The sequence below is a fragment of the Scyliorhinus torazame genome, chromosome 12 (genome assembly GCF_047496885.1).
Source record: "Scyliorhinus torazame isolate Kashiwa2021f chromosome 12, sScyTor2.1, whole genome shotgun sequence".
NCBI classification, from domain to species: Eukaryota; Metazoa; Chordata; class Chondrichthyes; order Carcharhiniformes; family Scyliorhinidae; genus Scyliorhinus; species Scyliorhinus torazame.
In genome coordinates, this window is record NC_092718.1 from 134,091,745 (window position 1) to 134,380,102 (window position 288,358).

Below are 288,358 nucleotides of genomic sequence, written 5' to 3' on the forward strand. Positions count from 1 at the left end.
GGTGAGAGAGAGAGGGGCGGTGAGAGAGAGAGGGGCGGTGAGAGAGAGGCGGTGAGAGAGAGAGAGAGGCGGTGAGAGAGAGAGGGGCGGTGAGAGAGAGGCGGTGAGAGAGAGAGAGAGGCCGTGAGAGAGAGAGAGAGGGGCGGTGAGAGAGAGGCGGTGAGAGAGAGAGGGGCGGTGAGAGAGAGAGAGAGAGGGGGGGTGAGAGAGAGAGAGAGAGAGGGGCGGAGAGAGAGAGAGAGAGGGGCGGAGAGAGAGAGAGAGTGGCGGTGAGAGAGAGAGAGAGGCGGTGAGAGAGAGAGAGAGAGAGCGAGGTGAAAGAGAGAGAGAGAGAGCGAGGTGAAAGAGAGAGAGAGAGGGTCGAAGAGAGAGAGAGAGAGAGGCAGTGAGAGAGAGAGAGAGAGGGGCGGAGAGAGAGAGAGAGAGGCAGTGAGAGAGAGAGAGAGAGGGGTGAGAGAGGGGCGGAGAGAGAGAGAGAGGCGCGGAGAGAGAGAGAGAGGGGCGGAGAGAGAGAGAGGCAGTGAGAGGGAGAGCGGGGTGAGAGAGAGGGGCAGTGAGAGAGAGAGAGGGGTGAGAGAGTGAGAGAGAGAGGCAGTGAGAGAGAAAGGCAGTGAGAGAGAGAGGGGTGAGAGAGAGAGAGAGAGGCGGTGAGAGAGAGAGGGGGGCGGAGAGAGAGAGAGAGGGGCAGTGAGAGAGAGAGAGAGGCGGTGAGAGAGAGAGAGAGAGGCGGAGAGAGAGAGAGAGAGAGAGAGGGGCGGAGAGAGAGAGAGAGGGGCGGAGAGAGAGAGGGGCGAGAGAGAGAGAGGCGGAGAGAGAGAGAGAGAGAGAGAGAGGGGCGGAGAGAGAGAGAGAGGGGCGGAGAGAGAGAGGGGCGGAGAGAGAGAGAGAGAGGGGCGGAGAGAGAGAGAGAGAGAGGCAGTGAGAGAGAGAGAGAGAGGGGTGAGAGAGGGGCGGAGAGAGAGAGAGAGGGGCGGAGAGAGAGAGGGGCGGAGAGAGAGAGAGAGAGAGGCAATGAGAGAGAGAGAGGGGTGAGAGAGAGAGGGGGGCGGAGAGAGAGAGAGAGAGGCAGTGAGAGAGAGAGAGAGGGGGGTGAGAGAGGGGCGGAGAGAGAGAGAGAGGGGCGGAGAGAGAGAGAGAGGGGCGGAGAGAGAGAGAGAGAGGCAATGAGAGAGAGAGAGGGGTGAGAGAGAGAGAGGGGTGAGAGAGTGAGAGAGAGAAAGGCAGTGAGAGAGAGAGGGGCGGTGAGAGAGAGACAGAGAGAGGGGAAGTGAAAGAGAGGGGCAAGATGTCAATGTATTGCTGTAACAATTCACCATGTACATATCTGTATTACAAATATTACAGAGAGAGAGAGAGAGAGGCGGTGAGAGAGAGAGAGGCGGTGAGAGAGAGAGAGACGGTGAGAGAGAGAGAGAGGGAGGCGGTGAGAGAGAGCGAGAGAGAGACGGGCGGTGAGAGAGAGAGAGAGAGAGGCGGTGAGAGCCCATGTGGGCTCCACCTATGGACCATTCTAAGGTATTACCTATGATGTAGCATGTTGGGACCTGTGTAGGCTCCGCCCCTGGCTCCACCCTTGAGGGGAGGTATAAGAGCAGTAGCCCTGTAGGCGGCTCCCACTAACAGATCAGTCTGAGGCAGGCACTATTCTAGTTGATTAAAGCCACAGTTTACTCCTACTCCTGGTTTTGTGTGAATTGATGGTCGCATCGATTTAATCAACTACAACGCCACTATGGAATCGGCCGTCAAACCTGACCGACTGGAACTCGATCCGCAGGCCGCGGAGGCGACAGAGATTTTTTTCGCACTGGCTCCGCTGTTTCAAGGCCTACCTCGCCGCTTCCTCCTCGCCTTCCATCACCGACGAACAGAAGCTGAGTCTCCTCCACGCACGGGTGAGCCATCGAATCTCTGTTCAACTCGAGGAAGCCTCCACCTACGCAGACGCCCTCGCGACGCTAGAGCCCCTCTACGTAAGGCCTGTGAACAAGGTATACGTGCGGCATCTCCTCACCACTCGCCGCCAGCGTCCCGGGGAATCGCTGGAAGAGTACCAACGTGACCTCAAAGTCCTTGCACAAAGCTGCAATTACCAGACCGTTACGGCCACTCTACATATGGACCCCGCCATCCGGGACACCTACGTGGCTGGAGTCAGGTCCAACTACGTGAGATAGCGCCTACTCGAAAAAGGTGCCCTAGACCTGGAAGAGACGGTAAAATTAGCCTCCTCTCTAGAAGTAGCGATCCAAAGTCTCAACACTTTCCCGTCCGATCACACGACCCCCTCATGGACCCCCGAGCAAAGAATACCCCAGGCCTGTGCCGCGCGGCTGCCCGCCAACCATGGGGGGGGGGCTACCCAATTATTTCTGCGGCCAGCCTCAACACCCCCGGCAGCGCTGCCCGGCCCGGAATGCGAACTGCAGCGACTGCGGGAGAAAAGGACATTTTGACAAAGTTTGCCTGGCCAGGTCCAAAAACTCTAAATCGCAGGCCCGACCCTCAGACTCACAGGCCCGCAGATCCCGCAGTGTGGCAGCGTGTTGTCCGTGGGGGCAGCCATCTTCCAGCCCGCACAGCGTGTGCGACTTGGCCATCTTGGCCATCCTCACCCACGTGGCCCGCCACGTGCGATTTGTTGCTAATTGTTTTCTCTCTTTATTTGGCTCTGAATATGGCGGTCAATATGGTCGCCTTCCTTAATTCTAATTACGTTTCGCTCTAGAGTCGCCAGGTATCTCTCGATACCGCCACAAGGTTCAAACCGAATACCGATCAAAGACTCAATACACCAGTTAGTTAGTTCAAAGTCAAATGCTTATTTATTTACACACACAGTTAAATATACTCATGCACGAAACTCTACAGACTAAACTATCACTACTGCTAAAGCCTATACTTAGCTTCGGGCACCCACTCAGTCAGAGGAACAATGGCCGTCGTTCGGTTCTGAGGCTGCTGGGGTCGAAGTGGTGAAGGGGAACAGCTAAGGTCGCCTGTCAGGTAGCATGCGTTGACCTTGGATTTACTTGTTCTGGTGCAGCTGTTGGGCAGGTCTCTCCTCGGTGAGAGCCGGAGCCAAGAGAACGATTCTCTCTTGGGGGATTCTTCTTATACCCAAAAGGGGCTTTGCGCACTTTTGGGCGGGCCTTGAACTTGGCTTCAATTAATTGGGCCGTTTCTCGATCGTTCCTATCGATTTCCTCCAATAAAGGGGTGGGTGCCCTGATGGCTGGGCGAGTCCTAGGTGGCCGTTGGCCTACTTTGTTCTAGTCTCCTCTGACCGGGGTGTCTGCCTTAGTATCGGTTACTCAAATGTTACACTTTTGTTCCCGGAGATGGGCCATTAGTATGCTCATGGGCCTACAGTTTTGGTTGTGTCTGGGAGCTGCGGCTCCAATATGCAGACAAACCCTGAACCTGCTTGTTTTCTCAGTATTGTCCATTTTCCCTGCAATCTTTGCAAAGTGTCCATTTAGTAATCGGAAAGTGGCCACCCCAGATGGCTACAGATTCATGGGGGCCGCCATCTTGGACCGCCACAGCACCTCCGACCACGCCGGCTACCCGCAACTCAGCGCGGTCACCCTTGACCAGTCGCGTCCCAAACACGTCCGGAGCTCTATGGTGACCGTCCGGGTAAACGGCCACGAAACACCCTGCCTCTTCGACTCCGGGAGCACAGAGAGCTTCATTCATCCAGACATGGTAAGACGCTGCTCGCTCCCAATCATCTCCCTCGCCTCCGGGTCGCACTCGGTGCAGGTCCGGGGGTGCACTTCCGCAACCCTCGCAGTACAGGGCGCCGAGTACGCCAACTTTAAATTATATATACTCCCCGACCTCTGCGCTCCTCTTCTATTGGGACTGGATTTCCAATGTAACCTCAGGAGAGTAACCCTGAAGTTCGGCGGGCCCCTACCCCCACTCACCGTATGTAGCCTCACGACCCTAAAAGTCGACCCTCCCCCGCTCTTCGCAAATCTCACCGCCGGCTGCAAACCAGTCGCCACCAGAAGCAGGCGGTACAGCATCCAGGATAGGACTTTTATCAGGTCCGAGGTCCAGCAGCTCTTACGGGAGGGAATCATTGAGGCCAGCGATAGCCCCTGGAGAGCCCAGTGGTGGTCGTCAGGACCGGGGAAAAGAACCGGATGGTGGTTGATTCCAGCCAAACCATAAACCGGTGCACGCACCTCGATGCGTACCCCATTCCCCGGATCGCAGACATGGTTAATCAGATCGCGCACTACCGGGTGTTCTCCACAGTGGATCTGAAGTCTGCGTACCACCAGCTCCCAATCCGCCCGGGGGACCGCCACTACACGGCGTTTGAGGCAGACGGCCGCCTTTTCCACTTCCTCCGGGTCCCCTTTGGTGTCACGAACAGGGTCTCGGTCTTCCAAAGGACAATGGACCAAATGGTGGACCAGTACGGGCCGCGGGCCACATTTCCGTACTTGGACACGTCACCATCTGCGGCCACGACCAGCAGGACCACGACGCCAACCTCCAGAGATTTCTCCAAACCGCCCGAACCCTTAACCTCACTTACAACAAGAAATGCGTTTTCCGCATGCCCAGACTAGCCATCCTCGGCTACGTCGTGGAAAACGGGGTTCTAGTACTCGACCCCAACCGTATGCGCCCCCTCCTACAACTCCCCCTCCCCCACTGCCCCAATGCCCTGAAAAGGTGCCTCGGGTTCTTTTCATATTACGCCCAGTGGGTCCCCAACTATGCGGACAAAGCCCGCCCACTAATCAAGGCCACCATCTTCCCACTGGCGGCTGAGGCCCGCCAGGCCTTCAGCCGCATCAAGGCGGATATCGCCAAAGCCGCGATGTGCGCGGTGGACGAGTCCGTCCCCTTCCAGGTGGAGAGCGATGCCTCAGAGGTCGCTCTCGTCGCCACCCTCAATCAGGCAGGCAGGCCAGTAGCGTTTTTTTTCACGAACCCTCACCACCTCTAAAATTCGAAAAGGAAGCCCAAGCCACCGTGGAAGCCGTGCGGCACTGGAGGCACTACCTCGCTGGTAGGAGGTTCACCCTCGTCACCGACTAACGATCGGTAGCCTTCATGTTTGATAATACGCTGCGGGGCAAGATCAAGAATGATAAGATCTTGAGGTGGAGGATCGAACTCTCCACCTATAATTACGACAGAGTATATCGTCCTGGGAAGCTCAACGAGCCCCCAGATGCCCTGTCCCGCGGCACATGCGCAAGATGACCGACTACGGGCTATCCACGCTGACCTCTGCCACCCGGGGGTCACCCGACTTCTCCACTAGATCAAGGCCCGCAACCTGCCCTTACTTCAGTGGTAGGGAAACTACTGGAGAGAATTCTTCGAGACAAGATCTACTCCCATTTGGAAGCAAATGGACGTATTAGTGAGAGGCAGCACGGTTTTGTGAAGGGGAGGTCGTGTCTCACTAACTTGATAGAGTTTTTCGAGGAGGTCACTAAGATGATTGATGCAGGTAGGGCAGTGGATGTTGTCTATATGGACTTCAGTAAGGCCTTTGACAAGGTCCCTCATGGTAGACTAGTACAAAAGGTGAAGTCACACGGGATCAGGGGTGAGCTGGCAAGGTGGATACAGAACTGGCTAGGTCATAGAAGGCAGAGAGTAGCAATGGAAGGATGCTTTTCTCATTGGAGGGCTGTGACCAGTGGTGTTCCACAGGGATCAGTGCTGGGACCTTTGCTCTTTGTAGTATATATAAATGATTTGGAGGAAAATGTAACTGGTCTGATTAGTAAGTTTGCAGACGACACAAAGGTTGGTGGAATTGCGGATAGCGATGAGGACTGGCGGAGGATACAGCAGGATTTAGATTGTTTGGAGACTTGGGCAGAGAGATGGCAGATGGAGTTTAATCCGGACAAATGTCAGGTAATGCATTTTGGAAGGTCTAATGCAGGCAGGGAATATACAGTGAATGGTAGAACCCTCAAGAGTATTGAAAGTCAAAGAGATCTAGGAGTACAGGTCCACAGGTCATTGAAAGGGGCAACACAGGTGGAGAAGGTAGTCAAGAAGGCATACGGCATGCGTGCCTTCATTGGCCGGGGCATTGAGTATAAGAATTGGCAAGTCATGTTGCAGCTGTATAGAACCTTAGTTAGGCCACACTTGGAGTATAGTGTTCAATTCTGGTCGCCACACTACTAGAAGGATGTGGAGGCTTTAGAGAGGGTGCACAAGAGATTTACCAGAATGTTGCCTGGTATGGAGGGCATTAGCTATGAGGAGCGGTTGAATAAATTTGGTTTGTTCTCAGTGGAACGAAGGAGGATGAGGGGAGACCTGATAGAGGTCTACAAAATTATGAGGGGCATAGACAGAGTGGATAGTCAGAGGCTTTTCCCCAGGGTAGAGGGGTCAATTACTAGGGGGCATAGGTTTAAGGTGAGAGGGGCAAGGTTTAGAGTAGATGTACGAGGCAAGTTTTTTACGCAGAGGGTAGTGGGTGCCTGGAACTCGCTACCGGAGGAGGTGGTGGAAGCAGGGACGATAGTGACATTTAAGGGGCATCTTGACAAATACATGAATAGGATGGGAATAGAGGGATACGGACCCAGGAAGTGTAGAAGATTGTAGTTTAGTCGGGCAGCATGGTCGGCACGGGCTTGGAGGGCCGAAGGGCCTGTTCCTGTGCTGTACATTTCTTTGTTCTTTGTTCTTTGAGGAGACCATTAAGTCCTTCGCGCCTGCTCCACCATTCATTATGATCATGGCTGATCATCAAGTTCAATATCCTGATCCCGACTTCCACCCATATCTCTTGATCCCTTTAGCCCCAAGAGCTATATCTAATTCCTTCTTGAAATTACACAGTGTTTCATCTCAACTACTTTCTGTGGAAGTGAATTCCACAGATTCATCACTCTCTGGCTGAAGAAATATCTCCTCACCTCACTCAGTCCGAAAAGGTCTACCACTTATCCTCAAACTATGACCCCTAGTTCTGGACTTCCCACCATCAGTAATATTCTTTCTGAATCTACTCTGTCTAATCCTGTTAGAATTCTCTAAGTTTCTATGAGATCCCCTCTCACTCTTCTGAACTCCAACGAATATAATCCTGACCGACTTAGTCTCTCCTCAGATGACAGGCCCACCATCCCAGGAATCCGCCTGGTAAACCTTCGCTGCACTCCCCCCACAGCAAGAACATCCTTCCTCAGTTAAGGACACCAAAACCGCACACAATACTCCAGGTGTGGCCTCACCAGTGCCCTACACAATTGCAGTAAAACATCCCTATTCTTACACTCAAATTCCCCTGCTATGAAGGCAGACATACCATTTGCCTTCTTTCCTGCCTGCTGTACCTTACTTTTAGCGACTGATGCACGAGGGCACCAAGGTCTCGCTGAGTATCCGCCTCTCTCAATTTACACCCATTCAAATAATAATCTGCCTTCCTATTTTTGCTACCAAAGCAGATAACCTCCCATTTATCCACATTATACTGCATCTGCCATGTGCCCACACACATTCTTTAATGTGGCAGGGGGATGGGAACCAATGCAGGAAGTCAGAGGGACAGAAACAAAAGCTGGTCAGGAGAAAAGTGGAAGGCAGTGAAACAGATTGAACTGCCTAGTATGGCAGGGGGGTGGGAACCAGAGCAGTATGTCGACGGGAGAAATAACTGAGGGAGAGCTGCAGACTAAGGCCAGTAAAGAGCAGGCAGGGAGTGGTTGGGCAACGCAGCAGGGCTGGTGGGCTAAAGTGCATTAGTTTCAATGCGAGGAGCATTTCAGGTAAGATAGATGAACTTAGAGCTTGGATTAGTACGTGGAATTATGATGTTGTTGCTATTACATAAATGATGCACGATCAATTGAACAAAGACTAGAGTTGGATACAACTGAGGCTTTATTGCTCTAAGATGTGTGGCCTCCCACAGCAGCTGGCGAAATGGCTGCTGAATGGAGGGCACGCATATTTATACTCCGCCTACTGGGCGGAGCCAGCAGGCAGGGACTACCGGCGAACCTGTAGTACAGGTCCTACCTTACATCACCGAATAACGGTGTAACAGTGGTTTACCACATTCACCCCCTGTTAAAATTGAGTCCGGCGGGGTTGGTGGAGAACTATATACAGCAATGAATCTATATTTACAGTATTTGAGCAGAAAACAAAATGTCTTTTGAAGTCCGGCGGACCAGTTAGAGGTTTAACCGGTCTGGTGCCTTGATGTTCCGCTGGGAGCGACGTAGCGGTGGCGGCGATGTCGATGCTGGCCCGATGTTCGGTGACTCCGGGAGCGTGCCGAAATCCTCTTCATCCTCGGGCGTGGGCAGGGGAAGGATGGATGGTCCTGGTGGGGATAATGCTGGGCGCACCAGGGGAGGGGAGGGTGGCGCCGGGCCGGAGGGGTGTGTGTGTGTGGAACCTGCTGGTGCCAGGTCCCTGAGGGAGACAGTATCCTGGCGGCCGTCGGGGATGACCAGGCATACTGGGAGTTTGCATGGAGCAATTGCACCCTCTCCACCAACGGATCCGCCTTGTGGAGTCGGACGTGTCTACGGAGCAGGACGGGTCCTGGAGCTGCGAGCCAAGTCGGGAGCGACACCCCGGATGTGGAGTTCCTGGGGAAGGCAAAAAGACGTTCATGCGGTATGTTGTTAGTAGCGGGTGCACAGCAGTGACCGAATGGAGTGTAGTGCATCAGGGAGGACCTCCTGCCAGATAGAGGCTGGGAGGTTCCTGGACGGTAGGGCCAGTTGGACGGCCATCCATACCGTCCCGTTCTCCCGTTCTACCTGCCCGTTTCCCCGGGGGTTGTAGCTGGTCGTCCTGCTGGAGGCGATACCCCTGCTGAGCAGGAACTGACGCAGCTCATCACTCATGAATGAGGATCCCCTGTCACTGTGGATGTAGGCGGGGAAACCGAACAGAGCGAAGATAGTATTTAGAGCTTTGATGACGGTGACAGACGTCATATCGGGGCATGGGATGGCGAAGGGGAATCTGGAGTACTCATTGACCACACAGACTATACGTGCTTCGGTCAGTAGAGGGGAGGGGCTTTTTGAAATCCACGCTGAGGCGTTCAAAGGGACGGGAGGCCTTCACCAGGCGCGCACGGTCTGGACGGTAGGAGTGCGGTTTGCACTCCGCACAGACCTGGCAGTCCCTGGTGATTGTCCGTACTTCCTCGACGGAGTAGGGCAGGTTGCGAGCCATGACAAAATAAAACATAGAACATAACAGTGCAGCACAGGCCCTTCGGCCCTCGATGTTGCGCCGACCTGTGAAACCACTCTAAAGCCCATCTACACGATTCCCTTATTGTCCATATGTCTATCCAATGACCATTTGAATGTCCTTAGTGTTGGCGAGTCCACTACTGTTGCAGGCAGGGCATTCCACACCCTTACTACTCTCTGAGTAAAGAACCTACCTCTGACATCTGTCTTATATCTATCTCCCCTCAATTTAAAGCTATGTCCCCTCGTGCTAGACATCACCATCCGAGGAAAAAGGCTCTCACTGTCCACCCTATCCAATCCTCTGATCATCTTGTATGCCTCAATTAAGTCACCTCTTAACCTTCTTCTCTATAACGAAAACAGCCTCAAGTCCTCAGCCTTTCCTCATAAGATCTTCCCTCCATACCAGGCAACATTCTGGTAAATCTCCTCTGCACCCTTTCCAATGCTTCCACATCCTTCCTATAATGCGGCGACCAGAATTGCACGCAATACTCCAAATGTGGCCGCACCAGAGTGTTGTATAGCTGCAACATGACCTCATGGCTCCTAAACTCAATCCCTCTCCCAATAAAAGCTAACACACCATACGCCTTCAGAACAACCCTCTCAACCTGGGTGGCAACTTTCAGGGATCTATGTACATGGACACCGAGATCTCTCTGCTCATCCACACTGCCAAGAATCTTACCATTAGCCCAGTACTCTGTCTTCCTGTTATTCCTTCCAAAATGAATCACCTCACACTTTTCTGCATTAAACTCCATTTGCCACCTCTCAGCCCAGAGCTGCAGCTTATCTATGTCCCTCTGTAACTTGTAACATCCTTCCGCACTGTCTACAACTCCACCGACTTTAGTGTGATCTGCAAATTTACTCACCCATCCTTCTACGCCCTCCTCCAGGTCATTTATAAAAATGACAAACAGCAGTGGCCCCAAAACAGATCCTTGTGGTACACCACTAGTAACTGGACTCCAGTCTGAACATTTCCCACAAACCACCACCCTTTGTCTTCTTCCAGCTAGCCAATTTCTGATCCAAACTGTTAAATCACCCTGAATCCCATGCCTCCGTATTTTCTGCAGTAGCCTACCTTATCAAACGCTTTACTGAAATCCATATACACCACATCAACTGCTTTACCCTCATCCACCTGTTTGGTCACCTTCTCAAAGAACTCAATAAGGTTTGTGAGGCACGACCGACCCTTCACAAAACCGTGTTGACTATCTCTAATCAAATTATTCCTTTCCAGATGATTATACATCCTATCTCTTATAAACCTTTCCAAGATTTTTCCCACAACAGAAGTAAGGCTCACTGGTCTATAGTTACCGGGGTTATCTCTACTCCCCTTCTTGAACAAGGGGACAACATTTTCTATCCTCCAGTCTTCTGGCACTATTCCTGTAGACAAAGATGACTTAAAGATCAAGGCCAAAGACTCAGCAATCTCCTCCCTCGCTTCCCAGAGAATCCTAGGATAAATCCCATCCGGCCCAGGTGACTTATCTATTTTCACACTTTCCAGAATTGCTAACACCTCCTCCTTATGAACCTCAAGCCTTTCTAGTCTAGTAGCCTGAATCTCAGTATTCTCCTTGACAACATTGTCTTTTTCCTGTGTGAATACTGACGAAAAATATTCATTTAGCACCTCTCCTATCTCCTCGGACTCCAAGCACAACTTCCCACTACTGTCCTTGACTGGCCCTACTCTTACCCTAGTCATTCTTTTATTCCTGACATATCGATAGAAAGCTTTAGGGTTATCCTTGATCCTACCTGCCAAAGACTTCTCATGTCCCTGTCTCAGCTAGATCGAGCGTGGCCCCTTCTAACAGTCTTTGGCGTATGAGGTCCGACCCATTCCCCGTAACGAACGCGTCCCGCAGAAGGAGGTTCGAATGTTCGGTGGCCGAAATGGCCTGACAATCACAGTCCCGGACGAGTCGGATTAGGGCCTGCCAGAAGTCTTCTATGGACTCACCAGGTAGTTGAGAGCGAATGGCGAGTGCGTGCCTGGCGAAGAGCGTGTTCGTTTTCTGTGCGTAGTTTTTTTTGAGAAGCGCCATGGCGTCGGCGTAGTTGGGGCGTCCTGGATCAGCGGAAACACATTGGAGCTCAACCTTGAGTACAGGATCTGTATCTTCTGAGCCTCCGGAACAGGGGTGGTCGCTGAGTTGATGTACGCCTCGAAGCTAGCTAGCCAGTGATTAAAGTCCTTTTTGGCGTCGCTTGATTGCGGATCCAGCTGCAGGCGATCTGGTTTGATACGGACGTCCACCTTTTAGAAAATCTTAGAGCAATAAATTGAGGCACGATCAATTGAACAAAGACTAGAGTTGGATACAATTGAGGCCTTATTGCTCTAAGATGTGTGGCCTCCCACAGCAGCTGGCAAAATGGCTGCTGAATGGAGGACACGCATATTTATACTCCGCCTACGAGCCAGCAAGCAGGGACTACCGGTGAACCTGTAGTACAGGTCCTACTTTACATCACCTAATAAAGGTGTAACAGTGGTTTACCACAAGAAACTTGGTTGAAAGAGGGACAGAATTGGCAACTAAACATTCCAGGATTTAGATGCTTCCGGCAGGATAGAGGGGGATGCAAAAGGGGCGGGGGAGTTGCATTATTGGTTAAGGAGAATATCACAGCTGTGCTGAGGGAGGACACCTCAGCGGATTCAGGCAGCAAGGCAATCTGGGTAGAGCTCAGGAATAGGAAGGGTGCTGTCACAATGTTGGGGGTTTACTACAGACCTCCCAACAGCCAGCGGGAGATAGAGGAGCAGATATGCAGACAGATCTTGGAAAGATGCATAAACAATAGAGTTGTCGTGGTGGGTGATTTTGACTGTCCCTATATTGACTGGGACACACTTACTGCTAGAGACATGGATGGAGCAGAATTTGTAAGGAGCGTCCAGGAGGGTTTCTTGAAACAATATGTAAATAGCCCAACTCTGGAAGGGACCATATTCGACCTGGTGCTGAGCCTGGCCAGGTGAGCAAAGTTTCATGAGGAGATCATTTTGGGAACAGTGATCATAATTCTGTAAGATTTAAGCTGCTTATGGAAAAGGACAAGAGTGGCTCTCAGGTGAAGGTGTTGGACTGGGGAAGGCTAATTACATCACCATTAGGCAGGATCTGAAGTGTGTTGGCTGTTTGAGGGAAAATCAACATCCGGCATGTGGGAGGCTTTCAAATGTTAATTGATTAGAATTCAGGACCGGCATGTACCTGTGAGGACGGAAGGTAGGGGTGGCAAGCATAGGGAAACCTGGATAATGAGGGATATTCTGAATCTTGTCAGAGAGAAAAAGGAAGCAGATATAAAAGGCGTAGGACAGATGAAGCTCTTGAAGAATATAAAGTAGGAAGGAACTTAAGGTGGGAGTTAGGAAGGCTAAAAGGGGGTCATGAAATGTCGTTGGCAAACAGGATTAAGGAAAATCCTAAGGCGTTTTATACATATGTAAAGAGCAAGAGTGGAGGGAATCTATGTATGGAACCAGAGGAAATGGGCGAGATGCTAACTCAATACTTTACCCTTTACTCCTCGTCCTTCTCTTTGGTGAATACTGAGGCAGAGTGTGTAGATATTCTGAGTCATGTTGATATTAATAAAGAGGAGGTGTTCGGCATCATAAAAAGCATTAAAATAGATAAGTCCCCAGGGCCTGATGGGATCTAGCCCAGAATACTGCGGGAGGCAAGGGAGGCAATTGCTGGGGCCATGACAGTAATCTTTGTATCCTCATCGGCTACAGGTGAAGTTCCAGAGAACTGGGGTGGGGTTCTCCGACCCCCGCTGGGTCGGTGAATCGCCGGGGGCTGGCGTGAATCCCGCCCCCGCCGGTTGCCGAATTCTCCGGCACCGGATATTCGGCGGGGCCGGGAATCGCGCTGCGCCAGTCGGTAGCACCCCCCCCCCCCCCGGCGATTCTCCAGCCCACAATGGTCCGATGTCCCGCTGCTGGAATGCCTGTCCCGCCGGTGTGGATTAAACCACCTTTCTTACTGCCGGGACAAGGCAGCGGGAACGGGCTCCGTGGTCCTGGGGGGGGGGGGCGCGGGGCGATCTGGCCCCGGGAGGTGCCCCCACAGTGGCCTGGCCCGCGATCGAGGCCCACCGATCCGCGGGCGGGCCTGTGCCGTGGGGACACTCTTTTCCCTTCGCCTCGGCCACAGTTTTCACCATGGCTGATGCGGAAGGGACCCCCCCACCCCCTGCGCATGCGCGGGGATGACGTCAGCAGCCGCTTTGGAGGTGCCAAAGGCCTTTCCCGCCGGCTGGCGGCACGCCAACCACTCCGGCGTGGGCCTAGCCCCTCAAGGTGAGGGCTTGGCCCCTAAAGGTGCGGGGAAATCCGCCCCTTTGGGGTGGCCCGATGCCGGAGTGGTTCCTGCCACTCCATCCCGCCAGGACCCCCCACCCCACCGGGTAGGGTAGAATCCCGCCCCTGGAGAGCAGCCATTGTTTAAGAAGGGCAGCAGGGATGATCCGGGAAATTATAGGCCGATGAGCCTTACATAAATTGTAGGGAACTTATTGGAAAAGATTGTTAGAGATAGGATTTACTCACATTTGGAAGCAAATGAAATGAAATGAAAATCGCTTATTGTCACAAGTAGGCTTCAAATGAAGTTACTGTGAAAGGCCCCTAGTCGCCACATTCCGGCGCCTGTTCGGGGAGGCTGGTACGGGATTTGAACCGTGCTGCTGGCCTTGGTCTGCTTTACAAGTCAGCGATTTAGCCCACTGTGCTAAACCAGTCCCTAAATGGATTTATTAGTGATGGACAGCATGGTTTTGTGAAGGGGAGGTCGTGCCTCACTAATTTGATCGAGTTTTTGAGGCAGTGACAAAGATGTGAGATGAGGGAAAGGCAGTAGATGTTGTTTACATGGACTTCAGTAAAGCGTTTGACAAGGTACCTCATGGCAGACTGGTACAAAAACTGAAGTCACATGGGATCAGAGGAGAGCTGGTAAGATGGATACAGAACTGGCTTGGGCACAGAAGACAGGGGGGAGCAGTAGAAGGGTGCTTTTCTGAATGGAAGGCTGTGACTAGTGGTGTTCCACAGGGATCAGTTCTGGGGCCTTTGTTGTTCATGTTATATATAAATGATTTGGAAGAAAATGTAGCTGGTCTGATTAGTAAGTTCGCAGACGACACAGAAATTGGAGGAGTAGCAGATAGTGAAGAGGACTATCAGAGGATACAGCAAGATATAAACAGGTTGGAGTCTTGGGCAGAGAAATGGCAGATGGAGTTTAATCCGGACAAGTGTGAGCACTTTGGAAGGTCCAATGCATGTCGCAATTACAAAGTAAATGGTGGAACTCTTGCGAGTACTGACAGGCAGAGAGATCCGGGCGTGCATGTCCACCGATCACTGAACATGGCAACACATGTGGATAAGGTGGTCAAGAAGGCATACGGCATGCTGGCCTTGATCGGTCGGGGCATTGAATATAAAAATTGGCAAGTCATGTTGCAGCTGTACAGGACCTTAATTAGGACTCATTTGGAATATTGTGTACAATTCTGGTCACCCCACTACCAGAAGCATGTGGATGCTTTGGAGAGGGTACAGAAGCGGATAACTAAGATATTGCCTGGTATCGAGGGCATTAGCTATGAGGAGAGGTAAGATAAACTCGGTCTGTTCTCACTGGAACGACGGAGGTTGAGAGGCGACCTAATAGAGGTTACAAAATTATGAGTGGCATGGACAGAGTGGATAGTCAGATGCTCTTTCCTAGGGTAGGAGAGTCAAGTACCAGGGCTCATAGGTTTAGAGTGCGCAGGGAAAAGTTTAGAACATCTGTGTGAAACAAGCTTTTTACACAGAGTGGGGTAAATACATGGAACAAGCTGCCTGGGGAGGTGGTGGCAGCAGGTACGATAGCGGCATATAAGGGGCATCGAGACAAATATATGAATAGGGTGGGAATGGAAGGATATGGACTCCGTAAGTGCAGATGGTTTTAGTTTAGGCAGGTACCACGATCGGCGCAGGGGGGCCGGAGGGCCTGTTCCTGTGCTGTATTGATCTTTGTTCACTCAGCCTGGCCAAATCCCGCTGAAGCATCTCTGCATCCTCCTCACAGCTCACCCTCCCACCCAACTTTGTTTCACATGTAAATCTGGAAACAATATGTTTAGTTCCCTCGTCCAAATCATTCATTTATGATGTGAATAATTTATAATGTGAACAGTTAGGGTCCTAGCACAGATCCCTAAGCCTTTTCAACTCTGCAAAGAAATAGAGATAAAGAGGGAGGGGGGATAAAGGGAGTGATAGGGGAGGGAAAGAGATAAAGAGAGAGATGTGAATTGTGTGGGATGACTGTGTGTGTGTGCGTTTTCAGAAAGCTGATCTTGCTGTTGCTGCCTTCACAATAACTGCTGAGAGGGAGAAAGTTATCGATTTCTCCAAACCCTTCATGACGCTCGGGATTAGCATCTTGTACCGAATGCACATGGTAAGAGTAATCGGTCTTCATCACTATTCCTAGACCCAGTTAAATCAGGACAGTGGGAATTTAAACGCATTCGCGACAACTGCCAGCACCATTTAAACACACTCCGTACAACTCCAGCATCATTTAAACACATTCCGTACAACTCCAGCAACATTTAAACACACTCCGTACAATCCCAGCAACAATTAAACCCACTCCGTACAACTCCAGCATCATTTAAACACACTACGTAGAACACCAACAACATTTAAACACACTCCGTACAACTCCAGCAACATTTAAACACACTCCCTACAACTCCAGCAACATTTAAACACACTCCGTACAACTCCTGCACCATTTAAACACACTTCGTCCAACCCCAGCACCATTTTAACACACTCCGTACAACCCCAGCTACATTTAAACACACTCCGTACAACCCCAGCATCATTTAAACACATTCCGTACAACTCCAGCACCATTTAAACACACTCCATACAACTCCAGCTCTTTTAAACACCTTCTGGATAACTCCTGCACCATTTAAACACATTTCGTACAACTCCAGCAACATTTTAACACACTCCGTACAACTCCAGCTCTTTTAAACACACTTCCTACAAATCCAGCAACATTTAAACACACTCCGTACAACTCCAGCAACATTTAAACACACTCCGTACAACTCCAGCAACATTTAAACACACTTCCTACAACTCCATCATTTAAATACAGTCCTTACCATTCCTAACTAACCACACTCCATAGAACACGAGCACCATTTAATCACTCTGCCGACCGACATCACGAGCAACATTTAAACACGCTCAGTACAACTCCAGTACACCCTTTCCACAACACCAGCACTATTACAACACACTCATTACAAACCCAGCACGATTTAAATACACTCCCGACAACTTCAGCACCATTTAAACGCTCTCCCTAAAACACGACCATCAATACACCCCTTCGCGACATCTCCAGCGCCATTGAAACAAACTCCCGACAAGACAAAGACCAATTAAAAACACTCCCAAAACTCCAGCACCACTGAAACATACTCCCTACAACACGAGCATCAATTAAACACACCCCGAAAATCCCGGCACCAATTCGTCGCACAGTTCACACACAATGGGAGCGATTCTCCACTCCCACGCCGGTTGGGAGAATCGCCTGGGCCGCCAAAATTTCCCGGGACGCCGGTCCGACGCCCTCCCGCGATTCTCCCAAGCGGCGGGAATGGTCCGGTCGAGTTTCGCAGGCCGAAGAATCGCCGGAGACACCCAAAATGGCGATTTTCCGGCACCCCCGCTATTCTGAGGCCCGGATGGGCCGTGCGGCCAGGCCAAAACGGCGGGTTCCCCCCAGCGCCGTCCACACCTGGTCGCTGCAGTCGTTGGCGGTGCGTGAATGCTGGGAGGCGGCCTGCGGTGGGGCGAGGGGGGATCCTGCACCGGCGGGTACCTCAGATGTAGGGTGGCCCGCGATCGGTGCCCACCGATTGTCGGGCCGTCCTCTCTGAAGGAGGACCTCCTTCCTTCCGCGGCCCCGCAAGATCCGTCAGACATCTTCTTGCGGGGCGGACTTAGAGAGGACGGCAACCAACCATGGGCGGGTTGGCGCCGGCCAACTCGCGCCTGCGCGGATGACGCCTGTTATGCGGCGCCGGCTGCGTCATCTATGCGGCGCCGCTTTTACGTGGGCGACAAGGCCTGGCGCGTGTAGATGACGCGGCCCCGATCCTGCCCCATTGTCAGGGCCTGAATCAGTCGGGACTGGGGCCGTTTCGCACCGTCGTGAACCTCGACGGCGTTCACGACGGCGCGGCCACTTCGGCGTGGGAGTGGAGAATCCCGCCCAGTGTCTGTCATTAAACATCACACCATTCTCACACTCTGTAATTAAACATCACACCATTCACACACTCTGTAATTAAACACCACACCATTCACACACTCTGTAATTAAACATCACACCATTCACACACTCTGTAATTAAACATCACACCATTCACACACTGTCTGTAATTAAACATCACACCATTCTCACACACTCTGTAATTAAACATCACACCATTCTCACACACTCTGTAATTAAACATCACACCATTCTCACACACTCTGTAATTAAACACCACACCATTCACACACTGTCTGTAATTAAACACCACACCATTCACACAGTCTGTAATTAAACATCACACCATTCTCACACACTCTGTAATTAAACATCACACCATTCTCACACACTCTGTAATTAAACATCACACCATTCTCACACACTGTAATTAAACATCACACCATTCACACACTGTCTGTAATTAAACACCACACCATTCTCACACTCTGTAATTAAACACCACACCATTCTCACACTCTGTAATTAAACATCACACCATTCTCACACACTCTGTAATTAAACATCACACCATTCTCACACTCTGTAATTAAACATCACACCATTCTCACACTCTGTAATTAAACATCACACCATTCTCACACACACTGTCTGTAATTAAACACCACACCATTCACACACTCTGTAATTAAACATTACACCATTCACACACTCTTTAATTAAACACCACACCATTCTCACACACTCTGTAATTAAACATCACACCATTCTCACACTCTGTAATTAAACACCACACCATTCACACACTCTGTAATTAAACATTACACCATTCACACACTCTTTAATTAAACACCACACCATTCACACACTCTGTAATTAAACATCACACCATTCACACACTCTGTAATTAAACATCACACCATTCTCACACACACTGTCTGTAATTAAACACCACACCATTCACACACTCTGTAATTAAACATTACACCATTCACACACTCTTTAATTAAACACCACACCATTCTCACACACTCTGTAATTAAACATCACACCATTCTCACACTCTGTAATTAAACACCACACCATTCACACACTCTGTAATTAAACATTACACCATTCACACACTCTTTAATTAAACACCACACCATTCACACACTCTGTAATTAAACATCACACCATTCACACACTCTGTAATTAAACATCACACCATTCTCACACACACTGTCTGCAATTAAACACCACACCATTCACACACTCTGTAATTAAACATTACACCATTCACACACTCTTTAATTAAACACCACACCATTCTCACACTTTGTAATTAAACACCACACCATTCACACACACACTGTAATAAAACACCACACCATTCTCACACTCTGTAATTAAACACCACACCATTCACACACTCTGTAATTAAACACCACACCATTCTCACACACTCTGTAATTAAACACCACACCATTCTCACACTCTGTAATTAAACACCACACCATTCACACACTCTGTAATTAACCACCACACCATTCTCACACACTCTGTAATTAAACATCACACCATTCACACACTCTGTAATTAAACATCACACCATTCATACACTCTGTAATTAAACACCACACCATTCTCACACATTCTGTAATTAAACATCACACCATTCTCACACACACTGTCTGTAATTAAACATCACACCATTCTCACACACTCTGTAATTAAACATCACATCATTCTCACATACTCTGTTATTAAACATCACACCATTCTCACCCACTCTGTAATTAAACACCACACCATTCACACACACTCTGTAATTAAACACCACACCATTCACACACTCTGTAATTAAACATCACAGCATTCACACACTCTGTAATTAAACACCACACCATTCACACACTCTGTAATTAAACATCACACCATTCACACACTCTGTAATTAAACATCACACCATTCACACACTGTCTGTAATTAAACACCACACCATTCTCACACTCTGTAATTAAACACCACACCATTCACACACACACTGTAATTAAACACCACACCATTCTCACACACTCTGTAATTAAACACCACACCATTCTCACACTGTCTGTAATTAAACACCACACCATTCACACACATTCTGTAATTAAACATCACACCATTCACACACTCTGTAATTAAACACCACACCATTCTCACACACTCTGTAATTAAACACCACACCATTCTCACACACTCTGTAATTAAACACCACACCATTCACACACTCTGTAATTAACCACCACACCATTCTCTCACACTCTGTAATTAAACATCACACCATTCACACACTCTGTAATTAAACACCACACCATTCTCACACACTCTGCAATTAAACATCACACCATTCTCACACACACTGTCTGTAATTAAACATCACACCATTCTCACACACTCTGTCATTAAACATCACACCATTCTCACATACTCTGTAATTAAACATCACACCATTCTCACACACTCTGTAATTAAACACCACACCATTCACACACACTCTGTAATTAAACACCACACCATTCACACACTCTGTAATTAAACATCACAGCATTCACACACTCTGTAATTAAACACCACACCGTTCACACACACTGTAATTAAACACCACACCATTCTCACACACACTGTCTGTAATTAAACATCACACCATTCTCACACACTGTCATTAAACATCACACCATTCTCACATACTCTGTAATTAAACATCACACCATTCTCACACACTCTGTAATTAAACACCACACCATTCACACACACTCTGTAATTAAACACCACACCATTCACACACTCTGTAATTAAACATCACAGCATTCACACACTCTGTAATTAAACACCACACCATTCACACACACTTTGTAATTAAACACCACACCATTCTCACACACACTGTCTGTAATTAAACATCACACCATTCTCACACACTCTGTAATTAAACACCACACCATTCACACACACTCTGTAATTAAACACCACACCATTCACACACTCTGTAATTAAACATCACAGCATTCACACACTCTGTAATTAAACACCACACCATTCACACACACACTGTCATTAAACATCACACCATTCTCACATACTCTGTAATTAAACATCACACCATTCTCACACACTCTGTAATTAAACACCACACCATTCACACACACTCTGTAATTAAACACCACACCATTCACACACTCTGTAATTAAACATCACAGCATTCACACACTCTGTAATTAAACACCACACCATTCTCACACACTCTGTAATTAAACATCACACCATTCTCACACACTCTGAAATTAAACACCACACCATTCACACACTCTCTGTAATTAAACACCACACCATTCACACACTCTGTAATTAAACATCACACCTTTCACACACTCTGTAATTAAACATCACACCATTCACACACTGTCTGTAATGAAACACCACACCATTCACACACTCTGTAATTAAACATCACACCATTCACACTCTCTGTAATTAAACATCACACCATTCACACACTGTCTGTAATTAAACACCACACCATTCTCACACTCTGTAATTAAACACCACACCATTCACACACACACTGTAATTAAACACCACACCATTCTCATACACTCTGTAATTAAACACCACACCATTCTCACACTGTCTGTAATTAAACACCACACCATTCACACACACTCTGTAATTAAACATCACACCATTCACACACTCTGTAATTAAACACCACACCATTCTCACACACTCTGTAATTAAACACCACACCATTCTCACACACTCTGTAATTAAACACCACACCATTCACACACTCTGTAATTAACCACCACACCATTCTCACACACTCTGTAATTAAACATCACACCATTCACACACTCTGTAATTAAACATCACACCATTCACACACTCTGTAACTAAACACCACACCATTCTCACACACTCTGTAATTCAACATCACACCATTCTCACACACACTGTCTGTAATTAAACATCACACCATTCTCACACACTCTGTAATTAAACATCACACCATTCTCACATACTCTGTAATTAAACACCACACCATTCACACACACTCTGTAATTAACCACCACACCATTTACACACTCTGTAATTAAACATCACAGCATTCACACACTCTGTAATTAAACACCACACCATTCACACACACTCTGTAATTAAACACCACACCATTCTCACACACACTGTCTGTAATTAAACATCACACCATTCTCACACACTCTGTAATTAAACATCACACCATTCTCACATACTCTGTAATTAAACATCACACCATTCTCACACGCTCTGTAATTAAACACCGCACCATTCACACACTCTTTAATTAAACATCACACCATTCTCACACACTCTGTCATTAAACATCACACCATTCTCACACACACTGTCTGTAATTAAACACCTCACCATTCACACACTCTGTAATTAAACATCACACCATTCACACACTCTGTAATTAAACACCACACCATTCACACACTCTGTAATTAAACATCACACCATTCACACACTCTGTAATTAAACATCACACCATTCTCACACTCTGTAATTAAACATCACACCATTCTCACACACACTCTGTAATTAAACATCACACCATTCACACACTCTGTAATTAACATCACACCATTCTCACACACACTGTCTGTAATTAAACCCCACACCATTCACACACTCTGTAATTAAACATCACACCATTCACACACTCTTTAATTAAACACCACACCATTCACACACTCTGTAATTAAACATCACACCATTCTCACACTCTGTAATTAAACACCACACCATTCACACACTCTGTAATTAAACATCACACCACTCTCACACACACTCTCTGTAATTAAACATCACACCATTCACACACACTGTAATTAAACATCACGCAATTCACACACTCTGTAATTAAACACCACACCATTCTCACACACTCTGTAATTAAACACCACACCATTCTCACACACTGTCTGTAATTAAACACCACACCATTCTCACACTTTGTAATTAAACACCACATCATTCACACACTGTGTAATTAAACACCACACCATTCACACACTCTGTAATTAAACACCACACCATTCACATACTCCGTAATTAAACATCACACCATTCACACACTCTGTCATTAAACATCACAGCATTCACACACTGTCTGTCATTAAACACCACACCATTCACACACTCTGGAATTAAACACCACACCATTCTCACACACTGTCTGTAATTAAACACCACACCATTCACACACTCTGTAATTAAACACCACACCATTCACACACACTCTGTAATTAAACACCACATCATTCACACACTCTGTAATTAAACATCACAGCATTCACACACTCTGTAATTAAACACCACACCATTCACACACACTCTGTAATTAAACACCACACCATTCTCACACACACTGTCTGTAATTAAACATCACACCATTCTCACACACTCTGTAATTAAACATCACACCATTCTCACATACTCTGTAATTAAACATCACACCATTCTCACACACTCTGTAATTAAACACCACACCATTCACACACACTCTGTAATTAAACACCACACCATTCACACACTCTGTAATTAAACACCACACCATTCTCACACACTGTCTGTAATTAAACACTACACCATTCACACACTCTGTAATTAAACATCACACCATTCACACACTGTCTGTAATTAAACACCACACCATTCTCACACTCTGTAATTAAACACCACACCATTCACACACAAACTGTAATTAAACACCACACCATTCTCATACACTCTGTAATTAAACACCACACCATTCTCACACTGTCTGTAATTAAACACCACACCATTCTCACACACTCTGTAATTAAACACCACACCATTCTCACACACTCTGTAATTACACACCACACCATTCACACATATTCTGTAATTAAACATCACACCATTCTCACACGCTCTGTAATTAAACACCGCACCATTCACACACTCTTTAATTAAACATCACACCATTCTCACACACTCTGTAATTAAACATCACACCATTCTCACACACACTCTGTAATTAAACATCACACCATTCACACACTCTGTAATTAACATCACACCATTCTCACACACACTGTCTGTAATTAAACACCACACCATTCACACACTCTGTAATTAAACATCACACCATTCACACACTCTTTAATTAAACACCACACCATTCACACACTCTGTAATTAAACATCACACCATTCTCACACTCTGTAATTAAACACCACACCATTCACACACTCTGTAATTAAACATCACACCATTCTCACACACACTCTCTGTAATTAAACATCACACCATTCACACACACTGTAATTAAACATCACACAATTCACACACACTGTAATTAAACACCACACCATTCTCACACACTCTGTAATTAAACACCACACCATTCTCACACAATGTCTGTAATTAAACACCACACCATTCTCACACTTTGTAATTAAACACCACACCATTCACACACTCTGTAATTAAACACCACACCATTCACATACTCCGTAATTAAACACCACACCATTTACACACTCTGTCATTAAACATCACAGCATTCACACACTGTCTGTCATTAAACACCACACCATTCACACACTCTGGAATTAAACACCACACCATTCTCACACACTGTCTGTAATTAAACACCACACCATTCACACACTATGTAATTAAACATCACACCATTCACACACTCTGTAATTAAACACCACACCATTCACACACACTCTGTAATTAAACACCACACCATTCACACACTCTGTAATTAAACATCACAGCATTCACACACTCTGTAATTAAACACCACACCATTCACACACACTCTGTAATTAAACACCACACCATTCTCACACACACTGTCTGTAATTAAACATCACACCATTCTCACACACTCTGTAATTAAACATCACACCATTCTCACATACTCTGTAATTAAACATCACACCATTCTCACACACTCTGTAATTAAACACCACACCATTCACACACACTCTGTAATTAAACACCACACCATTCACACACTCTGTAATTAAACACCACACCATTCTCACACACTGTCTGTAATTAAACACTACACCATTCACACACTCTGTAATTAAACATCACACCATTCACACACTGTCTGTAATTAAACACCACACCATTCTCACACTCTGCAATTAAACACCACACCATTCACACACAAACTGTAATTAAACACCACACCATTCTCATACACTCTGTAATTAAACACCACACCATTCTCACACTGTCTGTAATTAAACACCACACGATTCACACACACTCTGTAATTAAACATCACACCATTCACACACTCTGTAATTAAACACCACACCATTCTCACACACTCTGTAATTAAACACCACACCATTCTCACACACTCTGTAATTAAACACCACACCATTCACACACTCTGTAATTAACCACCACACCATTCTCACACACTCTGTAATTAAACATCACACCATTCACACACTCTGTAATTAAACACCACACCATTCTCACACACTCTGTAATTAAACACCACACCATTCTCACACACTCTGTAATTAAACACCACACCATTCACACACTCTGTAATTAAACACCACACCATTCTCACACACTCTGTAATTAAACATCACAACATTTTCACACACACTGTCTGTAATTAAACATCACACCATTCTCACACACTCTGTAATTAAACATCACACCATTCTCACATACTCTGTAATTAAACATCACACCATTCTCACACACTCTGTAATTAAACACCACACCATTCACACACTCTGTAATTAAACATCACACCATTCACACACTCTTTAATTAAACATCACACCATTCTCACACTCTTTAATTAAACATCACACCATTCACACTCTCTGTAATTAAACATCACACCATTCTCACACACACTCTGTAATTAAACATCACACCATTCACACACTCTGTAATTAAACACCACACCATTCTCACACTGTCTGTAATTAAACACCACACCATTCACACACACTCTGTAATTAAACATCACACCATTCACACACTCTGTAATTAAACACCACACCATTCTCACACACTCTGTAATTAAACACCACACCATTCTCACACACTCTGTAATTAAACACCACACCATTCACACACTCTGTAATTAACCACCACACCATTCTCACACACTCTGTAATTAAACACCACACCATTCTCACACACTCTGTAATTAAACATCACAACATTTTCACACACACTGTCTGTTATTAAACATCACACCATTCTCACACACTCTGTAATTAAACATCACACCATTCTCACATACTCTGTAATTAAACATCACACCATTCTCACACACTCTGTAATTAAACACCACACCATTCACACACTCTGTAATTAAACATCACACCATTCACACACTCTGTAATTAAACATCACACCATTCTCACACACACTCTGTAATTAAACATCACACCATTCATACACTCTGTAATTAACATCACACCATTCTCACACACACTGTCTGTAATTAAACACCACACCATTCACACACTCTGTAATTAAACATCACACCATTCACACACTCTTTAATTAAACACCACACCATTCACACACTCTGTAATTAAACATCACACCATTCTCACACTCTGTAATTAAACATCACACCATTCTCACACACTCTGTAATTAAACATCACACCATTCTCACACACTGTAATTAAACATCACACCATTCACACACACTGTAATTAAACATCACACAATTCACACACTCTGTAATTAAACACCACACCATTCTCACACACTCTGTAATTAAACACCACACCATTCTCACACACTGTCTGTAATTAAACACCACACCATTCTCACACTCTGTAATTAAACACCACACCATTCACATACTCCGTAATTAAACATCACACCATTCACACACACTCTGTAATTAAACATCACACCATTCTCACACACACTCTCTGTAATTAAACATCACACCATTCACACACACTGTAATTAAACATCACACAATTCACACACTCTGTAATTAAACACCACACCATTCTCACACACTCTTTAATAAAACACCACACCATTCACACACACTCTGTAATTAAACACCACACCATTCTCACACACTGTCTGTAATTAAACACCACACCATTCACACACTCTGTAATTAAACATCACACCATTCACACACTCTGTAATTAAACACCACACCATTCACACACACTCTGTAATTAAACACCACACCATTCACACACTCTGTAATTAAACACCACACCATTCACACACACTCTGTAATTAAACACCACACCATTCTCACACACACTGTCTGTAATTAGACATCACACCATTCTCACACACTCTGTAATTAAACATCACACCATTCTCACATACTCTGTAATTAAACATCACACCATTCTCACACACTCTGTAATTAAACACCACACCATTCACACACACTCTGTAATTAAACACCACACCATTCTCACACACTGTCTGTAATTAAACACCACACCATTCACACACTCTGTAATTAAACATCACACCATTCAGACACTGTCTGTTATTAAACACCACACCATTCTCACACTCTGTAATTAAACACCACTCCATTCACACACAAACTGTAATTAAACACCACACCATTCACACACACTCTGTAATTAAACATCACACCATTCACACACTCTGTAATTAAACACCACACCATTCTCACACACTCTGTAATTAAACACCACACCATTCTCACACACTCTGTAATGAAACACCACACCATTCACACACTCTGTAATTAACCACCACACCATTCTCACACACTCTGTAATTAAACATCGCACCATTCACACACTCTGTAATTAAACATCACACCATTCACACACTCTGTAATTAAACACCACATGATTCTCACACACTCGGTAATTAAACATCACAACATTTTCACACACACTGTCTGTAATTAAACATCACACCATTCTCACACACTCTGTCATTAAACATCACACCATTCTCACATACTCTGTAATTAAACATCACACCATTCTCACACACTCTGTAATTAAACACCACACCATTCACACACTCTGTAATTAAACATCACACCATTAACACACTCTGTAATTAAACATCACACCATTCTCACACTCTGTAATTAAACATCACACCATTCTCACACACACTCTGTAATTGAACATCACACCATTCACACACTCTGTAATTAACATCACACCATTCTCACACACACTGTCTGTAATTAAACACCACACCATTCACACACTCTGTAATTAAACATCACACCATTCACACACTCTTTAATTAAACACCACACCATTCACACACTCTGTAATTAAACATCACACCATTCTCCCACTCTGTAATTAACATCACACCATTCACACACTGTCTGTAATTAAACACCACACCATTCTCACACTCTGTAATTAAACACCACACAATTCACACACAAACTGTAATGAAACACCACACCATTCACACACTCTGTAATTAAACATCACACCATTCACACTCTCTGTAATTAAACATCACACCATTCACACACTGTCTGTAATTAAACACCACACCGTTCTCACACTCTGTAATTAAACACCACACCATTCACACACACACTGTAATTAAACACCACACCATTCTCATACACTCTGTAATTAAACACCACACCATTCTCACACTGTCTGTAATTAAACACCACACCATTCACACACACTCTGTAATTAAACATCACACCATTCACACACTCTGTAATTAAACACCACACCATTCTCACAGACTCTGTAATTAAACACCACACCATTCTCACACACTCTGTAATTAAACACCACACCATTCACACACTCTGTAATTAACCACCACACCATTCTCACACACTCTGTAATTAAACATCACACCATTCACACACTCTGTAATTAAACATCACACCATTCACACACTCTGTAATTAAACACCACACCATTCTCACACACTCTGTAATTCAACATCACACCATTCTCACACACACTGTCTGTAATTAAACATCACACCATTCTCACACACTCTGTAATTAAACATCACACCATTCTCACATACTCTGTAATTAAACACCACACCATTCACACACACTCTGTAATTAACCACCACACCATTTACACACTCTGTAATTAAACATCACAGCATTCACACACTCTGTAATTAAACACCACACCATTCACACACACTCTGTAATTAAACACCACACCATTCTCACACACACTGTCTGTAATTAAACATCACACCATTCTCACACACTCTGTAATTAAACATCACACCATTCTCACATACTCTGTAATTAAACATCACACCATTCTCACACGCTCTGTAATTAAACACCGCTCCATTCACACACTCTTTAATTAAACATCACACCATTCTCACACACTCTGTCATTAAACATCACACCATTCTCACACACACTGTCTGTAATTAAACACCACACCATTCACACACTCTGTAATTAAACATCACACCATTCACACACTCTGTAATTAAACACCACACCATTCACACACTCTGTAATTAAACATCACACCATTCACACACTCTGTAATTAAACATCACACCATTCTCACACTCTGTAATTAAACATCACACCATTCTCACACACACTCTGTAATTAAACATCACACCATTCACACACTCTGTAATTAACATCACACCATTCTCACACACACTGTCTGTAATTAAACCCCACACCATTCACACACTCTGTAATTAAACATCACACCATTCACACACTCTTTAATTAAACACCACACCATTCACACACTCTGTAATTAAACATCACACCATTCTCACACTCTGTAATTAAACACCACACCATTCACACACTCTGTAATTAAACATCACACCATTCTCACACACACTCTCTGTAATTAAACATCACACCATTCACACACACTGTAATTAAACATCACGCAATTCACACACTCTGTAATTAAACACCACACCATTCTCACACACTCTGTAATTAAACACCACACCATTCTCACACACTGTCTGTAATTAAACACCACACCATTCTCACACTTTGTAATTAAACACCACATCATTCACACACTCTGTAATTAAACACCACACCATTCACACACTCTGTAATTAAACACCACACCATTCACATACTCCGTAATTAAACATCACACCATTCACACACTCTGTCATTAAACATCACAGCATTCACACACTGTCTGTCATTAAACACCACACCATTCACACACTCTGGAATTAAACACCACACCATTCTCACACACTGTCTGTAATTAAACACCACACCATTCACACACTCTGTAATTAAACACCACACCATTCACACACACTCTGTAATTAAACACCACATCATTCACACACTCTGTAATTAAACACCACACCATTCACACACTCTGTAATTAAGCACCACACCATTCACATACTCCGTAATTAAACATCACACCATTCACACACTCTGTCATTAAACATCACAGCATTCACACACTGTCTGTCATTAAACACCACACCATTCACACACTCTGGAATTAAACACCACACCATTCTCACACACTGTCTGGAATTAAACATCACACCATTCACACACTCTGTAATTAAACACCAGACCATTCACACACACTCTGTAATTAAACACCACACCATTCACACACTCTGTAATTAAACATCACAGCATTCACACACTCTGTAATTAAACACCACACCATTCACACACACTCTGTAATTAAACACCACACCATTCTCACACACACTGTCTGTAATTAAACATCACACCATTCTCACACACTCTGTAATTAAACATCACACCATTCTCACATACTCTGTAATTAAACATCACACCATTCTCACACACTCTGTAATTAAACACCACACCATTCACACACACTCTGTAATTAAACACCACACCATTCACACACTCTGTAATTAAACACCACACCATTCTCACACACTGTCTGTAATTAAACACTACACCATTCACACACTCTGTAATTAAACATCACACCATTCACACACTGTCTGTAATTAAACACCACACCATTCTCACACTCTGTAATTAAACACCACACCATTCACACACAAACTGTAATTAAACACCACACCATTCTCATACACTCTGTAATTAAACACCACACCATTCTCACACTGTCTGTAATTAAACACCACACCATTCTCACACACTCTGTAATTAAACACCACACCATTCTCACACACTCTGTAATTACACACCACACCATTCACACATATTCTGTAATTAAACATCACACCATTCTCACACGCTCTGTAATTAAACACCGCACCATTCACACACTCTTTAATTAAACATCACACCATTCTCACACACTCTGTAATTAAACATCACACCATTCTCACACACACTCTGTAATTAAACATCACACCATTCACACACTCTGTAATTAACATCACACCATTCTCACACACACTGTCTGTAATTAAACACCACACCATTCACACACTCTGTAATTAAACATCACACCATTCACACACTCTTTAATTAAACACCACACCATTCACACACTCTGTAATTAAACATCACACCATTCTCACACTCTGTAATTAAACACCACACCATTCACACACTCTGTAATTAAACATCACACCATTCTCACACACACTCTCTGTAATTAAACATCACACCATTCACACACACTGTAATTAAACATCACACAATTCACACACACTGTAATTAAACACCACACCATTCTCACACACTCTGTAATTAAACACCACACCATTCTCACACACTGTCTGTAATTAAACACCACACCATTCTCACACTTTGTAATTAAACACCACATCATTCACACACTCTGTAATTAAACACCACACCATTCACGCACTCTGTAATTAAACACCACACCATTCACATACTCCGTAATTAAACACCACACCATTTACACACTCTGTCATTAAACATCACAGCATTCACACACTGTCTGTCATTAAACACCACACCATTCACACACTCTGGAATTAAACACCACACCATTCTCACACACTGTCTGTAATTAAACACCACACCATTCACACACTCTGTAATTAAACATCACACCATTCACACACTCTGTAATTAAACACCACACCATTCACACACACTCTGTAATTAAACACCACACCATTCACACACTCTGTAACTAAACATCACAGCATTCACACACTCTGTAATTAAACACCACACCATTCACACACACTCTGTAATTAAACACCACACCATTCTCACACACACTGTCTGTAATTAAACATCACACCATTCTCACACACTCTGTAATTAAACATCACACCATTCTCACATACTCTGTAATTAAACATCACACCACTCTCACACACTCTGTAATTAAACACCACACCATTCACACACACTCTGTAATTAAACACCACACCATTCACACACTCTGTAATTAAACACCACACCATTCTCACACACTGTCTGTAATTAAACACTACACCATTCACACACTCTGTAATTAAACATCACACCATTCACACACTGTCTGTAATTAAACACCACACCATTCTCACACTCTGTAATTAAACACCACACCATTCACACACAAACTGTAATTAAACACCACACCATTCTCATACACTCTGTAATTAAACACCACACCATTCTCACACTGTCTGTAATTAAACACCACACCATTCACACACACTCTGTAATTAAACATCACACCATTCACACACTCTGTAATTAAACACCACACCAGTCTCACACACTCTGTAATTAAACACCACACCATTCTCACACACTCTGTAATTAAACACCACACCATTCACACTCTCTGTAATTAACCACCACACCAATCTCACACACTCTGTAATTAAACATCACACCATTCACACACTCTGTAATTAAACACCACACCATTCTCACACACTCTGTAATTAAACACCACACCATTCTCACACACTCTGTAATTAAACACCACACCATTCACACACTCTGTAATTAAACACCACACCATTCTCACACACTCTGTAATTAAACATCACAACATTTTCACACACACTGTCTGTAATTAAACATCACACCATTCTCACACACTCTGTAATTAAACATCACACCATTCTCACATACTCTGTAATTAAACATCACACCATTCTCACACGCTCTGTAATTAAACACCGCTCCATTCACACACTCTTTAATTAAACATCACACCATTCTCACACACTCTGTCATTAAACATCACACCATTCTCACACACACTGTCTGTAATTAAACACCACACCATTCACACACTCTGTAATTAAACATCACACCATTCACACACTCTGTAATTAAACACCACACCATTCACACACTCTGTAATTAAACATCACACCATTCACACACTCTGTAATTAAACATCACACCATTCTCACACTCTGTAATTAAACATCACACCATTCTCACACACACTCTGTAATTAAACATCACACCATTCACACACTCTGTAATTAACATCACACCATTCTCACACACACTGTCTGTAATTAAACCCCACACCATTCACACACTCTGTAATTAAACATCACACCATTCACACACTCTTTAATTAAACACCACACCATTCACACACTCTGTAATTAAACATCACACCATTCTCACACTCTGTAATTAAACACCACACCATTCACACACTCTGTAATTAAACATCACACCATTCTCACACACACTCTCTGTAATTAAACATCACACCATTCACACACACTGTAATTAAACATCACGCAATTCACACACTCTGTAATTAAACACCACACCATTCTCACACACTCTGTAATTAAACACCACACCATTCTCACACACTGTCTGTAATTAAACACCACACCATTCTCACACTTTGTAATTAAACACCACATCATTCACACACTCTGTAATTAAACACCACACCATTCACACACTCTGTAATTAAACACCACACCATTCACATACTCCGTAATTAAACATCACACCATTCACACACTCTGTCATTAAACATCACAGCATTCACACACTGTCTGTCATTAAACACCACACCATTCACACACTCTGGAATTAAACACCACACCATTCTCACACACTGTCTGTAATTAAACACCACACCATTCACACACTCTGTAATTAAACACCACACCATTCACACACACTCTGTAATTAAACACCACATCATTCACACACTCTGTAATTAAACACCACACCATTCACACACTCTGTAATTAAGCACCACACCATTCACATACTCCGTAATTAAACATCACACCATTCACACACTCTGTCATTAAACATCACAGCATTCACACACTGTCTGTCATTAAACACCACACCATTCACACACTCTGGAATTAAACACCACACCATTCTCACACACTGTCTGTAATTAAACATCACACCATTCACACACTCTGTAATTAAACACCAGACCATTCACACACACTCTGTAATTAAACACCACACCATTCACACACTCTGTAATTAAACATCACAGCATTCACACACTCTGTAATTAAACACCACACCATTCACACACACTCTGTAATTAAACACCACACCATTCTCACACACACTGTCTGTAATTAAACATCACACCATTCTCACACACTCTGTAATTAAACATCACACCATTCTCACATACTCTGTAATTAAACATCACACCATTCTCACACACTCTGTAATTAAACACCACACCATTCACACACACTCTGTAATTAAACACCACACCATTCACACACTCTGTAATTAAACACCACACCATTCTCACACACTGTCTGTAATTAAACACTACACCATTCACACACTCTGTAATTAAACATCACACCATTCACACACTGTCTGTAATTAAACACCACACCATTCTCACACTCTGTAATTAAACACCACACCATTCACACACAAACTGTAATTAAACACCACACCATTCTCATACACTCTGTAATTAAACACCACACCATTCTCACACTGTCTGTAATTAAACACCACACCATTCTCACACACTCTGTAATTAAACACCACACCATTCTCACACACTCTGTAATTACACACCACACCATTCACACATATTCTGTAATTAAACATCACACCATTCTCACACGCTCTGTAATTAAACACCGCACCATTCACACACTCTTTAATTAAACATCACACCATTCTCACACACTCTGTAATTAAACATCACACCATTCTCACACACACTCTGTAATTAAACATCACACCATTCACACACTCTGTAATTAACATCACACCATTCTCACACACACTGTCTGTAATTAAACACCACACCATTCACACACTCTGTAATTAAACATCACACCATTCACACACTCTTTAATTAAACACCACACCATTCACACACTCTGTAATTAAACATCACACCATTCTCACACTCTGTAATTAAACACCACACCATTCACACACTCTGTAATTAAACATCACACCATTCTCACACACACTCTCTGTAATTAAACATCACACCATTCACACACACTGTAATTAAACATCACACAATTCACACACACTGTAATTAAACACCACACCATTCTCACACACTCTGTAATTAAACACCACACCATTCTCACACACTGTCTGTAATTAAACACCACACCATTCTCACACTTTGTAATTAAACACCACATCATTCACACACTCTGTAATTAAACACCACACCATTCACGCACTCTGTAATTAAACACCACACCATTCACATACTCCGTAATTAAACACCACACCATTTACACACTCTGTCATTAAACATCACAGCATTCACACACTGTCTGTCATTAAACACCACACCATTCACACACTCTGGAATTAAACACCACACCATTCTCACACACTGTCTGTAATTAAACACCACACCATTCACACACTCTGTAATTAAACATCACACCATTCACACACTCTGTAATTAAACACCACACCATTCACACACACTCTGTAATTAAACACCACACCATTCACACACTCTGTAACTAAACATCACAGCATTCACACACTCTGTAATTAAACACCACACCATTCACACACACTCTGTAATTAAACACCACACCATTCTCACACACACTGTCTGTAATTAAACATCACACCATTCTCACACACTCTGTAATTAAACATCACACCATTCTCACATACTCTGTAATTAAACATCACACCACTCTCACACACTCTGTAATTAAACACCACACCATTCACACACACTCTGTAATTAAACACCACACCATTCACACACTCTGTAATTAAACACCACACCATTCTCACACACTGTCTGTAATTAAACACTACACCATTCACACACTCTGTAATTAAACATCACACCATTCACACACTGTCTGTAATTAAACACCACACCATTCTCACACTCTGTAATTAAACACCACACCATTCACACACAAACTGTAATTAAACACCACACCATTCTCATACACTCTGTAATTAAACACCACACCATTCTCACACTGTCTGTAATTAAACACCACACCATTCACACACACTCTGTAATTAAACATCACACCATTCACACACTCTGTAATTAAACACCACACCAGTCTCACACACTCTGTAATTAAACACCACACCATTCTCACACACTCTGTAATTAAACACCACACCATTCACACTCTCTGTAATTAACCACCACACCAATCTCACACACTCTGTAATTAAACATCACACCATTCACACACTCTGTAATTAAACACCACACCATTCTCACACACTCTGTAATTAAACACCACACCATTCTCACACACTCTGTAATTAAACACCACACCATTCACACACTCTGTAATTAAACACCACACCATTCTCACACACTCTGTAATTAAACATCACAACATTTTCACACACACTGTCTGTAATTAAACATCACACCATTCTCACACACTCTGTAATTAAACATCACACCATTCTCACATACTCTGTAATTAAACATCACACCATTCTCACACACTCTGTAATTAAACACCACACCATTCACACACTCTGTAATTAAACATCACACCATTCACACACTCTTTAATTAAACATCACACCATTCTCACACTCTGTAATTAAACATCACACCATTCACACTCTCTGTAATTAAACATCACACCATTCTCACACACACTCTGTAATTAAACATCACACCATTCACACACTCTGTAATTAAACACCACACCATTCTCACACTGTCTGTAATTAAACACCACACCATTCACACACACTCTGTAATTAAACATCACACCATTCACACACTCTGTAATTAAACACCACACCATTCTCACACACTCTGTAATTAAACACCACACCATTCTCACACACTCTGTAATTAAACACCACACCATTCACACACTCTGTAATTAACCACCACACCATTCTCACACACTCTGTAATTAAACATCACACCATTCACACACTCTGTAATTAAACATCACACCATTCACACACTCTGTAATTAAACACCACACCATTCTCACACACTCTGTAATTAAACATCACAACATTTTCACACACACTGTCTGTTATTAAACATCACACCATTCTCACACACTCTGTAATTAAACATCACACCATTCTCACATACTCTGTAATTAAACATCACACCATTCTCACACACTCTGTAATTAAACACCACACCATTCACACACTCTGTAATTAAACATCACACCATTCACACACTCTGTAATTAAACATCACACCATTCTCACACACACTCTGTAATTAAACATCACACCATTCACACACTCTGTAATTAACATCACACCATTCTCACACACACTGTCTGTAATTAAACACCACACCATTCACACACTCTGTAATTAAACATCACACCATTCACACACTCTTTAATTAAACACCACACCATTCACACACTCTGTAATTAAACATCACACCATTCTCACACTCTGTAATTAAACATCACACCATTCTCACACACTCTGTAATTAAACATCACACCATTCTCACACACACACTCTGTAATTAAACATCACACCATTCACACACACTGTAATTAAACATCACACAATTCACACACTCTGTAATTAAACACCACACCATTCTCACACACTCTGTAATTAAACACCACACCATTCTCACACACTGTCTGTAATTAAACACCACACCATTCTCACACTCTGTAATTAAACACCACACCATTCACATACTCCGTAATTAAACATCACACCATTCACACACACTCTGTAATTAAACATCACACCATTCTCACACACACTCTCTGTAATTAAACATCACACCATTCACACACACTGTAATTAAACATCGCACAATTCACACACTCTGTAATTAAACACCACACCATTCTCACACACTCTTTAATAAAACACCACACCATTCTCACACATTGTCTGTAATTAAACACCACACCATTCTCACACTCTGTAATTAAACACCACATCATTCACACACTCTGTAATTAAACACCACACCATTCACACACTCTGTAATTAAACACCACACCATTCACATACTCCGTAATTAAACATCACACCATTCACACACTCTGTCATTAAACATCACACCATTCACACACTGTCTGTCATTAAACACCACACCATTCACACACTCTGTAATTAAACACCACACCATTCTCACACACTGTCTGTAATTGAACACCACACCATTCACACACTCTGTAATTAAACATCACACCATTCATACACTCTGTAATTAAACACCACACCATTCACACACACTCTGTAATTAAACACCACACCATTCACACACTCTGTAATTAAACACCACACCATTCACACACACTCTGTAATTAAACACCACACCATTCTCACACACACTGTCTGTAATTAGACATCACACCATTCTCACACACTCTGTAATTAAACATCACACCATTCTCACACACTCTGTAATTAAACACCACACCATTCACACACACTCTGTAATTAAACACCACACCATTCTCACACACTGTCTGTAATTAAACACCACACCATTCACACACTCTGTAATTAAACATCACACCATTCACACACTGTCTGTTATTAAACACCACACCATTCTCACACTCTGTAATTAAACACCACACCATTCACACACAAACTGTAATTAAACACCACACCATTCACACACACTCTGTAATTAAACATCACACCATTCACACACTCTGTAATTAAACACCACACCATTCTCACACACTCTGTAATTAAACACCACACCATTCTCACACACTCTGTAATTAAACACCACACCATTCACACACTCTGTAATTAACCACCACACCATTCTCACACACTCTGTAATTAAACATCGCACCATTCACACACTCTGTAATTAAACATCACACCATTCACACACTCTGTAATTAAACACCACACCATTCTCACACACTCGGTAATTAAACATCACAACATTTTCACACACACTGTCTGTAATTAAACATCACACCATTCTCACACACTCTGTCATTAAACATCACACCATTCTCACATACTCTGTAATTAAACATCACACCATTCTCACACACTCTGTAATTAAACACCACACCATTCACACACTCTGTAATTAAACATCACACCATTAACACACACTGTAATTAAACATCACACCATTCTCACACTCTGTAATTAAACATCACACCATTCTCACACACACTCTGTAATTGAACATCACACCATTCACACACTCTGTAATTAACATCACACCATTCTCACACACACTGTCTGTAATTAAACACCACACCATTCACACACTCTGTAATTAAACATCACACCATTCACACACTCTTTAATTAAAAACCACACCATTCACACACTCTGTAATTAAACATCACACCATTCTCACACTCTGTAATTAAACATCACACCATTCACACACTGTCTGTAATTAAACACCACACCATTCTCACACTCTGTAATTAAACACCACACAATTCACACACAAACTGTAATTAAACACCACACCATTCTCATACACTCTGTAATTAAACACCACACCATTCTCACACTGTCTGTAATTAAACACCACACCATTCACACACACTCTGTAATTAAACATCACACCATTCACACACTCTGTAATTAAACACCACACCATTCACACACTCTGTAATTAACCACCACACCATTCTCACACACTCTGTAATTAAACATCACACCATTCACACACTCTGTAATTAAACATCACACCATTCTCACACACTCTGTAATTAAACATCACAACATTTTCACACACACTGTCTGTAATTAAACATCACACCATTCTCACACACTCTGTAATTAAACATCACACCATTCTCACATACTCTGTAATTAAACATCACACAATTCTCACACACTCTGTAATTAAACACCACACCATTCACACACTCTGTAATTAAACATCACACCATTCACACACTCTGTAATTAAACATCACACCATTCTCACACTCTGTAATTAAACATCACACCATTCTCACATACTCTGTAATTAAACATCACACCATTCACACACTCTGTAATTAACATCACACCATTCTCACACACACTGTCTGTAATTAAACACCACACCATTCACACACTGTGTAATTAAACATCACAGCATTCACACACTCTTTAATTAAACACCACACCATTCACACACTCTGTAATTAAACATCACACCATTCTCACACTCTGTAATTAAACATCACACCATTCTCACACACTCTGTAATTAAACATCACACCATTCTCACACACACTCTCTGTAATTAAACATCACACCATTCACACACACTGTAATTAAACATCACACAATTCACACACTCTGTAATTAAACACCACACCATTCTCACACACTCTGTAATTAAACACCACACCATTCTCACACTCTGTAATTAAACACCACATCATTCACACACTCTGTAATTAAACACCACACCATTCACACACTCTGTAATTAAACACCACACCATTCACATACTCCGTAATTAAACATCACACCATTCACACACTCTGTCTTTAAACATCACACCATTCACACACTGTCTGTCATTAAACACCACACCATTCATACACTCTGTAATTAAACACCACACCATTCTCACACACTGTCTGTAATTAAACACCACACCATTCACACACTCTGTAATTAAACATCACAGCATTCACACACTCTGTAATTAAACACCACACCATTCACACACACTCTGTAATTAAACATCACACCATTCTCACACACACTGTAATTAAACATCACACCATTCTCACACACTCTGTAATTAAACACCACACCATTCACACAAACTCTGTAATTAAACATCACACCATTCACACACTCTGTAATTAACATCACACCATTCTCACACACACTGTCTGTAATTAAACACCACACCATTCACACACTCTGTAATTAAACATCACAGCATTCACACACTCTTTAATTAAACACCACACCATTCACACACTCTGTAATTAAACATCACACCATTCTCACACTCTGTAATTAAACATCACACCATTCTCACACACTCTGTAATTAAACATCACACCATTCTCACACACACTCTCTGTAATTAAACATCACACCATTCACACACACTGTAATTAAACATCACACAATTCACACACTCTGTAATTAAACACCACACCATTCTCACACACTCTGTAATTAAACACCACACCATTCTCACACTCTGTAATTAAACACCACATCATTCACACACTCTGTAATTAAACACCACACCATTCACACACTCTGTAATTAAACACCACACCATTCACATACTCCGTAATTAAACATCACACCATTCACACACTCTGTCTTTAAACATCACACCATTCACACACTGTCTGTCATTAAACACCACACCATTCACACACACTCTGTAATTAAACACCACACCATTCTCACACACACTGTAATTAAACATCACACCATTCTCACACACTCTGTAATTAAACATCACACCATTCTCACATACTCTGTAATTAAACATCACACCATTCTCACACACTCTGTAATTAAACACCACACCATTCACACAAACTCTGTAATTAAACACCACACCATTCACACACTCTGTAATTAAACACCACACCATTCTCACACACTGTCTGTAATTAAACACCACACCATTCACACACTCTGTAATTAAACATCACACCATTCACACACTGTCTGTAATTAAACACCACACCATTCTCACACTCTGTAATTAAACACCACACCATTCACACACACTGTCTGTAATTAAACATCACACCATTCTCACACACTCTGTAATTAAACATCACACCATTCTCACATACTCTGTAATTAAACATCACACCATTCTCACACACTCTGTAATTAAACACCACACCATTCACACACACTCTGTAATTAAACACCACACCATTCTCACACGCTCTGTAATTAAACACCGCACCATTCACACACTCTTTAATTAAACATCACCCCATTCTCACACACTCTGTCATTAAACATCACACCATTCTCACACACACTGTCTGTAATTAAACACCACACCATTCACACACTCTGTAATTAAACATCACACCATTCACTCACTCTGTAATTAACCACCACACCATTCACACACTCTGTAATTAAACATCACACCATTCACACACTCTGTAATTATACATCACACCATTAACACACTGTCTGTGATTAAACACCACATCATTCTCACACTCTGTAATTAAACACCACACCATTCACACACACTCTGTAATTAAACATCACACCATTCTCACATACTCTGTAATTAAACACCACACCATTCTCACACACTCTGTAATTAAACACCACACCATTCACACACACTCTGTAATTAAACACCACACCATTCACACACTCTGTAATTAAACACCACACCATTCTCACACACTGTCTGTAATTAAACATCGCACCATTTTCACACACACTGTCTGTAATTAAACACCACACCATTCACACACTCTGTAATTAAACATCACACCATTCACACACTCTGTAATTAAACACCACACCATTCACACACACTCTGTAATTAAACACCACACCATTCACACACTCTGTAATTAAACACCACACCATTCACACACACTCTGTAATTAAACACCACACCATTCTCACACACACTGTCTGTAATTAGACATCACACCATTCTCACACACTCTGTAATTAAACATCACACCATTCTCACATACTCTGTAATTAAACATCACACCATTCTCACACACTCTGTAATTAAACACCACACCATTCACACACACTCTGTAATTAAACACCACACCATTCTCACACACTGTCTGTAATTAAACACCACACCATTCACACACTCTGTAATTAAACATCACACCATTCACACACTGTCTGTTATTAAACACCACACCATTCTCACACTCTGTAATTAAACACCACACCATTCACACACAAACTGTAATTAAACACCACACCATTCACACACACTCTGTAATTAAACATCACACCATTCACACACTCTGTAATTAAACACCACACCATTCTCACACACTCTGTAATTAAACACCACACCATTCTCACACACTCTGTAATTAAACACCACACCATTCACACACTCTGTAATTAACCACCACACCATTCTCACACACTCTGTAATTAAACATCACACCATTCACACGCTCTGTAATTAAACACCACACCATTCTCACACACTCGGTAATTAAACATCACAACATTTTCACACACACTGTCTGTAATTAAACATCACACCATTCTCACACACTCTGTCATTAAACATCACACCATTCTCACATACTCTGTAATTAAACATCACACCATTCTCACACACTCTGTAATTAAACACCACACCATTCACACACTCTGTAATTAAACATCACACCAATAACACACTCTGTAATTAAACGTCACACCATTCTCACACTCTGTAATTAAACATCACACCATTCTCACACACACTCTGTAATTGAACATCACACCATTCACACACTCTGTAATTAACATCACACCATTCTCACACACACTGTCTGTAATTAAACACCACACCATTCACACACTCTGTAATTAAACATCACACCATTCACACACTCTTTAATTAAACACCACACCATTCACACACTCTGTAATTAAACATCACACCATTCTCACACTCTGTAATTAAACATCACACCATTCTCACACACACTCTGTAATTGAACATCACACCATTCACACACTCTGTAATTAACATCACACCATTCTCACACACACTGTCTGTAATTAAACACCACACCATTCACACACTCTGTAATTAAACATCACACCATTCACACACTCTTTAATTAAACACCACACCATTCACACACTCTGTAATTAAACATCACACCATTCTCACACTCTGTAATTAAACATCACACCATTCACACACTGTCTGTAATTAAACACCACACCATTCTCACACTCTGTAATTAAACACCACACAATTCACACACAAACTGTAATTAAACACCACACCATTCTCATACACTCTGTAATTAAACACCACACCATTCTCACACTGTCTGTAATTAAACACCACACCATTCACACACACTCTGTAATTAAACATCACACCATTCACACACTCTGTAATTAAACACCACACCATTCACACACTCTGTAATTAACCACCACACCATTCTCACACACTCTGTAATTAAACATCACACCATTCACACACTCTGTAATTAAACATCACACCATTCTCACACACTCTGTAATTAAACATCACAACATTTTCACACACACTGTCTGTAATTAAACATCACACCATTCTCACACACTCTGTAATTAAACATCACACCATTCTCACATACTCTGTAATTAAACATCACACAATTCTCACACACTCTGTAATTAAACACCACACCATTCACACACTCTGTAATTAAACATCACACCATTCACACACTCTGTAATTAAACATCACACCATTCTCACACTCTGTAATTAAACATCACACCATTCTCACATACTCTGTAATTAACCATCACACCATTCACACACTCTGTAATTAACATCACACCATTCTCACACACACTGTCTGTAATTAAACACCACACCATTCACACACTCTGTAATTAAACATCACACCATTCACACACTCTTTAATTAAACACCACACCATTCACACACTCTGTAATTAAACATCACACCATTCTCACACTCTGTAATTAAACATCACACCATTCTCACACACTCTGTAATTAAACATCACACCATTCTCACACACACTCTCTGTAATTAAACATCACACCATTCACACACACTGTAATTAAACATCACACAATTCACACACTCTGTAATTAAACACCACACCATTCTCACACACTCTGTAATTAAACACCACACCATTCTCACACTCTGTAATTAAACACCACATCATTCACACACTCTGTAATTAAACACCACACCATTCACACACTCTGTAATTAAACACCACACCATTCACATACTCCGTAATTAAACATCACACCATTCACACACTCTGTCTTTAAACATCACACCATTCACACACTGTCTGTCATTAAACACCACACCATTCATACACTCTGTAATTAAACACCACACCATTCTCACACACTGTCTGTAATTAAACACCACACCATTCACACACTCTGTAATTAAACATCACAGCATTCACACACTCTGTAATTAAACACCACACCATTCACACACACTCTGTAATTAAACACCACACCATTCTCACACACACTGTAATTAAACATCACACCATTCTCACACACTCTGTAATTAAACATCACACCATTCTCACATACTCTGTAATTAAACATCACACCATTCTCACACACTCTGTAATTAAACACCACACCATTCACACAAACTCTGTAATTAAACACCACACCATTCACACACTCTGTAATTAAACACCACACCATTCTCACACACTGTCTGTAATTAAACACCACACCATTCACACACTCTGTAATTAAACATCACACCATTCACACACTGTCTGTAATTAAACACCACACCATTCTCACACTCTGTAATTAAACACCACACCATTCACACACACTGTCTGTAATTAAACATCACACCATTCTCACACACTCTGTAATTAAACATCACACCATTCTCACATACTCTGTAATTAAACATCACACCATTCTCACACACTCTGTAATTAAACACCACACCATTCACACACACTCTGTAATTAAACACCACACCATTCACACACTCTGTAATTAAACATCACAGCATTCACACACTCTGTAATTAAACACCACACCATTCACACACACACTGTAATTAAACACCACACCATTCTCACACACACTGTCTGTAATTAAACATCACACCATTCTCACACGCTCTGTAATTAAACACCGCACCATTCACACACTCTTTAATTAAACATCACCCCATTCTCACACACTCTGTCATTAAACATCACACCATTCTCACACACACTGTCTGTAATTAAACACCACACCATTCACACACTCTGTAATTAAACATCACACCATTCACTCACTCTGTAATTAACCACCACACCATTCACACACTCTGTAATTAAACATCACACCATTCACACACTCTGTAATTATACATCACACCATTAACACACTGTCTGTGATTAAACACCACATCATTCTCACACTCTGTAATTAAACACCACACCATTCACACACACTCTGTAATTAAACATCACACCATTCTCACATACTCTGTAATTAAACACCACACCATTCTCACACACTCTGTAATTAAACACCACACCATTCACACACACTCTGTAATTAAACACCACACCATTCACACACTCTGTAATTAAACACCACACCATTCTCACACACTGTCTGTAATTAAACATCGCAGCATTTTCACACACACTGTCTGTAATTAAACATCACACCATTCTCACACACTCTGTAATTAAACATCACACCATTCTCACATACTCTGTAATTAAACATCACACCATTCTCACACACTCTGTAATTAAACACCACACCATTCACACACACTCTCTAATTAAACACCACACCATTCACACACGAGTAATTAAACATCACAGCATTCACACACTCTGTAATTAAACACCACACCATTCACACACACTCTGTAATTAAACACCACACCATTCTCACACACACTGTCTGTAATTAAACATCACACCATTCTCACACACTCTGTCATTAAACATCACACCATTCTCACACACACTGTCTGTAATTAAACACCACACCATTCACACACTCTGTAATTAAACATCACACCATTCACTCACTCTGTAGTTAAACACCACACCATTCACACACACTCTGTAATTAAACACCACACCATTCTCACACACACTGTCTGTAATTAAACATCACACCATTCTCACACACTCTGTAATTAAACATCACACCATTCTCACATACTCTGTAATTAAACATCACACCATTCTCACACACTCTGTAATTAAACACCACACCATTCACACACACTCTGTAATTAAACACCACACCATTCACACACTCTGTAATTAAACACCACACCATTCTCACACACTGTCTGTAATTAAACACTACACCATTCACACACTCTGTAATTAAACATCACACCATTCACACACTGTCTGTAATTAAACACCACACCATTCTCACACAAACTGTAATTAAACACCACACCATTCTCATACACTCTGTAATTAAACACCACACCATTCTCACACTGTCTGTAATTAAACACCACACCATTCACACACACTCTGTAATTAAACATCACACCATTCACACACTCTGTAATTAAACACCACACCATTCTCACACACTCTGTAATTAAACACCACACCATTCTCACACACTCTGTAATTAAACACCACACCATTCACACACTCTGTAATTAACCACCACACCATTCTCACACACTCTGTAATTAAACATCACACCATTCACACACTCTGTAATTAAACACCACACCATTCTCACACACTCTGTAATTAAACACCACACCATTCTCACACACTCTGTAATTAAACACCACACCATTCACACACTCTGTAATTAAACACCACACCATTCTCACACACTCTGTAATTAAACATCACAACATTTTCACACACACTGTCTGTAATTAAACATCACACCATTCTCACACACTCTGTAATTAAACATCACACCATTCTCACATACTCTGTAATTAAACATCACACCATTCTCACACACTCTGTAATTAAACACCACACCATTCACACACTCTGTAATTAAACATCACACCATTCACACACTCTTTAATTAAACATCACACCATTCTAACACTCTGTAATTAAACATCACACCATTCACACTCTCTGTAATTAAACATCACACCATTCTCACACACACTCTGTAATTAAACATCACACCATTCACACACTCTGTAATTAAACACCACACCATTCTCACACTGTCTGTAATTAAACACCACACCATTCACACACACTCTGTAATTAAACATCACACCATTCACACACTCTGTAATTAAACACCACACCATTCTCACACACTCTGTAATTAAACACCACACCATTCTCACACACTCTGTAATTAAACACCACACCATTCACACACTCTGTAATTAACCACCACACCATTCTCACACACTCTGTAATTAAACATCACACCATTCACACACTCTGTAATTTAACATCACACCATTCACACACTCTGTAATTAAACACCACACCATTCTCACACACTCTGTAATTAAACATCACAACATTTTCACACACACTGTCTGTTATTAAACATCACACCATTCTCACACACTCTGTAATTAAACATCACACCATTCTCACATACTCTGTAATTAAACATCACACCATTCTCACACACTCTGTAATTAAACACCACACCATTCACACACTCTGTAATTAAACATCACACCATTCACACACTCTGTAATTAAACATCACACCATTCTCACACACACTCTGTAATTAAACATCACACCATTCACACACTCTGTAATTAACATCACACCATTCTCACACACACTGTCTGTAATTAAACACCACACCATTCACACACTCTGTAATTACACATCACACCATTCACACACTCTTTAATTAAACACCACACCATTCACACACTCTGTAATTAAACATCACACCATTCTCACACTCTGTAATTAAACATCACACCATTCTCACACACTCTGTAATTAAACATCACACCATTCTCACACACACACTCTGTAATTAAACATCACACCATTCACACACACTGTAATTAAACATCACACAATTCACACACTCTGTAATTAAACACCACACCATTCTCACACACTCTGTAATTAAACACCACACCATTCTCACACACTGTCTGTAATTAAACACCACACCATTCTCACACTCTGTAATTAAACACCACACCATTCACATACTCCGTAATTAAATATCACACCATTCACACACACTCTGTAATTAAACATCACACCATTCTCACACACACTCTCTGTAATTAAACATCACACCATTCACACACACTGTAATTAAACATCACACAATTCACACACTCTGTAATTAAACACCACACCATTCTCACACACTCTTTAATAAAACACACCATTCTCACACATTGTCTGTAATTAAACACCACACCATTCTCACACTCTGTAATTAAACACCACATCATTCACACACTCTGTAATTAAACACCACACCATTCACACACTCTGTAATTAAACACCACACCATTCACATACTCCGTAATTAAACATCACACCATTCGCACACTCTGTCATTAAACATCACACCATTCACACACTGTCTGTCATTAAACACCACACCATTCACACACTCTGTAATTAAACACCACACCATTCTCACACACTGTCTGTAATTAAACACCACACCATTCACACACTCTGTAATTAAACATCACACCATTCACACACTCTGTAATTAAACACCACACCATTCACACACACTCTGTAATTAAACACCACACCATTCACACACTCTGTAATTAAACACCACACCATTCACACACACTCTGTAATTAAACACCACACCATTCTCACACACACTGTCTGTAATTAGACATCACACCATTCTCACACACTCTGTAATTAAACATCACACCATTCTCACATACTCTGTAATTAAACATCACACCATTCTCACACACTCTGTAATTAAACACCACACCATTCACACACACTCTGTAATTAAACACCACACCATTCTCACACACTGTCTGTAATTAAACACCACACCATTCACACACTCTGTAATTAAACATCACACCATTCACACACTGTCTGTTATTAAACACCACACCATTCTCACACTCTGTAATTAAACACCACACCATTCACACACAAACTGTAATTAAACACCACACCATTCACACACACTCTGTAATTAAACATCACACCATTCACACACTCTGTAATTAAACACCACACCATTCTCACACACTCTGTAATTAAACACCACACCATTCTCACACACTCTGTAATTAAACACCACACCATTCACACACTCTGTAATTAACCACCACACCATTCTCACACACTCTGTAATTAAACATCGCACCATTCACACACTCTGTAATTAAACATCACACCATTCACACACTCTGTAATTAAACACCACACCATTCTCACACACTCGGTAATTAAACATCACAACATTTTCACACACACTGTCTGTAATTAAACATCACACCATTCTCACACACTCTGTCATTAAACATCACACCATTCTCACATACTCTGTAATTAAACATCACACCATTCTCACACACTCTGTAATTAAACACCACACCATTCACACACTCTGTAATTAAACATCACACCATTAACACACTCTGTAATTAAACATCACACCATTCTCACACTCTGTAATTAAACATCACACCATTCTCACACACACTCTGTAATTGAACATCACACCATTCACACACTCTGTAATTAACATCACACCATTCTCACACACACTGTCTGTAATTAAACACCACACCATTCACACACTCTGTAATTAAACATCACACCATTCACACACTCTTTAATTTAACACCACACCATTCACACACTCTGTAATTAAACATCACACCATTCTCACACTCTGTAATTAAACATCACACCATTCACACACTGTCTGTAATTAAACACCACACCATTCTCACACTCTGTAATTAAACACCACACAATTCACACACAAACTGTAATTAAACACCACACCATTCTCATACACTCTGTAATTAAACACCACACCATTCTCACACTGTCTGTAATTAAACACCACACCATTCACACACACTCTGTAATTAAACATCACACCATTCACACACTCTGTAATTAAACACCACACCATTCACACACTCTGTAATTAACCACCACACCATTCTCACACACTCTGTAATTAAACATCACACCATTCACACACTCTGTAATTAAACATCACACCATTCTCACACACTCTGTAATTAAACCTCACAACATTTTCACACACACTGTCTGTAATTAAACATCACACCATTCTCACACACTCTGTAATTAAACATCACACCATTCTCACACTCTGTAATTAAACATCACACCATTCTCACACACACTCTGTAATTGAACATCACACCATTCACACACTCTGTAATTAACATCACACCATTCTCACACACACTGTCTGTAATTAAACACCACACCATTCACACACTCTGTAATTAAACATCACACCATTCACACACTCTTTAATTAAACACCACACCATTCACACACTCTGTAATTAAACATCACACCATTCTCACACTCTGTAATTAAACATCACACCATTCACACACTGTCTGTAATTAAACACCACACCATTCTCACACTCTGTAATTAAACACCACACAATTCACACACAAACTGTAATTAAACACCACACCATTCTCATACACTCTGTAATTAAACACCACACCATTCTCACACTGTCTGTAATTAAACACCACACCATTCACACACACTCTGTAATTAAACATCACACCATTCACACACTCTGTAATTAAACACCACACCATTCACACACTCTGTAATTAACCACCACACCATTCTCACACACTCTGTAATTAAACATCACACCATTCACACACTCTGTAATTAAACATCACACCATTCTCACACACTCTGTAATTAAACATCACACCATTCTCACATACTCTGTAATTAAACATCACACAATTCTCACACACTCTGTAATTAAACACCACACCATTCACACACTCTGTAATTAAACATCACACCATTCACACACTCTGTAATTAAACATCACACCATTCTCACACTCTGTAATTAAACATCACACCATTCTCACATACTCTGTAATTAAACATCACACCATTCACACACTCTGTAATTAACATCACACCATTCTCACACACACTGTCTGTAATTAAACACCACACCATTCACACACTCTGTAATTAAACATCACACCATTCACACACTCTTTAATTAAACACCACACCATTCACACACTCTGTAATTAAACATCACACCATTCTCACACTCTGTAATGAAACATCACACCATTCTCACACACTCTGTAATTAAACATCACACCATTCTCACACACACTCTCTGTAATTAAACATCACACCATTCACACACACTGTAATTAAACATCACACAATTCACACACTCTGTAATTAAACACCACACCATTCTCACACACTCTGTAATTAAACACCACACCATTCTCACACTCTGTAATTAAACACCACATCATTCACACACTCTGTAATTAAACACCACACCATTCACACACTCTGTAATTAAACACCACACCATTCACACACTCTGTAATTAAACACCACACCATTCACACACTCTGTAATTAACCAGCACACCATTCTCACACACTCTGTAATTAAACATCACACCATTCACACACTCTGTAATTAAACATCACACCATTCACACACTCTGTAATTAAACACCACACCATTCTCACACACTCTGTAATTAAACATCACAACATTTTCACACACACTGTCTGTTATTAAACATCACACCATTCTCACACACTCTGTAATTAAACATCACACCATTCTCACATACTCTGGAATTAAACATCACACCATTCTCACACACTCTGTAATTAAACACCACACCATTCACACACTCTGTAATTAAACATCACACCATTCACACACTCTGTAATTAAACATCACACCATTCTCACACACACTCTGTAATTAAACATCACACCATTCACACACTCTGTAATTAACATCACACCATTCTCACACACACTGTCTGTAATTAAACACCACACCATTCACACACTCTGTAATTAAACATCACACCATTCACACACTCTTTAATTAAACACCACACCATTCACACACTCTGTAATTAAACATCACACCATTCTCACACTCTGTAATTAAACATCACACCATTCTCACACACTCTGTAATTAAACATCACACCATTCTCACACACACACTCTGTAATTAAACATCACACCATTCACACACACTGTAATTAAACATCACACAATTCACACACTCTGTAATTAAACACCACACCATTCTCACACACTCTGTAATTAAACACCACACCATTCTCACACACTGTCTGTAATTAAACACCACACCATTCTCACACTCTGTAATTAAACACCACACCATTCACATACTCCGTAATTAAACATCACACCATTCACACACACTCTGTAATTAAACATCACACCATTCTCACACACACTCTCTGTAATTAAACATCACACCATTCACACACACTGTAATTAAACATCACACAATTCACACACTCTGTAATTAAACACCACACCATTCTCACACACTCTTTAATAAAACACCACACCATTCTCACACATTGTCTGTAATTAAACACCACACCATTCTCACACTCTGTAATTAAACACCACATCATTCACACACTCTGTAATTAAACACCACACCATTCACACACTCTGTAATTAAACACCACACCATTCACATACTCCGTAATTAAACATCACACCATTCACACACTCTGTCATTAAACATCACACCATTCACACACTGTCTGTCATTAAACACCACACCATTCACACACTCTGTAATTAAACACCACACCATTCTCACACACTGTCTGTAATTAAACACCACACCATTCACACACTCTGTAATTAAACATCACACCATTCACACACTCTGTAATTAAACACCACACCATTCACACACACTCTGTAATTAAACACCACACCATTCACACACTCTGTAATTAAACACCACACCATTCACACACACTCTGTAATTAAACACCACACCATTCTCACACACACTGTCTGTAATTAGACATCACACCATTCTCACACACTCTGTAATTAAACATCACACCATTCTCACATACTCTGTAATTAAACATCACACCATTCTCACACACTCTGTAATTAAACACCACACCATTCACACACACTCTGTAATTAAACACCACACCATTCTCACACACTGTCTGTAATTAAACACCACACCATTCACACACTCTGTAATTAAACATCACACCATTCACACACTGTCTGTTATTAAACACCACACCATTCTCACACTCTGTAATTAAACACCACACCATTCACACACAAACTGTAATTAAACACCACACCATTCACACACACTCTGTAATTAAACATCACACCATTCACACACTCTGTAATTAAACACCACACCATTCTCACACACTCTGTAATTAAACACCACACCATTCTCACACACTCTGTAATTAAACACCACACCATTCACACACTCTGTAATTAACCACCACACCATTCTCACACACTCTGTAATTAAACATCGCACCATTCACACACTCTGTAATTAAACATCACACCATTCACACACTCTGTAATTAAACACCACACCATTCTCACACACTCGGTAATTAAACATCACAACATTTTCACACACACTGTCTGTAATTAAACATCACACCATTCTCACGCACTCTGTCATTAAACATCACACCATTCTCACATACTCTGTAATTAAACATCACACCATTCTCACACACTCTGTAATTAAACACCACACCATTCACACACTCTGTAATTAAACATCACACCATTAACACACTCTGTAATTAAACATCACACCATTCTCACACTCTGTAATTAAACATCACACCATTCTCACACACACTCTGTAATTGAACATCACACCATTCACACACTCTGTAATTAACATCACACCATTCTCACACACACTGTCTGTAATTAAACACCACACCATTCACACACTCTGTAATTAAACATCACACCATTCACACACTCTTTAATTAAACACCACACCATTCACACACTCTGTAATTAAACATCACACCATTCTCACACTCTGTAATTAAACATCACACCATTCACACACTGTCTGTAATTAAACACCACACCATTCTCACACTCTGTAATTAAACACCACACAATTCACACACAAACTGTAATTAAACACCACACCATTCTCATACACTCTGTAATTAAACACCACACCATTCTCACACTGTCTGTAATTAAACACCACACCATTCACACACACTCTGTAATTAAACATCACACCATTCACACACTCTGTAATTAAACACCACACCATTCACACACTCTGTAATTAACCACCACACCATTCTCACACACTCTGTAATTAAACATCACACCATTCACACACTCTGTAATTAAACATCACACCATTCTCACACACTCTGTAATTAAACCTCACAACATTTTCACACACACTGTCTGTAATTAAACATCACACCATTCTCACACACTCTGTAATTAAACATCACACCATTCTCACATACTCTGTAATTAAACATCACACAATTCTCACACACTCTGTAATTAAACACCACACCATTCACACACTCTGTAATTAAACATCACACCATTCACACACTCTGTAATTAAACATCACACCATTCTCACACTCTGTAATTAAACATCACACCATTCTCACATACTCTGTAATTAAACATCACACCATTCACACACTCTGTAATTAACATCACACCATTCTCACACACACTGTCTGTAATTAAACACCACACCATTCACACACTCTGTAATTAAACATCACACCATTCACACACTCTTTAATTAAACACCACACCATTCACACACTCTGTAATTAAACATCACACCATTCTCACACTCTGTAATGAAACATCACACCATTCTCACACACTCTGTAATTAAACATCACACCATTCTCACACACACTCTCTGTAATTAAACATCACACCATTCACACACACTGTAATTAAACATCACACAATTCACACACTCTGTAATTAAACACCACACCATTCTCACACACTCTGTAATTAAACACCACACCATTCTCACACTCTGTAATTAAACACCACATCATTCACACACTCTGTAATTAAACACCACACCATTCACACACTCTGTAATTAAACACCACACCATTCACATACTCCGTAATTAAATATCACACCATTCACACACTCTGTCTTTAAACATCACACCATTCACACACTGTCTGTCATTAAACACCACACCATTCATACACTCTGTAATTAAACACCACACCATTCTCACACACTGTCTGTAATTAAACACCACACCATTCACACACTCTGTAATTAAACATCACAGCATTCACACACTCTGTAATTAAACACCACACCATTCACACACACTCTGTAATTAAACACCACACCATTCTCACACACACTGTAATTAAACATCACACCATTCTCACACACTCTGTAATTAAACATCACACCATTCTCACATACTCTGTAATTAAACATCACACCATTCTCACACACTCTGTAATTAAACACCACACCATTCACACAAACTCTGTAATTAAACACCACACCATTCACACACTCTGTAATTAAACACCACACCATTCTCACACACTGTCTGTAATTAAACACCACACCATTCACACACTCTGTAATTAAACATCACACCATTCACACACTGTCTGTAATTAAACACCACACCATTCTCACACTCTGTAATTAAACACCACACCATTCACACACACTGTCTGTAATTAAACATCACACCATTCTCACACACTCTGTAATTAAACATCACACCATTCTCACATACTCTGTAATTAAACATCACACCATTCTCACACACTCTGTAATTAAACACCACACCATTCACACACACTCTGTAATTAAACACCACACCATTCACACACTCTGTAATTAAACATCACAGCATTCACACACTCTGTAATTAAACACCACACCATTCACACACACACTGTAATTAAACACCACACCATTCTCACACACACTGTCTGTAATTAAACATCACACCATTCTCACACGCTCTGTAATTAAACACCGCACCATTCACACACTCTTTAATTAAACATCACCCCATTCTCACACACTCTGTCATTAAACATCACACCATTCTCACACACACTGTCTGTAATTAAACACCACACCATTCACACACTCTGTAATTAAACATCACACCATTCACTCACTCTGTAATTAACCACCACACCATTCACACACTCTGTAATTAAACATCACACCATTCACACACTCTGTAATTATACATCACACCATTAACACACTGTCTGTGATTAAACACCACATCATTCTCACACTCTGTAATTAAACACCACACCATTCACACACACTCTGTAATTAAACATCACACCATTCTCACATACTCTGTAATTAAACACCACACCATTCTCACACACTCTGTAATTAAACACCACACCATTCACACACACTCTGTAATTAAACACCACACCATTCACACACTCTGTAATTAAACACCACACCATTCTCACACACTGTCTGTAATTAAACATCGCACCATTTTCACACACACTGTCTGTAATTAAACATCACACCATTCTCACACACTCTGTAATTAAACATCACACCATTCTCACATACTCTGTAATTAAACATCACACCATTCTCACACACTCTGTAATTAAACACCACACCATTCACACACACTCTCTAATTAAACACCACACCATTCACACACGAGTAATTAAACATCACAGCATTCACACACTCTGTAATTAAACACCACACCATTCACACACACTCTGTAATTAAACACCACACCATTCTCACACACACTGTCTGTAATTAAACATCACACCATTCTCACACACTCTGTCATTAAACATCACACCATTCTCACACACACTGTCTGTAATTAAACACCACACCATTCACACACTCTGTAATTAAACATCACACCATTCACTCACTCTGTAATTAAACACCACACCATTCACACACACTGTAAAACACCACACCATTCCCACACTCTGTAATAAACACCACACCATTCACACACACACTGTAATTAAACACCACACCATTCTCATACACTCTGTAATTAAACATCACACCATTCTCACATACTCTGTAATTAAACACCACACCATTCTCACACACTCTGTAATTAAACGCCACACCATTCTCACACACTCTGTAATTAAACACCACACCATTCTCACACTGTCTGTAATTAAACACCACACCATTCACACACTCTGTAATTAAACATCACACCATTCTCACATTCTCTGTAATTAAACACCACACCATTCTCACACACTCTGTAATTAAACACCACACCATTCTCACACACTCTGTAATTAAACATCACACCATTCTCACACACTCTGTAATTAAACATCACACCATTCTCACACGCTCTGTAATTAAACACCACACCATTCACACACACTCTGTAATTAAACACCACACCATTCACACTCTCTGTAATTAAACATCACAGCATTCACACACTCTGTAATTGAACACTACACCATTCACACACACTCTGTAATTAAAAACCACACCATTCTCACACACACTGTCTGTAATTAAACATCACACCATTCTCACACACTCTGTAATTAAACATCACACCATTCTCATATACTCTGTAATTAAACATCACACCATTCTCACACACTCTGTAATTAAACATCACACCATTCACACACACTCTGTAATTAAACACCACACCATTCTCACACTCTGTAATTAAACACCACACCATTCTCACACACTGTCTGTAATTAAACACCACACCATTCTCACACACTCTGTAATTAAACATCACACCATTCTCATATACTCTGTAATTAAACATCACACCATTCTCACACACTCTGTAATTAAACATCACACCATTCACACACACTCTGTAATTAAACACCACACCATTCACACACTCTGTAATTAAACACCACACCATTCTCACACACTGTCTGTAATTAAACACCACACCATTCACACACTCTGTAATTTAACATCACACCATTCACACACTCTGTAATTAAACATCACACTATTCACACACTCTGTAATTAAACATCAGACCATTCACACACACTGTTATTAAACATCACACCATTCACACACTGTCTGTAATTAAACATCACACCATTCTCTAATTAAACATCACACCATTCTCACACACTCTGTAATTAAACATCACACCATTCTCACACACACTCTCTGTAATTAAACATCACACCATTCACACACACTGTAATTAAACATCACACCATTCACACACACTGTCTGTAATTAAACACCACATCATTCCCACACTCTGTAATTAAACACCACATCATTCACACACTCTGTAATTAAACACCACACCATTCACACACTCTGTAATTCAACATCACACCATTCACACACTGTCTGTCATTCAACACCACACCATTCACACACTCTGTAATTAAACATCACACTATTTATACACTCTGTAATTAAACATCACACCATTCTTACATACACTGTCTGTAATTAAACACCACACCATTGACACACACTCTGTAATTAAACACCACACCATTCTCACACACTCTGTAATTAAACATCACACCCTTCACACACTCTGTAATTAAACACCACACCATTCTCACACTTTGTAATGAAACACCACACCATTCAAACACACTGTAATTAAACACCACACCATTCTCAGACACTCTGTAATCAAACACCACACCATTCTCACACTGTCTGTAATTAAACACCACACCATTCACACACACTCTGTAATTAAACATCACACCATTCACACACTCTGTAATTAAACACCACACCATTCTCACACACTCTGTAATTAAACACCACACCATTCTCACACACTCTGTAATTAAACACCACACCATTCTCACACACTGTCTGTAATTAAACACCACACCATTCGCACACTCTGTCATTAACCACCACACCATTCTCACACACTCTGTAATTCAACATCACACCATTCACACACTCTGTAATTAAGCATCACACCATTCACACACTCTGTAATTAAACATCACAGCATTCACCCACTCTGTAATTAAACACCACACCATTCACACACACTCTGTAATTAAACACCACACCATTCTCACACACTCTGTAATTAAACATCACACCATTCTCACACACACTGTCTGTAATTAAACATCACACCATTCTCACATACTCTGTAATTAAACATCACACTATTCTCACACGCTCTGTAATTAAACACCGCACCTTTCACACACTCTTTAATTAAACATCACACCATTCTCTAATTAAACATCACACCATTCTCACACACTCTGTAATTAAACATCACACCATTCACACACTCTGTAATTAAACACCACACCATTCACACACTCTGTAATTAAACATCACACCATTCACACACTCTGTAATTAAACACCACACCATTCACACACTCTGTAATTAAACATCACACCATTCACACACTCTGTAATTAAACACCACACCATTCTCACACACTCTGTAATTAAACACCACACCATTCACACACTCTGTAATTAAACATCACAGCATTCACACACTCTGTAATTGAACACTACACCATTCACACACACTCTGTAATTAAAAACCACACCATTCTCACACACACTGTCTGTAATTAAACATCACACCATTCTCACACACTCTGTAATTAAACATCACACCATTCTCATATACTCTGTAATTAAACATCACACCATTCTCACACACTCTGTAATTAAACATCACACCATTCACACACACTCTGTAATTAAACACCACACCATTCACACACTCTGTAATTAAACACCACACCATTCTCACACACTGTCTGTAATTAAACACCACACCATTCACACACTCTGTAATTTAACATCACACCATTCACACACTCTGTAATTAAACATCACACTATTCACACACTCTGTAATTAAACATCACACCATTCACACACACTGTTATTAAACATCACACCATTCACACACTGTCTGTAATTAAACATCACACCATTCTCACACACTCTGTAATTAAACATCACACCATTCTCACACACACTCTCTGTAATTAAACATCACACCATTCACACACACTGTAATTAAACATCACAACATTCACACACTCTGTAATTAAACACCACACCATTCTCACACACTCTGTAATTAAACACCACACCATTCTCACACACTGTCTGTAATTAAACACCACATCATTCCCACACTCTGTAATTAAACACCACATCATTCACACACTCTGTAATTAAACACCACACCATTCATTCACTCTGTAATTCAACATCACACCATTCACACACTGTCTGTCATTAAACACCACACCATTCACACACTCTGTAATTAAACATCACACCATTCACACACTCTGTAATTAACCACCACACCATTCTCACACACTCTGTAATTAAACATCACACCATTCACACACTCTGTAATTAAGCATCACACCATTCACACACTCTGTAATTAAACATCACAGCATTCACCCACTCTGTAATCAAACACCACACCATTCTCACACTGTCTGTAATTAAACACCACACCATTCACACACACACTGTAATTAAACACCACACCATTCTCACACACACTGTCTGTAATTAAACATCACACCATTCTCACACGCTCTGTAATTAAACACCGCACCATTCACACACTCTTTAATTAAACATCACCCCATTCTCACACACTCTGTCATTAAACATCACACCATTCTCACACACACTGTCTGTAATTAAACACCACACCATTCACACACTCTGTAATTAAACATCACACCATTCACTCACTCTGTAATTAACCACCACACCATTCACACACTCTGTAATTAAACATCACACCATTCACACACTCTGTAATTATACATCACACCATTAACACACTGTCTGTGATTAAACACCACATCATTCTCACACTCTGTAATTAAACACCACACCATTCACACACACTCTGTAATTAAACATCACACCATTCTCACATACTCTGTAATTAAACACCACACCATTCTCACACACTCTGTAATTAAACACCACACCATTCACACACACTCTGTAATTAAACACCACACCGTTCACACACTCTGTAATTAAACACCACACCATTCTCACACACTGTCTGTAATTAAACATCGCACCATTTTCACACACACTGTCTGTAATTAAACATCACACCATTCTCACACACTCTGTAATTAAACATCACACCATTCTCACATACTCTGTAATTAAACATCACACCATTCTCACACACTCTGTAATTAAACACCACACCATTCACACACACTCTGTAATTAAACACCACACCATTCACACACGAGTAATTAAACATCACAGCATTCACACACTCTGTAATTAAACACCACACCATTCACACACACTCTGTAATTAAACACCACACCATTCTCACACACACTGTCTGTAATTAAACATCACACCATTCTCACACACTCTGTCATTAAACATCACACCATTCTCACACACACTGTCTGTAATTAAACACCACACCATTCACACACTCTGTAATTAAACATCACACCATTCACTCACTCTGTAATTAAACACCACACCATTCACACACTCTGTAATTAAACATCACACCATTCACACACTCTGTAATTAAACATCACACCATTCACACACTGTCTGTAATTAAACACCACACCATTCCCACACTCTGTCATAAACACCACACCATTCACACACACACTGTAATTAAACACCACACCATTCTCATACACTCTGTAATTAAATATCACACCATTCTCACATACTCTGTAATTAAACACCACACCATTCTCACACACTCTGTAATTAAACACCACACCATTCTCACACACTCTGTAATTAAACACCACACCATTCTCACACTGTCTGTAATTAAACACCACACCATTCACACACTCTGTAATTAAACATCACACCATTCTCACATACTCTGTAATTAAACACCACACCATTCTCACACACTCTGTAATTAAACACCACACCATTCTCACACACTCTGTAATTAAACATCACACCATTCTCACACACTCTCTAATTAAACATCACACCATTCTCACACGCTCTGTAATTAAACACCACACCATTCACACACACTCTGTAATTAAACACCACACCATTCACACACTCTGTAATTAAACATCACAGCATTCACACACTCTGTAATTGAACACTACACCATTCACACACACTCTGTAATTAAAAACCACACCATTCTCACACACACTGTCTGTAATTAAACATCACACCATTCTCACACACTCTGTAATTAAACATCACACCATTCTCATATACTCTGTAATTAAACATCACACCATTCTCACACACTCTGTAATTAAACATCACACCATTCACACACACTCTGTAATTAAACACCACACCATTCACACACTCTGTAATTAAACACCACACCATTCACACACTCTGTAATTTAACATCACACCATTCACACACTCTGTAATTAAACATCACACTATTCACACACTCTGTAATTAAACATCACACCATTCACACACACTGTTATTAAACATCACACCATTCACACACTGTCTGTAATTAAACATCACACCATTCTCACACACTCTGTAATTAAACATCACACCATTCTCACACACACTCTCTGTAATTAAACATCACACCATTCACACACACTGTAATTAAACATCACACCATTCACACACTCTGTAATTAAACACCACACCATTCTCACACACTCTGTAATTAAACACCACACCATTCTCACACACTGTCTGTAATTAAACACCACATCATTCCCACACTCTGTAATTAAACACCACATCATTCACACACTCTGTAATTAAACACCACACCATTCACACACTCTGTAATTCAACATCACACCATTCACACACTGTCTGTCATTAAACACCACACCATTCACACACTCTGTAATTAAACATCACACCATTCACACACTCTGTAATTAAACATCACACCATTCTTACATACACTGTCTGTAATTAAACACCACACCATTCACACACACTCTGTAATTAAACACCACACCATTCTCACACACTCTGTAATTAAACACCACACCATTCTCACACTTTGTAATGAAACACCACACCATTCAAACACACTGTAATTAAACACCACACCATTCTCAGACACTCTGTAATCAAACACCACACCATTCTCACACACTGTCTGTAATTAAACACCACACCATTCACACACTCTGTAATTAACCACCACACCATTCTCACATACTCTGTAATTAAACATCACACCATTCACACACTCTGTAATTAAGCATCACACCATTCACACACTCTGTAATTAAACATCACAGCATTCACCCACTCTGTAATTAAACACTACACCATTCACACACACTCTGTAATTAAACACCACACCATTCTCACACACTCTGTAATTAAACATCACACCATTCTCACACACACTGTCTGTAATTAAACATCACACCATTCTCACACACTCTGTAATTAAACATCACACCATTCACACACTGTCTGTAATTAAACATCACACCATTCTCACACACACTGTCTGTAATTAAACACCACACCATTCACACACTCTGTAATTAAACACCACACCATTCACACACACTCTGTAATTAAACACCACACCATTCTCACACACACTGTCTGTAATTAAACATCACACCATTCTCACATACTCTGTAATTAAACATCACACCATTCTCACACGCTCTGTAATTAAACACCGCACCTTTCACACACTCTTTAAATAAACATCACACCATTCTCACACACTCTGTCATTAAACATCACACCATTCTCTCACACACTGTCTGTAATTAAACACCACACCATTCACACACTCTGTAATTAAACATCACACCATTCACTCACTCTGTAATTAACCACCACACCATTCACACACTCTGTAATTAAACATCACACCATTCACACACTCTGTAATTATACATCACACCATTAACACACTGTCTGTGATTAAACACCACATCATTCTCACACTCTGTAATTAAACACCACACCATTCACACACACTCTGTAATTAAACATCACACCATTCTCACATACTCTGTAATTAAACACCACACCATTCTCACACACTCTGTAATTAAACACCACACCATTCACACACACTCTGTAATTAAACACCACACCATTCACACACTCTGTAATTAAACACCACACCATTCTCACACACTGTCTGTAATTAAACATCGCACCATTTTCACACACACTGTCTGTAATTAAACATCACACCATTCTCACACACTCTGTAATTAAACATCACACCATTCTCACATACTCTGTAATTAAACATCACACCATTCTCACACACTCTGTAATTAAACACCACACCATTCACACACACTCTGTAATTAAACACCACACCATTCACACACGAGTAATTAAACATCACAGCATTCACACACTCTGTAATTAAACACCACACCATTCACACACACTCTGTAATTAAACATCACACCATTCACTCACTCTGTAATTAAACACCACACCATTCACACACTCTGTAATTAAACATCACACCATTCACACACTCTGTAATTAAACATCACACCATTCACACACTGTCTGTAATTAAACACCACACCATTCCCCAACTCTGTAATAAACACCACACCATTCACACACACACTGTAATTAAACACCACACCATTCTCATACACTCTGTAATTAAACATCACACCATTCTCACATACTCTGTAATTAAACACCACACCATTCTCACACACTCTGTAATTAAACACCACACCATTCTCACACACTCTGTAATTAAACACCACACCATTCTCACACTGTCTGTAATTAAACACCACACCATTCACACACTCTGTAATTAAACATCACACCATTCTCACATACTCTGTAATTAAACACCACACCATTCTCACACACTCTGTAATTAAACACCACACCATTCTCACACACTCTGTAATTAAACATCACACCATTCTCACACACTCTGTAATTAAACATCACACCATTCTCACACGCTCTGTAATTAAACACCACACCATTCACACACACTCTGTAATTAAACACCACACCATTCACACACTCTGTAATTAAACATCACAGCATTCACACACTCTGTAATTGAACACTACACCATTCACACACACTCTGTAATTAAAAACCACACCATTCTCACACACACTGTCTGTAATTAAACATCACACCATTCTCACACACTCTGTAATTAAACATCACACCATTCTCATATACTCTGTAATTAAACATCACACCATTCTCACACACTCTGTAATTAAACATCACACCATTCACACACACTCTGTAATTAAACACCACACCATTCACACACTCTGTAATTAAACACCACACCATTCTCACACACTGTCTGTAATTAAACACCACACCATTCACACACTCTGTAATTTAACATCACACCATTCACACACTCTGTAATTAAACATCACACTATTCACACACTCTGTAATTAAACATCACACCATTCACACACACTGTTATTAAACATCACACCATTCACACACTGTCTGTAATTAAACATCACACCATTCTCACACACTCTGTAATTAAACATCACACCATTCTCACACACACTCCCTGTAATTAAACATCACACCATTCACACACACTGTAATTAAACATCACACCATTCACACACTCTGTAATTAAACATCACACCATTCTCACACACTCTGTCATTAAACATCACACCATTCTCTCACACACTGTCTGTAATTAAACACCACACCATTCACACAGTCTGTAATTAAACATCACACCATTCACACACTCTGTAATTAAACACCACACCATTCACACACTCTGTAATTAAACATCACACCATTCACACACTCTGTAATTAAACATCACACCATTCTCACACTCTGTAATTAAACACTACACCATTCACACACACACTCTGTAATTAAACATCCCACCATTCACACACTCTTTAATTAAACACCACACCATTCACACGCTCTGTAATTAAACACCACACCATTCACACACACTCTGTAATTAAACACCACACCATTCACACACTCTGTAATTAAACATCACAGCATTCACACACTCTGTAATTGAACACTACACCATTCACACACACTCTGTAATTAAAAACCACACCATTCTCACACACACTCTGTAATTAAACATCCCACCATTCACACACTCTTTAATTAAACACCACACCATTCACACGCTCTGTAATTAAACATCACACCATTCTCACACACTCTGTAATTAAACACCACACCATTCTCACACACTCTGTAATTAAACATCACACCATTCTCACACACTCTGTAATTAAACATCACACCATTCACACACACTCTGTAATTAAACACCACACCATTCACACACTCTGTAATTAAACACCACACCATTCTCACACACTGTCTGTAATTAAACACCACACCATTCACACACTCTGTAATTTAACATCACACCATTCACACACTCTGTAATTAAACATCACACTATTCACACACTCTGTAATTAAACATCACACCATTCACACAGACTGTTATTGAACATCACACCATTCACACACTGTCTGTAATTAAACATCACACCATTCTCACACACTCTGTAATTAAACATCACACCATTCTCACACACACTCTCTGTAATTAAACATCACACCATTCACACACACTGTAATTAAACATCACACCATTCACACACTCTGTAATTAAACACCACACCATTCTCACACACTCTGTAATTAAACACTACACCATTCTCACACACTGTCTGTAATTAAACACCACATCATTCCCACACTCTGTAATTAAACACCACACCATTCACACACTCTGTAATTCAACATCACACCATTCACACACTGTCTGTCATTAAACACCACACCATTCACACACTCTGTAATTAAACATCACACCATTCACACACTCTGTAATTAAACATCACACCATTCTTACATACACTGTCTGTAATTAAACACCACACCATTCACACGCACTCTGTAATTAAACACCACACCATTCTCACACACTCTGTAATTAAACATCACACCATTCACAAACTCTGTAATTAAACACCACACCATTCTCACACTTTGTAATGAAACACCACACCATTCAAACACACTGTAATTAAACCTCACACCATTCACACACTCTGTAATTAAACACCACACCATTCTCACACACTCTGTAATTAAACACCACACCATTCTCACACACTCTGTAATTAAACACCACACCATTCTCACACACTGTCTGTAATTAAACACCACACCATTCACACACTCTGTAATTAACCACCACACCATTCTCACACACTCTGTAATTAAACATCACACCATTCACACACTCTGTAATTAAGCATCACACCATTCACACACTCTGTAATTAAACATCACAGCATTCACCCACTCTGTAATTAAACACCACACCATTCACACACACTCTGTAATTAAACACCACACCATTCTCACACACTCTGTAATTAAACATCACACCATTCTCACACACACTGTCTGTAATTAAACATCACACCATTCTCACACGCTCTGTAATTAAACACCGCACCTTTCACACACTCTTTAATTAAACATCACACCATTCTCACACACTCTGTCATTAAACATCACACCATTCTCTCACACACTGTCTGTAATTAAACACCACACCATTCACACAGTCTGTAATTAAACATCACACCATTCACACACTCTGTAATTAAACACCACACCATTCACACACTCTGTAATTAAACATCACACCATTCACACACTCTGTAATTAAACATCACACCATTCTCACACTCTGTAATTATACATCACACCATTCTCACACTCTGTAATTAAACATCACACCATTCACGCACTCTGTAATTAAACATCACACCATTCACACACTGTCTGTAATTAAACACCACACCATTCTCACACTCATGAAATTAAACACTACACCATTCACACACACACTCTGTAATTAAACATCCCACCATTCACACACTCTTTAATTAAACACCACACCATTCACACACTCTGTAATTAAACATCACACCATTCTCACACTCTGTAATTATACATCACACCATTCTCACACTCTGTAATTAAACATCACACCATTCACGCACTCTGTAATTAAACATCACACCATTCACACACTGTCTGTAATTAAACACCACACCATTCACACACTCTGTAATTTAACATCACACCATTCACACACTCTGTAATTAAACATCGCACCATTCACACACTCTGTAATTCAACATCACACCATTCACACACTGTCTGTAATTAAACATCACACCATTCTCACACACTCTGTAATTAAACATCACACCATTCACACACTCTGTAATTAAACATCACACCATTCACACACTGTCTGTAATTAAACATCACACCATTCACACACTGTCTGTAATTAAACATCACACCATTCTCACACATCTCTCTGTAATTAAACATCACACCATTCACACTCACTGTAATTAAACATCACACCATTCACACACTCTGTAATTAAACACCACACCATTCTCACACACTCTGTAATTAAACACCACACCATTCTCACACTGTCTGTAATTAAACACCACACCATTCACACACTCTGTAATTAAACATCACACCATTCTCACATACTCTGTAATTAAACACCACACCATTCTCACACACTCTGTAATTAAACACCACACCATTCTCACACACTCTGTAATTAAACATCACACCATTCTCACACACTCTGTAATTAAACATCACACCATTCTCACACGCTCTGTAATTAAACACCACACCATTCACACACACTCTGTAATTAAACACCACACCATTCACACACTCTGTAATTAAACATCACAGCATTCACACACTCTGTAATTGAACACTACACCATTCACACACACTCTGTAATTAAAAACCACACCATTCTCACACACACTGTCTGTAATTAAACATCACACCATTCTCACACACTCTGTAATTAAACATCACACCATTCTCATATACTCTGTAATTAAACATCACACCATTCTCACACACTCTGTAATTAAACATCACACCATTCACACACACTCTGTAATTAAACACCACACCATTCACACACTCTGTAATTAAACACCACACCATTCTCACACACTGTCTGTAATTAAACACCACACCATTCACACACTCTGTAATTTAACATCACACCATTCACACACTCTGTAATTAAACATCACACTATTCACACACTCTGTAATTAAACATCACACCATTCACACACACTGTTATTAAACATCACACCATTCACACACTGTCTGTAATTAAACATCACACCATTCTCACACACTCTGTAATTAAACATCACACCATTCTCACACACACTCCCTGTAATTAAACATCACACCATTCACACACACTGTAATTAAACATCACACCATTCACACACTCTGTAATTAAACATCACACCATTCTCACACACTCTGTCATTAAACATCACACCATTCTCTCACACACTGTCTGTAATTAAACACCACACCATTCACACAGTCTGTAATTAAACATCACACCATTCACACACTCTGTAATTAAACACCACACCATTCACACACTCTGTAATTAAACATCACACCATTCACACACTCTGTAATTAAACATCACACCATTCTCACACTCTGTAATTAAACACTACACCATTCACACACACACTCTGTAATTAAACATCCCACCATTCACACACTCTTTAATTAAACACCACACCATTCACACGCTCTGTAATTAAACACCACACCATTCACACACACTCTGTAATTAAACACCACACCATTCACACACTCTGTAATTAAACATCACAGCATTCACACACTCTGTAATTGAACACTACACCATTCACACACACTCTGTAATTAAAAACCACACCATTCTCACACACACTCTGTAATTAAACATCCCACCATTCACACACTCTTTAATTAAACACCACACCATTCTCACACACTCTGTAATTAAACATCACACCATTCACACACTCTGTAATTAAGCATCACACCATTCACACACTCTGTAATTAAACATCACAGCATTCACCCACTCTGTAATTAAACACCACACCATTCACACACACTCTGTAATTAAACACCACACCATTCTCACACACTCTGTAATTAAACATCACACCATTCTCACACACACTGTCTGTAATTAAACATCACACCATTCTCACACGCTCTGTAATTAAACACCGCACCTTTCACACACTCTTTAATTAAACATCACACCATTCTCACACACTCTGTCATTAAACATCACACCATTCTCTCACACACTGTCTGTAATTAAACACCACACCATTCACACAGTCTGTAATTAAACATCACACCATTCACACACTCTGTAATTAAACACCACACCATTCACACACTCTGTAATTAAACATCACACCATTCACACACTCTGTAATTAAACATCACACCATTCTCACACTCTGTAATTATACATCACACCATTCTCACACTCTGTAATTAAACATCACACCATTCACGCACTCTGTAATTAAACATCACACCATTCACACACTGTCTGTAATTAAACACCACACCATTCTCACACTCATGAAATTAAACACTACACCATTCACACACACACTCTGTAATTAAACATCCCACCATTCACACACTCTTTAATTAAACACCACACCATTCACACACTCTGTAATTAAACATCACACCATTCTCACACTCTGTAATTATACATCACACCATTCTCACACTCTGTAATTAAACATCACACCATTCACGCACTCTGTAATTAAACATCACACCATTCACACACTGTCTGTAATTAAACACCACACCATTCACACACTCTGTAATTTAACATCACACCATTCACACACTCTGTAATTAAACATCGCACCATTCACACACTCTGTAATTCAACATCACACCATTCACACACTGTCTGTAATTAAACATCACACCATTCTCACACACTCTGTAATTAAACATCACACCATTCACACACTCTGTAATTAAACATCACACCATTCACACACTGTCTGTAATTAAACATCACACCATTCACACACTGTCTGTAATTAAACATCACACCATTCTCACACATCTCTCTGTAATTAAACATCACACCATTCACACTCACTGTAATTAAACATCACACCATTCACACACTCTGTAATTAAACACCACACCATTCTCACACACTCTGTAATTAAACACCACACCATTCTCACACTGTCTGTAATTAAACACCACACCATTCACACACTCTGTAATTAAACATCACACCATTCTCACATACTCTGTAATTAAACACCACACCATTCTCACACACTCTGTAATTAAACACCACACCATTCTCACACACTCTGTAATTAAACATCACACCATTCTCACACACTCTGTAATTAAACATCACACCATTCTCACACGCTCTGTAATTAAACACCACACCATTCACACACACTCTGTAATTAAACACCACACCATTCACACACTCTGTAATTAAACATCACAGCATTCACACACTCTGTAATTGAACACTACACCATTCACACACACTCTGTAATTAAAAACCACACCATTCTCACACACACTGTCTGTAATTAAACATCACACCATTCTCACACACTCTGTAATTAAACATCACACCATTCTCATATACTCTGTAATTAAACATCACACCATTCTCACACACTCTGTAATTAAACATCACACCATTCACACACACTCTGTAATTAAACACCACACCATTCACACACTCTGTAATTAAACACCACACCATTCTCACACACTGTCTGTAATTAAACACCACACCATTCACACACTCTGTAATTTAACATCACACCATTCACACACTCTGTAATTAAACATCACACTATTCACACACTCTGTAATTAAACATCACACCATTCACACACACTGTTATTAAACATCACACCATTCACACACTGTCTGTAATTAAACATCACACCATTCTCACACACTCTGTAATTAAACATCACACCATTCTCACACACACTCCCTGTAATTAAACATCACACCATTCACACACACTGTAATTAAACATCACACCATTCACACACTCTGTAATTAAACATCACACCATTCTCACACACTCTGTCATTAAACATCACACCATTCTCTCACACACTGTCTGTAATTAAACACCACACCATTCACACAGTCTGTAATTAAACATCACACCATTCACACACTCTGTAATTAAACACCACACCATTCACACACTCTGTAATTAAACATCACACCATTCACACACTCTGTAATTAAACATCACACCATTCTCACACTCTGTAATTAAACACTACACCATTCACACACACACTCTGTAATTAAACATCCCACCATTCACACACTCTTTAATTAAACACCACACCATTCACACGCTCTGTAATTAAACACCACACCATTCACACACACTCTGTAATTAAACACCACACCATTCACACACTCTGTAATTAAACATCACAGCATTCACACACTCTGTAATTGAACACTACACCATTCACACACACTCTGTAATTAAAAACCACACCATTCTCACACACACTCTGTAATTAAACATCCCACCATTCACACACTCTTTAATTAAACACCACACCATTCACACGCTCTGTAATTAAACATCACACCATTCTCACACACTCTGTAATTAAACACCACACCATTCTCACACACTCTGTAATTAAACATCACACCATTCTCACACACTCTGTAATTAAACATCACACCATTCACACACACTCTGTAATTAAACACCACACCATTCACACACTCTGTAATTAAACACCACACCATTCTCACACACTGTCTGTAATTAAACACCACACCATTCACACACTCTGTAATTTAACATCACACCATTCACACACTCTGTAATTAAACATCACACTATTCACACACTCTGTAATTAAACATCACACCATTCACACAGACTGTTATTGAACATCACACCATTCACACACTGTCTGTAATTAAACATCACACCATTCTCACACACTCTGTAATTAAACATCACACCATTCTCACACACACTCTCTGTAATTAAACATCACACCATTCACACACACTGTAATTAAACATCACACCATTCACACACTCTGTAATTAAACACCACACCATTCTCACACACTCTGTAATTAAACACTACACCATTCTCACACACTGTCTGTAATTAAACACCACATCATTCCCACACTCTGTAATTAAACACCACACCATTCACACACTCTGTAATTCAACATCACACCATTCACACACTGTCTGTCATTAAACACCACACCATTCACACACTCTGTAATTAAACATCACACCATTCACACACTCTGTAATTAAACATCACACCATTCTTACATACACTGTCTGTAATTAAACACCACACCATTCACACGCACTCTGTAATTAAACACCACACCATTCTCACACACTCTGTAATTAAACATCACACCATTCACAAACTCTGTAATTAAACACCACACCATTCTCACACTTTGTAATGAAACACCACACCATTCAAACACACTGTAATTAAACCTCACACCATTCACACACTCTGTAATTAAACACCACACCATTCTCACACACTCTGTAATTAAACACCACACCATTCTCACACACTCTGTAATTAAACACCACACCATTCTCACACACTGTCTGTAATTAAACACCACACCATTCACACACTCTGTAATTAACCACCACACCATTCTCACACACTCTGTAATTAAACATCACACCATTCACACACTCTGTAATTAAGCATCACACCATTCACACACTCTGTAATTAAACATCACAGCATTCACCCACTCTGTAATTAAACACCACACCATTCACACACACTCTGTAATTAAACACCACACCATTCTCACACACTCTGTAATTAAACATCACACCATTCTCACACACACTGTCTGTAATTAAACATCACACCATTCTCACACGCTCTGTAATTAAACACCGCACCTTTCACACACTCTTTAATTAAACATCACACCATTCTCACACACTCTGTCATTAAACATCACACCATTCTCTCACACACTGTCTGTAATTAAACACCACACCATTCACACAGTCTGTAATTAAACATCACACCATTCACACACTCTGTAATTAAACACCACACCATTCACACACTCTGTAATTAAACATCACACCATTCACACACTCTGTAATTAAACATCACACCATTCTCACACTCTGTAATTATACATCACACCATTCTCACACTCTGTAATTAAACATCACACCATTCACGCACTCTGTAATTAAACATCACACCATTCACACACTGTCTGTAATTAAACACCACACCATTCTCACACTCATGAAATTAAACACTACACCATTCACACACACACTCTGTAATTAAACATCCCACCATTCACACACTCTTTAATTAAACACCACACCATTCACACACTCTGTAATTAAACATCACACCATTCTCACACTCTGTAATTATACATCACACCATTCTCACACTCTGTAATTAAACATCACACCATTCACGCACTCTGTAATTAAACATCACACCATTCACACACTGTCTGTAATTAAACACCACACCATTCACACACTCTGTAATTTAACATCACACCATTCACACACTCTGTAATTAAACATCGCACCATTCACACACTCTGTAATTCAACATCACACCATTCACACACTGTCTGTAATTAAACATCACACCATTCTCACACACTCTGTAATTAAACATCACACCATTCACACACTCTGTAATTAAACATCACACCATTCACACACTGTCTGTAATTAAACATCACACCATTCACACACTGTCTGTAATTAAACATCACACCATTCTCACACATCTCTCTGTAATTAAACATCACACCATTCACACTCACTGTAATTAAACATCACACCATTCACACACTCTGTAATTAAACACCACACCATTCTCACACACTCTGTAATTAAACACCACACCATTCTCACACACTGTCTGTAATTAAACACCACACCATTCTCACACTCTGTAATTAAACACCACATCATTCACACACTCTGTAATTAAACACCACACCATTCACTCACTCTGTAATTAAACACCACACCATTCACACACTCCGTAATTAAACATCACACCATTCACACACTCTGTAATTAAACATCACACCATTCACACACACACTGTAATTAAACACCACACCATTCTCATACACTCTGTAATTAAACACCACACCATTCTCACACTGTCTGTAATTAAACACCACACCATTCACACACACTCTGTAATTAAACATCACACCATTCACACACTCTGTAATTAAACACCACTCCCATTCTCACACACTCTGTAATTAAACATCACACCATTCTCACACACACTGTCTGTAATTAAACATCACACCATTCACACACTCTGTAATTAAACATCACACCATTCACACACTGTCTGTAATTAAACATCACACCATTCACACACTGTCTGTAATTAAACATCACACCATTCTCACACATCTCTCTGTAATTAAACATCACACCATTCACACTCACTGTAATTAAACATCACACCATTCACACACTCTGTAATTAAACACCACACCATTCTCACACACTCTGTAATTAAACACCACACCATTCTCACACACTGTCTGTAATTAAACACCACACCATTCTCACACTCTGTAATTAAACACCACATCATTCACACACTCTGTAATTAAACACCACACCATTCACTCACTCTGTAATTAAACACCACACCATTCACACACTCCGTAATTAAACATCACACCATTCACACACTCTGTAATTAAACATCACACCATTCACACACACACTGTAATTAAACACCACACCATTCTCATACACTCTGTAATTAAACACCACACCATTCTCACACTGTCTGTAATTAAACACCACACCATTCACACACACTCTGTAATTAAACATCACACCATTCACACACTCTGTAATTAAACACCACTCCCATTCTCACACACTCTGTAATTAAACATCACACCATTCTCACACACACTGTCTGTAATTAAACATCACACCATTCACACACTCTGTAATTAAACACCACACCATTCTCACACTGTCTGTAATTAAACATCACACCATTCACACACTCTGTAATTAAACATCACACCATTCACACACTCTGTAATTAAACATCACACCATTCTCACACTGTCTGTAATTAAACATCACACGATTCACACACTCTGTAATTAAACATCACACCATTCACACACTCTGTAACTAAAGATCACACCATTCACACACTCTGGAATTAAACCTCACACCATTCACACACACTCTGTAATTAAACATCACACCATTCTCACACACACTGTAATTAAACATCACACCATTCTCACACTGTCTGTAATTAAACATCACACCATTCACACACACTGTAATTAAACATCACACCATTCACACACTCTGTAATTAAACACCACACCATTCACACACTCCGTAATTAAACATCACACCATTCACACACTCTGTAATTAAACATCACACCATTCACACACTGTCTGTCATTAAACACCACACCATTCACACACTCTGTAATTAAACACCACACCATTCTCACACACTGTCTGTAATTAAACACAACACCATTCACACACTCTGTAATTAAACATCACACCATTCACACACTCTGTAATTAAACATCACACCATTCACACACTGTCTGTAATTAAACACCACACCATTCTCACACTCTGTAATTAAACACCACACCATTCACACACACACTGTAATTAAACACCACACCATTCTCATACACTCTGTAATTAAACACCACACCATTCTCACACTGTCTGTAATTAAACACCACACCATTCACACACACTCTGTAATTAAACATCACACCATTCACACACTCTGTAATTAAACACCACTTCCATTCTCACACACTCTGTAATTAAACATCACACCATTCTCACACACACTGTCTGTAATTAAACATCACACCATTCACACACTCTGTAATTAAACACCACACCATTCTCACACTGTCTGTAATTAAACATCACACCATTCACACACTCTGTAATTAAACATCACACCATTCACACACTCTGTAATTAAACATCACACCATTCTCACACTGTCTGTAATTAAACATCACACGATTCACACACTCTGTAATTAAACATCACACCATTCACACACTCTGTAATTAAAGATCACACCATTCACACACTCTGGAATTAAACCTCACACCATTCACACACACTCTGTAATTAAACATCACACCATTCTCACACACACTGTCTGTAATTAAACACCACACCATTCACACTCTGTCATTAAACATCACACCATTCTCACACACTGTAATTAAACATCACACCATTCTCACACACTGTTATTAAACATCACACCATTCTCACACTGTCTGTAATTAAACATCACACCATTCACACACTCTGTAATTAAACATCACACCATTCACACACACACACGCTATCTGCAGTTAAACATTACACCATTCACACACACAGTCTGTAATTAAACATAACAGCATTCACACACTGTCTGTAATTAAACATCACACCATTCACACACTGTCTTAATTAAACATCACATCATTCGCACACTGTCTGTAATTACTTATCTCACCAGTCACACACACTGTCTGTGATTAAACATCACACCATTCACACACTGTCTGTAATTAAATATCACACCAGTCACACACACTGTCTGTAATTAAATATCACGCCATTCATGCACACTGTATCTATATAAATATCACACCATTCACCGACACACTGTCTGTAATTAAACAACACACCATTCACACGCTGTGTAATTTAACATTACACCATTCACACACACAAGCTGTCTGTAATTAAACATTACACCAGTCACACACTGTGTAATTTAACATTACACCATTCACACACACACACTGTCTGTAATTAAACATCTCACCATTCAGACGCACACACTGTCTGTAATTTTACATCACACCATTCACACACACGCACTCTCTCTAATTAAACATCACATCATTCACACGCACATTGTCTGTAATTAAACATCACATCATTCACACACTTTATAATTAAACATCACACCATTCACACACTCTGTAATTAAACATCACACCATTCACACACACATTGTCTGTCATTACACATCACACCATTCACACACACACTGTCTGTAATTACACATCACACCATTCACACACACTGTCTGTAATTAAACAGCACACCATTCTCACACTCTGTAATTAAACATCACACCATTCACACACACACTGTCTGTATATAAACATCACACCATTCACACACACACTGCCTGTAATTAAACATCACGCCATTCACACACACTGTCTATAATTAAACATCACACCCTTTACACATACTGTAAATGCGTAAACATCACACCATTCATACACAAACTGACTGTAGTTAAAGATCACACCATACATACATACACGCTGTCTAATTAAACATCACACCATACACACACACACACGCTGCCTGTAATAAAACATCACACTATTCACACAGACTCACTGTCTGTAATTAAACATCACACCATTCACACACTCACGCATTGTGTGGAATTAACCATCACACCATTCGCACTCACACACACTATCTGGAAGTAAACATCACACCATTCACGCACATACTGTCTCTATATAGCATCACACCATTCACACACACTGACTTGAATTAAACATCACACCATTCACACACGCGCACTGTCTCGAATTAAACATCACACCATTCACACACGCACACTGTCTCGAATTAAACATCACACCATTCACACACGCACACTGTCTCGAATTAAACATCACACCATTCACACACGCATACTGTCTCGAATTAAACATCACACCATTCACACTGTCTCGAATTAAACATCACATATTCACACACATACACTGTCTTGAATTAAACATCACATATTCACACACGCACTCTTTCTCGAATTAAACATCACTCCATTCACACACGCACACTGTCTCGAATTAAACATCACATATTCACACACGCACACTTTCTCGAATTAAACATCACACCATTCACACACGCATACTGTCTCGAATTAAACATCACACCATTCACACATGCACACTGTCTCGAATTAAACATCACATATTCACACACATACACTGTCTTGAATTAAACATCACATATTCACACACGCACTCTTTCTCGAATTAAACATCACTCCATTCACACACGCACACTGTCTCGAATTAAACATCACATATTCACACACGCACACTTTCTCGAATTAAACATCACACCATTCACACACGCATACTGTCTCGAATTAAACATCACGCCATTCACACACACTGTCTGTAATTAAACATCACACCCTTTACACATACTGTAAATGCGTAAACATCACACCATTCATACACAAACTGACTGTAGTTAAACATCACACCATACATACATACACGCTGTCTAATTAAACATCACACCATACACACACACACACGCTGTCTGTAATAAAACATCACACTATTCACACAGACTCACTGTCTGTAATTAAACATCACACCATTCACACACTCACGCATTGTGTGGAATTAACCATCACACCATTCGCACTCACACACACTATCTGGAAGTAAACATCACACCATTCACGCACATACTGTCTCTATATAGCATCACACCATTCACACACACTGACTTGAATTAAACATCACACCATTCACACACGCGCACTGTCTCGAATTAAACATCACACCATTCACACACGCACACTGTCTCGAATTAAACATCACACCATTCACACACGCACACTGTCTCGAATTAAACATCACACCATTCACACACGCATACTGTCTCGAATTAAACATCACACCATTCACACATGCACACTGTCTCGAATTAAACATCACATATTCACACACATACACTGTCTTGAATTAAACATCACATATTCACACACGCACTCTTTCTCGAATTAAACATCACTCCATTCACACGCACACTGTCTCGAATTAAACATCACATATTCACACACGCACACTTTCTCGAATTAAACATCACACCATTCACACACGCATACTGTCTCGAATTAAACATCACACCATTCACACATGCACACTGTCTCGAATTAAACATCACATATTCACACACATACACTGTCTTGAATTAAACATCACATATTCACACACGCACTCTTTCTCGAATTAAACATCACTCCATTCACACACGCACACTTTCTCGAATTAAACATCCCTCCATTCACACATGATCCCTAATTGTACAATAAATAATTTGCAGAAACCCTATATTTATACTTTGAAGTGTTTACACACACTGCCCCTCCACTTCCTGTTCTTTTAAAACCTTCGTGGTTGCTGAATAATATTTGCTTATTTTCTCTTTTCCAATGTTGCTCACCCTCCAACCCACTTCCCCTCTCTCCATTTGCCTCCTGTACTTACGTCCTATCTTCCTTCTTTCTTCTCACCACTGAACCTCTTTTGCAACTTTCCCCTCCTTCTCCCTTTTCTCCCATCTTTTCCTCATTCCTTCCCTTTATCCCGGCAATCCTTCCTCCCCCACTTTCTCTCTCCTTTTTTCTTTCCTCTGATATTCTCACTTCCCCTCTCTGAGGGCCCCCACTCTCTTCCATTCTCCCTTGGCCTTGCCCCCATTCTCTCCCTCCCTCTCCGCGTCCCCCCTTCACTAATGTCACTCATTCCATCCTTCTGCTCTTTTCGCTTGCGTGTGACTTTCCATCTCTTTTCCGCCACTGCTTCACCACCCCCTCCACCGCATTTCTCTCTCCTCCATCCCGTTCTCACTTTCGCTCATCACTCTTTCACTCTCCTATCTCATCCACCTCTCCCATTCCCTACATTAGGGTCGGAAGCCAGGATACTTCTCCTTTCTGGATCCCTTCTCTCCTGCGGTCTGGCTCTTTATGCTGCTGGGTTACCTGGCAGTCAGCTGTGTTCTGTTCCTCGCAGCCAGGTAAGTTCTTAACCTGTCACACCCTCGCAGACTTAAAGGCCTGTCTCTGAACAACACTCTCCCTGCTGGTACAAAAATAATTGTAGCTTTACTGGGATGCTGGTCTTTAACTCGAGGGGAGGGGGGGATATTGGGATGCACTGGGTTGATGGTTCTGTTTGAGCTGTACAGACCTCTGGTTAGACCACAGTTGATGTAATTGTTCAGTTTCCAGACTTCAAAACCCATAACAGTGCAAATTCCCCAGGTTGACACCACGGCTCAAAGGGTTCGTGTGAGAGGACAAATTGCACTGCTTGGTTTGTTTTCCCTCGAACAAAAAAGGTTATTGAGGCTTTTAAAATGGTAATATAGTGTACCAGTCACAAATTGTGAATTTTGTTATTGCCCTTGATCAAAATATCATTCTGTGTGAGCTGTGCGCATTTCTTTACCCGCAAAGTGGTGTTTCCAAATTTAAATAATTTTCAGCAGCAACCTTCAGTGAATTTATTTGCTGTGGCACTTTTGCCTCCGAAGGGTTTGAATGCAATGTCTTGCTCGCACTATCATACTCAAAGATACCGATGGGGTGGAAAGACCTTGCAATTCCAACTTCAAATGATTGATGCCTCTTTCGTAGGAGGCCTGAATTGCTGCAGCTGGAGTGGAGGTTGGATTTAAAAGGGAGGATTCTCACTAGGCTGCGTGGTTTCTTACAGTGTAATCGTCAGGGGTTCAGCCTCAGCTGAACTTGAGCTTTGTGCAGTTTGGAAGGGAGAGTGGGGGGAGGGAAATGATTCATTTTCCCTAGTTCAAGGTTTAACTGCATTGACTTGGGTACATTGGTCTTGAGGCTGGCTTTCCCATGGTGCTTTGCATGGCTTTTCTCTGATCACAACAGCTTCCGCTGTAACCTTTATAAAGCAGGTACAAGCATGGCTGGATCAACCATGTGTTTTAAACGTCTTCCCCAAATAAGACAGTGGATTGGGTCACATCCTCCTTGTTTTGGGATGTTGGGAGCGATCATATTCATCGCCATTTTCACTTCAACCTCAGAAAAAAGGATCTGGGGTTGTTCATATCTGAACAAGGTATTTGCTCGCATTTCAAGACTTATCTAGAGCCAAGTTTGCCAACGTCACAAGATGTGTTGTCAGCCATTTTATAAACTGTCGCGTCCATTTTTATTTGAACACCGCTTTTAATCTTGCGGGTCGGAATTCTTCTGCTGTTTGGTGGTTCTCTGACTTCCCGGTGGCATGGGGCAGCTTCAATGGGAATCCACTGGCAATGGCGGGAATAGATGACCCTGCCCGTAACATTTTCAAGCCTATACAGATTGAACAGGTTGGGTCTATGCTCCTTGGAGTTCAGAAGAATGGGAGGTGATATGATTGAAACATATAAGATTCTTATGGGGTTCGGCAGGGCGGGCGTTGGGAGGATATTCCCACTCATCAGATTGTGTCAGACCAGAGGGTATTGTCGCTCATTTAAGACGGATTCGAGAACAAATTTCCTTTCTCAAAGAGAGGGGATGAATCTTTGTTGGTTAGAGCGTTAACTGTTAAGGAATGAAGGTCTGTAGATGGAATTAATGGACAAATTAGTCATGATCTGACTGGATGGGGAAACAGGTCCCGGGGGCTGAATGGCCTCTCCCAGTTCAAGCATTCCCATGTTCCCACAGTGCACATGATAGGAGCAGGTAAGGAAGCAGATGCAAGGTTGTTTCCCCATTCCCCCCCATGCACCCCCCCCCCCCCCCCCATGCCACCCGAGCTTTCACTGTGTCCTCTCTACTTTTCTCTATAAGAATGAGCCCTTACGAGTGGTACAACCCCCACCCATGCCTGAGGGAGCGCATGGATATCCTGGAGAATCAGTACACCCTGGGGAACAGTCTCTGGTTCCCAGTAGGAGGCTTCATGCAGCAAGGCTCAGAGATCATGCCGCGTGCCCTCTCCACACGTTGTGTCAGCGGAGTCTGGTGAGTGTGTGAGGATAAGTAGACCATATCGGCAGAGCTCCCATTTCCATAACTGATATCTCCACATTCCACAGTCCATTAACATATTGCATCCCTGATCCCTCCATACTTACATTATCTGAAGAAATATCTTTATAATCATATATATATACTTAGATATACTGCATCAAATCTCCAGTGGTATTGAATCGACCATCAAATTTCCCATCATATTCCATCAAATCTCCCGTCATATTCCATCAAATCTCCCGTCATAATCCATTGAGTATCAAATTTCCCATCATATTCCATCAAATCTCCCGTCATATTCCATCAAATCTCCCGTCATAATCCATTGAGTATCAAATCTCCCATCATATTCCATGACCATCAAATCTCCCGTCATAGTCCATCATCAGGGATAATTCAGTCAAATGAGATTCAATAGGCTTCAGTTATTGTATCCAACTAGGATTGTACAGATGAGAGGCCAGGGAGAAAATCAGTTCTGGTTGTTATGTGTCATGACCTGCAAACACACGGATTTCACATGGGACTTACAGTATGGGAACGATTGTATTCCCCATGTCCTTTGCCAAATACGGGCCTCCCTGCAAAGTGGTGTGGGGGGTGGGGCTCAATTAACACTGTGCATAAAGTGGGCCAGTTCGGGGCCAGCCGGCTCAGACCTGGTGGGGTGCTACCAGGAGCAGTGTACCTTGAACCTTGTAAATAAACCTTTGTTTATTTTGTTCTAAGTGGATGTGGACTCCCCGTGAGTCTTCATAAATATTTGACTCATTGGGTTTCATTAAGTAGCTCTGGGTAGAATCACAGGGGGTCCTTAGAAAGGAGATGACTGAAGCAGAATCTGTAGACACAAGGGGAGGGGGTTTGGTTTGAAGTTGCATAGTTTGGGACGCAATTTGATCTCTTGAGAGTGTTCTGTAATGGTCGATATGACCTGGGCCTTTCAGCATTCTGTGACTTGGTTGACATTCGATCCATTAGGATTCAATTGGGATGGGTTCGCGGCGGGGAAAAGCCTGTTCGCTGGGATCGGAGAGATTGTAAGGACCATTGTAACTGGTGATGAACTGGCCCATTTAAGGTTCCGTAGGAAGAGGGTGCTGTGACATATCGAGGAACCATGGGCGTCATTCTCCGACCCCCCAGCGGGTCGGAGAATGGCCGTTGGCCGCCGTGAATCCCGCCCCCGCCGGTTGCCGAAGTCTCCGAAGGAGAAAAGTCGGCGGGGCGTTAATGGCGCCGCAGACGTCGGAGAATGGCACGGGTCTGCGCAAGGCAGCCGATTTTCGGCCTGCCGATATTCTCCCTTCCGGATGGGCCGAAGTCCCATCGACGTGATGACCGTTCACGTCGACGTAAATCAAACCTCCTTTTCATCGGCGTGAACCTGGAGCACAGGTTCACGCCGACCAGCGTGGAGGTGGGTGACGGCCTGGGGGGTTGGCCGCTGGGCAGGCGATGGCGTGGCCGCAGTCTGAACGTGTGGGGAGAGGTGTGTCTCGGGTTGTGTGTGTGTGTGTGTGCGGCGGGGGGGGGGTGGTTAGAGTGGGCTGGGCTCCGGGGGAGTGCCGGGAGGGGGGTCCGTGCCGGGGAGGAGGATGGGGGATCCGTGCCGGGGAGGAGGTTGGGGTCCGTGCCGGGGAGGAGGTTGGGGTCCGTGCCGGGGAGGGGGATGGGGTCCGTGCCGGGGAGGGGGATGGGGGGTCTGTGCCGGGGAGGAGGTTGGGGTCCGTGCCGGGGAGGAGGATATGGGGGGTCCGTGCCGGGGAGGGGGATGGGGGGGGGTCCGTGCCGGGGAGGGGGATGGGGGGGGGGTCCGTGCCGGGGAGGGGGATGGGGGGGGGGTCCGTGCCGGGGAGGGGATGGGGGGGGAGGTCCGTGCCGGGGAGGGGGATGGGGGGGGGTCCGTGCTGGGGAGGGGGATGGGGGGGGGTCCGTGCCGGGGAGGGGGATGGGGGGGGTCCGTGCCAGGGAGGGGGACGGGGGGGGTCCGTGCCGGGGAGGAGGTTGGGGTCCGTGCCGGGGAGGAGGATAGGGGGTCCGTGCCGGGGAGGGGGATGGGGGGGGTCCGTGCCGGGGAGGAGGATTGGGGGGGGGGGGGCCGTGCCGGGGAGGGGGATGGGGGGGGGGTCCGTGCCGGGGAGGGGATGGGGGGGGAGGTCCGTGCCGGGGAGGGGGATGGGGGGGGGTCCGTGCTGGGGAGGGGGATAGGGGGGGGGTCCGTGCCGGGGAGGGGGATGGGGGGGGTCCGTGCCAGGGAGGGGGACGGGGGGGGTCCGTGCCGGGGAGGAGGTTGGGGTCCGTGCCGGGGAGGAGGATAGGGGGTCCGTGCCGGGGAGGGGGATGGGGGGGGTCCGTGCCGGGGAGGAGGATTGGGGGGGGGGGGCCGTGCCGGGGAGGGGGATGGGGGGGGGGTCCGTGCCGGGGATGGGGATGGGGGGGGGTCCGTGCCGGGGAGGGGGATGGGGGGGGTCCGTGCCGGGGAGGGGGACGGGGGGGGTCCGTGCCGGGGAGGAGGATAGGGGGTCCGTGCCGGGGAGGGGGATGGGGGTGGTCCGTGCCGGGGAGGAGGATTAGGGGGGGGGCCGTGCCGGAGATGGGGGGGGTCTGTGCCGGGGAGGGGGTTGAGGGGGGTCCGTGCCGGGGAGGGGGATGGGGGGGGCCCGTGCCGGGGAGGGGATGGGGGGGTCCGTGCCGGGGAGGGAGATGGGGGGGTCTGAGCCGGGGAGGGGGATGGGGCGGGGTCCGTGCCGGGGAGGGGGATTAGGGGGGGGGTCCGTGCCGGGGAGGGAGATGGGGGGGGGTCTGTGCCGGGGAGGGGGATGGGGCGGGGTCCGTGCCGGGGAGGGGGATGGGGGGGGTCCGTGCCAGGGAGGGGGATGGGGGGGGGTCCGTGCCGGGGAGGAGGTTGGGGTCCGTGTCGGGGAGGAGGATGGGGGTGTCCGTGCCGGGGAGGGGGATAGGGGGGGGGTCCGTGCCGGGGAGATGGATAGGGGGTCCGTACCGGGGAGGGGGATGGGGGGCAAGTGAGTTAGTCCACCTGGCCAGGTGCCAGCCTCCAACAGTTGGACCCATGCGGTCCATGCCACCTGGCTGGGGGGAAGGAGGGGATATGGGCAATGATGACATGTCGTCGTTTCCCCCCCCCCCCTCCCCCCCAACCAGGCCGTCATGTTTTCTGATCATCCAGCGATGTTGGCCGCCGTGGCGGCAGCCGCTAATGTCCATGTTGCCCTGGATGAGGAGGAGGAGGAGGAGGAGGAGGAGGAGCGTGCCAGAGAGGCGGCGCAGGCTGCCGCAGAGGGGCAGGCGGCAGCCGCCCAGGCTGGAGGGACACCTGACCGACAGGACGAGGAGGGGGAGGAGGACGGCGCGGCCCCACGGCAACGGAGGCACCCGAGGGCGCCCCGTGTGTACCGGCCCCGGCAGTCATACCAGGACCTCACGGACCGGGAATGCAGGAGGAGACTCCGGATGAGGCGGGAAACCGTGGCACACATCTGCCACCTGCTGGCACACCTGTCATCGCGTGGCACTGGCGGAGGACACCCTCTCCCCGTGTCCGTCAAGGTTACGGTTGCCCTGAACTTTTATGCAACGGGGTCATTCCAGGCACCGAGTGGGGACCTGTCCGGCATATCGCAGACATCGGTGCATCCGGGCAGTGACAGAAGCCCTATATGCCATGGCGCACCGCTACATCCGCTTCCCTGTGGACCGGGCCAGCCAAGACGCCCGGGCTGTGGGCTTCTCTGCCGTGGCCGGGTTCCCCATGGTCCAGGGTGCGATCGATGGGATGCACGTCGCCGTGCGGCCACCTGCAGATAACAGGGCCGTGTTCACCAATAGGAAGGGGACCTATTCGATGAACGTACAGGTGGTCTGCGACCACCGCATGATGATCCTGCACGTCTGCGCCCGTTACCCAGGCAGTGTACACGACTCATACGTGTTGTCGCGGTCATCCATCCCCGGCATGTACGAGGGACGCCATCCCCGGCTGAGGGGCTGGTTGCTGGGCGACAGGGACTACCCATTGTGATCGTGGCTGATGACGCCTGTACGGAGGCCACACAATGAGGCGGAAAACCGCTACAATGATGCCCATGTAGCGACAAGGGGAGTGATAGAGAGGTGCTTTGGCGTGCTGAAGATGCGTTTCAGGTGCCTGGACCTCTCTGGGGGCGCCCTCCAGTATCGGTCAGATCGGGTCGGCCGCATCATTGTGGTGTGCTGCGTCCTGCACAACATAGCCCAACAGAGGGGCGATGTGCCGCAGGCAGAGGAGGGCGGAGTGGAGGAGCAGCAGGAAGAGGCGCAGTCCTCCCCAGATGAGGGGGATGGGGGCAATGGTCAGGGCAGACGGGCTAGACACAGGCGGGTGGCTGTCCACCGTTTCCGGCTGGCCCAGCGGGCACGGGACAGACTGATAGCCGCCCGCTTCACTGACTAGATGGGCGTGGGAATCGGGTAGTATGGCCACAGAACGCACACCATGGCAACAGCCGACCACCCACACCCCCCACCCATCCACCCACCCAGCACCCTCACCCCCCTCCCCAACCCCACCCCACCCACCCCACCCGCATGCACACCACCACCCCCATTGCCGATCCACCTGCGGCACAACGGCCGGGCTCACACAGTTGCGGGTGGACGCGTGTCTATTGCAGGCCATGGAGGATGATGACAACCCGCCCTGCGGTGAGCTCCTGGCTCCACATCGTTGGACTATGTCTGACCCATGGCCACAGTACCACCATCCACCCGGACCATCCCTGCATGCGGCTGTGACACTGCAGCGCAAGGTCCCGTCCTCTGCCCGGGGGGATGTTGATGGCGGCCCAGGGGGAAGGGGGCAGACTCACCTGGGGCTGAGGTGAGATCACCCCTGACACACACACTTGCGCTCAACGTACATGACACCCCCGCACGCTTTGGACAGAGCACAAAGGCAGCTTCTGTCGGTGTAACATTGACTTTAATAACCAAAGGAGTTCATGCACGTGCCCTAGCCCCTAAAACTCATCTGTGCCCTGCACCCGTGCCAACTTACTCAGTGTCTAATTGTTTGGCCTTACGGGCCCTTTGACTACGTCTACGTGGTTCCCCAGACGGTACAGCAGAACTGGAGGTGGACTCCTGTGATTCCTGCCCTCTGACACTGGATCCCTTTGGCGGCCGTTTCCTGGGGCGTCCTGGCCTAGATGGGCCAGGCTGCGGCCCGGGCGACTGGGATGGCGAGCTGCCAGCCTGTCCTGCCAGTTGCCCACCCGATGCACCTGGGACGGAAGGGGGGGAGTCCGAGGTGTCGCGGTGTTCCGGGACCTCCCCTACAGGGGGACCCGGGACGGACCACACCACCTCCTCCTCCCTCGGGGTGCCCGATGGCCCCCAGGCCTCTACATGGGTGGGGGATGCGAACGGACTGGCCATCCGACGCCCCCCCGGCATCTGGCGCTGCCAGTCCTGGAGGCCCGTGCTGGTATCGACAGGGGTCTGCAGGTTTGCAGCCATGGAGCCCAGGGGGTTGGCAAACCCTGTCTGTGACAGTGCGACGCCGGCTCGCACATGGCCACTAGCGCCGATGCCCTCAGCGATGGCCTGCAGAGACTGGGCCATGGCCTGCAGAGACTGGGCCATGGCCTGCTGAGACTGGGCTACGGCCTGCTGAGACTGGGCTATGGCCTGCTGAGACTGGGCTATGGCATGCAGTGACTGGGCTATGGCCTGCTGAGACTGGGCCATGGCCTGCTGAGACTGGGCTATGGTGTTGAGCGCCTCTGCCATCTGCCGCTGGCTCATGGCCTCCTGTGAGAGGGCAGCCATGTCCTGGGCCACAGACGCCGCCTGCACGGAAAGCCCCAGGCCTCGCAAACCGTTCCCCATGTCTGACACCGTCGCACCCATTGCCTCCACCGCGGACGCCACCCGTGCGGTGTCGGCCTGGGTGGCACGCATGACCGGCACCACTCCCAGCTTCTGGACGCGGGTGGACTCCTCCACCTGCGACTGCAGCCGCGCAAGCCGGCCGTCACCCTCTTCGCTCGTCTCCGGGTCGGTGGTTGCATCGGACCTATGGGTGGGTGTGGTAACTCCAGGAACCCGGGATCCATCTGGGCGGCAGATGTTCGCTTGGGCTGGGCTGCCCTCCGACCGCCCGGCCCCTCTGCTGCTCCTACCTCCACATGCTGTACCGGGACGGCTGTGTTGTGCGCACCAGTGAGTGTACCAGACGCCTCATCACTAAAGTGCCCAACCGAGGTGAGTGTTTCTGCGATGGTGGAGGGTGTTGGTGACAGCAGTGGCGTTGTGTCGTGCTCTTCGTCCCACTCTGAGTCCATGGCACTTTGGGGTGGGGGTTCGTCTCCACCCATCCACTCTGAGTCACTGTCCGGTATTTCGTCTTCCTGGGTAGTGCTGTCCCGGGTAGGGGTGTCCCGGGTAGTGCTGTCCCGGGTAGTGCTGTCCCGGGTAGTGCTGTCCCGGGTAGTGCTGTCCCGGGTAGTGCTGTCCCGGGTAGTGCTGTCCCGGGTAGGGGTGTCCTGGGTAGGGTTGTCCTGGGTAGTGGTGACCTTGGTAATGGTGTCCTGGGTAGTGGTGTCCTGGGTAGTGGTGTCCTGGCTCGGATGTGACAGGGGCCTGTGGCTGCCCCCCTCATCGCTGGGTGGCACACGCCTGCGTCGTCGCTCCCGCACGTGACGGGGGTGTCGTCTCCCTGTTGCTCCAGGTCTCTCCGTCTCCCGTGGTGTGCGAGGGGCATCCTGCGGGCGTCGCATGCCGGAGGGTCCGGGTCTCTCCGTCTCCCGTGGTGTGTGAGGGGCATCCTGCGGGCGTCGCATGCCGGAGGGTCCGGGTCTCTCCGTCTCCCGTGGCCTCCGAGGGGCATCCTGCAGGCGGTCTGCATCTGCGGGGATGGGTGCCCCGACGTTTGCTCCTGCGATACACAATGAAGCATGCATGGTTAGACACGCAGGCAGTGATATGGGGGAGGGGGGAGGGGGATATAGGGGAGGGGGGATATGGGGACGGGCTGTCGGTGGCTCACTTGCTAGTACGCCCCCGACCTCTGCATCAGCAACCTCCCGGTCCTCAGGTCCGCCAGCCAGTTCCAGGGCCCTTTCCTCGTGTTCGGTCAGTGGCCTCTCATCAGCGGGCCCTCCTCCAGTCCTCACATGCTCCCTATTGTTGTGTGCGCGCTTCTCCTGTGGCGGGGGGGTGGGTGGGGGTGGTGGCAGGGGTAAAATGCAACAGTGTTAGGCAGGTATATGAATGCACGCCATCGGTTGCGCGTGCATTGCAGAGGTTAAGGTTAGGGCTGGATTCACTTGGGGATATGGGGGATATGGGGGAGGGGGGATATGGGGGAGGGGGGACATGGGGGAGGGGGGGACATGGGGGAGGGGGGGACATGGGGGAGGGGGGATATGGGGGAGGGGGGATATGGGGGAGGGGGGATATGGGGGAGGGGGGAGGCTCACCCTGCCTGCTCTGACGAGGTCGTTCACCTTCTTGTGGCACTGGGTGCCTGTCCGTGGTGTCAGGGCCACAGCGGTGACGGCCTCTGCCACCTCCCTCCACAGACGCCGGCTGTGGCGTGGGGCAACTCTGCGGCCGTGCCCGGGATACAGGGCGTCCCTCCTTTGCTCCACTGTGTCCAGGAGCGCCTCCACATCCCGTGACTCGAACCTCGGGGCTGAGCGGCGGCCAGCCATCCAGTCGGGTGTTCCGGTCGGGCGTTCCGGTCGGGTGGGGGGGAGCAGCGGGGCCTTATGAGCCGTCACGCTGTGCGGCGTGTATGACGCTGCACGGCGTGAACCACGTGAGCAAGCACGGATCCCGTCACGTCGCTGCTAGCCCATTTTGAGCCAGAGACTTTTGAACCATTTTTCCGGCGTGACGCAAGTCAGATTTGCGCCGTTTTTTGCGCCGATCGGCGACTTTGCGCCGATAACGGAGAATTTCGCCCCATATCTGATCCATTCCTGTTTCCAGAGATCAGAGAGGTTTTACCCATTGGTCATCCATTATTTCAGGAAGATGGGATTGTTTAGAATGGGGAGATTCCATCCACTAACATTCCGCCGATCGAGTTGTTGCGCTGTGTTGATATTTTGCTGCATTAACTGCCGGTAATCTGAATTTTGTGCCTGAAATTAGGTGGGCCTTCACACTGATCATTATCTCCTCGTATACTGCAAATCTCGCTGCATTTCTGACGGTCCAGAGGATGGAAGTCCCCATTGAATCTGCCGATGATCTCGCTGATCAAACCAACATTGGGTATGGAACGATTCAGGGAGGTTCAACAATGACATTTTTCCAGGTAACATATATGAGAACACCAGACACCGATTCTTTGACCTTGTCGATGGTTGAGGAGGTGGGTGAGGAGGGGGGAGGGGCAGGGTGCACCCCATAGGTCAAAGGGTGTGAGAAGATAAGCCAGTTGGATATATGGGTGGAGACGATTAATTAAATTAGGAGCCAAATTCATATAGTCTCAGGAAAAAAGTGGATCAGTTGTGAGCACATATTATAATAATAATCTTTATTGTCACAAGTAGGCTTACATTGCAATGAATTGCATTACTGTGAAAAGCCCCTAGTCGCCACACTCCGGCGCCTGTTCGGGTCCACAGAGGGAGAGTTCAGAATGTCCAATTCACCTAACAGCGTGTCTTTCGGGACTTGTGGGAGGAAACCGGAGCACCCGGAGGAAACCCACGCAGATGCGGGGAGAACGTGCAGACTCCGCACAGACAGTGACCCAGCAGGGAATTGAACCTGGGACCCTGGCGCTGTGAAGCTACAATGCTAACCACTGTGCTACCGTGCTGCCCTCATATTCAGCTTAATAGAACGAGGTGATGACAGTTACTTAGATGGGCATGACTTAGAGGTAAATACTCCAGACAGTAGGTTCATTTGAGATCTTGCAGAACAGTGAGGTTAGTCTCCTTGCCTCTGTGCTCGAGTCCTGCCCCGGCACTTGATGGCCAAGGGAAGGTGCGTTCGCAACAATGCCAAACAGGTCAAGTATCCACCTGGAAATCCTTCTCACACCCACCAATGGCTGGCAGTACGAGTGGGAGAGAATCTTGGCCAGCCATGTGGTGGAAAGGATGATGGAGCCCATGCAGTCACCAGCCATGGCTATGGGCCATGATGTGTGACACGCCACCTATTCTTGAGAAAACATGGGGCAATGGGAAATGAGGTGGAGTGGTCAAAAGTCAAATTACAACAGCACAGAGGTAGCCTCTTCAGTATGGACATTCTGGGCTGAATTAACGAAGGGTAATGGATGGGAGGTGGGATTTGTCCCACCCCATTGTCTTTCGTTCATCCTTCCATGGGAGGTGGGATTCATGGGTGAGACTGCTACTTACTGGGCAGCACGGTAGCATAGTGGTTAGCACCATGGCTTCACAGCGCCAGGGTCCCAGGTTCGATTCCCCGCTGGGTCACTGTCTGTGCGGAGTCTGTACGTTCTCCCCGTGTCTGTGTGGGTTTCCTCCGAGTGCTCCGGTTTCCTCCCACAGTCCAAAGACATGCAGATTAAGTGGATTGGCCATGATAAATTGCCCTTAGTGACCAAAAAAGATTAGGAGGGGTTACGGGGATAGGGTGGAAATGAGGGCTTAAGTGGGTCTGTGCAGACTCGATGGGCCGAATGGCGTCCTTCTGCTCTGTATGTTCTATGTTATTCCCATCCCTAATTGCCCCTTGCGAAAGTGATAGAGGGCCACCTTCTCGAATGGCTCCAGTCTGTGTGGGTTTGGTGCCTTATGAGAGGGTAGTCCTCCTGATCACACCTGACTGGCTCTGCTAGGCTATTTCAGCTTGGGGAGGTGGAGACAGAACATTGAGTCAACCACATTGCTATGGGTCTGGAGTCAGGTGTCGGAGGGCAGATTTCCTTCCCAGTTGGTCGTTGCCCGTTTGTGGCCACCATTATTGATATGGGTGGTGGGGGTGCGGTGCTGGAGTGAGGGGCATATACAGATGGAAATTAGCGCAGCATAGTGTCACACGGGTGTCCCTTTAAGAAATGTTTGTGTCTTATCACATGGCTTCAGTGATGTCATTGTGTGGGTGGAGCTGGGCGGTGGCTCTGGGAGCTGTTTTTGGTTTCGCTTTCACATTTGACTGCTGTGGACTCAGACAGAGAAAATAACTGTTTTGGCCTTTGTGTTCCAGCAAAAGAAACTATTGACTATAACCAGCTGCAGTTTTGGTAACGTAAAAGCGAGAGTTTGCTTTGGGGAAGGGTTTAAACCTGCTGGTGAGACGGAGTCAGAATCTCAGGGAAAGCCAGTCTCATTCAAGTGAGAATGCAGAGTGCTGGGCCACGCCCTGGAAAACTTTTTTTGGTTTATGGGATTTTGTTTTTTAATTGGAACAGTTGAGGGGAAATTCATTAAGTGTTATACTTAGATTGCTGTAGCTGGAGGGCGTCTTCACGTTTGTAATTGATAATTCTTGCTGTTTGTTTATATATAAATGTTAACTAAGTTCGTAGAATAAAGTTTATTTTGATTTAAGTGTCTAGGGAAACTGTTGAATCACATCTGAAGGGAAGGCACTTGTGTTCATCCTAGTCACCAAACCATGGTAGGACTGGGAGATTTTAATTTCCACATTGACTGAGAGAAGGAAAAAGGCTCCAAATGTGAGGGCGACTAGTTTCTGGACACGGGAAGACTGGGATATGGGGAGACCGGGAAGACACGGGGAGACCGGGAAGACACGGGGAGACCGGGAAGACACGGGGAGACCGGGAAGACACGGGGAGACTGGGACGACACAGGGAGATTGGGATGGCACGGGGAGACTGGGACGCGGGGAGACTGGGACACGGGGAGACGGGAAGACTGGGACGACACGGGGAGACTGGGACGACACGGGGAGACTGGGGACACGGGGAGACGGGAAGACTGTGACGACACGGGAAGACTGTGACGACACGGGGAGACTGGGACACAGGGAGACTGGGACGACACGGGGAGACTGGGACACGGGGAGACTGGGACGAGACGGGGAGACTGGGACACGGGGAGACTGGGACGACACGGGGAGACTGGGACGACACGGGGAGACTGGGACGACACGGGGAGACTGGGACGACACGGGGAGACTGGGACGACACGGGGAGACTGGGACGACACGGGGAGACTGGGACGACACGGGGAGACTGGGACGACACGGGGAGACTGGGACACGGGGAGACTGGGACACGGGGAGACGGGAAGACTGGGACGAGACAGGGAGACTGGGACGAGACGGGGAGACTGGGACGAGACGGGGAGACTGGGACGACACGGGGAGACTGGGACGACACGGGGAGACGGGGACACGGCAGCACCAGGATAGTGAAAGCCAGGAATCCAGGATCTCTAGGCAGTGTACTTTCCTCCTCCGTGCCTGATAAATTTTGTCTGTTTACCACCCTTCACCCCACAACCCCTCGCACTCCTCACACCCCCCCCCCCCCACCCCCCCTTCTCCTCACTCACAAATCCCGCCCCCCCCTTCTCCTCACTCACACACCCCCCCTTCCAGAATTCCCGGTACCAAACCTATCAGAGGATGTGGAACTACATGCACTCCAAGCAACCCAGCGTCTTTGTTAAGACCACGGAAGAAGGAATTGCGCGGCTCTTAAACTCCAAGTATGCCTTTCTCCTGGAATCTACCATGAACGAATATCACAGGAAAAGGAACTGTAATCTCACGCAGATCGGAGGTCTACTCGACACCAAGGGTTATGGCATCGGTATGCCTCTGGGTACGTATGAAGTAGCGAACCCTTCAATACCCACAGGGACAGTGAATGAAGAGCCTGCGAAAGGCCATTCAGCACCTGTGCTGAATGCTATCATTCATCCATTTTCTCCTCCCCCATCACCAAATCCTCTATTCTTCTTTGCTTTATCTCTTCCCCCTTAAACACATCTACTTTATTCACCGCAGGCATTCCCTGTGGGAGCGAATTGCACTTTCCCCCAATCCATGGGAGCAGGTTCCACATTCTCCTCACTCCCCGTGGAAGTAAGATCCACATTTTCTCCGCTCGCTGGGGGAGCGAGTCCCACAATCTCTGCACTCGCTGTGAGAGTGAGCGTATGTGTGTATGAGAGTGAGTGTGTGTGTGTGAGAGTAAGTGTGTGTGTATGAGAGTGAGTGTGTGTATGAGAGTGCGTGTATGTAGGTATGAGAGTGAGTGTGTGTGTATGAGAGTATGTGTGTGTATCAGAGTGAGTGTGTGTCTGTATGAGAGTGAGTGTGTGTGTGTATGAGAGTGAGTTTGTGTGTATAAGTGTGTGTATGTATGGGAGTGAGCGTGTGTATGAGAGTGAGAGTGTGTGTATGAGAGTGAGTGTGTGTGTATGAGAACGAGTGTGTGTATGAGAGTGAGTGTGTGTGTATGAGAGTGAGTGTGTGTATGAGAGTGCGTGTGTGTGTATGAGAGCGTGCGTGTGTGTATGAGTGCGTGTATGTGTATGTATGAGAGTGAGTGTGTGTGTATCAGAATGAGTGTGTGTATGAGAGTGAGCATGTGTGTGTATGAGAGTGTGTGTGTATGAGAGTGAGTGTGTGTGTATGAGAGTGAGTGTGTGTATGAGAGTGAGTGTGTGTATGAGAGCGAGTGTGTGTGTATGAGAGCGAGTGTCTGTCTATGAGAGCGAGTGTGTGTATGAGAATGCGTGTGTGTATGAGAGTGCGTGTGTATATGAGAGTGAGTGTGTGTATCAGAGTGAGTGTGTCTGTGCATGAGAGTGAGTGTGTGTATGAGAGTGTTTGTATGAGAGTGAGTGTGTGTGTATCAGAGTGAGTGAGTGTGTGTGTGTATGAGAGTGAGTGTGTGTGTATGAGAGCGAGTGTGTGTGTATGAGAGCGAGTGTGTGTGTATGAGAGCGAGTGTGTGTGTATGAGAGCGAGTGTCTGTGTATGAGAGCGAGTGTGTGTATGAGAGTGCGTGTGTATATGAGAGTGTGTGTGTGCATGAGAGTGAGTGTGTGTGTATGAGAGTGAGCGTATGTATGAGAGTGAGTGAGTGTGTGTGTATGAGAGTGAGTGTGTATGTATGAGAGTGTGTGTGTATGTATGAGAGTGTGTGTGTGTGTATGAGAGCGAGTGTGTGTCTGAGACGGGGTGTGTGCCTATGTGAGTGTGTGTATGTGTATGAGAGTGAGTGTGTGTGTATGAGAGTGAAAGTGTGTGTATGTACGAGAGTGGGTGTGTGTATGAGAGTGCGTGTGTGTGTATGAGAGCGAGTGTATGGGTGTATGAGAGCGAGTGTGTGTTTGAGAGCGAGTGTGTATGAGAGTGAGTGTGTGTGTATGAGAGTGAGTGTGTGTGTCTGAGAGTGGACGTGTGCCGATGAGAGTGAGTGTGTGTATGAGCTTGAATGGGTGTATATATGAGAGTGAGTGTGTGTATATGAGAGTGAGTGTGTGTATCAGAGTGAGTGTGTGTGTGTATGAGAGTGCATGTGTGTGTATGAGAGTGAGTGTGTGTCTGAGACTGGGTGTGTGCCTATGGGAGTGTGTGTGTGTGTGTATGAGAGTGAATGTGTGTGAGTGTGTGTGTATGTGTATGAGAGTGAGTGTGTGTGTGTGTGTGTGAATGAGAGTGAAAGTGTGTGTATGTACGAGAGTGAGTGTGTATATGAGAATGCGGGCGTGTCTGAGTGTGTGTATGAGAGTGCGTGTGTGTGTATGAGAGTGAGTGTATGGGTGTATGAGAGCGAGTGTATGGGTGTATGAGAGCGAGTGTGTGTTTGAGAGCGAGTGTGTGTTTGAGAGCGAGTGTGTATGAGAGTGAGTGTGTGTGTATGAGAGTGAGTGTGTGTGTCTGAGAGTGGACGTGTGCCTATTAGAGTGAGTGTGTGTATGAGCTTGAATGGGTGTATGTATGAGAGGGAGTGTGTGTGTATATGAGAGTGAATATGTGTGTGTATGAGAATGAGTGTGTGTGAGAGTGAGTGTGTGTGTATGAGAACGAGTGTATGAGAGTGTGTATATGAGAGTGAGTGTGTGTGTGTATCAGAGTGAGTGTGTGTGTATGAGAGTGAGTGTGTGTGTATGAGAGTGAGTGTGTGTGTATGAGAGTGAGTGTGTGTGTATGAGAGTGCGTGTGAGTGTGTGTGTGTATGAGAGTGCATGTGTGTATGAGAGCGAGTTTGTGTGAGAGCGAGTGTGCATGTGTGTGAGCCAGTGTGCATGTGAGAGAGTGAGTGTGCATGTGTGTGAGTGAATGTGCGTGTGTGAGAGCGAGTGTGCATGAGAACGAGTGAGCGTGTGTGTGAGAGTGAGTGTGTGTGAGAGCGAGTGTGCATGTGTGAGAGCAAGTGTGCATGTGTGAGAGTGAGTGTGCATGTGTGTGTGAGAGAGCGAGTGTGTGAGTGCGCGTGAGCGTGAGTGTGTGTGAGAGAGCGAGTGTGTGAGTGCGCGTGAGAGAGTGTGTGTGTGAGATCGAGTGAGCATGTGTGTGTGTGAGCGAGTTTGTTTGAGAGCGAGTGTGTGTGAGAGCGAGCGTGTGTGAGAGCGAGCGTGTGAAAGCGAGTGTGCGTGTGAGTGAGAGCGAGTGTGTGTGTGTCTGTGTGAGCGAGTGTGTGTGTGAGTGTATGAGAGTGTGCGTGTATGAGAGCGAGTGTGTGTGTGTATGCGCATGAGTGGGCGCATGTATGCGAGTGTGGCGTGCATACATGTATGAGAGCACGTGCATGCGTGTGTGTGTGTGCATGAATGAGAGCGAGAGTGTGTGCGTGTATGTATGCGAGTGAATGTGTGCGTGTATGCAAGTGGGTGTGTGCGTGTGTATGAGAGCGCGTGTGGGTGTGTGTCTGCGAGTGAATGTGTGCGTGTATGCGAGTGTGTGTGCGCGCGTGTATAAGAGCAAATGTGTATGTGTGAGAGCCAGTGTGCCTGAGAGCGAGTGAGCGTGTGTGTGAGAGCGAGTGTGTGTGAGAGCAAGTGTGCGTGTGTGAGCGAGTGTGCATGTGTGAGAGCAAGTGTGTGTGTGTGAGAGCGAGTGGGCCTGTGTGGTGAGAGTGTGAGAGCGAGTGTGTGTGAGCGAGTGTGCGTGAAAGCGCGTGTGCGAGTGCATGCAGAAAAGTCTGTGAGAGCGATTGTGCATGTGTGAGAGCGAGTGTGTGTGAGATCGAGTGAGCGAGTGTGAGTTAGAGCGAGTGTGCATGTGTGAGAGCAAGTGTGTGTGTGAGTGCGAGTGAGCGTGTGTGTGTGAGAGCGCGTTTGTGTGAGAGCGAGTGTGTGTGTGAGCCAGTGTGTATGAGAGCGAGTGGGTGTGCGCATGTATGAGAGTGTGTGTGTGCATGAGAGTGAGTGTGTGTGTGTATGAGAGTGAGTGTGTGTGTATGAGAGTGAGCGTGTCTGTGTATGAGAATGAGCGTGTGTATGAGTGTGTGTGTGTGTGTGTATGCGAGTGAGTGTGCATGTGTGAATGAGAGTGAGTGTGCATGTGTGTATGAGAGTGCGTGTGTGTCTATGAGAGTGCGTGTGTCTATGAGAGTGCGTGTGTGTATGAGAGCGGGTTTGTGTGAGAGCGAGTGTGCATGTGTGTGAGCCAGTGTGCATGTGAGAGAGTGAGTGTGCGTGTGTGTGTATGAGAGTGCGTGTGTGAATGAGAGTGTGTATGAGAGTGAGTGTGTGTGTGAGAGCGAGTGTGTGTGAGAGCAAGTGTGCATGTGTGAGCGAGTGTGCATGTGTGAGAGCAAGTGTGTGTGTGTGTGAGAGCGAGTGAGCGTGTGTGGTGAGAGTGTGAGCGAGTGCGTGTGTGTAAGAGTGAGTGTGCGTGAGAGCGCGTGTGCGAGTGCATGCAGAAAAGTCTGTGAGAGCGATTGTGCATGTGTGAGAGCGATTGTGCATGTGTGAGAGCGAATATGCGTGTGTGAGAGCGAGTGTGTGTGAGATCGAGTGAGCGAGTGTGAGTTAGAGCGAGTGTGCATGTGTGAGAGCAAGTGTGTGTGTGTGTGTGTGTGAGAGCGCGTTTGTGTGAGAACGAGCGTGTGTGTGTTTGAGAGCGAGTATGTGTGTGAGAGCCAGTGTGTGAGAGCAAGTGAGCGTGAGTGTGTGAGAGAGCATGTGTGTGTGTGAGAGTGAGTTTGTTTGAGGGCGAGTGTGTGTGTGAGAGAGTGTGTGTGTGAGATCGAGTGAGCATGTATGTGTGAGAGAGTGAGTGTGTGAGCGTGAGTGCGAGAGAGTGTGTGTGTGTGAGATCGAGTGAGCACGTGTGTGAGAGCGAGTTTGTTTGAGAACAAGTCCGAGCGAGTGTGTGAGAGTGAGTGAGTGTGTATGATAGTGAGTGTGTGTGTATGAGAGTGAGCGTGTGTTTGTGTATGAGAGCGAATGCGTGTGTGCGCATGTATGAATATGAAAGTGTGTGTGCGTGTATGAGAGTGTGTGTGTGAGAGCGAGTGTGCGTGAGAGCGAGCGGGTGTGTGTGTGAGAGTGAGTGAGTGTGCGTGTGTGTGTATGAGAGTAAGTGTTTGGGTGTATGAGAGTGAGTGTGGGTGTGAGTGTGGGTGTGTGTGTATGAGAGTGAGTGTGCGTGTGTGTCTGAGAGGACGTGTGTGTATGAGGGTGTGTGTGTGTATGCGAGTGAGTGTGCAAGTGTGAATGAGAGTGAGTGTGCGTGTGTGTGTGAGCGTATGTGTGTATGAGAGTGAGTGTGTGTGTGTATGAGAGTGAGTGTGTGTGTGTATGAGAGTGAGTGTGTGTGTGTATGAGAGTGAGTGTGTGTGTATGAGAGTGAGTGTGTGTGTGTATGAGAGTGAGTGTGTGTGTGTGTATGAGAGTGAGTGTGTGTGTGTATGAGAGTGAGTGTGTGTGTGTATGAGAGTGAGTGTGTGTGTGTATGAGAGTGAGTGTGTGGGTGTATGAGAGTGAGTGTGTGTGTGTATGAGAGTGAGTGTGTGTGTGTATGAGAGTGAGTGTGTGTATGAGAATGAGCGTGTGTATATGAGAGTATGCGTGTGTGTATATGAGAGTGAGTGTGTGTATGAGAGTGAGTGTGTGTGTGTATGAGAGTGAGCGTGTGTGTGTATGTATGAATATGAAAGTGTGTGTGCGTGTATGAGAGTGTGTGTGTGAGAGCGAGTGTGCGTGAGAGCGAGCGGGTGTGTGTGAGAGCGAGTGAGTGTGCGTGTGTGTGTATGAGAGTAAGTGTTTGGGTGTATGAGAGTGAGTGTGGGTGTGAGTGTGGGTGTGTGTGTATGAGAGTGAGTGTGCGTGTGTGTCTGAGAGGGCGTGTGTGTATGAGGGTGTGTGTGTGTATGCGAGTGAGTGTGCATGTGTGAATGAGAGTGAGTGTGCGTGTGTATGAGAGTGAGTGTGTGTGTATGAGAGTGCGTGTGAGTGTGTGTGTGTGTATGAGAATGAGTGTGTGTATGAGAATGAGCGTGTGTGAGTGAGTGTTTGTATATGAGAGTATGCGTGTGTGTATATGAGAGTGAGTGTGTGTATGAGAGTGCGTGTGTGTGTATGAGAGTGCGTGTGTGTGTATGAGAGTGCGTGTGTGTGTATGAGAGTGCGTGTGAGTGTGTGTGTGTGTGTGTATGAGAGTGCATGTGTGTATGAGAGCGAGTTTGTGTGAGAGCGAGTGTGCATGTGTGTGAGCCAGTGTGCATGTGAGAGAGTGAGTGTGAATGTGTGTGAGTGAATGTGCGTGTGTGAGAGCGAGTGTGCATGAGAACGAGTGAGCGTGTGTGTGAGAGTGAGTGTGTGTGAGAGTGAGTGTGTGTGAGAGTGAGTGTGTGTGAGAGCGAGTGTGCATGTGTGAGAGCAAGTGTGCATGTGTGAGAGTGAGTGTGCATGTGTGTGTGAGAGAGCGAGTGTGTGAGTGAGCGTGAGTGTGTGTGAAAGAGCGAGTGTGTGAGTGCGCGTGAGCGTGAGTGTGTGTGAGAGAGTGTGTGTGTGAGATCGAGTGAGCATGTGTGTGTGTGAGCGAGTTTGTTTGAGAGCGAGTGTGTGTGAGAGCGAGCGTGTGTGAGAGCGAGCGTGTGAAAGCGAGTGTGCGTGTGAGTGAGAGCGAGTGTGTGTGTGTGAGCGAGTGTGTGTGTGAGTGTATGAGAGTGTGCGTGTATGAGAGCGAGTGTGTGTGTGTGTATGCGCATGAGTGGGCGCATGTATGCGAGTGTGGCGTGCATACATGTATGAGAGCACGTGCATGCGTGTGTGTGTGTGCATGAATGAGAGCGAGAGTGTGTGCGTGTATGTATGCGAGTGAATGTGTGCGTGTATGCAAGTGAGTGTGTGCGTGTGTATGAGAGCACGTGTGGGTGTGTGTCTGCGAGTGAATGTGTGCGTGTATGCGAGTGTGTGTGCGCGCGTGTATAAGAGCAAATGTGTATGTGCGAGAGCCAGTGTGCCTGAGAGCGAGTGAGCGTGTGTGTGAGAGCGAGTGTGTGTGAGAGCAAGTGTGCGTGTGTGAGCGAGTGTGCATGTGTGAGAGCAAGTGTGTGTGTGTGAGAGCGAGTGAGCCTGTGTGGTGAGAGTGTGAGAGCGAGTGTGTGTGAGCGAGTGTGCGTGAAAGCGCGTGTGCGAGTGCATGCAGAAAAGTCTGTGAGAGCGATTGTGCATGTGTGAGAGCGAGTGTGTGTGAGATCGAGTGAGCGAGTGTGAGTTAGAGCGAGTGTGCATGTGTGAGAGCAAGTGTGTGTGTGAGTGCGAGTGAGCGTGTGTGTGTGAGAGCGCGTTTGTGTGAGAGCGAGTGTGTGTGTGAGCCAGTGTGTATGAGAGCGAGTGGGTGTGCGCATGTATGAGAGTGTGTGTGTGCATGAGAGTGAGTGTGCATGAGAGTGTGTGTGTGTGTATGAGAATGAGCATGTGTTTGTGTATGAGAGTGCTTGTGTGTATGAGTGTGTATGAGAGTGAGTGTGTGTGTGTATGAGAGTGAGTGTGTGTGTGTATGAGAGTGAGTGTGTGTGTATGAGAGTGAGCGTGTGTGTGTATGAGAATGAGCGTGTGTATGAGTGTGTGTGTGTGTGTATGCGAGTGAGTGTGCATGTGTGAATGAGAGTGAGTGTGCGTGTGTGTATGAGAGTGCGTGTGTCTATGAGAGTGCGTGTGTGTATGAGAGCGGGTTTGTGTGAGAGCGAGTGTGCATGTGTGTGAGCCAGTGTGCATGTGAGAGAGTGAGTGTGCGTGTGTGTGTATGAGAGTGCGTGTGTGAATGAGAGTGTGTATGAGAGTGAGTGTGTGTGTGAGAGCGAGTGTGTGTGAGAGCAAGTGTGCATGTGTGAGCGAGTGTGCATGTGTGAGAGCAAGTGTGTGTGTGTGAGAGTGAGTGAGCGTGTGTGGTGAGAGTGTGAGCGAGTGTGTGTGTGTAAGAGTGAGTGTGCGTGAGAGCGCGTGTGCGAGTGCATGCAGAAAAGTCTGTGAGAGCGATTGTGCATGTGTGAGAGCGATTGTGCATGTGTGAGAGCGAATGTGCGTGTGCGAGAGCGAGTGTGTGTGAGATCGAGTGAGCGAGTGTGAGTTAGAGCGAGTGTGCATGTGTGAGAGCAAGTGTGTGTGTGTGTGTGTGTGAGAGCGCGTTTGTGTGAGAACGAGCGTGTGTGTGTTTGAGAGCGAGTATGTGTGTGAGAGCCAGTGTGTGAGAGCAAGTGAGCGTGAGTGTGTGAGAGAGCATGTGTGTGTGTGAGAGTGAGTTTGTTTGAGGGCGAGTGTGTGTGTGAGATCGAGTGAGCACGTGTGTGAGAGCGAGTTTGTTTGAGAACAAGTCCGAGCGAGTGTGTGAGAGTGAGTGAGTGTGTATGATAGTGAGTGTGTGTGTATGAGAGTGAGCGTGTGTTTGTGTATGAGAGCAAATGCGTGTGTGCGCATGTATGAATATGAAAGTGTGTGCGCGTGTATAAGAGTGTGTGTGTGAGAGCGAGTGTGCGTGAGAGCGAGCGGGTGTGTGTGTGAGAGTGAGTGAGTGTGCGTGTGTGTGTATGAGAGTAAGTGTTTGGGTGTATGAGAGTGAGTGTGGGTGTGAGTGTGGGTGTGTGTGTATGAGAGTGAGTGTGCGTGTGTGTCTGAGAGGGCGTGTGTGTATGAGGGTGTGTGTGTGTATGCGAGTGAGTGTGCAAGTGTGAATGAGAGTGAGTGTGCGTGTGTGTGTGAGCGTATGTGTGTATGAGAGTGAGTGTGTGTGTGTATGAGAGTGAGTGTGTGTGTGTATGAGAGTGAGTGTGTGTGTGTATGAGAGTGAGTGAGTGTGTGTATGAGAGTGAGTGTGTGTGTGTATGAGAGTGAGTGTGTGTGTATATGAGAGTGAGTGTGTGTATGAGAGTGAGTGTGTGTGTGTATGAGAGTGAGCGTGTGTGTGTATGTATGAATATGAAAGTGTGTGTGCGTGTATGAGAGTGTGTGTGTGAGAGCGAGTGTGCGTGAGAGCGAGCGGGTGTGTGTGTGAGAGTGAGTGAGTGTGCGTGTGTGTGTATGAGAGTAAGTGTTTGGGTGTATGAGAGTGAGTGTGGGTGTGAGTGTGGGTGTGTGTGTATGAGAGTGAGTGTGCGTGTGTGTCTGTGAGGGCGTGTGTGTATGAGGGTGTGTGTGTGTATGCGAGTGAGTGTGCATGTGTGAATGAGAGTGAGTGTGCGTGTGTATGAGAGTGAGTGTGTGTGTATGAGAGTGTGTGTGTATGAGAGTGAGTGTGTGTGTATGAGAGTGAGTGTGTGTGTGTATGAGAGTGAGTGTGTGTGTGTATGAGAATGAGCGTGTGTATGAGACTGAGCGTGTGTGTGAGAGTGAGTGTTTGTATATGAGAGTGAGTGTGTGTATGAGAATGAGTGTGTATGATAATGAGTCTATGTATATGAGAGTATGCGTGTTTGTATATGAGAGTATGCGTGTTTGTATATGAGAGTATGCGTGTTTGTATATGAGAGTATGCGTGTGTGTATATGAGAGTATGCGTGTGTGTATATGAGAGTGAGTGTGTGTATGAGAGTGCGTGTGTGTGTATGAGAGCGAGTTTGTGTGAGAGCGAGTGTGCATGTGTGTGAGCCAGTGTGCATGTGAGAGTGAGTGTGCATGTGTGTGTGAGAGCGAGTGTGTGAGTGCGCGTGAGTGTGAGTGTGTGTGAGAGAGTGTGTGTGTGTGAGATCGAGTGAGCATGTGTGTGTGTGAGCAAGTTTGTTTGAGAGCGAGTGTGTGTGAGAGCGAGCGTGTGTGAGAGCGAGCGTGTGAAAGCGAGTGTGCGTGTGAGTGAGAGCGAGTGTGTGTGTGAGCGAGCGAGTGTGTGTGTGAGCGAGTGTGAGAGTGTATGAGAGTGTGCGTGTATGAGAGCGAGTGTGTGTGTATGCGCATGAGTGGGCGCATGTATGCGAGTGTGTGTGTGCATACATGTATGAGAGCACGTGCATGCGTGTGTGTGTGTGCATGAATGAGAGCGAGAGTGTGTGCGTGTATGTATGCGAGTGAATGTGTGCGTGTATGCAAGTGGGTGTGTGCGTGTGTATAAGAGCGGGTGCGTGTGTATGAGAGCGCGTGTGGGTGTGTGCGAGTGAATGTGTGCGTGTATGCGAGTGTGTGTGCGCGCGTGTATAAGAGCAAATGTGTATGTGCGAGAGCCAGTGTGCCTGAGAGCGAGTGAGCGTGTGTGTGAGAGCGAGTGTGTGTGAGAGCGAGTGTGTGTGAGAGCAAGTGTGTGTGTGTGAGCGAGTGTGCATGTGTGAGAGCAAGTGTGTGTGTGTGTGAGAGCGAGTGAGCCTGTGTGGTGAGAGTGTGAGAGCGAGTGTGTGTGAGAGCGAGTGTGCGTGAAAGCGCGTGTGCGAGTGCATGCAGAAAAGTCTGTGAGAGCGATTGTGCATGTGTGAGAGCGAGTGTGTGTGAGATCGAGTGAGCGAGTGTGAGTTAGAGCGAGTGTGCATGTGTGAGAGCAAGTGTGTGTGTGAGTGCGAGTGAGCGTGTGTGTGTGAGAGCGCGTTTGTGTGTGAGCGAGTGTGTGTGTGTGAGCCAGTGTGTATGAGAGCGAGTGGGTGTGCGCATGTATGAGAGTGTGTGTGTGCATGAGAGTGTGTGTGTGTGTATGAGAATGAGCATGTGTTCGTGTATGAGAGTGCTTGTGTGTATGAGTGTGTATGAGAGTGAGTGTGTGTGTATGAGAGTGAGTGTGTGTGTATGAGAGTGAGTGTATGTGTGTATGAGAATGAGCGTGTGTATGAGTGTGTGTGTGTATGCGAGTGAGTGTGCATGTGTGAATGAGAGTGAGTGTGCGTGTGTGTATGAGAGTGCGTGTGTAAATGAGAGTGTGTATGAGAGTGTGTGTGTGTATGAGAGTGAGTGTGTGTGTGTATGAGTGTGTGTGTGTGTGTATGAGTGAGCATGTATGTGTCTGAGAATGAGCATGTGTGTCTGAGAATGAGCGTGTGTGAGAGTGAGTGTGTGTATATGAGAGTATGCATGTGTGTATGAGAGTGTGTGTGTGTCTATGAGAGTGCGTGTGTCTATGAGAGTGCGTGTGTGTATGAGAGCGGGTTTGTGTGAGAGCGAGTGTGCATGTGTGTGAGCCAGTGTGCATGTGAGAGAGTGAGTGTGCGTGTGTGTGTATGAGAGTGCGTGTGTGAATGAGAGTGTGTATGAGAGTGAGTGTGTGTGTGTGTGAGAGCGAGTGTGTGTGAGAGCAAGTGTGCATGTGTGAGCGAGTGTGCATGTGTGAGCAAGTGTGCATGTGTGTGTGTGAGAGCGAGTGAGCGTGTGTGGTGAGAGCGTGAGCGAGTGTGTGTGTAAGAGCGAGTGTGCGTGAGAGCGCGTGTACGAGTGCATGCAGAAAAGTCTGTGAGAGAGATTGTGCATGTGTGAGAGCGATTGTGCATGTGTGAGAGCGAATGTGCGTGTGTGAGAGCGAGTGTGTGTGAGATCGAGTGAGCGAGTGTGAGTTAGAGCGCGTGTGCATGTGTGAGAGCAAGTGTGTGTGTGTGTGTGAGAGCGCGTTTGTGTGAGAACGAGCGTGTGTGTGTTTGAGAGCGAGTGTGTGTGTGAGAGCCAGTGTGTGAGAGAGCATGTGTGTGTGTGAGAGTGAGTTTGTTTGAGGGCGAGTGTGTGTGTGAGAGAGCGAGTGTGTGTGAGAGCGAACATGTGTGTGAGCGAGCGAGTGTACGTGTAAGTGTATTGGAGTGAGTGTGTGTGAGAGAGCGAGTGTGTGTGTGCGTGAGAGCGGGTGTGCGTGAGAGTGAGTGTGCACGTGTGAGAGCGAATGTGTGTGTGAGAGCAAATGTGCATGTGTGAGTGAGTGTGAGAGCGAGTGTGTGTGTGAGAGCAAGTGTATGTGTGTGTGAGAGCGAGCGTGTGTGTGAGAGGGAGCGTGTGTGTGAGAGCGAATGTGTGTGAGAGCGAGTGTGTGTGAGAGCGAGTGTGTGTGAGAGCGAGTGTGTGTGAGAGCGAGTGTGTGTGAGAGCGAGTGTGTGTGTGAGCAAGTGTGTGTGTGTGTGTGTGAGCGAGTGTGAGAGTGTGTGTGTATGAGAGTGAGTGTGTATGAGAGTGAGCGTGTGTTTGTGTATGAGAGCGAGTGGGTGCGCGCAAGTATGAGTGTGTGTGTGTATGAGTGTGTGTGTGTGTGTGTATGAGAGTGTCTGTGCGTGTATAAGAGCGAGTGTGTATGTGTGAGAGCCAGTGTGCCTGAGAGCGAGCGAGTGTGTGTGAGAGAAAGTGTGTGTGTGTGAGAGCGAGTGTGCATGTGTGAGAGCAAATGTCTGAGTGCGAGTCTGCATGTGTGTGTGTGAGAGCGAACGTGTGTGTGAGCGAGCGAGTGTGCATGTAAGTGTATTGGAGCGAGTGTGTGTGTATGAGAGCGAGTGTGCGTGTGTGCGTGTGTGAGCGAGTGTGCGTGTGTGAGCGGGTGTGAGAGTGAGTGTGTGTGTATGAGAGAGTGTGTGTATGAGAATGAGCGTGTGTTTGTGTATGAGAGCGAGTGGGTGAGCGCAGGAATGAGAGTGTGTGTGCGTATATGAGAGTGTGTGTGTACCTGTATGAGAGCGAATGTGTGTGTATGCGCGTGAGTGAGCGCGTGCATGCGAGTGTGTGTGTGCATGAATGAGAGCGAGTGTGTGTGCATGTATGCGAGTGTGTCTGCGCGCGTGTTTAAGAGTGAGTGTGTATGTGTGAGAGCCAGTGTGCCTGAGAGCGAGTGTGCGTGTGTGAGCGAGCGAGTGTGTGAGAGCAAGTGTGCGTGTGTGAGCGAGTGTGTGAGAGCGAGTGTGTAAAAGCAAGTGTGCGTGTGTGAGCGAGTGAGCGTGTGTGTGAGAGCGAGTGTGTGAGAGCGATTGCGAATGTGTGAGGGCGTGTGTGTGTGAGTGCGAGGTGAGCGTGTGTGTGAGAGCGAGTTTGTGTGAGTGAGAGCCAGTGTGTGAGAGCGAGTATGCCTGTGAGTGAGAGCGAGTGTGTGTGTGTGAGCGAGTGTGAGAGTGAGTGTGTGTGTATGAGAGTGAGTGTGCATGAGAGTGTGTGTATGAGAATGAGCGTGTGTTTGTGTATGAGAGCGAGTGGGTGCGCGCAAGTATGAGAGTGTGTGTGCGTATATGAGAGTGTGTGTGTACCTGTATGAGAGCGAGTGTGTGTGTATGCGCGTGAGTGAGCGCATGTATGCAAGTGTGTGCATGGGTACATGTACGAGAGCGCGTGCATGCGAGTGTGTGTGTGCATGAATGAGAGCGAGTGTGTGCATGTATGTATGCGAGTGAATGTGTGCGTGTATGCGAGTGTGTCTGCGTGCGTGTTTAAGAGCGAGTGCGTGTGTATGAGAGCCAGTGTGCCTGAGAGCGAGTGAGCGTGTGTGTGAGAGCGAGTATGTGTGAGAGCAAGTGTGTGTGAGCGAGTGAGCGAGTGAGCGTGTGTGTGAGAGCGAGTGTGTGAGAGCGATTGTGAATGTGTGAGAGCGTGAGTGTGCATGTGTGTGTGAGTGCGAGTGAGCGTGTGTGTGTGAGAGCGAGTTTGTGTGAGTGAGAGCCAGTGTGTGAGAGCGAGTGAGCGTGTGTGTGTGTGAGAGCGAGTGAGCGTGTGTGTGTGAGAGCGAGTTTGTTTGAGAGCGAGTGTGTGTGAGCGAGTGAGTGTGCATATAAGTGTATTGGAGTGAGTGTGTTTGTGAGCGAGTGTATGTGAGAGCGAGTGTGCATGTGTGTGAGAGCGAGTGTGTGTGAGAGCGAGCGTGTGTGTGTGTGAGAGTGAGTGTGTGTGAGAGCATGTGTGTGTGCGAGTGCGTGCAGATATGTGTGTGAGAGCGAGTGTGAGAGCGAGTTAGCGTGTGTGAGAGCAAATGTGTGAGAGCGAGTTTGTGTGAGAGCCAGTGTGTGTGTGTAGGAGCCTGTGAGTGAGAGCGAGTGAGCATGTGTGTGTGAGAGAGAGTGCATGGGTGTGAGATCGAGTGTGTGTGCATGTGAGAGCGAGTGTGTGTGGGAGAGCGAGTGTGCGAGCGAGTGTGCGTGTAAGTGTATTGGAGTGAGTGTGTGAGCGTGTGTGAGAGCGAAAGTGCATGTGTGTGAGAGCAAGTGTGTGTGCGTGTGAGAGCGAGTGTGTGTGTGTGAGAGCGAGTGTGTGTCAGAGCGAGCGTGTGTGTGTGAGAGAGCAAGTGTGCGTGTGTGTGAGAGCGTGTCTGTATGAGTGAGTGTGTGTGTGTGTGAGCGAGTGTGTGTGTGTGTGAGAGCAAGTGTGCGTGTGAGAGAGTGAGTGTGTGAGCATGGGTGCGAGTGAGCGTGAGTGTGTGTGAGAGAGAGACTGTGTGTCAGAGCGAGTGTGTGTGTGAGAGAGCAAGTGTGCGTGTGTGTGAGAGCGTGTCTGTATGAGTGAGTGTGTGTGTATGAGAGAGTGCGAGTGTGTGTGTGTGAGAGAGAGACTGTGTGTGAGAGCGAGTGAGCGTGTGTGAGAGCGAGTTTGTTTGAGAACGAGTGTGTGTGAGAGCGAGTGTGTGAGAGCGAGTGTGTGAGAGCGAGTGTGTGAGAGCGAGTGTGTGAGAGCGAGTGTGTGAGAGCGAGTGTGTGAGAGCGAGTGTGTGTGAGAGCGAGTGTGTGAGAGAGCGAGTGTGAGAGAGCGAGTGTGTGTGAGAGCGAGTGTGTGTGAGAGCGAGTGTGTGTGAGAGCGAGTGTGTGTGAGAGCGAGTGTGTGTGAGAGCGAGTGTGTGTGAGAGCGAGTGTGTGTGAGAGCGAATGTGTGTGAGAGCGAATGTGTGTGAGAGCGAATGTGTGTGAGAGCGAATGTGTGTGAGAGTGAGTGTGTGTATGAGAGTGAGCGTGTGTATGTGTATGAGAGCGAGTGCATGTGTGAGCATGTATGAGTGTGTGTGCGTGTATGAGAGTGTGTGTATAAGAGTGTGTGTGTATGAGAGTGAGCGTGTGTTTGTGTATGAGAGCGAGTGTGTGTGCGCATGTATGAGAGTGTGTGTGTATGAGAGTGTGCGCGTGTATGAGTGTGCGTGCATGTATGAGAGCGAGTGTGTGTGTATGCGCGTGAGTGGGCACATGTATGCGAGTGTGTGCGTGCATACATGTACGAGAGCGCGTGCATGCGAGTGTGTGTGTGTGCATGCATGTATGAGAACGAGTGTGTGTGTGTGAGAGCGAGTGTGTGAGAGCGAGTGTGCGTGTGTGAGAGCGAATGTGCATGTGTGAGAGCGAGGTGTGTACCTGCATGAGAACGAGTGAGCGTGTGTGTGAGAGCGAGTGTGCATGTGAGAGAGCGAGTGTGTGAGCGTGAGAGTGCGTGTGAGAGCGAGTTTGTTTGAGGACGAGTGTGTGTGTATGTGAGAGCGAGTGTGTGTGAGAGCGAGTGTGTGCGAGTGTGAGAGTGAGTGTGTGTGTGTGAGTGAGTGTGTATGAGAGTGTGGGTGTGTGTATGAGAGTGAGCGTGTGTTTGTGTATGAGAGCGAGTGCATGTGTGAGTGTGTGTGCGTGTATGAGAGTGTGTGTGTGTATGAGAGTGAGCGTGTGTTTGTGTATGAGAGCGAGTGTGTGTGCGCATGTATGAGAGTGTGTGTGTGTATGAGAGTGTGCGCGTGTATGAGTGTGCGTGCATGTATGAGAGCGAGTGTGCATGTGAGAGAGCGAGTGTGTGAGCGTGAGAGTGTGTGTGTGTGAGAGAGCGAGTGAGCGAGTGTGTGTGAGAGCGAGTGTGTGTGAGAGCGAGTGTGTGTGAGAGCGAGTGTGTGTGAGAGCGAGTGTGTGTGAGAGTGAGTGTGTGTGAGAGTGAGTGTGTATGAGAGCGAGTGTGTATGAGAGTGTGGGTGTGTGTATGAGAGTGAGCGTGTGTTTGTGTATGAGAGCGAGTGCATGTGTGAGCATGTATGAGTGTGTGTGCGTGTATGAGAGTGTGTGTGTGTATGAGAGTGAGCGTGTGTTTGTGTATGAGAGCGAGTGCATATGTGAGCATGTATGAGTGTGTGTGCATGTATGAGAGTGTGTGTGCGTGTGTGTGTGTGTATGCACGTTAGTGGGCACATGTATGCGAGTGTGTGCGTGCATACATGTACGAGAGCACGTGCATTCGAGTGTATGTGTGTGTGCGTGTATGTGTTAGTGAATGTGCGTGTGTGTGAAAGCGAGTGTGTGTGCATGAGAGTGTATGAGAGTGTCTGTACCTGTATGAGAGTGTCTGTGTGCGTGTATGAGAGCGAGTGTGTGTGTATGCACGTGAGTGGGCACATGTATGCGAGTGTGTGCGTGCATACATGTAGGAGAGCACGTGCATTCGAGTGTATGTGTGTGTGCATGTATGAGAGTGAGTGTGTGTGCGTGTATGTATGCGAGTGTGTGTGCGCGTGTATAAGAGCGGGTGCGTGTGTGTGAGCGAGTGTGCGTGTGAGTGTGTGAGAGCGAGTGTGCGTGTATGTGTTAGTGAATGTGCGTCTGTGTGAAAGCGAGTGCGAGTGTGTGTGCATGAGAGAGAGCGAATGTGCATGAGAGCGAGTGTGCGTGTGTGAGAGCGAGTGTGTATGTGAGAGCGAGTGTGTGTGTGTGTATGAGAGTGAGTGTGCGTGTATGAGAGTGCATGTGTGTATGAGAGTGTGTGCGTGTGTGTATGAGAGTGAGTATGTGTGTATGAGAGTGAGTATGTGTGTATGAGAGTGTGTGTGTGTGTATGAGAGTGAGTGAATGAAAGTGTGTGTTTGTGTATGAGAGCGAGTGGGTGTGCGCATGTATGAGAATGTGTGTGTATGAGAGTGTGTGCGTGTATGAGAGTGTGTGTGTATGAGAGTGTGCGTGCGTGTATGAGAGTGTGCGTGCGTGTATGAGAGTGTGCGTGCGTGTATGAGAGTGTGCGTGCGTGTATGAGAGTGTGCGTGCGTGTATGAGAGTGTGTGTACCTGTATGAGAGTGTGTGTGTATGAGAGCAAGTGTGTGGGTATGCGCGTGAGTGGGCGCATGTATGCGAGTGTGTGCGTGCGTACATGTACGAGAGCGCGTGCATGCGAGTGTATGTGTGCATGAATGAGAGCGAGTGTGTGTGTGCGTGTATGTATGCGAGTGTGTGTGTGCGCGTGTAAAAGAGCGAGTGCGTGTGTATGAGAGCGAGAGTGGGTGTGTCTGCGAGTGAATGTGTACGTGTATGCGAGTGTGTGTGCGCGCGTGTATAAGAGCGAGTGTGCGTGTGTGTGTGAGAGCGAGTGTGCATGTGTGTGTGAGAGCGAGTGTGCATGTGTGAGAGTGTGAGTGTGCATGTGTGTATGAGAGCGAGTGAGTGTGTGAGACCGAGTGTGTGTGTGTGAGAGCCAGTGTGTGAGAGCGAGTGTGTGTGTGTGTGAGAGCCAGTGTGTGAGAGCGAGTGAGCGTGTGTGTGTGAGAGAGTTTGTTTGAGAGCGAGTGTGTGTGTGTGAGCGAGCGAGTGTGCGTGTAAGTGTATTAGAACATAGAACGATACAGCGCAGTACAGGCCCTTCGGCCCACGATGTTGCACCGAAACAAAAGCCATCTAACCTACACTGTGCCATTATCATCCATATACTTATCCAATAAACTTTTAAATGCCCTCAATGTTGGTGAGTTCACTACTGTTGCAGGTAGGGCATCCCACGGCCTCACCACTCTTTGCGTAAAGAACCAACCTCTGACCTCTGTCCTATATCTATTACCCCTCAGTTTAAAGCTATGTCCCCTCGTGCCAACCATTTCCATCCGAGGGAGAAGGCTCTCACTGTCCACCCTATCCAACCCCCTGATCGTTTTGTATGCCTCTATTAAGTCTCCTCTTAACCTTCTTCTCTCCAACGAAAACAACCTCAAGTCCATCAGCCTTTCCTCATAAGATTTTCCCTCCATACCAGGCAACATCCTGGTAAATCTCCTCTGCACCCGCTCCAAAGCCTCCACGTCCTTCCTACAATGCGGTGACCAGAACTGTACGCAATACTCCAAATGCGGCCGTACCAGAGTTTTGTACAGCTGCAACATGACCTCCTGACTCCGGAACTCAATCCCTCTACCAATAAAGGCCAACACTCCATAGGCCTTCTTCACTACCCTATCAAACTGGGTGGCAACTTTCAGGGATCTATGTACACGGACACCTAGATCCCTCTGCTCATCCACACTTTCAAGAACTTTACCATTAGCCAAATATTCCGCATTCCTGTTATTCCTTCCAAAGTGAATCACCTCACACTTCTCTACATTAAACTCCATTTGCCACCTCTCAGCCCAGCTCTGCAGCTTATCTATGTCCCTCTGTAACCTGCTACATCCTTCCACCATGTCGACAACACCACCGACTTTAGTGTCGTCTGCAAATTTACTCACCCACCCTTCTGCGCCCTCCTCTAGGTCATTGATAAAAATGACAAACAGCAACGGCCCCAGAACAGATCCTTGTGGTACTCCACTTGTAACTGAACTCCATTCTGAACATTTCCCATCAACCACCACCCTCTGTCTTCTTTCAGCTAGCCAATTTCTGATCCACATCTCTAAATCACCCTTAATCCCCAGCCTCCATATTTTCTGCAATAGCCTACCGTGGGGAACCTTATCAAATGCTTTACTGAAATCCATATACACCACATCAACCGCTCTACCCTCGTCTACCTGTTCAGTCACCTTCTCAAAGAACTCAATAAGGTTTGTGAGGCATGACCTACCCTTCACAAAGCCATGCTGACTATCCCTGATCATATTATTCCTATCTAGATGATTATAAATCTTGTCTCTTATAATCCCCCCAAGACTTTACCCACTACAGACATGAGGCTCACCGGTCTATAGTTGCCGGGGTTGTCTCTACTCCCCTTTTTGAACAAAGGGACCACATTTGCTGTCCTCCAGTCCTCTGGCACTATTCCTGTAGCCAATGATGACATAAAAATCAAAGCCAAAGGTCCAGCAATCTCTTCCCTGGCCTCCCAGAGAATCCTAGGATAAATCCCATCAGGCCCCGGGGACTTATCTATTTTCAGCCTGTCCAGAATTGCCAACACCTCTTCCCTACGTACCTCAATGCCATCTATTCTAATAGCCTGGGTCTCAGCATTCTCCTCCACAACATTATCTTTTTCCTGAGTGAATACTGACGAAAAATATTCATTTAGTATCTCGCCTATCTCTTCAGACTCCACACACAACTTCCCATCCCTGTCCTTGACTGGCCCTACTCTTACCCTAGTCATTCGCTTATTCCTGACATACCTATAGAAAGCTTTTGGGTTTTCCTTGATCCTACCTGCCAAATACTTCTCATGTCCCCTCCTTGCTCGTCTTAGCTCTCTCTTTAGATCCTTCCTCGCTACCTTGTAACTATCCATCGCCCCAACTGAAACTTCACACCTCATCTTCACATAGGCCTCCTTCTTCCTCTTAACAAGAGATTCCACTTCTTTGGTAAACCACGGTTCCCTCGCTCTACACCTTCCTCCCTGCCTGACCGGTACGTACTTATCAAGAACACGCAGTAGCTGTTCCTTGAACAAGCTCCACTTATCCAGTGTGCCCAACACTTGCAGCCTACTTCTCCAACCTATCCCCCCCAAGTCACGTCTAATGGCATCATAATTGCCCTGCGGTGTATACTTATCCCTTTCCATCACTAACGTAAACGTCACCGAATTGTGGTCACTGTCCCCAAAGTGCTCTCCTACCTCCAAATCCAACACCTGGCCTGGTTCATTACCCAAAACCAAATTCAACGTGGCCTCGCCTCTTGTTGGCCTGTCAACATATTGTGTCAGGAAACCCTCCTGCACACATTGTACAAAATACGACCCATCTAATGTACTCGAACTATATCTTTTCCAGTCAATATTTGGAAAGTTAAAGTCTCCCATAATAACTACCCTGTTACTTTCGCTCTTATCCAGGATCATCCTCGCCATCCTTTCCTCTACATCCCTAGAACTATTTGGAGGCCTATAGAAAACTCCCAACAGGGTGACCTCTCCTTTCCTGTTTCTAACCTCAGCCCATACTACCTCGGAAGATGAGTCCCCATCTAGCATCGTCTCCGCCACCGTAATACTGCTCTTGACTAGCAGCGCCACATCTCCCCCTCTTTTGCCTCCTTCTCTGAGCTTACTAAAACACCTAAACCCCGGAACCTGCAACATCCACGTGATGTCTTGGATCGTGTTTTCCAGGTCCTTAAGGGGGGGGGGGAGCAGAGTGTGTGTGTGAGCGAGTGTGTGTGTGAGCGAGTGTGTGTGTGTGAGCGAGTGTGTGTGTGTGTGAGAGCGAGTGTGTGTGAGCAAGTGTGTGTGTGTGAGCGAGTGTGTGAACGAGTGTGTGTGTGAGTGAGTGTGTGTGCGAGTGAGTGTGTGTGTGTGAGAATAAGTGTGCGTGAGAGTGAGCGTGCATGTGTGAGAGCGTGCATGTGTGAGAGTAGTGTGTGTGAGAGCGAGTGTGCGAGTGTGAGAGTGTGTGTGTGAGAGTGAGTGCGAGAGCGACTGTGTGTGAGAGCGAGTGTGTGTGTGTGAGAGCATGTGTGTGTGTGTGAGGACAAGTGTGCGTGTGTGTGAGAGCGAGTGTGCATGTGTATGAGAGCGTGTATGCGTGTGAGCGAGTGTGTGAGAGCGAGTGTGAGCGCGAGTGTGTGAGAACGAGTGTGTGTGAGAGCGTGTGTGTGTGTGAGAGCGAGTGTGTGTGCATGAGAGCGAGTGTGTGTGAGCGAGTGTGTGAGCGAGTGTGTAAGAGCGAGTGTGTGTGAGCGAGTGTGTGTGTGAGCGAGTGTGTGTGTGAGCGAGAGTGTGTGTGTGTGAGCGAGAGTGTGTGTGTGTGAGCGAGTGTGTGTGTGTGAGCGAGTGTGTGTGTGAGAGCGAGTGTGTGTGTGTGAGAGCGAGTGTGTGTGTGTGAGAGCGAGTGTGTGTGTGTGAGAGCGAGTGTGTGTGTGTGAGAGCTAGTGTGTGTGTGTGTGTGAGAGCTAGTGTGTGTGTGTGTGAGAGCGAGTGTGTGTGTGTGAGAGCGAGTGTGTGTGTGTGTGAGCGAGAGTGTGTGTGTGTGAGCGAGAGTGTGTGTGTGTGAGAGCGAGTGTGTGTGTGAGAGCGAGTGTGTGTGTGTGAGCGAGTGTGTGTGTGTGAGCGAGTGTGTGTGTGTGAGCGAGTGTGTGTGTGTGAGCGAGTGTGTGTGTGTGAGCGAGTGTGTGTGAGAGCGAGTGTGTGTGAGAGCGAGAGAGCTGTACGCGTGGTGATTGTGCGCGACTTCTCGTTCCTGGGTCTTTTCCCAGACCCTGAGCTGAGTTCCCGTGTGTTGTCACTAATCCCTGTATTTTCTCCCTAGGTTCACCTTTCCGAGATGAGATCACACTGGCAATTCTGCAGCTCCAGGAGAATAACCGATTGGAAATCCTCAAGAGAAAGTGGTGGGAGGGAGGCAAATGTCCGAAAGAAGAAGATCACAGAGCAAAAGGTTAGACTCTCTCTCTCCCTGTGTCTGTGCTTTCCATACTGTCTCCCTCTCTATTTCTATCTCCCTATGTCTACTTCTTTCTGCCTCCCCCTCACTGAATCTTTCTCGCCCCATTTCTCTCTCTCTGTCCATCTTCCTGTTTTTCTTCTGTCCCTCTCGCTCTTTCTCTGATTCTCAAGCTCTCTCTCTCTCCACCTCTGCCCCTTTATCTATCTGTCTCTCTTCCTCTGTATCACTCTTTCTGTCTCCCTATTTGTCTCCATATCTCTGTCTGCTCCTCTCTGCACCTCTCTCTCTCTCTCTGTCATTCTCTTTCTCTTGCTCTCTGCGTCTCTCTGCGACTATCTCCAATTTTTATTTGACCAGTAAGGCTCTTTTCTTGTTAGGTTTAGGGATGGAGAATATCGGTGGGATATTTGTGGTCCTAATCTGCGGTTTGATCATTGCGGTCTTTGTGGCAGTCATGGAGTTCGTGTGGACGACACAGAGATCAGCAGAATCGGAGGAGGTATCGGTAAATACACCTTTCATCATTCAATCGCTTCTCAATACCACAGGATGCCATCTGTCTCTCCAAGAGAGAAACACTAGTGGAGCTGGCGAAACAGGAAGACACTGTTAATATCCACAACTCTCTCCCAGGTTCAGTGAGTGACCCCAGACTGTCCCAGGGGTCAGTGAGTGACCGAGACTGTCCCAGGGGTCAGTGAGTGACCACAGACTGTCCCAGGGGTCAGCCAGTTACCATAGACTGTCCCACGGGTCAGTGAGTGACACAGACTGTCCCTGGGGTCAGTGAGTGACCACAGACTGTCCCAGGGGTCAGTGAGTGACCACAGACTGTCCCAGAGGTCAGTGAGTGACCACAGACTGTCCCAGGGGTCAGTGAGTGACCACAGACTGTCCCAGGGGTCAGTGAGTGACCACAGACTGTCCCAGGGGTCAGTGAGTGACCACAGACTGTCCCAGGGGTCGGTGAGTGACCACAGACTGTCCCAGGGGTCAGTGAGTGACCCCAGACTGTCCCAGGGGTCAGTGAGTGACCCCAGAGTGGCTTAAGGGTCAGTGAGTGACCACAGACTGTCCCAGGGGTCAGTGAGTGACCACAGACTGTCCCAGGGGTCAGTGAGTGACCACAGACTGTCCCAGGGGTCAGTGAGTGACCACAGACTGTCCCAGGGGTCAGTGAGTGACCACAGACTGTCCCAGGGGTCAGTGAGTGACCACAGACTGTCCCAGGGGTCAGTGAGTGACCACAGACTGTCCCAGAGGTCAGTGAGTGACCACAGACTGTCCCAGGGGTCAGTGAGTGACCACAGACTGTCCCAGAGGTCAGTGAGTGACCACAGACTGTCCCAGGGGTCAGTGAGTGACCACAGACTGTCCCAGGGGTCAGTGAGTGACCACAGACTGTCCCAGGGGTCAGTAAGTGACCACAGACTGTCCCAGAGGTCAGTGAGTGACCCCAGACTGTCCCAGGTGTCAGTGAGTGACCCCAGACTGTCCCAGGGGTCAGTGAGTGACCCCAGAGTGGCTTAAGGGTCAGTGAGTGACCACAGACTGTCCCAGGGGTCAGTGAGTGACCACAGACTGTCCCAGGGGTCCGTGAGTGACCACAGACTGTCCCTGCGGTCAGTGAGTGACCACAGACTGTCCCAGGGGTCAGTGAGTGACCACAGACTGTCCCTGCGGTCAGTGAGTGACCACAGACTGTCCCAGGGGTCAGTGAGTGACCACAGACTGTCCCTGGGGTCAGTGAGAGACACAGACTGTCCCAGGGGTCAGTGAGTGACCACAGACTGTCCCTGGGGTCAGAGAGAGACCACAGACTGTCCCTGGGGTCAGGGAGTGACACAAGACTGTCCCTGGGGTCAGTGAGTGACACAGACTGTCCCAGGGGTCAGAGAGAGACACAGACTGTCCCTGGGGTCAGTGAGTGACCACAGACTGTCCCAGGGGTCAGTGAGTGACACAGACTGTCCCAGGGGTCAGAGAGAGACACAGACTGTCCCTGGGGTCAGTGAGTGACCACAGACTGTCCCAGGGGTCAGTGAGTGACCACAGACTGTCCCAGGGGTCAGAGAGAGACACAGACTGTCCCTGGGGTCAGTGAGTGACACAGACAGTCCCAGGGGTCAGTGAGTGACACAGACTGTCCCTGGGGTCAGAGAGAGACCACAGACTGTCCCTGGGGTCAGGGAGTGACACAGACTGTCCCTGGGGTCAGAGAGAGACACAGACTGTCCCTGGGGTCAGTGAGTGACACAGACTGTCCCAGGGGTCAGTGAGTGACACAGACTGTCCCAGGGGTCAGTGAGTGACACAGACTGTCCCAGGGGTCAGTGAGTGACCACAGACTGTCCTAGGGGTCAGTGAGTGACACAGACTGTCCCTGGGGTCAGAGAGAGACCACAGACTGTCCATGGGGTCAGGGAGTGACACAGACTGTCCCTGGGGTCGGTGAGTGACACAAGACTGTCCCTGGGGTCAGTGAGTGACCTCAGACTGTCCCTGGGGTCAGAGAGAGACCACAGACTGTCCATGGGGTCAGGGAGTGACACAGACTGTCCCAGGGGTCAGTGAGTGACCACAGACTGTCCCAGGGGTCAGTGAGTGACCACAGACTGTCCCTGGGGTCAGTGAGAGACACAGACTGTCCCTGGGGTCAGAGAGAGACCACAGACTGTCCCTGGGGTCAGTGAGTGACCCCAGACTGTCCCAGGGGTCAGTGAGTGACCACAGACTGTCCCTGGGGTCAGTGAGTGACCACAGACTGTCCCAGAGGTCAGTGAGTGACCACAGACTGTCCCTGGGGTCAGTGAGAGACACAGACTGTCCCTGGGGTCAGTGAGTGACCACAGACTGTCCCTGGGGTCAGTGAGTGACCACAGACTGTCCCAGAGGTCAGTGAGTGACCACAGACTGTCCCTGGGGTCAGTGAGAGACACAGACTGTCCCTGGGGTCAGTGAGTGACACAGACTGTCCCTGGGGTCAGTGAGTGACACGGACTGTCCTTGGGGTCAGAGAGGGACCACAGACTGTCCCTGGGGTCAGGGAGTGACACAGACTGTCCCTGGGGTCAGAGTGAGACCACAGACTGTCCCTGGGGTCAGGGAGTGACACAGACTGTCCATGGGGTCAGGGAGTGACACAGACTGTCCCTGGGGTCAGTGAGTGACACAGACTGTCCCTGGGGTCAGTGAGTGACACAGACTGTCCCAGGGGTCAGTGAGTGACCACAGACTGTCCCTGGGGTCAGTGAGTGACCACAGACTGTCCCTGGGGTCAGTGAGTGACACAGACTGTCCCTGGGGTCAGTGAGTGACCCGCAAACCTGAATGAGAGGTAGACACGGCGTGATGGTTTGTGTGGGACACGGTGCGCTGGGATGTGTGGGACACGGCGTGATGGATTGTGTGGGACACGGCGTGATGGTTTGCATGGGGCACGGAGGGATGGTTTGTGTGGGACATGGCGTGATGGTTTGTGTGGGACACGGTGGGCTGGGATGTGTGGGACACGGTGGGCTGGGATGTGTGGGACACGGTGCGCTGGGATGTGTGGGACACGGCGGGCTGGGTTGTGTGGGGCATGGTGGGCTGGGTTGTGTGGGGCATGGTGGGCTGGGTTGTGTGGGACACGGTGGGCTGGGATGTGTGGGACACGGTGGGCTGGGTTGTGTGGGACATGGTGGGCTGGGATGTGTGGGACATGGTGGGCTGGGATGTGTGGGACACGGTGGGCTGGGTTGTGTGGGGCATGGTGGGCTGGGTTGTGTGGGACACGGCGGGCTGGGATGTGTGGGACATGGTGGGCTGGGTTGTGTGGGACACGGCGGGCTGGGTTGTGTGGGACACGGCGGGCTGGGTTGTGTGGGGCATGGTGGGCTGGGTTGTGTGGGACACGGTGGGCTGGGTTGTGTGGGACATGGTGGGCTGGGATGTGTGGGACATGGTGGGCTGGGATGTGTGGGACACGGTGGGCTGGGATGTGTGGGACACGGTGGGCTGGGTTGTGTGGGACACGGCGGGCTGGGTTGTGTGGGACACGGTGGGCTGGGTTGTGTGGGGCACGGTGGGCTGGGTTGTGTGGGACACGGCGGGCTGGGTTGTGTGGGACACGGCGGGCTGGGTTGTGTGGGGCATGGTGGGCTGGGTTGTGTGGGACACGGTGGGCTGGGATGTGTGGGACACGGTGGGCTGGGATGTGTGGGACACGGTGGGCTGGGATGTGTGGGACACGGTGGGCTGGGATGTGTGGGACACGGTGGGCTGGGATGTGTGGGACACGGTGGGCTGGGATGTGTGGGACACGGTGGGCTGGGATGTGTGGGACATGGTGGGCTGGGATGTGTGGGACATGGTGGGCTGGGTTGTGTTGGACACGGTGGGCTGGGATGTGTGGGACACGGTGGGCTGGGTTGTGTGGGGCACGGTGGGCTGGGTTGTGTGGGACACGGTGGGCTGGGATGTGTGGGACACGGTGGGCTGGGTTATGTGGGACACGGTGGGCTCGGATGTGTGGGACACGGTGGGCTGGGTTATGTGGGACACGGTGGGCTGGGTTGTGTGGGACACGGTGGGCTGGGATGTGTGGGACACGGTGGGCTGGGTTGTGTGGGACACGGTGGGCTGGGTTGTGTGGCACACGGTGGGCTGGGTTGTGTGGCCATGGTGCGCTGGGTTGTGTGGGGCACGGTGGGCTGGGATGTGTGGGACACGGCATGATGGTTTGTGTGGGACACAGTGGGCTGTGATGTGTGGGCACGGGCTGGGTTGTGTGGGACACGGTGGGCTGCGTTGTGTGGGACACGGCATGATGGATTGTGTGGGACACAGCGTGATGGTTTGTGTGGGACACGATGTGATGGTTTGTGTGGGACACGGCGTGATGGTTTGTGTGGGACATGGCGGGCTGGGTTGTGTGGGACACAGTGGGCTGCGTTGTGTGGGACATAGCGGGATGGTTTGTGTGGGACATGGCGTGATGATTTGTGTTGGACACGCTGTGATGGTTTGTGTGGGACACGTCATGATGGTTTGTGTGGGACACGTCATGATGGTTTGTGTGGGACACGACGGGCTTGGTTGTGTGGGACACGGCGTGATGGTTTGTTTCGGACACGGCGTGATGGTTTGTGTGGGACACAGCGTGATGGTTTGTGTGGGCACAGCGTGATGGTTTGTGTGGGACACGGCCTGATGGTTTGTGTGGGACACGACGGGCTGGGTTGTGTGGGACACGGCATGATGGTTTGTGTGGGACACGGCGTGATGGTTTGTGTGGGACACAGCGTGATGGTTTGTGTGGGCACAGCGTGATGGTTTGTGTGGGACACGGCCTGATGGTTTTTGTGGGACACGACGGGCTGGTTTATGTGGGACACGGCGTGATGGTTTGTGTCGGACTCGGGGTGATGGTTTGTGTGGGACACGACGGGCTGGGTTATGTGGGACACGGCGTGATGGTTTGTGTCGGACTCGGGGTGATGGTTTGTGTGGGACTCGGGGTGATGGTTTGTGTGGGACACGGCGTGATGGTTTGTGTGGGACACGGCGTGATGGTTTGTGTGGGACACGGCTTGATGGTTTGTGGGGGACACGGCGTGATGGCTTGTGTCGGACTCGGGGTGATGGTTTGTGTGGGACACGGCGTAATGGTTTGTGTGGGACACGGCGTGATGGTTTGTGTGGGACACGGTGGGCTGGGTTGTGTGGGACACGATGGGCTGCGTTGTGTGGGACACGGTGGGTTGGGTTATGCGGGACACGGTGGGCTGCGTTGTGTGGGACACGGCGTGATGGTTTGTGTGGGACACGGTGGGTTGTGTTGTGTGGGACACAGTGGGCTGGGTTGTGTGGGACACGGCATGATGGTTTGTGTGGGACACGGCGTGATGGTTTGTGTGGGACACGGCGTGATGGTTTGTGTGGGACACGGCAGGATGGTTTGTGTGGGACACGGCATGATGGTTTGTGTGGGACACGGTGGGCTGGGTTGTGTGGGACATGTTGGGCTGCGTTGTGTGGGACACGGTGGGCTGGGTTGTGTGGGACACGGTGGGCTGCGTTGTGTGGGACACGGTGGGCTGGGTTGTGTGGGACACGGTGGGCTGGGTTGTGTGGGCATGGTGGACTGGGTTGTGTGGGCATGGTGGGCTGGGTTGTGTGGGCACGGTGGGCTGGGTTGTGTGGGACACGGTGGGCTGGGTTGTGTGGGACACGGTGGGCTGGGTTGTGTGGGACACGGTGAGCTGGGTTGTGTGGGCATGGTGGGCTGGGTTGTGTGGGCATGGTGGGCTGGGTTGTGTGGGCACGGTGGGCTGGGTTGTGTGGGACACGGTGGGCTGGGTTGTGTGGGACACAGTGGGCTGGGTTGTGTGGGACACGGTGGGCTGGGTTGTGTAGGACACAGTGGGCTGTGTTGTGTGGGACACGGCGGGCTGGGTTGTGTTGGACACGGCATGATGGTTTGTGTGGGACACGGCGGGCTGGGTTGCGTGGGACACGGCGGGCTGGGATGTGTGGGACACGGCGGGCTGGTTTGTGTGGGACATGGCGTGATTGTTTGTGTGGGACACGGCGGGCTGGGATCTGTGGGACACGGCCTGATGGTTTTTGTGGGACACGTGATGGTTTGTGTGGGACACGGCGTGATGGTTTGTGTGGGACACGGCGTGATGGTTTGTATGGGACACGGCGTGATGGTTTGTGAAGGACATGGCGTGATGGTTTGTGTAGGACATGGCGTGATGGTTTGTGTGCGACACGTCGTGATGGTTTGTGTGGGACACGGTGGGCTGGGTTGTGTGGGACACGGTGGGTTGGATTGTGTGGGACACGGCGTGATGGTTTGTGTGGGACACAGTGGGCTGGGTTGTGTGGGCACGGCCTGGGTTTTCTGGGATACGGCATGATGGTTTGTGTGGGACACGGTGGGCTGGGTTGTGTGGGACACGGCGTGATGGATTGTGTGGGACACGGCGGGCTGGGCTGTGTGGGACACGGTGGGCTGGGTTGTGTGGGACACGGTGGGCTGGAATGTGTGGGACACGGCATGATGGATTGTGTGGGACACGGCGTGAAGGTTTGTGTGGGACACGGCGGGATGATTTGTGTGGGACACGGTGGGTTTTGATTGTGTGGGTCATGGCGTGATGGTTTGCGTGGGACACAGTGGGCTGGGTTGTGTGGGCACGGCCTGGGTTGTCTGGGACACGGCCTGATGATTTGTGTGGGACACGGCGTGATGGTTTGTGTGGGACACAGTGGGCTGGGTTGTGTGGGTCACGGCGTGATGGTTTCTGTGGGACACGGTGGGCTGGGTTGTGTGGGTCACGGCGTGATGGTTTCTGTGGGACACGGCGGGATGGTTTGTGTGGGACACGGCGTGATGGTTTGTGTGGGACACGGTGGGCTGGGTTGTGTGGGACACAGCGTGATGGTTTGTGTGGGACACGGCGGGATGGTTTGTGTGGGTCACGACGTGATGGTTTGTGTGGGACACGGCGTGATGATTTGTGTGGGACACGGCGGGATGGTTTGTGTGGGTCACGACGTGATGGTTTGTGTGGGACACGGCGGGATGGTTTGTGTGGGTCACGGTGGGCTGGGTTGTGTGGGACACAGCGTGATGGTTTGTGTGGGACACGGCGGGATGATTTGTGTGGGACACGGCGTGATGGTTTGTGTCGGACACGGCGGGCTGGGTTGTGTGGGACACAGCGTGATGGTTTGTGTGGGACACGGTGGGCTGCGTTGTTTGGGACACGTTGGGTTGTGTGGGGCACGGTGGGCTGGGTTGTGTGGAGATGGTGGGCTGGGTTGTGTGGGCACGGTGGGCTGGGTTGTATGGGGCATGGTGGGCTGGGTTGTGTGGGACATGTTGGGCTGGGTTGTGTGGGCATGGTGGGCTGGGTTGTGTGGGCACAGTGGGCTGGGTTGTGTGGGCACGGTGGGCTGGGTTGTGTGGGCACAGTGGGCTGGGTTGTGTGGGCACGGTGGGCTGGGTTGTATGGGGCACGGTGGGCTGGGCTGTGTGGACACGGTGGGCTGGGTTGTGTGGGGCACGGCGGGCTGGGTTGTGTGGACACGGTGGGCTGGGTTGTGTGGGGCACGGCGGGCTGGGTTGTGTGGGACACGGCGGGCTGGTTTGTGTGGGACATGGCGTGATTGTTTGTGTGGGACACGGCGGGCTGGGATCTGTGGGACACGGCCTGATGGTTTTTGTGGGACACGTGATGGTTTGTGTGGGACACGGCGTGATGGTTTGTGTGGGACACGGCGTGATGGTTTGTATGGGACACGGCGTGATGGTTTGTGAAGGACATGGCGTGATGGTTTGTGTAGGATATGGCGTGATGGTTTGTGTGCGACACGTCGTGATGGTTTGTGTGGGACACGGTGGGCTGGGTTGTGTGGGACACGGTGGGTTGGATTGTGTGGGACACGGCGTGATGGTTTGTGTGGGACACAGTGGGCTGGGTTGTGTGGGCACGGCCTGGGTTTTCTGGGATACGGCATGATGGTTTGTGTGGGACACGGTGGGCTGGGTTGTGTGGGACACGGCGTGATGGATTGTGTGGGACACGGCGGGCTGGGCTGTGTGGGACACGGTGGGCTGGGTTGTGTGGGACACGGTGGGCTGGAATGTGTGGGACACGGCATGATGGATTGTGTGGGACACGGCGTGAAGGTTTGTGTGGGACACGGCGGGATGATTTGTGTGGGACACGGTGGGTTTTGATTGTGTGGGTCATGGCGTGATGGTTTGCGTGGGACACAGTGGGCTGGGTTGTGTGGGCACGGCCTGGGTTGTCTGGGACACGGCCTGATGATTTGTGTGGGACACGGCGTGATGGTTTGTGTGGGACACAGTGGGCTGGGTTGTGTGGGTCACGGCGTGATGGTTTGTGTGGGACACAGTGGGCTGGGTTGTGTGGGTCACGGCGTGATGGTTTCTGTGGGACACGGTGGGCTGGGTTGTGTGGGACACAGCGTGATGGTTTGTGTGGGACACGGCGGGATGGTTTGTGTGGGTCACGACGTGATGGTTTGTGTGGGACACGGCGTGATGATTTGTGTGGGACACGGCGGGATGGTTTGTGTGGGTCACGACGTGATGGTTTGTGTGGGACACGGCGGGATGATTTGTGTGGGACACGGCGTGATGGTTTGTGTCGGACACGGCGGGCTGGGTTGTGTGGGACACAGCGTGATGGTTTGTGTGGGACACGGTGGGCTGCGTTGTTTGGGACACGTTGGGTTGTGTGGGGCACGGTGGGCTGGGTTGTGTGGAGATGGTGGGCTGGGTTGTGTGGGCACGGTGGGCTGGGTTGTATGGGGCATGGTGGGCTGGGTTGTGTGGGACATGTTGGGCTGGGTTGTGTGGGCATGGTGGGCTGGGTTGTGTGGGCACAGTGGGCTGGGTTGTGTGGGCACGGTGGGCTGGGTTGTGTGGGCACAGTGGGCTGGGTTGTGTGGGCACGGTGGGCTGGGTTGTATGGGGCACGGTGGGCTGGGCTGTGTGGACACGGTGGGCTGGGTTGTGTGGGGCACGGCGGGCTGGGTTGTGTGGACACGGTGGGCTGGGTTGTGTGGGGCACGGCGGGCTGGGTTGTGTGGGACACGGTGGGCTGGGTTGTGTGGGACACGGTGGGCTGGGTTGTGTAGGACACGGTGGGCTGGGTTGTGTGGGACACGGTGGGCTGGATTGTGTGGGACACGGTGGGCTGGGTTGTGTAGGACACGGTGGGCTGGGTTGTGTGGGACACGGTGGGCTGGATTGTGTGGGACATGGTGGGCTGGGTTGTGTGGGCATGGTGGGCTGGGTTGTGTGGGCACAGTGGGCTGGGTTGTGTGGGCACGGTGGGCTGGGTTGTGTGGGCATGGTGGGCTGGGTTGTGTGGGGCACGGCGGGCTGGGTTGTGTGGGACACGGTGGGCTGGGTTTTGTGGGGCACGGTGGGCAGGGTTGTGTGGGACACGGTGGGATGGGTTCTGTGGGACACGGTGGGCTGGGTTGTGTTGGACACTGTGGGCTGGGTTGTGTTGGACACGGCGTGATGGTTTGTGTGGGACACGGCGTGATGGTTTGTATGGGACACGGCGTGATGGTTTGTGAAGGACATGGCGTGATGGTTTGTGTAGGACATGGCGTGATGGTTTGTGTGCGACACGGCGTGATTGTTTGTGTGGGACACAGCGGGCTGGGTTGTGTGGGACACGGCGTGATGGTTTGTGTGGGAGACGGCGGGATGGTTTGTGTGTGACTCGCCGTGATTGTTTGTGTGGGACACAGTGGGCTGGGTTGTGTGGGACACGGCGTGATGGTTTGTGTGGGAGACGGCGGGATGGTTTGTGTGTGACTCGGCGTGATGGTTTGTGTGGGACACGTGATGGTTTGTGTGGGGCACGGCATGATGGTTTGTGTGGGACACGGCGTGATGGTTTGTGTAGGACATGGGGTGATGGTCTGTGTGATACACGGCGTGATGGTTTGTGTGGGACACAGTGGGCTGGGTTGTGTTGGCACGGCCTGGGTTATATGGGACACGGCATGATGGTTTGTGTGGGACGCGGTGGGCTGGGATTTGTTGGACACGGCGTATAGTTTGTGTGGGACACGGTGGGCTGGGTTGTGTGGGACATGGTGTGATGGTTTGTGTGGGACACGGTGGGCTGGGTTGTGTGGGACACGGCATGATGGTTTGTGTGGGACACGGCGTGATGGTTTGTGTGGGACACAGCGTGATGGTTTGTGTGGGCACAGCGTGATGGTTTGTGTGGGACACGGCCTGATGGTTTGTGTGGGACACGACGGGCTGGGTTATGTGGGACACGGCGTGATGGTTTGTGTCGGACTCGGGGTGATGGTTTGTGTGGGACACGACGGGCTGGGTTATGTGGGACACGGCGTGATGGTTTGTGTCGGACTCGGGGTGATGGTTTGTGTGGGACTCGGGGTGATGGTTTGTGTGGGACACGGCGTGATGGTTTGTGTGGGACACGGCGTGATGGTTTGTGTGGGACACGGCTTGATGGTTTGTGGGGGACACGGCGTGATGGCTTGTGTCGGACTCGGGGTGATGGTTTGTGTGGGACACGGCGTAATGGTTTGTGTGGGACACGGCGTGATGGTTTGTGTGGGACACGGCATGATGGTTTGTGTGGGACACGGTGGGCTGGGTTGTGTGGGACACGGTGGGCTGCGTTGTGTGGGACACGGTGGGTTGGGTTATGTGGGACACGGTGGGCTGCGTTGTGTGGGACACGGCGTGATGGTTTGTGTGGGACACGGTGGGTTGGGTTGTGTGGGACACAGTGGGCTGGGTAGTGTGGGACACGGCATGATGGTTTGTGTGGGACACGGCGTGATGGTTTGTGTGGGACACGGCTTGATGGTTTGTGTGGGCACAGCGTGATGGTTTGTGTGGGACACGGCGTGATGGTTTGTGTGGACACGACTGGCTGGGTTATGTGGGACACGGCGTGATGGTTTGTGTGGGACACGGCATGATGGTTTATGTGGGACACGGCGTGATGGTTTGTGTGGGACACGGCATGATGGTTTGTGTGGGACACGGTGGTCTGGGTTGTGTGGGACATGTTGGGCTGCGTTGTGTGGGACACGGTGGGTTGGGTTGTGTGGGACATGGTGGGCTGCGTTGTGTGGGACACGGTGGGCTGCGTTGTGTGGGACACGGTGGGCTGGGTTGTGTGGGACACGGTGGGCTGGGTTGTGTGGGCATGGTGGGCTGGGTTGTGTGGGCATGGTGGGCTGGGTTGTGTGGGCACGGTGGGCTGGGTTGTGTGGGACACGGTGGGCTGGGTTGTGTGGGACACGGTGGGCTGGGTTGTGTGGGACACGGTGGGCTGGGTTGTGTGGGACACGGTGGGCTGTGTTGTGTAGGACACAGGGGGCTGTGTTGTGTGGGACACGGCGGGCTGGGTTGTGTTGGACACGGCATGATGGTTTGTGTGGGACACGGCGGGCTGGGTTGTGTGGGACACGGCGGGCTGGGATGTGTGGGACACGGCGTGATTGTTTGTGTGGGACACGGCGGGCTGGGTTCTGTGGGACACGGCCTGATGGTTTTTGTGGGACACGTGATGGTTTGTGTGGGACACGGCGTGATGGTTTGTGTGGGACACGGCGTGATGGTTTGTATGGGACACGGCGTGATGGTTTGTGAAGGACATGGCGTGATGGTTTGTGTAGGACATGGCGTGATGGTTTGTGTGCGACACGTCGTGATGGTTTGTGTGGGACACGGTGGGCTGGGTTGTGTGGGACACGGTGGGTTGGATTGTGTGGGACACGGCGTGATGGTTTGTGTGGGACACAGCGTGATGGTTTGTGTGGGCACAGCGTGATGGTTTGTGTGGGACACGGCCTGATGGTTTGTGTGGGACACGACGGGCTGGGTTATGTGGGACACGGCGTGATGGTTTGTGTCGGACTCGGGGTGATGGTTTGTGTGGGACACGACGGGCTGGGTTATGTGGGACACGGCGTGATGGTTTGTGTCGGACTCGGGGTGATGGTTTGTGTGGGACTCGGGGTGATGGTTTGTGTGGGACACGGCGTGATGGTTTGTGTGGGACACGGCGTGATGGTTTGTGTGGGACACGGCTTGATGGTTTGTGGGGGACACGGCGTGATGGCTTGTGTCGGACTCGGGGTGATGGTTTGTGCGGGACACGGCGTAATGGTTTGTGTGGGACACGGCGTGATGGTTTGTGTGGGACACGGCATGATGGTTTGTGTGGGACACGGTGGGCTGGGTTGTGTGGGACACGGTGGGCTGGGTTGTGTGGGACACGGTGGGCTGCGTTGTGTGGGACACGGTGGGTTGGGTTATGTGGGACACGGTGGGCTGCGTTGTGTGGGACACGGCGTGATGGTTTGTGTGGGACACGGTGGGTTGGGTTGTGTGGGACACAGTGGGCTGGGTTGTGTGGGACACGGCATGATGGTTTGTGTGGGACACGGCATGATGGTTTGTGTGGGACACGGCGTGATGGTTTGTGTGGGACACGGCGTGATGGTTTGTGTGGGCACAGCGTGATGGTTTGTGTGGGACACGGCGTGATGGTTTGTGTGGGACACGACTGGCTGGGTTATGTGGGACACGGCGTGATGGTTTGTGTGGGACACGGCATGTTGGTTTGTGTGGGACACGGCATGATGGTTTGTGTGGGACACGGCGTGATGGTTTGTGTGGGACACGGCATGATGGTTTGTGTGGGACACGGTGGTCTGGGTTGTGTGGGACATGTTGGGCTGCGTTGTGTGGGACACGGTGGGCTGCGTTGTGTGGGACGCGGTGGGCTGGGTTGTGTGGGCATGGTGGGCTCGGTTGTGTGGGCATGGTGGGCTGGGTTGTGTGGGCACGGTGGGCTGGGTTGTGTGGGACACGGTGGGCTGGGTTGTGTGGGACACGGTGGGCTGGGTTGTGTGGGACACGGTGGGCTGGGTTGTGTAGGACACAGGGGGCTGTGTTGTGTGGGACACGGCGGGCTGGGATGTGTGGGACACGGTGGGCTGGGTTGTGTAGGACACAGGGGGCTGCGTTGTGTGGGACACGGCGGGCTGGGATGTGTGGGACACGGCGGGCTGGTTTGTGTGGGACATGGCGTGATTGTTTGTGTGGGACACGGCGGGCTGGGTTCTGTGGGACACGGCCTGATGGTTTTTGTGGGACACGTGATGGTTTGTGTGGGACACGGCGTGATGGTTTGTGTGAGACACGGCGTGATGGTTTGTGAAGGACATGGCGTGATGGTTTGTGTAGGACATGGCGTGATGGTTTGTGTGCGACACGTCGTGATGGTTTGTGTGGGACACGGTGGGCTGGGTTGTGTGGGACACGGTGGGTTGGATTGTGTGGGACACGGCGTGATGGTTTGTGTGGGACACAGTGGGCTGGGTTGTGTGGGCACGGCCTGGGTTGTCTGGGATACGGCATGATGGTTTGTGTGGGACACGGTGGGCTGGGTTGTGTGGGACACGGCGTGATGGATTGTGTGGGACACGGCGGGCTGGGCTGTGTGGGACACGGTGGGCTGGAATGTGTGGGACACGGCGTGAAGGTTTGTGTGGGACACGGCGGGATGATTTGTGTGGGACACGGCGTGATGGATTGTGTGGGACACGGTGGGTTTGATTGTGTGGGTCACGGCGTGATGGTTTGCGTGGGACACAGTGGGCTGGGTTGTGTGGGCACGGCCTGGGTTGTCTGGGACACGGCCTGATGGTTTGTGTGGGACGCGGTGGGCTGGGATTTGTTGGACACGGCGTGATGGATTGTGTGGGACATGGCGTGATGGTTTGTGTGGGTCACGACGTGATGGTTTGTGTGGGACACAGTGGGCTGGGTTGTGTGGGACACGGCGTGATGGATTGTGTGGGACACGGCGTGATGGTTTGTGTGGGTCACGACGTGATGTTTTGTGTGGGACACGACGTGATGGTTTGTGTGGGACACGGCGTGATGGTTTGTGTGGAACACGGTGGGCTGGGTTGTGTGGGACACAGCGTGATGGTTTGTGTGGGACACGGCGGGATGGTTTGTGTGGGACACGGCGTGATGATTTGTGTGGGACACGGCGTGATGGTTTGTGTCGGACACGGCGGGCTGGGGTGTGTGGGACACAGCGTGATGGTTTGTGTGGGACACGGTGGGCTGCGTTGTTTGGGACACGTTGGGTTGTGTGGGGCACGGTGGGCTGGGTTGTGTGGGACACGGTGGGCTGGGTTGTGTAGGACACGGTGGGTTGGGTTGTGTGGGCACGGTGGGCTGGGTTGTATGGGGCACGGTGGGCTGGGTTGTGTGGGACACGGTGGGCTGGGTTGTGTAGGACACGGTGGGCTGGGTTGTGTGGGACACGGTGGGCTGGATTGTGTGGGACACGGTGGGCTGGATTGTGTGGGACATGGTGGGCTGAGTTGTGTGGGCATGGTGGGCTGGGTTGTGTGGGCACAGTGGGCTGGGTTGTGTGGGCACGGTGGGCTGGGTTGTGTGGGCATGGTGGGCTGGGTTGTGTGGGGCACGGCGGGCTGGGTTGTGTGGGACACGGTGGGCTGGGTTTTGTGGGGCACGGTGGGCAGGGTTGTGTGGGACACGGTGGGATGGGTTCTGTGGGACACGGTGGGCTGGGTTGTGTTGGACACTGTGGGCTGGGTTGTGTTGGACACGGTGGGCTGGGTTGTGTGGGACACAGTTGGCTGTGTTGTGTGGGACACTGTGGACTCGGTTGTGCGGGACACGGTGGGCTGGGTTGTGTGGGCATGGTGGGCTGGGTTGTGTGTGGCACGGCGGGCTGGGTTGTGTGGGACACGGTGGGCTGGGTTTTGTGGGGCACGGTGGGCAGGGTTGTGTGGGACACGGTGGGATGGGTTCTGTGGGACACGATGGGCTGGGTTGTGTTGGACACTGTGGGCTGGGTTGTGTTGGACACGGCGTGATGGTTTGTGTGGGACACGGCGTGATGGTTTGTATGGGACACGGCGTGATGGTTTGTGAAGGACATGGCGTGATGGTTTGTGTAGGACATGGCGTGATGGTTTGTGTGCGACACGGCGTGATTGTTTGTGTGGGACACAGCGGGCTGGGTTGTGTGGGACACGGCGTGATGGTTTGTGTGGGAGACGGCGGGATGGTTTGTGTCGGACTCGGGGTGATGGTTTGTGTGGGACACGACGGGCTGGGTTATGTGGGACACGGCGTGATGGTTTGTGTCGGACTCGGGGTGATGGTTTGTGTGGGACTCGGGGTGATGGTTTGTGTGGGACACGGCGTGATGGTTTGTGTGGGACATGGCGTGATGGTTTGTGTGGGACACGGCTTGATGGTTTGTGGGGGACACGGCGTGATGGCTTGTGTCGGACTCGGGGTGATGGTTTGTGCGGGACACGGCGTAATGGTTTGTGTGGGACACGGCGTGATGGTTTGTGTGGGACACGGCATGATGGTTTGTGTGGGACACGGTGGGCTGGGTTGTGTGGGACACGGTGGGCTGGGTTGTGTGGGACACGGTGGGCTGCGTTGTGTGGGACACGGTGGGTTGGGTTATGTGGGACACGGTGGGCTGCGTTGTGTGGGACACGGCGTGATGGTTTGTGTGGGACACGGTGGGTTGGGTTGTGTGGGACACAGTGGGCTGGGTTGTGTGGGACACGGCATGATGGTTTGTGTGGGACACGGCATGATGGTTTGTGTGGGACACGGCGTGATGGTTTGTGTGGGACACGGCGTGATGGTTTGTGTGGGCACAGCGTGATGGTTTGTGTGGGACACGGCGTGATGGTTTGTGTGGGACACGACTGGCTGGGTTATGTGGGACACGGCGTGATGGTTTGTGTGGGACACGGCATGTTGGTTTGTGTGGGACACGGCATGATGGTTTGTGTGGGACACGGCGTGATGGTTTGTGTGGGACACGGCATGATGGTTTGTGTGGGACACGGTGGTCTGGGTTGTGTGGGACATGTTGGGCTGCGTTGTGTGGGACACGGTGGGCTGCGTTGTGTGGGACGCGGTGGGCTGGGTTGTGTGGGCATGGTGGGCTCGGTTGTGTGGGCATGGTGGGCTGGGTTGTGTGGGCACGGTGGGCTGGGTTGTGTGGGACACGGTGGGCTGGGTTGTGTGGGACACGGTGGGCTGGGTTGTGTGGGACACGGTGGGCTGGGTTGTGTAGGACACAGGGGGCTGTGTTGTGTGGGACACGGCGGGCTGGGATGTGTGGGACACGGTGGGCTGGGTTGTGTAGGACACAGGGGGCTGCGTTGTGTGGGACACGGCGGGCTGGGATGTGTGGGACACGGCGGGCTGGTTTGTGTGGGACATGGCGTGATTGTTTGTGTGGGACACGGCGGGCTGGGTTCTGTGGGACACGGCCTGATGGTTTTTGTGGGACACGTGATGGTTTGTGTGGGACACGGCGTGATGGTTTGTGTGAGACACGGCGTGATGGTTTGTGAAGGACATGGCGTGATGGTTTGTGTAGGACATGGCGTGATGGTTTGTGTGCGACACGTCGTGATGGTTTGTGTGGGACACGGTGGGCTGGGTTGTGTGGGACACGGTGGGTTGGATTGTGTGGGACACGGCGTGATGGTTTGTGTGGGACACAGTGGGCTGGGTTGTGTGGGCACGGCCTGGGTTGTCTGGGATACGGCATGATGGTTTGTGTGGGACACGGTGGGCTGGGTTGTGTGGGACACGGCGTGATGGATTGTGTGGGACACGGCGGGCTGGGCTGTGTGGGACACGGTGGGCTGGAATGTGTGGGACACGGCGTGAAGGTTTGTGTGGGACACGGCGGGATGATTTGTGTGGGACACGGCGTGATGGATTGTGTGGGACACGGTGGGTTTGATTGTGTGGGTCACGGCGTGATGGTTTGCGTGGGACACAGTGGGCTGGGTTGTGTGGGCACGGCCTGGGTTGTCTGGGACACGGCCTGATGGTTTGTGTGGGACGCGGTGGGCTGGGATTTGTTGGACACGGCGTGATGGATTGTGTGGGACATGGCGTGATGGTTTGTGTGGGTCACGACGTGATGGTTTGTGTGGGACACAGTGGGCTGGGTTGTGTGGGACACGGCGTGATGGATTGTGTGGGACACGGCGTGATGGTTTGTGTGGGTCACGACGTGATGTTTTGTGTGGGACACGACGTGATGGTTTGTGTGGGACACGGCGTGATGGTTTGTGTGGGACACGGTGGGCTGGGTTGTGTGGGACACAGCGTGATGGTTTGTGTGGGACACGGCGGGATGGTTTGTGTGGGACACGGCGTGATGATTTGTGTGGGACACGGCGTGATGGTTTGTGTCGGACACGGCGGGCTGGGGTGTGTGGGACACAGCGTGATGGTTTGTGTGGGACACGGTGGGCTGCGTTGTTTGGGACACGTTGGGTTGTGTGGGGCACGGTGGGCTGGGTTGTGTGGGACACGGTGGGCTGGGTTGTGTAGGACACGGTGGGTTGGGTTGTGTGGGCACGGTGGGCTGGGTTGTATGGGGCACGGTGGGCTGGGTTGTGTGGGACACGGTGGGCTGGGTTGTGTAGGACACGGTGGGCTGGGTTGTGTGGGACACGGTGGGCTGGATTGTGTGGGACACGGTGGGCTGGATTGTGTGGGACATGGTGGGCTGAGTTGTGTGGGCATGGTGGGCTGGGTTGTGTGGGCATGGTGGGCTGGGTTGTGTGGGGCACGGCGGGCTGGGTTGTGTGGGACACGGTGGGCTGGGTTTTGTGGGGCACGGTGGGCAGGGTTGTGTGGGACACGGTGGGATGGGTTCTGTGGGACACGGTGGGCTGGGTTGTGTTGGACACTGTGGGCTGGGTTGTGTTGGACACGGTGGGCTGGGTTGTGTGGGACACAGTTGGCTGTGTTGTGTGGGACACTGTGGACTCGGTTGTGCGGGACACGGTGGGCTGGGTTGTGTGGGCATGGTGGGCTGGGTTGTGTGTGGCACGGCGGGCTGGGTTGTGTGGGACACGGTGGGCTGGGTTTTGTGGGGCACGGTGGGCAGGGTTGTGTGGGACACGGTGGGATGGGTTCTGTGGGACACGATGGGCTGGGTTGTGTTGGACACTGTGGGCTGGGTTGTGTTGGACACGGCGTGATGGTTTGTGTGGGACACGGCGTGATGGTTTGTATGGGACACGGCGTGATGGTTTGTGAAGGACATGGCGTGATGGTTTGTGTAGGACATGGCGTGATGGTTTGTGTGCGACACGGCGTGATTGTTTGTGTGGGACACAGCGGGCTGGGTTGTGTGGGACACGGCGTGATGGTTTGTGTGGGAGACGGCGGGATGGTTTGTGTGTGACTCGGCGTGATGGTTTGTGTGGGACACGGCCTGATGGTTTGTGTGGGACACGTGATGGTTTGTGTGGGGCACGGCATGATGGTTTGTGTGGGACACGGCGTGATGGTTTGTGTAGGACATGGGGTGATGGTCTGTGTGATACACGGCGTGATGGTTTGAGTGGGACACAGTGGGCTGGGTTGTGTTGGCACGGCCTGGGTTATATGGGACACAGCATGATGGTTTGTGTGGGACGCGGTGGGCTGGGATTTGTTGGACACGGCGTATAGTTTGTGTGGGACACGGTGGGCTGGGTTGTGTGGGACATGGTGTGATGGTTTGTGTGGGACACGGTGGGCTGGGTTGTGTGGGACACGGTGGGCTGGTTTGTGTGGGACACAGCGTGATGGTTTGTGTGGGCACAGCGTGATGGTTTGTGTGGGACACGGCCTGATGGTTTGTGTGGGACACGACGGGCTGGGTTATGTGGGACACGGCGTGATGGTTTCTGTGGGACACGGCGTGATGGTTTGTGGGGGACACGGCGTGATGGTTTGTGTCGGACTCCGGGTGATGGTTTGTGTGGGACACGACGGGCTGGGCTGTGTGGGACTCGGGGTGATGGTTTGTGTCGGACTCGGGATGATGGTTTGTGTGGGACACGGCGTGCTGGGCTGTGTGGGACTCGGGGTGGTTGTTTGTGTCGGACTCGGGGTGATGGTTTGTGTGGGACACGACGGGCTGGGTTATGTGGGACACGGCGTGATGGTTTGTGTCGGACTCGGGGTGATGGTTTGTGTGGGAAACAACGGGCTGGGTTATGTGGGACACGGCGTGATGGTTTCTGTGGGACACGGCGTGATGGTTTGTGGGGGACACGGCGTGATGGTTTGTGTCGGACTCGGGGTGATGGTTTGTGTGGGACACGGCGTGATGGTTTGTGGGGGACACGGCATGATGGTTTGTGGGGGACACGGCGTGATGGTTTGTGTCGGACTCGGGGTGATGGTTTGTGTGGGACACGGCGTGATGGTTTGTGTGGGACACGGCGTGATGGTTTGTGTGGGACACAGTGGGTTGGGTTATGTGGGACACGGTGGGCTGCGTTGTGTGGGACACGGCGTGATGGTTTGTGTGGGACACCGTGGGTTGGGTTGTGTGGGACACAGTGGGCTGGGTTGTGTGGGACACGGCACAATGGTTTGTGTGGGACACGGCGTAATGGTTTGTGTGGGACACGGCGTGATGGTTTGTGTGGGACACGGCATGATGGTTTGTGTGGGACACGGTGGTCTGGGTTGTGTGGGACACGGTGGGCTGCGTTGTGTGGGACACGGTGGGTTGGGTTATGTGGGACACGGTGGGCTGCGTTGTGTGGGACACGGCGTGATGGTTTGTGTGGGACACGGTGGGTTGGGTTGTGTGGGACACAGTGGGCTGGGTAGTGTGGGACACGGCATGATGGTTTGTGTGGGACACGGCGTGATGGTTTGTGTGGGACACGGCGTGATGGTTTGTGTGGGCACAGCGTGATGGTTTGTGTGGGACACGGCGTGATGGTTTGTGTGGACACGACTGGCTGGGTTATGTGGGACACGGCGTGATGGTTTGTGTGGGACACGGCATGATGGTTTGTGTGGGACACGGCATGATGGTTTATGTGGGACACGGCGTGATGGTTTGTGTGGGACACGGCATGATGGTTTGTGTGGGACACGGTGGTCTGGGTTGTGTGGGACATGTTGGGCTGCGTTGTGTGGGACACGGTGGGTTGGGTTGTGTGGGACATGGTGGGCTGCGTTGTGTGGGACACGGTGGGCTGCGTTGTGTGGGACACGGTGGGCTGGGTTGTGTGGGACACGGTGGGCTGGGTTGTGTGGGCATGGTGGGTTGGGTTGTGTGGGCATGGTGGGCTGGGTTGTGTGGGCACGGTGGGCTGGGTTGTGTGGGACACGGTGGGCTGGGTTGTGTGGGACACGGTGGGCTGGGTTGTGTGGGACACGGAGGGCTGTGTTGTGTAGGACACAGGGGGCTGTGTTGTGTGGGACACGGCGGGCTGGGTTGTGTTGGACACGGCATGATGGTTTGTGTGGGACACGGCGGGCTGGGTTGTGTGGGACACGGCGGGCTGGGATGTGTGGGACACGGCGTGATTGTTTGTGTGGGACACGGCGGGCTGGGTTCTGTGGGACACGGCCTGATGGTTTTTGTGGGACACGTGATGGTTTGTGTGGGACACGGCGTGATGGTTTGTGTGGGACACGGCGTGATGGTTTGTATGGGACACGGCGTGATGGTTTGTGAAGGACATGGCGTGATGGTTTGTGTAGGACATGGCGTGATGGTTTGTGTGCGACACGTCGTGATGGTTTGTGTGGGACACGGTGGGCTGGGTTGTGTGGGACACGGTGGGTTGGATTGTGTGGGACACGGCGTGATGGTTTGTGTGGGACACAGCGTGATGGTTTGTGTGGGCACAGCGTGATGGTTTGTGTGGGACACGGCCTGATGGTTTGTGTGGGACACGACGGGCTGGGTTATGTGGGACACGGCGTGATGGTTTGTGTCGGACTCGGGGTGATGGTTTGTGTGGGACTCGGGGTGATGGTTTGTGTGGGACACGGCGTGATGGTTTGTGTGGGACACGGCGTGATGGTTTGTGTGGGACACGGCTTGATGGTTTGTGCGGGGACACGGCGTGATGGCTTGTGTCGGACTCGGGGTGATGGTTTGTGCGGGACACGGCGTAATGGTTTGTGTGGGACACGGCGTGATGGTTTGTGTGGGACACGGCATGATGGTTTGTGTGGGACACGGTGGTCTGGGTTGTGTGGGACATGTTGGGCTGCGTTGTGTGGGACACGGTGGGTTGGGTTGTGTGGGACATGGTGGGCTGCGTTGTGTGGGACACGGTGGGCTGCGTTGTGTGGGACACGGTGGGCTGGGTTGTGTGGGACACGGTGGGCTGGGTTGTGTGGGCATGGTGGGTTGGGTTGTGAGGGCATGGTGGGCTGGGTTGTGTGGGCACGGTGGGCTGGGTTGTGTGGGACACGGTGGGCTGGGTTGTGTGGGACACGGTGGGCTGGGTTGTGTGGGACACGGAGGGCTGTGTTGTGTAGGACACGGGGGGCTGTGTTGTGTGGGACACGGCGGGCTGGGTTGTGTTGGACACGGCATGATGGTTTGTGTGGGACACGGCGGGCTGGGTTGTGTGGGACACGGCGGGCTGGGATGTGTGGCACACGGCGTGATTGTTTGTGTGGGACACGGCGGGCTGGGTTCTGTGGGACACGGCCTGATGGTTTTTGTGGGACACGTGATGGTTTGTGTGGGACACGGCGTGATGGTTTGTGTGGGACACGGCGTGATGGTTTGTATGGGACACGGCGTGATGGTTTGTGAAGGACATGGCGTGATGGTTTGTGTAGGACATGGCGTGATGGTTTGTGTGGGACACGGTGGGTTGGATTGTGTGGGACACGGCGTGATGGTTTGTGTGGGACACAGCGTGATGGTTTGTGTGGGCACAGCGTGATGGTTTGTGTGGGACACGGCCTGATGGTTTGTGTGGGACACGACGGGCTGGGTTATGTGGGACACGGCGTGATGGTTTGTGTCGGACTCGGGGTGATGGTTTGTGTGGGACTCGGGGTGATGGTTTGTGTGGGACACGGCGTGATGGTTTGTGTGGGACACGGCGTGATGGTTTGTGTGGGACACGGCTTGATGGTTTGTGCGGGGACACGGCGTGATGGCTTGTGTCGGACTCGGGGTGATGGTTTGTGCGGGACACGGCGTAATGGTTTGTGTGGGACACGGCGTGATGGTTTGTGTGGGACACGGCATGATGGTTTGTGTGGGACACGGTGGGCTGGGTTGTGTGGGACACGGTGGGCTGCGTTGTGTGGGACACGGTGGGTTGGGTTATGTGGGACACGGTGGGCTGCGTTGTGTGGGACACGGCGTGATGGTTTGTGTGGGACACGGTGGGTTGGGTTGTGTGGGACACAGTGGGCTGGGTTGTGTGGGACACGGCATGATGGTTTGTGTGGGACACGGCATGATGGTTTGTGTGGGACACGGCGTGATGGTTTGTGTGGGACACGGCGTGATGGTTTGTGTGGGCACAGCGTGATGGTTTGTGTGGGACACGGCGTGATGGTTTGTGTGGGACACGACTGGCTGGGTTATGTGGGACACGGCGTGATGGTTTGTGTGGGACACGGCATGATGGTTTCTGTGGGACACGGCATGATGGTTTGTGTGGGACACGGCGTGATGGTTTGTGTGGGACACGGCATGATGGTTTGTGTGGGACACGGTGGTCTGGGTTGTGTGGGACATGTTGGGCTGCGTTGTGTGGGACACGGTGGGCTGCGTTGTGTGGGACACGGTGGGCTGGGTTGTATGGGCATGGTGGGCTGGGTTGTGTGGGCATGGTGGGCTGGGTTGTGTGGGCACGGTGGGCTGGGTTGTGTGGGACACGGTGGGCTGGGTTGTGTGGGACACGGTGGGCTGGGTTGTGTGGGACACGGTGGGCTGGGTTGTGTGGGACACGGTGGGCTGGGTTGTGTAGGACACAGGGGGCTGTGTTGTGTGGGACACGGCGGGCTGGGATGTGTGGGACACGGTGGGCTGGGTTGTGTAGGACACAGGGGGCTGCGTTGTGTGGGACACGGCGGGCTGGGATGTGTGGGACACGGCGGGCTGGTTTGTGTGGGACATGGCGTGATTGTTTGTGTGGGACACGGCGGGCTGGGTTCTGTGGGACACGGCCTGATGGTTTTTGTGGGACACGTGATGGTTTGTGTGGGACACGGCGTGATGGTTTGTGTGGGACACGGCGTGATGGTTTGTATGGGACACGGCGTGATGGTTTGTGAAGGACATGGCGTGATGGTTTGTGTAGGACATGGCGTGATGGTTTGTGTGCGACACGTCGTGATGGTTTGTGTGGGACACGGTGGGCTGGGTTGTGTAGGACACGGTGGGTTGGATTGTGTGGGACACGGCGTGATGGTTTGTGTGGGACACAGTGGGCTGGGTTGTGTGGGCACGGCCTGGGTTGTCTGGGATACGGCATGATGGTTTGTGTGGGACACGGTGGGCTGGGTTGTGTGGGACACGGCGTGATGGATTGTGTGGGACACGGCGGGCTGGGCTGTGTGGGACACGGTGGGCTGGAATGTGTGGGACACGGCGTGAAGGTTTGTGTGGGACACGGCGGGATGATTTGTGTGGGACACGGCGTGATGGATTGTGTGGGACACAGTGGGCTGGGTTGTGTGGGCACGGCCTGGGTTGTCTGGGACACGGCCTGATGGTTTGTGTGGGACGCGGTGGGCTGGGATTTGTTGGACCCGGCGTGATGGATTGTGTGGGACATGGCGTGATGGTTTGTGTGGGTCACGACGTGATGGTTTGTGTGGGACACAGTGGGCTGGGTTGTGTGGGACACGGCGTGATGGATTGTGTGGGACACGGCGTGATGGTTTGTGTGGGTCACGACGTGATGGTTTGTGTGGGACACGACGTGATGGTTTGTGTGGGACACGGCGTGATGGTTTGTGTGGGACACGGTGGGCTGGGTTGTGTGGGACACAGCGTGATGGTTTGTGTGGGACACGGCGGGATGGTTTGTGTGGGACACGGCGTGATGATTTGTGTGGGACACGGCGTGATGGTTTGTGTCGGACACGGCGGGCTGGGGTGTGTGGGACACAGCGTGATGGTTTGTGTGGGACACGGTGGGCTGCGTTGTTTGGGACACGTTGGGTTGTGTGGGGCACGGTGGGCTGGGTTGTGTGGGACACGGTGGGCTGGGTTGTGTAGGACACGGTGGGCTGGGTTGTGTGAGCACGGTGGGCTGGGTTGTATGGGGCACGGTGGGCTGGGTTGTGTGGGACACGGTGGGCTGGGTTGTGTAGGACACGGTGGGCTGGGTTGTGTGGGACACGGTGGGCTGGATTGTGTGGGACATGGTGGGCTGGGTTGTGTGGGCATGGTGGGCTGGGTTGTGTGGGCATGGTGGGCTGGGTTGTGTGGGGCACGGCGGGCTGGGTTGTGTGGGACACGGTGGGCTGGGTTTTGTGGGGCACGGTGGGCAGGGTTGTGTGGGACACAGTTGGCTGTGTTGTGTGGGACACTGTGGACTCGGTTGTGCGGGACACGGTGGGCTGGGTTGTGTGGGCATGGTGGGCTGGGTTGTGTGGGGCACGGCGGGCTGGGTTGTGTGGGACACGGTGGGCTGGGTTTTGTGGGGCACGGTGGGCAGGGTTGTGTGGGACACGGTGGGATGGGTTCTGTGGGACACGATGGGCTGGGTTGTGTTGGACACTGTGGGCTGGGTTGTGTTGGACACGGCGTGATGGTTTGTGTGGGACACGGCGTGATGGTTTGTATGGGACACGGCGTGATGGTTTGTGAAGGACATGGCGTGATGGTTTGTGTAGGACATGGCGTGATGGTTTGTGTGCGACACGGCGTGATTGTTTGTGTGGGACACAGCGGGCTGGGTTGTGTGGGACACGGCGTGATGGTTTGTGTGGGAGACGGCATGATGGTTTGTGTGTGACTCGGCGTGATGGTTTGTGTGGGACACGGCCTGATGGTTTGTGTGGGACACGTGATGGTTTGTGTGGGGCACGGCATGATGGTTTGTGTGGGACACGGCGTGATGGTTTGTGTAGGACATGGGGTGATGGTCTGTGTGATACACGGCGTGATGGTTTGAGTGGGACACAGTGGCCTGGGTTGTGTTGGCACGGCCTGGGTTATATGGGACACAGCATGATGGTTTGTGTGGGACGCGGTGGGCTGGGATTTGTTGGACACGGCGTATAGTTTGTGTGGGACACGGTGGGCTGGGTTGTGTGGGACATGGTGTGATGGTTTGTGTGGGACACGGTGGGCTGGGTTGTGTGGGACACGGTGGGCTGGTTTGTGTGGGACACAGCGTGATGGTTTGTGTGGGCACAGCGTGATGGTTTGTGTGGGACACGGCCTGATGGTTTGTGTGGGACACGACGGGCTGGGTTATGTGGGACACGGCGTGATGGTTTCTGTGGGACACGGCGTGATGGTTTGTGGGGGACACGGCGTGATGGTTTGTGTCGGACTCCGGGTGATGGTTTGTGTGGGACACGACGGGCTGGGCTGTGTGGGACTCGGGGTGATGGTTTGTGTCGGACTCGGGATGATGGTTTGTGTGGGACACGGCGTGCTGGGCTGTGTGGGACTCGGGGTGGTTGTTTGTGTCGGACTCGGGGTGATGGTTTGTGTGGGACACGACGGGCTGGGTTATGTGGGACACGGCGTGATGGTTTGTGTCGGACTCGGGGTGATGGTTTGTGTGGGAAACGACGGGCTGGGTTATGTGGGACACGGCGTGATGGTTTCTGTGGGACACGGCGTGATGGTTTGTGGGGGACACGGCGTGATGGTTTGTGTCGGACTCGGGGTGATGGTTTGTGTGGGACACGGCGTGATGGTTTGTGGGGGACACGGCATGATGGTTTGTGGGGGACACGGCGTGATGGTTTGTGTCGGACTCGGGGTGATGGTTTGTGTGGGACACGGCGTGATGGTTTGTGTGGGACACGGCGTGATGGTTTGTGTGGGACACAGTGGGTTGGGTTATGTGGGACACGGTGGGCTGCGTTGTGTGGGACACGGCGTGATGGTTTGTGTGGGACACCGTGGGTTGGGTTGTGTGGGACACAGTGGGCTGGATTGTGTGGGACACGGCACAATGGTTTGTGTGGGACACGGCGTGATGGTTTGTGTGGGACACGGCGTGATGGTTTGTGTGGGCACAGCGTGATGGTTTGTGTGGGACACGGCGTGATGGTTTGTGTGGGACACAACCGGCTGGGTTATGTGGGACACGGCGTGATGGTTTGTGTGGGACACGGCGTGATGGTTTGTGTGGGACACGGCATGATGGTTTGTGTGGGACACGGCATGATGGTTTGTGTGGGACACGGCGTGATGGTTTGTGTGGGACACGGCATGATGGTTTGTGTGGGACACGGTGGGCTGGGTTGTGTGGGACATGTTGGGCTGCGTTGTGTGGGACACGGTGGGTTGGGTTGTGTGGGACATGGTGGGCTGCGTTGTGTGGGACACGGTGGGCTGCGTTGTGTGGGACACGGTGGGCTGGGTTGTGTGGACATGGTGGGCTGGGTTGTGGGGGCACGGTGGGCTGGGTTGTGTGGGACACGTTGGGTTGGGTTGTGTGTGACACGGTGGGCTGGGTTGTGTGGGACACGGTGGGCTGGATTGTGTGGGACATGGTGGGCTGTGTTGTATGGGACACAGCGGGCTGGGTTGTGTTGGACACGGCGTGATGGTTTGTGTGGGACACGGCGGGCTGGGTTGTGTGGGACACGGCGGGCTGGGATGTGTGGGACACGGCGGGCTGGGATGTGTGGGACACGGCGGGCTGGGATGTGTGGGATACGGCGGGCTGGTTTGTGTGGGACACCGCGGGCTGGGTTCTGTGGGACACGGCCTGATGGTTTTTGTGGGACACGTGATGGTTTGTGTGGGACACGGCGTGATGGTTTGTGTGGGACACGGCGTGATGGTTTGTGTGGGACACGGCGTGATGGTTTGGGTAGGACATAGCGTGATGGTTTGTGTGGGACACGGCATGATGGTTTGTGTGGGACACGGCGGGATGATTTGTGTGGGACACGGCGTGATGGTTTGTGTGGGGCACGGCCTGATGGATTGTGTGGGACACATGATGGTTTGTGTGGGACACGGCGTGATGGTTTGTGTGGGACACGGCGTGATGGTTTGGGTAGGACATAGCGTGATGGTTTGTGTGGTACACGTCGTGATGGTTTGTGTGGGACACGGTGGGCTGGGTTGTGTGGGACACGGTGGGCTGGGTTGTGTGGGACACGGTAGGTTGGATTGTGTGGGACATGGCGTGATGGTTTGTGTGGGACACAGTTGGCTGGGTTGTGTGGGCACGGCCTGGGTTGTCTGGGACACGGCATGATGGTTTGTGTGGGACACGGTGGGCTGGAATTTGTTGGAACGGCGTATGGTTTGTGTGGGACACTGGTGGGCTGGGTTTTGTGGGACATGGTGTGATGGGTTGTGTGGGACACGGTGGGCTGCGTTGTGTGGGACACGGTGGGCTGGTTTGTGTGGGACACGGTTGGCTGGGTTGTGTGGGACACGGTTGGCTGGGTTGTGTGAGACATGGTTGGCTGGGTTGTGTGAGACACGGTGGGCTGGGTTGTGTGGGACACGGCATGATGGTTTGTGTGGGACACGGCGGGCTGGGTTGTGTGGGACACGGTGGGCTGGGTTGTGGGGGACACGGCATGATGGTTTGTGTGGGACACGGCGGGCTGGGTTGTGTGGGACACAGCGTGATGGTTTGTGTGGGACACGGCATGATGGTTTGTGTGGGACATGGCGTGATGGTTTGTGTGAGACACGGTGGGCTGGGTTGTGTGGGACACGGCATGATGGTTTGTGTGGGACACGGCGGGCTGGGTTGTATGGGACACGGTGGGCTGGGTTGTGTGGGACACGGCATGATGGTTTGTGTGGGACACGGCGGGCTGGGTTGTGTGGGACACAGCGTGATAGTTTGTGTGGGACACGGCATGATGGTTTGTGTGGGACATGGCGTGATGGTTTGTGTGGGACACGGTGGGCTGGGTTGTGTGTGACACGGTGGGCTGGGTTGTGTGGGACATGGCGTGATGATTTCAGAGGTAGATTGGGGGAGACTGTTGGCAGGCAAAGGAACGGCTGGTAAATGGGAGGCTTCTCAAAATGTGTTAACCAGGGTGCAGGGTAAGCACATTCCCTTTAGAGTGAAGGGCAAGGCTGGTAGAAGTAGGGAACCCTGGATGTCTCGAGATATTGAGACTCTGGTCAAAAAGAAGAAGGAGGCATATGACGTACATAAACAACTGGGATCAAGTGGATCCCTTGAAGAGTATAGAGATTGTCGAAATAGAGTTATGAGGGAAATCAGGAGGGCAAAAAGGGGACATGAAATTGCTTTGGCAAATAATGCAAGGGAGAATCCAAAGAGATTCTACAGATACATAAAGGGGAAAAGAGTAACTAGGGACAGAGTAGGGCCTCTTAAGGATCAACAAGGACATCAATGTGCAGAGCCACAAGAGTTGGGTGAGATCCTGAATGAATATTTCTCATCGGTATTCACGGTGGAGAAAGGCATGGATGTTAGGAAACTAAGGGAAATAAATAGTGATGTCTTGAGAAGTGTGCATATGACAGAGGAGGAGGTGCTGGAAGTCTTAAAGCGCATTAAGGTAGATAAATCCCCGGGACCTGATGAAATGTATCCCAGGATGTTGTGGGAGGCTCGGGAGGAAATTGCGGGTCCCCTAACAGAGTTATTTGAATCATCGGCAGCCACAGGTGAGGTGCCTGAAGATTGCAGAGTGGCGAATGTTGTGCCCTTGTTTAAGAAGGGCAGCAGGGAAAAGCCTGGGAACTACAGACCGGTGAGCCTAACGTCTGTAGTCGGTAAGTTTCTAGAAGGTATTCTGAGACAGGATCTACAAGCATTTAGAGAGGCAAGGACTGATTCGGGGCAGTCAGCATGGCTTTGTGCGTGGAAAATCATGTCTCACAAATTTGATTGAGTTTTTTGAGGGGGTGACTAAGAAGGTAGATGAGGGCAGTGCAGTAGACGTTGTCTACATGGACTTTAGCAAAGCCTGTGACAAGGTACCGCATGGTAGGTTGTTGCAGAAGGTTAAAGCTCACGGGATCCAGGGTGAGGTTGCCAATTTGATTCAAAATTGGCTGGACGACAGAAGACAGAGGGTGGTTGTAGAGGGTTGTTTTTCAAACTGGAGGCCTGTGACCAGTGGTGTGCCTCAGGGATCGGTGCTGGGTCCACTGTTATTTGTGATTTATATTAATGATTTGGATGAGAATTTAGGAGGCATGGTTAGTAAGTTTGCAGATGACACCAAGATTGGTGGCACAGTGGATAGTGAAGAAGGTTATCTAGGATTGCAACGGGATCTTGATCAATTAGGCCAGTGGGCCGACGAATGGCAGATGGAGTTTAATTTAGATAAATGTGAGGTGATGCATTTTGGCAGATCGAATCAGGCCAGGACCTACTCAGTTAATGGTATGGCGTTGGGGAGAGTTATAGAACAAAGAGATCTAGGAGTACAGGTTCATAGCTCCTTGAAGGTGGAGTCGCAGGTGGACAGGGTGGTGAAGAAGGCATTCGGCATGCTTGGTTTCATTGGTCAGAACATTGAATACAGGAGTTGGGACGTCTTGTTGAAGTTGTACAAGACATTGGTACGGCCACACTTGGAATACTGTGTGCAGTTCTGGTCACCCTATTATAGAAAGGATATTATTAAACTAGAAAGAGTGCAGAAAAGATTTACTAGGATGTTGCCGGGACTTGATGGTTTGAGTTATAAGGAGAGGCTGGATAGACTGGCACTTTTTTCCCTGGAGCGTAGGAGGCTTAGGGGTGATCTTATAGAGGTCGTTAAAATAATGAGGGGCATAGATAAGGTAGATAGTCAACATCTTTTCCCAAAGGTAGGGGAGTCTAAAACTAGAGGGCATAGGTTTAAGGTGAGAGGGGAGAGATTCAGAAGGGCCCAGAGGGGCAATTTCTTCACTCAGAGGGTAGTGAGTGTCTGGAATGGGCTGCCAGAGGTAGTAGTAGAGGCGGGTACAATTGTGTCTTTTAAAAAGCATTTAGATAGTTACATGGGTAAGATGGGTATAGAGGGTTATGGGCCAAGTGCGGGCAACTGGGACTAGCTGAATGGTAAAAACTGGGCGGCATGGGCTGGTTGGGCCGAAGGGCCTGTTTCCATGCTGTAAACTTCGATGATTCTAGGAGTTGTGTGGGATACGGCGTGATGGTTTGTGTGGGACATGGCGTGATGGTTTGTGTGGGACGCGGCGGGCTGGGGTGTGTGGGACACGGCGGGCTGGGTTGTGTGGACATGGCGGGCTGGGTTGTGTGGAACACGGCGGGCTGGGTTGTGTGGGACACGGCGCGATGGTTTGTGTGGGACACGGCGTGATGGTTTGTGTGGATCACGGCGTGATGGTTTGTGTGGGACACAGCGTGATGGTTTGTGTGGGACACGGCGTGATGGTTTGTATGGGACACGACGTGATGGTTTGTGTGGGACACGGCGTGATGGTTTGTGTGGGACACGGCGGGCTGGGTTGTGTGGGACACGGCGTGATGGTTTGTGTGGGACACGACGTGATGGTTTGTGTGGGCACAGCTTGATTGCTTGTGTGGGACACGGTGGGCTGGGTTGTGTGGGTCACGGTGGGCTGGGTTGCGTGGCGCGGTGGGCTGGGTTGTGTGGGACACGGCGTGATGGTTTGTGTGGGCACAGCGTGATTGTTTGTGTAGGACACGGTGGGCTGGGTTGTGTGGGTCACGGTGGGCTGGGTTGTGTGGGACATGGCGTGATGGTTTGTGTAGGACACGGCGTGATGGTTTGTGTGGGACACGGCATGATGGTTTGTGTGGGACACGTCGTGATGGTTTCTGTGGGACACGGCATGATGGTTTGTGTGGGACACGGCGTGCTGGTTTGTGTGGGACACGATGGGCTCGGTTGTGTGGGACACGGCGCGATGGTTTGTGTGGGACACGGCGCGATGGTTTGTGTGGGACACGGTGTGATGGTTTGTGTGGGACACGGCGTGATGGTTTGTGTGGGACACGGCGTGATGGTTTGTGTGGGACACGGCGTGATGGTTTGTGTGGGACACGGCGTGATGGTTTGTGTGGGACACGGCGTGATGGTTTGTGTGGGACACGGCGTTATGGTTTGTGTGGGACACGGCGGGCTGGGTTGTGTGGGACACGGCGTGATGGTTTGTGTGGGACACGGTGGGCTGGGTTGTGTGGGTCACGGTGGGCTGGGTTGTGTGGCGCGGTGGCTGGGTTTTGTGGGACACGGCGTGATGGTTTGTGTGGGACACGGCGTGATGGTTTGTGTGGGACACGGCGTGATGGTTTGTGTGGGACACGGTGTGATGGTTTGTGTGGGACACGGCGTGATGGTTTGTGTGGGACACGGCGTGATGGTTTGTGTGGGTCAGGGCGTGATGGTTTGTGTGGGACACGGCGTTATGGTTTGTGTGGGACACGGCGGGCTGGGTTGTGTGGGACACGGCGTGATGGTTTGTGTGGGACACGACGTGATGGTTTGTGTGGGCACAGCGTGATTGTTTGTGTAGGACACGGTGGACTGGGTTGTGTGGGTCACGGTGGGCTGGGTTGTGTGGCGCGGTGGGCTGTGTTGTGTGGGACACGGTTGCCTGGGTTGTGTGGGACACGGCACGATGGTTTGTGTGGGACATGGTGGGCTGGGATGTGTGGGACACGGTCGGCTGGGTTGTCTGGCGTGGTGGTCTGGATTGTGTGGGCAAAGTGGGCTGGGTTGTGTAGGCACGGTGGGCTGGGTTGTGTGGGACACGGTGGGCTGGGTTGTGTGGGACATGGCGTGATGGTTTCTGTGGGACACAGCGTGATGGTTTGTGTGGGACACGGCGTGATGGTTTGTGTGGGACACGGTGGGCTGGGTTGTGTGGGACACGGCGTGTGGTTTGTGTGGGACACGGCGTGATGGTTTGTGTGGGACACGGCGGGCTGGGTTGTGTGGGACACGGCGTGTTGTTTGTGTGGGACAAGGCGTGTTGTTTGTGTGGGACACAGCGTGATGGTTTGTGTGGGACACGGCGCGATGGTTTGTGTGGGACACGGCGCGATGGTTTGTGTGGGACACGGTGGGCTGGGTTGTGTGGGACACGGCGTGTGGTTTGTGTGGGACACGGCGTGATGGTTTGTGTGGGACACGGCGTGATGGTTTGTGTGGGACACGGCGTGATGGTTTGTGTGGGACACGACATGATGGTTTGTGTGGGACACGGCGTGATGGTTTGTGTGGGACACGACATGATGGTTTGTGTGGGACACGGCGTGATGGTTTGTGTGGGACACGGCGTGATTGTTTGGGTGGGACACGGTGGGCTGGGTTGTGTGGGGCACGGTGGGTTGGGTTGTGTGGCGCGGTGGGCTGGGTTGTGTGGGACACGGCGGGCTGGGTCGTGTGGGACACGGCATGATGGTTTGTGTGGGACACGGTGGGCTGGGATGTGTGGGACACGGTGGGTTGGGTTGTGTGGGGCACGGTGGGTTGGGTTGTGTGGGGCACGGTGGGCTGGGTTGTGTGGGCACAGAGGGCTGGATAGTGTAGGCACGGTGGGCTGGGTTGTGTTGGACACGGTGGGCTGGGTTGTGTGGGCACGGTCGGCTGGGTTGTGTGGGGCACGGTGGGCTGGGTTGTGTGGGGCACGGTGGGCTGGGTTGTGTGGGACACGGTGGGCTGGGTTGTGTTGGACACGGTGGGCTGGGTTGTGTGGGCACGGTCGGCTGGGTTGTGTGGGGCACGGTGGGCTGGGTTGTGTGGGGCACGGTGGGCTGGGTTGTGTGGGACACGGTGGGCTGGTTTGTGTGGGACACGGCGGGCTGGGTTGTGTGGGACACGGTGGGCTGGGTTGTGTTGGACACGGTGGGCTGGGTTGTGTGGGGCACGGCGGGCTGGGTTGTGTGGGACAGGGTGGGCTGGGTTGTGTTGGGCACGGTGGGCTGGGTTGTGTGGGGCACGGTGGGCTGGGTTGTGTGGGACACGGTGGGCTGGGTTTTGTTGGACACGGCGTACGGTTTGTGTGGGACACGGTGGGCTGGGTTGTGTGGGACATGGTGTGATGGTTTGTGTGGGACACGGCGGGCTGGGCTGTGTGGGACACGGTGGGCTGGGTTGTGTGGGACACGGTGGGCTGCGTTGTGTGGGACACGGTGGGTTGGGTTGTGTGGGACACGGTGGGCTGCGTTGTGTGGTACCCATCGTGATGGTTTGTGTGTGACACGGTGGGCTGCGTTCTGTGGGACACGGTGGGTTGGGTTGTGTAGGACACAGTGGGCTGCGTTGTGTGGGACACGGTGGGCTGGGTTGTGTGGGACACGGTGGGCTGGGTTGTGTGGGACACGGTGGGCTGGGTTGTGTGGGGCACGGTGGGTTGGGTTGTGTAGGACACAGTGGGCTGCGTTGTGTGGGACACGGTGGGCTGGGTTGTGTGGGACACGGTGGGCTGGGTTGTGTGGGACACGGTGGGCTGGGTTGTGTGGGACACGGTGGGCTGGGTTGTGTAGGCACGGTGGGCTGGGTTGTGTGGCACACGGAGGGCTGGGTTGTATGGGGCACGGTGGGCTGGGTTGTGTGGGACACGGCGGGCTGGGTTGTGTGGGCACGGTGGGCTGGATTGTGTGGGACATGGCGTGATGGTTTGTGTGGGACAGGGAGTGGTGGTTTGTGTGGGACACGGCGGGCTGGGATGTGTGGGACATGGTGTGATGGTTTGTGTGGGACACGACGTGATGGTTTGTGTGGGACACGGCGTGATGGTTTTCGTGGGACACGTGATGGTTTGTGTGGGACACGGTGTGATGGTTTGTGTAGGACATGGCGTGATGGTTTGTGTGGTACACGTCGTGATGGTTTGTGTGGGACACGGTGGGCTGGGTTGTGTGGGACACGGTAGGTTGGATTGTGTGGGACATGGCGTTATGGTTTGTGTGGGACACGGCGGGCTGGGTTGTGTGGGACACGGCGTGATGGTTTGTGTGGGACACGACGTGATGGTTTGTGTGGGCACAGCGTGATTGTTTGTGTGGGACACGGTGGGCTGGGTTGTGTGGGTCATGGTGGGCTGCGTTGTGTGGCGCGGTGGGCTGGGTTGTGTGGGACATGGTTGGCTGGGTTGTGTGGGACACGGCATGATGATTTGTGTGGGACATGGCGGGCTGGGTTGTGTGGGACACGGCGTGATTGTTTGTGTGGGACACGGTGGGCTGGGTTGTGTGGGTCATGGTGGGCTGCGTTGTGTGGCACGGTGGGCTGGGATGTGTGGGACACGGTGGGCTGGGTTGTGTGGGCACAGTGGTTTGGGTTGTGTAGGCACGGTGGGCTGGGTTGTGTGGGACACGGTGGGCTGGGTTGTGTGGGACATGGCGTGATGGTTTGTGTGGGACGCGGCGGGCTGGGTTGTGTGGGACACGGCGTGATGGTTTGTGTGGGACACGGCGTGTTGTTTGTGTGGGACACGGCGTGATGGTTTGTGTGGGACACGGTGTGATGGTTTGTGTGGGACACGGCGTGATGGTTTGTGTGGGACACGGCGTGATGGTTTGTGTGGGACACGGCGTGATGGTTTGTGTGGGACACGGCGTGATGGTTTGTGTGGGACACGGCGTGATGGTTTGTGTGGGACACGGCGTTATGGTTTGTGTGGGACACGGCGGGCTGGGTTGTGTGGGACACGGCGTGATGGTTTGTGTGGGACACGGTGGGCTGGGTTGTGTGGGTCACGGTGGGCTGGGTTGTGTGGCGCGGTGGCTGGGTTTTGTGGGACACGGCGTGATGGTTTGTGTGGGACACGGCGTGATGGTTTGTGTGGGACACGGCGTGATGGTTTGTGTGGGACACGGTGTGATGGTTTGTGTGGGACACGGCGTGATGGTTTGTGTGGGACACGGCGTGATGGTTTGTGTGGGACAGGGCGTGATGGTTTGTGTGGGACACGGCGTTATGGTTTGTGTGGGACACGGCGGGCTGGGTTGTGTGGGACACGGCGTGATGGTTTGTGTGGGACACGACGTGATGGTTTGTGTGGGCACAGCGTGATTGTTTGTGTAGGACACGGTGGACTGGGTTGTGTGGGTCACGGTGGGCTGGGTTGTGGGGCGCGGTGGGCTGTGTTGTGTGGGACACGGTTGCCTGGGTTGTGTGGGACACGGCACGATGGTTTGTGTGGGACATGGTGGGCTGGGATGTGTGGGACACGGTCGGCTGGGTTGTCTGGCATGGTGGTCTGGATTGTGTGGGCAAAGTGGGCTGGGTTGTGTAGGCACGGTGGGCTGGGTTGTGTGGGACACGGTGGGCTGGGTTGTGTGGGACATGGCATGATGGTTTCTGTGGGACACAGCGTGATGGTTTGTGTGGGACACGGCGTGATGGTTTGTGTGGGACACGGTGGGCTGGGTTGTGTGGGACACGGCGTGTTGTTTGTGTGGGACAAGGCGTGATGGTTTGTGTGGGACACGGCGTGATGGTTTGTATGGGACACGGCGTGTTGTTTGTGTGGGACACGGCGTGATGGTTTGTGTGGGACACGGCGTGATGGTTTGTGTGGGACACGACATGATGGTTTGTGTGGGACACGGCGTGATGGTTTGTGTGGGACACGACGTGATGGTTTGTGTGGGCACAGCGTGATTGTTTGGGTGGGACACGGTGGGCTGGGATGTGTGGGACACGGTGGGTTGGGTTGTGTGGGGCGCGGTGGGTTGGGTTGTGTGGCGCGGTGGGCTGGGTTGTGTGGGACACGGCGGGCTGGGTCGTGTGGGACACGGCATGATGGTTTGTGTGGGACACGGCGGGCTGGGTTGTTGTGGGACACGCCGTGATGGTTTGTGTGGGACACGGTGGGCTGGGATGTGTGGGACACGGTGGGTTGGGTTGTGTGGGGCACGGTGGGTTGGGTTGTGTGGGGCACGGTGGGCTGGGTTGTGTGGGCACAGAGGGCTGGATAGTGTGGGCACGGTGGGCTGGGTTGTGTTGGACACGGTGGGCTGGGTTGTGTGGGCACGGTCGGCTGGGTTGTGTAGGGCACGGTGGGCTGGGTTGTGTGGGGCACGGTGGGCTGGGTTGTGTGGGACACGGTGGGCTGGGTTGTGTTGGACACGGTGGGCTGGGTTGTGTGGGCACGGTCGGCTGGGTTGTGTGGGGCACGGTGGGCTGGGTTGTGTGGGGCACGGTGGGCTGGGTTGTGTGGGACACGGTGGGCTGGTTTGTGTGGGACACGGCGGGCTGGGTTGTGTGGGACACGGCGTGATGGTTTGTGTGGGACACGACGTGATGGTTTGTGTGGGCACAGCGTGATTGTTTGTGTGGGACACGGTGGGCTGGGTTGTGTGGGTCACGGTGGGCTGGGTTGTGTGGCGTGGTGGGCTGGGTTGTGTGGGACACGGTTGGCTGGGTTGTGTGGGACACGGCGGGCTGGGTTGTGTGGGACACGGTGGGCTGGGATTTGTTGGACACAGCGTATGGTTTGTGTGGGACCCGGTGGGCTGCGTTCTGTGGGACACGGTGGGTTGGGTTGTGTGGGACATGGTGGGCTGCGTTGTGTGGGACACGGTGGGCTGGGTTGTGTGGGACACGGTGGGCTGTGTTGTGTGGGACATGGTGGGCTGGGTTGTGTGGGACACGGTGGGCTGTGTTGTGTGGGACCCGGTGGGCTGGGTTGTGTGGGACACGGGCTCGGTTGTGTGGGCACGGTGGGCTGGGTTGTTTGGGACACGGTGGGCTGGGTTGTGTGGGGCACGGTGGGCTGGGTTGTGTGGGACACGGTGGGCTGGGTTGTGTTGGACACGGTGGGCTGGCTTGTGTGGAACACAGCGGGCTGGGTTGTGTTGGACACGGCATGATGGTTTGTGTGGGACACGGCGTGATGGTTTGTGTGGGACACGGCGTGATGGTTTGTGTGGGACATGGCGTGGTGGGTTGTGTGGGACACAGCGGGCTGGGATGTGTGGGACACGGCGGGCTCGGTTGTGTGGGACACGGCGTGATGGTTTGTGTGGGACACGGCGTGATTGTTTGTGTGGGACACGGCATGATGGGTTGTGTGGGACACGGCGGGCTGGTTTGTGTGGGACACGGCGGGCTGGGTTGTCTGGGACACGGCATGATGGTTTGTGTGGGACACGGCGTGATTGTTTCTGTGGGACACGGCCTGATGGTTTTTGTCGGACAAGTGATGGTTTGTGTGGGACACGACGTGATGGCTTGTGTGGGACACGGCATGATGGTCTGTGTAGGACATGGCGTGATGGTTTGTGTGGGACACGGTGGGCTGGGTTGTGTGGCGCGGTGGGCTGGCATGTGTGGGCACGGTGGGCTGGGTTGTGTGGGACAGGGTGGGCTGGGATGTGTGGGACACGGTGGGCTGGGTTGTGTGGGACACGGTGGGCTGGGTTGTGTTGGACACGGTGGGCTGGGTTGTGTGGGACACGGTGGGCTGGGTTGTGTGGGACACGGTGGGCTGGGTTGTGTTGGACACGGTGGGCTGGGTTGTGTGGGACACGGTGGGCTGGGTTGTGTGGGACATGGTGGGCTGGGTTGTGTGGGACAGGGTGGGCTGGGTTGTGTGGGTCACGGTGGGCTGGGTTGTGTAAGCACGGTGGGCTGGGTTGTGTGGGACACGGTGGCCTGGGTTGTGTGGGACACGGTGGGCTGGGTTGTGTGGGACACGGTGGGCTGGGTTGTGTGGGACACGGTGGGCTCGGTTGTGTGGGACACGGTGGGCTGCGTTGTATGGGCACGGTCGGCTGGGTTGTGTGGGACACGGTGGGCTGGGTTGTGTGGGACACGGTGGGCTGGGTTGTGTGGGACACGGTGGGCTGGGTTGTGTGGGACACGGTGGGTTGGATTGTGTGGGGCACGGTGGGCTGGGTTGTGTGGGACACGGTGGGCTGGGTTGTGTGGGACATGGTGGGTTGGATTGTGTGGGACACTGTGGGCTGGGTTGTGTGGGACAGGGTGGGCTGGGTTGTGTGGGACACGGTGGGCTGGGTTGTGTGGGACACGGTGGGTTGGATTGTGTGGGGCACGGTGGGCTGGGTTGTGTGGGACAGGGTGGGCTGCGTTGTGTAGGGCACGGTGGGCTGGGTTGTGTGGGACATGGTGGGTTGGATTGTGTGGGACACTGTGGGCTGGGTTGTGTGGGACAGGGTGGGCTGCGTTGTGTAGGGCACGGTGGGCTGGGTTGTGTGGGACACGGTGGGCTGGGTTGTGTGGGACAGGGTGGGCTGGGTTGTGTGGGACACGGTGGGCTGGGTTGTGTGGGACACGGTGGGCTGGGTTGTGTGGGACACGGTGGGTTGGATTGTGTGGGGCACGGTGGGCTGGGTTGTGTGGGACAGGGTGGGCTGCGTTGTGTAGGGCACGGTGGGCTGGGTTGTGTGGGACAAGTTGGGCTGGGTTGTGTGGGACAAGTTGGGTTGGATTTTGTGGGACACGGCGTGATGGTTTGTGTGGGACACGATGAGCTGGGATTTGTTGGACACGGCGTATGGTTTGTGTGGGACACGGTGGGCTGGGTTGTGTGGGACATGGTGTGATGGTTTGTGTGGGACACGGCGAGTTGGGCTGTGTGGGCCACGGTGTGCTGGGAAGTGTGGGACACGGCGTGATGGATTGTGTGGGACACGGCGTTATGGATTGTGTGGGACACGGCTGGCTGGGTTGTGTGGGACCCATCCTGATGGTTTGTATGGGACACGGTGGGCTGCGTTCTGTGGGACACGGTGGGCTGGGTTGTGTGGCCATGGTGGGCTGGCATGTGTGGGACACGGCGTGATGATTTTTGTGGGACACGGCGTGATTGTTTCTGTGGGACACGGCCTGATGGTTTGTGTGGGACACGGCCTGATGGTTTGTGTGGTACACGTCGTGATGGTTTGTGTGGGACACGGTGGGCTGGTTTGTGTGGGACACAGTGGGCTGGGTTGTATGGGACATGGTGTGATGGTTTGTGTGGGACATGGTGGGCTGGGCTGTGTGAGACACGGTGGGCTGGGCTGTGTGGGACACGGTGGGCTGGGCTGTGTGGGACACGGTGGGCTGGGATGTGTGGGACACGGTGGGTTGGAATGTGTGGGACACGGTGGGCTGGAATGTGTGGGACACGGTGGGTTGGAATGTGTGGGACACGGCGTGATGGTTTGTGTGGGACACGGCGGGCTGCGTTCTGTGGGACACGGTGGGTTGGGTTGTGTGGGACACGGTGGGCTGGGTTGTGTGGGCACGGTGGGCTCGGTTGTGTGGGGCACGGTGGGTTGGGTTGTGTGGGACACGGTGGGCTGGGTGGTGTGGGCACGGTGGGCTCGGTTGTGTGGGGCATGGTGGGTTGGGTTGTGTAGGCACGGTGGGCTGGGTTGTGTGGGCACGGTGGGCTGGGTTGTGTGGGACATGGTGGGCTGGGTTGTGTGGGGCACGGTGGGTTGGGTTGTGTAGGCACGGTGGGCTGGGTTGTGTGGGACATGGTGGGCTGGGTTGTGTGGGCACGGTGGGCTCGGTTGTGTGGGGCACGGTGGGTTGGGTTGTGTAGGCACGGTGGGCTGGGTTGTGTGGGACATGGTGGGCTGGGTTGTGTGGGCACGGTGGGCTGGGTTGTGTGGGCACGGTGGGCTGGGTTGTGTGGGACACGGCGGGCTGGGTTGTGTGGGCATGGTGGGCTGGGTTGTGTGGGACACGGCGTGATGGTTTGTTTGGGACACGGCGGGCTGGGATGTGTGGGACATGGTGTGATGGTTTGTGTGGGGCACGGCCTGATGGTTTTTGTGGGACACGTGATGGTTTGTGTAGGACATGGCGTGATGGTTTGTCTGGTACACGTCGTGATGGTTTGTGTGGGACACGGCGGGATGGTTTGTGTGGGACACGGTGGGCTGGGTTGTGTGGGACACGGTAGGTTGGATTGTGTGGGACATGGCGTGATGGTTTGTGTGGGACACAGTGGGCTGGTTTGTGTGGGCACGGCCTGGGTTGTCTGGGACACGGCATGATGGTTTGTGAGGGACACGGTGGGCTGGGTTGTGTGGGACACGGTGGGCTGGGTTGTGTGGGACACAGTGGGCTGGGTTGTGTGGGACACGGCATGATGGATTGTGTGGGACACGGCGTGATGGTTTGTGTGGAACACGGCATGATGGTTTGTATAGGTCACGGCGTGAAGGTTTGTGTTGGACACGGCGGGATGGTTTGTGTGGGACACGGTGGGCTGGGTTGTGTGGGACACGGTAGGTTGGATTGTGTGGGACATGGCGTGATGGTTTGTGTGGGACACAGTGGGCTGGTTTGTGTGGGCACGGCCTGGGTTGTCTGGGACACGGCATGATGGTTTGTCAGGGACACGGTGGGCTGGGTTGTGTGGGACACGGTGGGCTGGGTTGTGTGGGACACGGTGGGCTGGGTTGTGTGGGACACGGTGGGCTGGGTTGTGTGGGACACGGCATGATGGATTGTGTGGGACACGGCGTGATGGTTTGTGTGGAACACGGCATGATGGTTTGTATAGGTCACGGCGTGAAGGTTTGTGTGGGACACGGCGTGATGGTTTGTGTGGGACACGATGAGCTGGGATTTGTTGGACACGGCGTATGGTTTGTGTGGGACACGGTGGGCTGGGTTGTGTGGGACATGGTGTGATGGTTTGTGTGGGACACGGCGAGTTGGGCTGTGTGGGCCACGGTGTGCTGGGAAGTGTGGGACACGGCGTGATGGATTGTGTGGGACACGGCGTTATGGATTGTGTGGGACACGGCTGGCTGGGTTGTGTGGGACCCATCCTGATGGTTTGTATGGGACACGGTGGGCTGCGTTCTGTGGGACACGGTGGGCTGGGTTGTGTGGCCATGGTGGGCTGGCATGTGTGGGACAGGGCGTGATGATTTTTGTGGGACACGGCGTGATTGTTTCTGTGGGACACGGCCTGATGGTTTGTGTGGGACACGGCCTGATGGTTTGTGTGGTACACGTCGTGATGGTTTGTGTGGGACACGGTGGGCTGGTTTGTGTGGGACACAGTGGGCTGGGTTGTATGGGACATGGTGTGATGGTTTGTGTGGGACATGGTGGGCTGGGCTGTGTGAGACACGGTGGGCTGGGCTGTGTGGGACACGGTGGGCTGGGCTGTGTGGGACACGGTGGGCTGGGATGTGTGGGACACGGTGGGTTGGAATGTGTGGGACACGGTGGGCTGGAATGTGTGGGACACGGTGGGTTGGAATGTGTGGGACACGGCGTGATGGTTTGTGTGGGACACGGCGGGCTGCGTTCTGTGGGACACGGTGGGTTGGGTTGTGTGGGACACGGTGGGCTGGGTTGTGTGGGCACGGTGGGCTCGGTTGTGTGGGGCACGGTGGGTTGGGTTGTGTGGGACACGGTGGGCTGGGTGGTGTGGGCACGGTGGGCTCGGTTGTGTGGGGCATGGTGGGTTGGGTTGTGTAGGCACGGTGGGCTGGGTTGTGTGGGCACGGTGGGCTGGGTTGTGTGGGACATGGTGGGCTGGGTTGTGTGGGGCACGGTGGGTTGGGTTGTGTAGGCACGGTGGGCTGGGTTGTGTGGGACATGGTGGGCTGGGTTGTGTGGGCACGGTGGGCTCGGTTGTGTGGGGCACGGTGGGTTGGGTTGTGTAGGCACGGTGGGCTGGGTTGTGTGGGACATGGTGGGCTGGGTTGTGTGGGCACGGTGGGCTGGGTTGTGTGGGCACGGTGGGCTGGGTTGTGTGGGACACGGCGGGCTGGGTTGTGTGGGCATGGTGGGCTGGGTTGTGTGGGACACGGCGTGATGGTTTGTTTGGGACACGGCGGGCTGGGATGTGTGGGACATGGTGTGATGGTTTGTGTGGGGCACGGCCTGATGGTTTTTGTGGGACACGTGATGGTTTGTGTAGGACATGGCGTGATGGTTTGTCTGGTACACGTCGTGATGGTTTGTGTGGGACACGGCGGGATGGTTTGTGTGGGACACGGTGGGCTGGGTTGTGTGGGACACGGTAGGTTGGATTGTGTGGGACATGGCGTGATGGTTTGTGTGGGACACAGTGGGCTGGTTTGTGTGGGCACGGCCTGGGTTGTCTGGGACACGGCATGATGGTTTGTGAGGGACACGGTGGGCTGGGTTGTGTGGGACACGGTGGGCTGGGTTGTGTGGGACACAGTGGGCTGGGTTGTGTGGGACACGGCATGATGGATTGTGTGGGACACGGCGTGATGGTTTGTGTGGAACACGGCATGATGGTTTGTATAGGTCACGGCGTGAAGGTTTGTGTTGGACACGGCGGGATGGTTTGTGTGGGACACGGTGGGCTGGGTTGTGTGGGACACGGTAGGTTGGATTGTGTGGGACATGGCGTGATGGTTTGTGTGGGACACAGTGGGCTGGTTTGTGTGGGCACGGCCTGGGTTGTCTGGGACACGGCATGATGGTTTGTCAGGGACACGGTGGGCTGGGTTGTGTGGGACACGGTGGGCTGGGTTGTGTGGGACACGGTGGGCTGGGTTGTGTGGGACACGGTGGGCTGGGTTGTGTGGGACACGGCATGATGGATTGTGTGGGACACGGCGTGATGGTTTGTGTGGAACACGGCATGATGGTTTGTATAGGTCACGGCGTGAAGGTTTGTGTGGGACACGGCGGGATGGTTTGTGTGGGACATGTGTGATGGTTTGTGTGGGACTCGGTGGGCTGGAATGTGTGGGACACCGCATGATGGATTGTGTGGGACACCGCATGATGGATTGTGTGGGACATGGCGTGATGGTTTGTGTGGGACACGGCGGGATGGTTTGTGTGGGACATGGTGTGATGCTTTGTCTGGGACACGGCGGGCTGGGTTGTGTGGGACACGGCGTGATGGTTTGTGTGGGACACGACGGGCTGGGTTGTGTGGGACATGGCATGATGGTTTGTGTGGGACACGGCATGATGGTTTGTGTGGGACACAGCATGATTGTTTGTGTGGGACACGGCGGGCTGGTTTGTGTGGGACACGGCGTGATGGTTTGTGTGGGACACGGCGTGATGGTTTGTGTGGGACACGGCGTGATGGTTTGTGTGGGACACGGCGGGCTGGGCTGTCTGGGACACGGCGTGATGGTTTGTGTTGGACACGGTGTGATTGTTTGTGTGAGACACGGTGGGCTGGGTTGTGTGGGACACGGCGTGTGGTTTGTGTGGGACACGGCGTGATGGTTTGTGTGGGACACGGCGTGATGGTTTGTGTGAGACACGGTGGGCTGGGTTGTGTGGGACACGGCGTGATGGTTTGTGTGGGACACGGCGTGATGGTTTGTGTGAGACACGGTGGGCTGGGTTGTGTGGGACACGGCGTGTGGTTTGTGTGGGACACGGCGTGATGGTTTGTGTGGGACACGGCGTGATGGTTTGTGTGGGACACGGCGTGATGGTTTGTGTGGGGCACGGCGGGCTGGGTTGTCTGGGACACGGCGTGATGGTTTGTGTGGGACACGGCGTGATGGTTTGTGTAGGACACGGCGTGTGGTTTGTGTGGGACACGGCGTGTGGTTTGTGTGGGACACGGCGTGATGGTTTGTGTGGGGCACGGTGGGCTGGGTTGTGTAGGGCACGGTTGGCTGGGTTGTGTAGGACACGGTGGGCTGTGTTGTGTAGGCACGGTGGGCTGGGTTGTGTGGGACACGGTGGGCTGAGTTGTGTGGGACACGGTGGGCTGAGTTGTGTGGGACACGGTGGGCTGGGTTGTGTAGGGCACGGTTGGCTGGGTTGTGTAGGACACAGTGGGCTGTGTTGTGTAGGCACGGCGTGATGGTTTGTGTGGGGCACGGTGGGCTGGGTTGTGTGGGGCACGGTTGGCTGGGTTGTGTAGGACACGGTGGGCTGTGTTGTGTAGGCACGGTGGGCTGGGTTGTGTAGGACACAGTGGGCTAGGTTGTGTAGGGCACGGTTGGCTGGGTTGTGTAGGACACGGTGGGCTGGGTTGTGTGGGACACAGTGGGCTGGGTTGTGTGGGACACAGTGGGCTGGGTTGTGTGGGACACAGTGGGCTGGGTTGTGTGGGACACAGTGGGCTGGGTTGTGTAGGGCACGGTTGGCTGGGTTGTGTAGGACACGGTGGGCTGGGTTGTGTGGGACACAGTGGGCTGGGTTGTGTGGGACACAGTGGGCTGGGCTGTGTGGGACACAGTGGGCTGGGTTGTGTGGGACACAGTGGGCTGGGTTGTGTGGGACACGGTGGGCTGGGTTGTGTGGGACACAGTGGGCTGGGTTGTGTGGGGCACGGTGGGCTGGGTTGTGTGGGGCACGGTGGGCTGGGTTGTGTGGGACACGGTGGGCTGGGTTGTGTGGGACACGGTGGGCTGGGTTGTGTGGGGCACGGTGGGCTGGGTTGTGTGGGACACGGTGGGCTGGGTTGTGTGGGACACGGTGGGCTGGGTTGTGTAGGACACAGTGGGCTGGGTTGTGTGGGACACGGTGGGCTGGGTTGTGTGGGACACGGTGGGCTGGGTTGTGTGGGACACGGTGGGCTGGGTTGTGTGGGACACGGTGGGCTGGGTTGTGTGGGGCACGGTGGGCTGGGTTGTGTGGGACACAGTGGGCTGGGTTGTGAGCTGACTTGCTGATTGGTTACTGAGTATCTAACATGGCCTCTGTATCTCTCTTTCTCCCTCTGCCCTCTCACTCCCTGTTTCTCTCTCCCTGTGTATTTATTTTTCCCTCTCTCTCTCCCCTCTCTCTCCCCTCTGTCTGTCTCTCCCCATATATCTGTGTGTCTCTCTCTGTCTGCGTCTTTACCTCTCTCTCGTCCTCTCCGCCCCCCTCTCTACCCCTCCCTCTCTCTCCCCTTCCCTATCTCTCTCCCCCTCCCTCTCTCTCTCACCCTCCCTGTCTCTCTCCCCCGCCCTCTCCCCTCCCTCTCTCTCTCCCCCCCTCCCCCTCTCTCCCCCTCCCTCCCTCTCCCCCTCCTGCTCTCCCTCTCTCTCTCACCCTTCCTGTCTCTCTCCCCCGCCCTCTCTCTCCCCCGCCCTCTCTCTCCCCCGCCCTCTCTCTCCCCCGCCCTCTCTCTCCCCCGCCCTCTCTCTCCCCCTCTCTCCCCCTTTCCCCTCTGGCAGATCTCCATGTGTCAGGAGATGTTGAGTGAACTTCGGCACGCCGTGTCCTGCAAGAAGACCTCGCGATCCAGGCGGCGCCGGAGACCGGGTCGAGTGGGAGTCTCCGTGTCCAAGCAACTGAGGGCAGGCCGTGAACTGAGGCTCAGCAACGGCAAACTGTACTCTGGGGTGGAGCCGGGCCTAGGCCCGGGGCCTCAGCGGCTGCTGGACGACGTGGCCCCTCTGCGGGGCTGCACCCACATCCGGATCTGCCAGGAGTGCCGCCGGATACAGGGCATGCGGACCACCCGCATCCCGCGCATCGCAGCCACTGACGAGCAGCCGCCGGCCGAGGGAGGGGCCGAGGAGTAGCCGGGACCTGCCGCTGCTCCTGATCAGCTCTTACCTGTACTCCGAGTCCCACACAACAACCACTCTCTCTCTCTCTCTCTCGGAAACCTGTCTGAAAGACTGCGCCCCACCCAGCGGCGCCCTCCGTCCCCTGACCCCCCCTAACCCCCTGAACCTTGGAACTCTCTGCTTCAGAAGGTGCTGGAGCTGGGGGTCACTGAATCCTTTTAAGGTGGTCGACTTTTTTGGGCGAGGGGACCGAATTTCATGGTTCGGGTGGAGGGACGGCGGGAGGACCGGTCGATGGGGATCTGGAGGAGGGGGCAGGCTCACGCATTCAAATGACCTCCTTCCTGCACCTATTCCGTCTGTTCCCCAACTGGTGAAACAGGATCGCGCCCAGCCACCCCACCCCAGCCCAGCCCAGCCCAGCCCAGCCCACCCCACCCCACCCCACCCCACCCCACCCCACCCCACCCCACCCCAGCCCAGCCCAGCCACCCCACCCCACCCCAGCCCAGCCCAGCCCAGCCCACCCCAGCCCAGCCCACCCCAGCCCACCCCACCCCACCCCAGCCCAGCCACCCCACCCCAGCCCACCCCACCCCACCCCAGTCCAGCCCACCCCACCCCACCCCAGTCCAGCCCACCCCACCCCACCCCACCCCACCCCACCCCAGCCCAGCCCAGCCCACCCCAGCCCAGCCCAGCCCAGCCCAGCCCAGCCAACCCCAGACACCCCACCCCACCCCAGCCCAGCCCAGCCCAGCCCAGCCCAGTCCAGCCCAGCCCAGCCCAGCCCACCTCACCCCACCTCACCCCACCCCACCCCACCCCACCCCAGCCCAGCCACCCCACCACACCCCAGCCCAGCCCAGCCAGCCCAGCCCAGCTCAGCCCAGCCACCCCAGCCCAGCCCAGCCCAGCCCAGCCCACCCCACCCCAGCCCAGCCCAGCCCACCCCACCCCACCCCACCCCAGCCAGCCAGCCCAGCCCAGCCCACCCCACCCCAGCCAGCCCAGCCCAGCCAGCCACCCCACCCCAACCAGCCCAGCCCAGCCAGCCACCCCACCCCAGCCAGCCAGCCAGCCCAGCCCACCCCCCCACCCCAGCCAGCCCAGCCCAGCCAGCCACCCCACCCCAGCCAGCCCAGCCCACCCACCCCACCCCAGCCAGCCCAGCCCAGCCAGCCACCCCACCCCAGCCAGCTAGCCCAGCCCACCCCAGCCAGCCAGCCAGCCAGCCCAGCCCAGCCCAGCCCAGCCCAGCCAGCCACCCCACCCCAGCCAGCCAGCCCAGCCCAGCCCTGCCCAGCCCAGCCCAGCCAGCCACCCCACCCCACCCCACCCCACCCCAGCCAGCCAGCCAGCCCATGCCATCAGCTGAGGTGGGCCATGGTTTTGTTTTTCGACCTCAGAACGGACAAGGATCCCGAGAGTGTGGTTCAGGAGAGAGAGATGTGAGACAACATGTGTTGGGAGGTCAGGGGAGGGGGGGGAAACGAGGTGTTGGGAAGAGTGGGTAAGCACCGACGGACAGTGCCAGATGGTGAGCTTACTACAACTCCCAGGATCATACCCGCCCTTGCGGAACTCAGGGTTCTTAACTGCCTTGTCAAAGGGTTCAACCGAAAAGGACAATAGAATTAAAACCACACACAACGCGTGCTCCGCACTTTTAACAAAACAATGGGCTCCATATCTGGAGCGACCGGGACCTTATCCGGAAAGTTCCATGGAGATCTGAACTTTTCTTTCCGTTAACTTTTTTGTCCTTCAGTTTACTTTGCTAATTTCTATGTATAGTTACCAAAAAAAAAATCAAAAACTAGCAACTCAAAAATGGCAAGGACACATCTGCTAAGATTGAGTGAATAAAGAACTCTACTATGCAAATTTGCAGCAACTATCCAGTGCCTGTCTCAAGCCAGAGGAGGGGGTGATACCGGTTATCCTGCCACCTTATATTCCGCAAACCAATCGCCCTTTTAGCACTAGTAGCTCCCGTAAGGGGACGTGAGTGTGACGGCGTTACAGCCAGCCTGAAGAGGGCATGGATTTGGGGGACGTGGGTGATGGGTGACTCCAACCCAGAGTTAGTCGGGGCAGAACGGAGGGAGGGAAGATCTACAGTTTGAGTGAATGGTGTGGGGGACAGGACCGTGAACCCTATTTTGCGAGCACAGAGGGTGCAGAGAGGAGCCTCAGAGGATCAAGAGGTGTGAAATGGGACAGGGAAGCCCACAGGTAGAACATTGCAGGGAGAACAACAAGAGAACTGGGATATCAGCCCAGAGCAGAAGCTTTTGTTGTGCAACCTGTCTAACCTGTGGGAAATGAAGGATTTGCATTGAAAAGCATCTTTGCCCCTCTGGAAAGACAAGGATGCGCAAAGTATTTCACAGAAAACGTGGCATATTGAAATAGAGGACGTGTTGGGGCCAGGGTGAGTTGCATTCTGGGCTGGAAGAGTTATAAGTTGGACTCACTGAGAGGAACATCAAACTGGGTGAGTGGAGTTTCTGACAAGGTGGTGTGGGATATTTGATGATTGGATTGGATTGGATTTGTTTATTGTCACGTGTACCAAGGTACAGTGAAAAGTATTTTTCTGCGAGCAGCTTAACAGATCATTAAGTACATGGGAAGAAACGGGAATAAAAGAAAATACATAATAGGGCAACACAACATATACAATGTAACGACAAAAGCACTGGCATCGGATGAAGCAGACAGGGTGCAGTGTTAATGAGGTCAGTCCGTAAGAGGGTCATTTAGGAGTCTGGTGACAGTGGGGAAGAAGCTGTTTTTGAGTCTGTTCATGCGTGTTCCAGACTTCTGTATCTCCTGCCCGATGGATGAAGTTGGAAGAGTGAGTAAGCCGGGTGGAAGGGATCTTTGATTATGCTGCCCGTTTTCCCCAGGCAGCGGGAGGTGTAGATGGAGTCAATGGATGGGAGGCAGGTTCGTGTGATGGACTGGGCGGTGTTCACGACTCTCTGAAGTTTCTTGCGGTCCTGGGCCGAGCAGTTGCCATACCAGGCTGTGATGCAGCCAGATAGGATGCTTTCTATGGTGCATCTGTAAAAGTTGGTAAGGGTTAATGTGGACATGCCGAATTTCCTTAGTTTCCTGAGGAAGTATAGGCGCTGTTGTGCTTTCTTGGTGGTAGCGGCGACGTGGGTGGACCAGGACAGATTTTTGGAGATGTGCACCCCTAGGAATTTTAAACTGCTAACCATCTCCACCTCGGCCCTGTTGATGCTGACAGGGGTGTGTACAGTACTCTGCTTCCTGAAGTCAATGACCAGCTCTTTAGTTTTGCTGGCATTGAGGGAGAGATTCTTGTTGCTGCACCACTCCACTAGGTTCTCAATCTCCCGCCTGTATTCTGACTCCTCGTTATTCGAGATCCGGCCCACTATGGTCGTATCGTCAGCAAACTTGTAGATGTAGTTGGAACCAAGTTTTGCCCGCAGTCGTGTGTGTACAGGGAGTAGATTAGGGGGCCAAGTACGCAGCCTTGCGGGGCCCCGGTTGTGGAGGAGGTGTTGTTGTACACTCTTATTGAAGTGGAATATCAGGGAGAGTGCGATCATCCACATCTGAACCAGACCGGGACTAACATCCTGACTGATGGGTTTGTTAGTGCTGTTGGGAGGAGTTTAAACTGATTCGGCAGGGCAAAAGGACATTTAAACTAATTCGGCAGGGAGAGGAGTAGCAGACGATTAGCAGAATAGGAACATAGAAAAACAAGACAAGGCTGGTTGTCCTCGACATTAATGCCAGGAGTATTACAGGTAAAACGGATGAGAGAAGGCGAGAATTGACAGATGGAATTATGATCTAGTGGCCATCAGGGGCAGGACTGGCAGCTCAACAGCCCAGGAATAGAATCTTCAGGCGAGACAGAGGAGGAGGCATTGTAGTATTAGTTAAGGAGTCTGTTACTGCGGTAAGGAGCAATGAAATCTTGGAGGGAGCATCAAATGAAGCTTTGTGGGTAGAGCTGTGAAGCAAAAAAAGGGACAGTCACATTGCTAGGTGTTTGTTATAGATCCCCAGATAGTCCGCAGAGAATTAAGGAGCAAATATGTGTGCAATTCGCAGAGGTGTGTAAATATTTTAATAGGGTAATTATATTGACTGATTTCAACTTTCCCAACATTAATTGCGATAGTCACTGTGTTAAGGGCTCAGATGGAGTGGAATTCTTAAAATGTATACAGGGTAATATTTTAGCTCAATATGTAGAGGGTCCAACAAGGGACTGTGCAGTGCAGGACCTAATTCTGGGGAATGAAGCTGGACATGTGGTTGATGTGTTGGTGGGGGAGCAGTTTGGTGATAGCGACCACAGTATGGTACAATTCAATAAGATAAAAGCAAATTAAGCGGATGTTGGAATCTGGAACAGCGAAAAACACAGAAAATACGAGACAATCTCAGCAGGTCTGACTGCTTCTGTCGACAGAAAACGGAGCTAATATTTTGAGTCTGGATGACTCTATGACAAAGAGTAACGTCAGACGGGGCGAGTGGCACATCAGACGGGGCGAATGGCACGTCAGACGGGGAAAGTGGCACGTCAGGCGGCGAGTTTGAAACGTTTGACGGGGAAAGCGACTCATCAGACTGGAGAGGTGGGATATCAGATTGTTGCATTGGAATTTCTGACTGGGGAAGTGGGTTATCAGACAGGGGAAGTGGATTATCAGATCGGGGAAGTGGGGTTTCAGACCAGGGGAGTGGGTTATCAGATCGGGGAAGTGGGTTATCAGACCGAGGAAGTGGGTTATCAGACTGGGGAAGTGGGTTATCAGACCGGGGAAGTGGGTTATCAGACTGGGGAAGTGGGTTATCAGACCGGGGAAGTGGGTTATCAGACGGGGGAAGTGGGTTATCAGACGGGGGAAGTGGGTTATCAGACTGGGGAAGTGGGTTATCAGACCGGGGAAGTGGGTTATCAGACCGGGGAAGTGGGTTATCAGACCGGGGAAGTGGGTTATCAGACCGGGGAAGTGGGTTATCAGACCGGGGAAGTGGGATATCAGACCGGGGAAGTGGGTTATCAGACCGGGGAAGTGGGTCATCAGACCGGGGAAGTGGGTTATGAGACCGGGGAAGTGGGTTATCAGACCGGGGAAGTGGGTGATCAGACGGGGGAAGTGGGTTATCAGACCGGGGAAGTGGGATATCAGACCGGGGAAGTGGGATATCAGACCGGGGAAGTGGGTTATGAGACTGGGGAAGTGGGTTATCAGACCGGGGAAGTGGGATATCAGACCGGGGAAGTGGGTTATCAGACGGGGGAAGTGGGTTATGAGACTGGGGAAGTGGGTTATCAGACTGGGAAGTGGGTTATCAGACCGGGGAAGTGGGTTATCAGACCGGGGAAGTGGGATATCAGACCGGGGAAGTGGGTTATCAGACCGGGGAAGTGGGTTATCAGACCGGGGAAGTGGGTTATGAGACTGGGGAAGTGGGTTATCAGACCGGGGAAGTGGGTTATCAGACCGGGGAAGTGGGTTATCAGACCGGGGAAGTGGGATATCAGACCGGGGAAGTGGGTTATCAGACCGGGGAAGTGGGTTATCAGACCGGGGAAGTGGGTTATGAGACTGGGGAAGTGGGTTATCAGACTGGGGAAGTGGGTTATCAGACCGGGGAAGTGGGATATCAGACCGGGGAAGTGGGTTATCAGACGGGGGAAGTGGGTTATGAGACTGGGGAAGTGGGTTATCAGACTGGGAAGTGGGTTATCAGACCGGGGAAGTGGGTTATCAGACCGGGGAAGTGGGTTATCAGACGGGGGAAGTGGGTTATCAGACCAGGGAAGTGGGTTATCAGACCGGGGAAGTGGGATATCAGACCGGGGAAGTGGGTTATCAGACCGGGGAAGTGGGTCATCAGACTGAGGAAGTGGGTTATCAGACCGAGGAAGTGGGTTATCAGACCGGGGAAGTGGGTTATCAGACCGGGGAAGTGGGTTATCAGACTGAGGTATTGGGATATCAGGGGCAGTGAAATATCAGATCTGGGCATTGGAAATCGCAGACTGTGGGAATTTCTTTATTCATTAACAGGGTGTAGATATCGCTGGAAAGTTGCCTCCTTGAACTGCTGCAGATCGTGAGGTGTAGGTACACCCACTGTGCTGTTAGCGAGGGAGAGTGGCCTGTCAGACAGACTGGGAGAGTGGCGCGTCAGACGGGCAGAGTGGCACGTCAGACGGGCAGAGTGGCACGTCAGACGGGCAGAGTGGCACATCAGACGGGGAGAGTGGCACGTCAGACGGGGAGAGTGGCACGTCAGACGGGCAGAGTGGCACGTCAGGCGGGCAGAGTGGCGCGTCAGACGGGGAGAGTGGCGCGTCAGACGGGGAGAGTGGCGCGTCAGACGGGGAGAGTGGCGCGTCAGACGGGCAGAGTGGCACGTCAGACGGGCAGAGTGGCACGTCAGACGGGCAGAGTGGCACATCAGACGGGGAGAGTGGCACGTCAGACGGGGAGAGTGGCACGTCAGACGGGGAGAGTGGCACGTCAGACGGGCAGAGTGGCACGTCAGACGGGCAGAGTGGCACGTCAGACGGGGAGAGTGGCACGTCAGACGGGGAGAGTGGCACGTCAGACTGGGCGAGTGGCACGTCAGACGGGGAGAGAGGCACGTCAGACGGGGAGAGTGGCACGTCAGACGGGGAGAGTGGCACGTCAGACGGGGAGAGTGGCACGTCAGACGGGGAGAGTGGCACGTCAGACGGGGCGAGTGGCACGTCAGACGGGGAGAGTGGCACGTCAGATGTGCAAAATGGCACACGAGACAGACCGGGAGTGTGGCACGTCAGATGGGCAGAGTGGCACACGAGACAGACCGGGAGAGTGGCACGTCAGACGGGGAGAGTGGCACGTCAGATTGGGAGAGTGGCACGTCAGATTGGGAGAGTGGCACGTCAGATTGGGAGAGTGGCACGTCAGATTGGGAGAGTGGCACGTCAGAGTGGGAGAGTGGCACGTCAGACGGGGAGAGTGGCACGTCAGACGGGGAGAGTGGCACGTCAGACGGGGAGAGTGGCACGTCAGACGGGGAGAGTGGCACGTCAGACGGGGCGAGTGGCACGTCAGACGGGGAGAGTGGCACGTCAGACGGGGAAAGTGGCACGTCAGACGGGGAGTTTGAAACGTTTGACGGGGAAAGCGACTCATCAGACTGGAGAGGTGGGATATCAGATTGGGGCATTGGAATTTCTGACTGGGGACGTGGGTTATCAGACCGGGGAAGTGGGTTATCAGACCGGGGAAGTGGGTCATCAGACCGGGGAAGTGGGTTATCAGACCGGGGAAGTGGGTTATCAGACCGGGGAAGTGGGTTATCAGACCGGGGAAGTGGGTTATCAGACCGGGGAAGTGGGTTATCAGACCGGGGAAGTGGGTTATCAGACCGAGGAAGTGGGTTATCAGACCGAGGAAGTGGGTTATCAGACCGGGGAAGTGGGTTATCAGACCGGGGAAGTGGGTTTTCAGACTGGGGAAGTGGGGTTTCAGACTGGGGAAGTGGGTTATCAGACTGGGGAAGTGGGTTATCAGACTGGGGAAGTGGGGTTTCAGACTGGGGAAGTGGGTTATCAGACTGGGAAAGTGGGTTATCAGACTGGGGAAGTGGGTTATCGGACCGGGGAAGTGGGTCGTCAGACCGGGGAAGTGGGTTGTCAGACCGGGGAAGTGGGATATCAGACTGGGCAAGTGGGATATCAGACTGGGCAAGTGGGTCATCAGACTGAGGAATTGGGTTATCAGACCAGGGAAGTGGGTTATCAGACCGGGGAAGTGGGTTGTCAGACCGGGGAAGTGGGTTGTCAGACCGGGGAAGTGGGTTGTCAGACCGGGGAAGTGGGTTATCAGACCGGGGAAGTGGGTTATCAGACCGGGGCAGTGGGTTATCAGACCGGGGAAGTGGGTTATCAGACCGGGGAAGTGGGTTATCAGACCGGGGAAGTGGGTTGTCAGACCGGGGAAGTGGGTTATCAGACCGGGGAAGTGGGTTATCAGACCGGGGCAGTGGGTTATCAGACCGGGGAAGTGGGTTATCAGACCGGGGAAGTGGGTTATCAGACCGGGGAAGTGGGTTATCAGACCGGGGAAGTGGGTTATCAGACCGGGGAAGTGGGTTGTCAGACTGGGGAAGTGGGTTATCAGACTGAGGTATTGGGATATCAGGGGCAGTGAAATATCAGATCTGGGCATGGGAATCGCAGACTGTGGGAATTTCTTTATTCATTAACAGGGTGTAGGTATCGCTGGAAAGTTGCCTCCTTGAACTGCTGCAGATCGTGAGGTGTAGGTACACCCACTGTGCTGTTAGTGAGGGAGAGTGGCGCGTCAGACGGGCAGAGTGGCCCGTCAGATTGGGAAAGTGGCACGTCAGACGGGGAGAGTGGCACGTCAGACGGGCAGAGTGGCACGTCAGACTGGGAAAGTGGCACGTCAGACGGGGAGAGTGGCACGTCAGACGGGGAGAGTGGCACGTCAGACGGGGAGAGTGGCACGTCAGACGGGCAGAGTGGCACGTCAGACTGGGAAAGTGGCACGTCAGACGGGGAGAGTGGCACGTCAGACGGGGAGAGTGGCACGTCAGACGGGCAGAGTGGCACGTCAGATTGGGAAAGTGGCACGTCAGGCGGGGAGAGTGGCACGTCAGACGGGGAGAGTGGCACGTCAGACGGGGAGAGTGGCATGTCAGACGGGGAGAGTGGCACGTCAGACGGGGAGAGTGGCACGTCAGACGGGGAGAGTGGCATGTCAGACGGGGAGAGTGGCATGTCAGACGGGGAGAGTGGCATGTCAGACGGGGAGAGTGGCACGTCAGACGGGGAGAGTGGCACGTGAGACAGACTGGGAGCGTGGTACGTCAGATGGGCAGAGTGGCACATGAGACAGACCGGTAGAGTGGCACGTCAGATGGGCAGAGTGGCACGTCAGACGGGAAGAGTGGCACGTCAGACAGAGAAAGTGGCACGTCAGACAGAGAAAGTGGCACGTCAGACGGGGAGAGTGGCACATCAGACGGGGAGAGTGGCACATCAGACGGGGAGAGTGGCACGTCAGACGGGGCGAATGGCACGTCAGACGGGGAGAGTGGCACATCAGGCGGGGAGAGTGGCACGTCAGACGGGGCGAGTGGCACGTCAGACGGGGAGAGTGGCACGTCAGACGGGGAGAGTGGCACGTCAGACGGCGAGTTTGAAACATTTGATGGGGAAAGCGACTCATCAGACTGGAGAGGTGGGATATCAGATTGGGGCATTGGAATTTCTGACTGGGGAAGTGGATTATCAGACCGGGGAAGTGGGTTATCAGACCGGGGAAGTGGGTTATGAGACCAGGGAAGTGGGTTATCAGACTTGGGAAGTGGGTTATCAGACCAGGGAAGTGGGTTATCAGACCGGGGAAGTGGGTTATCAGACCGGGGAAATGGGTTATCAGACCGGGGAAGTGGGTTATCAGACTTGGGAAGTGGGTTATCAGACCAGGGAAGTGGGTTATCAGACCGGGGAAGTGGGTTATCAGACCGGGGAAATGGGTTATCAGACCGGGGAAGTGGGTTATCAGACCGGGGAAATGGGTTATCAGACCGGGGAAGTGGGTTATCAGACCGAGGAAGTGGGTTATCAGACCGGGGAAGTGGGTTATCAGACCGGGGAAGTGGGTTATCAGACCGAGGAAGTGGGTTATCAGACCGGGGAAGTGGGTTATCAGACCGGGGAAATGGGTTATCAGACCGGGGAAATGGGTTATCAGACCAGGGAAATGGGTTATCAGACCGGGGAAATGGGTTATCAGACCGGGGAAGTGGGTTATCAGACCGGGGAAGTGGGTTATCAGACTGGGGAAGTGGGTTATCAGACAGGGTTATCCGACTGGGGACGTGGGTTATCCGACTGGGGACGTGGGTTATCAGATGGGGGAAGTGGGTTATCAGACCGGAGAAGTGGGTTATCAGACCGGAGAAGTTGTTTATCAGACAGGGTTATCAGACTGGGGAAGTGGGTTATCAGACTGGGGAAGTGGGTTATCGGACTGGGGAAGTGGGTTATCAGACCGGGTTATCAGACTGGGGAAGTGGTTTTTCAGATGGAGGAAGTGGGTTATCAGATCGGGGAAGTGGGTTATCAGATTGGGGAAGTGGGTTACCAGACTGGGGAAGTGGATTATCCGATGGGGGAAGTGGGTTATCAGACTGGGTAAGTGGGTTATCCTGGGTTATCAGACCGGGGAAGTGGGTTATCAGACCGGGGAAGTGGGTTATCAGACCGGGGGAGTTGGTTATCAGACCGGGGAAGTGGGTTATCAGACCGGGGAAGTGGGTCATCAGACAGGGGAAGTGGGTTATCAGACTGGGAAGTGGGTTATCAGACCGGGGAAGTGGGTTATCAGACCGGGGAAGTGGGTTATCAGACGGGGGAAGTGGGTTATCAGACCAGGGAAGTGGGTTATCAGACCGGGGAAGTGGGATATCAGACCGGGGAAGTGGGTTATCAGACCGGGGAAGTGGGTCATCAGACTGAGGAAGTGGGTTATCAGACCGGGGAAGTGGGATATCAGACCAGGGAAGTGGGTTATCAGACCTGGGAAGTGGGTTATCAGACCGGGAAGTGGGTTATCAGACCGAGGAAGTGGGTTATCAGACCGGGGAAGTGGGTTATCAGACCGGGGAAGTGGGTTATCAGACTGAGGTATTGGGATATCAGGGGCAGTGAAATATCAGATCTGGGCATTGGAAATCGCAGACTGTGGGAATTTCTTTATTCATTAACAGGGTGTAGATATCGCTGGAAAGTTGCCTCCTTGAACTGCTGCAGATCGTGAGGTGTAGGTACACCCACTGTGCTGTTAGCGAGGGAGAGTGGCCTGTCAGACAGACTGGGAGAGTGGCGCGTCAGACGGGCAGAGTGGCACGTCAGACGGGCAGAGTGGCACGTCAGACGGGCAGAGTGGCACATCAGACGGGGAGAGTGGCACGTCAGACGGGGAGAGTGGCACGTCAGACGGGCAGAGTGGCACGTCAGGCGGGCAGAGTGGCACGTCAGACGGGGAGAGTGGCGCGTCAGACGGGGAGAGTGACGCGTCAGACGGGGAGAGTGGCGCGTCAGATGGGCAGAGTGGCACGTCAGACGGGCAGAGTGGCACGTCAGACGGGCAGAGTGGCACATCAGACGGGGAGAGTGGCACGTCAGACGGGGAGAGTGGCACGTCAGACGGGGAGAGTGGCACGTCAGACGGGCAGAGTGGCACGTCAGACGGGCAGAGTGGCACGTCAGACGGGGAGAGTGGCACGTCAGACGGGGAGAGTGGCACGTCAGACTGGGCGAGTGGCACGTCAGACGGGGAGAGAGGCACGTCAGACGGGGAGAGTGGCACGTCAGACGGGGAGAGTGGCACGTCAGACGGGGAGAGTGGCACGTCAGACGGGGAGAGTGGCACGTCAGACGGGGCGAGTGGCACGTCAGACGGGGAGAGTGGCACGTCAGATGTGCAAAATGGCACACGAGACAGACCGGGTGTGTGGCACGTCAGATGGGCAGAGTGGCACACGAGACAGACCGGGAGAGTGGCACGTCAGACGGGGAGAGTGGCACGTCAGATTGGGAGAGTGGCACGTCAGATTGGGAGAGTGGCACGTCAGAGTGGGAGAGTGGCACGTCAGAGTGGGAGAGTGGCACGTCAGACGGGGAGAGTGGCACGTCAGACGGGGAGAGTGGCACGTCAGACGGGGCGAGTGGCACGTCAGACGGGGAGAGTGGCACGTCAGACGGGGAAAGTGGCACGTCAGACGGGGAGTTTGAAACGTTTGACGGGGAAAGCGACTCATCAGACTGGAGAGGTGGGATATCAGATTGGGGCATTGGAATTTCTGACTGGGGACGTGGGTTATCAGACCGGGGAAGTGGGTTATCAGACCGGGGAAGTGGGTCATCAGACCGGGGAAGTGGGTTATCAGACCGGGGAAGTGGGTTATCAGACCGGGGAAGTGGGTTATCAGACCGAGGAAGTGGGTTATCAGACCGAGGAAGTGGGTTATCAGACCGGGGAAGTGGGTTATCAGACTGGGGAAGTGGGTTTTCAGACTGGGGAAGTGGGGTTTCAGACTGGGGAAGTGGGTTATCAGACTGGGGAAGTGGGTTATCAGACTGGGGAAGTGGGGTTTCAGACTGGGGAAGTGGGTTATCAGACTGGGAAAGTGGGTTATCAGACTGGGGAAGTGGATTATCAGACTGGGGAAGTGGGTTATCAGACTGGGGAAGTGGGGTTTCAGACCGGGGAAGTGGGTTATCAGACCGAGGAAGTGGGTTATCGGACCGGGGAAGTGGGTCGTCAGACCGGGGAAGTGGGTTGTCAGACCGGGGAAGTGGGATATCAGACTGGGCAAGTGGGATATCAGACTGGGCAAGTGGGTCATCAGACTGAGGAATTGGGTTATCAGACCAGGGAAGTGGGTTATCAGACCGGGGAAGTGGGTTGTCAGACCGGGGAAGTGGGTTGTCAGACCGGGGAAGTGGGTTATCAGACCGGGGAAGTGGGTTATCAAACCGGGGCAGTGGGTTATCAGACCGGGGAAGTGGGTTATCAGACCGGGGAAGTGGGTTATCAGACCGGGGAAGTGGGTTGTCAGACCGGGGAAGTGGGTTATCAGACTGGGGAAGTGGGGTTTCAGACCGGGGAAGTGGGTTATCAGACCGAGGAAGTGGGTTATCGGACCGGGGAAGTGGGTCGTCAGACCGGGGAAGTGGGTTGTCAGACCGGGGAAGTGGGATATCAGACTGGGCAAGTGGGATATCAGACTGGGCAAGTGGGTCATCAGACTGAGGAATTGGGTTATCAGACCAGGGAAGTGGGTTATCAGACCGGGGAAGTGGGTTGTCAGACCGGGGAAGTGGGTTGTCAGACCGGGGAAGTGGGTTATCAGACCGGGGAAGTGGGTTATCAAACCGGGGCAGTGGGTTATCAGACCGGGGAAGTGGGTTATCAGACCGGGGAAGTGGGTTATCAGACCGGGGAAGTGGGTTGTCAGACCGGGGAAGTGGGTTATCAGACCGGGGAAGTGGGTTATCAGACCGGGGCAGTGGGTTATCAGACCGGGGAAGTGGGTTATCAGACCGGGGAAGTGGGTTATCAGACCGGGGAAGTGGGTTATCAGACCGGGGAAGTGGGTTATCAGACCGGGGAAGTGGGTTGTCAGACTGGGGAAGTGGGTTATCAGACCGGGGAAGTGGGTTGTCAGACCGGGGAAGTGGGTTATCAGACCGGGGAAGTGGGTTATCAGACTGAGGTATTGGGATATCAGGGGCAGTGAAATATCAGATCTGGGCATGGGAATCGCAGACTGTGGGAATTTCTTTATTCATTAACAGGGTGTAGGTATCGCTGGAAAGTTGCCTCCTTGAACTGCTGCAGATCGTGAGGTGTAGGTACACCCACTGTGCTGTTAGTGAGGGAGAGTGGCGCGTCAGACGGGCAGAGTGGCACGTCAGATTGGGAAAGTGGCACGTCAGACGGGGAGAGTGGCACGTCAGACGGGCAGAGTGGCACGTCAGACTGGGAAAGTGGCACGTCAGACGAGGAGAGTGGCACGTCAGACGGGGAGAGTGGCACGTCAGACGGGCAGAGTGGCACGTCAGACTGGGAAAGTGGCACGTCAAAGACGGGGAGAGTGGCACGTCAGACGGGGAGAGTGGCACGTCAGACGGGCAGAGTGGCACGTCAGATTGGGAAAGTGGCACGTCAGACGGGGAGAGTGGCACGTCAGACGGGGAGAGTGGCACGTCAGACGGGGAGAGTGGCACGTCAGACGGGGAGAGTGGCACGTCAGACGGGGAGAGTGGCACGTCAGACGGGGAGAGTGGCACGTCAGACGGGGAGAGTGGCACGTCAGACGGGGAGAGTGGCATGTCAGACGGGGAGAGTGGCATGTCAGACGGGGAGAGTGGCACGTCAGACGGGGAGAGTGGCACGTGAGACAGACTGGGAGCGTGGTACGTCAGATGGGCAGAGTGGCACATGAGACAGACCGGTAGAGTGGCACGTCAGATGGGCAGAGTGGCACGTCAGACGGGGAGAGTGGCACGTCAGACAGAGAAAGTGGCACGTCAGACAGAGAAAGTGGCACGTCAGACGGGGAGAGTGGCACATCAGACGGGGAGAGTGGCACATCAGACGGGGAGAGTGGCACGTCAGACGGGGCGAATGGCACGTCAGACGGGGAGAGTGGCACATCAGGCGGGGAAAGTGGCACGTCAGACGGGGCGAGTGGCACGTCAGACGGGGAGAGTGGCACGTCAGACGGGGAGAGTGGCACGTCAGACGGCGAGTTTGAAACATTTGATGGGGAAAGCGACTCATCAGACTGGAGAGGTGGGATATCAGATTGGGGCATTGGAATTTCTGACTGGGGAAGTGGATTATCAGACCGGGGAAGTGGGTTATCAGACCGGGGAAGTGGGTTATGAGACCAGGGAAGTGGGTTATCAGACTTGGGAAGTGGGTTATCAGACCAGGGAAGTGGGTTATCAGACCGGGGAAGTGGGTTATCAGACCGGGGAAATGGGTTATCAGACCGGGGAAGTGGGTTATCAGACCGGGGAAGTGGGTTATCAGACCGAGGAAGTGGGTTATCAGACCGGGGAAGTGGGTTATCAGACCGGGGAAATGGGTTATCAGACCGGGGAAGTGGGTTATCAGACCGAGGAAGTGGGTTATCAGACCGGGGAAGTGGGTTATCAGACCGGGGAAATGGGTTATCAGACCGGGGAAATGGGTTATCAGACCAGGGAAATGGGTTATCAGACCGGGGAAATGGGTTATCAGACCGGGGAAGTGGGTTATCAGACCGGGGAAGTGGGTTATCAGACCGGGGAAGTGGGTTATCAGACCGGGGAAGTGGGTTATCAGACCGGGGAAGTGGGTTATCAGACCGGGCAAGTTGGTTACCAGACCGGGGAAGTGGGTTACCAGACTGGGGAAGTGGGTTATCAGACTGGGGAAGTGGGTTATCAGACAAGGTTATCCGACTGGGGACGTGGGTTATCCGACTGGGGACGTGGGTTATCAGATGGGGGAAGTGGGTTATCAGACCGGAGAAGTGGGTTATCAGACCGGAGAAGTTGCTTATCAGACAGGGTTATCAGACTGGGGAAGTGGGTTATCAGACTGGGGAAGTGGGTTATCAGACTGGGGAAGTGGGTTATCGGACTGGGGAAGTGGGTTATCAGACCGGGTTATCAGACTGGGGAAGTGGTTTTTCAGATGGAGGAAGTGGGTTATCAGATCGGGGAAGTGGGTTATCAGATTGGGGAAGTGGGTTACCAGACTGGGGAAGTGGATTATCCGATGGGGGAAGTGGGTTATCAGACTGGGTAAGTGGGTTATCCTGGGTTATTAGACCGGGGAAGTGGGTTATCGGACCGGGGAAGTGGGTTATCGGACCGGGGAAGTGGGTTATCAGACCGGGGAAGTGGGTTATCAGACCGGGGAAGTGGGTTATCAGACCGGGGGAGTTGGTTATCAGACCGGGGAAGTGGGTTATCAGACCGGGGAAGTGGGTCATCAGACAGGGGAAGTGGGTTATCAGACCGGGGAAGTGGGTCATCAGACCGGGGAAGTGGGTCATCAGACAGAGGAAGTGGGTTATCAGTCCGGGGAAGTGGGTTATCAGACCGGGGAAGTGGGTTGTCAGACCGGGGAAGTGGGTTATCAGACTGGGGAAGTGGGTTATCAGACTGGGGAAGTGGGTTATCAGACCGGGGAAGTGGGTTATCAGACCGGGGAAGTGGGTTATCAGACTGAGGTATTGGGATATCAGGGGCAGTGAAATATCAGATCTGGGCATTGGAATCGCAGACTGTGGGAATTTCTTTATTCATTAACAGGGTGTAGGTATCGCTGGAAAGTTGCCTGCTTGAACTGCTGCAGATCGTGAGGTGTAGGTACACCCACTGTGCTGTTAGTGAGGGAGAGTGGCCTGTCAGACAGACTGGGAGAGTGGCGCGTCAGACGGGCAGAGTGGCACGTCAGACGGGCAGAGTGGCACGTCAGACGGGCAGAGTGGCACGTCAGACGGGTAGAGTGGCACGTCAGACGGGTAGAGTGGCACGTCAGACGGGTAGAGTGGCACGTCAGACGGGTAGAGTGGCACGTCAGACGGGGAGAGTGGCACGTCAGGCGGGGAGAGTGGCACGTCAGGCGGGGAGAGTGGCACGTCAGATTGGGAGAGTGGCACGTCAGACGGGGAGAGTGGCACGTCAGGCGGGGAGAGTGGCATGTCAGATTGGGAGAGTGGCACGTGAGACAGACTGGGAGCGTGGTACGTCAGATGTGCAAAATGGCACACGAGACAGACCGGGAGAGTGGCACGTCAGACGGGGAGAGTGGCACGTCAGACAGAGAAAGTGGCACGTCAGACAGGGAGAGTGGCACGTCAGACGGGGAGAGTGGCGCGTCAGACAGGGAGAGTGGCACGTCAGACAGGGAGAGTGGCACGTCAGATTGGAAGAGTGGCACGTCAGACGGGGAGAGTGGCACATCAGACGGGGCGAATGGCACGTCAGACGGGGAGAGTGGCACGTCAGACGGGGAGAGTGGCACGTCAGACGGGGCGAATGGCACATCAGACGGGGAGAGTGGCACATCAGACTGGGAGAGTGGCACGTCAGGCGGCGAGTTTGAAACGTTTGACGGGGAAAGCAACTCATCAGACTGGAGAGGTGGGATATCAGATTGGGGCATTGGAATTTCTGACTGGGGAAGTGGGTTATCAGACCAGGGAAGTGGATTATCAGACTGGGGAAGTGGGGTTTCAGACCGAGGAAGTGGGTTATCAGACCGGGGAAGTGGGTTATCAGACCGGGGAAGTGGGTTATGAGACCGGGGAAGTGGGTTATCAGACTGGGGAAGTGGGTCATCAGACCGGGGAAGTGGGTCATCAGACTGGGGAAGTGGGTTATCAGACTGGGGAAGTGGGTTATCAGACAGGGTTATCCGACTGGGGACGTGGGTTATCAGATGGGGAAGTGGGTTATCAGACCGGGGAAGGGGGTTATCAGACCGGGGAAGTGGGTTATCAGACTGGGGAAGTGGGTTATCAGACAGGGTTATCCGACTGGGGACGTGGGTTATCAGATGGGGAAGTGGGTTATCAGACCGGGGAAGGGGGTTATCAGACTGGGGAAGAGGGTTATCAGACCAGGAAGTGGGTTATCAGACTGGGGAAGTGGGTTATCAGACAGGGTTATCAGACTGGGGAAGTGGTTTTTCAGATGGAGGAAGTGGGTTATCAGATCGGGGAAGTGGGTTATCAGACTGGGGAAGTGGGTTACCAGACTGGGGAAGTGGGTTATCAGATGGGGGAAGTGGGTTATCAGATGGGGGATGTGGGTTATCAGACTGGGGAAGTGGGTCATCAGACTGTGTAAGTGGGTTATCAGACTGGGTAAGTGGGTTATCAGACCCGGTAAGTGGGTTATCAGACCGGGGAAGTGGGTTATCAGACCGGGGAAGTGGGTTATCGGACCGGGGAAGTGGGTTATCGGACCGGGGAAGTGGGTTATCAGACCGGGGAAGTGGGTTATCAGACCGGGGAAGTGGGTTATCAGACCGGGGAAGTGGGTTATCAGACCGGGGAAGTGGGTCATCAGACCGGGGAAGTGGGTTAACAGACCGGGGAAGTGGGTCATCAGACTGAGGAATTGGGTCATCAGACCAGGGAAGTGGGTTATCAGACCGGGGAAGTGGGTTGTCAGACCGGGGAAGTGGGTTGTCAGACCGGGGAAGTGGGTTGTCAGACCGGGGAAGTGGGTTGTCAGACCGGGGAAGTGGGTTAACAGACCGGGGAAGTGGGTTATCAGACTGGGGAAGTGGGTTATCAGACTGGGTAAGTGGGTTATCAGACCCGGTAAGTGGGTTATCAGACCGGGGAAGTGGGTTATCAGACCGGGGAAGTGGGTTATCAGACCGGGGGAGTTGATTATCAGACCGGGGAAGTGGGTCATCAGACCGGGGAAGTGGGTTAACAGACCGGGGAAGTTGGTCATCAGACTGAGGAATTGGGTTATCAGACCAGGGAAGTGGGTTATCAGACCGGGGAAGTGGGTTGTCAGACCGGGGAAGTGGGTTAACAGACCGGTGAAGTGGGTTATCAGACTGAGGTATTGGGATATCAGGGGCAGTGAAATATCAGATCTGGGCATTGGAATCGCAGACTGTGGGAATTTCTTTATTCATTAGGTCGTGTCTCACTAACTTGATAGAGTTTTTCGAGGAGGTCACTAAGATGATTGATGCAGGTAGGGCAGTAGATGTTGTCTATATGGACTTCAGTAAGGCCTTTGACAAGGTCCCTCATGGTAGACTAGTACAAAAGGTGAAGTCACACGGGATCAGGGGTGAACTGGCAAGGTGGATACAGAACTGGCTAGGCCATAGAAGGCAGAGGGTAGCAATGGAGGGATGCTTTTCTAATTGGAGGGCTGTGACCAGTGGTGTTCCACAGGGATCAGTGCTGGGACCTTTGCTCTTTGTAGTATATATAAATGATTTGGAGGAAAATGTAACTGGTCTGATTAGTAAGTTTGCAGACGACACAAAGGTTGGTGGAATTGCGGATAGCGATGAGGACTGTCTGAGGATACAGCAGGATTTAGATTGTCTGGAGACTTGGGCGGAGAGATGGCAGATGGAGTTTAACCTGGACAAATGTGAGGTAATGCATTTTGGAAGGGCTAATGCAGGTAGGGAATATACAGTGAATGGTAGAACCCTCAAGAGTATTGAAAGTCAGAGAGATCTAGGTGTGCAGGTCCACAGATCACTGAAAGGGGCTACACAGGTGGAGAAGGTAGTCAAGAAGGCATACGGCATGCTTGCCTTCATTGGCCGGGGCATTGAGTATAAGAATTGGCAAGTCATGTTGCAGCTGTATAGAACCTTAGTTAGGCCACACTTGGAGTATAGTGTTCAATTCTGGTCGCCACACTACCAGAAGGATGTGGAGGCTTTAGAGAGGGTGCAGAAGAGATTTACCAGAATGTTGCCTGGTATGGAGGGCATAAGCTATGAGGAGCGATTGAATAAACTCGGTTTGTTCTCACTGGAACGAAGGAGGTTGAGGGGCGACCTGATAGAGGTATACAAAATTATGAGGGGCATAGACAGAGTGGATAGTCAGAGGCTTTTCCCCAGGGTAGAGGGGTCAATTACTAGGGGGCATAGGTTTAAGGTGAGAGGGGCAAAGTTTAGAGTAGATGTACGAGGCAAGTTTTTTACGCAGAGGGTAGTGGGTGCCTGGAACTCTCTACCGGAGGAGGTAGTGGAGGCAGGGACGATAGGGACATTTAAGGGGCATCTTGACAAATATATGAATAGGATGGGAATAGAAGGATACGGACCCAGGAAGTGTAGAAGATTGTAGTTTAGTCGGGCAGTATGGTCGGCACGGGCTTGGAGGGCCGAAGGGCCTGTTCCTGTGCTGTACATTTCTTTGTTCTTTGTTCTTTGTTTATTAACAGGGTGTAGGTATCGCTGGAAAGTTGCCTCCTTGAACTGCTGCAGATCGTGAGGTGTAGGTACACCCACTGTGCTGTTAGTGAGGGAGAGTGGCCTGTCAGACAGACTGGGAGAGTGGCGCGTCAGACGGGCAGAGTGGCACGTCAGACGGGGAGAGTGGCACGTCAGACGGGGAGAGTGGCACATCAGACGGGGAAAGTGGCACGTCAGATTGGGAGAGTGGCACGTCAGGCGGGGAGAGTGGCACGTCAGACGGGGAGAGTGGCACGTTAGACGGGGAGAGTGGCACATCAGACGGGGAGAGTGGCACATCAGACGGGGCGAATGGCACGTCAGACGGGGAGAGTGGCACGTGAGACAGACTGGGAGCGTGGTACGTCAGATGTGCAAAATGGCACACGAGACAGACCGGGAGAGTGGCACGTCAGATGGGCAGAGTGGCACGTCAGATGGGCAGAGTGGCACGTCAAACGGGGAGAGTGGCACGTCAGACAGAGAAAGTGGCACGTCAGACAGGGAGAGTGGCACGCCAGACGGGGAGAGTGGCACATCAGACGGGGAGAGTGGCACGTCAGACGGGGAGAGTGGCACGTCAGACGGGGAGAGTGGCACATCAGACGGGGAGAGTGGCACATCAGACGGGGCGAATGGCACGTCAGACGGGGAGTTTGAAACATTTCATGGGGAAAGCGACTCATCAGACTGGAGAGGTGGGATATCAGATTGGGGCATTGGAATTTCTGACTGGGGAAGTGGGTTATCAGACAGGGGAAGTGGGATATCAGACCGGGGAAGTGGGTTATGAGACCAGGGAAGTGGGTTATCAGACTGGGCAAGTGGGTTATCAGACTGGGCAAGTGGGATATCAGACAGGGCAAGTGGGATATCAGACCGGTGAAGTGGGTTATCAGACCGGGGAAATGGGTTATCAGACCAGGGAAATGGGTTATCAGACCGGGGAAGTGGGTTATCAGACCGGGGAAGTGGGTTATCAGACCGGGGAAGTGGGTTATCAGACCGGGGAAGTGGGTTATCAGACCGGGGAAGTGGGTCACCACACCGGGGAAGTGGGTCACCACACCGGGGAAGTGGGTCACCACACCGGGGAAGTGGGTCATCAGACCGGGGGAGTGGGTCATCAGACCGGGGAAGTGGGTCATCAGACCGGGGAAGTGGGTCATCAGACCGGGGAAGTGGGTCATCAGACCGAGGAAGTGGGTCATCAGACCGGGGAAGTGGGTCATCAGACCGGGGAAGTGGGTTATCAGACGGGGGAAGTTGGTTATCAGACGGGGGAAGTGGGGTATCAGACCTGGGAAGTGGGTTATCAGACCGGGGAAGTGGGTTATCAGACCGGGGAAGTGGGTTATCAGGCCGGGGAAGTGGGTCATCAGACCGGGGAAGTGGGTCATCAGACCGGGGAAGTGGATCATCAGACCGGGGAAGTGGGTCATCAGACCGGGGAAGTGGGTTATCAGACCGGGGAAATGGGTTATCAGACCGGGGAAGTGGGTTATGAGACCAGGGAAGTGGGTTATCAGACTGGGCAAGTGGGTTATCAGACCGGGGAAGTGGGTTATCAGACCGGAGAAGTGGGTTATCAGACTGGGGAAGTGGGTTATCAGACCAGGGAAGTGGGTTATCAGACCGGGGAAGTGGGTTATCAGACCGGGGAAGTGGGTTATCAGACCGGGGAAGTGGGTTATCAGACCGGGGAAGTGGGTTATCAGACCGGGGAAGTGGATTATCAGACTGGGGAAGTGGGTTATCAGACCGGGGAAGTGGGTTATCAGACCGGGGAAGTGGGTTATCAGACCGAGGAAGTGGGTTATCAGACCGGGGAAATGGGTTATCAGACCGGGGAAGTGGGTTATGAGACCGGGGAAGTGGGTTATCAGACTGGGCAAGTGGGTTATCAGACTGGGCAAGTGGGTTATCAGACCGGGGAAGTGGGTTATCAGACCGGAGAAGTGGGTTATCAGACTGGGGAAGTGGGTTATCAGACTGGGGAAGTGGGTTATCAGACCGGGGAAGTGGGTTATCAGACTGGGGAAGTGGGTTATCAGACTGGGGAAGTGGGTTATCAGACTGGGGAAGTGGGTTATCAGACTGGGGAAGTGGGTTATCAGACTGGGGAAGTGGGTTATCAGAGCGGGGAAGTGGGTTATCAGACTGTGGGAAGTGGGTTATCAGACTGTGGGAAGTGGGTTATCAGACCGGGGAAGTGGGTTATCAGACTGAGGTATTGGGATATTAGGGGCAGTGAAATATCAGATCTGGGCATTGGAATCGCAGACTGTGGGAATTCCGTTATTCATTTACAGGATGTGGGTGTCGCTGGAAAGTTGCCTCCTTGAACTGCTGCAGATCGTGAGGTGTAGGTACATCCACTGTGCTGTTAGTGAGGGAGAGTGGCGCGTCAGACAGACTGGGAGAGTGGCGCGTCAGACAGACTGGGAGAGTGGCACGGCAGAGTGGCACGTCAGACGGGCAGAGTTGCACATGAGACAGACAGGGAGAGTGGCACATCAGACGGGGAGAGTGGCACGTCAGACGGGGAGAGTGGCACGTCAGACGGGGAGAGTGGCACGTCAGACGAGGAGAATGGCACGTCAGACGGGCAGAGTGGCACATGAGACAGACAGGGAGAGTGGCACGTCAGACGGGGAGAGTGGCACGTCAGACGGGGAGAGTGGCACGTCAGACGGGGAGAGTGGCACGTCAGATTGGGAGAGTGGCACGTCAGATTGGGAGAGTGGCACGTCAGACTGGGAGAGTGGCACGTCAGACGGGGAGAGTGGCATGTCAGGCGGGCAGAGTAGCACGTGAGACAGACTGGGAGCGTGGCACATCAGTTGTGCAAAATGGCACACGAGACAGACCGGGAGAGTGGCACGTCAGATGGGCAGAGTGGCACGTCAGATGGGGAGAGTGGCACGTGAGACAGACTGGGAGCGTGGCACGTCAGATGTGCAAAATGGCACACGAGACAGACCGGGAGAGTGGCACGTCAGATGGGCAGAGTGGCACATCAGACGGGGAAAGTGGCACGTCAGATTGGGAGAGTGGCACGTCAGACAGAGAAAGTGGCACGTCAGACGGGGAGAGTGGCACGTCAGATTGGAAGAGTGGCACGTCAGACGGGGAGAGTGGCACGTCAGACGGGGAGAGTGGCACGTCAGACGGGGAGAGTGGCACATCAGACGGGGCGAGTGGCACATCAGACTGGGAGAGTGGCACGTCAGGCGGCGAGTTTGAAACGTTTGACGGGGAAAGCGACTCATCAGACTGGAGAGGTGGGATATCAGATTGGGGCATTGGAATTTCTGACTGGGGAAGTGGGTTATCAGACCAGGGAAGTGGATTATCAGATCGGGGCAGTGGGTTATCAGACCGGGGAAGTGGATTATCAGATCGGGGAAGTGGGTTATCAGACTGGGGAAGTGGGTTATCAGACCGGGGAAGTGGGTTATCAGACCGGGGAAGTGGGTCATCAGACCGGGGAAGTGGATTATCAGATTGGGGAAGTGGGGTTTCAGACAGGGCAAGTGGGATATCAGACTGGGCAAGTGGGTTATCAGACTGGGGAAGTGGGATATCAGACTGGGCAAGTGGGATATCAGACTGGGCAAGTGGGTTATCAGACTGGGCAAGTGGGTTATCAGACTGGGGAAGTGGGTTATCAGACCGGGGAAGTGGGTTATCAGACTGGGGTAAGTGGGTTATCTGATGGGGTAAATGGGTTATCAGAGCGGGCAAGTGGGTTATCAGACCGGGGAAGTGGGTTATCCGACCGGGGGAGTGTGTTATCAGACCGGGGAAGTGGGTTATCAGACTGGGGAAGTGGGTTATCAGACTGGGAAAGTGGGTTATCAAACTGAGGTATTGGGATATCAGGGGCAGTGAAATATCAGATCTGGGCATTGGGATCGCAGACTGTGGGAATTCCGTTATTCATTTACAGGTTGTGGGTGTCACTGGAAAGGTCCGGCATTTATTGCTCATCCGTAGTTGCCCTTCCGAAGGTGGCGGGGAGATGCCTCCTTGAACTTCTGCAGATCGTGATGTGTAGGTACACCCACTGTGCTGTTAGTGAGGAAGAGTAGCCTGTCAGACAGACTGGGAGAGTGGCGCGTCAGACAGACTGGGAGAGTGGCATGTGAGACGGGGAGAGTGGCACGTCAGACGGGGAGAGTGACACGTCAGACGGGGAGAGTGGCATGGCAGACGGGCAGAGTGGCACGTCAGACGGGGAACATGGCACGTCAGACGAGGAGAGTTGGGTTATCAGATTGCGGCATTGGAATTTCAGACCGGGGAAGTGGGTTATCGGACTGGGGAAGTGGGTCATCAGACTGTGGGAAGTGGGTTATCAGATTGGGGAAGTGGGTCATCAGACAGGGGAAGTGGGTTATCAGACCAGGGGAGTGGGTTATCAGACCAGGGGAGTGGGTTATCAGACCGGGGCAGTCGGTTGTCAGACCGGGGAAGTGGGTTATCAGACCGGGGAAGTGGGTTATAAGACCGGGGAAGTGGGTTATCAGACTGGGGAAGTGGGCTATCAGACCGGGGAAGTGGGTTATCAGACTGGGAAAGTGGGTTATCAGACCGGGGAAGTGGGTTATCAGACAGGAGAAGTGGGTTATCAGACCAGGGAAGTGGGTCATCAGACCGGGGAAGTGGGTTATCAGACTGAGGTATTGGGATATCAGGGGCAGTGAAATATCAGACCTGGGCATTGGAATCGCAGACTGTGGGAATTTCTTTATTCATTTACAGGATGTGGGTGTCGCTGGAAAGTTGCCTCCTTGAACTGCTGCAGATCGTGAGGTGTAGGTACACCCACTGTGCTGTTAGTGAGGAAGAGTGGCCTGTCAGACAGACTGAGAGAGTGGCGCGTCAGACAGCCTGGGAGAGTGGCACTTCAGACGGGCAGAGTGGCACGTCAGACGGGCAGAGTGGCATGTCAGACGAGGAGAGTGGCACGTCAGACGGGCAGAGTGGCACATGAGACAGACAGGGAGAGTGGCACGTCAGACGGGGAGAGTGGCACGTCAGACGGGGAGAGTGGCACGTCAGATTGGGAGAGTGGCACGTCAGATTGGGAGAGTGGCACGTCAGATTGGGAGAGTGGCACGTCAGACGGGGAGAGAGGCACGTCAGGCGGGCAGAGTAGCACGTGAGACAGACTGGTAGCGTGGCACATCAGATGTGCAAAATGGCACACGAGACAGACCGGGAGAGTGGGTCATCAGACCGGGGAAGTGGGTCATCAGACCGGGGAAGGGGGTCATCAGACCGGGGAGGTGGGTCATCAGACCGGGGAAGGGGGTCATCAGACCGGGGAGGTGGGTCATCAGACCGGGGAAGTGGGTGATCAGACCGGGGAAGTGGGTCATCAGACCGGGGAAGTGGGTGATCAGACCGGGGAAGTGGGTCATCAGACCGGGAAAGTGGGTCATCAGACCGGGGAAGTGGGTCATCAGACCGGGGAAGTGGGTCATCAGACCGGGGAAATGGGTCATCAGACCGGGGAGGTGGGTCATCAGATCGGGGAAGTGGGTCATCAGACCGGGAAAGTGGGTCATCAGACCGGGAAAGTGGGTCATCAGACCGGGAAAGTGGGTCATCAGACCGGGGAAGTGGGTCATCAGACCGGGGAAGTGGGTCATCAGACCGGGGAAGTGGGTCATCAGACCGGGGAAGTGGGTCATCAGACCGGGAAAGTGGGTCATCAGACCGGGAAAGTGGGTCATCAGACCGGGAAAGTGGGTCATCAGACCGGGAAAGTGGGTCATCAGACCGGGAAAGTGGGTCATCAGACCGGGAAAGTGGGTCATCAGACCGGGAAAGTGGGTCATCAGACCGGGGAAGTGGGTCATCAGACCGGGGAAGTGGGTCATCAGACCGGGAAAGTGGGTCATCAGACCGGGGAAGTGGATTATCAGACCGGGGAAGTGGGTTATCAGACCGGGGAAGTGGGTTATCAGACCGGGGAAGTGGGTTATCAGACCGGGGAAGTGGGTTATCAGACCGGGGAAGTGGGTTATCAGACCGGGGAAGTGGGTTATCAGACCGGGGAAGTGGGTTATCAGACTGGGGAAGTGGGTTTTCAGACTGATGTATTGGGATATCAGGGGCAGTGAAATATCAGATCGGGGCATTGGGATCGCAGACTATGGGAATTCCTTTATTCATTTTCAGGATTTGGGTGTCGCTGGAAAGGCCGGCATTGATTGCTCATCCGTAGTTGCCCTACCGATGGTGGCTGGGAGTTGCCTCCTTGAACTGCTGCAGATCGTGAGGTGTAGGTACACCCGCTGTGCTGTTAGTGCGGGAGAGGGGTATCTAAGTCAGAGATCGGAGAGTACTATATTTAGCTTTCACATTTATAGTAGAAATCTAGTCCTAGGAAACAGATAGTTAACAGTAACTTTTTAAAAAAAAAATTTAACTTGTAACTTTAATTTAATAATTAATTGACGCAATGTCAGTTAGAGGGGTGCAGTGCTCTGACTGAGATGTGGCAGGTCCGGGAGGCTTCCAGCGTCCCGGATGGCTTCATCTGCAGAAAGTGCACCCAACTGGAGCTACTCACAGACCGCATGGTTCGGTTGGAGCAGCAATTGGATGCACTTAGGAGCATGCAGGTGGCGGAAAGCGTCATAGATCGCAGTTATATAAATGTGGTCACACCCAAGGTGCAGGCAGAGAAATGGGTGACCACCAGAAAGGGCAGGCAGTCAGTGCAGGAATCCCCTGTGGTTGTCCCCCTCTCGAACAGGTATACCCCCTGTCGGGGGGGGATTGCCTATCAGGGGAAAACAGCAGCAGCCAGAGCAGTGGCACCACAGCTGGCTCTGATGTTCAGAAGGGAGTGTCAAAGCGCAGAAGAGCAATAGTCATAGGGGACTCTATAGTCAGGGGCACAGATAGGCGCTTCTGTGGACGTGAAAGAGACTCCAGGATGGTATGTTGCCTCCCAGGTGCCAGGGTCCAGGATGTCTCAGAACGGGTAGAGGGCATCCTGAAGGGGGAGGGCAAACAGGCAGAGGTCGTTGTACATATTGGTACTAACGACATAGGCAGGAAGGGGCATGAGGTCCTGCAGCAGGAGTTCAGGGAGCTGTGCAGAAAGTTAAAAGACAGGACCTCTCGGGTTGTAATCTCGGGATTACTCCCTGTGCCACGTGCCAGTGAGGCTAGAAATAGGAAGATAGAGCAGCTAAACACATGGCTAAACAGCTGGTGTAGGAGGGAGGGTTTCCGTTATCTGGACCACTGGGAGCTCTTCAGGGGCAGGTGTGACCTATATAAGAAGGACGGGTTGCATCTAAACTGGAGAGGCATAAATATCCTGGCCGCGAGGTTTGCTAGTGTCACATGGGAGGGTTTAAACTAGTATGGCAGGGGGGTGGGCACGGGAGCAATAGGTCAGAAGGTGAGGGCATTGAGAGAGAACTAGGGAATAGGGACAGTGTGGCTCTGAGGCAGAGCAGACAGGGAGAAGTTGCTGAACACAGCGGGTCTGGTGGCCTGAAGTGCATATGTTATAATGCAAGAAGTAAGGCAGATGAACTTAGAGCTTGGATTACTACTTGGAACTATGATGTTGAAGGGCAGGATTGGCAGCTAAACGTTCCAGGATTTAGATGTTTCAGGCGGGATAGAGGGGGATGTAAAAGGGGTGGCGGAGTTGCGCTACTGATAAGGGAGGATATCACAGCTGGACTACGGGAGCACACCTCAGAGGGCAGTGAGGCTGTATGGGTAGAGATCAGGAATAAGAAGGGTGCAGTCACAATGTTGGGGGTTTACTACAGGCCTCCCAACAGCCAGCGGGAGATAGAGGAGCAGATAGGTAGACAGATTTTGGAAAAGAGTAAAAACAACAGGGTTGTGGTGATGGGAGACTTCAACTTCCCCAATATTGACTGGGACTCACTTGGTGCCAGAGGCTTAGACGGGGCAGAGTTTGTAAGGAGCATGCATGAGGGTTTCTTAAAACACTATGTAGACAGTCCAACTAGGGAAGGGGCGGTACTGGACCTGGTATTGGGGAATGAGCCCGGCCAGGTGGTAGAAGTTTCAGTAGGGGAGCATTTCGGGAACAGTGACCACAATTCAGTAAGTTTTAAAGTGCTGGTGGACAAGGATAAGAGTGGTCCTCGGGTGAATGTGCTAAATTGGGGGAAGGCTAATTATAACAATATTGCAGGAACTGAAGAACCTAGATTGGGGGCGGATGTTTGAGGGCAAATCAACATCTGACATGTGGGAGGCTTTCAAGTGTCAGTTGAAAGGAACGAAGCCTGTGTGGAATATAAGGAAAGTAGGAAGGAACTTAAGCAAGGAGTCAGGAGGGCTAGAAGGGATCACGAAAAGTCATTGACAAATAGGGTTACGGAAAATCCCAAGGCTTTTTACACGTCCATAAAAAGCAAGAGAGTAGCCAGGGAAAGGGTTGGCCCACTGAAGGATAGGCAAGGGAATCTATGTGTGGAGCCAGAGGAAATGGGCGATGTACTAAATAAATACTTTGCATCAGTATTCACCAAAGAGAAGGAATTGGGAGATGTTGAGTCTGGAGAAGGGGGTGTAGATAGCCTGGGTCACATTGAGATCCAAAAAGACGAGGTGTTGGGCGTCTTAAAAAATATTAAGGTAGATAAGTCCCCAGGGCCTGATGGGATCTACCCCAGAATACTGAAGGAGGCTGGAGAGGAAATTGCTGAGGCCTTGACAGAAATCTTTGGATCCTCACTGTCTTCAGGTGATGACCCGGAGGACTGGAGAATAGCCAATGTTGTTCCTCTGTTTAAGAAGGGTAGCAAGAATAATCGAGGGAACTACAGGCCGGTGAGCCTTACTTCAGTGATAGGGAAATTACTGGAGAGAATTCTTCGAGACAGGATCTACTCCCATTTGAAACAAATTGAAGTATTAGTGAGAGGCAGCATGGTTTTGTGAAGGGGATGTCGTGTCTCACTAACTTGATTGAGTTTTTCGAGGAGGTCACAAAGATGATTGATGCAGGTAGGGCAGAGGATGTTGTCTATATCGACTTCAGTAAGGCCTTTGACAAGGTCCCTCATGGTAGACTAGTACAAAAGGTGAAGTCACACGGGATCAGGGGTGAGCTGGCACGGTGGATACAGAACTGGCTAGGTCATAGAAGGCAGAGAGTAGCAATGGAAGGGTGCTATCCTGATTGGAGGGCTGTGACCAGTGATGTTCCGCAGGGATCAGTGCTGGGACCTTTGCTGTTTGTAGTATATATAAATGATTTGGAGGAAAATGTAACTGGTCTGATTAGTAAGTTTGCAGACGACACAAAGGTTGGTGGAATTGCGGATAGCGATGAGGACTGTCAGAGGATACAGCAGGATTTAGATTGTTTGGAGACTTGGGCAGAGAGATGGCAGATGGAGTTTAATCCGGACAAATGTGAGGTAATGCATTTTGGAAGGTCTAATGCGGGTAGGGAATATACAGTGAATGGTAGAACCCTCAAGAGTATTGAAAGTCAGAGAGATCTAGGTGTGCAGGTCCACAGGTCACTGAAAGGGGCAACACAGGTGGAGAAGGTAGTCAAGAAGGCATACGGCATGCTTGCCTTCATTGGCCGGGGCATTGAGTATAAGAATTGGCAAGTCATGTTGCAGCTGTATAGAATCTTAGTTAGGCCACACTTGGAGTATAGTGTTCAATTCTGGTCGCCACACTACCAGAAGGATGTGGAGGCTTTAGAGAGGGTGCAGAAGAGATTTACCAGAATGTTGCCTGGTATGGAGGGCATTAGCTATGAGGAGCGGTTGAATAAACTCGGTTTGTTCTCACTGGAATGACGGAGGTTGAGGGGCGACCTGATAAAGGTATACAAAATTATGAGGGGCATAGACAGAGTGGATAGTCAGAGGCTTTTCCCCAGGGTAGAGGGGTCAATTACTAGGGGGCATAGGTTTAAGGTGAGAGGGGCAAGGTTTAGAGTAGATGTACGAGGCAAGTTTTTTTTACACAGAGGGTAGTGGGTGCCTGGAACTCACTACCGGAGGAGGTGGTGGAAGCAGGGACGATAGTGACATTTAAGGGGCATCTTGACAAATACATGAATAGGTTGAGAATAGAGGGATACGGACCCAGGAAGTGTAGAAGATTGTAGTTTAGTCGGGCAGCATGGGCGGCACGGGCTTGGAGGGCCGAAGGGCCTGTTCCTGTGCTGTACATTTCTTTGTTCTTTGTTGTTCTTGTCAGACAGACTGGGAGAGTGAAACGTCAGACAGACGGGGAGAGTGGCGCGTGGGACGGGGAGAGCGGCACGTCAGACGTGGAGAGTGGCACGTCAGACGGGCAGAGTGGCACGCGAGACAGACTGGGAGTGTGGCACGTCAGATGGGCAGAGTGGCACGCGAGACAGACTGAGAGTGGCACGTCAGACAGACTGGGAGAGTGACACGTCAGACAGATTGGGAGAGTGGCGCGTGAGACTGGGAGAGTGGCACGTCACACGGGGACAGTGGCACGTCACACGGGGACAGTGGCACGTCAGACGGGCAGAGTGGCACGTCAGACGGGCAGAGTGGCACGTCAGACGGGGAGAGTGGCACGTCAGGTGGGCAGAATGGCACGTCAGACGGGGAGAGTGGCACGTCAGGTGGGCAGAATGGCACGTCAGACGGGGAGAGTGGCACGTCAGGTGGGCAGAATGGCACGTCAGGTGGGCAGAGTGGCACGTCAGACGGGGAGAGTGGCACGTCAGGTGGGCAGAATGGCACGTCAGGTGGGCAGAGTGGCACGTCAGACGGGGAGAGTGGCACGTCAGACGGGGAGAGTGGCACGTCAGACGGGGAGAGTGGCACGTCAGACGGGGAGAGTGGCATGTCTGATTGGGAGAGTGGCCGTCAGACGGGGAGAGTGGCACGTCAGACGGGGAGAGTGGCACGTCAGACGGACTGGGAGCGTGGCACGCCAGATGGGCAAAATGGCACACGAGACAGACCGGGAGAGTGGTACGTCAGATTGGGAGAGTGGCACGTCAGACGGGGAGAGTGGCACGTCAGACGGGGAGAGAGGCACGTCAGACGGGGAGAGTGGCACGTCAGACGGGGAGAGTGGCATGTCTGATTGGGAGAGTGGCACATCAGACGGGGCGAGTGGCACGTCAGACGGGGAGAGTGGCACATCAGACGGGGAAAGTGGCACGTCAGACGGGGAGAGTGGCATGTCAGACGGCGAGTTTGAAATATTTGACGGGGAAAGCGACTCATCAGACTGGAGAGGTGGGATATCAGATTGGGACATTGGAATTTCTGACTGGGGAAGTGGGATATCAGACCGGGTAAGTGGGTTATCAGACCGGGGAAGTGGGTTATCAGACCGGGGAAGTGTGTTATCAGACCGGGGAAGTGGGATATCAGACCGGGTAAGTGGGTTATCAGACCGGGGAAGTGGGTTATCAGACAGGGGAAGTGGGATATCAGACCGGGGAAGTGGGTTATCAGACCGGGGAAGTGGGTTATCAGACCAGGCAAGTGGATTATCAGACCGGGGAAGTGGGGTTTCAGACCGAGGAAGTGGGATATCAGACCGGGTAAGTGGGTTATCAGACCGGGGAAGTGGGTTATCAGACCAGGCAAGTGGATTATCAGACCGGGGAAGTGGGGTTTCAGACCGAGGAAGTGGGTTATCAGACCGGGGAAGTGGGTTATCAGACCGGGGAAGTGGGTTATCAGACCGGGGAAGTGGGTTATCAGACTGGGGAAGTGGGTTATCAGACCGAGGAAGTGGATTATCAGACCGGGGAAGTGGGGTTTCAGACCGGGCAAGTGGGTTATCAGGCTCAGCAAGTGGGTTATCAGACTGGGAAAGAGTGGCCTGTCAGACAGACTGGGAGAGTGGCGCGTCAGACAGACTGGGAGAGTGGCGTGTGAGACGGGGAGAGTGGCATGTCAGACGGGCAGAGTGGCACGTCAGACGGGGAAAGTGGCACATCAGATGGGCAGAGTGGCACGTGAGACAGACTGGGAGAGTGGCACGTCAGATATGCAAAATGGCACACGAGACAGACCGGGAGTGTGGCATGTCAGATGGGCAGAGTGGCACGTCAGACGGGGAGAGTGGCACGTCAGATTGGGAGAATGGCACGTCAGATTGGGAGAATGGCACGTCAGACGGGGAGAGTGGCACGTCAGACGGGGAGAGTGGCACGTCAGATTGGGAGAATGGCACGTCAGACGGGGAGACTGGCGTGTCAGACGGGGAGAGTGACACGTCAGATGGGGATAGTGGCGCGCGAGACAGACGGGGAGAGTGGCACTCAGACGGGGAGAGTGGCACGTCAGACGGGGAGAGTGGCACGTCAGACGGGGAGAGTGGCACGTGAGACGGGGAGACTGGCGTGTCAGACGGGGAGAGTGGCACGTCAGACGGGGAGAGTGGCACGTCAGGGGGGCAGAGTGGCACGTGAGATAGGGAGACTGGCACGTCAGATGGGCAGAGTGGCACGCGAGACTGACAGAGTGGCACGTCAGATGGGGAGAGTGGCACATCAGATGGGCAGAGTGGCACGCGAGACAGACTGAGGGTGGCACGTCAGAAAGAATGGGAGAGTGACACGTCAGATGGGGATAGTGGCGCGCGAGACAGACGGGGAGAGTGGCACTCAGACGGGGAGAGTGGCACGTCAGACGGGGAGAGTGGCACGTCAGACGGGCAGAGTGTCACGCGAGACTGACTGGGAGAGTGGCACGTCAGACAGATTGGGAGAGTGCGTGAGACGGGGAGAGTGGCACGTCAGATGGGCAGAGTGGCACGCTAGACAGACTGGGAGAGTGGCACATCAGACGGGCAGAGTGGCACATCAGACGGGCAGAGTGGCACATCAGACGGGCAGAGTGGCACATCAGACGGGCAGAGTGGCACATCAGACGGGCAGAGTGGCACATCAGACGGGCAGAGTGGCACATCAGACGGGCAGAGTGGCACATCAGACGGGCAGAGTGGCACATCAGACGTGCAGAGTGGCACATCAGGCGGGCAGAGTGGCACATCAGACGGGCAGAGTGTCACATCAGACGGGCAGAGTGGCACGCAAAACAGACTGGGAGAGTGGCACGTCAGACGGGGAGAGCGGCACGTCAGACGGGGAGAGCGGCACGTCAGACGGGGAGAGCGGCACGTCAGACGGGCAGAGTGGCACGCGAAACAGACTGGGAGAGTGGCACGTCAGATGGGGAGAGTGGCACGTCAGTCGGGCAGAGTGGCACGTCAGACGGGCAGAGTGGCACGTCAGATGGGGAGAGTGGCACGTCAGATGGGGAGAGTGGCACGTCAGATGGGGAATCTGAAAGGTTTGATGGGGAAAGCGACTCATCAGACTGGGGAAGTGGGTTATCAGACCGGGGAAGTGGGTTATCAGACCGGGGAAGTGGGTTATCAGACCGGGGAAGTGGGTTATCAGACCGGGGAAGTGGGTTATCAGACCGGGGAAGTGGGTTATCAGACCGGGGAAGTGGGTTATCAGACCGGGGAAGTGGGTCATCAGACCGGGGAAGTGGGTCATCAGACCGGGGAAGTGGGTCATCAGACCGGGGAAGTGGGTCATCAGACCGGGGAAGTGGGTTATCAGACCGGGGAAGTGGGTTATCAGGCCGGGGAAGTGGGTTATCAGACTGAGGTATTGGGATATCAGGGGCAGTGAAATATCAGATCTGGAAATTGTGTTCGCAGACTGTGGGAATTCCGTTATTCATTTACAGGATGTGGGTGTCGCTGGAAAGGCCGGCATTTATTGCTCATCCGTAGTTGCCCTTCCGAAGGTGGCGGGGAGATGCCTCCTTGAACTGCTGCAGATTGTGAGGTGTAGGTACACCCACTGTGCTGTTAGTGAGGGAGAGTGGCCTGTCAGACAGACTGGGAGAGTGGCACGTCAGACGGGCAGAGTGGCACGTCAGACGGGCAGAGTGGCACGTCAGACGGGCAGAGTGGCACGTCAGACGGGCAGAGTGGCACGTCAGACGGGCAGAGTGGCACATCAGACGGGGAGAGTGGCACGTCAGACGGGGAGAGTGGCACGTCAGACGAGGAGAGTGGCACATCAGATTGGGAGAGTGGCACGTCAGACGGGGAAAGTGGCACGTCAGACGGGGAAAGTGGCACGTCAGACGGGAGACACTACTTGGGATTTCGGCGGCAGCGGTGCGCAGGGGCCTTCTGGGAAGTGAGTAGTGAGTTTAAAAAGCCTTGCCTGGTCCCGTGTCTGTTCTTCTTTTCTGTTTTATTTGTTTTTATATAAGGCGGGAACCGGAAGTTCGACCTCTGGCAAGTTTCCCCCCCCCCCCCCCCCAACCAATAAATTCTGGTGGAGAGGAAACCCGAGACACTACACGTGTAGTGTCTCCCACCCGCCCTCCTCCTCTAACCTAATAATAAGACCCATTGGTGTTTGGTAAGTGCCATATTATATTATTATATTATTAGCATTGTGCAGGTCAAGGATCGGAAGTGGAGGAGCAATCTTTGTCAGCGAGAGAACCTGAGAACATCTCAGACACTCAGAAGGTAAGAAGGTAAGTAAGTGATTTTTACTTTTATACCTTTTTTCAAATTGTGTGTGTCGGGGGGAAACTGAAGTGACATCACAGAAAAGCTGTGACCTGAGTGGCTGGTTGGGATTCTAACCTAAATTTAAAAAAAATTTGAGTATTTGGGAACTAATTAAACATAATAACTTAATTATAATTTAGAGGCTATCTAAGCCAGAGATCGGAGAGTATTATAGTTAGCTATCGCATTTCTATTAGAAATCTAGTGCTAGGAAACAGATAGTTGACAGTAACTTTGCAATTAAAAAAAAAAAGTATTTATAAAAAAAAAAGACAAATTTTAATTTTAATTAATTGACGCAATGTCAGTTAGAGGGGTGCAGTGCTCTGACTGTGAGATGTGGCAGGTCCGGGAGGCTTCCAGCGTCCCGGATGGCTTCATCTGCAGAAAGTGCACCCAACTGCAGCTCCTCACAGACCGCATGGTTCGGTTGGAGCAGCAATTGGATGCACTTAGGAGCATGCAGGTGGTGGAAAGCGTCATAGATCGCAGTTATGTAAATGTGGTCACACCCAAGGTGCAGGCAGAGAAATGGGTGACCACCAGAAAGGGCAGGCAGTCAGTGCAGGAATCCCCTGTGGTTGTCCCCCTCTCGAACAGATATACCCCTTTGGATACTGTCGGGGGGGATAGCCTATCAGGGGAAAATAGCAGCAGCCAGAGCAGTGGCACCACGGCTGGCTCTGATGTTCAGAAGGGAGGGTCAAAGCGCAGAAGAGTAATAGTAATAGGGGACTCTATAGTCAGGGGCACAGATAGGCGCTTCCCTGGTGCCAGGGTCCAGGATGTCTCCGAACGGGTAGAGGGAATCCTGAAGGGGGAGGGCAAACAGGCAGAGGTCGTTGTACATATTGGTACTAACGACATAGGCAGGAAGGGGCATGAGGTCCTGCAGCAGGAGTTCAGGGAGCTAGGCAGGAAGTTAAAAGACAGGACCTCGAGGGTTGTGATCTCGGGATTACTCCCTGTGCCACGTGCCAGTGAGGCTAGAAATAGGAAGATAGAGCAGACAAACACGTGGCTAAACAGCTGGTGTAGGAGGGAGGGTTTCCGTTATCTGGACCACTGGGAGCTCTTCCGGGGCAGGTGTGACCTGTATAAGATGGACGGGTTGCATCTAAACCGGAGAGGCATAAATATCCTGGCCGCGAGGTTTGCTAGTGTCACACGGGAGGGTTTAAACTAGTATGGCAGGGGGGTGGGCGCGGGAGCAATAGGTCAGAAGGTGAGGGCATTGAGGGAGAACTAGGGAATAGGGACAGTGTGGCTCTGAGGCAGAGCAGACGGGGAGAGGTTGCTGAACACAGCAGGTCTGGTGGCCTGAAGTGCATATGTTTTAATGTAAGGAGCATTACGGGTAAGGCAGATGAACTTAGAGCTTGGATTACTACTTGGAACTATGATGTTGTTGCCATTACAGAGACCTGGTTGAGGGAAGGGCAGGATTGGCAGCTAAACGTTCCAGGATTTAGATGTTTCAGGCGGGATAGAGGGGGATGTAAAAGGGGAGGCGGAGTTGCGCTACTTGTTCGGGAGAATATCACAGCTATACTGCGAGAGGACACCTCAGAGGGCAGTGAGGCTATATGGGTAGAGATCAGGAATAAGAAGGGTGCAGTCACAATGTTGGGGGTATACTACAGGCCTCCCAACAGCCAGCGGGAGATAGAGGAGCAGATAGGTAGACAGATTTTGGAAAAGAGTAAAAACAACAGGGTTGTGGTGATGGGAGACTTCAACTTCCCCAATATTGACTGGGACTCACTTAGTGCCAGGGGCTTAGACGGGGCGGAGTTTGTAAGGAGCATCCAGGAGGGCTTCTTAAAACAATATGTAAACAGTCCAACTAGGGAAGGGGCGGTACTGGACCTGGTATTGGGGAATGAGCCCGGCCAGGTGGTAGATGTTTCAGTAGGGGAGCATTTCGGTAACAGTGACCACAATTCAGTAAGTTTTAAAGTACTGGTGGACAAGGATAAGAGTGGTCCGAGGATGAATGTGCTAAATTGGGGGAAGGCTAATTATAACAATATTAGGCGGGAACTGAAGAACATAGATTGGGGGCGGATGTTTGAGGGCAAATCAACATCTGACATGTGGGAGGCTTTCAAGTGTCAGTTGAAAGGAATACAGGACAGGCATGTTCCTGTGAGGAAGAAAGATAAATACGGCAATTTTCGGGAACCTTGGATGACGAGTGATATTGTAGGCCTCGTCAAAAAGAAAAAGGAGGCATTTGTCAGGGCTAAAAGGCTGGGAACAGACGAAGCCTGTGTGGCATATAAGGAAAGTAGGAAGGAACTTAAGCAAGGAGTCAGGAGGGCTAGAAGGGGTCATGAAAAGTCATTGGCAAATAGGGTTAAGGAAAATCCCAAGGCTTTTTACACGTACATAAAAAGCAAGAGGGTAGCCAGGGAAAGGGTTGGCCCACTGAAGGATAGGCAAGGGAATCTATGTGTGGAGCCAGAGGAAATGGGCGAGGTACTAAATGAATACTTTGCATCAGTATTCACCAAAGAGAAGGAATTGGTAGATGTTGAGTCTGGAGAAGGGGGTGTAGATAGCCTGAGTCACATTGTGATCCAAAAAGACGAGGTGTTGGGTGTCTTAAAAAATATTAAGGTAGATAAGTCCCCAGGGCCTGATGGGATCTACCCCAGAATACTGAAGGAGGCTGGAGAGGAAATTGCTGAGGCCTTGACAGAAATCTTTGGATCCTCGCTGTCTTCAGGGGATGTCCCGGAGGACTGGAGAATAGCCAATGTTGTTCCTCTGTTTCAGAACGGTAGCAAGGATAATCCCGGGAACTACAGGCCGGTGAGCCTTACTTCAGTGGTAGGGAAATTACTGGAGAGAATTCTTCGAGACAGGATCTCCTCCCATTTGGAAGCAAATGGACGTATTAGTGAGAGGCAGCACGGTTTTGTGAAGGGGAGGTCGTGTCTCACTAACTTGATAGAGTTTTTTGAGGAGGTCACTAAGATGATTGATGCAGGTAGGGCAGTAGATGTTGTCTATATGGACTTCAGTAAGGCCTTTGACAAGGTCCCTCATGGTAGACTAGTACAAAAGGTGAAGTCACACGGGATCAGGGGTGAACTGGCAAGGTGGATACAGAACTGGCTAGGCCATAGAAGGCAGAGGGTAGCAATGGAGGGATGCTTTTCTAATTGGAGGGCTGTGACCAGTGGTGTTCCACAGGGATCAGTGTTGGGACCTTTGCTGTTTGTAGTATATATAAATGATTTGGAGGAAAATGTAACTGGTCTGATTAGTAAGTTTGCAGACGACACAAAGGTTGGTGGAATTGCGGATAGCGATGAGGACTGTCAGAGGATACAGCAGGATTTAGATTGTCTGGAGACTTGGGCGGAGAGATGGCAGATGGAGTTTAATCTGGACAAATGTGAGGTAATGCATTTTGGAAGGGCTAATGCAGGTAGGGAATATACAGTGAATGGTAGAACCCTCAAGAGTATTGAAAGTCAAAGAGATCTAGGAGTACAGGTCCACAGGTCATTGAAAGGGGCAACACAGGTGGAGAAGGTAGTCAAGAAGGCATACGGCATGCTTGCCTTCATTGGCCGGGGCATTGAGTATAAGAATTGGCAAGTCATGTTGCAGCTGTATAGAACCTTAGTTAGGCCACACTTGGAGTATAGTGTTCAATTCTGGTCGCCACACTACCAGAAGGATGTGGAGGCTTTAGAGAGGGTGCAGAAGAGATTTACCAGAATGTTGCCTGGTATGGAGGGCATAAGCTATGAGGAGCGATTGAATAAACTCGGTTTGTTCTCACTGGAACGAAGGAGGTTGAGGGGAGACCTGATAGAGGTATACAAAATTATGAGGGGCATAGACAGAGTGGATAGTCAGAGGCTTTTCCCCAGGGTAGAGGGGTCAATTACTAGGGGGCATAGGTTTAAGGTGAGAGGGGCAAGGTTTAGAGTAGATGTACGAGGCAAGTTTTTTACGCAGAGGGTAGTGGGTGCCTGGAACTCACTACCGGAGGAGGTAGTGGAAGCAGGGACGATAGGGACATTTAAGGGGCATCTTGACAAATATATGAATAGGATGGGAATAGAAGGATACGGACCCAGGAAGTGTAGAAGATTGTAGTTTAGTCGGGCAGTATGGTCGGCACGGGCTTGGAGGGCCGAAGGGCCTGTTCCTGTGCTGTACATTTCTTTGTTCTTTGATTGTTTGAGAGTGGCACATCAGATGGGAAGAGTGGCACGTGAGACAGACTAGGAGCGTGGCACGTCAGATGGGGAAAGTGGCGCACGAGACAGACCGGGAGAGTGGCACGTCAGATTGGGCGAGTGGCACGTCAGATTGGGCGAGTGGCACGTCAGACGGGGAGAGTGGCACGTCAGACTGGGAGAGTGGCACGTTAGACGGGGAAAGTGGCACGTCAGACGGGGAGAGTGGCACGTCAGACGGGGAGAGTGGCACATCAGATGGGAAGAGTGGCACGTGAGACAGACTAGGAGCGTGGCACGTCAGATGGGGAAAGTGGCACACGAGACAGACCGGGAGAGTGGCACGTCAGATGGGCAGAGTGGCACGTCAGACGGGGAGAGTGGCACGTGAGATGGGGAGAGTGGCATGTCAGACGGGCAGAGTGGCACGTCAGTTGGACAGAGAGGCACGCGAGACAGACTGGGAGAGTGGCACGTCAGATGGGCAGAGTGGCAGGCGAGACTGACTGGGAGAGTGGCACGTCAGACGGGGAGAATGGCACGTCAGACGGGGAGAGTGGCACGTGATACGGGGAGACTGGCACGTCAGACGGGGTGAGTGGCACGTCAGACGGGGAGATTGGCACATCAGAAGGGGACAGTGGCACGTCCGCCGGGCAGACTGGCACGTGAGGCGGGGAGACTGGCACGTCAGACGGGCAGAGTGGCACGTCAGATGGGCAGAGTGGCACGCGAGACAGACTGGGAGAGTGGCACGTCAGATGGGCAGATTGGCATGCGAGACAGACTGGGAGAGTGGCACGTCAGATGGGCAGAGTGGCAGGCGAGACTGACTGGGAGAGTGGCACGTCAGACGGGGAGAGTGGCACATCCGATGGGCAGATTGGCACGTCAGATGGGCAGAGTGGCACGCGAGACAGACTGGGAGAGTGACACGTCAGACGGGGAGAGTGGCACGTCAGATGGGCAGAGTGGCACGCGAGACAGACTGGGAGAGTGGCACATCAGGTGGGCAGAGTGGCACGTCAGATGGGCAGAGTGGCACATCAGACAGGCAGAGTGGCACATCAGATGGGCAGAATGGCACGCGAGACAGACTGGGAGTGTGGCACGTCAGACGGGGAATCTGAAAGGTTTGACGGGGAAAGCGACTCATCAGACTGGAGAGGTGGGATATCAGATTGGGGCATTGGAATTTCTGACCGGGGAAGTGGGTCATCAGACCGGGGAAGTGGATTATCAGAGCGGGGAAGTGGGTTATCAGACCGGGGAAGTGGGTTATCAGACCGGGTAAGTGGGTTATCAGACTGGGGAAGTGGGTTATCAGACTGGGGAAGTGGGTTATCAGACGGAGTAGTAGGTTATCAGACTGGCGATGTGGGTTTTTCGAACTGCGGCAGTGGGATATCAGATTGGGCAAGTGGGATATCAGACTGGGCAAGTGGGATATCAGACCGGGGAAGTGGGTTATCAGACAGAGGAAGTGGGTTATCTGACCGGGGAAGTGGGTTATCAGACCGGGGAAGTGGGTTATCAGACCGGGGAAGTGGGTTATCAGACCGGGGAAGTGGGTTATCAGACCGGGGAAGTGGGTTATCAGACAGAGGAAGTGGGTTATCAGACCGGGGAATTGGGTTATCAGACCGGGGAAGTGGGTTATCAGACGGGGGAAGTGGGTTATCAGACCGGGGAAGTGGGTTATCAGACTGGGCAAGTGGGATATCAGATTGGGCAAGTGGGTTATCAGACCTGGCAAGTAGGATATCAGACTGGGCAAGTGGTTTATCAGACTGGCGATGTGGGTTATCAGACTGGGCAAGTGGGATATCAGACCGGGGAACTGGGTTATCAGACGGGGGAAGTGGGTTATCAGACCGGATGAAGTGGGTTATGAGACCGAGGAAGTGGGTTATGAGACCGAGGAAGTGGGTTATGAGACCGGGGAAGTGGGTTATCAGACCGGGGAAGTGGGTTATCAGACCGGGGAAGTGGGTTATGAGACCGGGGAAGTGGGTTATGAGACTGGGGAAGTTGGTTATCAGACCGGGGAAGTGGGTTATGAGACCGAGGGAGTGGGTTATCAGACCGGGGAAGTGGGTTATGAGACCGAGGAAGTGGGCTATCAGACGGGGAAGTGGGTTATCAGACCGGGGAAGTGGGTTATCAGAACGAGGAAGTGGGTTATCAGACTGGGGAAGTGGGTTATCAGACAGGGGAAGTGGGTTATCAGACCGGGGAAGTGGGTTATCAGACCGAGGAAGTGGGTTATCAGACCGAGGAAGTGGGTTATCAGACCGGGGAAGTGGGTTATCAGACCGGGGAAGTGGATTATCAGACCGGGGAAGTGGGTTATCAGACCGGGGAAGTGGGTTGTCAGACCGAGGAAGTGGGTTATCAGACCGGGGAAGTGGGTTATCAGACTGGGGAAGTAGGTTATCAGACGGGGGAAGTGGGTTATCAGACGGGGGAAGTGGGTTATCAGACGGGGGAAGTGGGTTATCAGACGGGGGAAGTGGGTTATCAGACGGGGGAAGTGGGTTATCAGACGGGGGAAGTGGGTTTTCAGACTGGGGAAGTGGGTTATCAGACGGGGGAAGTGGGTTATCAGACGGGGGAAGTGGGTTATCAGACCGGGGAAGTGGGTTATCTGACCGGGGAAGTGGGTTATCAGACCGGGGAAGTGGGTTATCAGATCGGGGAAGTGGATTATCAGACTGGGGAAGTGGGTTATCAGACGGGGGAAGTGGGCTATCAGACGGGGGAAGTGGGTTATCAGACGGGGGAAGTGGGTTATCAGACGGGGGAAGTGGGTTATCAGACGGGGGAAGTGGGTTATCAGACGGGGGAAGTGGGTTTTCAGACCGGGGAAGTGGGTTATCAGACCGGGGAAGTGGGTTATCAGACCGGGGAAGTGGGTTATCAGACGGGGGAAATGGGTTATCAGACCGGGGAAGTGGGTTATCTGACCGGGGAAGTGGGTTATCTGACCGGGGAAGTGGGTTATCAGACCGGGGAAGTGGGTCATCAGACCGGGGAAGTGGGTCATCAGACTGAGGTATTGGGATATCAGGGGCAGTGAAATATCAGATCTGGAAATTGTGTTCGCAGACTGTGGGAATTCCGTTATTCATTTACAGGATGTGGGTGTCGCTGGAAAGGTCCGGCATTTATTGCTCGTCCGTAGTTGCCCTTCCGAAAGTGGCGGTGAGTTGCCTCCTTGAACTGCTGCAGATCGTGAGGTGTAGGTACACCCACTGTGCTGTTAGTGAGGGAGAGTGGCCTGTCAGACAGACTGGGAGAGGGGCGCGTCAGATGGGCAAAATGGCACACGAGACAGACCGGGAGAGTGGCGCGTCAGACAGACTGGGAGAGTGGCGTGTGAGACGGGGAGAGTGGCATGTCAGACGGGCAGAGTGGCACGTCAGACGGGGAAAGTGGCACATCAGATGGGAAGAGTGGCACGTCAGATTGGGAGAGTGGCACGTCAGACGGGCAGAGTGGCACGTCAGATTGGGCGAGTGGCACGTCAGATTGGGAGAGTGGCACGTCAGACGGGGAGAGTGGCACGTCAGACGGGGAGAGTGGCACGTCAGATTGGGAGAGTGGCACGTCAGATTGGGAGAGTGGCACGTCAGACGGGCAGAGTGGCACGTCAGATTGGGCGAGTGGCACGTCAGACGGGGAGAGTGGCACGTCAGACGGGGAGAGTGGCACGTCAGATGGGCAGAGTGCCACGTCAGATGGGCAGAGTGGCACGTAAGACAGACTGGGAGATTGACACGTCAGACAGACTGGGAGAGTGACACGTCAGACAGATTGGGAGAGTGACGCGTGAGACTGGAAGAGCGGCACGTCAAACATGCAGAGTGGCACGTCAGTTGGGCAGAGTGGCACATCAGACGGGGAGAGTGGCACGTCAGACGGGGAGAGTGGCACGTCAGACGGGGAGAGCGGCACATCAGACGGGGAGAGCGGCACGTCAGACGGGGAGAGCGGCACGTCATACGGGCAGAGTGGCACGTCAGAAGGGCAGAGTGGCACATCAGACGGGCAGAGTAGCACGTCAGATGGGCGGAGTGGCACGTCAGACGGGCGGAGTGGCACACGAGATAGACCGGGAGAGTGGCAGGTCAGACGGGCAGAGTGGCACGTCAGACGGGGAGAGTGGCACGTCAGACGGGGAGATTGGCACATCAGACGGGGAAAGTGGCACGTCAGACGGGGAAAGTGGCACGTCAGACGGGGAATCTGAAAGGTTTGACGGGGAAAGCGACTCATCAGACTGGAGAAGTGGGATATCAGATTGGGGATTGGAATTTCTGACTGGGGAAGTGGGTTATCAGGTCGGGGAAGTGGGTTATCAGACTGGGGAAGTGGGTTATCAGACTGGGGAAGTGGGTTATCAGACCAGGGAAGTGGGTTATCAGGTCGGGGAAGTGGGTTATCAGATTGGGGAAGTGGGTTATCAGACCGGGGAAGTGGGTTATCAGACCGGGGAAGTGGGTTATCAGACAGGGGAAGTGGGTTATCAGACCAGGGAAGTGGGTTATCAGACCGGGGAAGTGGGTTATCAGGCCGGGGAAGTGGGTTATCAGACTGGGGAAGTGGGTTATCAGACTGGGGAAGTGGGTTATCAGACTGGGGAAGTGGGTTATCAGACTGGGGAAGTGGGTTATCAGACCGGGGAAGTGGGTTATCAGACCGGGGAAGTGGGTTATCAGAACGGGGAAGTGGGTTATCAGACTGGGTGAGTGCGTTATCAGGCCGGGGAAGTGGGTTATCAGACCGGGGAAGTGGGTTATCAGACTGGGGAAGTGGGTTATCAGACTGGGGAAGTGGGTTATCAGAGCGGGGAAGTGGGTTATCAGACTGGGGAAGTGGGTTATCAGACTGGGGAAGTGGGTTATCAGACTGGGGAAGTGGGTTATCAGACCGGGGAACTGGGTTATCAGACCGAGGAAGTGGGTTATCAGACCGGGGAAGTGGGTTATCAGACCGGGGAAGTGGGTTATCAGACCGGGGAAGTGGGTTATCAGACTGGGGAATATGGGTTATCAGACTGGGGAAGTGGGTTATCAGACTGGGGAAGTGGGTTATCAGACCGGGGAAGTGGGTTATCAGACCGGGGGAGTTGGTATCGGGCCGTGAGAGTGGGGTATCGGGCCGTGAGAGTGGGGTATCGGGCTGTGAGAGTGGGGTATCGGGCAGCGAGAGTGGGGTATCGGGCTGCGAGAGTGGGGTATCGGGCTGCGAGAGTGGGGTATCGGGCTGCGAGAGTGGGGTATCGGGCTGCGAGAGTGGGGTATCGGGCTGCGAGAGTGGGGTATCGGGCTGCGAGAGTGGGGTATCGGGCTGCGAGAGTGGGGTATCGGGCTGCGAGAGTGGGGTATCGGGCTGCGAGAGTGGGGTATCGGGCAGTTAGTGTGGGGTATCAGGCTGTGAGGGTGGATATACGGCTGGGAGAGTGGGGTATCGGGCTGTGAGAGTGGGGTATCGGGCTGTGAGAGTTGGGTATCGGGCTGTGAGAGTGGGGTATCGGGCAGTGTGAGTGGGGTATCGGGCAGTGAGAGTGGGGTATCGGGCAGTGAGAGTGGGGTATCGGGCAGTGAGAGTGGGGTATCGGGCAGTGAGAGTGGGGTATCGGGCAGTGAGAGTGGGGTATCGGGCAGTGAGAGTGGGGTATCGGGCAGTGAGAGTGGGGTATCGGGCAGTGTGAGTGGTGTATCGGGCTGTGAGAGTGGGGTATCGGGCTGTGAGAGTGGGGTATCGGGCAGTGAGAGTGGTGTATCGGGCAGCGAGAGTGGTGTATCGGGCAGCGAGAGTGGGGTATCGGGCAGCGAGAGTGGGGTATCGGGCAGTGTGAGTGGGTTATCAGACTGGGGAAGTGGGTTATCAGAGCGGGGAAGTGGGTTATCAGACTGGGGAAGTGGGTTATCAGACTGGGGAAGTGGGTTATCAGACCGGGGAAGTGGGTTATCAGACCGGGGAACTGGGTTATCAGACCGAGGAAGTGGGTTATCAGACCGGGGAAGTGGGTTATCAGACCGGGGAAGTGGGTTATCAGACCGGGGAAGTGGGTTATCAGACTGGGGAATATGGGTTATCAGACTGGGGAAGTGGGTTATCAGACTGGGGAAGTGGGTTATCAGACCGGGGGAGTTGGTATCGGGCCGTGAGAGTGGGGTATCGGGCTGTGAGAGTGGGGTATCGGGCTGTGAGAGTGGGGTATCGGGCTGTGAGAGTGGGGTATCGGGCAGCGAGAGTGGGGTATCGGGCAGCGAGAGTGGGGTATCGGGCTACGAGAGTGGGGTATCGGGCTGCGAGAGTGGGGTATCGGGCTGCGAGAGTGGGGTATCGGGCTGCGAGAGTGGGGTATCGGGCTGCGAGAGTGGGGTATCGGGCTGCGAGAGTGGGGTATCGGGCTGCGAGAGTGGGGTATCGGGCAGTTAGTGTGGGGTATCAGGCTGTGAGGGTGGATATACGGCTGGGAGAGTGGGGTATCGGGCTGTGAGAGTGGGGTATCGGGCTGTGAGAGTTGGGTATCGGGCTGTGAGAGTGGGGTATCGGGCAGTGTGAGTGGGGTATCGGGCAGTGAGAGTGGGGTATCGGGCAGTGAGAGTGGGGTATCGGGCAGTGAGAGTGGGGTATCGGGCAGTGAGAGTGGGGTATCGGGCAGTGAGAGTGGGGTATCGGGCAGTGAGAGTGGGGTATCGGGCAGTGAGAGTGGGGTATCGGGCAGTGTGAGTGGTGTATCGGGCTGTGAGAGTGGGGTATCGGGCTGTGAGAGTGGGGTATCGGGCAGTGAGAGTGGTGTATCGGGCAGCGAGAGTGGGGTATCGGGCAGCGAGAGTGGGGTATCGGGCAGCGAGAGTGGGGTATCGGGCAGCGAGAGTGGGGTATCGGGCAGTGAGAGTGGGGTATCGGGCAGTGAGAATGGGGTATCGGGCAGTGAGAGTGGGGTATCGGGCAGTGAGAGTGGGGTATCGGGCAGTGTGAGTGGTGTATCGGGCTGTGAGAGTGGGGTATCGGGCTGTGAGAGTGGGGTATCGGGCAGTGAGAGTGGTGTATCGGGCAGCGAGAGTGGGGTATCGGGCTGAGAGTGTGGGGTATCGGGCAGTGAGAGTGGGGTATCGGGCAGTGAGAGTGGGGTATCGGGCAGTGAGAGTGGGGTATCGGGCAGTGAGTGTGGGCTATCAGGCTGTGAGGGTGGATATACGGCTGGGAGAGTGGGGTATAAGACCATAAGACCATAAGACATAGGAGCGGAAGTAAGGCCATTCAGCCCATCGAGTCCACTCCGCCATTCAATCATGGCTGATTTCAACTCCAGTTACCCGCTCTCTCTCCATAGCCCTTAATTCCTCGAGAAATCAAGAATTTATCAACTTCTGTCTTAAAGACACTCAACGTCCCGGCCTCTACCACCCTCTGTGGCAATGAATTCCACAGACCCACCCTTCTCTGGCTGAAGAAATTTCTCCTCATCTCTGTTCTAAAGTGACTCCCTTTTATTCTAAGGCTGTGCTCCCGGGTCCTAGTCTCCCCTGCTAATGGAAACAACTTCCCTCCATCTACCCTATCTAAGCCATTCATTATCTTGTAAGTTTCTATTAGATCTCCCCTCAACCTCCTCAACTCCACTGAATATAATCCCAGGATCCTCAGACGTTCATCGTATGTTAGGCCTACCATTCCTGGGATCATCCGTGTGAATCTCCGCTGGACCCGCTCCAGTGCCAGTATGTCCTTCCTGAGGTGTGGGGCCCAAAATTGCTCACAGTATTCTAAATGGGGCCTAACTAATGCTTTATAAAGCTTCAGAAGTACATCCCTGCTTTTATATTCCAAGCCTCTTGAGATGAATGACAACATTGCATTTGCTTTCTTAATTACGGACTCAACCTGCAAGTTTACCTTTAGAGAATCCTGGACTAGGACGCCCAACTCCCTTTGCACTTCAGCATTATGAATTTTGTCACCGTTTAGAAAATAGTCCATGCCTCTATTCTTTTTTCCAAAGTGCAAGACCTCGCACTTGCCCACGTTGAATTTCATCAGCCATTTCTTGGACCACTCTCCTAAACTGTCTAAATCTTTCTGCAGCCTCCCCACCTCCTCCATACTACCTGCCCCTCCACCTATCTTTGTATCATCGGCAAACTTAGCCAGAATGCCCCCAGTCCCGTCATCTAGATCGTTAATATATAAAGAGAACAGCTGTGGCCCCAACACTGAACCCTGCGGGACACCACTCGTCACCGGTTGCCATTCCGAAAAAGAACCTTTTATCCCAACTCTCTGCCTTCTGCCTGACAGCCAATCGTCAATCCATGTTAGTACCTTGCCTCGAATACCATGTGCCCTTATTTTACTCAGCAGTCTCCCGTGAGGCACCTTATCAAAGGCCTTTTGGAAGTCAAGATAGATAACATCCATTGGCTCTCCTTGGTCTAACCTATTTGTTATCTCTTCAAAGAACTCTAACAGGTTTGTCAGGCACGACCTCCCCTTACTAAATCCATGCTGACTTGTCCTAATCCGACCCTGCACTTCCAAGAATTTAGAAATCTCATCCTTAACAATGGATTCTAGAATCTTGCCAACAACCGAGGTTAGGCTAATTGGCCTATAATTTTCCATCTTTTTCCTTGTTCCCTTCTTGAACAGGGGGGTTACAACAGCGATTTTCCAATCCTCTGGGATTTTCCCTGACTCCAGTGACTTTTGAAAGATCATAACTAACGCCTCCACTATTTCTTCAGCTATCTCCTTTAGAACTCTAGGATGTAGCCGATCTGGGCCTGGAGTTTTATCAATTTTAAGACCTCTTAGTTTCTCTAGCACTTTCTCCTTTGTGATGGCTACCATATTCAACTCTGCCCCCTGACTCTCCGGAATTGGTGGGATATTACTCATGTCTTCTACTGTGAAGACTGACGCAAAGTACTTATTTAGTTCCTCAGCTATTTCCTTGTCTCCCATCACAAAATTACCAGCGTCATTTTGGAGCGGCCCAATGTCAACTTTTGCCTCCCGTTCGTTTTTAATGTAATTAAAGAAACTTTTACTATCATTCCTAATGTTACTGGCTAGCCTACCTTCATATTTGATCCTCTCTTTCCTTATTTCTCTCTTTGTTATCCTCTGTTTGTTTTTGTAGCCTTCCCAATCTTCTGACTTCCCACTACTCTTTGCCACGTTATAGGCTTTCTCTTTTGCTTTGATGCATTCCCTAACTTCCTTTGTCAGCCATGGCTGCCTAATCCCCCCTCTGATAATCTTTCTTTTCGGGCAGTGAGAGTGGGGTATCGGGCTGTTAGAGTGGGGTATCGGGCTGTGAGAGTGGGCTATCGGGCTGTGAGAGTGGGCTATCGGGCTGTGAGAGTGGGCTATCGGGCTGTGAGAGTGGGCTATCGGGCTGTTAGAGTGGGGTATCGGGCAGTGAGAGTGGGGTATCGGGCTGTGAGAGTGGGCTATCTGGCTGTTAGAGTGGGGTATCGGGCAGTGAGAGTGGGGTATTGGGCAGTGAGAGTGGGCTATCGGGCTGTGAGAGTGGGGTATCGGGCAGTGAGAGTGGGCTATCGGGCAGTGAGAGTGGGCTATCGGGCTGTGAGAGTGGGGTATCGGGCAGTGAGAGTGGGCTATCGGGCTGTTAGAGTGGGGTATCGGGCAGTGAGAGTGGGCTATCGGGCTGTGAGAGTGGGCTATCGGGCTGTGAGAGTGGGCTATCGGGCTGTGAGAGTGGGCTATCGGGCTGTGAGAGTGGGGTATCGGGCTGTGAGAGTGGGGTATCGGGCTGTGAGAGTGGGCTATCGGGCTGTGAGAGTGGGCTATCGGGCTGTGAGAGTGGGCTATCGGGCTGTGAGAGTGGGGTATCGGGCAGTGAGTGTGGGCTATCGGGCTGTTAGAGTGGGGTATCGGGAAGTGAGAGTGGGGTATCGGGCAGTCAGTGTGGGTTATCGGGCTGTTAGAGTGGGGTATCGGGCTGTGAGAGTGGGCTATCGGGCTGTGAGAGTGGGGTATCGGGCTGTTAGAGTGGGGTATCGGGCTGTGAGAGTGGGGTATCGGGCAGTGAGAGTGGGCTATCGGGCTGTGAGAGTGGGGTATCTGGCTGTGAGAGTGGGGTATCGGGCTGTGAGAGTGGGCTATCGGGCTGTGAGAGTGGGGTATCGGGCTGTGAGAGTGGGGTATCGGGCAGTGAGAGTGGGCTATCGGGCAGTGAGAGTGGGCTATCGGGCAGTGAGAGTGGGCTATCGGGCTGTGAGAGTGGGGTATCGGGCAGTGAGAGTGGGCTATCGGGCAGTGAGAGTGGGCTATCGGGCTGTGAGAGTGGGGTATCGGGCAGTGAGAGTGGGCTATCGGGCTGTTAGAGTGGGGTATCGGGCAGTGAGAGTGGGCTATCGGGCTGTGAGAGTGGGCTATCGGGCTGTGAGAGTGGGCTATCGGGCTGTGAGAGTGGGCTATCGGGCTGTGAGAGTGGGGTATCGGGCTGTGAGAGTGGGGTATCGGGCTGTGAGAGTGGGGTATCGGGCTGTGAGAGTGGGCTATCGGGCTGTGAGAGTGGGCTATCGGGCTGTGAGAGTGGGCTATCGGGCTGTGAGAGTGGGCTATCGGGCTGTGAGAGTGGGGAATCGGGCAGTGAGTGTGGGCTATCGGGCTGTTAGAGTGGGGTATCGGGCAGTGAGAGTGGGGTATCGGGCAGTGAGTGTGGGTTATCGGGCTGTTAGAGTGGGGTATCGGGCTGTGAGAGTGGGCTATCGGGCTGTGAGAGTGGGGTATCGGGCTGTTAGAGTGGGGTATCGGGCTGTGAGAGTGGGGTATCGGGCTGTGAGAGTGGGCTATCGGGCTGTGAGAGTGGGGTATCGGGCTGTTAGAGTGGGGTATCGGGCTGTGAGAGTGGGCTATCGGGCTGTGAGAGTGGGCTATCGGGCAGTGAGAGTGGGGTATCGGGCTGTGAGAGTGGGGTATCGGGCTGTGAGAGTGGGCTATCGGGCAGTGAGAGTGGGGTATCGGGCTGTGAGAGTGGGGTATCGGGCTGTGAGAGTGGGCTATCGGGCTGTTAGAGTGGGGTATCGGGCAGTGAGAGTGGGCTATCGGGCTGTGAGAGTGGGCTATCGGGCTGTGAGAGTGGGCTATCGGGCTGTGAGAGTGGGGTATCGGGCAGTGAGTGTGGGCTATCGGGCTGTTAGAGTGGGGTATCGGGCAGTGAGAGTGGGGTATCGGGCAGTGAGTGTGGGTTATCGGGCTGTTAGAGTGGGGTATCGGGCTGTGAGAGTGGGCTATCGGGCTGTGAGAGTGGGGTATCGGGCTGTTAGAGTGGGGTATCGGGCTGTGAGAGTGGGGTATCGGGCTGTGAGAGTGGGCTATCGGGCTGTGAGAGTGGGGTATCGGGCTGTTAGAGTGGGGTATCGGGCTGTGAGAGTGGGCTATCGGGCTGTGAGAGTGGGCTATCGGGCTGTTAGAGTGGGCTATCGGGCTGTGAGAGTGGGGTATCGGGCTGTTAGAGTGGGGTATCGGGCAGTGAGAGTGGGGTATCGGGCAGTGAGAGTGGGGTATCGGGCAGTGAGAGTGGGGTATCGGGCTGTGAGAGTGGGGTATCGGGCTGTGAGAGTGGGCTATCGGGCTGTGAGAGTGGGCTATCGGGCTGTGAGAGTGGGCTATCGGGCTGTGAGAGTGGGGTATCGGGCAGTGAGTGTGGGCTATCGGGCTGTTAGAGTGGGGTATCGGGCAGTGAGAGTGGGGTATCGGGCAGTGAGTGTGGGTTATCGGGCTGTTAGAGTGGGGTATCGGGCTGTGAGAGTGGGCTATCGGGCTGTGAGAGTGGGGTATCGGGCTGTTAGAGTGGGGTATCGGGCTGTGAGAGTGGGGTATCGGGCTGTGAGAGTGGGCTATCGGGCTGTGAGAGTGGGGTATCGGGCTGTTAGAGTGGGGTATCGGGCTGTGAGAGTGGGCTATCGGGCTGTGAGAGTGGGCTATCGGGCTGTTAGAGTGGGCTATCGGGCTGTGAGAGTGGGGTATCGGGCTGTGAGAGTGGGGTATCGGGCAGTGAGAGTGGGCTATCGGGCTGTGAGAGTGGGCTATCGGGCTGTGAGAGTGGGCTATCGGGCTGTTAGAGTGGGCTATCGGGTTGTGAGAGTGGGCTATCGGGCTGTTAGAGTGGGCTATCGGGCTGTGAGAGTGGGGTATCGGGCTGTGAGAGTGGGGTATCGGGCAGTGAGAGTGGGCTATCGGGCTGTGAGAGTGGGCTATCGGGCTGTGAGAGTGGGCTATCGGGCTGTTAGAGTGGGCTATCGGGTTGTGAGAGTGGGCTATCGGGCTGTTAGAGTGGGCTATCGGGCTGTGAGAGTGGGGTATCGGGCTGTGAGAGTGGGGTATCGGGCAGTGAGAGTGGGGTATCGGGCAGTGAGAGTGGGGTATCGGGCAGTGAGTGTGGGTTATCAGGCTGTGAGGGTGGATATATGGCTGGGAGAGTCGGGTATAGGGCTGTGAGAGTGGGCTATCGGGCTGTGAGAGTGGGGTATCGGGCAGTGAGTGTGGGTTATCAGGCTGTGAGGGTGGATATACGGCTGGGAGAGTCGGGTATCGGGCAGTGACAGTGGGGTATCGGGCTGTGAGAGTGGGCTATCGGGCTGTGAGAGTGGGGTATCGGGCTGTTAGAGTGGGGTATCGGGCTGTGAGAGTGGGCTATCGGGCTGTGAGAGTGGGCTATCGGGCTGTGAGAGTGGGCTATCGGGCTGTTAGAGTGGGCTATCGGGCTGTGAGAGTGGGGTATCGGGCTGTGAGAGTGGGGTATCGGGCAGTGAGAGTGGGCTATCGGGCTGTGAGAGTGGGCTATCGGGCTGTGAGAGTGGGCTATCGGGCTGTTAGAGTGGGGTATCGGGCAGTGAGAGTGGGGTATCGGGCAGTGAGTGTGGGTTATCGGGCTGTTAGAGTGGGGTATCGGGCTGTGAGAGTGGGCTATCGGGCTGTGAGAGTGGGGTATCGGGCTGTTAGAGTGGGGTATCGGGCTGTGAGAGTGGGGTATCGGGCTGTGAGAGTGGGCTATCGGGCTGTGAGAGTGGGGTATCGGGCTGTTAGAGTGGGGTATCGGGCTGTGAGAGTGGGCTATCGGGCTGTGAGAGTGGGCTATCGGGCTGTTAGAGTGGGCTATCGGGCTGTGAGAGTGGGGTATCGGGCTGTGAGAGTGGGGTATCGGGCAGTGAGAGTGGGCTATCGGGCTGTGAGAGTGGGGTATCGGGCTGTGAGAGTGGGCTATCGGGCAGTGAGAGTGGGGTATCGGGCTGTGAGAGTGGGGTATCGGGCTGTGAGAGTGGGGTATCGGGCAGTGAGAGTGGGCTATCGGGCTGTGAGGGTGGATATACGGCTGGGAGAGTCGGGTATAGGGCTGTGAGAGTGGGGTATCGGGCAGTGAGAGTGGGGTATCGGGCAGTGAGTGTGGGTTATCAGGCTGTGAGGGTGGATATACGGCTGGGAGAGTCGGGTATAGGGCTGTGAGAGTGGGCTATCGGGCTGTGAGAGTGGGGTATCGGGCAGTGAGTGTGGGTTATCAGGCTGTGAGGGTGGATATACGGCTGGGAGAGTCGGGTATCGGGCAGTGAGAGTGGGGTATCGGGCTGTGAGAGTGGGCTATCGGGCTGTGAGAGTGGGGTATCGGGCTGTTAGAGTGGGGTATCGGGCTGTGAGAGTGGGGTATCGGGCTGTGAGAGTGGGCTATCGGGCTGTGAGAGTGGGGTATCGGGCTGTTAGAGTGGGGTATCGGGCTGTGAGAGTGGGCTATCGGGCTGTGAGAGTGGGCTATTGGGCTGTGAGAGTGGGCTATCGGGCTGTGAGAGTGGGCTATCGGGCTGTGAGAGTGGGGTATCGGGCAGTGAGTGTGGGCTATCGGGCTGTTAGAGTGGGGTATCGGGCAGTGAGAGTGGGGTATCGGGCAGTGAGTGTGGGTTATCGGGCTGTTAGAGTGGGGTATCGGGCTGTGAGAGTGGGCTATCGGGCTGTGAGAGTGGGGTATCGGGCTGTTAGAGTGGGGTATCGGGCTGTGAGAGTGGGGTATCGGGCTGTGAGAGTGGGCTATCGGGCTGTGAGAGTGGGGTATCGGGCTGTTAGAGTGGGGTATCGGGCTGTGAGAGTGGGGTATCGGGCTGTGAGAGTGGGCTATCGGGCTGTTAGAGTGGGCTATCGGGCTGTGAGAGTGGGGTATCGGGCTGTGAGAGTGGGGTACCGGGCTGTGAGAGTGGGCTATCGGGCTGTGAGAGTGGGCTATCGGGCTGTGAGAGTGGGCTATCGGGCTGTGAGAGTGGGCTATCGGGCTGTGAGAGTGGGCTATCGGGCTGTTAGAGTGGGCTATCGGGCTGTGAGAGTGGGGTATCGGGCTGTGAGAGTGGGGTATCGGGCAGTGAGAGTGGGGTATCGGGCAGTGAGAGTGGGGTATCGGGCAGTGAGTGTGGGTTATCAGGCTGTGAGGGTGGATATACGGCTGGGAGAGTCGGGTATAGGGCTGTGAGAGTGGGGTATCGGGCAGTGAGTGTGGGTTATCAGGCTGTGAGGGTGGATATACGGCTGGGAGAGTCGGGTATAGGGCTGGGAGAGTCGGGTATCGGGCAGTGAGAGTGGGGTATCGGGCAGTGAGAGTGGGGTATCGGGCAGTGAGAGTGGGGTATCGGGCAGTGAGAGTGGGGTATCGGGCAGTGAGAGTGGGGTATCGGGCTGTGAGAGTGGGGTATCGGGCTGTGAGAGTGGGGTATCGGGCAGTGAGAGTGGGGTATCGGGCTGTGAGAGTGGGGTATCGGGCTGTGAGAGTGGGGTATCGGGCTGTGAGAGTGGGGTATCGGGCAGTGAGAGTGGGGTATCGGGCTGTGAGAGTGGGGTATCGGGCTGTGAGAGTGGGGTATCGGGCAGTGAGAGTGGGGTATCGGGCTGTGAGAGTGGGGTATCGGGCAGTGAGAGTGGGGTATCGGGCAGTGAGTGTGGGTTATCAGGCTGTGAGGGTGGATATACGGCTGGGAGAGTCGGGTATAGGGCTGTGTTATGGGAGCCCCCAATTGTTATGGGCAAGGTGTTTTCAGAACCCCAAAATGTATCATGGAGTTCAACCAACCTCCCTCTTTAATGGATTGTTCCTTTTGAAGCACACGGCTTGTTCCCCAGGTGTGGTGTTACAATTATGTATATGTGGTTTTTAACACAAAACAATGTTTATTACATGAACTCAACTTAACCTTTTAAATAAACATTCGATCACTTAACACCCCTTATTTCAAAGATAACTCCGAAAATAATACAACACTAAATTATCCCTCAAAATGTTCCTTCAAACATCCAAAAGGCTTCACCTTTAACAACAGGCATGAGGTTACATTCAATATACTTATAGTCTTTGGATTTGCAGACATCACCAGACCATAGAACATAGAACATAGAACATTACAGCGCAGTACAGGCCCTTCGGCCCTCGATGTTGCGCCGACCTGTGAAACCACTCTAAAGCCCATCTACACTATTCCCTTATCGTCCATATATCTAACCAATGACCATTTGAATGCCCTTAGTGTTGGCGAGTCCACTACAAGGATGTCAGGCAGGCTTTCAGGGAGCTAGGATGGAAGCTCAGAACTAGAACAAACAGAGTTGTTATCTCTGGGTTGTTGCCCGTGCCACGTGATAGTGAGATGAGGAATAGGGAGAGAGAGCATTTAAACACGTGGCTACAGGGATGGTGCAGGCGGGAGGGATTCAGATTTTTGGATAACTGGGGCTCTTTCTGGGGAAGGTGGGACCTCTACAGACAGGATGGTCTACATCTGAACCTGAGGGGCACAAATATCCTGGGGGGGTGATTTGTTAGTGCTCTTTGGGGGGGTTTAAACTAATGCAGCAGGGGCATGGGAACCTGGATTGTAGTTTTAGGGTAAGGGAGAATGAGAGTATAGAGGTCAGGAGCACAGATTTGACGTCGCAGGAGGGGGCCAGCGTTCAGGTAGGTGGTTTGAAGTGTGTCTACTTCAATGCCAGGAGTATACGAAACAAGGTAGGGGAACTGGCAGCGTGGGTTGGTACCTGGGACTTCGATGTTGTGGCCATTTCGGAGACATGGATAGAGCAGGGACAGGAATGGATGTTGCAGGTTCCGGGGTTTAGGTGTTTTAGTAAGCTCAGAGAAGGAGGCAAAAGAGGGGGAGGTGTGGCGCTGCTAGTCAAGAGCAGTATTACGGTGGCGGAGAGGATGCTAGATGGGGACTCTTCTTCCGAGGTAGTATTGGCTGAAGTTAGAAACAGGAAAGGAGAGGTCACCCTGTTGGGAGTTTTTTATAGGCCTCCTAATAGTTCTAGGGATGTAGAGGAAAGGATGGCGAAGATGATTCTGGATATGAGCGAAAGTAACAGGGTAGTTATTATGGGAGACTTTAACTTTCCAAATATTGACTGGAAAAGATATAGTTCGAGTACAATAGATGGGTCGTTTTTTGTACAGTGTGTGCAGGAGGGTTTCCTGAAACAATATGTTGACAGACCAACAAGAGGCGAGGCCACGTTGGATTTGGTTTTGGGTAATGAACCAGGCCAGGTGTTGGATTTGGAGGTAGGAGAGCACTTTGGGGACAGTGACCACAATTCGGTGACGTTTACGTTAATGATGGAAAGGGATAAGTATACACCGCAGGGCAAGAGTTATAGCTGGGGGAAGGGCAATTATGATGCCATTAGACGTGACTTGGGGGGGATAAGGTGGAGAAGTAGGCTGCAAGTGTTGGGCACACTGGATAAGTGGGGCTTGTTCAAGGATCAGCTACTGCGTGTTCTTGATAAGTATGTACCGGTCAGACAGGGAGGAAGGCGTCGAGCGAGGGAACCGTGGTTTACCAAGGAAGTGGAATCTCTTGTTAAGAGGAAGAAGGAGGCCTATGTGAAGATGAAGTGTGAAGTTTCGGTTGGGGCGATGGATAGTTACAAGGTAGCGAGGAAGGATCTAAAGAGAGAGCTAAGACGAGCAAGGAGGGGACATGAGAAGTATTTGGCAGGAAGGATCAAGGAAAACCCAAAAGCTTTCTATAGGTATGTCAGGAATAAGCGAATGACTAGGGAAAGAGTAGGACCAGTCAAGGACAGGGATGGGAAATTGTGTGTGGAGTCTGAAGAGATAGGCGAGATACTAAATGAATATTTTTCGTCAGTATTCACTCAGGAAAAAGATAATGTTGTGGAGGAGAATGCTGAGCCCCAGGCTAATAGAATAGATGGCATTGAGGTACGTAGGGAAGAGGTGTTGGCAATTCTGGACAGGCTGAAAATAGATAAGTCCCCGGGACCTGATGGGATTTATCCTAGGATTCTCTGGGAGGCCAGGGAAGAGATTGCTGGACCTTTGGCTTTGATTTTTATGTCATCATTGGCTACAGGAATAGTGCCAGAGGACTGGAGGACAGCAAATGTGGTCCCTTTGTTCAAAAAGGGGAGCAGAGACAACCCCGGCAACTATAGACCGGTGAGCCTCACGTCTGTAGTGGGTAAAGTCTTGGAGGGGATTATAAGAGACAAGATTTATAATCATCTAGATAGGAATAATATGATCAGGGATAGTCAGCATGGCTTTGTGAAGGGTAGGTCATGCCTCACAAACCTTATTGAGTTCTTTGAGAAGGTGACTGAACAGGTAGACGAGGGTAGAGCAGTTGATGTGGTGTATATGGATTTCAGCAAAGCGTTTGATAAGGTTCACCACGGTAGGCTATTGCAAAAAATACGGAGGCTGGGGATTGAGGGTGATTTAGAGATGTGGATCAGAAATTGGCTAGCTGAAAGAAGACAGAGGGTGGTGGTTGATGGGAAATGTTCAGAATGGAGTACAGTCACAAGTGGAGTACCACAAGGATCTGTTCTGGGGCCGTTGCTGTTTGTCATTTTTATCAATGACCTAGAGGAAGGCGCAGAAGGGTGGGTGAGTAAATTTGCAGACGATACTAAAGTCGGTGGTGCTGTCGATAGTGTGGAAGGATGTAGCAGGTTACAGAGGGATATAGATAAGCTGCAGAGCTGGGCTGAGAGGTGGCAAATGGAGTTTAATGTAGAGAAGTGTGAGGTGATTCACTTTGGAAGGAATAACAGGAATGCGGAATATTTGGCTAATGGTAAAGTTCTTGAAAGTGTGGATGAGCAGAGGGATCTAGGTGTCCGTGTACATAGATCCCTGAAAGTTGCCGCCCAGGTTGATAGGGTTGTGAAGAAGGCCTATGGAGTGTTGGCCTTTATTAGTAGAGGGATTGAGTTCCGGAGTCGGGAGGTCATGTTGCAGCTGTACAGAACTCTGGTACGGCCGCATTTGGAGTATTGCGTACAGTTCTGGTCACCGCATTATAGGAAGGACGTGGAGGCTTTGGAGCGGGTGCAGAGGAGATTTACCAGGATGTTGCCTGGTATGGAGGGAAAATCTTATGAGGAAAGGCTGATGGACTTGAGGTTGTTTTCGTTGGAGAGAAGAAGGTTAAGAGGAGACTTAATAGAGGCATACAAAATGATCAGGGGGTTGGATAGGGTGGACAGTGAGAGCCTTCTCCCGCGGATGGATATGGCTGGCACGAGGGGACATAACTTTAAACTGAGGGGTAATAGATATAGGACAGAGGTCAGAGGTAGGTTCTTTACGCAAAGAGTAGTGAGGCCGTGGAATGCCCTACCTGCTACAGTAGTGAACTCGCCAACATTGAGGGCATTTAAAAGTTTATTGGATAAACATATGGATGATAATGGCATAGTGTAGGTTAGATGGCTTTTGTTTCGGTGCAACATCGTGGGCCGAAGGGCCTGTACTGCGCTGTATTGTTCTATGTTCTATGTTGCAGGCAGGGCATTCCACGCCCTTACTACTCTCTGAGTAAAGAACCTACCTCTGACATCTGTCTCATATCTATCTCCCCTCAATTTAAAGCCATGTCCCCTCGTGCTAGACATCACCATCCGAGGAAAAAGGCTCTCACTGTCCACCCTATCCAATCCTCTGATCATCTTGTATGCCTCAATTTGGTCACCTTTTAACCTTCTTCTCTCTAACGAAAACAGCCTCAAGTCCCTCAGCCTTTCCTCATAAGATCTTCCCTCCATATCAGGCAACATTCTGGTAAATCTCCTCTGCACCCTTTCCAATGCTTCCACATCCTTCCTATAATGCGGCGACCAGAATTGCACGCAATACTCCAAATGCGGCCGCACCAGAGTTTTGTACAGCTGCAACATGACCTCATGGCTCCGAAACTCAATCCCTCTACCAATGAATGCTAACACACCGTACGCCTGCTTAACAACCCTCTCAACCTGGGTGGCAACTTTCAGGGATCTATGTATATGGACACCGAGATCTCTCTGCTCATCCACACTGCCAGGAATCTTATCATTAGCCCAGTACTCTGTCTTCCTGTTATTCCTTCCAAAATGAATCACCTCACACTTTTCTGCATTAAACTCCATTTGCCACCTCTCAGCCCAGCGCTGCAGCTTATCTATGTCCCTCTGTAACTTGTAACATCCTTCCGCACTGTCCACAATTCCACCGACTTTAGTGTCATCTGCAAATGTACTCACCCATCCTTCTACGCCCTCCTCCAGGTCATTTATAAAAATGACAAACAGCAGTGGCCCCAAAACAGATCCTTGTGGTACACCACTAGTAACTGGACTCCAGTCTGAACATTTCCCATCAACCACCACCCTTTGTCTTCTTCCAGCTAGCCAATTTCTAATCCAAACTGTTAAATCACCCTGAATCCCATGCCTCTGTATTTTCTGCAGTAGCCTACCATGGGGAACCTTATCAAATGCTTTACTGAAATCCATATACACCACATCAACTGCTTTACCCTCATCCACCTGTTTGGTCACCTTCTCAAAGAACTCAATAAGGTTTGTGAGGCACGACCTACCCTTCACAAAACCGTGTTGACTATCTCTAATCAAATTATTCCTTTCCAGATGATTATACATCCTATCTCTTATAAACCTTTCCAAGATTTTTCCCACAACAGAAGTAAGGCTCACTGGTCTATAGTTACCGGGGTTATCTCTACTCCCCTTCTTGAACAAGGGGCCAACATTTGCTATCCTCCAGTCTTCTGGCACTATTCCTGTAGACAAAGATGACTTAAAGATCAAAGCCAAAGGCTCATCAATCTCCTCCCTAGCTTCCCAGAGAATCCTAGGATAAACCCCATCCGGCCCAGGAGACTTATCTATTTTCACACTTTCCAGAATTGCTAACACCTCCTCCTTATGAACCTCAAGCCCTTCTAGTCTAGTAGCCTGAATCTCAGTATTCTCCTTGACAACATTGTCTTTTTCCTGTGTGAATACTGATGAAAAATATTCAATTAGCACCTCTCCTAGATCCTCGGACTCCAAGTGACAAAATGCAAATTTCTTTACCCGTCAGTCTGGCCTCAATAAAAGTCGAGATGGATTTGCAGGTACAGCATTAGTTATTTTATTTGGCTTGCAAGCCTGATTCATTTCACAGAAGCATGGGACACATCCAGTCTCCTACACCCCGGAAAGCGAATGAACAAAGAGACAAAGGGATTTCTGCAAATCAATTCAAATGGTATCAAGTTTCACATACACGATTCCCATAGGTCATCCTATACCCCTCCTGACCTGGTCATACATTCTGATTGGCTCACTTCTCATCCCTTCCTCTGGCCCCCTTATTACCCAGCATCCTTTTCTCCTCCTTTGGTGGACACACCTCCTCCTTGCTTTGCCATGCAGTCTGAAATCCTTTGTCTGTGAACTCACCAGAATGAGACTGGCCTATCTCTACTTTACAGTAACTAATATCTCTAAATTAACTATTTTATATCACATTCGTCATTCCCTCCTTTTATCATTCCATGATAACCGAACTATCCAATCCATAGCTACGGTCCCTCATCTAAAAAGATCCATCGCTGCATTTCCAATTCCTGGCGTAGCCCCCCTTCATCTGCTGCACCCTCATGGATTTTGACAGCCAAGATTTTAGGGGCGTTGATCTGTTCCAGTGTACCCCGCATTCTACCCATCACACATTTAAGGATGGCTGGGCCCACAAAGATGCAGCCAATAGCCACTGCGAAATACATGGCCATATTTATCAAGCAGTCCTTCCAACCTCCAAAACCCCAGTTACCCCAAGAGCCAGGATCCTGCATTCCGTCCAGGTGATCCCGTATGTGATCCATAAATTTAGTGATGTTAGCGGTTAAGTCTTGAACTCCCATGATACACTTGCCCTGTACTATGGCGCATGCCCCACCCTCACGGGCCAGAAGATAGTCAAGAGCATACCGGTTCTGCATTATAGTGTTCAATTCTGGTCGCCACACTACCAGAAGGATGTGGAGGCTTTAGAGAGGGTGCAGAAGAGATTTACCAGAATGTTGCCTGGTATGGAGGGCATTAGCTATGAGGAGAGGTTGAATAAACTCGGTTTGTTCTCACTGGAACGAAGGAGGTTGAGGGGCGACCTGATAGAGGTCTACAAAATTATGAGGGTATAGACAGAGTGGATAGTCAGAGGCTTTTCCCCGGGGTAGAGGGGTCAATTACTAGGGGACATAGGTTTAAGGTGAGAGGGGCAAGGTTTCGAGTAGATGTACGAGGCAAGTTTTTTTACACAGAGGGTAGTGGGTGCCTGGAACTCGCTACCGGAGGAGGTGGTGGAATCAGGGACGATAGTGACATTTAAGGGGCATCTTGACAAATACATGAATAGGATGGGAATAGAGGGATACGGACCCAGGATGTGTAGAAGATTGTAGTTTAGTCGGGCAGCATGGTCGGCACGGGCTTGGAGGGCTGAAGGGCCTGTTCCTGTGCTGTACATTTCTTTGTTCTTTGTTCTTTGTTGCATTGCAAACAACCGCAGCTGGGACAATTCCTTGGTTAATGCCCCGAGGGCTCCCAAGGTTTCATTTCCCAAGATGGTAAGGCCACAAATAAAATAATTCCTCTCGCTAACCGCCAAGGAACCCCCCCACACCTCCCAGTGTCAAGACGCTCCGAATTCCCCACCGGGCTGAGGGGCCCCGGTTGGGTGCGAGAACCTGAGGTTTTTTCCAGTTCTCGCAGAATTCAGCTGAGACTGCCCGGCGTGCTAACTGATTATGCAGCATCCACGCCGAGGGGCAGGGGACTGTGGTAGGGACTAGAGTCCCAATAGCAATTTGGCGGGGAAATGGGGGTGACAAAACATTGATCGCTGTGCCATTAAATAAAAAGTAGTATCCTTGCTCCGTGTACAGGTGAGCATCACAATCAGTATATCGGTTACGCAGGGATCCCCCAGTAGCCCAGTTTATCCAGCTTCGAAACGCCCATTCGGGCCGCCTAGCAATGCGGAAAGCCCTAGTCCCAACAGTGATATGAGAGACATTCGCCCAGCCACAAAGGAGCTGGATGCCGGCGTTCAATAGAACGCCAGTGGTGTTGTAACAAACGCATTGGCCAGACGCCTGGGTGATATGGCACCTCCTGTCCGTACAGGTGGGGAACAGACATGTTATATTCGTTTCCACCTCTACCAGCAAACAGCCGTATCCTTCACTGCTGAAACAATTCTCGTACGACCGGGAGTCCCTATTGGGAGTGAAGTGGCTAGGTATGTACACCCTCCACCGTTGCAGCCTATCATACTGTGAATGGGAATTATCCCGAGGAAGGGGAAGGCAAATAGCCGGTGGTGCTGAACCCGGATCGTAAGGAAGAGTGACATGCTCGGGCAGTGGCTCGGAATGCTGACAATGAACCACCGTTTGGGGAGTGCCCCAAAGCGGTGAAACAGAAAATAACCTAGACACCGCTGTGGGGTTCGGATAGCAGACAACCCGTCCGTGGCCATACAAGCGGTGGTAAATCTGGTAGAAGAGATTCATACTACCCGGGTTTTCCTCAGTTTGGCCTCTAAATGAATTAAGTGTATCTCCTGATAACCTACGTTCTAGTTGTACTCCCCTTCTCACACGCCCCGTCCTCTCTCTAATCCCTCTCTCTCTCTCATAGCCTCTTCCTACGCTCTCCTGACGGTCTGATGTTACCTTTATCGCACCAATCTTAACACATCCAAAATCAAATTTACATGTACTCCAAAAACAAGGCAATGTCCATATAATGTTCCCTCCCCATCGCCGGGACCGGTGCAATTGCTTCATGACTCCTGCATTTTCCGTTATCCTGATGACCTTCCATGAGTCGATACCATGTCCTCGTATATGGAGACAGCGAAGAACATCACCTCTGCATAAATGAAATGTCCTTGTAGCTTGGTTGGGGTTACAACTGTAGATAATATTCCCCTTTTCCATGTCCGTCGCCAATAACACTCCAAGCGAGGTGAGGCCGAATATCGCACAGACGGCGCATAGCCACCCCATCATGCTCCACACCTGTAAAATAGCACTGGGGAAGGGAGGCAGGTTAATCTGTCCAAGAAAATGAGGCCCGTTATCAGAACTCAACTGAGCTGGTATACTGTACCGGGGAATGATTTCCCGCATCAGAACTTTGACCACAGTAGCAGCTTTATTATCGGTCGTCGGATACGCCTCGGCCCATCTGCTGAACCCATCCACAATGACCAAAACATATTTATAACATTGACACCTTTCGAACTCAATGTAATCCATTTGTAGCGTCTCAAAGGGACCACTGGGTAACGGGGTTTGCCCCATCCCACAAGGGATACCTTTGCCGGTGTTATATTGCTGACAAATCAAACACCGATTACTGATACTTTGGGCCAACCCCTGCATTTTAGGGTGCCACCAAGTGTCCAGCAACAAATCACTAGTCCCTCGAGCCCCACAATGAGTTGCAAAGTGTACACATTCAGTGACCCATAAAGCCAGTACATCAGACATACAAGTCTGATGTGCTGGCGTGGTCCATAAAGAGGAAACAGAATCATATGTACAACCTAACCATTTCCACATTTGTTTATCACTCTCAGGAGCGTCCTCATGTAACCTTATGACGTCTTGGATGGTTGGCATTGACTTGTCAGAAGCAGACATATTTATAGTAGATCGTTTAGTCTGACTTAACATTTTAGGCACCATCTCTTGCTGAATTTGCGCGGCTGTCCGCGCTGCACAATCTGCTCGTTCATTACCAACGTCAACTGGGGTCTTACCATTTGTGTGGGCAGCGCATTTAATGACGAAAATCTGCGCGGGCATAAGGAGGGCCTGCAGTAAGTCATTAACTAAACCCCGGTGGGATATTTGACCACATATAATCATGTCAGGTTGTTCTGACGAAATGTCACTCAAATCGTCCCTTATTGTGGTAGTTTCCTGAATCAAGGCTAAACAGTCGTGGCCAGGTGTGTCTTCATGGACAGGGGGACCACGAAGAAAACAGGCTGGATTGATAGTGGTACAGTGTTTAAATGTCAGACGTGGATTGTTCAAAAGGTATATCTCATACCTATTCTGACGAGCTGCGGTATGATGCTGAGTCTGCAGTTGCTCAGTAGTGCGATGACCGAGTGGGAGCTATACACCGTAATATCCTGTTGGAGAGTGAGAGCATGTAATGGCTATGCGATGGCATTGATTGAACGTAAATCCTGTACTAATCGGTACTGGTCTGGTTTGGCTGGTTTAGGCACAGCAAGTATGGGGGTGTTACATTCTGATTGGCAAGGGACCAAAATACCGTGTTTCAACAGCTCTCGGATTAATTTGTCCATAGACGGGGCTGCAGTCGAGTGTTAATCGTTTCAGGGACCTCAAAATATTTTATGGCAGTGCCGTCTGGCGTGACTTGAAGTGCGTACTCTGTTGGATCTGAATGATCCACTGCCCTCCTTACCATAGGTCCCAGATCCCTGTCGTGGACCTGACGTGTAATATGAGGGCTTACCGAAGCGGACTGTGGCCATAAATGTGGTGGTATTGTAACAAAATCGGCTGTACCTTCTTTTCCCGTGACTGTGGCTGTAACTTTGACTGGCCATTCGGTCCAAATTAATGGCCGGTATTTGTCCTCCAACTCCCTGTTTTGTCCGGTTCTGTCATAGGCCAGGGTAACGTGATGCAGTGAATGTTCAATGTCTAACGTCCACCACTGGGGGGTGATAAAAATATAGCACTGTTGTCTCATCCTCCATGATTTAACCGTTACCCCCTCGTCTCCGCACTCTAGCTGTAGCTGGAAGATACACAGTAAATCTCGGGCCAACAAGTTACAGTCCAATCCAGTAGTCACTACAAACTGATGATCTGTAGACTTATTCTCGTAAGTGACTGTCACAGGTTCAGAAATAGGATACTCACACACCTGTCCTTGGAACCACGACAAATGCTGCGTGTGGTCAGATAGTGGTAGGCGAAGTTCTGATTGCAGAGAAGACATGGCTGCTCCTGTGTCGATTACAAATGGGTGATGTTCATCTCCTATCTGCAGAGATAATAGGTTCCCTGTCCGATTGGAGAGTCCTTATGACTAAATTAGCTAGTCAATCCTGTGTTGGGAAAGGGTTTGCCTCTGAGAAGTCAGTGTATCTAGTCTGTCCTCCCCTTGGTGGGTACCCCCTCCTTCTGCTGCCTGTCTTTTAAAGCGGCATTCCAGTGATCTGCAGTTGCCAGTGATCTGCACGGCCGCAATTAAAACATGCATTGCTCCCTCTATATCTGCCCCGTCCTCTTCTCCCAGTAGACCAATGGCCCCTCAGAGGGGGCGGCGGTTGTAAAGCTGTTGGTGCATACGGTGGGCCATAAAAAGGAGCTGAGGGTCCCTTTGGGTGGGTTTGATATCCTCCCCCTCGCTGATCCACCCACCCAAAGTCACTATATTGGGGCTCCTGCTGGTAAACTACCATTTCTGCCGCTTGTTGGGGTCACAGATCATCCTTTTTCATTACATACTCAGTCTTAACCTTTATAACTGAGCCTCCTTCCTGGCCTACACCCTCCTGCCAATAAAATCTGACTGCCCTTGCCATCTGGGAAGGGTCGTTCTCTGTCCAATTCATGTTATTACATTTCACAGCAGTAGCCACAGAAGGTGGTAGGCAATGCATTAACATAGCACAATATTGAGGGGAATTCTGACCATTTTGATACAGCAAGTCGCCTGACTGCCCACGGTAGATTTCATTAAAACGTTCCAGAAATTCCTCTGGCTCTTCAATCTTCTTAGGTTTTAGGTCTAAGATAGCAGAAATATTTATGGGCTTTTGAAATGTGCTATTCAACGCATTCAGGATTTGTGTCCGTCTATCGTTGTCTAACACATGGGCCTGCTGAAGTGCGGCATGACTAGCAGAATTCAAGTGATTGAGATAATTGCGGTACTCTGCTGGGGTTAAAACCTGCTGGACTAGGGCCCAGAGGTCCCTAGAATCAGCGTGATAAATTGAGATGGTAGTTCTCAGGGAATCCACGAAAGCAGCAGGAGATTTTTTTCTATCTGGGATTGTAGCCATAATAGCCATCATCTCTCTTGGTGTCCATGGGAAGTAAACGTCTATCGTGGGCTGCGCCCCGGCAGTCACCGCATCAGGGTTTGGTATCTTCCTAATCGGCAACTGTTTCCGAGTCTCACCAGGGGGCAATCTAGCTATTTCCTCTGGTTCTTCCAAGACTTTGACGTCCCTCCCTGTCACTAGAGGGAGTTCTTTCTCTTCAAAATGATCTGTGGCATCTCCCTTTGTTCTCGAAATTTGCGGTTTCCCCTTGGTCTGAAGGGATTTAGGTGATATGCTTAATTATTTCTGGTTAGGATCAAGCCCTTCTCTCGCTGTCCGAGATCGGGTCCTAGAGCTACCTGGGCTTGTGGGACAGAGCTCCTCCTCCCCCTCTGATCGTGAAGATGGCAAATCGGGACCCACGCTATCAACCAAAAGGGCTGGAGTGACTGGCATGATTGGGATCTGGGGAGCAGTGACTGGATATAAATTATTATACTCTGGTGGTTCTGGAATTAGTGCAGACAATGCTACAGGTGCAGTCAAAATCCTTTGCTGACATTTTCAAATTATCGAATTGGTCATTTTCTGTCAATTCAAGGCCAGCCATTGAACTACGTAGCCCATCTTTTGTTTGACCCGAGCCTTTCCTGTCTTTACTTGCGCGTTTTTTTTTGAATGCACATTCCTTTTTCAAGACCTGTAATGTTTTTTTTTGTTATCCTGTTCACTAATTGGAATTCCCATTTTAAGGGCATTGTCCTGCCAACTTGATAACATGATCCTATCTCTTTCCTCTTGACAATATTGTCTCCATAATCTAATTAACTCTTTAGCTTTCATACTTTGGCTCTCTTTCTTTTTTATTATTATTATTTTTTTATTTATTTGCCTATTTATGACCAATGGCAATTTTTGCTCCTTGGCAAAATTATTGAAAAGGTTCTAACAGTGTTCTTTTAAAACTTAAAATGTTTGAAAATTCAAATTGAATTACTGCAACTTGCAAGCTTAGCTCTGATCTCAACTCAGAACTAAATTTATGATTTGCTTAACACAAACTTGTAGAACTTTTACAACTTAATTAATTCTTTATCTTAACAATTTTTCTTTTAACAAGTTTTCCTTACATTCTCAAAAATGTTGGCTGATATCAATGAGGGAGCAGTTAGCTGCGGTGATGTATACCGGAGCAAAGTCAACTGTCATCTCCAGATTTACACTTTTTAAAATGGTATCAGTGAGTTTCTTTAAGTTTCTATTCATTCACAAATAAAATGAGATAAACATTATTTCAAGTAAGTAAAACTTAAGATTCTGGCAATTTCAATTAATTGCTTTCGAAAATAATAACTTTTATCAAAGAGGTGGAGAAACCCACTGGTTTCCTTTAATTAATTCAAAACGTAACTTTGCTGGAGTTCACTGACTCAAAGGAAAGGTATCCAATTACACTACAGGCTGCTGCTGTTATCTCAAGGCCTGAGTGAGAAGCACTGTCTGTCGTCTTTAACTTTGGCTGCTGCTGTTAACCCTTTGAGAGACTTCTGCTTCAACCAACATGCAGCATCCAGCTCTATGGATGTTCTTTGTCTTGAAATTTATCCAAGCAATTCCCCACAATCTCAACTAGTCCTCAGAACTGCGTTTTTCGCCACTACAGTCCAAGGGTACAATTTTAGCTCAATCAACTATAGATTTAAAACACTTATACATGGAATTGAATCATCGTTTTAGATGTCCCATCAACCCAAAACCTAACCCAAGCCGAATCAGAACTCACACATGGAGTTGGACCATCTTCAAATTTAGATGTCCCATCAACCCAAAACCTAACCCGAGCCGAATCAGAACTCACACATGGAGTTGAACCATCTTCAGATTTAAAAACACTTATTTAACTGACCCCTCATCTGCTGAAGTCACATCAGTCGTCAACAACACAAGTAACCCAAAACTGAACTATCAATTGTGATATCCCATCAGTTTAATTTTCTAATCCCCAGACTGACCTTTGATTTCGCCGAGACGATCTTTCCGTACCAACTGCGAGTGACCAGACTAATCAGACGATAAGAAGAGGGGAAAAAGCAATGCGCGGTTATTTTCCAGCTATACATTGTGTGCCCCTTCTTCCCACTCTCCCTGTTCTTAATCAGTCTAATTCTGATTTCGCGGTTGGTCAGAACCGTCTTGAGAAATCCCGGGTTTCCGGCACCAAATGACAAAATACAAATTTCTTTACCCGTCAGCCTGGCCTCAATAAAAGTCGAGATGGATTTGAAGGTACAGCATTAGTTATTTTATTTGGCTTGCAAGCCTGATTGATTTCACAGAAGCATAGGACACATCCAGTCTCCTACACCCCGGAAAGCGAATGAACAAAGAGACAAAGGGATTTCTGCAAATCAATTCAAATGGCATCATGTTTCACATACACGATTCCCATAGGTCATCCTATACCCCTCCTGACCTGGTCATACATTCTGATTGGCTCACTTCCAATCCCTTCCTCTGGCCCCTATTACCCAGCATCCTTTTCTCCTCCTTTGGTGGACACACCTCTTCCTTGCTTTGCCATGCGGTCTGAAATCCTTTGTCTGTGAACTCACCAGAATGAGACTGGCCTATCTCGACATTACAGTAACTAATATCTCTAAATTAACTATTTTATATCACATTCGTCACAAGCACAACTTCCCACTACTGCCCTTGACTGGCCCTACTCTTACCCTAGTCATTCTTTTATTCCTGACATATCTATAGAAAGCTTTAGGGTTATCCTTGATCCTATCTGCCAAAGACTTCTCATGTCCCCTCCTGGCTCTTCTTAGCTCTCTCTTTAGGTCCTTCCTAGCTAACTTGTAACTCTTGAGCGCCCTAACTGAACCTTCATGTCTCAACTTTTCATAAGCCTCCTTCTTCCTCTTGACAAGTGTTTTGACTGCTTTAGTAAACCACGGTTCCCTCGCTCGACCACTTCCTCCCTGCCTGACAGGTACATACTTACCAAGGACACGCAGTAGCTGTTCCTTGAACAAGCTCCACATTTCCATTGTGCCCATCCCCTGCAGTTTTCCTCACCATCCGATGCATCCTAAGTCATGCCTCATCGCACCATAATTGCCTTTCCCCCAGATATAACTCTTGCCCTGCGGTATATACCTATCCCTTTCCATCACTAAAGTAAACGTAATCGAATTGCGGTCACTTTCACCAAAGTGCTCACCTACCTCCAAATCTAACTCCTGTCCTGGTTCATTACCCAGTACCAAATCCAACATGGCCTCGCCTCTCGTTGGCCTATCTACATACTGTGTCAGGAAACCCTCCTGCACACATTGGACAAAAACGGACCCATCTAAAGTACTCGAACTATAGCGTTTCCAGTCAATATTTGGAAAGTTAAAGTCCCCCATAACAGCTACCCTGTTGCTTTCGCTCCTATCCAGAATCATCTTTGCAATCCTTTCCTCTACATCTCTGGAACTTTTCAGAGGCCGATAGAAAACCCCTAACAGGGTGACCTTTCCTTTCCTGTTTCTAACCTCAGCCCATACTACCTCAGTAGACGAGTCCTCATCAAACATCCTTTCTGCCACCGTAATACTGTCCTTGACTAACAATGCCACCCCTCCCCCTCTTTTACCACTTTCCCGGAGCTTACTGAAATATCGAAACCCCGGCACCTGCAACAACCATTCCTGTCCCTGCTCTATCCATGTCTTCGAAAAGGCCACAGCATCGAAGTCCCAGGTGCGGCACTCACTCAGTCCTGACCCTCTGACAGTGCAGCGCTCCCTCAGAACTGACCCTCTGACAGTGCGGCACTCCCTCAGTACTGACCCTCTGACAGTGCAGCATTCCCTCAGTACTGACCCTCTGACAGTGCAGCACTTCCTCAGTACTGACTCTCTGACAGTGCAACACTCCCTCAGTACTGACCCTCTGACAGTGCAGCACTCCCTCAATACTGACCCTCTGACAGTGCAGCATTCCCTCAGTACTGACCTTCTGACAGTGCGGCACTCCCTCAGTACTGACTTTCTGACAGTGCCGCACTCCCTCAGTACTGACTCTCTGACAGTGCAGCACTCCCTCAGTCCTGACCCTCTGACAGCGCAGCACTCCCTCAGAGAGACGCTCTGACAGTGCAACACTCCCCCAGTACTGACCCTGTGACAGTGCAGCACTCCCTCATTTCTGACCCCCTGACAGTGCAGCACTCCCTCAGTACTGACCCTCTGACAGTGCAGCACTCCCTCAGTACTGATCCTCTGACAGTGCGGCACTCCCTCAGTACTGACCCTCTGACAGTGCAGCGCTCCCTCAGTACTGCAATGAAGGTATATCTCTGTAGTGGGGGTACAGATCTGAGATGTATTCTGCCAGTTTCCCTGCTTGCTTTTGGACAGTGAGCACCGTATGTTTATTTTTATTTCCAGTCCATTAAGTCCAAAGGCGTGCCACATGACCCAGTTAACTGTTAGCACCAAAGATCAAGCTGGAGGTGTTTGAGAGATGCTGTCCGCGCCCCTGGATACAGATCAGTCCATCACCAGTGATCAGGTAATAGTGTATTTGCTCTCCTCCACTCTGTCTGGGCAGCAGAAGCTGGGTTGAATTCCGCACCGCCCCCCCCCCCCCCCCCCCAAACCTCTGGACAGGGCCCACAAACCAAACATCAGAAAGAAACACTGCGAATGCTGCCGGAAATGTGAAATGCAGCACTTTCCATTTTCATCCAGCTTCAGACAGTGCTCACTCAGTCTGTTCAGGGCCCCGGATTAATCCAAACACCTCCCTCTGCACTGCTCACATTCCACCCAGCTTGATCTCTTGCTGACGACCATGTCATGAAAGACATCTATGTATACAATGGAGTGCAGACAGGCAGTGATTGACACACAGGATGACCAGTAAGCACACAGAACAGAGCAGCCAATCACCAGACAGGACACCACCACTATAAAGCCAGAGGTCACCAGTTTTCCCGCTCTCTTGGGACCCAGCCTCTGAGACAGTCAGAGCTCGTGAGCTAGCCAGTGCCTACACCATGTGGTAGCTAGTAAGTCTGGTTAGGCTAGTATCAGGTCTCCAGTCAAGTCAGCATACTGTCAACCCACAGTTGAACATGTATAATAGTTTAGATGTTAAATAAAATCGTGTTGCATTTAATCAAGTGTTGGAGGTCTGTCTCTCGCTACACTGCATCAAGGGCAGTCCACATCGACCCAGCCCACCCAGCACATCAGACCACATGTACCTCTGTCGCTCTATGTGTCTCTCTCTGTCTCTCACCCTCTGTCTCTCTCACCCTCTGTCTCTCTCTGCCTCTCCCACCTTCTGTCTCCCTCACTCTCTCTCTGTCTCTCCCACATTCAGTCTGTCTGTCTCTCTCACTTCTCTGTCTCTCCCACCTTTTGTCTCTCTCTCTCTTTCTTTGTCTCCCTCTTGATTTGTTATGTTCTAAGTGTAACATAAGCGGCTTCTTTGTGGTGCACTTGACAAAGAAAGGTTCAGATGTGGAGATAACTTCAACACGTTTATTAAACTATTTACACTTCTATTACTCGGGTTCGACACTACTGCAACTCCTACTATAGCTACCCAGACTGACTAACCAGTTGCAGCAATCCACGTGGTGGGTGTAATATTGAATCAACCCTGTGTCTCTACTCACTGACTGTCTCCACTGGAAAGAGGCAGATCATGTGTGTGGTGTCCTTTATATATGGGTTGCTGTAATGCCCCCTGTGGTCGTGTCACCTCTGAGTGCATCGTGAATGTCCATTGGTCGTGTCCTATCTAACTGATCTATTGGTTGAGGGTGTGTGAGTGATGTCTCTGGTGCTCCCTCTCGTGTCTAGCTAGCCTACATGTATTTACATTGATGCACATCACCACACCTCTCTGTCTCTTTGCCTCTCCCACCTTCATGTCTCCCTCTGTCTCTCTCACTGTCTCTGCCTCTCCCACCTTCATCTCCCTCTGTCTCTCTCACTCTCTCTGCCTCTCCCACCTTCATCTCCCTCTGTCTCTCTGCCTCTCCCATTTCTGTCTCACTGTCTCTCTCACTTTCTCTGCCTCTCTCTCACCCTCTGTCTATCTCTCTCCCTTTTGATATCAACCCCTCTTTCTGTCAGTCTCTCTCTCTCTTGCATGCCAGTCATCCAATCTCTCTCTGCCATTCCCCAACTGTCACTCTCTCTCTTTGTCTGTCTGCCCCTTTTTTCCCTGTCTCTGCCTCTCCCTGTTTTTCTCTCTCTCTCTTTCTCTGTCTCTGTCTCTGTCTCTCTCCTTTCTCCCATCTCTCTCTGTCTCTCTGCCCTGCTGTCTTTTTGCTTTCTCTGCCCCTGTTTCCCATTCACCTTTGTAGCACCGTCAATATGACGCGAGGCATGTTGAGGTAATGTCAATTGAAGGCTTTATTAAGCAGAACTTTATCCCCAGCAGCGTGGTTACAGAATGCAGCTGCTGAGGGAAATGGAGGGAAAACTGGGTTCTTATACCGGCATTTCTGGGTGGAGTCCAGTAGGTGGCAGATCCTATCAGGACCTGGCATCCCTCCACCAATAGCCTGTCGACACGTGGTGTACCGTATTACCCCTAATACATACCACCACAACCTTTACTCAGTCTCTTTGTCATTCTGTAACTCTGAGATTCTGTCTATGTAATTCTCTCTGTCACTGACACAATCTCTTTCTGTGTCTCTCCTTGTCCCTGTAACATCTCTATATCTCTTGATCACCCGATTTTTCACTATTTGTCAATGTGTGTCACTCTGTGTGTGCGTGTGCTCACATACTCAGTCTCAATTTCTGTCTCACCATTCCTGCTTCTCTCCTCATTTACACTATCTTTCTCTCTCTCTCTGTGAGGTTCACTGCTTGCTGCTATATTTCCCTCCATTTCTGTCATTGTCTGTCTGTCTGTCTCTCCTTTCTCCATCACTCGCAGTTTCATTGACAAGGTCACAGTTTCCGATAAGGAGGATATTTCTGACGCCTGGGCAAAGATTAGGGTTTGATATGGTGGAATGTGAGTGAGCGAGGAGCTGAATACCAGAACGTTTCCACCACTGCAGGGACGCAGGCAGCTGGAGTGATTGGGCAGCTGGACAAGCACAACATTCTGGAATGCAAGCAGAGACCACTGATAGCCTGGCTGACATCAGACCACAGACACTCAAACTGAGCCACTGACATTCAGGCTAAGGGTGGGGCTATTCTCCATGGAGAGAAGAAGGCTCAGAGGAGATTTGATAGAGATGTTCAAGATTATGAGGGGGCTGGACAGAGTATTTCGGGAGAAGCTGTTCCTGCTTGTAAAAGGATCAAGAACGAGAGGGCGCCGATAACAACATAGAGGCATAGAAAATAGGAACAGGAGGGAGGCCATTGGGCCCTGCGAGCCTGCTCAGCCATTCATTGTGATCATGGCTGATCATCCAACTCAAAAGTTTACTCCCGCTTTGCCCCCATATATTTAATTCCCATCGTCTTAAGTGCTATCGTTCACTGCTTCTTGAAAACATGGGCGGGACTCACCTTCCCGCCAGCTCCGTTTTCCGGCACCCCCCCTCCAGCAGCAGGATCCTCTGTTCCAGCAGCGACCAGGGCATGGGCGCACTGTTGGCAAAGCGGAGGATCCCGCAGACAGTGTTTTAGCCTCAACTGCTTCCTGTGGTAATGAATTCCACAGACGACCACTCACTGGGTGAAGAAATTTCTGCCCATCTTTGTCCCAAATGGTCCACCCGATATCCTCAAGCTGTGACCCCTGGTTTGAGACACACCCACCATTGGCAACATCCTTCCTGCATCTGCCCTGTCTCGTCCTGTTAGAATTTTACACATTTCTATGAGGGCACCCTCATTCTTCTGAACTCCAGCGAATACAATCCTAACCGATTCAATCTCCTCGCACGTCAGTCCGAACATCCCAGGAATCAGTCTGGGAAACATTCGCTGCGGAGACCAAGACTGCACACAATATTCCATGTGTGGCCTCACCAAGGCCTGGTACAATTGCAGCTGGACATCCCTGCTCATGTGGTTTAAGTGGTTTGCAAAAGGAGGAAGTGTGATGTGAGGAAGGGTGTTTTCACACAGCGAGTGGTTGCGACCTGCGATACACTGCCTGGAAGTGTGGTGAAGTCTGATTTGATCACCACATCCCCAGGTCACTAACAAGAGAAAGGATCCGAGGCAGACATGATTCAAAATTAATTTTCATATGATGACAATTAAATCCTTCCATTGCCTCACTCAATATAATCCTGTAACCTCTTCCAGCCCCTAAACCACTCCCTATCTCTGTAACCTCCTCCAGCCTTGACAGCCCTCTCTGTCTGTGCAACTTCCTCCAGCCCTTAAAACACTCCCTATATCTGTAACCTCCCCCAGCACTTAAATTCTTCACTACTTCACTATCTCTGTGATCTCCTGCAACCATTAAAAGACTCTACATCCTCACTTTCGCAGTAACATTCAACCCTGTGCACATAATATGCAGGAGCTGTATCACCGGGGATATTATACAGGAGCTGTATCATAGGGGACATTATACATCAGCTGTATCACCGGGGATATTATGCAGAAGCTGTATTACAGGGGTTTCAGACAGGAGCTGTATCACAGGGGGTTTATACGGAAGCTGAATTACAGGGGACATTATACAGAAGCTATGTCACATGGGGCATTATACAGGAGCTGTATTACAGGGGATATTATACAGGAGCTGTATTACAGGGGATATTATACAGGAGCTGTATTACAGGGGATATTATACAGGAGCTGTATCACAGGGGATATTATACAGGAGCTGTATTACAGGGGATATTATACAGAAGCTGTATTACAGGGGATATTATACAGGAGCTGTATTACAGGGGATATTATACAGGAGCTGTATTACAGGGGATATTATACAGGAGCTGTATCACAGGGGATATTATACAGGAGCTGTATTACAGGGGATATTATACAGGAGCTGTATTACAGGGGATATTATACAGGAGCTGTATTACAGGGGATATTATACAGGAGCTGTATTACAGGGGATATTATACAGGAGCTGTATTACAGGGGATTTTATACAGAAGCTGTATTACAGGGGATATTATACAGGAGCTGTATTACAGGGGATATTATACAGGAGCTGTATTACAGGGAATATTATACAGGAGCTGTATTACAGGGAGTATTATACAGGAGCTGTATTACAGGGGATATTATGCAGGAGCTGTATTACAGGGGATATTATACAGGAGCTGTATTACAGGGGATATTATACAGGAGCTGTATTACAGGGAATATTATACAGGAGCTGTATTACAGGGAGTATTATACAGGAGCTGTATTACAGGGGATATTATACAGGAGCTGTATTACAGGGGATATTATACAGGAGCTGTATTACAGGGGATTTTATACAGAAGCTGTATTACAGGGGATATTATACAGGAGCTGTATTACAGGGGATATTATACAGGAGCTGTATTACAGGGAATATTATACAGGAGCTGTATTACAGGGGATATTATACAGGAGCTGTATTACAGGGGATATTATACAGGAGCTGTATTACAGGGAGTATTATACAGGAGCTGTATTACAGGGGATATTATACAGGAGCTGTATTACAGGGGATTTTATACAGAAGCTGTATTACAGGGGATATTATACAGGAGCTGTATCACAGTTTTTTTTTTACATGAGCTGTATCACAGGGGATATAATAATAATCTTCATTGTTGTCACAAGTAGGCTTACATTAACACTGCAATGAAGTTACGGTGAACAGGGGCTGCATCACAATTTTTTTTTTTACAGCAGCTGTGTCACAGGGGGTATTATACAGGAGCTGTGTCATAGGGGGTATTATACTGGAGCTGTGTCATAGGTGGTATTATATACGAGCTGTATCACGGGGTATTATGCAGGAGCTGTGTCACAGGGGATATTGTACAGGAGCTGTGTCACAGGTAGTATTATACAGGAGCACTATCACAGGGAATATTATACAGGAGCAGTATCACAGGGAATATTATACAGGAGCTGTGTCACAGGGGGTATTATTCAGGAGTTGTATCACAGGGAATATTATACAGGAGCTGTGTCACAGGGGATATTGTACAGAAGCTGTATCACAGGGAATATTATACAGGAGCTGTGTCACAGGGGATATTGTACAGGAGCTGTATCACAGGGAATATTATACAGGAGCTGTATCACAGGGGGTATTATACAGGAGCTGTATCACAGGTAGTATTGTACAGGAGCAGTATCACAGGGATTATACAGGAGCTGTATCACGGGGGGTATTATACAGGAGCTGTGTCATAGGGGGTATTATATAGGAGCTGTATCACGGGGTATTATGCAGGAGCTGTGTCACAGGGGATATTGTACAGGAGCTGTGTCACAGGTAGTATTATACAGGAGCAGTATCACAGGGAATATTATACAGGAGCAGTATCACAGGGAATATTATACAGGAGCTGTGTCACAGGGGATATTATACAGGAGTTGTATCACAGGGAATATTATACAGGAGCTGTGTCACAGGGGATATTGTACAGGAGCTGTGTCACAGGGGGTATTATACAGGAGTTGTATCACAGGGAATATTATACAGGAGCTGTATCACAGGGGATATTGTACAGGAGCTGTATCACAGGGAATATTATACAGGAGCTTTATCACAGGGGGTATTATACAGGAGCTATATCACAGGTAGTATTGTACAGGAGCAGTATCACAGGGATTATACAGGAGCTGTATCACAGGTAGTATTATACAGGAGCAGTATCACACGGAATATTATACAGGAGCAGTATCACAGGAATATTATACAGGAGCTGTGTCACAGGGGGTATTATACAGGAGTTGTATCACAGGGAATATTATACAGGAGCTGCATCACAGGGGGTATTATACAGGAGCTGTATCACAGGGGGTATTATGTAGGAGTTGTATCACAGGCGGTATTATGCAGGAGTTGTATCACAGGGAATATTATACAGGATCAGTACCACAGGGGATATTATACAGGAGCTGTATCACAGGGAATATTATCCAGGAACTGTATCACAGGGGGTATTATACAGGAGCAGTATCACAGGTTATATTATACAGGAGCTGTATCACAGGGGGTATTATTCAGGAGCTGTATCACAGGGGATATTATACAGGAGCTGTATCACAGGGGGTATTATAAAGGAGCTGTGTCACAGGGGGTATTATACAGGAGCTGTATCACAGGGATTATACAGGAGCTGTGTCACAGGTGATATTGCGCAGGAGCTGTATCACAGGGAGTATTACACAGGAGCTGTATCACACAGAATATTATACAGGAGCTGTATCACAGGGAATTTTATACAGGATCTGTATCACAGGGGATATTATACAGGAGCTGTATCACAGGGGGTATTATAAAGGAACTGTGTCACAGGGGGTATTACACAGGAGCTGTATAACAGGGATTATACAGGAGCTGTGTCACAGGTGATATTGTACAGGAGCTGTATCACAGGGAGTATTATCCAGGAGCTGTATCACAGGGAATATTATACAGGAGCTGTATCACAGGGGATATTATACAGGATCTGTATCACAGGGGATATTATACAGGAGCTGTATCACAGGGAATATTGTACAGGAGCTGTATCACAGTGGATATTATACAGGAGCTGTATCACAGGGATTATACAGGAGCTGTGTCACAGGAGATATTGAACAGGGGCTGTATCACAGGGAGTATTATACAGGAGCTGTATAACAGGGAATATTAAACAGGAGCTGTATCACAGGGGATATTATACAGGAGCTGTATCACAGGGAACATTATACAGGAGCTGTATCACAGGGGGTATTATACAGGAGCTGTATCACAGGGAATATTATACAGGAGCTGTATCACACGGGATATTGTACAGGAGCTGTATTACATCGGATATTATACAGGAGCTGGATCACAGGGAAGATTATACAGGAGCTGTATCACAGGGGATATTATACAGGAGCTGTATTACAGGGGATTTTATACAGAAGCTGTATTACAGGGGATATTATACAGGAGCTGTATTACAGGGGATATTATACAGGAGCTGTATTACAGGGAATATTATACAGGGGCTGTATTACAGGGAGTATTATACAGGAGCTGTATTACAGGGGATATTATGCAGGAGCTGTATTACAGGGGATATTATACAGGAGCTGTATTACAGGGGATATTATACAGGAGCTGTATTACAGGGAATATTATACAGGAGCTGTATTACAGGGAGTATTATACAGGAGCTGTATTACAGGGGATATTATACAGGAGCTGTATTACAGGGGATATTATACAGGAGCTGTATTACAGGGGATTTTATACAGAAGCTGTATTACAGGGAGTATTATACAGGAGCTGTATTACAGGGGATATTATACAGGAGCTGTATTACAGGGGATTTTATACAGAAGCTGTATTACAGGGGATATTATACAGGAGCTGTATCACAGTTTTTTTTTTACATGAGCTGTATCACAGGGGATATAATAATAATCTTCATTGTTGTCACAAGTAGGCTTACATTAACACTGCAATGAAGTTACGGTGAACAGGGGCTGCATCACAATTTTTTTTTTTACAGCAGCTGTGTCACAGGGGGTATTATACAGGAGCTGTGTCATAGGGGGTATTATACTGGAGCTGTGTCATAGGTGGTATTATATACGAGCTGTATCACGGGGTATTATGCAGGAGCTGTGTCACAGGGGATATTGTACAGGAGCTGTGTCACAGGTAGTATTATACAGGAGCACTATCACAGGGAATATTATACAGGAGCAGTATCACAGGGAATATTATACAGGAGCTGTGTCACAGGGGGTATTATTCAGGAGTTGTATCACAGGGAATATTATACAGGAGCTGTGTCACAGGGGATATTGAACAGAAGCTGTATCACAGGGAATATTATACAGGAGCTGTGTCACAGGGGATATTGTACAGGAGCTGTATCACAGGGAATATTATACAGGAGCTGTATCACAGGGGGTATTATACAGGAGCTGTATCACAGGTAGTATTGTACAGGAGCAGTATCACAGGGATTATACAGGAGCTGTATCACGGGGGGTATTATACAGGAGCTGTGTCATAGGGGGTATTATATAGGAGCTGTATCATGGGGTATTATGCAGGAGCTGTGTCACAGGGGATATTGTACAGGAGCTGTGTCACAGGTAGTATTATACAGGAGCAGTATCACAGGGAATATTATACAGGAGCAGTATCACAGGGAATATTATACAGGAGCTGTGTCACAGGGGATATTATACAGGAGTTGTATCACAGGGAATATTATACAGGAGCTGTGTCACAGGGGATATTTTACAGGAGCTGTGTCACAGGGGGTATTATACAGGAGTTGTATCACAGGGAATATTATACAGGAGCTGTATCACAGGGGATATTGTACAGGAGCTGTATCACAGGGAATATTATACAGGAGCTTTATCACAGGGGGTATTATACAGGAGCTATATCACAGGTAGTATTGTACAGGAGCAGTATCACAGGGATTATACAGGAGCTGTATCACAGGTAGTATTATACAGGAGCAGTATCACACGGAATATTATACAGGAGCAGTATCACAGGAATATTATACAGGAGCTGTGTCACAGGGGGTATTATACAGGAGTTGTATCACAGGGAATATTATACAGGAGCTGCATCACAGGGGGTATTATACAGGAGCTGTATCACAGGGGGTATTATGTAGGAGTTGTATCACAGGCGGTATTATGCAGGAGTTGTATCACAGGGAATATTATACAGGATCAGTACCACAGGGGATATTATACAGGAGCTGTATCACAGGGAATATTATCCAGGAACTGTATCACAGGGGGTATTATACAGGAGCAGTATCACAGGTTATATTATACAGGAGCTGTATCACAGGGGGTATTATTCAGGAGCTGTATCACAGGGGATATTATACAGGAGCTGTATCACAGGGGGTATTATAAAGGAGCTGTGTCACAGGGGGTATTATACAGGAGCTGTATCACAGGGATTATACAGGAGCTGTGTCACAGGTGATATTGCGCAGGAGCTGTATCACAGGGAGTATTACACAGGAGCTGTATCACACAGAATATTATACAGGAGCTGTATCACAGGGAATTTTATACAGGATCTGTATCACGGGATATTATACAGGAGCTGTATCACAGGGGGTATTATAAAGGAACTGTGTCACAGGGGGTATTACACAGGAGCTGTATAACAGGGATTATACAGGAGCTGTGTCACAGGTGATATTGTACAGGAGCTGTATCACAGGGAGTATTATCCAGGAGCTGTATCACAGGGAATATTATACAGGAGCTGTATCACAGGGGATATTATACAGGATCTGTATCACAGGGGATATTATACAGGAGCTGTATCACAGGGAATATTGTACAGGAGCTGTATCACAGTGGATATTATACAGGAGCTGTATCACAGGGATTATACAGGAGCTGTGTCACAGGAGATATTGAACAGGGGCTGTATCACAGGGAGTATTATACAGGAGCTGTATAACAGGGAATATTAAACAGGAGCTGTATCACAGGGGATATTATACAGGAGCTGTATCACAGGGAACATTATACAGGAGCTGTATCACAGGGGGTATTATACAGGAGCTGTATCACAGGGAATATTATACAGGAGCTGTATCACACGGGATATTGTACAGGAGCTGTATTACATCGGATATTATACAGGAGCTGGATCACAGGGAAGATTATACAGGAGCTGTATCACAGGGGGTAATATACAGGAGTTGTATCACAGGGAATATTATACAGGAGCAGTATCAAAGGGGGTATTATGCAGGATCTGTATCATAGGGATTATACAGGAGCTGTATCACAGGGGATATTATACAGGATAAGAATCACAGGTTATATTATGCAGGAGCTGTATCACAGGTGATATTATCCTGGAGCAGTACCACAGGGAATATTATACAGGAGCTGTATCACAGTGGGTATTACAAAGGAGCTGGATCACAGGGAAGATTATACAGGAGCTGTATCAAAGGGGGTATTATGCAGGATCTGTATCATAGGGATTATACAGGAGCTGTATCACAGGGGATATTATACAGGATAAGAATCACAGGTTATATTATACAGGAGCAGTATCACAGCGATTATACAGGAGCTGTGTCACAGGGGGTATTGTACAGGAGCTGTATCACAGGGGGTATTATACAGAAGCTGTATCGGAGGGGGTATTAATCAGAAGCTGTATCACAGGGGATATTATACAGGAGCTGTATCACAGGGGATATTATACAGGAGCTGTGTCACAGGGGATATTATATAGGATCTGTATCACAGGGGTATTATACGGTAGCTGTACCACATGGGATACATTACAGGACCTGTATCACGGGGTATTATACAGGAACTGTATTACAGGGGATATTATACAGGAGCCGTATCACAGGGGATATTATACAGGAGCTGTATCACAGGGGATATTATACAGGAGCTGTATTACAGGGGATATTATGCAGGAGCTGTATTACAGGGGATATTATACAGGAGCTGTATCACAGGGGATATTATACAGGAGCTGTATCACAGGGGTTATTATACAGGAGCTATATTACAGGGAATATTATACAGGAGCTGTATCACAGAGGATATTATACAGGAGCTGTATCACAGTGGGTATTATACAGGAGCTGTATCACAGGGAAGATTATACAGGAGCTCTATCACAGGGGGTATTATTCAGGAGCTGTATCACGGGGGATTTATACAGGAGCTGTACCACAGGATCTGTATCACAGGGGTATTATACAGGAGCTGTATCACAGGGGGTATTATACAGGAGCTGTATCACAGGGGGTATTATACAGGAGCTGTATCACATGCAGTATGGTTCAGTTTGCTGTATCACAGTGGTATTATACAGGAGCTGTATCATAGGGTATATTATCCAGGAGCTGGATCACAGGGAATATTATACAGGAGCTGTATCACAGGTAGTATTATACAGGAGCTGTATCACAGGGGATATTATCCAGGAGCTGTATCACAGGGAATATTATACAGGTGCTGTATCACAGGTAGTATTATACAGGAGCTGTATCACAGGGAATATTGTACAGGAGCTGTATCACAGTCGGGATTATACAGGAGCTGTATCACAGGGATTATACAGGAGCTGTGTCACAGGAGATATTGTACAGGAGCTGTATCACAGGGAGTATTATACAGGAGCTGTATCACACGGGATATTGTACAGGAGCTGTATTACATCGGATATTATACAGGAGCTGTATCACACGGGATATTGTACAGGAGCTGTATTACAGGGGATATTATACAGGATCTGTGTCACACGGGATATTGTACAGGAGTTGTATCACAGGAATATTATACAGGAGCTGTATCACAGGGGGTATTACACAGGAGCTGTATCACAGGGAAGATTATACAGGAGCTGTATCACAGGGGGTAATATACAGGAGTTGTATCACAGGGAATATTATACAGGAGCTGTATCACAGGGGGTATTATGCAGGATTTGTATCATAGGGATTATACAGGAGCTGTATCACAGGGGATATTATACAGGATAAGTATCACAGGGAATATTATACAGGAGCTGAATTACAGGGGCTATTATACAGGATAAGTATCACAGGTTATATTATGCAGGAGCTGTTTCACAGGGGGTATTATACAGAAGCTGTATCACAGGGAATATTATACAGGAGCTGTATCACAGGGGATATTATACAGGAGCTGTATCAGAGGGATTATACAGGAGCTGTGTCACAGGGGGTATTATGCTGGATCTGTATCATAGGGATTATACAGGAGCTGTATCACAGGGGATATTATACAGTAGCTGTATCACAGGGGATATTATACAGGAGCAGTATCACGGGGGGTATTATACACGAGCAGTATCGCAGGGATTATACAGGAGCTGTGTCATAGGGGACATTATACAGGAGCTGTATCACAGGGGATATTATACAGGAGCCGTATCACAGGGGATATTATACAGGAGCAGTATCACGGGGGGTATTATACAGGGGCAGTATCGCAGGGATTATACAGGAGCTGTGTCATAGGGGATATTATACAGGAGCTGTATCACAGGGGATATTGTACAGGAGCTGTATCACAGGGAGTATTATACAGGAGCTGTATCACAGGGGATATTATACAGGAGCTGTATCACAGGGGGTATTATAAAGGAGCTGTGTCACAGGGGGTATTACACAGGAGCTGTATAACAGGGATTATACAGGAGCTGTGTCACAGGTGATATTGTACAGGAGCTGTATCACAGGGAGTATTATACAGGAGCTGTATCACAGGGAATATTATACAGGAGCTGTATCACAGGGGATATTATACAGGAGCTGTATCACAGGGGATATTATACAGGAGCAGTATCACAGGGAATATTGTACAGGAGCTGTATCACAGTGGGTATTATACAGGAGCTGTATCACAGGGATTATACAGGAGCTGTGTCACAGGAGATATTGAACAGGGGCTGTATCACAGGGAGTATTATACAGGAGCTGTATAACAGGGAATATTAAACAGGAGCTGTATCACAGGGGATATTATACAGGAGCTGTATCACAGGGAATATTATACAGGAGCTGTATCACAGGGGGTATTATACAGGAGCTGTATCACAGGGAATATTATACAGGAGCTGTATCACACGGGATATTGTACAGGAGCTGTATTACATCGGATATTATACAGGAGCTGTATCACACGGGATATTGTACAGGAGCTGTATTACAGGGGATATTATACAGGATCTGTGTCACACGGGATATTGTACAGGAGTTGTATCACAGTGATTATACAGGAGCTGTATCACAGGGGGTATTACACAGGAGCTGGATCACAGGGAAGATTATACAGGAGCTGTATCACAGGGGGTAATATACAGGAGTTGTATCACAGGGAATATTATACAGGAGCTGTATCAAAGGGGGTATTATGCAGGATCTGTATCATAGGGATTATACAGGAGCTGTATCACAGGGGATGTTATACAGGATAAGTATCACAGGTTATATTATGCAGGAGCTGTATCACAGGTGATATTATCCTGGAGCAGTACCACAGGGGGTATTATACAGAAGCTGTATCACGGGGTATTATACAGGAGCAGTATCACAGGGGGTATTATACAGGAGCTGTATCACAGGGATTATACAGGAGCTGTGTCACAGGGGGTATTATACAGGAACTGTATCACAGGGGATATTATACAGGAGCTATGTCACAGGGGATATTGTACAGGAGCTGTATCACAGGGAGTATTATACAGGAGCTGTATCACAGGGAATATTAAACAGGAGCTGTATCACAGGGGATATTATACAGGAGCTGTATCACAGGGATTATACAGGAGCTGTGTCACAGGAGATATTGTACAGGAGCAGTATCACAGGGAGTATGAGACAGGAGCTGTATCACAGGGAATATTATACAGGAGCTGTATCACAGGGGATATTATACAGGAGCTGTATCACAGGGAATATTATACAGGAGCTATATCACAGGGGGTATTATACATGAGCTGTATCACAGGGAATATTATACAGGAGCTGTATCACAGTGGGTATTATACAGGAGCTGTATCACAGGGATTATACAGGAGCTGTATCACAGGGGATATTATACAGGAGCTGTATCACAGGGAATATTATACAGGAGCTATATCACAGGGGGTATTATACATGAGCTGTATCACAGGGAATATTATACAGGAGCTGTATCACCCGGGATATTGTACAGGAGCTGTATTACATCGGATATTTTACAGGAGCTGTATCACACGGGATATTGTACAGGAGATGTATTATAGGGGATATTATACAGGATCTGTGTCACACGGGATATTGTACAGGAGTTGTATCACAGGGATTATACAGGAGCTGTATCACAGGTGGTATTACACAGGAGCTGTATCACAGGGAAGATTATACAGGAGCTGTATCACAGGGGGTAATATACAGGGTTGTATCACAGGGAATATTATACAGGAGCTGTATCACAGGGGGTATTATGCAGGATCTGTATCATAGGGATTATACAGGAGCTGTACCACAGGGGATATTATACAGGATAAGTATCACAGGTTATATTATACAGGAGCTGTATCACAGAGAGTATTATACAGGAGCTGTATCACAGGGAATATTATACAGGAGCTGTATCACAGGGAATATTACACAGGAGCTGTATCACAGGGAATATTATACAGGATCTGTATCACAGGGGATATTAGACAGGAGCTGTATCACAGGGGGTATTATAAAGGAGCTGTGTCACAGGGGGTATTATACAGGAGCTGTATCACAGGGATTATACAGGAGCTGTGTCACGGGATATTGTACAGGAGCTGTATCACAGGGAGTATTAAACAGGAGCTGTATAACAGGGGATATTATACAGGAGCTGTATCACAGAGGGTATTATAAAGGAGCTGTGTCACAGGGGGTATTATACAGGAGATGTATCACAGGGATTATACAGGAGCTGTGTCACAGGGGATATTGTACAGGAGCTGTATCACAGGGAGTATTATACAGGAGCTGTATCACAGGGAATATTATACAGGAGCTGTATCACAGGGGATATTATACAGGAGCTGTATCACAGGGAATATTGTACAAGAGCTGTATCACAGTGGGGATTATACAGGAGCTGTATCACAGGGATTATACAGGAGCTGTGTCACAGGAGATATTGTACAGGAGCTGTATCACAGGGAGTATTATACAGGAGCTGTATCACAGGGAATATTATACAGGAGCTGTATCACAGGGAGTATTATACAGGAGCTGTATCACAGGGAATATTATACAGGAGCTGTATCACAGGGAATATTACACAGGAGCTGTATCACAGGGAATATTATACAGGATCTGTATCACAGGGGATATTAGACAGGAGCTGTATCACAGGGGGTATTATAAAGGAGCTGTGTCACAGGGGGTATTTTACAGGAGCTGTATCACAGGGATTATACAGGAGCTGTGTCACGGGATATTGTACAGGAGCTGTATCACAGGGAGTATTAAACAGGAGCTGTATAACAGGGGATATTATACAGGAGCTGTATCACAGAGGGTATTATAAAGGAGCTGTGTCACAGGGGGTATTATACAGGAGATGTATCACAGGGATTATACAGGAGCTGTGTCACAGGGGATATTGTACAGGAGCTGTATCACAGGGAGTATTATACAGGAGCTGTATCACAGGGAATATTATACAGGAGCTGTATCACAGGGGATATTATACAGGAGCTGTATCACAGGGAATATTGTACAAGAGCTGTATCACAGTGGGGATTATACAGGAGCTGTATCACAGGGATTATACAGGAGCTGTGTCACAGGAGATATTGTACAGGAGCTGTATCACAGGGAGTATTATACAGGAGCTGTATCACAGGGAATATTATACAGGAGCTGTATCACAGGGAGTATTATACATGAGCTGTATCACAGGGAATATTATACAGGAGCTGTATCACAGGGGATATTATACAGGAGCTGTATCACAGGGAATATTATTCAGGAGCTGTATCACAGGGGGTATTATACAGGAGCTGTGTCACAGGGTATATTATACAGGAGCTGTATCACACGGGATATTGTACAGGAGCTGTATTACATCGGATATTATACAGGAGCTGTATCACACGTCATATTGTACAGGAGCTGTATTACAGGGGATATTATACAGGATCTGTGTCACACGGGATATTGTACAGGAGTTGTATCACAGGGATTATACAGGAGCTGTATCACAGGTGGTATTACACAGGAGCTGGATCACAGGGGATATTATACAGGAGCAGTATCACAGGGTTTATACAGGAGCTGTGTCACAGGGGATATTGTACAGAACTATGTCACAGGGGGTATTATACAGGAGCTGTATTCCAGGGGATTTTATACAGGAGCAGTATCACAGGGGAGATTATACAGGAGATGTGTCATAGGGGATATTATACAGGAGCTGTATCACAGGGGATATTATACAGGAGCAGTATCACAGGGATTATACAGGAGCTGTGTCACAGGGGATATTGTACAGGAGCTGTATCACAGGGGGTATTATACAGAAGCTGTATCGGAGCGGCTATTATACAGAAGCTGTATCACAGGGCGTTTTATACAGAAGCTGTATCACAGGGGGTATTATATAGGAGCTGTATAACAGGGGATATTATACAGCGGCTGTATCACAGTGGGTATTATACAGAAGGTGTATCACAGGGGATATTATACAGGAGCTGTATCACAGGGGATATTATACAGGAGCAGTATCACAGGGGATATTATACAGGAGCTCTATCACAGTGGTTATTATACAGGAGCTGTATCACAGGGGATATTATACAGGAGCTGTATCACAGGGGATATTATACAGGAGCAGTATCACGGGGGGTATTATACAGGAGCAGTATCGCAGGGATTATAAAGGAGCTGTGTCATAGGGGACATTATACAGGAGCTGTATCACGGGATATTATACAGGAGCCGTATCACAGGGGATATTATACAGGAGCAGTATCACAGGGGGTATTATACAGGGGCAGTATCGCAGGGATTATACAGGAGCTGTGTCAAAGGGGATATTATACAGGAGCTGTATCACAGGGGATATTATACAGGAGCAGTATCACAGGGGATATTATACAGGAGCTGTATCACAGTGGTTATTATACAGGAGCTGTATCACAGGGGATATTATACAGGAACTGTATCACGGGGGATATTATACAGGAGCAGTATCACAGGGGGTATTATACAGGAGCTGTATCACAGGAGATATTATACAGGAGCAGTATCACAGGGGGTTTTATACAGGAGCAGTATCGCAGGGATTATACAGGAGCTGTGTCATAGGGGACATTATACAGGATCTGTATCACAGGGGTATGATACGGTAGCTGTACCACATGGGATACTTTACAGGACCTGTATCACGCTGTATTATACAGGAACTGTATTACAGGGGATATTATACAGGAGCCGTATCACAGGGGATATTATACAGGAGCTGTATCACAGGGGATATTATACAGGAGCTGTATTACAGGGGATATTATACAGGAGCTGTATTACAGGGGATATTATACAGGAGCTGTATCACAGGGGTTATTATACAGGAGCTATATTACAGGGAATATTATACAGGAGCTGTATCACAGAGGATATTATACAGGAGCTGTATCACAGTGGGTATTATACAGGAGCTGTATCACAGGGAAGATTATACAGGAGCTGTATCACAGGGGGCATTATACAGGAGCTGTATCACGGGGGGTTTATACAGGAGCTGTATCACAGGGAATATTATACAGGATCTGTATCACAGGGGTATTATACAGGAGCTGTATCCCAGGGGGTATTATACAGGAGCTGTATCACATGCAGTATGGTACAGTTTGCTGTATCACAGTGGTATTATACAGGAGCTGTATCACAGGGGATATTATCCAGGAGCTGTATCACAGGGAATATTATACAGGAGCTGTATCACAGGTAGTATTATACAGGAGCTGTATCACAGGGGATATTATCCAGGAGCTGTATCACAGGGAATATTGTACAGGGAAAGGCAAAGGCTACATGTAGAATTTGACTTGCTGACTACGGGCACTGCAGAGGCACAATGGAGGAAGGCACAGGGTGTACAGTACGAATATGGGGAGAAGGCGAGCAGGTTGCTGGCACACCAATTGAGGAAAAGGGGAGCAGCGAGGGAAATAGGGGGAGTGAGGGATGAGGAAGGAGAGATGGAGCGGGGAGCGGAGAGAGCGAATGGAGTGTTCAAGACATTTTATAAAAAATTATATGAAGCTCAACCCCCGGATGGGAGGGAGAGAATGATGGGCTTCTTGGATCGGCTGGAATTTCCCAAGGTGGAAGAGCAGGAAAGGGTGGGACTGGGAGCACAGATCGAGGTAGAAGAAGTGGTGAAAGGAATTAGGAGCATGCAGGCGGGAAAGGCCCCGGGACCGGATGGATTCCCAGTCGAATTCTATAGAAAATATGTGGACTTGCTCGCCCCGGTATTGACGAGGACCTTTAATGAGGCAAAGGAAAGGGGACAACTGCTCCCGACTATGTCTGAAGCAACGATATCGCTTCTCTTAAAGAAGGAAAAGGACCCGCTACAATGCGGGTCCTATAGACCTATTTCCCTCCTAAATGTAGATGCCAAGATCCTGGCCAAGGTAATGGCAATGAGAATAGAGGAATGTGTCCCGGGGGTGGTCCACGAGGACCAAACTGGGTTTGTGAAGGGGAGACAGCTGAACACGAATATGCGGAGGCTGTTAGGGGTAATGATGATGGCCCCACCAGAGGGGGAAAACGGAGATAGTAGTGGCGATGGATGCCGAGAAAGCATTTGATAGAGTGGAGTGGGATTATTTGTGGGAGGTGTTGAGGAGATTTGGTTTTGGAGAGGGGTATGTTAGATGGGTGCAGCTGTTGTATAGGGCCCCGATGGTGAGCGTGGTCACGAATGGACGGGGATCTGCATATTTTCGGCTCCATAGAGGGACAAGGCAGGGATGCCCTCTGTCCCCATTATTGTTTGCACTGGCGATTGAGCCCCTGGCGATAGCGTTGAGGGGTTCCAAGAAGTGGAGGGGAGTACTTAGGGGAGGAGAAGAACACCGGGTATCTTTGTATGCGGACGATTTGCTACTATACGTGGCAGACCCGGCGGAGGGGATGCCAGAAATAATGCGGATACTTGGGGAGTTTGGGGATTTTTCAGGGTATAAATTGAACATGGGGAAAAGTGAGTTGTTTGTGGTGCATCCAGGGGAGCAGAGTAGAGAAATAGAGGACCTACCGTTGAGGAAGGTAACAAGGGACTTTCGTTACCTGGGGATCCAGATAGCCAAGAATTGGGGCACATTGCATAGGTTAAATTTAACGCGGTTGGTGGAACAAATGGAGGAGGATTTCAAGAGATGGGATATGGTATCCCTGTCACTGGCAGGGAGGGTGCAGGCGGTTAAGATGGTGGTCCTCCCGAGATTCCTCTTTGTGTTTCAGTGCCTCCCGGTGGTGATCACGAAGGCTTTTTTAAAAAGGATTGAAAAGAGCATCATGGGTTTTGTGTGGGCCGGGAAGACCCCGAGAGTGAGGAAGGGATTCTTACAGCGTAGCAGGGATAGGGGGGGCTGGCACTACCGAGCCTAAGTGAGTATTATTGGGCCGCTAATATTTCAATGGTGAGTAAGTGGATGGGAGAGGAGGAGGGAGCGGCGTGGAAGAGATTAGAGAGGGTGTCCTGTAGGGGGACTAGCCTACAAGCTATGGTGACGGCCCCATTGCCGTTCTCACCGAGGAACTACACCACAAGCCCGGTGGTGGTGGCTACACTGAAGATTTGGGGACAGTGGAGACGGCATAGGGGAAAGACTGGAGCCTTGGGGGGTCCCCGATAAGAAACAACCATAGGTTTGCCCCGGGGGGAATGGATGGGGGATATGGAATGTGGCAAAGAGCAGGAATAACGCAACTGAAAGATCTGTTTGTGGATGGGAAGTTCGCGAGTCTGGGAGCGCTGACCGAGAAATATGGGTTGCCCCAAGGGAATGCATTCAGGTATATGCAACTGAGGGCTTTTGCGAGGCAACAGGTGAGGGAATTCCCGCAGCTCCCGACACATGAGGTGCAGGACAGAGTGATCTCAAAGACATGGGTGGGGGATGGTAAGGTGTCAGATATATATAGGGAAATGAGGGACGAAGGGGAGACTATGGTAGATGAACTAAAAGGGAAATGGGAAGAAGAGCTGGGGGAGGAGATCGAGGAGGGGCTGTGGGCAGATGCCCTAAGCAGGGTAAACTCGTCGTCCTCGTGTGCCAGGCTAAGCCTGATTCAGTTTAAGGTATTACACAGGGCGTATATGACTGGAGCACGGCTCAGTAAATTTTTTGGGGTGGAGGATAGGTGTGTGAGTTGCTCGAGAAGCCCAGCGAATCATACCCATATGTTTTGGTCATGCCCGGCACTACAGGGGTTTTGGATGGGTGTGACAAAGGTGCTTTCAAAAGTAGTGGGGGTCCGGGTCGAACCAAGCTGGGAGTTGGCTATATTTGGGGTTGCACAAGAGCCGGGAGTACAGGAGGCGAGAGAGGCCGATGTTTTGGCCTTTGCGTCCCTAGTAACCCGGCGCAGAATATTGTTAATGTGGAAAGAAGCCAAGCCCCCGGGGGTGGAGACCTGGATAAATGACATGGCAGGTGAGTCAGTTTCAGCGGGAGCATTGCGGAAGGAGGTTGCTGGGAGGTAAGTCAACCTTTAAAAGCACTTGTCTTTGCAGGGGCAGGCCAGTCAATTTCGGCGTGAGAACAGCTGGTGAGTCAGTTTCAGCGGGAGCAGTGCGGAAGTGGCTGCTGGGAGGTAAGTCTGTCCTTTAAAAAGCACTTGTCTTTGCAGGGGCAGGCCAGTCGATTTCGGCGGGAGAACAGCTGGTGAGTCAGTTTCAGCGGGAGCATTGCGGAAGGAGGTTGCTGGGAGGTAAGTCTGTCCTGTAAAAGCACTTGTCTTTGCAGGGGCAGGCCAGTCGATTTCGGCGGGAGTGGAGCTGGCTGGTTAGTCAATTTCAGCAGGAGCTGAGAATTTTTCTTTTTTTTTTTAAATTAGTTTTTTAGGCGGGAACAGGAAGTCGACCCGCGGACGTCTGGGAAGACCCTCACCAATAAATTCTGGTGGAGAGGAAACCCGAGACACTACACGTGTAGTGTCTCCCACCCGCCCTCCTCCTCTAACCTAATAATAAAACCCATTGGTCTGAGGTAAGTACCATATTTTATTATATTATTATTATTTTTTATAAAAATTTAATTTAGTTGTTAGCCAGATCTTGGTAGAAAGTTAGAGGAATGGCAGGGAAGGGAGTGCAATGTTCCTCCTGCAGGATGTTTGAGGTGAGGGATGCAGTTAGTGTCCCTGCTGATTTTACCTGCAGGAAGTGCTGCCATCTCCAGCTCCTCCAAGACCGAGTTAGGGAACTGGAGCTAGAGTTGGAAGAACTTCGGATCATTCGGGAGGCAGAAGGGGTCATAGATAGCAGCTTCAGGGAATTAGTTACACCAAAGATTGGAGATAGGTGGGTAACTGTAAGAGGGACTGGGAAAAAACAGTCAGTGCAGGGATCCCCTGCGGTCGTTCCCCTGAGAAACAAGTATACCGCTTTGGATACTTGTGGGGGGGACGACTTACCAGGGGTAAGCCATGGGGTACGGGCCTCTGGCACGGAGTCTGTCCCTGTTGCTCAGAAGGGAAGGGGGGAGAGGAGCAGAGCATTAGTAATTGGGGACTCTATAGTCAGGGGCACAGATAGGAGATTTTGTGGGAGCGTGAGAGACTCACGTTTGGTATGTTGCCTCCCAGGTGCAAGGGTACGTGATGTCTCGGATCGTGTTTTCCAGGTCCTTAGGGGGGAGGGGGAGCAGCCCCAAGTCGTGGTCCACATTGGCACCAACGACATAGGTAGGAAAGGGGACAAGGATGTCATGCAGGCTTTCAGGGAGCTAGGATGGAAGCTCAGAACTAGAACAAACAGAGTTGTTATCTCTGGGTTGTTGCCCGTGCCACGTGATAGTGAGATGAGGAATAGGGAGAGAGAGCATTTAAACACGTGGCTACAGGGATGGTGCAGGCGGGAGGGATTCAGATTTTTGGATAACTGGGGCTCTTTCTGGGGAAGGTGGGACCTCTACAGACAGGATGGTCGACATCTGAACCTGAGGGGCACAAATATCCTGGGGGGGAGATTTGTTAGTGCTCTTTGGGGGGGTTTAAACTAATGCAGCAGGGGCATGGGAACCTGGATTGTAGTTTTAGGGTAAGGGAGAATGAGAGTATAGAGGTCAGGAGCACAGATTTGACGTCGCAGGAGGGGGCCAGTGTTCAGGTAGGTGGTTTGAAGTGTGTCTACTTCAATGCCAGGAGTATACGAAACAAGGTAGGGGAACTGGCAGCGTGGGTTGGTACCTGGGACTTCGATGTTGTGGCCATATCGGAGACATGGATAGAGCAGGGACAGGAATGGATGTTGCAGGTTCCGGGGTTTAGGTGTTTTAGTAAGCTCAGAGAAGGAGGCAAAAGAGGGGGAGGTGTGGCGCTGCTAGTCAAGAGCAGTATTACGGTGGCGGAGAGGATGCTAGATGGGGACTCTTCTTCCGAGGTAGTATGGGCTGAAGTTAGAAACAGGAAAGGAGAGGTCACCCTGTTGGGAGTTTTTTATAGGCCTCCTAATAGTTCTAGGGATGTAGAGGAAAGGATGGCGAAGATGATTCTGGATATGAGCGAAAGTAACAGGGTAGTTATTATGGGAGACTTTAACTTTCCAAATATTGACTGGAAAAGATATAGTTCGAGTACAATAGATGGGTCGTTTTTTGTACAGTGTGTGCAGGAAGGTTTCCTGAAACAATATGTTGACAGGCCAACAAGAGGCGAGGCCACGTTGGATTTGGTTTTGGGTAATGAACCAGGCCAGGTGTTGGATTTGGAGGTAGGAGAGCACTTTGGGGACAGTGACCACAATTCGGTGACGTTTACGTTAATGATGGAAAGGGATAAGTATACACCGCAGGGCAAGAGTTATAGCTGGGGGAAGGGCAATTATGATGCCATTAGACGTGACTTGGAGAGGATAAGGTGGAGAAGTAGGCTGCAACTGTTGGGCACACTGGATAAGTGGGGCTTGTTCAAGGATCAGCTACTGCGTGTTCTTGATAAGTATGTACCGGTCAGACAGGGAGGAAGGCGTCGAGCGAGGGAACCGTGGTTTACCAAGGAAGTGGAATCTCTTGTTAAGAGGAAGAAGGAGGCCTATGTGAAGATGAAGTGTGAAGTTTCGGTTGGGGCGATGGATAGTTACAAGGTAGCGAGGAAGGATCTAAAGAGAGAGCTAAGACGAGCAAGGAGGGGACATGAGAAGTATTTGGCAGGAAGGATCAAGGAAAACCCAAAAGCTTTCTATAGGTATGTCAGGAATAAGCGAATGACTAGGGAAAGAGTAGGACCAGTCAAGGACAGGGATGGGAAATTGTGTGTGGAGTCTGAAGGGATGGGAAATTGTGTGTGGAGTCTGAAGAGATAGGCGAGATACTAAATGAATATTTTTCGTCAGTATTCACTCAGGAAAAAGATAATGTTGTGGAGGAGAATGCTGAGCCCCAGGCTAATAGAATAGATGGCATTGAGGTACGTAGGGAAGAGGTGTTGGCAATTCTGGACAGGCTGAAAATAGATAAGTCCCCGGGACCTGATGGGATTTATCCTAGGATTCTATGGGAGGCCAGGGAAGAGATTGCTGGACCTTTGGCTTTGATTTTTATGTCATCATTGGCTACAGGAATAGTGCCAGAGGACTGGAGGACAGCAAATGTGGTCCCTTTGTTCAAAAAGGGGAGCAGAGACAACCCCGGCAACTATAGACCGGTGAGCCTCACGTCTGTAGTGGGTAAAGTCTTGGAGGGGATTATAAGAGACAAGATTTATAATCATCTAGATAGGAATAATATGATCAGGGATAGTCAGCATGGCTTTGTGAAGGGTAGGTCATGCCTCACAAACCTTATTGAGTTCTTTGAGAAGGTGACTGAACAGGTAGACGAGGGTAGAGCAGTTGATGTGGTGTATATGGATTTCAGCAAAGCGTTTGATAAGGTTCCCCACGGTAGGCTATTGCAAAAAATACGGAGGCTGGGGATTGAGGGTGATTTAGAGATGTGGATCAGAAATTGGCTCGCTGAAAGAAGACAGAGGGTGGTGGTTGATGGGAAATGTTCAGAATGGAGTACAGTCACAAGTGGAGTACCACAAGGATCTGTTCTGGGGCCGTTGCTGTTTGTCATTTTTATCAATGACCTGGAGGAAGGCGCAGAAGGGTGGGTGAGTAAATTTGCAGACGATACTAAAGTCGGTGGTGTTGTCGATAGTGTGGAAGGATGTAGCAGGTTACAGAGGGATATAGATAAGCTGCAGAGCTGGGCTGAGAGGTGGCAAATGGAGTTTAATGTAGAGAAGTGTGAGGTGATTCACTTTGGAAGGAATAACAGGAATGCGGAATATTTGGCTAATGGTAAAGTTCTTGAAAGTGTGGATGAGCAGAGGGATCTAGGTGTCCATGTACATAGATCCCTGAAAGTTGCCACCCAGGTTGATAGGGTTGTGAAGAAGGCCTATGGAGTGTTGGCCTTTATTGGTAGAGGGATTGAGTTCCGGAGTCGGGAGGTCATGTTGCAGCTGTACAGAACTCTGGTACGGCCGCATTTGGAGTATTGCGTACAGTTCTGGTCACCGCATTATAGGAAGGACGTGGAGGCTTTGGAGCGGGTGCAGAGGAGATTTACCAGGATGTTGCCTGGTATGGAGGGAAAATCCTATGAGGAAAGGCTGATGGACTTGAGGTTGTTTTCGTTGGAGAGAAGAAGGTTAAGAGGAGACTTAATAGAGGCATACAAAATGATCAGGGGGTTGGATAGGGTGGACAGTGAGAGCCTTCTCCCGCGGATGGATATGGCTGGCACGAGGGGACATAACTTTAAACTGAGGGGTAATAGATATAGGACAGAGGTCAGAGGTAGGTTCTTTACGCAAAGAGTAGTGAGGCCGTGGAATGCCCTACCTGCTACAGTAGTGAACTCGCCAACATTGAGGGCATTTAAAAGTTTATTGGATAAACATATGGATGATAATGGCATAGTGTAGGTTAGATGGCTTTTGTTTTGGTGCAACAACGTGGGCCGAAGGGCCTGTACTGCGCTGTATCGTTCTATGTTCTATGTTCTATATTGTGAACAGCTGGGGTCCCAGCACTGAACCCTGTGGTACCCCACTAGTTCCTGCCTGCCACTCTGAAAATGACCAGTTTATTCCCGCTCTCTGCTTCCTGTCTGTCAACCAGTTCTCTATCCAAGTCATACTTTATCCCCAATATCATGAGCTTTAATTTTGCTCACTAATCTCTTGTATAGGACCTTGTCAAAAGCCTTTTGAAAAGCCAGATACACAACATCTACTGATTCACCCTTGGCCACTCTACTGCTCACATCCTCAAAAGATTCCAAAAGATTTGCTGAGCATGATTTCCCTTAAGTAAATCCATGCTGACTTGGACCAATCCTGTCCCCGCTTTCCAAATGCTCAGTTATTTTATCCGTAATAATTGACTCCAGCATTTTCTCCACCACCGACGTCAGCCTAATTGGTCTATAATTCCCTGTTTTCTCTCTCCCTCCTTTTTAAAAAATTGGGGTTACATTAGCTACCCTTCAAATCCATTGGAACTCTTCCCGAGTTTATAGAATGCTGGAAAATGATCACCACTGCGTCACGAGGGCCACTTCCTTTCGTACTCTGGGATGCAGAGCATCAGGCCCTGGGGACTTATCGGGTTTTAATCCCGTCAATTTCCCCAATACAATTTCCTAACGAATAAGGATTTCCTTCAGTACCTCCTTCATGCTAGACCCTCTGTCCCCCAGTATTTCCAGAAGGTTAGTTATGTCCTCCTGAGCGAAGATAATCCAAAGTATTTGTTAAACTGGCCTGCCATGTCTTTGTTGTCCATTATGAATTGACCTGATTCTAACTGTGTCTTCACCAGTCTTTTTCTCTTCACATATGTAGAATCTTTTGCAGTCAGTTTTAATGCTTTCTGCAAGCTTACTCTCGTATTCTATTTCCCCTTCCGAATTAAAACCTTTGTCTTCCTCTGCTGAATTTTACATTTCTCCCAGTCCTCAGGTTTGCTGCTTTTCTGGCCAATTTATACGCCTCCTCTTTGTCTTTAACACTATCCCTGATTTCCCTTGTTAGCCATGATTGAGCCACCTTCCCAGCCTTACTCTTGTGCCAGACAGGGATGTACAATTGTTGAAGCTTCCTGGCACCATTATTGACAGTGTTTTGGATTTATTCATGAACTGAATAGAAATGGGACCAGATGCCATGGTGGGGGAGGGTGGGGGCGAATTTGAACTCATGTCCTGGAACATGAGGTCCAGGCCTCTGATGAACTCACCCAATCGCATTACTATTAACCAGCCATCGTTTATCACAGAGGGCATCACTCTAGATATCGTACAAGAGCTTAAATGACAGGGTGTTCAACAGGAACAGTACCCAGCATGAAGTATGGTTGATGAGCGTGAGGAGTTTCCAGGTCAGGAGGGAGACAGATGGTGGGATCTGTGGATTCAGGTTTAGAGGATTATATCCTCAGGCTTGTTCCCTGAGTCACAACCGCTAGCAGAGAATAAATCCGTGCATGTAGTGTCCTGCCACTGACTGCCCCGGTGCCGAGGCAGAGAGAGAGGGAGAGACAAGGAGAGCGGAGAGTGACAAAGGTTCAATCTTTGCAATGGTGAGTGCACCATGGGATGCTGACGGATTATGCCGACTCAGTGTTGAGATATGCGGGGAAATGCTCGAACTACCCCCACCCCCCCGGGCCCCCCGCATCTCCTAATGGAAAGGGAAAGAGAGTTCAATGGCCTCTCGTTAGATCAGGAATAAACCACAGATGGGGGGCAGTTCAGGAAGCTGGGATCCTTTCCCTGCACCCAGCAAGGGTTCAGGGGAGATTTCTGGCAGCATTTGGAAATTAAAAGGGGTTGTGTTCGAGGGGATGGAAGTCGAATTTTCTTTCAGTGCTCGGAGAGGATTCCGATTTAGGGGATTGTTATCGGAAGAATCGAAGGGAGGCCGAGAATTTTGCTGTGTCTGCCCACAGTGAGCTGTTACGATCTGGGAGGCACTGCCTGAAAAGACAGTCCAGTGACAAATTTCAAAGAGGAATCAGATGACTCTTTGAGGAGGGGTGGTGGGTGGGTGGGCAAAGGGGCCTGCAAGAGCGATGGTGGGGCAGGCGGGTTGAATCGCAGAGTCATGGAGAAAGGGCAACGGGGAGAGGGGCTGGCTTTTTCCAAAGGACCAGCACAAGCCTGATTGGCCGAGTGAAGCAGTTGCCATGCTGCGTGATCCCCCCCACCCCCGGCCCTCTGAAATGTGGGGCACCCCCTTCCCAAACGCACAGAGGGTAGGCTCGCGGGTCACTCACCAACTCTTCCTCCCTCACACTGTCCGCCACAGGTGGGCCAGCCGTGTGTCGGGGCTGCTCAGGTTTGGAACATCGGAACAGGAGTAGGACATTCAGCCCCTCGATCCTGTCCCGCTATTCACTGAGCTCATGGCTAATCCGTGGCCTAACTCCATTGACATGCCTTTGGCCCACATCCCTTAATATCTTTGCTGAACAAAAATCTATCTCCGATTTAAAATTAACAACTGTTCCAGCTCCAGCTGCAGTTTGTGGGAGAGAGTTCCAAAACTCCACCACCCTTTGAGTGAAGAAGTTCTTCCCAACATCTCTCCTGAACGGTCTAGTCCTAATTTTTAGATTGCGCCCCCCAGTTTATGAATCTCCAACCAGTTATCTTTACCCGCCCTGTCTTTCCCTGTTAATATCTTGAATACTCGCTGAGGCCCCAGACACGGAGCTCCTGAGGGAATGGCGGAAGTTGCAAGTGGAGTTTGAGTTGCTGACCACAGGGAAAGCAGTGGAACAGTTGAGGAAGGTAAGGGGGGCGGGTTTATGAGTACGGGGAAAAGGCAAGTAGGATGTTGGCGCAACAGCTTAGGAAGAGAGAGGCGGCCAGGGAGATTGGTAGAGTGTAGAATAGGGAGGGTAACATGGTCTTGGACCCAGGGGGGGTGAACAAAGTTTGAAAATAATTTTACAGTAAATTATATGAGTCGGAACCCCCGGCTGGTGTGGAGGGGATGAGACAATCAGTTGAGGTTGTCGAGGGTGGAGGAGGACCTGGTGGAGGGGCTGGGAGCCCCAATTGAGATTGAGGAAGTTATCAACGGGCTGGAGGGAATGCAGTTGGGCAAAGCTCTGGGGCTGGACAGCTACCCGGTAGAATTTTATAAGAAGTTCTCAGAGATATTGTGCCCACTGCTGGTGAGGACATTTAATGAGGCTAGAGAGAAGGGAATCCTCCCCCCGACAATGTCGCAGGCCTCGATTTCACTTATTCTTAAACGGGAGAAGGATCCTGAGCAGTGTGGGTCATATAGGCCGATCTCGCTTTTGAATGTGGATGCCAAGTTGTTGCTAAGATATTGGCCACAAGGATAGAAGACTGCATTTCGGGAGTGATAGGGGAGGACCAGACGGGATTCGTTAAGGGCAGGCAACTCAAGGCCAATGTTCGGAGGCTTTTAAATGTTATTATGATGCCCTCAGAAAGTGGAGAGGCGGAGGTGGTGGTGGCGATGGATGCGGAGAAGGCTTTTGATCGGGTGGAGTGGGAGTACCTGTGGGAGGCGCTGGGAAGATTTGGGTTTGGTGAGGGCTTTACTGACTGGGTGCGGTTGCTCTACCAGGCGCCGGTAGCGAGCGTGCGTTCGAACCAGCTGAGGTCAGTGTATTTTAAATTACACCGAGGGACAAGGCAAGGGTGCCTCTCCCCGTTATTGTTTACTTTATCTATAGAGCCACTGGCCATGGCGCTAAGAGCTTCGAGGAACTGGCAGGGGCTTGTTCGGGGCGGGGGGGGGGGGGGCAGGGGATGGAGCACCGGGTCTCGCTCTACACAGACGATTTGCTTTTGTACATTTTGGACCCTTTGGAGGGGATGGGGGATGTTATGCGGTCTTGGGGGAATTTGGCCGTTTTTCGGGGTATAAATTGAACATGGGGAAGAGCGAGATGTTCGTGATTCAGGCTAGAGGGCGGGAGGAGAGACTGGGAGAACTGCCGCTTAGAATGGTAGGGAAGAGCTTTCGCTATCTAGGAATCCAGGTGACTCGGAAATGGGAGGCACTGCATAAGCTTAATCTATCCCGGTAGGTAGAGCAAATGGAAGGGGACTTTAAGAGATGGGACATGCTCCCGTTGTAACTGGCGGGGATTGTCCTCCCCAGATTTCTGGTTGTCTTTCAGTGCCTCCCCACCTTCGTCCCTAAGGCCTTTTTCAAGCAGGTGAACAAAATCATCTCGGGCTTTGCATGGGCGGATAAAACCACGCAGGTGAAGAAAATGTGGTTGGAGCATATTCGGGGAGGGTGGGCTGGCGCTGCCGAACGTCTGCAACTACTACTGGGCGGCTAACATAGCCATGATCAGGAAGTGGGTAATGGGGGAGGAGTTGGCATGGGAGCAGTTGGAGGTGGCGTCATGTAAAGGCACCAGTCTGGGAGCATTGGTAACGGCACCTCTGCCATTCTCGCCGGCCCGATACCCCACACGTCCGGTGGTAGTGGCGACATTGAGGATCTGGGGGCAATGGAGGAGGTATAAGAAGGTGGAGGGTGCGTCGGTCTGGACCCCGATTTGTAACAGCCATAGGTTGTTTTATTGGTAGAGGGATTGAGTTTAGGAGCCATGAGGCCATGTTGCAGCTGTACAAAACTCTGGTACGGCCGCATTTGGAGTATTGCGGGCAATTCTGGTCGCCGCATTATAGGAAGGATGTGGAAGCATTGGAAAGGGTGCAGAGGAGATTTACCAGAATGTTGCCTGGTATGGAGGGAAGATCTTATGAGTTAAGGCTGAGGGACTTGAGGCTGTTTTCGTTAGAGAGAAGAAGGTTAAGAGGTGACTTAATTGAGGCATACAAGATGATCAGAGGATTAGATAGGGTGGACAGTGAGAGCCTTTTTCCTCGGATGGTGATGTCTAGCATGAGGGCACATAGCTTTAAGTTGAGGGGAGATAGATATAAGACAGATGTCAGAGGTAGGTTCTTTACTCAGAGAGTAGTAAGGGTGTGGAATGCCCTGCCTGCAACAGTAGTGGACTCGCCAACACTAAGGACATTCAAATGGTCATTAGATAGACACATGGACGATAAGGGAATAGTGTAGATGGGCTTTCGAGTGGTTTCACAGGTCGGTGCAACATTCGAGGGCCGAAGGGCCTGTACTGTGCTGTAATGTTCTATGTTCTATGTTCTATGTTGAGTGTTGCGGGGGCTCTTGCGGATTTTGCCATCTTCCAGACACACTGGTTGACTGGATCGAATGATAAGTTGTGGGAATTCATGAAATCGATTCCCAGAATGTGTTCTGCTGTGTGGGGCAGGTCAACTAAAACCACAGGGTGCTTGGTGGTGATGGTGCCGATTTGAATGGGTACAGGGGCTGTGATGTGTCCCTGCTGTGAGTGGCCTGTAAAGCCGCTGAGGGTGATAGTGGCTGTAATGGGCCACGTGTCTTTTTGAAACAGGGTGGAGGAATTTATCGTGGTGCGGGACCCTCCTGTGTCCCAGAGAAATTCGATGGGCTGTCCCCGAATTTTTGCTGCAACTACCGGTCGTCCGGACCTATCCCAAAGGGTGTCGCAGACCCAACTGGGGGAGCCCGTACACAGTCAGTCCGTTCCGGTCAAGTCCGTCTGATCCGAACGGGCGCTAACGCTATGAATGGGCTCTGTCTTTTTCTTAATCAGAGTGCCCGTCTGCTGGGATCTCTGTGGCTTTTTAGGGGCATTGCATTCTTTTGCGAAATGTCCCAACTGTCCGCAGTTGTAACACTCCTGTGACTTGGGTGGGGGGCTGTTCTTTCCCTCATTTACCCATGCGGGGTTGTAGTGTGTTGTTTTTACTGCCTGCATATCTGCGCCGGCCTGCTTTTCCTCGCTATTTTTAAAGGTGGGTTTGCTCTGAACAGATTGCTCCCAAGCGCGGGACAATCTTTTCACTACCCACTTCGCGTTATGGGCCTCCTCTGAGGGATCATAACTCGTACAGGCTTTCTGTCCTGTATCTGTGGCATGGGAGATAAGGGTACGGGTCCATTTGGCCATGTTGTCTGGGGACAAATGGGCACGGTCTCCGTCCCCAAAGACTGCTGCGAAGTGAATCCACAGGCGTCCAGCGAACGCTGTGGGGTGCTCGGATTTCTTTTGCCTACTTTTGTTGAGGCCATCTACGGGGTCACCCCGGTTATACCCGATCGCATCCAGTATTGCGGTATGCATTTCTGCAAGGGTGCCTCCTCCTACATTCTGTGGGTCGGGAAGGGCTGCTGCGACCGATGGGTCTAAGCTGAGGACCGTGAGCTTTACCTGCTCTCTCTCATCCATGTCGTACATGGTCGCCTGATGTCTAACTGTGGCAAAGAAATGGTGGGGGTCTGAGGCGGGGAGGAACGGTGTGATTTTATCGCACGCGTCCCGTAATTGGGTCACTGTTAAGGGGGTGGAATATAGATATTCCGCATCGTCCAATGTGGCTGTGCGGTGGGTGGTTACAGGGTTCATTGGAGCTTGAACTATCTGCTGTGTGGGGGGTTGGGGTGCTTTTCTCTTTTGGGACTTTCCCTGCGCACATGTTCCCTGAACATATCTCTGCGCTGTTTCGTGTAACTCTTCCCAATCAGGGCCGTCATCCTGGTCTAACTTTTCCCCAAAGGTTTCCTGAAAACCTTTCTGAACAGAAAGCAGCGATTGCAGCTCTGCAATCTGCTTCCGGCACTTTGCGTGATCTAAGGTGCTTTGTCTTTGTTCTGTGGTGGCAGCATGGAGTGCTCTTAATGCTGCCTTGAGATCACTACACTGTTTCTGTAATGTATCTACCTGTTTTTCTGTCTCCTCTCTTACCAGGACTGCACGTTGCGTGTCCTGATAGGCCTTTTCGTATTGAGACTGGAAGCTGCTTAGGTGCGCCAGACAAGACTGGTGAGCCTGTTTGGCGTCATCCACCTCCATCTTTTGCTGCCAATTTCCTCCTCAATTCCATATTCTCTCTTTCTACTTCGCTTACATCGACCTTACTCATCCGATGTATGCCCTCAACTTCTTTCCGGAGCGTCCTAACGACCTCCTCTGTGCCTCGCAATTGTGCCAAGCAGGACACGATTGCCATCGGCTTGCGAGCTTTTCCTGAGCTCTTTTTGTGGATCTCGCTCAGGTTCTCCCACCAAGTATGTCCTATACTTCCGGGACCTGATTCCTCATTATCACAGAAATCATTCCAAAGGGGCCATCCTTTCCCTTTGAGATATTTCCTGATCTCTTCCTCCCAAATGGGTCATAGAACATAGAACATAGAAAATACAGCACAGAACAGGCCCTTCGGCCCACGATGTTGTGCCGAACCTTTGTCCTAGATTAATCATAGATTATCATTGAATTAACAGTGCAGAAGGAGGCCATTCGGCCCTTTGAGTCTGCACCGGCTCTTGGAAAGAGCACCCTACCCAAACTCAACACCTCCACCCAACACCAAGGGCAATTTGGACATTAAGGGCAATTTATCATTGGCCAATTCACCTAACCCGCACATCTTTGGATTGTGGGAGGAAACCGGAGCACCCGGAGGAAACCCACGCAGACACGGGGAGGACGTGCAGACTCCGCACAGACAGTGACCCAAGCCGGAATCGAACCTGGGACCCTGGAGCTGTGAAGCAATTGTGCTATCCACAATGCTACCGTGCTGCCCTTGAGAACAAATAAATCTACACTATATCATTTAACCGTAATCCATGTACCTATCCAATAGCTGCTTGAAGGTCCCTAATGTTTCCGACTCAACTACTTCCACAGGCAGTGCATTCCATGCCCCCACTACTCTCTGGGTAAAGAACCTACCTCTGATATCCCTCCTATATCTTCCACCTTTCACCTTAAATTTATGTCCCCTTGTAATGGTTTGTTCCGCCCGGGGAAAAAGTCTCTGACTGTCTACTCTATCTATTCCCCTGATCATCTTATAAACCTCTATCAAGTCGCCCCTCGTCCTTCTCCGTTCTATTGAGAAAAGGCCTAGCACTCTCAACCTTTCCTCGTAAGACCTACTCTCCATTCCAGGTAACATCCTGGTAAATCTTCTTTGCACCTTTTCCAAAGCTTCCACATCCTTCCTAAAATGAGGCAACCAGAACTGTACACAGTACTCCAAATGTGGCCTTACCAAAGTTTTGTACAGCTGCATCATCACCTCACGGCTCTTAAATTCAATCCCTCTGTTAATGAACGCGAGCACACCATAGGCCTTCTTCACAGCTCTATCCACTTGAGTGGCAACTTTCAAAGATGTATGAACATAGACCCCAAGATCTCTCTGCTCCTCCACATTGCCAAGAACTCTACCGTTAACCCTGTATTCCGCATTCATATTTGTCCTTCCAAAATGGACAACCTCACACTTTTCATGGTTAAACTCCATCTGCCACTTCTCAGCCCAGCTCTGCATCCTATCTATGTCTCTTTGCAGCCGACAACAGCCCTCCTTACTATCCACAACTCCACCAATCTTCGTATCGTCCGCAAATTTACTGACCCACCCTTCAACTCCCTCATCCAAGTCATTAATGAAAATCACAAACAGCAGAGGACCCAGAACTGATCCCTGCGGTACGCCACTGGTAACTGGGATCCAGGCTGAATATTTGCCATTGTCCCACTCTACTGCTGCTGGTCGCTGCGACCGCAAATTCCTCAGGGTTCATGAGGCGCTGCATTGCCTGCATTGCCATCTTTCCTATCCAACTGCTTCTTCTAAATTTGGAACAGGGGGCTAAGGCGGTGTTGTAAATACGGGTACGGCTTTCGCTACTTTCCGAAAATACAAACTTCCGACAGTTTTGACGCAACAAAAATCTATCAGTTTTACCTTATCGCCCTGTTAGTTACGCATGCAGGCACACACTTCCGAATTATGAGTATTGATCAGAACTGCTTGAACACTTGTGGTTTTCTGTTTCCAATTGGGTTTCTAATTCAAATTCTGGGTTCCCCGGAGTGGTTTTCCACTTCTAGATCGGGTCCCACCAGAGTTGCCAAATGTTATCGTTAACATTAGCCTTAGTTTAATTGCTCTTGTTCTATCACCTTTGCTCTTGAGTCGCCAGGTATCTTTCTGATACCGCCACGTGGTTCAAGTCCGAGTAATGATCAATAATCCAACACACTGCTTAGTAAGAATTAAATCAACGCACATTTATTAAAGACAGTAATCACTACTCATGCATAAATTCTACTTCTAAGCTACTTCTTCCAACTAACAGGCCAATACTTAACTTGGAACTGGCCCACCAGGTCAGGGAAACGAATGGCCTTTCGTTCGGGTTCTGAGCCTGCGGGATTCAAAGCTGGCACAGATTGGTAGCTAGGAGCGCCTATCTCGTAGCGAGCGTTGAAGTAAGACTTACAGGATGTTTCGCGATGGCTGGACCGGTCACTGTCAAGGGTTGGTCTGCATTGCTGAGTGACCCAGTCAGGAGAAGAAGCAGAAGGATGCAGAAGGGGTCGCAGAAGAAGGGTTGATTTGAATTTGGACTCTATTCTTATAGTCCCCAGGAGCTTCCCGCCTTTCGGGGCGGACCCTGTACCTGGTTCCAAGTGATTGGACTTTGTCCCAATCACTTAGTTTGATATTCTCCAATGCTGGAGCGATTCCTTGATCGATGGGCGGTCTTGAGGTGATCATTCACCTCCCTTTGTGTAGGCTTCTGTTGGAGCCGATGAGTCTGGGTTGGCTTTGTGTCTAAAATGCTGCACATTGTTCCCGGGGATTGCTCATTAGTATGCAGATGGCTGGTGTTTTGTTGCGCTCATGGTTACTGGTATCGATCTTGTCTTGCCTTCCCAGAGGTGAATACATAGTTTACCTGTAGCTGCTTGTTTTAGTCCTGTTGGCTGATTTTCCCATCAGCCTTTGCCGTTCGCCATTTTAAATCGGGGTTGGCCATTCTAAATCGGGAGTTAGCCATTTTAACTGGCTACACTGTGTGTGTGTGTGAGAGAGAGAGAGACTACGTGTGTGTGAGAGAGAGAGAGAGACAGAGAGAGAGCGACTGTGTGTGATGTGACCATCAATTCACTCGAAGTCTCGTGGAGAAGTAAACCATGGTTTTCATCAGCTTAGAACTGTGCCTGCCTGCGACCGGTACAATACTGAAGGCGGCCTCGCAGGTCAGCTGCTCGTATACGTCCTCAAAAGGGGTGGAGCCATGGGCGGAGCCCATACATGCCCCAACATATCCCCCTGCGGGTGAAGCCACACAATGGCCCATAGGGGAGCCCACAGGGTTAACAACATAACATAACATAATACAGTGCACTGGTAAATTATCAGTAATTATACATTCACCACAGTGTGTATGTGTGAGAGAGAGAGACAGAGAGAGAGGCTGTGTGTGTGTGAGAGAGAGACTGAGAGAGAGAGGATGTGTGTGTGAGAGACTGAGAGAAACTGTGTGTGTGAGAGAGAGACAGAGAGAGAGACTGTGTGTGTGAGAGAGAGACTGAGAGAGAGAGGCTGTGTGAGAGAGAGACTGAGAGAGAGAGGCTGTGTGTGTGAGAGAGAGAGACTGTGTGTGTGTTGTAGCACCGTCAATATGACACGAGGCAGGTTGAGGTAATGTCAATTGAAGGCTTTATTAAGCAGAACTTTATCCCCAGCAGCGTGGTTACAGAATGCAGCTGCTGAGGGAAATGGAGGGAAAAGCTGGGTTCTTATACCGGCATTTCTGGGTGGAGTCCAGTAGGTGGCAGATCCTATCAGGACCTGGCATCCCTCCACCAATAGCCTGTCGACACGTGGTGTACCGTATTACCCCTAATACATACCACCACATTCACCCCTTGTTGAAAATGAACCCGGCGGGATGGTGGTTCGCATGGTGGTAGGAGTTTACAGAGTCGGTACTGTGCCGTAACTTTGAACAAAACACAAAATTATCGCCTCAACTGGGCCAACGGGCCAAACAGGGTCGGCATGATGCCATAACTATAACAAGACACAATAACTGAAAACGTTGAGAGTTAAAGTGATTCGATGAGCCGGATGGGCGCCCTGGTCGTCCTTTCCGATCGTCTCGGGCGTGGTGGTGATGGCGCTGGCTTGAGTCCCGTCGACTCTGGGAGCGTAGCGCTGTCCCCTGTGTCCTTACTCCTGGGCGGGTCTGGGAGGAGAACCGAACCCCCCGGGAAGGGGGTGGCCGCGGGATGAACCGGCGGGAGTGAGGAGGTGGTGATTGGCGTTGGAGGGGCGTGTGGGTAGCTCCGGCGGGCGCCAGATCTCACAGGGAGACCGTGTCCTGTCGCCCATTGGGGTACTCCATATAGGCGTATTGCGGGTTGGCGTGAAGGAGATGCACCCGTTCCACCAACGGATCTGACTTGTGCGCCCGCACATGTTTCCGGAGCAGAATGGGTCCCGGAGCTGCTAGCCAGTTCGGAAGTGGCGTTCCAGAGGAGGACTTCCTAGGAAAGAGGAGGAGGCACTCGTGAGGCGTTTGATTCGTGGTGGTGCACAGCAGGGACCGGATAGAGTGAAGGGCAGCCGGGAGGACTTCTTGCCAGTGGGAAATTGGGAGACTCCTAGACTGGAGGGCCAGCAGGACGGCCTTCCAGACCGTTCCATTCTCCCTTTCTACCTGCCCGTTCCCCCGGGGGTTGTAACTGGTCGTCCTGCTCGAGGCTATGTCCCTGCTGAGCAGGAATTGACGCAGTTCGTCACTCATAAAGGAGGACCCCTTGTCGCTATGGATATAGTCGGGGAAACCGAACAGTGTAAAAATGGTACCGAGGGCTTTAATGACCGTGGACGCTGTCATGTCGGGGCAGGGGATGGTGAAAGGGAAACGGGAGTATTCGTCAACGACGTTCAGGAAGTACGCATTGCGATCGGTGGAGGGGAGGGGGCCTTTGAAATCCAAACTGAGGCGTTCAAAGGATCGAGAGGCCTTAACCAGGTGCGCTCTATCTGGCCTGAAAAAGTGCGGTTTGCACTCAGCGCAGATCTGGCAGTTCCTGGTGACTGTTCGGACATCCTCGACGGAGTAAGGGATGTTGCGGGCCTTAAGGAAGTGGTATAAACGAGTGACCCCCGGGTGGCAGAGGTCCTCGTGGAGGGCTTGTAGACAGTCCACTTGTACATTGGCAGATGTGCCGCCAGATAGGGCATCGGGAGGCTCGTTCAGCTTTCCGGGACGGTACAAGATCTCATAATTGAAGGTGGAGAGTTCGATCCTCCACCGCAAGATCTTGTCGTTCTTGACCTTGCCCCACTGTGCATTATCGAACATGAAGGCAACCGACCGTTGGTCAGTGAGGAGAGTGAATCTCCTACCGGCCAGGTAATGCCTCCAGTGTCGCACAGCTTCCACTATTGCTTGTGCCTCCTTTTCCACTGAGGAGTGGCGGATTTCTGAAGCGTGGAGGGTTCGGGAGAAGAAGGCCACGGGTCTGCCTGCTTGGTTGAGGGTGGCCGCCAGAGCTACATCCGATGCGTCGCTCTCGACCTGGAAGGTGAGGGACTCGTCGATGGCGCGCATCGTGGGCTTTGCGATATCCGCTTTGATGCGGCTAAAGGCCTGGCATGCCTCTGTCAACAGGGGAAAAGTAGTGGACTGGATTAGCGCACGGGCCTTGTCGGCGTATTGTGGAACCCACTGGGCGTAATAAGAAAAGAAGCCCAGGCAACGTTTCAGGGCTTTGGCACAGTGGGGGAGAGGGAACACCATGAGGGGGCGCATGCGTTCAGGGTCGGGGCCTATCACTCCATTACGCACTACGTAGCCCAGGCTGGCTAGACGATCGGTGCGGAACACGCATTTTTCCCTGTTGTAAATGAGGTTCAGGGCGTGAGCGGTCTGGAGGAATTTTTGGAGATTGGCGTTGTGGTCCTGCTGGTCGTGGCCGCAGATGGTGACGTTGTCGAGATACGGGAACGTGGCCCGTAAACCGTGTTGGTCAACCATTGGTCCATCTCTCGTTGGAAGACCGAGACTGGAACCTTTAAAAAGTGGTATAACCGGACTTCCGGGTGCGGCTATGCAGAGCTAGGTCGCATATTTGGCAGCTCCCGCTTGGAACGGACTTTTGGGCTCTTTTACAGGGCCCCCACGGCATTTGTTTGACATTTCCCGGTGTGGGAAGAAGGCTGCAGCATTCCCCTGACGGTGTCCCCCAGGAATTTTGTGTCTTTTGGCCGCCAGACCCGGCAGAAACAGTGAAGGATTTTGCTTGAGCTGCAGCAGTAGACGAGGGCCTCTTCCAGCATGCAGGCGGGGGAAGGGCAAGCTTAAAGCTGCAATCTGGCTTGACTCTATCAAAGGTGAATTCTAGCAGCAGAGGGAACAACTGTGAAAAGATCTACCAAGGCCATTGAAGAAGCAGGGACGAGGCTTCTGATGGCGGCCATGGAGGAGTAGGTCGCGCATTCGGCAGCTCTCGTCTGGAACCGACTCTCAGACCTTTTTCAGGAGTTTCCATAGACTTTTTGGGGCAGACTGGTGAAGCAAACACTGCCAACTTCTATGAAACGGACCAGAAGTGTAACGGCCAAAGGAGCGGCACTGGAGCAACGGGAGAAGCGAGGGAAAGAAAACAAAATGGCGGCGGCCAGGGACAAAGGGGAGCTGCAGGAGTTCATCAAGCGCTGCTTCGAGGAGCAGCGCGAGGAGATGCACAAAGAGATGTTGGCGCCTATACTTTAGGCAATTGAAGGACTCGGGATCACGCAGAAGGCCCACGAAGCTAAGATCCAGGAGGTACAGAAAAGAGTCAGTCAGAACGAGGACGAGCTCGTGGGCCTGGCGGTGAGAGTGGAGCAGAACGATGCGCTACACAAGAGGCGGGCGGGAAGACTCGAAGACCTGGAGAACAGGTCGAGGAGAAAGAATCTGCGAATCCTGGGTCTCCCTGAGGGAGTGGAGGGGGCTGATGCCGGGGCATACGCGAGCACGATGCTCGAGGCGATGATGGGCACGAAGGCCCCTTCGAGGCCGCTGGAGTTGGACGGGGCACATCGGGTGCTGGCGAAGAAGCCCCAGGCAAATGAGCCGCCAAGGGCGATGGTGGTGAGGTTCCACCGGTTCACGGACAGAGAGTGGGTCCTGAGATGGGCCAAGAAGGAGCAGAGCAGTAAGTGGGACAATGCAGAGATCCGAATATACCCGGACTGGAGCACGGAGGTTGCAAAGCGGAGAGCGGGTTTCAACCGGGCCAAAGCGGCGTTGTACCGGAAAGAAGTGAAATTCGGAATGCTGCAGCCAGCGCGACTGTGGGTCACATACAAGGGCCAACACTATTACTTCGAAACGCCTGAAGAGGCGTGGACCTTTGTACAAGCCGAAAAGTTGGACTCTAACTGAGGGTTTGTGAGGGTGGGGGGGATGTTTGGGGTTTGATGTGTGATGGTTGTTGTATATAGGGGGTCAATCACGCGCAGGAAATGTTACATGGGCTGGGGGAGAGAGACAAGGCCGCGACAGGAGCTGCGCCAGAGGGGGCGGAGCGGGCTTTGGAAAGCGCGGGTTTTTTTCCCGCGCGCAGGTAGAAAGGCAGGAAGGGGAACGAAGGAATGCATATGGATTGGGAGACTCCCACGCGGGGAGGTCAATGGGACGGCGGGGGAAGCCGGGGTCAGCAGGCGTCAGCTGGGGGGGGGGGGGGTGAGAGCCCCTCCAATCCGGCTGATAACGTGGAATGTGAGGGGCCTGAATGGGCCGGTGAAGAGGGCTCGAGTGTTCGCGCACTTAAAGGGATTGAAGGCGGACGTGGCCATGCTCCAAGAGACACATCTGAAGGTGGCGGACCAGGTCAGGTTAAGAAAGGGATGGGTAGGACAGGTATTCCACTCGGGACTGGACGCGAAGAATAGAGGGGTGGCAATATTGGTGGGAAAGCGGGTGTCATTTGAGGCCAAGACTATTGTAGCGGACAATGGAGGGCGATATGTAATGGTGAGCGGTAGGCTGCAAGGGACGTGGGTGGTGTTGGTAAACGTATACGCCCCGAACTGGGATGATGCAGGATTCATGAAACGCATGTTGGGGCGCATTCCGGACCTGGATATAGGAGGCCTGATAATGGGAGGGGACTTCAATACAGTGTTGGATCCAGCACGAGACCGCTCCAAATCAAGGACTGGAAAGAGGCCGGCGGCGGCCAAGGTACTTAGGGGGTTTATGGATCAGATGGGGGGAGTGGACCCATGGCGGTTTGCAAGGCCACAGGCCAGGGAATTTTCTTTCTTCTCCCATGTACACAAAGCCTACTCCCGGATAGATTTCTTTGTTCTGGGTAGGGCGCTCATCCCAAGGGTGGAGGGGATGGAGTATTCGGCTATAGCCATTTCGGACCATGCCCCGCACTGGGTGGAACTGGAGCTGGGAGAGGAGAGGGACCAACGCCCGTTGTGGCGGCTGGATGTGGGACTGCTGGCGGATGAGGTGGTGTGTGGGAAGGTGAGGGGGTGTATCGAAAGGTACTTGGAGGCCAACGGCAACTGGGAGGTGCGGGTGGGGGTGGTATGGAAGGCGTTGAAGGTGGTGATCAGGGGAGAGCTAATTTCCATTAGGGCTCATAGGGAGAAGACAGAGGGTATGGAAAGGGAGAGGTTAGTGGGGGAGATTTTGAGAGTGGACAGGAGATACGCAGAGGCCCCGGAGGAAAGATTACTTGGGGAAAGACGACGGTTCCAGACGGAGTTTGACCTGTTGACCACAGGGAAGGCGGAGGCACAGTGGAGGAAAGCGCAGGGGGCGACCTACGAGTATGGGGAAAAGGCTAGTCGGATGCTGGCACACCAGCTCCGTAAGAGGATGGCAGCGAGGGAAATAGAACATAGAACATAGAAAATACAGCACAGAACAGGCCCTTCGGCCCACGATGTTGTGCCGAACCTTTGTCCTAGATTAATCATAGATTATCATTGAATTTACAGTGCAGAAGGAGGCCATTCGGCCCTTTGAGTCTGCACCGGCTCTTGGAAAGAGCACCCTACCCAAACTCAACACCTCCACCCAACACCAAGGGCAATTTGGACATTAAGGGCAATTTATCATTGGCCAATTCACCTAACCCGCACATCTTTGGACTGTGGGAGGAAACCGGAGCACCCGGAGGAAACCCACGCAGACACGGGGAGAACGTGCAGACTCCGCACAGACAATGACCCAAGCCGGAATCGAACCTGGGACCATGGAGCTGTGAAGCAATTGTGCTATCCACAATGCTACCGTGCTAAATAGGGGGAGTCAAAGATGGAAGGGGAGCCACAGTTCGGAGTGCGACGAAAATAAACGAGGAATTCAAGGCCTTTTATGAAGAGCTGTACAGATCCCAGCCCCCAGCAGGGGAAGAGGGGATGAGACGATTCCTAGATCAGCTGAGATTCCCGAGGGTGGAGGAGCAAGAGGTGGCTGGTTTGGGGGCACCAATTGGGTTGGAGGAGCTGAGCAAGGGTTTGGGGAGCATGCAGGCGGGGAAGGCCCCGGGACCGGACGGATTCCCGGTGAAGTTCTACAGGAAGTACGCAGACCTGTTGGCCCCGCTACTGGTGAGGACCTTTAATGAGGCAAGAGAGGAGGGGACCCTGCCCCCGACAATGTCGGAAGCGACAATTTCTTTGATCCTAAAGCGGGACAAGGACCCACTGCAATGTGGATCGTACAGGCCGATCTCGCTCCTCAATGTGGATGCAAAGTTGCTGGCAAAAGTGCTGGCCACGAGGATCGAGGACTGTGTCCCGGGGGTAATCCACGAGGACCAGACGGGATTTGTAAAGGGCAGGCAACTAAACACCAATGTGCGGCGGCTCTTAAACATGATAATGATGCCATCGGAGGAGGGAGAGGCGGAGATAGTGGCAACTATGGACGCGGAGAAGGCCTTTGACCGAGTAGAGTGGGAGTACCTCTGGGAGGTGCTGCGCAGGTTTGGGTTCGGGGTAGGGTTTATCAATTGGGTTAAGCTCCTTTACAGATCCCCGATGGCGAGTGTAGTGACGAACCGGCGGAGGTCGGAGTACTTTCGACTGTACCGAGGGACGAGGCAGGGGTGCCCCCTGTCCCCCCTGTTGTTCGCATTGGCGATCGAACCCTTGGCCATGTCATTGAGGGAGTCTAATAAATGGAGGGGGGTGGTCCGAGGGGGAGAAGAGCATCGGGTGTCACTATTTGCGGATGACCTGTTGCTGTACGTGGCGGATCCAATGGAGGGGATGGTGGTGGTCATGCAGACTCTAAGGGAGTTTGGGGAGTTTTCAGGCTATAAGCTCAATGTAGGGAAGAGTGAGCTCTTTGTATTACAGGCGGGGGACCAAGAAAGAGGGATAGGGGACCTACCGCTGAGGAGGGCGGAGGGGAGCTTTCGGTATCTGGGGATCCAGATAGCCAGGAGTTGGGGGACCCTCCATAAACTGAATCTGACGAGGTTGGTGGAGCAAATGGAGGAGGATTTCAAAAGATGGGACATGTTACCGCTCTCGCTGGCGGGTAGAGTGCAGTCGGTCAAAATGGTGGTCCTTCCGAGGTTTCTGTGCCTTCCCATCGTGATCACTAAGGCCTTTTTTAAGAGAGTAGGCAGGAGTATTATGGGGTTTGTGTGGGCGAATAAGACCCCGAGAGTAAGGAGAGGGTTCCTGGAACGCAGTAGGGACTGAGGAGGGTTGGCGCTGCCAAATCTGGGGAGCTACTACTGGGCAGCAAATGTGGCGATGATCCGCAAGTGGGTTATGGGGGGAGAGGGGGCGGCATGGAAGAGGATGGAGATGGCGTCCTGTAAAGGAACGAGCCTGGGGGCGTTGGTGACGGCACCGCTGCCGCTCTCGCTGACAAAGTATACCACGAGCCCGGTGGTGGCGGCAACGCTCAGGATCTGGGGCCAGTGGAGACGGCACCGGGGTGCAATGGGAGCATCGGTGTGGTCCCCGATCAGGGGTAACCACCGGTTTGTCCCGGGGAAGATGGACGGGGGGTTCCAGAGCTGGCATCGGGCAGGGATTGGAAGAATGGGGGACCTGTTCATCGACGGGAGTTTGCGAGCCTAGGGGCACTGGAGGAGAAGTTCGAGTTACCCCCGGGAAATGCCTTTAGATATATGCAGGCGAGGGCTTTTGTGAGGCGACAGGTGAGGGAATTCCCGTTGCTCCCGGCACAAGAAGTTCAAGATAGGGTGATCTCGGGTGTATGGGTCGGGGAGGGCAAGGTGTCGGCAATATACCAGGAGATGAAAGAAGAGGGGGAAGCGTTGGTAGAGGAGCTGAAGGGTAAATGGGAGGAGGAGCTGGGGGAGGAGATCGAGGAAGGTCTGTGGGCTGATGCCCTGGGTAGGGTTAATTCCTCCTCCTCGTGTGCCAGGCTCAGCCTGATACAATTTAAGGTGGTCCACAGAGCGCACTTGACGGGGGCGAGGTTGAGTAGGTTCTTTGGGGTAGAGGACAGATGTGGAAGGTGCTCAGGGAGCCCGGCGAACCATGTCCATATGTTTTGGTCATGCCTGGCACTGGAGGGGTTCTGGAGAGGAGTGGCGGGAGCAATATCTCAGGTGGTGAAAGTCCGGGTCAAGCCAAGCTGGGGGCCAGCAATATTTGGAGTAGTGGACGAACCGGGAGTGCAGGAGGCGAAAGAGGCCGGCATTCTGGCTTTGCGTCCCTGGTAGCCCGGCGAAGGATCTTGCTAATGTGGAAGGAGGCGAAGCCCCCCAGCCTGGAGGCCTGGATAAATGATATGGCTGGGTTCATAAAGTTGGAGAGGATTAAGTTCGCCTTGAGAGGGTCTGCGCAGGGGTTCTACAGGCGGTGGCAACCGTTCCTAGACTATCTCGCGGAGCGTTAGAGGAAGGTTGGTCAGCAGCAGCAGCAACCTTTGGGGGTGGGGGTGGGGGGGGTAAGAGGTGGGACTGCCTGGGAGGGTGGATGAACAAGAGATAACATGAAGGGTTGGGGAAACTGGCACGTATGGGTGAGGGCCAGTGTACAAAGCTGTGTAAATATACCATTTTGCCATGTATATATCTTGCGCTGCGCGATTTCTCATTTTTTTTTGTTACGGGGGCGGCGGGAGGTTATTGTTTGTAAGGGAGAAAAATTGTGTTAAAAAACTTTAATAAATATATATATATTTTTAAAAAGTGGTATAACCGCCCATCTGCTTCGAAGGCAGTATAGTTGCGGTCACCGGGACGGATGGGGAGCTGGTGGTAGGCGGACTTGAGGTCCACGGTAGAAAAGACCTTGTACTATGCAATCCGATTGACCATGTCGGATATGCGGGGGAGAGGGTACGCATCTAGCTGAGTGTACCTGTTGATGGTCTGACTATATGTGGTGGTATGTATTAGGGGTAATACGGTACACCACGTGTCGACAGGCTATTGGTGGAGGGATGCCAGGGATGATAGGAGCTGCCACCTACTGGACTCCACCCAGAAATGCTGGTACAAGAACCCAGTTTTTCCCTCCATTTCCCTCAGCAGTTGTATTCTGTAACCACGCTGCTGGGGATAAAGTTCTGCTTAATAAAGCCTTCAATTGACATTACCTCAACCTGCCTCGCGTCATATTGACAATGCTACACTATAGTCGATGACCATCCTCTGTTTCTCCCTGGTCTTAACGACTACCACCTGGGCTCTCCAGGGACTGTTGCTAGCCTGGATGATGCCTTCCTTCAGCAGCCTCTGGACTTCGGACTGGGTAAATGCTCGGTCCTGGGCGCTGTACCGTCTGCTCCTAGTGGCGACGGGTTTGCAATCCGGGGTGAGGTTCGCAAACAAGGAAGGCGGTTCAACCTTGAGGGTCGCGAGGCCGCAGACAGTCAGTGGGGGTATAGGGCCGCCAAATTTAAATGTTAAACTCTGGAGGTTGCATTGGAAGTCCAACACTAGGAGTGTGGGCGCACAGAGATGGGGGAGGACATACAGCCGGTAATTTTGGAACTCCCTCCCCTGCACCGTTAGGTTAGCGATGCAGAACCCCGTGATCTGAATGGAGTGGGATCCCGCCGGCAGGAACATTTTCTGGGTGCTTGGCCGAATTACGAGGGAACAGCGCCTTACCGTGTCCGGATGAATGAAGCTCTCCGTGCTCCCAGAGTCGATGAGACACGGCGTCTCGTAGCCATTCACTAGGACTGTAGTGGTTGCAGTCTGGAGCATCCGGGGTCGCGACTGGTCGAGGGTCGGCGAAGCTAGACGTGGTTGTTGAAGTTGAGCATCGTAATCAGGCAGTATGTGGCTGTCTGTGTCGGGGTCCTTAAGCCAAGATGGTGGCGTCCACGGATCGAGCGCGGTCGGGGGTGGACATAATGGCGGCGCCCATCTCTCCCTCGTGGCGTCTGGGGTCCAAACTGGCGGCATCCGTTGGTCGCACGTGGATCGCTGGGGGGGCTGGGTCTGTGGTCCCGTTTCTTCCCCGGAGATAGCGCTGACCCCGCGGGACTTGCACACCGTTGCGTAGTGGCCCTTCTTCCCGCAGCTTTTGCAGGTAGCCGCGCGGGCCGGGCAGCGCTGCCGAGGGTGTTTCGGCTGGCCGCAAAAATAGCAGCGGGGCCCCCCCCGGTTGGTCTGGTGTTTTGGCTGCGCAGGTTTGCGGGGGTGGGGGGGGTGTCGGAGAGTCGACCGCAGCGGGGGTCCACGGAGCCCAAGGGGCTGTAGTGCGGTCGGGGGCTTAGGCGCGGGCGTTACGCGAGGCCACATCGAGGGATGCCGCCAGGGCCCGAGCTTCTGTAAGTCCCAGAGATTCTTTCTCCAGAAGCCTCTGGCGGATCTGGGAAGAGGCCAAACCTGCCACATACGCATCGCGGACCAGGAGCTCTGTGTGTTCACTCGCTGTTACCGCCGGGCAGATGCAGTTTCGACCCAGGATCTGCAGGGCGTTATAAAACTCGTCCAGCGATTCCCCCGGAAATTGCCGTCATGTGGCGAGCTGGTAGCGAGCAAAAACCTGGTTGGCTGGCCGGATGTAGATATCCTTCAGCGCGGCGATGGCACCGGTGAAACCGTCCTCGTCCTCGATAAGGGAGTAGACGTCAGGACTCACCCTGGAATAGAGGACCTGCATCTTTTGTTCGTCAGTCGGTGTGCCGGGGGCCGTTCGGAGGTAGCCCTCAAAGCATGCCAGCCAGTGCTTGAAGATAGAGGCCGAGTTAGCTGCTTGGGGTGCGATGCGCAGGCACTCCGGGGTGATTCGGAGCTCCATGTTCCCACGTCGTTTTCTTCAATTTAAATTCTGCTTAATAAATTGTAGCACCGTCAATATGACACGAGGCAGGTTGAGGTAATGTCAATTGAAGGCTTTATTAAGCAGAACTTTATCCCCAGCAGCGTGGTTACAGAATGCAGCTGCTGAGGGAAATGGAGGGAAAAGCTGGGTACTTATACCGTCATTTCTGGGTGGAGTCCAGTAGGTGGCAGATCCTATCAAGACCTGGCATCCCTCCACCAATAGCCTGTCGACACGTGGTGTACCGTATTACCCCTAATACATACCACCACATGTGTGAGAGAGAGAGAGATGTCATGATATCCACATCAGCATATCATGGTGCAATCACACACACACTGATGGACAGGTAGTTGGACCAACCAGCACACACATAACATCGCAGCCAATCACCAGTGAGAGCACACGCTCTATAAAACGGGGAACACCACAGTTCCCGCTCATTCTACCAGCAGATAGCTCAGAGCACCGAGCTCACAGCGTGCCACTCAGACATACACCATGTGCTGAGTGCCTCACTAAGATAGTGATAGGGCTGGGTCCACAGGTTAGCTGGTGAAGCACGTACCCAAGCCAGCAGTTAGTTGTTACCATTGATTGCCCATGATATGCTGATGTGGATATCATGACAAGAGAGAGACTGAGAGAGAGAGAGACTGTGTGTGTGAGAGAGGGACTGAGAGAGAGAGAGACTGTGTGTGTGTGTGTGTGTGTGTGTGAGAGAGAGAGAGAGAGAGACTGAGACAGAGAGACTGTGTGCGTGTGAGAGAGACAGAGAGAGACTGTGTGTGTGAGAGACTGAGTGTGTCTGTGTGAGAGAGAGAGAGACTGTGTGTGAGAGCGACTGAGAGAGAGTGTGTGAGAGAGAGAGAGACTGTGTGTGAGAGAGACTGAGAGAGAGTGTGTGTGTGAGAGAGAGAGACTGGGTGTGTGAGAGAGAGAGACTGAGCGAGACAGAGAGAGAGACTGTGTGTGAGAGAGACAGAGAGAGAGAGACTGAGAGAGAGAGAGACTGAGAGACTGTGTGTGTGAGAGAGAGACTGAGAGACAGACTGTGTGTGAGAGAGACTGAGAGAGAGACTGTGTGTGAGAGACTGAGAGAGAGAGAGAGAGAGACTGTGTGTGTGTTGTGGTGAACCACTGTTGTACCTATATTAGAGGATGTACAGTAGAACCTGCGCTACAGGTTCGCCTGTGGCCCCTGCCTGCTGGCTCCGCCCAGGAGGCGGGGTATAAATGTGCGTGTCCTCCTGCTCGCAGCCATTTCGCCAGCTGCTGTGGGAGGCCACACATCTGATAGCAATAAAGCCTCAGTTTGGATTCAACTATCGTCTTTGTCTAATTGATCGTGCCTCAATTTATTGCTATCAGTTTCTAAGGATGGACCTCCGTATCAAACCGGATCACCTGCAGCTGGATCCTCACTCAAGCGACGCCAGAAAGGACTTCCAGCACTGGCTAGCTTGCTTCGAAGCGTATTGTAGTAGTACCAGGTATTGCGGTACTCGAGAGGCTGATGGCCATTGGTTCGACCCTGGAGTTTACCATTGGCTGTATTGCGTAGCTCCGCCCTGAAGGTGGGGTATAAGAGATGGTGCTGTCCCAGCAGCCTTCACTTTCTGTATCGAAGCTGCTGGGGAAGAGTTCTAGCAGATTAAAGCCTTCAGTTATGGAATCACTTCGTCTTGAGTGTAATTGATTGCGCATCAATTTAATCTGCTCCAACTTCAGTTGGAAGGATGGATCTCCACATCAAACCGGAGTGCCTCCAGCTCAGCCCCCACGCGGAGAACTCTGCTGCTATTTTTAAACACTGGCTGGCGTGCTTTAAAGGCTACCTCGACACGGCCGTAGGCACCCTCACGGAAGGACAGAAGATGCATCTCCTGCGCTCCCGGGTCAGCCCCGGGATCTACCCCCTTATCGAGGAGGCGGAGAACTATGTCGCCGCTATCGAACTGCTGGAAGGACATTACATCCGCCCGGTAAACCAGGTCTACGCTCGTCACCTGCTTGCGACTAGGCGGCAAAGCCCCGAGGAAACGTTGGAAGATTTCTACCGGGCGCTACTGGTGCTGGGCCGAAACTGTGGCTGCCCGCAAGTTTCGGGGAGCGAGCACACGGAACTTTTAATCAGGGATGCTTTCGTGGCAGGTATGACCTCCCCTGATATCCGCCGAAGGCTCCTAGAAAGGGACACTCTGGGACTTAGAGGGACGGGCCCTGGCAGGGTCCATGGACGTTGCCTATAAAAACGCGCTTTCCTTTGCACCCGATCACGCGGCGGCCCCCTGGGCTGCGTGGCACCGCGCAGAGGCAGCCCCTCAGACCATCCCCCCTGACCCCAGAAGCCTGCACGGCGAGACGGCCCGCTAACGCCGCCGGACCCCGCTGTTTCTTCTGTGGGCAGGCGAATCATCCCCGCCCGCGCTGCCCGGCCCGCACCGCCACCTGCAAATGGTGCGGCAAGAAGGGCCACTATGTGGGGGTCTGCCAGGCACGCACCGTGGCCACGGTCTCCAGCGATTCCGGACCGCCGCGGCAACCCCCCCTTCAGGCCCCGACCGGCCAGCGCTCACCGCCCCCCCCTATCCTAACGCCACGTGCGACCCATGGGCGCGGCCGTCTTGCCACCCGGACTCCACGCTGCACGGGTGGGCACATTTTGTGCATCGCCGACGCCATCTTCATCCTCGGACACCATGTGCGACCCATGGGTGACGGCATCTTGGATGGGGCCCCAGGCGCATCAGCTCGGTCGACTACACGCTGCCCGATCAGAACTCGCAACTGCTTCATCTGGCCTCGGTGACACTGGACCAAAGTCGACCTCGGACACTCGCAACGGCTACAACGACGGTCCTCATCAACGGCCACGAGACGTCATGCCTGATTGACTCTGGGAGCACGGAAAGCTTTGTTCACCCTGACACGGTAAGGCGCTGTTCACTTGTAACCCACCCTGTAAATCAAAGGATCTCCCTGGCCTCCGGGTCACACTCGGTGGAGATACAGGGGTGAGAACAACAAAGAACAAAGAAATGTACAGCACAGGAACAGGCCCTTCGCCCCTCCAAGCCCGTGCCGACCATGCTGCCCGACTAAACTACAATCATCTACACTTCCTGGGTCCGTATCCCTCTATTCCCATCCTATTCATGTATTTGTCAAGATGCCCCTTAAATGTCACTATCGTCCCTGCTTCCACCACCTCCTCCGGTAGCGAGTTCCAGGCACCCACTACCCTCTGCGTAAAAAACTTGCCTCGTACATCTACTCTAAACCTTGCCCCTCTCACCTTAAACCTATGCCCCCTAGTAATTGACCCCTCTACCCTGGGGAAAAGCCTCTGACTATCCACTCTGTCTATGCCCCTCATAATTTTGTAGACCTCTATCAGGTCGCCCCTCAACCTCCGTCATTCCAGTGAGAACAAACCGAATGTACTCAACCGCTCCTCATAGCTAATGCCCTCCATACCAGGCAACATTCTGGTAAATCTCTTGTGCACCCTCTCTAAAGCCTCCACATCCTTCTGGTAGTGTGGCGACCAGAATTGAACACTATACTCCAAGTGTGGCCTAACTAAGGTTCTATACAGCTGCAACATGACTTGACAATTCTTATACTCAATGCCCCGGCCAATGAAGGCAAGCATGCCGTATGCCTTCTTGACTACCTTCTCCACCTGTGTTGCCCCTTTCAATGACCTGTGGACCTGTACTCCTAGATCTCTTTGACTTTCAATACTCTTGAGGGTTCTACCATTCACTGTATATTCCCTACCTGCATTAGACCTTCCAAAATGCATTACCTCACATTTGTCCGGATTAAACTCCATCTGCCATCTCTCCGCCCAAGTCTCCAAACAATCTAAATCCTGCTGTATCCTCTGACAGTCCTCATCGCTATCTGCAATTCCACCAACCTTTGTGTCGTCTGCAAACTTAGTAATCAGACCAGTTACATTTTCCTCCAATTCATTTATATATACTACAAACAGCAAAGGTCCCAGCACTGATCCCTGCGGAACACCACTGGTCACAGCCCTCCAATTAGAAAAGCATCCTTCCATTGCTACTCTCTGCCTTCTATGACCTAGCCAGTTCTGTATCCACCTTGCCAGCTCACGCCTGATCCCGTGTGACTTCACCTTTTGTACTAGTCTACCATGAGGGACCTTGTCAAAGGCCTCACTGAAGTCCAGATAGACAACATCCACTGCCCTACCTGCATCAATCATCTTAGTGACCTCCTCGAAAAACTCTATCAAGTTAGTGAGACACGACCTCCCCTTCACAAAACCATGCTGCCTCTCACTAATACGTCCATTTGCTTCCAAATGGGAGTAGATCCTGTCTCGAAGAATTCTCTCCAGTAATTTCCCTACCGCTGAAGTAAGGCTCACCGGCCTGTAGTTCTGCCACCGAACCTCACTGTCCAAGGTAGGAAATTCGACAATTTCCGCCTGTACGTCCTGCCTCTGCGCGGCTACCCTTACCCTCCTGGGGCTGGACTTCCAATGCCATTTGCAAAGCCTGACTTTTAAATTCGGCGGCTCTATACCTCCCCTTACTGTCTGCGGCATCGCGACCCTTAAGGTCGACCCGCCTTCCCTGTTTGCAAACCTCACCCCGGATTACAAACCCGTCGCCACCAGGAGCAGGCGGTACAGTGCCCAGGACCGGACCTTCATCAGGTCGGAGGTCCAAAGGCTGCTGGCGAAAGGGGTCATCGAAGCGAGCAACAGTCCCTGGAGAGCTCAAGTAGTGGTGGTAAAGACCGGGGAGAAGCATAGGATGGTCATCGACTCCAGACAGACCATCAACTGGTTTACGCAGCTAGATGCGTACCCTCTCCCCCGTATAGCCGACCTGGTAAACAGGATCGGGCAATACAAGGTTTTCTCCACGGTGGACCTCAAGTCCGCTTACCATCAGCTACCCCTCCGCACTAGTGACCGCAAGTACACTGCCTTCGAAGCAGATGGGCGGCTCTATCAATTTTTAAGAGTTCCCTTTGGTGTCACTAATGGGGTCTCGGTCTTCCAGCGAGAGATGGACCGAATGGTTGACCGGTACGGCTTACGCGCAACGTTCCCGTATCTGGATAATGTCACCATCTGCGGCCATGACCAGCAGGACCATGACACCAACCTCCGCAAATTTCTCCAGACCGCGAAAATCCTTAATCTGACATACAATAAGGATAAATGCGTGTTTAGCACCGACCGTCTAGCCATTCTCGTCATAGGCCCCGACCCTGAGCGCATGCGCCCCTCATGGAGTTCCCCCTCCCTCACTGCCCCAAGGCCCTGAAGCGCTGCCTCGGGTTCTTCAGCTATTATGCACAGTGGGTCCCCAATTACCTGATCCAGTCCACAACCTTCCCACTGTTGACGGATGCCCGCTAGGCCTTCAGCCGCATCAAAGCAGACATCGCAAAGGCCACGATGCGCGCCATCGACGAGTCCCTCCCCTTCAAGGTCGAGAGCGATGCGTCCGACGTAGCTCTGGCAGCCACCCTCAACCAAGTAGGCAGGCCCGTGGCTTTCTTCTCCCGAACCCTCCACGCTTCAGAAATTCACCACTCCTCGGTCGAAAAGGAAGCACAGGCCATAGTGGAAGCTGTGCGACATTGGAGGCATTACCTGGCCGGCAGGAGATTCACTCTCCTCACGGACCAACAGTCAGTTGCCTTCATGTTCGATAATGCACAGCGGGGCAAGATTAAAAACGACAAGATCTTGCGGTGGAGGATAGAACTCTCCACCTTCAATTATGAGATCTTGTACCGTCCCGGGAAGCTGAACGAGCCATCCGATGCCCTGTCCCGCGGCACGTGTACCACCACACAAGTGGACCGCCTCCGAGCCCTCCACGAGGACCTCTGCCACTCGGGGGTCTCTCGTTTTTTCCATTTCGTCAAGACCCGCAACCTGCCCTATTCCATCGAGGAGGTCAGGACAGTCACCGAATCTGCCGAATCTGCGCGGAGTGCAAACCGCCCTTCCACCGGCCAGAGAGGGCGCACCTGATAAAGGCTTCCCGTCCTTTTGAACACATCAGCATGGACTTCAAAGGCCCCCTCCCCTCCACCGACCGCAACACGTACTTCCTGAACGTGATTGATGAGTACTCCCGGTTCCCATTCGCCATCCCCTGCCCAGACATGACCCCAACCACCGTCATCAAGGCCCTCCAGGGTACCTTTACACTGTTTGGTTTCCCCGCATACATACACAGTGATAGGGGGTCTTCCTTTATGAGCAACGAACTGCGTCAATTCCTGCTCAGCAGGGGCATTGCCTCGAGCAGGACGACCAGTTACAACCCACGGGGAAATGGTCAGGTAGAGAGGGAGAACGGAACGGTCTGGAAGACCGTTCTACTGGCCCTAGGGTCCAGGAATCTCCCGGTCTCCCGCTGGCAGGAAGTCCTCCCGATGGCCCTCCACGCCATCCGGTCGCTGCTCTGTACAACCACAAATCAGACGCCTCATGAACGTCTCCTTGTTTTCCCTAGGAAGTCCTCTTCCGGGACCTCGCTCCCAACCTGGCTAGCGACACCCGGACCCATCCTGCTTCGGAAGCACGTGCGGGCGCACAAGTCGGACCCGTTGGTCGAGAGGGTCCACCTGCTGCACGCTAACCCCCAGTATGCCTACGTAGCGTTCCCTGATGGCCGGCAAGACACAGTCTCCCTTCAGGACCTGGCGCCCGCCGGAGCCACACGTGCACCCGAACCATTGCCCCCACCCCCACCTCCCCCACAGCACCTCACTGGAGGGTCAGTACTCCCGCCGCTCCTGCCTAGGCCCGACCACCCACCGACACCCCCTACAGGCGCCCCACCTCCCTGTCAATCTTTTGCCCCTCCAGCGCCGCCTAGGGGTGACGAAGCTGCCAGGGAGGACAACACCACGCTCCCGGAGTCGCAACCACCGGGACCCCCGTCAGAATCACCGCCGAAGCCCAGACGCTCCAGAAGGACGACCAGGCCGCCCGATCGACTGATTGCTGCACTATGGACACTTTGTAAATACCCTCGACATCACGGTACCTCCATACCTGGTCATACCATGCGAAAGGTGACTATTAACGCTGGCCACCACCCCCGCTGGGCTCTTTTTAACAGGGGGTGAATGTGGTAGTACCAGGTATTGCGGTACCTGAGAGGCTGATGACCATTGGTTAGACCCTGGAGTTTACCATTGGTTGTATTGCGTAGCTCCGCCTTGAAGGCGGGGTATAAGAGATGGTGCTGTCCCAGCAGCCTTCACTTTCTGTATCGAAGCTGCTGGGAAAAGGTTCTAGTAGATTAAAGCCTTCAGCTATGGAATCACTTCGTCTTGAGTGTAATCGATTGCGCATCACTTCTATCAACGCGGCACCAACCCCTGTTCCGGAGGCTCAGAAGATTCAGATTTTATATTCCAGGTTGAGCTCCAAAGTCTTCTCACTAATCCAGGATGCGCCGAACTACGCCGAAGCCATGACTCGACTCAGGGACAACTGCGCACAGAAGACAAACACGCTCTTCGCCAGGCACGCACTCGCCACTCGCTCTCAACTACCTGGTGAGTCCATTGAAGACTTCTGGAGGGCCCTAATCTCACTAGTCCGGGACTGTGACTGTCAGGCCGTTATGGCCAAGGAACACTCAGACCTCCTTCTGCAGGACTGGAATGGGGTCAGATATCATACGGCAGTGGCTCCTAGACGGGGCCACGCGCGACCTCGCAGTGAGTAAAACGCTAGCACTCTCCATGACCGTCGCCCTGCGCAACGTTCAGTCCATGCCCCCAACCGCGCGGCCCACCCCTCCTATGCTTCGTGGACCCCACAGACAGCCGCCCCAGTGGGGGCGCTGCCAACCCAATACGCCTGCACTACGGGCCAGCCAGCGAACCCCGGGGGGCCCCGATGCTATTTTTGCGGCCAGCAAAAGCACCCCCGCCAACGCTGCCCTTTGTAAAGCCTGCGGGAAGAAGGGCCACTTCGCCGCGATGTTCCTGGCCTGCTCAATAGCCGCGATCGCCCCCCACCCCACCCCCGGTCACGGACAATGGGCGCCACCATCCCCCCCCTCAGACCACGTGCATCCAGTGGGTGCCGCCATTTTCCCCTCCGCGCGACATGCGCGTTTCATGGGTGCCGCCATCTTGTCCCACCCCCGCAATGTGCGTTCCATTGGCTCCGCCATTTTGTAACCCGCAAGATCTTCTGGCGCCGCCATCTTGTCTACCCCTTAGCACATGGGCACCATCAGGGTTCCAGGACCTGAACTCAACGGCCACCCCATTACCCGACGACCAACCAAGGCTCGCCTCCATGTCAATTGACCAGTCTCGCCCGCATAACCTGACCAACGCATCCACCAGCGTGAAAGTCGACGGACATGTAACCTCTTACCTGCTTGACTCTGGGAGCACCGAGAGCTTCATACACCCGGATACGGTAAGGCGCTGCTCCCTCACGATACACACCCCGCAAATCAAAAAATCTCCCTCGGCTCCGGATCCCATTGCGTAGCGATCCGGGGATACTGTACGGTCACACTCACGGTCCAGGGCGTAGAATTCCACGGCTTCCGCCTCTACGTTCTCCCAAACATCTGCGCTGCACTAATCCTTGGCCTGGATTTCCAGTGTAACCTCCAGAGCCTAACCCTGAAATTCGACAGGCCCTTACCACCCCTTACTGTGTGCGGCCTCGCGACCCTAAAGGTCGACCCACCTTCCCTCTTTGCCAATCTAACTCCAGATTGCAAACCCGTCGTCACCAGGAGCAGATGGTACAGCGCCCAGGACAAGACCTTCATCAGATCCGAAGTCCAGCGGCTGCTTCGGGAAGGCATCATCGAGAGCCAGCAACAGCCCCTGGGGAGCTCAAGTGGTAGTGGTTAAAACTGGGGAGAAACACCGAATGGTCGTGGACTACAGCCAGACCATCAACTGGTACACGCAGCTCGACGCGTACACCCTCCCACGCATATCTGACATAGTTAACCAGATAGCACAATGATGTGGCCATCAGGCTCTTGAGATTACATTGAAAATCGAGCCCTAAAAGTAGGGGGGCGCAGAGATCTGGGAGCACGTACAGCTGGAAATGAGTGTACTCAGTGCCCTGTACCGCTAAGGTTACCGTAGTGCACCCTCGGATTTGTTCCGAGTGCGACCCGGAGGCGAGGGAAATTGTTTGTTGCGCCGGGAATATCGGGGGCGAGCAGCGGCTTACCGGATCCGGGTGGATGAAACTCTCTGTGCTCCCGGAATCGAACAGGCAAGGTGCCTCGTACCCATTAACCCGGACGGCCATCATTGATCTCTTGAAGTGCTTGGGTCGCGATTGGTCCAAGGTGACTGCGCTGAGTTGAGGGTAACTGGCGGCGTGGTCGGCTGTGCTGGGGCGGCCCCCCGGTGACTGTCCGAGCAGGTCGTACGCGTCGAGCGGCGTAGCAGATGGCGTCCAAGATGGTGGCCCTGTTGATCAAGCGTGGCGGGCGTCGAGGAAGATGGCGTCCAAGATGGCGGCCCCCGTGGATCACACGTGGCCGGCCGCGTGGGGGTGGATGGCCAAAATGGCGGCCCCCGTGAGTCGCACGTGCTGTGCGGAGTCGGAGTCGGCAGGCACGCTGCCACATTGCGAGGTCTGCGGGCCCGAGAGCCGGTAGTCCGGGTCAGAGAGTTCGCGTGCTTAGGCTTGGCGAGGCAGACCTTGGCGAAGTGCCCTTTTCGGCCGCAACTGTTGCAGTGCGCGTTGCGGGCCGGGCAGTGCTGTCGAGGGTGTTGAGGCTGGCCGCAAAAATAACAAGGCAACCCCCCATGAAGAGCGGGTGGGCGCGCAGCACAGGCCTGGGGTAGTCTCTGGTCGGGAGCCCACGAGGGGGTCGAGTGTTCGGCCAGAAATGCAATGTGGCTCTGGAAAGTGACCTCCAGTGAAGTCGCCAGTTTCACCGCCTCGTCCAGGTCCTGGGCCCCTTTCTCGAACAGTCGCT

At 50.3% G+C, this 288,358-nt stretch overlaps 1 protein-coding gene across 1 annotated transcript; it reads left to right on the forward strand.

The window, feature by feature from the left end:
* Nucleotides 1-12,540: 12,540 nt before the first annotated feature.
* Nucleotides 12,541-162,904, forward strand: LOC140387102 (glutamate receptor ionotropic, kainate 5-like). The gene is made up of 9 exons (XM_072470110.1): nucleotides 12,541-12,594; nucleotides 15,635-15,748; nucleotides 81,621-81,730; nucleotides 83,532-83,705; nucleotides 91,875-92,040; nucleotides 95,280-95,505; nucleotides 116,407-116,535; nucleotides 116,922-117,049; nucleotides 162,145-162,904. The coding sequence occupies exons 1-9, from the start codon at nucleotides 12,541-12,543 to the stop codon at nucleotides 162,493-162,495; spliced, it is 1,452 nt and encodes a 483-aa protein (XP_072326211.1). The 3' UTR covers nucleotides 162,496-162,904.
* Nucleotides 162,905-288,358: the final 125,454 nt, after the last annotated feature.

What these genes read in the sequence shown, in the direction of transcription:
- LOC140387102 (XM_072470110.1), top strand. Translation starts at nt 12,541, where the DNA reads ATGAGGGATATTCTGAATCTTGTCAGAGAGAAAAAGGAAGCAGATATA. An exon ending in AGGAAGCAGATATAAAAGGC is followed by an intron (nt 12,595 to 15,634) that starts GTAGGACAGATG and finishes GTGCGTTTTCAG; the next exon opens with AAAGCTGATCTTGCTGTTGC. An exon ending in AGAAGATCACAGAGCAAAAG is followed by an intron (nt 116,536 to 116,921) that starts GTTAGACTCTCT and finishes TTTTCTTGTTAG; the next exon opens with GTTTAGGGATGGAGAATATC.